Source organism: Thunnus maccoyii, chromosome 2 (genome assembly GCF_910596095.1).
Source record: "Thunnus maccoyii chromosome 2, fThuMac1.1, whole genome shotgun sequence".
NCBI classification, from domain to species: domain Eukaryota; kingdom Metazoa; phylum Chordata; class Actinopteri; order Scombriformes; family Scombridae; genus Thunnus; species Thunnus maccoyii.
In genome coordinates this window covers 32,190,212-32,421,655 of record NC_056534.1, presented here as the reverse complement: position 1 = coordinate 32,421,655, position 231,444 = coordinate 32,190,212, and the positions used below count along the sequence as shown (strand labels likewise).

Below are 231,444 nucleotides of genomic sequence, written 5' to 3'. Positions count from 1 at the left end.
CTCAGGGTTCACTTACTTACTAGCTTTTTCTTGAGCTTTTAATTGTATTACATGGTCTTCATCTGCAGATGGAGTGAGAGACATTGATCTTTGACAAGCAAGATCAGTTGCTGTTATGGTTTTATTCGTAACACTTTTTAAGACGTCTTGTTCATGTTGTAACATGAACAAAACATGAACAGAACATTTGTATCTTACTTTCTTTCTGTGCATTGGACGGGCCTTGTTCATAATTTGCCTTTTGTAAGCAAATCTACTTTGCATTACTGTTGATTTAGAGGTCTGGAACCAGGCTAACTGTATACCATTGAACCTTTATCCACATGTCAGTGTGCAGTTTTACTTGTGCTAACAAAGCCATTTTAACTATATATAAAGAGAGGATTGAGGACAGCATGGAGCAGTAGTCACCACTGTCGCCTCACAGCAAGACGGTTCTGGGTTCGAACCCACTGGCCAGCTAGGGCCTTTCGGTGTGGAGTTTGCATGTTCTCCTGCTTCCTCCCACAGACCAAAAACATGCAGACTGACTCTAAATTGCCCGTAGTTGTGAATGTGAGAGTCTCTATACTGTATGTTAGCCCTGTGATTGACTGTCCAGCGTTTACCCACGTCTCGCCCAATGTCAGCTGAGATTGGCTCCAGCTCCCCTGTGACCCCATAGAGGATAAGCGGTAAAGAAAATTGTTCGATGGACAAAAAGAGGATTGAGTTCTGACCTATACAAAAGTTGGTCAGAGCTACTGTGTGTAATAACAGATATGCACAAATGCAGAGAGAAAGGGGAAGATTAGCACTGAGAGTGATATTCTGATCCATAATATGTGTATCTGCACGCTGACAAGCTAAATTGTTCTAATCTCTTGTTACTGAATTTAATAAGGACCAGTCCTCAAAGCTTTAGATAACTGAATTTACATTTACAGCAGGAATTTTATGTACTTTCTGCTCTCCTGGACTGTCTTAGTAAGTGCTAAAAGGGTCTTTTGTTTTAATATATTTAGTGAAACTCATCGGTATGACATTGCAGTTGTGTGACCAAGACAAAATCCTCTGTATGTACTTAATTTGTTACTTAAAGTGGACCTGGGTGAGTCATTGTCACAGTCATATTGGCTCTGCCACATCACTGGGTAACTGCGGTGTGATCAAGCCAAAGAGTGTTTATGATTCAATACCAAGCTGACTTCAGACAGACCATCACTTTCAAATACCGTTGGGTTTCACACTCAGACACACATACACTCTTCTTGACAAACAAAAAGAATTCACTGCTTTGAATGAACCCACATTTAACTCAATAATACAGGAATTATAACAAGATTTAACCATGACAAATGATTAGCAGAGGAATATTCACATGCTACCTAACTAGATTATCACTGAATGCATTAAAGACAGAACTGTGTCCTGTTTTGATAGAATACCAAGTAAGAAAGTACTGTACAGTTGTTTAAAACCTCAGTAATGTTTACTTTCTTTTTTTTTCTTTCTAATTGGCATTTTTCTCCCCTGAGTCACCCCGTATTAAAAGTGAAACTTCAGCAGCTGATATGGAGACATAAAGCTTCTTTTTACCATTCACTCTGCTGAGGAGTCAGTTTGATTAACACACTGAATGAAGGCGCCTCCTGGTGGCTTTTTTCAGTCACTGCATGGTTAATTAACCAACAGCTATCCAAAAAACTACATTTTTATTTTATGGAGTTTTAGGCTGATGTGTGCTCACCCAGCTGTTACATGTTTCTAATCCATACAATGTTGTTATGTGTGAACAAATCAATGTGCAGTATTTTACTCTGAGGTCCAAACTGCTGCATGTCAGGATGAGAGACTGAGAGCTGGTGCTTGTAGCTTGTCTTTGGCTCATATTTCCTCCTTTTATTGCATTTTGCAACTTAACAACAAAATGGTATGAATTATATATCTTTTCAGTGGATGTGTTCTCATCAGTAAAGTCTTTGTACCCTCACAAAGGAAACAAACCTGCAAATGTTTTCGTGGTTTATTCAAAAGAAATCACACAAAAGAAGAACAATTACAAACAGACCTAAAAGAACGAGGAAAGATTACATTTTAAAGAAAATGCCCCATGTGGCATGCAGCCAGGTTGAGGTAAAACTAGCAACAGTTCAGAGGGCTGAAAAGGCCACACTGGCATTAAGCTTACATGGACAGAAATCTGCAATTAAATGATGGAGTTTTGAGGAGAATGAAAAGAGTATAGAACAATACAGAAACAGTACAGTGTAGTGTAGGACAGCATACTGACTGAATGTGTTTGAACTACTGCTAAAATCAACACTACAAGAGCACCATTCTGTCTCACACTGTTTTTTAGGACATTAACATGGTGACTAAGTGGATTGAGATGGTAAAAACACAGCACAGCAGATGTGACTGACTCTTCAGACATAAGAGTGGCAGCGTTTAGTTTCTCTGGAGGAGTAGTCACTGCCAGCATCTTTCTCTGAAGATGTGAATAAATAATATACAAACTTGAAAAACTGGGAGAAACAAGAAAACAACCATTCTCTGATTTTATTCACATATAAGAGAAAACAGAGGTCTATTTTTTTCTCATTTCCATCTTTTGGAAATATGTTGTGCTGCAGACAAGTAGCATGTTTTGTCAGACAGCGAAAGCTTCAGATGGAAAGTTGACTACACACCTTTTTATCTACACTTTCTACCAAACTGTAGTCAAATATGCAAACACTTTTCATTGTTAGTTTTGATTCACTTAAGTACCAGATACTGAGGGTATCAACTTTAGTTTTACAACTTTAGTCTAAGACTATTTGAACTATTCTGATGGAGTAAATTCTGTCCATTTGGTACTTCATGCAGAAAAAAAACAGGCAGTAAGAATAGTATCAGATCAGATCAGATAGTATTTTTAAGTACAATCCGACCCCAGTCTGCTTGGTACATCTTTGCACATTTTCTATTCTCTTTCTCTCTGTTTTGCTCAGTCTCCCCACATCCAGTCCTGAGAATCAGTGGGGATTATTTCAGGAACGCCTCTGGCTGCTGCTGCTGCTGCCGCCATCTGCCTCCTCTGTTCTTCCTCCTGCACCCTTCTCCTCCATCTCACTGCCTCCTCCTCCATCTCACTGCCTCCTCCAGCGGTTTTTGGGTTTCTCCTCACACCCAGGACCCTCACAGGTGCCAGGGAGCGGGGGCGGAGGTGTCGGGGCGGACTTCGAGGGGGCAGGTGCGTCTGCGCCCTTGCTGACACTGCTAAGTAGAGCTGGCAGCTCCTGCGAGATGGCCTTCTCTATCCTGTCCAGCAAGCAGCCGCCACTCCAGCTGCAGTGTTGGGAGAGCTGCTTGAAGCTGGACACGGGGTTCACTCCGAAGAAGTCCTGATAGGCCTCCTTGTCAGGCAGGTCGAACTTGCTGACGTTGGTCTTGGCCAGAATGGATTTGAAGATGTAGTACTTGTCCGGGTCAGTGACAATGTCGTGGAACACCTCGTAGGGGTCGCTAAACCAGCCCAGCTTGTCATAGTAGGTCTGGAGGTAGCGGTCCACAAGGAGGGCATGGATGCGCACACGGATACCATGCTGGCGGATGAAAGCGATCTTGTTCTCCATCTGGTTCTCAATCACCTGCAGAGGAGAAGAGAGAGAAATGAGAAAGGACAGAAGGAGAGAGAAAAATAAACAGACAGAAGAGGGAGACAGAAAGACAGAAAATTTTAATTAGGGAACAATATAGAGTCTACTGTTTCTACCATCATTAAGGACTTGAGTAACATCTTCACATTAAGTGCTTCTTACACAAAGATAACTCACAGAGATGTGTATTGCAAGTTATTCATGAATTAAGTCACAATTAGGCTTCTCAAATCTTCAGTATTTAAAACAGTATTGTCGATCTTTTGAAAATGTGGTGAGGTGAACATGGCTGGTGCTTAATGAAGCAATTACCACATTGGGTGTGTCTAAACTCAAAGAATCATATTGTCAATGAAAACAAGTCAGGAAGTCGTACCTGGTTGAGGTCCTCCAGTAGAGAGGTCTCCTCCTTCATGAAGAGCTCTCGGCTGGTGTCTGCAGAGTAGTCCTGAGGCCAGAAGGAGCTGACGTACACCCGAGGGGGCTCTGTGACGTTGATCAGGGGTGCCATGCTCCAGAACAGGGCTCCATAGACCCTCATCAGGTCCTGGGTGGTGAGACTGTCGGCCTTGTTGAGGATGAGGCGGATCTGGGACTCGCGGCCCTTCATCTGCCTGAAGAGCATCTCCAGCTCCCCACCCACGTCCAGTTTGGTGGGGTCGAACACCAGGAAGATCAGATCAGCCCGATCAATGAACCACTGGCACACCTCGCTGTAGGGGTAACCTGAGGGAGAGGAGGGAGGGGATTCATTTCTTGAAAAGGTTTTCACCCTGTGAAATGTTCCAAAGCAACATGATGAACCTTTCTCACAAGTATTTTTGTAACAGAAGCACAGACAAGCTCATGGTTGAAAATTGTTTCATCGCTCAATACGGTACAAGGGAACCTTCAATTTTAAAGTGAAACTCTCACATACAGTGATGTGACTCACAGACTCTTAGAGGTAAATCTGTTAAAATGCATAATAAATAAACTTGACTCACTGTGCAACTTTAATATTTAATTAATTCCCTATTGTGGTTGTGGTATGTGTGTGTTTCTGTGTGTGTGTGTGTGTGTGTTTATGAGTGCCTGGAGGCTTATTATACTGCCTGCCAGTCTGCCTATTTGCCTGTGAATCTGAGTGTTTTATTTGTTTATTTATTTTACTGATACTTTATGCCATGCTGACAAGCTAATGTAATATGGTGCTGATGTCTGTTGCTGATATTGACTCCACTGATCTCAGTCATTGATTAATTTAGCTTCCACTCTGACCACAGCTACATATCTGTCTGTATAAGCCTGGGAGGAGAAATCTTGGTGTAATATGGTAGAGAACACTTTTTTGGCATGACAGTGAAAAAAAACTAAAATTAATAAATTAATATTGGCTATCTGCAGCTGTGATGTTAACATAATTCCATTAGTAATGCTCACCTCTCTCTTGCTGCTTGCGGTTCTCGATGACACCAGGCGTATCCACGAAGGTGACCCTCTCCAGCAGCTTGTGGGGCATCTCGATACCCACCAACTTCTCCAGGAAGCCTTGGCCGAACTTTTCCAGCGGGGAGAAGGACCGTGAGCTATCAGCTGCCATAACAATCCCTTCTATGGTCCGAAACTTCTCACCATGCATTATGACAGTGTACTCAGAGGTGGTGGGTTCAGCACCTGGTAAAGGGATGAAAAGGGAATGATTTAACAGGGACAATTCATGGACTTCAGCATGTCTATTGTATAGTTTAATTTTTACTTGATATATGTTGGTATACATAAAGCAACACTTTAAACTTTACCTTAAAAATTCATCCTTAATTCACAAGTTAACTAATGTTTAGTTGATGTTATTATCAATAAATGAGTACAGCTTATGATAATGAAGATATAAATCATGATCACCATCACAGAAGAGTGGGTAACCTTAATCTTACACAAAACTGTAATATATTAACATAATTATGAAGCTTGTGGATTACTATCACTACTTTTGTCATTTGCACTTGTTATCGTTGGATAATGGCTTCGTCACTGACAAGCTGCGTGAAAAACAATCTAGTTTGATCAGTGTGAACCTGTGTAAAGTTCTTGCGAAGTGCCGTGAAGACCCAGCAGGTAGTTGACCATGGAGGACTTGCCGACACTCCAGGGTCCAAGGAACAAAACCATTGGTTTAGAGGTGACCTCCCCATCTGCAGTGGGGACATAGCAAGAGAGGGATTAAGAGAGGAAGAGCATAAAAAATCTGCTTCACAAAGATAAAACTGTGCAGGGTCTTTTTTTCTCTATATTGTTTAAGGATGACGATGTTTGTTTGTCTGTTTGTCTAGCTAATACCTTTGCCCATATCTCAACAAGAACTGGACAGAATGCTAAACATTTTTTTTCTGCATGAATATTCATGGCCCACTGAGGATGATCGCTGAAAATGTTCATGACTTTTTGTCTTGTGCCATCTCTAGATCAAAGTTTGTTCTTTCACTGGAAATATCAAATCAGATGGGCAGGCTGAAATCAAATGTACAGAACACAACCATTTAGATCCATTATCTCTCCTCTAGTGCCACCCTCAGGACACAATATCAAACTTACACACAAGACAACGCATAATTTAATAGGTGGAAACTGTCATGTAATTGTTAAGAACATTTATATTCCAAAAAAATACCCTTTCTGATTTAATGATACACACAGTATCCCTTTGTGATACATATTTTGGTGTTAAAAACGCTGAACACACTGACATTAAACATCCTGATTGTGTACATGTTCTTCTATTCTGCACCACAAGGGGTCACATGGCACAGCATGAAGTCCTCATCCTGCTCCTTAGCATAAATTATACTCCCTGCCCTCAAGTGCTATGGAACAAAGTTGCAGGGAGGCTGGCCTGCACAGCGTTCCCCTTAATTATCAGCAGACAGAGTCCTTATTGTGCTTCTCTCCCAGATTGAACAACATCAGGTCGGGGCTCCATTTCGTCTTAACTGGGACTTTATTTGCACCCCAATCTTTCTGTGCAACTCCAGTTTCTTAAACCATTCACAACTGTACTGTGCGGTTAACTGTGGTGAACTGAAACAGGTGGTTAAAACTGATGGGTGGGTATGGTGTGTTTCTGTTTGATTTCCAATGAGTCATGCTTGAAGCACAATAATGATTTTAGGTGTATCAGACGATTAATGGCACTGGTGCCAGAGTTCTCAACAAAATACATCATTACAGTTTACCTTATATGAAGTGAACTGCAGTTTAAGTCATAAACAGATCATTTTGTTGTTGCTGTAAAGCCTACTTAAGATAGTGCATGTGATATTTGGCAAATATACAAACAAACAAATTCCATGTTACACAGATGTGATCTCCAATCAGAATCTGATTTACCTGTGACCTCATGCTGCCTGAGCTCATTGTACTTGTAGGCTTGCTCCACTGGCTTGATGGCCTTGTGGTAGATGTTCAACAGCTTCTTCATAGCAGCTAGAGAAAAAGAAAGAGAGAGAGTGTAATGGCACCATTTTGGACAGGACTTTCATTAATGCTCTTGCTATCATTACTGATTGCAACAATTGCTTTGGCAGTAAGTGATGAATTGCCCTCATAAAGTTTATTGAATTGAGCCGAGGTGATTAAGAGACTGGCTTTTCTGCAGGACTCTCTGAAAAGAACCAGTCTGATTTAAGAGAACAGAGAGGCCTTCATGCCAAGGACAGAGTTATACATTTACACTGATTAATCACCTGCCTCGAGACATGTCTGCAAGCACACGCACACTCAGTTCATGCACTCACACAGTACACACACTTGCACATAAAAGCCCCAGGACCTGGACATCATGAAACAATTTTCAGAATAGTTTCAGCCCCCAAAATTGACTCAAACTTCCTTTTGTTCACATGCAAACACATCTGTTTTTCTTTTTCCATTGACAAAGTAGCTGTAAACATTCTGCTGTATTTTCATTTCGAGCTCTCCACACAGAACTTCCGCAGCAAAGATCCAGTTTTTGATCAAGAGGATGTGCGTTTCACTGACTGGAATGTTGGTGGGTGTACGTTATGCCCTTTCATTGCATTTCAGGGGGAAAAAGAATTCTAAGCATAAATTTTCTGATGTCAGTAATTTTGAGATGTATTTGTTCTTTACCTGAGAACTCTTCTGAGGGTTCAGCAGTAGCCAATCGCAGTGTTTCCTCAATGTGGGAGCGGTCCCTCTGTGCTGGGCCTGCTGCCTCATCCTCACCTGCTGATTGGAAGAACAGACTCTCAGTCAACTGGTACATTATAAACCCTAAAACTGCTAAATGTGGTAAATTACTTCTTAATGCTTGATCTGACAAGGACGGCCTTGAAAACTAATTTGCAGTTTTCTGTGGCATACAATGACTTATACTGATCATATTACATCTGTGAAGTGAACCACATTCCCTTATCTGCTTACAAAGACAATTCATGAAAACTCAGCTGACATGGTTACAAAAAAAATGTGATCCCCAGGTAGATGGCTTCCTGAGCTGTGAGTGACCAGACCATCTGGGCTGAGTACAAGCTCCACTGTTATATCATGCTGTTGTCCTATCTATCTGTCTATTCCTTTCCTCTGCTATTTCGGTCTGTTTATTTCTGTACCAGAGGTTGTTGCTAATTCCCCTTTAGCTACACTCAGTGTCATATTCTGGGGGCTCGGCATGCCCAAGAGAGGAAGAGAGATAGATAGAGATCTTTGCTGTAATTCCATGACCCATCTCAGCTAAATCCCCATCACATTTCCAGATATATATATATATTTTTTTTGGTTCCATAAGGCATACTTTATATAGGTTTTATAAGTTGTAAGTAATGTTTTTTTATAGATCAGTAACAACTTTTCTGTTGCCAAAAAAAACTCCCTTCGTCCTGTGTATATCCTCCTTGAGCTTAACTTGTTTTTGTAAATAAAACTAACTAACATCAGCCACACTGGCAACCCAAAATCTGTCCTCATCAATGGCCAATTACTGACCTATATTAAGCATTAAATGTTTAATTAACCATTAATAAAGCCATTAATTACAACTTATAAACTATTTCTTTCTGAAATGCTTTTCAGATGGATGAAAAAAGTTCTGTGATCACAAGAAAAAGCTGATATTAAACCAAATCTGATTCAGGGGATCACAAATTAACAAAACTATAGTTTCTCATGATCACAAAATATATGACTGTAAGAACACAAGCTTTTTGAAAGATGCTTTCTTGTCATTGTACCAAAAAATATACTACTATACTACTTACTATGTTTTTAGCAACCATTTAAAAACTACAACGCACATTACATGAGAAAACTTTAAATGACACTCACATGAGTGTAATGAATAAGGCAGTGAAGAGGGATCCGAGTGAGAGATGGGGAACTCTTTTGAGACTCAGCCATCGTCTTTTATAGCAGGTGTCAACACCCAGTCACCAGATAATGGCATGCTTCTTTAATTACAGAAGCTCTCACTATGGGGAGAGATTTACTCTAATATCATCCCAACCTTCTCTATGTGTAGCTGCTTGTCAGCTAGGCAGTACTCATGTGTATCTCCTGTTTTGAGATGACAGGAGATACACGTGAGTACTTCATGTTATTGGTGTTCTTCTTTCTGTACCTTTGGCCGTAGACTGTGCAGGCTCCTCTGCAGTCATGTCCTCCACTGTTGCTTCCTCAACGTCAACAGGTTTCTCTTCCACCACGGGAGCCTCCTCCACTGTGGTTTCCATGGGTACGTCTTCCACGGCCACCTCCTCAACAGACTCTGGTGTGACCACCTCCACAATAGGTTCTGGTTTTATTTCAGCCTCTGGAGTCATCTCCGGCTCTGAAATTACTTCAGGTTCTGGTTCTTGTCCTGCAGCCTCTTCAATCTCAGGCTCTGCAGCCACCTCTGGTTCTGAAATCACCTCTGGCTCAGCCTCGGGTTCTGCTTCTGCCTCTGGTTCTGAAATCACCTCTGGCTCAGCCTCGGGTTCTGCTTCTGGCTCTGGTTCTGAAATCACCTCTGGCTCAGCCTCAGGTTCTGCTTCTGCCTCTGGTTCTGAAATCACCTCTGGTTCAGCCTCGGGTTCTGCTTCTGGCTCTGGTTCTGAAATCACCTCTGGCTCAGCCTCGGGTTCTGCTTCTGCCTCTGGTTCTGAAATCATCTCTGGCTCAGCCTCGGGTTCTTCATCAGGCTCTGCTGTCACTTTCTCGGCTGCTTCCTCTGTGTTCTCCTGTTTGTCTTCACCTTCTGGTTCCTGAATTGCTTCTTCAACAGCATGTTTTTCCTCTTCTGCATCATCTCCCTGAGGTACATCCTCTTCTTCCTCCTCCTCATGAGGCAATTCCTCCTCTGCTTCTTCCCCTCCTTCCTCTGTGTGGTCCTCCTCTTCCTCTGCTACCTTCTCCTCCTCTTCAGAAGATGCAACCTCCTCAGCTACTTCCTCCTCCTCCTCCTCCTCTACACTTTGAACCTCCTCTACAGGCTCTGCATCAGCCTCTTCATCAGAAATCTCCTCTCCTTCTTCCTCCTTCTCCTGGGAAGCTGCCTCCTCCTGTTCTTCTGTTACATCACTTGTTATCTCAACAGTGGGAGCATCTTCCTCAGTTGCAGCTGCTTCCTCCTCCTCTTCTTGCTCTGAGGGCGAGGCTGGCTCTTCTTCAGCGGGAGCACCTAAAGCTGATGGGGGTGTACAGGGCTGACACATGGCCCTCTCTGGGGCTGGGGTGTCGTTGGAGGAGCTCTGGCTGGTGTGATCTTCTGTTGTGTCACATCCACAGGAGAAGAGGTCTCCCTCTGGCTGCTGGAGCTGCAGACGCACCAGATGCTCCTCATCATGGATGGAGGAGTCTGCCAAGAGATCTATGAAGCGAGGAGATGAGAGAATGCGATTAGATGAGGTTAGTTTGTGTGCTGGTCTCTCTTTTGACAGGGTTGGGGTTACAGTCTTTGATCAGCACTGTTTTACAGAAATAACATCTTGGCATAAAAATGTTAAATTTATTCCTGATCAGAACTGTGATCCCTGACCATCATTGTAATTCCCTGAAAACACTTCAAAAATTAATTTTACATTATTACATGTATTTGTTTAGTCATTTGTTTGTTGGCAAAGCATATTTGCAACAGTAGAGATCTGTTTTTACTCCACCTATTACTTGATGAAGTCTTGGAAAAACAATAATGCACAAAAGTGAGAATCTACTGTCATAGTGAATAGCTGTGACTTTCTGATGTCATACATTCATCTCACACTCATACATGCTAATATAGCATATAGCATAATATTTTTTACTTTCTTAACAAGTACAGCCATTATTTGGCTAACTGTGAGGCCTTTGATGGTTGTCTTCAAAGCAATGTGCATCCATAATCATCTATATATTCCCTATAGAAATGCTTTTATGACCAATCAGATTGCATGCAACTAACTGTCGATTAATTTAATTCAGCTAGACTTCTGCTGACCAGTCACCTTTGTTCTTTATGTCAGCACTTCACTGATCAAGTACAGAGTAGATCAAATGTTCAGCACCTCCCCGATTTAAGACTCAGATTTCAGCTCCTTGAATGGTGACATGAGGACTATTTGAGGCGCTCATACAGTGGACACTTGCAGTGGACAGTTGTAAAAGAAGACAGCTGAGTTGACATGATGGAATCTAATTACTCTCATTGTATACAGTACATTAATTACTGTTGTCATGTTTCAGTTCAATCAAAAGGAAGGAGCTGTATCTGAATTCTTACAATATAAACAGTTATATTTCTTCTTTTCTTTTCTTTTCTTTTGCAGTGTTCATATAAACTTGCTTTGCCCACATTTCTCGAAAATAAAGGTACCCAAATCTTTTTAAAACAAAGAAAGTATTGAATTCAGCTTAAGCCTGTTACAATAATTTGTGCCAATATGTTTTTTTTGCTGGCATCCTTAAAATCTGACAGTTATTGCACAAAATGTTTCTCCCCACAGCTCAATTCTAATTAAATTATTTTCTTGTTAGAAAAGCCTCAGAAAAAGTATTTCCCCACAAGAAAATACAATTTGTTTGAAACCCAAATAGCACTACCAGTAATTCTTATGGATATAAAACATAATTTTGTTCGACATCTTTTTAATATCTTACATTATAGGACTTGGAAGGGTTTAGGACTTCTTTTGACAATCAGTGTCCCAACTATGTGGAATAACCCCCTCCATTAAAAGCCATTTGAATCTGTCTCTGCAAAAATTATGTGCATTTAGTTTTGATAAGTCAGCAACAAAGTCGATTGCTAATTTGATTTAAATACTTGGTGTCATGTTCATGTCTATGAACATTTTTCTCAAGAGCAAAGCCAAAGATTGTTGGAGTCTTTCTCTCAGATCAATTAAAGACAATAGCAGACATTTTCAAGAACAAGTTGCACACACTCAGCATCATACAACAGATTACAGTTACTATGGCTTCAAAACAATCATATCTAAACTTGGGACTCCCTCTCTATTACACCTACCATGCATACATGTACATGAGATACCCTTCAAAACCACAGTGTACAAAGAGCACAGTGACCTCTATTTATATACTACCTCTATAACTGCCTGTGAGGTAGTCAGACTGGGGAACACACAGTGGTACACAGTGTGATATGAGTGGGACAGCTAAATGTATGTCTACAGTTCATGTTACAAAGTGGGGTCAGTGTGGAGGAGGAAGACTAAGACAGCTGTCACTATAGGTTTACATATATGTAAGACTTCTTTGCCCATATAAGAGGAACCAGGCTAATGCTAAAGGAAGAAGCTAACGCATGTGATGATCACTTTAGATACTCTTACTGTTAAGTATTTGGTCAACATTTTGTCAGGCTTAATAATAAAATAATACAATTGTGCCATTGTTAATGTCATTAGTAACACCTGTGCTTTTCCTGCTATGACTATTCAAAATGCCTATGGTAAAACGATCCATAGCAACAGCAAAAAAACTGACAATCAATTGCATCAAACTATAGTTAAAGGATAGGGTCACACTTTTTGAAGTCTGTAAAACAACAGTCAGGTGCCTATATGAACACTGAAACAGGTTTTACTTGCTATAATCATTTCTCCTGTTCATACTGGCCAATTAAAGATTTGAAATGCAAATGATGGGGGACAAAATCCACAGTTGTCATTTTGTGTAAAAAGTTATTCAAAAGTTTATCTGAAGCTAATATGAAGCTTCAGCAGTCTAAGTTAGTCAAATCAAGTGGATATCTTCCAAAGTTATCCTCTTTTTAGTACAAAATTCCCTCTTTTTGTTACTATCCCTCCATTGCAGTCCAACAAGGAAAGACTGTCCATGGAAACAAAAAGAGGGAATTTTGTACTAAATTTTGAACTTTGAAAGATATCCACTTGATTTGACAAAGTCAGACAGCTGAAGCCTTATATTATCTTCACACTTTGGAAAACATTTTTGCACAAAACGAGGACTGTGGATTTTGTCCTCCATCACTTAGATTGAAAGCGGATTAAGAGGAGATCTTCAAACGGCCAGTATGAACATGAGGAACAATTACAGCAAGTAAAACCTGTTTCAATCATCATATAGGCACCTGACTGTTGTTTTAAGACAGACTTGAAAAATTGTGAAACCACCCTTTAATTGAAGATGCAACACATTAATATGCTACGCCAAGTCTGCTACTAAATTCCACCGTTCTTGATCTAATAACATGTTAGCGCGATCTCATGTTGTCTGGAGTGCCCAAAACAACCAACTGGGCAAAAAGAATATCACTCGACTGCAGTCTGTTTTAAAAGTGGATGTAAAAGAGTGAGATGAAGGAAAGATTGACTGCTTCTGAGTCAGTCTAGTCAAATCACAAGCTGTAGTAGTGAATAGCTTTATACTGATCCAGCTGTCCTAAACATTGACTACAGTCAGTGGTCCTAAATGATGCAAGCAGGACTTCATGTACTCTCCCTCTGTGGCACTGATCCATGACAATTTCTTTCCGCTATTTTAAGGCCCTGAATCCCACATCAAACTATTTAGTGCTCATGATGTCGTTTGTCACATCCTGTGTCTGGAAGCTTTGTTCGCTTATCACCTCCTGAGGGGATTGTCAGCATTAGTGACCAGAGAACATCAAGCTTATATATTCAAGCGTCCACACTGTGTGCAAACATATGTGAAGATCACTTTTGTTCTACAATGTTTTCTGCTTTGTGATATTTACCAACAGTGACAATCAAATAGTCTTATTCCAAGTCTATGGCAGACCACTGTGTATTATAATATGAACCCAGTCAAACCCTACAAGTGAGACCAGTAGATCTCCAGTGTTTGGCCAGACCATCAGTGATTATGCTGGTAATGCATTCTAATTAGCTAAAGCATGGTGGCCCTGAGGTGCAAAACAGATGGACAAATCAGAAAACACAACAACAAAACCGAAAACACAACATTTTATTGGTTAATGTGTTTTCTGAAATATTGTGTTTTCAGATTCGTCACAGTTTTTTCCAGGAAGGTTGTGTTTTTTGATTTGTTAATGTTTTTCCTGAAGTGTTGTTGTGTTTTGCACCTCAGGGCCACCATGTGGCAGTACTGATTTCCCTGACTTCAGATGATCATAAAGAAGCCTGTGAACAAGTTCCCAACCACATAAAAATACAAAATATATTTACTTGGATAAACAAACTTCCCAGTGCCTACTCAATGACAAAATGTCTCCTTATAATAATTAACAAATAACTCTTCAGTTATAATTAAATGCTTCCTCAATAATAATGGACAAATACTTCTTTGATAATAAGGAAATGTGTATAAAGGAGATTTCAATGAAAATAAACAAATAAACAAAATAACAAAATAAAGCCTGAAGACATTAGGCTATTGTTAGGCAAGGAAAAACCTTTGCATGATTAGCACTAAGATCTCTCCTAATGCAGGTAACCTAGTTGAAAAGTGATTTCTTAATATTCACTCAAATTAGGCTCCAGAATGTTTGAAATGGCCCTCTATCAGAAAAGCAAAAAACAGCAAAGAAATCTTAAAAATGCCCAAAAAGACCAGTGTTTGTGACAATATCTGCTAAAATTAGGTCTGCAGTAAGTTGAGGAAGGATCAAAAAAGACATGGGTATGCAATTTCCCACCTCTCTTAAGCATCAAAGAAAGGGCGTCGTCACACCCTGATTGGCCAAGAGGGGAATGCACCCTGCTCTCAATTATTATTTAGGAGCCAGTCCCCACGCCCTGCGCAACAGGTGGTCTGAATAACCCTCCAATCAAATCAGAGGAATTTCAACATTCAGCTATAACTAACTGGGAAAAGGAAAATGACAGCAAGTATCCAGGAATGGGTGACCGCTACAACCACACTAAAGAGTCCAAGCCCCAAATCAAAATCATGCAAAGGTCTACTGATATTTATCAAGCAAGATTTGTTCTTGTCGGCGTCATTTTTGACAACTTTAGGGGGATAGCGAGTTCATCTGACAAAGAGAAGCTACTACAGACGATTAAGTGACAGTCACTTATTCATCGTGTACTCCCTTGCTGTCACTGGCAGAGGTCGAGGTATGAGACTTGCCTGTCCAACCTCTGGCATTCAGTGTGGCCCAGGATGTGTAAAACGTGCCAGACTTAAGTGTACTGTAGGTGTCAGTAATTGAATGAAACAAATGAGGGGTTGAGGGTGGTGGTGGGGGTAGTGAGGGGTAACCTGAGGAGGGTGCTTGGATGCTGCTCTGATGGAGCTACGGAGGAGGTTTGGATACTGTCCAAAGACAGAGAAGCTACAGCATTGTCTGTTGTAATATGAACAGCAGCAGTGGCCAAAGATCCTGAAGTACCGAAGGTACTCGACATTACATAACAAGGTCAGTTCCAAATGACCATTAACTAGTTGTTTATGTTAGAGTGAAGAAGGTAAATGTGCTAAAGATTCTGTGATTTTTTTGTTTTGGGATTTCAGTCCATTAATTGCCTGCTTTATGTAGGACTCACACGTTGATGTCATGATTTAGGGACAAGCCTTCTGTCTTGCTAACATTAAAGGAACATACAACATAGTGTCTGGTGCATGTTGTTAAATCAAAAAGTGAAAAAGTTCTATATATATATATATACAGCTATTCATATGTATCATCTAAACTCAGGCCACTGCAATCATACAAACTGAGTTTAGTCTGCTGGCTTGTCTCCATGCTGGATTCCTCAAGAGAGTTATGAAGATAAAGTGGAGAGATCAGTTTCTGCTGCTGAGCTAGTCCCCAGCAGTGGCCAAATTAAATTAAAGATAACATAGTTAGGAAGATGGTGGAACATATTAGTTAAAGAAGACATGTGAAAATAATAAAGTTGGATCATATTTTGTTCAGATTAACATTATACAGAAGGAACATATAAGTTGGCAAATGTACAAAACATTACTGAATTATTTGGGAAAGCCAAGGGGTTTCTATGGGTTTTCTGTTTTTAGCTTTTTCCCTCAAGGCCCTGCATATCAGTCAAACTGTGGTCCTGTCATTCTTGGACACCAGTTGGGATAGTCACCCCCAGGGTACCCTGACGGTCACATACTCAAGGATGCACATTCATTGTAGTAGCAGGCTACAGTGAGGTACAACCTGTACCCCAGTCGATTCCCCTGTGGACCCCAGGAAGAATAGTTACTACCCCGGTAGCAATTAATGGCGATCCTAATAAACAAATAAACAACCAAGCCAGCCACTGAACAAGGCGGACAAGAGGTGGACAAGATGTATTTTAGCGATTTATTTAGCATAATTATGTACATTTATTTAGAGGCACAGGTATATACAGGATATTTTGCATAAGCAATTTAAGATTTTGAACACTATTGGATGGATTACCATGAAAGTTGATGTGAACATGCACCCAAGATGAACTGTAATAACTTTGAGCATCCTTTAACTTTTCATGTATCGTCATCTTCAGATCAACTTTTCATTTTGTCCAATACTTAGTTTATGACCATAGCCTCAGTTGTACGTTGTGTTTAGTGCCAATTGGTTTGCTAATGTGCTAAACTAAGATGGTGAACATGGTAAACATGATGCCTGCTACATATCAGCATGTTAGCATTTTAGCGGTGATTCTGGTACATTCAGTACATGTTGACACAAAATGGCTGAACCAATAGGCTGCAGCATCTGTGGGCCATACTTAACATTTTTGTGTTTTCAAGCAATATTGATAGAATGATTTTTTGCTGCCAGTGGCCTGCACAAAACTGATATATTATCATTTTATAAAGTTAATATGGTGAATATGTCAGCAAACAATTGCTTACTTACACATCCAGCAGACACAAAGCATTCATTTTTGGGAGTTATGTTTCTTTCAACCTGATGAATGTAAGTCAACCATTTACTCTCCTTTTAGCTCTGTTTTGGTCTCCACCAACTCTTTAGCTGTTAAATGCTCCAATATGTTAACTAGTTAGTTGCTAACTGTCTGTCTGTCTGTCTGCTGTTTGGTGCTGGGCAGGGAAGCATACAGTGTTTTTCGTGGAAAACAGCTGCCCACTGCAGCTGGAAAGAGGTTGAAGAGAACATTGAGACCGAACCAAAACAGTATAATTGTGGGCTGTAAAACCAAAACAATATGATTCAATATGAGTCTCTTTTGCACATCACACATAGTCATTTAATCCATTGCTAATATGAAAATATGGATTCTAGCAGCTTTAAAATGAGACATTTGATAGTATTGCAACACCCCTGTTATAAGTTGCTTCAAGCATAAATAAAATACACATCCATCAAATAAAAAAAGAGCTTGAAACAATAGACAACTGTTCTGTGTGATCATTTGGTCATTTGTGTGTCTATGTAGGGCTTCCTCACTCCCAGGACCCTGCTGTTGCTGCAGGAAAGCCTGGGCAGAACACATTGTCGTGGGGATAGAGAGGGACAGGTGCCTGGGTGCAGCATGGTACCTCTCAAAGACTGAAATAGTCCCACAATGCGTCAGAGGGTGAAAAGAAGGAGGGATAATTCCGCTCCTATTTTCAGGAAGTGTGACGCTCTTTTCTTCCCTGTGATTGTCATGAGGCTGGCCTGCAACTCTACTGCACTATTGCTCACATTCCCTGCAATAGTGAGTGGGTGGCAGTGGGTGACTCAGACTATTTTCAAAGACCAAAGACCAATAAATGCATCAGCAGCACTAGGAGTGACAACATCTGCCTATTGTGAGCATAATAACCACAATGAATGATGAGTTAATATGCTTAAATACATGGAAACTTCAGGCATCAGTGCCCAAAGCAAAAGCACCCAGTAACAGGAACATGCAACTAGTGATAGTTTTGATCAAATTTTTAAACATTCTTCATCTTTCTCAGCATCTAATTATATGCATTATACACTGTATTTCTCAATCTACACAACAAGTTTGAACCTTTCCACTTCACCACTTTTTCATCAGTACAGCATGGAAAAGAACACTCAGTGCACAGTGTCAACAGCACAACATATAGACAGACATAACAACAATAAATAATAATCCCAATATTCCTAGGCAATGAAGAGCTGCATGTAACACAATGCAAGATGCAGGAATTAGAGATAAGGAGGCAGATTTCAGAGTCCTTGGTTGCAACAAGAAAAAACTTTTGGCGGACAAAGAACTGTTGCTAACATGCTACCATTCATTGTAGTGAGGGTAACGACACAATCAGTGAGTTCATCAGTGAGCTCTGTGTGACATAATCCATCTCTCCTTGATGAGGAACCTGCCATGTTCCCCTATTTTATCTCATTATGCCCTTTGTGTCAAATCTCACCCTTTCTGAAAAGGTAAACAAACAAAAAAAATTAATACAGAGGGGGAAGACACTGCCACGTCACCTTTGTCACTACTTCAGTTTATTGTCATTAACCTCAACTTTTCATAGAACTTTTATTATCTAGTCATGTCTGCTCTGCTCTCTCATGCCCCTTTTAGCTGGGACATCCCCTGGAGCTAGACCCTGCTGCCTGGAATGACAGATTAGCAGCTCTGGAGACAGATCAGAGCAGAGACAGACAGGAGTGATGAGGCTTTAATGAGACATTAAAAGCACTGCGCTGATTTTAGCTGCAGACTATCTATTTGCACTCATGGATGTCTTTACGATTATTTTGTTTGCGTGTAATGTCTTCTAGCTGGGAATATTTGTGTGCATATGTACTTGATAAAGATATGTGCGCATTCCCTGGAGTGTTTAAGAGATGTGTATCAGTCCACAGTATTGGTGACCACAGTATCTGGTGACGACTTTGTCTGACTGATGCCTGACACCTGACTACGGCTGCATGTGAAGACCAAAATGAACCAGTGCAAGGACAGACAAGGGTATCCTCCTGTGCCTCGACGTCAACCAAGCATGACAAGTCACTAACTGTAAAACTTGACTAAAACAAGTAAAGCGATGTATAAACCTCCATAATTGAATTATGTATGAATAGTGTCATAGCAGTGATTTCGGATTCGCACAGTTTAAAAACATTAATTTGTTGCAGAATGAAGGGTAAAACACCAAGTGACTCTAAAATGTCAAAATCCACACTTGAGCACTGACTGGTGAAATAACATGCATGTAATTGGCTGTGAAAAGATAGTCGAACCAAAATAGATCCAGTGGGGGAACTAATCATTTCAGCCAGTTTTTGCTTTTGGCTGCAGTAGAGAATGTGTCTCTTTGTAGTGAGTCCAAGTCAGTCTGTCAGTGCTGTCACTGTGTTTCTCTCCAGAGCAGTGGGAATAAGCAGCAAGCAGGACAGTTTCCATCAGCTGGTGTCACACCTCAGCCCTGACATTTCCATGTACAACCGCAAAGCTCCGCACTGCACCACCATAACATATTGCAACACTTTTCCTGCCTGATCAGCTGTGGTTTACTCAGATGTCTGTCAAAATTGGACACATATTCCAATTGGAAACAGAAAAGAGGGACTTTTCTATGAGAGGATGCAAGCTGTATGATGCAACTGAAAGACATAATCAGCTTTTCTTACTACCTCAAACTAGTAGAAAGGATAAGAAATGCAGCAAGTCAAAAGGTGCAATCAGAAAAGCATTTACTTGTGCATTTACACACATTACATAAAACAATTTGAGACTAAAGGTATGGATCTTTCAGTTTTACCTGTTGCTGAACTAAGGAGTCATTGTTACAGCCACTCCAAGTCTCAGCAAGACATACATACAAAACCTCTTTCATACCTGCTTAAATAACTCCAGGAGAATCCAAATGCATCCAACAACAAGTAGAAAAACCTGAAAAGTTTTACCCCAAACCCCAAATCCCTCGGCCATACCTGCAGCAGACAGGGCCAGCAGAGACAGCAAGCAGCATACAAACACCAGAGACTTCATTTTGGCTGCCAGGGGCCTTCTGCTCATCTCCCCTAGATATATATACCGAACCGGCTGAAGGTCAGAGGGCATGCCAGTGGAGGTGGGGCGCAGCAACTGCACCCATATCAGCCATTGTGTGTCTGAACAGCTGCCTGGTCCAATCAGAAAGTTGGGAGCAGATGGAAGCGAGAAGAGATTGGCTGGTCATGCTGTGCTCTTGTAGTTTTAACATTAGAGTATTCAGAAACCTTTGAACTTCTAATAACTAATTCTATTCATGAACTCATTACTAGAGCTGCAATGATCAATTAATCAATTAGTTGATCATCAATTAATCTGCAACTATTTTGATTAGCGATGAACTGTTTTAGTCATTAGAAAAATGCCAAACATTTGCTTGTTCCACCTTCTTAAATGTTAAGATTTGTTGCTTTTATATATTATAAATTGAATATTGTAGGGTTTTTGACCATTGGTTGGACAAAACAAGACATTTGAAGATGTCACTGTGGGCTGTGGAAAATTAAACTAGGCATTTTTCGCTATTATCTGACATTTTATTGATTAAATGATTAATAGATAATGTAAATAATAGTTAGTTGTAGCCCTACTAATTTCTACTGCAGAACACCCACATATGTCACAGCTGAAGGTCTCTAGTAACTGCACGCCAACTAAAAAGATCAAAATGAGGCCTGTGTGCCACCTGTGTTTATCAGAAATGTGAAGTCCAGGCTGCAGAGCAACTCCCCTCTGCTGCTGCCAAAGTAGGAGTCGCTCAACATCACCACCTGGTGGAGAGAAAGGGTCATATCATGCATAATTGAAGTAAACCAGCAAGCAGCGGGGTGTAATAAAAAAAGTACAAATTTTATTTTTTTTAATCTTTACAAAGGCCTGTTTACCCAAGTTTTTTTTTATAAACAAAATATAACAGCTTCTCATCGACCTGGACTGATGAAAAAAAAAAAACAAAGAACAAAAAAGAAAACAAAATTCACACAAAAATATAAAAAGATGCTTGTCACCAAAAGTGAAAAACAGAACAAGACAGATGAAAAGACAGGAAAGCAGAACACAATAAACAGCTGTTAAATTGTGTCACAGCAAAAGAGCTTACAAAAATAATAAATGACAAAAAAAAAAAAAAAAAAATCTTCGTCATCGTTGATTCAGGCAGTACAGAACAGCAAGTGCTTCATATCAAATATCTCAAAATCCACCAAAAGACAACAGTGCTGCAACACAATGTACAGAAACATTTTGGGGTGAAAAGTGTCTCCTTGACCAATAAAAAAACCTTTGCCAAAGTACGGATCTACCAGTTTGACTTTAGGCCGTGGTTTAACATTCGTCAGTAAAACACTCGACCCTTGAACAAAGTTTCACAAACAAACTATGACAATCTGCCCCTCCCCCAACCCCCCCCCCCCCCCCATGTTTGGCATGAAATACTAGTCTAACCAGATATAAAACTGATGTCAGTGAGTGAAAGGTGTTCACACATCTCACACAAGACAGTTTCACACTGAACCCATTAGTCACGTATCCATGAAAAAAAAAAAAAAAAAATCCATAAAAAAATAAACAGAATGTCAAAATGAAAGCCTGCTTTAGACAAGAGAAAACAGCAATTAGTAAAATGCATTCAATTGGCAACAGAACATATAAGATCAAAAGACAGATACAAATCCAAAGAAATGGAATGTTTACAGCATCAAGTCAGCATATCGAATTGAGTATGACAGGAGAGAGGCTCGGAGGAGGGATTTCCAGTCAAATTCCCGAGACAAATGTAAGCATCGTAACATGAGGTGGACAGACTTGGTGTGTTTTATAAAGACGGGCATTGGGGTGGAGATCTGCGACTCAGTTCGGTGCATTTCATCCGTGTTCCAGAGAACTGATTTAGCAGTTTTTGTAGTAATTTGATGAATGGAAAACGTACAGCGACATCAGCTTTCTGACTTCTCTTCTACACAGCTTCCTTTTCCAACATTTTTTTTAGACGTTAAGTTTGGGTCAGTGGTCGCGTGTATGTTCTGAGGGTTATTTTTTTCATTTTTATGCAAATATCACAATATGAAACAGCGCGAATCTCGCTGCCACGTGTAACCGAACAGAACTCCTCCCTGCTCCCTTACACTCAAAAACAATTCCAACATGTGGAAATGACTTATTTCATTTCCCTGAAAAAATTCAGACGCACGTTAAGAAAACGGGATCAACTGCAACGACTGCGAAGTCACGTGAAGAGTTTTGGCCTCGGCTCACTGCTTGTCAGCAGAGCACCAGGTTGACAAAGAGCACCTTGCAAGTAGAGACTACATTCTTTGATACAAGCATGTCAAGTTTCATACATATACTGTAGGTGTAATGTACACACCTATCAACGGTGCATAGATAATTTCACCTCATGTATAAATGACGCCAACAAATGTTCTGAAGATGGAATTGCATAAATACCAAAAACTCTAGTGCATAGTTACTGAAATCAAAAGAGCAAGACCAGGAGACAGACTGGAAGTCTTAGGAGGAACACCGGAAGCCTTTGTGTAAACTGTGAATCATCTAAATCTGTTTTAGATTTTAACATCAGCCAAACTTTTTATATTTTTTATTGCAAGGATTAAATTTGATTCACTCAAACTGTCTCAGATTGATCGAAAATGAACATCAGCCATTATCGTGCTGGTAAATGTTTTGTTTTCAGGCAATGAACCAACATTTGGTTTGTTTGAGTTACCGGTGAATAACAAATGAAGCAGTCTACTTTAGTTGGCTCAAATCCACCTCAAGGCCTCCGGTTCCTTGTGAAAACCTGACAAACCTCCAATTTTAAGTTGCTAATCTCAATAGAAGAAAATGTTCATCTTCAACATTCAGTAACCCTGAAAGAAAATACAACAAAAACATAAAAACACACTGAAACTAAAAGATGATCAATGTCAATTGTTCAACAGCTTATTTTTTTAAGGGCTTAAATCAGATATAAAGAAACAACCTTTCTTTCAAGTAAATCAGACATAATTTTTATTTGACGTCTATACTCAAATGAACGAAGTTTGAATTTTCTCCAAACTTTTGAATTTCGGAATGCCTTCAGTTGTAGTTTTTGTTGGGTTTCATGGCCGCTGGCACTAGAATATCACCTGGCTAACCGAGGAACATATGAAAAACAAACAAAAAAAAAAAAATAAGACTGGGGAAGAAATAACTGCAACTCCATATAACTTTTCAGGATCAAAAAGTAAAGAGCTGCTTGCTTATTGTGTTGTTACATTCAACTCTCCATTATACTGACATCTATGAATTTTGTAGCACAAATAATACTGTCAGCGCGCCAGTGATGACAGGTAACTGTGATACTGTGACTGTATGTAGCACTTATAAACATGCATGAAGGACGGACTGATGCGGATAGCTTTTACATGAGGAGACCCCTCAAGTTTTCAAGTAGTCACGGACATTGAAAACCAGCCTCTAGGAATCCCGCTGGGTTTCTTCTGCACGCTGACCATCCTATGTTTTCAATCTTCAGAGATTTTACAGTACAAGACTGACACAGAGCTTAACTACTGGATTTAGGAGTTTGGATAATGCCAAAGAAAGATTTTTTTTTTTTTTTTTTTTTTAAAAAGTAGTCAAGCTCCTGGAGGGAATCTTACAGTGAGTAGGTATTTTAAGTGTTTGTGTGTGTATGCGAGTTCATGGGATGCTCAGTTCATCGAGCAGTCCTCTCCCTCCGTGTCCGTGTCTGTGTCCGAGCAGGCGGTGTCCATGGCGACGTGGGCGGGGCTGACGATGACGGCTCGTCTCTGCTCCTCCTCGGCGCTCGCTCTCCTCTCCTGAGTGCGTTCGATGTGCTGGATGGCCTGAAGAAGAGAGGATGAGAAACTCTTGAGGGCTGCGGCGAATACTCAGTCGACGGAGAAACACGATCCTGATGAGGATTCTCTATATCAAGTAAAACAAACACATACCTGCACAATGGTGTCAAGGTTCTGTCTGGACGTGGACACAGTGCTGGTGTGGACAGATGGGCTCATGGTCACCACAGTGACATGGTGGTGGGGTTGCTGGGTTAGTGTCGGAGCCGGGACGATGACTGTGGGGTGGTGTGTTGGGGCAGGGGGAGTGGGAGGAGCCAGCACCTGTAGGACAGACAAAACATTATTAAAATACAAATAGAGACGTGTTTTATTACATTCAAGGCTGCTGTGTGTATCAGCATATGACCCAAGATAAGTGTGTGTGTGTTTCTGACCTGTGGACTGTGTGTTTGCCTGTCAGCGGCGTGGATCTGCTGCAGCCGTAACAACGTCTGGCTCTGGATGAGCGCCTGCTCCTCCTCCACCTGCTGGGTGATCACTTTCAGACGCTCGGGGTGCAGCTGGCCGTCCAGAGAGCGCATCTGCACACGAACACCAGAGAAGAGAATTCTTTTGTAAAATGCAGTATTATGTTCAATTAAAAAAGACATTAAACAACAACCATGAACTACTGCCTTGTTCCTTTAGAAATATCTTACTCCTGCATGTCCCCTGCTGTTTACTTTCTTCTTTCAGTCCACTGTTTGAGTTTCTGTTTATCTTAACCTGCTGTTCAGGTAGATCCAGGATGTGAGCTTATCAGAAATTGGCTGGTGTAGGGGTTAATCTGTCACCACTACCAGCTACCACCTTGTTAAAGTGACTGATAATCATGTTCTGGTTAGAAGTCTAAATGGGAGTTAAAATGTAGAAAAGTTTTTAGTAGTTTTGTGTTATATGTGAGAATCCTACATATGTTGTTAATGTCAGCAGTCTTGTTAAATGAAATCTAATGATTGCTGAAATAAATGTTAAACTGAGTAAGACAGAGGGAAGAGGACATGAGTCATGAAGAAAGACTTTTTTCATTTGAAGGACTGGGCATCGACTCCTGTTTCGGGCTCACCTGCTCCTCCAGCTGCATACGAGCAGAACGCTCCCTGTCCAGTTGCTGCCGCAGCTCTAACATCTCCCTCCGCACCTCCTCCACCTTCTCCTCCTCCAGGGTGTCTGGAGACCCGATCCCTTCGTCCTTCTCCTCCGCTCGCCTCCTCTTAGGTGACGAACCACTGAATTCCTGGAGCGACAAGGAGGTCGTGTCAAGTTAAACATAAAACAGTCGCACATATTACATAAGTACACTTAATATGTGAACAAAGGAGGCAGTCCAAAACCCGACCAGCGCGGTGTTTGTTAATACGGAAAATGTGAAGTTTCTTTTTCATTCATGTAAAAAACCCACGGCCTCTTCCAGAAAGAAAGTTTAATAAACTCTGAGTCTAACCCAGAACTCTGAGTTGATTAACTCAGATGAGAGAAACTGGAGTTTTCAGATGGTTTGAGTTTAGATAAATCATCTCTGAGTTAAGTGCATGTGTGGTGAATGTTAAAAAAAAAAAAAAAAGCTCCAATACTTTACAACAATTCACCATGGCAACGGGCAAATAACGTCAGAGCCTCTATCTGAATCCAGGGGAGTTATACACAAATATTTATGTGTACAAATTTCACTTTAAAAACAAGGGTTGGACTCAGGAAAGGAGTCAATAAGTTTTATTCAACATAGTCCCATCATTCATCAGGCCTATTTTAACAAACAGACTTGTTTTACTTGTGATTTGCGGTTAAAAAGGTACGCAAGTTTTGAGTGTAAATTCTACAATTCACACATTCAATGACTATATTTCCATTAAAAAAAACAAAAACATTAGTAAAGTAGTTCTCAGGTAACACACTAACATCCAACTGGGATTTGGATCTCTCCCTCTAGACGCAAACCTCTGCAAATGTGAACTCCAGCTGGACGTTTCAACTGCAGCCTAACAATGAGGAAATGAAACAGCGAGCCCGACGGCGGCTTCAGGCTCGGCAGGAGGGGAGGAGACAGAGACAAACTCTGGGTTTGTTGAAGAAAACCTGCCAGCGAGCAGGTTAGGTTCACACAGTCAGTTAAGTAACCAGACCCAGACTTAAAGTGATCTCTATGATCTCTATTTCTGGCACACAAAACCCAGAATTTCCTGTGACTCAACGTTAACAAACTCAAAAAGTTTTCACTAAACCTGTTTTCCCAAACGGACCACTGAACAAACGACTGGTGTGGCAAGAAAATAAAACGCCAGGTGAACCAACAGCATGGTAAACAAATCCTTCGCATACATAGATAGAGAAGGCACTGTACTGTCTTTGCCAACACTTGCAAGCTGTTCAAATATAATATAAAAGTTAAGCTGTAATGATACTTGCCTGGGACGCAGCACACCTCCACATTTTTAATACCTGATATCCATCTGTCTCTAGCGCCTAAAAAAGAAGCCTTATCACGACATCTAACACGTCACCTGCTGCTGTCTGATAATCAGCTGATGTCTCAACATCAAACCTGTGGCCTGAGATCTATTTCAGTCTCTACCCTACAGAACAGGTAGCACAGCCCAGGTGAAGTGACTTTTCCATCAAACTGTCCCTGCCTTCTCAATAAGTCTTTTAGTATCTTAAAATTTGCTTTGGAACAATTCATCACAATAAAGTTAATGTCTATATTTACTGATTTCAAAGCGATGTCCCCAGTAGTGTGGGACAGCATTTGAGAGAGCACGTTTATTTGAAAAGTCGTTACCACACAGCGACGGTGCAACTTTTGGCAACTTGAATTTAAGAGTGATGAAGCACGTTTCAGGTCGTTGTGAGCTGATTTTTGCAATGTATTGAAAAGAAGGAACTCCAATAGCTGCCTTATCCAGTTTGATGATTAGAGAATTGTCCACAGTATTGCACGTTATACAGTATCTGTATGATAGGCTAAAAACAACCAATACGAAAAACTTCTGCTGCTGATTTATCCACACAGAGTTGAGAAAAGGCACTCAGGTCTACCTGGATGAAACGTTTGAGCTGGTTGTTCTGTGCCAGGAGCTGTGTCTTTTCTTGCTCCAAAGCGAAGATGTAGTCTGCTGTCTGCTGCAAGATGGCCGCCTGGTAAGGATCAATAGAGAATAGATAAACATAAGACCAGTACATGGACAAATAGGAACAGAACTGTTGCTGAAGCTTTACAATTTACAATCGCGTGAAACCATTTCGAATCTTAAAATATCCAAACAGAGATCATGAAATAAAACTGAATAAAACGGCTTCATGTGTGTCAGTGTTTGTGTGTTTACTGCACCTTGCTGAGTTTCTCTCCGTCTGTGTGGGGCAGGAGTGTTTTGAGGGACTGGAAGCCCGCGTTGATGCTCTGCATGCGCCGGCGTTCGTTGCTGTTGGCGATCTCGCGGCGGATTCGTCTCTCCTGGTCCTGGGCCGTCTCTGGACTGAGGGGGATATTGGCCAGGCTGAGGGAGAGAGGCCGAAAGGACAAAGATGATCATCGTTTTCTTACAAATTATTTATTTATTAAATAAAATTAATAATGAAATTATTAAATAAAACCGACAGACAGCAACAATAAAATCTGCAATCTGCTCCAATCTGACACTAAAAACATGGAAACCTTTAACCTGGGACTTAACCAGGCTTTAGTCTTGGCCTCTTTGCATTCCACGGTCTAGATGCCTACAGGTCTTTGAGTTTGACTGAACTCTGTGCCCCCCCCCCCCCACATCTCCAACCCATGAGGGTCAATGTTATGGTGGCAAAAACCTTCTCAGTTATATTTGCTCAGGGGGAGAAATAAGTGACCCATTAAGACTTAAGATGACCGCGGTGCCAAGAAGACAACAAACCTGAGGAAACAAACCGGAAGAACCAGATCTGGGATGTTTACTGAAGTGAAAAATGTCAGACAGATGACACCGCTCTAAATAGGTTTCTTTTTTTCCTACAAAAGACAAGTAGGACAGTTGTGGGTTTGCAGCTACAATTAAATAGTTGTATTTTATTATAAACTTTGTGGTTACAAGCCAGTAATGTCAGCTAAACTAAAAGTCAAAAAATCTCATGATTTATGTGATTGCACACTGCCTTTAAAATAAGTTCTGGGCCCTTAAAGTGCTTAATGCATGCTTTAAGAAATATAATGTAGGAATCATGTCCTTTAGTGCTACCTAATGTACAAATCATGTATTAAAAACAGTGGTGAAACAATAACAGAATGAAAGAAAGTAATACAATTAAATGTGTGCTAGTTACATCTAATTTGCACTTGTCACTATTTCTGAGATTTTAGAGTAAACTGAAGTAGAGAGAAAATGAATAAGTCCATTAAAGAAGAGATCAGATAGATGAACTGATAACTGGTTTGTACATCCACACAAACCAAAATGCTGCGGACACTGGTGTAAACACAAAGGTGAGGTGTTGGTGCTCCACAGACAGACATGTATACTATAGTTTTTGTTTGTTTGTTTGTTTGTATTTTGCATGAATGATGTCAGGTATGTATGTAAGTTACAGACATACACTTGGAGAATACCCTTCCTTTAAGTAACATTTGTTGTACTTTAGCCATGCTGGGTGCTATTGTTTTGTTATTATCGTATGTTCTGTTTTTTCACCATACCATGTGATCATGGTCTTGACTCAAATAAATGAAATTAAACTATGTTTGGGAGATAAATGTTTTGTGATGTAGTAACGCTGAGACAGAGAAAAATTTCCCTAAGGGGACAAGTTCCCTTATCTAAGTCTCTGCCATCAAAGTGACCCACTCTGTATGTATAGTATCTTTTTTTTTTTTTTTTTAAATCAAAATTTGTTATCAAAATGTGTTATGTGTTATCTAAATACTATGGCGGAACCTGGAAGTCAATATCTTGAATTATATTGAATATTTATATGCTTGTACTATTTTTACATTTCTAAAATAGTAACATAAATGCACCTTTCTGTACATTAAGTGCTTGTTATTTTGAACATCACAACCACTACCCTGCACTTAAATTAATGCACTGAACACTCATTTGCACTTCCTTTTATTTAAATTTTCCTGCTTTGTACATTGCATTCATCATCCACTGTTAATTTTAAATTAAATTATTTATTTCACGTCACGTTTAATTGTTGCACTTGTCACCATTTCTTTGTCAGTAGTGCAGTCCATATTTCCTTTGTACAGTCAGTATTCCATTTAAAATTTTATATCCCATTTCAAAACTACAATTCCATCATGTGCATAGCTTTTAAATTTTCCATCTAATTTTAGTACTGTTTTGTTTATTGTATTATTTCATTATTATTGTTGTTGTTATGACTATCATCATTATTACCTTACTGTTATATTTTTATTCTTCTATGTTGCGTTTGTGGGAGCACAGACACAGTCTTTGTATGCTGCATACTTGGCTAATAAACAGATTCTGATATTTTGTTTTTACTATGATTGTGTATATGTTGTATATTCATACTACATATTTCTACCACTGTGTACATTCTGCGTCTTATGCACAAATATTTATTTCATCTCATACTATTGCTCGCTGAAGAAAATCTATTGTATGTTCGACCAGAAACAGCAGATAACACCACGCTGCTGGAGCGTGTCGGTGTTGTTGAAGTTTAGAGATGAGATCAGCTGTTCGGACCTCCAACATGGCCGCCGGAGGCACCAGCAGGGCCGCTGACATCACGGAGAACAATGCTTTCACATGTTAGCATGCAGCTAGCACGCACTGACGCTTAATTATAACAACCCCTCGTCAACGGTTACACACCTGTGCCCACCAGCGCACATGTACAACGTGTTTCAGTCACAGACGTTCGTGTATATGAATCCAGAGAAGTCAGAACAGACACAGTGCGGCAACTAAACGAGTGCGTTGTGATGAGCTAGTTAGCCAGGCTAAGCTAATTGTAGCACGCGACGCAACAACGGCGCGGACTGTTATTTAAGCACGCGCACGTTGTAGCCGAAATCCTGTTTTAATTACTCATATATAATAATCATATGAGCAAGTTATACACTTAAATAATCCGGCCAACATACAAAAGAGGTGAAAGAAAGTTTGTGTTTGTAAACATGTGATTTGATGTGTAACTAACAGCGAGGCAACGGAGAACACGTTAACTACCACGTGGTTGGTGCTCAACTGGACCGATTTCACCTCGTAGATTTACATATTTCTGAGCTGAACGGCTGTAAAACACGCCTTGTATATTAATACGTGTAATTGAGTCGGTATATGTAACAACAGAAGTTAAATAATTCTTCTTTATTCTCGTCGACCAAAAAGCAGCAGTTGGCACGACAAGCTGCTAATTTCTACAACCACACGCGTGCTGCCAACAGCTAGCAATGCTAACTGAAGTCAGGCTGCATCACGCACACACTCGACACACACATACACGGCCACATGAAGAAAGATTGGTGAAAGCAGTTTCTTATCTGCACAGGTAGCTAGCTACACACCTGCAGAGACCTCCGATAACATCCTTCTCCGTCTTCTTGAACTGCTGTAAGGAAGGTATCTTCTCTGTCGGCATCATGAAATATTCCATGCTTTCAAAGCCACCTTGTGAAGTCCCGTGTTTTTTTTTGTTTTTTTTTTCTCCCTCCACTGGCCCTCCTTGATGCACGTTTTTTTGTTTTTGTTTTTTTAACCGCAGAGCTTATCGTTGTTGTGCTCCTCAGTGCCGCATATCCAGTAAACCTCTTCAAAATCCGTTAATCTGAATGATAAAGTGAGAAATATAAAAGTAAGTTGAGGCTGTGTTGCTCTCCACAGCTGATGGGGTTCCCTCCAATGTGTGTGTGTGGCTTCTTGCCTCCGCCTACTACTACGTGTGTGTGTGTGTGTGTATGTGTCTGCTGCCTCCGCCTACTGTGTGTGTGTGTGTGTGCAGCTGATCTGTGTGAGGCGGGAAACAGCTGGTTGGAATCAGAGCCCCCTTTTCCGGAAAGAAGAACAAACAGAGCAGCAAGTCACTACTGTGTAAACGCAGTGCTTCAAACCAAAAGGCTCTTACAGAAAATGAAGGCAAGCAGAGAACAGATATACTAATGACTGCAGCTATACAAGAACTAACTATGAGCAAGAGGAAGAAAGCAGGAGGAACACACTAGAACTGGACACACATTAGTGGATGAAATAACATTTTGTCTTCTGGATTATGTGACACCTATATGCTGAAATACTGATATAGTCTACTGTAGTAACAGTTCACTTCCCAAAGCCCAAATTGGTGTCTTCATAGAGTTTGTTTTGTTTGATCAACTGTCCATAACCCCAAAAATTATAGATCCACTAAAAAAAAACAGCAAATTGTCACAAATGAGAAGCTCGTCCAAGGAAATATTTGGTATTTTTGCTTAAAAACTGACTCAAAATCATTTTTATCTTTTATCTTTTAGCAGTCATGGTTTTAATTCCCCTATTGATCTTCTTTTCTTTTCTTTTCTTTTCTTTTCTTTTCTTTTCTTTTCTTTTCTTTTCCTTTCTCTTCTCTTCTCGTCTTGTCTCGTCTTGTCTCATCTCGTCTCTTACCTTATTCCTGTGGACATCATTATATATTCTTTCATTTAAAAATGCATTGATTCTTCATATGTCATTTTGCTGTTTTTTTTGTTTATAAATGTGCAGTGTTAAGCACTTTGTGAACAATGTTTTAAAAAAGTGCTATATAAATAAAGTTTATTATTATTTTATTATTATAAAATAGTTGCCAATTAATTTTCAATTCATTTGTGATCATTTAATTAATTACAAACTATAATCACATTATAAACTGGAACAGTAGACATTTAGACTTGTAAGCACAGGTGTTAATAACATCAGTGGTGGCTCTGCTCTGTTCAAGTGTCCTAGTAAGTCCTGACAGTGTGACAGTGAGCCAGCAGGCACAACACCAGCACGCTGAAACTGAAGCAGCTAAATAGAAATCAGTCATCATTAACTACATTATTTACACCTGTGTGACTTCAGCTACAGTGATGTGTCAAAATGTCTTCTTTGAAAAAAGCCTATGAAGTCACCACACAGTAATTACTGATTATTAACAAATGCGTACACAATACACAGAGAGTGGGAGAGACACGGGAGCTCTGGCTTTTGCATATCAAGTTCTGAACACCAAGTTAGGTTTATTTGTCATGCCAACTGTTTGAATAAATGACATGTTTTTCCTGGAGCAAAATATAAAGCTGACAATACTTCACACAAAGACAAAAACATCATCATCATCATCATCATCATCATCATCATTTTAGGTGTTTTCACATTTCTGTAAGGCCACATTTTACCATACTTGCAAAGACACCAGCTCCACCAAGTGTCAAAAGTGACAATATTAATTGTATCACACAATATAATGTATGTTAAAGGATTATGAACCATAATCCATTAAATAAGTTATTTATCATGCCAAACCATCAAACATTTACTGGATACATTCTGCATGTGTGAAGTCAGCTGATTAGCTTTTTGAATCGCTGTAAATGTATTCCCAGTTGTTTGAGTGTAGTTTGGAGAAAATAAGCATCACCTGGTATCTGTCATTTTTGTTTTTTTTAAGACAAACAATTAATCAATTTAGTGAAAATAATCAATAGATGAAAATAACAATATGCAACATTTTGTGCAGTTGCAGTTTTTTTTGATAACAAAAGTTGCAAACTGAAAAGTAAAAAAAAAAAACTCACAAAAAATATCAAAGATTCCACCTGACAGGTTAGACAACAACTCACTGTGTAGGGAGACAATTATGTAAAAGGCAAAGCATACATAACTTCTCCAGTACAGCAGGTGGCAGTAATGCGCCATAAAGCTGGTTGTCAATTCACCATCTAGAAGAACAGCTGGAGCATGCATCCATCTGTTACTGATGCATTTACATGGAAAAGTATCTGAGACAGTCAAAATGTTTTTCAAAAACATTATTCAGAACAAAAGGAGTCAGGTTGTTGTGCATCCATGCGTGAAATGAAAATTTGAAACTTAATGAAAATAAGAGATCCAGAATTGACAATACAATAATATTTTTTTGTTGTTTACATTGAATTTCACATTACATGAACGGCAAATACAATTCAAACCTGTTTGTTTAAATGAAAAGACTCCACCAGTAGTGACAAACCACTGAGTGACTGTCAACAAATTCAAGCGTTAAATCTGCAAAAGAGGATTTGTGAGTGTGCAGAGACAGACTTCTGACAGCCGAGCAAGTTTTGAGATGATCTCTCTCCACCAGCAGCAGGACTTCTTTCGCTTGATCTCTTTAAACTTGCAAGCTCGGCTTTGGTGTTTCTACGTCTTGCATGCAAACTCTAAATGAGAGCAGACTCAATTTCATCAAGTTTGACCAGAAAATGAAGCATTGTCATCAACCTCTGATTAACCAGGGGGCAGTGGTGGCCTACAGGTTAGAAAAGTGAGCTTGTGACTGGAGGATTGCTGGTTCAATCCCCCTGACCAGCAGGATAAACCTGGGTGGGGAAAGTGAAGAAGAAGTGCTTGTCCCTCCCTCATTACCATCACTGAGGTGCCCTTGAGCAAGGCCCTTAACCTCAACTGCTAGGTGGCCAGCAGATCAGACTGTATGAATGTGTGAATGTAATCATGGCTCTCCTGAAAAAGACAGCATTGCTCTCAGTGAAATTCCCCTGAATAACTAAAGGTTAAAAAAAACCCCACAGTATCCCATACTCTCTCATCTAGACTTCTGGCTTTACCAAAGCTATGATTTGTTTAACCTTAGAAGTTTTACTATTAATAGGCCACCTATTTGAATCCAAGAATGGCTTGAAAAATCAAAGCAGCTAGAATGAATTAAAATGTGTGAAAGGATCTCAAAATGTCCTGTTTAGCAAGGCATTATTAACCTCCACCTGCTGGAGGTGCTTGGTGTTCCCCAACAGGATATTGTAAATGTACTGCAGCAATGTGATGCAAGGCATAGCAAAAAACAAACAAACAAAAAAAGTGTCCTCCCAACACTATCACCGCTCTCTGAACAAATTCATGTCCAGACAGGTCAGGTCTCTACATTGAAAATATCGTTCCTTAAGACAACATATACAGTACTTTCTATACACACTATATTGTACACAATTTACATCCTCAAGCTCAGTGCATCACACTGATTTCCTCATGTGACTTGGGGTTTCATCTCTCATATGTGTCTGAACACAGGATAGTTTGTTCTTTAATATAGTCCAATATCTAGAAGCAACACATAATGTTTCCTTAGATTTTTATTTTTTCGTCCATGCAGTAAAAGTTCAATACAGACCATAAAAACAACAAAAACAAAACATATCTTTATATATTGTACAATGTAATAGATAAATATTTGGTCCTTACGCCACCAGACAGTTTTAAAAAAAAAGACTCTTTCCCATTTATTCCCACATATCTCGTCTTTCTATGAGTAACAAACAGAGCAAAATATACAACCTTCCTCCATTCACCTTAAAATAGGATATATTATCTTTTGGAATAATGCAAACATGATAATGAGCTACTCTTAATACATGACCTACACTATATCCTACATTTATATGTTATTGTATCTACTGAGTTCAGCTGAACATCATCTGCAGCAAAGTTTATCCACCAAGAGAGCGCTGACTCAATATTTATAGCTTCTTATTGATTCAAACAATTCAAGATGTGTAGCACTCAAGAATATCAGCTAACATACAACAGAGCAAGTAGCACTCGACATTCAATGGCAAGTGCATCTTTATGATATATCAAAGCATTGTTTAGCACATAATTTGTCTACAGTTTTAAATTAAGCATGTAAAAGCAAAGACGACGGGCTTAATGCTGCAGATGAGTAGCCCTCAAAACAGCAGATGCTCTAAAGATTCAATATATAATAATATATCTTAAACATTGTTATGCCTTTAAAGTCTGTGTTCTCACAAAAGGTGAGCAGCATAAAGACATGTTATGACAATATAATTACATGTATGATCCCATTTAAACAGTTGTTTCCTTTGGCAAATAGAAACATGGAATGTTTGATTGTAATTCTAAATAAGATTGACAGAAACATTGGAAAGGAATGAAAAGAAGATTGTGACATGACATCCACGCAGTCAAACCAGCTCTTAAGTATGATATTAGTCTCATGTAGAAGGGTAGTGCTTGAAGATGAGCTTTTAAGTGACCTTGTTATGGTAAAACCTTTCCACCTGGAGCTTCATATTATAAATGATCATCCTTCATCTGTACCGTCATGTGAGATGTCTTCCTAAAAGGCCTCCTTGGGACAGAATGAGACAGCTGAGATCTGATACTTTTGCTCTGGCAAAGTGCAAAGATCACTGAGCTGACGAGGCAGCTCCTGTTGTCACTGATGGCCTGGTCCTCTTGGCAGCAGATTCCTCCACGACGAAAGTGTAGCTATACTGAAAAACAAAACAGAAAAACAAAACAAAATTCAGATATTCTTTATTTGGAAAATTAATGTACTCAGTACTGAAGTAAGAATGATGTGACCCTACCTCATTTTCAATGTCCTGGAGAGACTTGATACGAATGTTGTTTAACTGAGAGTTCAGCTGAGGAGTCTAAGAGAGAGACACAGACAGTGAAATCTTAATACATGTTTATAGTGGATGCTTGGGATGAAATGGATGCCACATGTTGCTACGAATGAAATCCGTCAAACATACCGCGCCGTTTGCCTGGACATCAAACTTTGGGTGAAGGCTAAAGGGAACTCCATCTAGAGCTGCAGAGAGCGAAGGTGGAAACAGGTGAGAGTGTTGCCCGCAGAGACGAACAGCGATACCTCGGTAATACTGTGTATGACGAGATACTCTGAGTACCTGTGATTCCCTGCATACTGCTGTCAGCGGGTTTGTCCAGGTTGTCCTTGGCGCAAAGGCTGCTGCGTCTCTGACTGACTTTGCTATGTGGCAGCGGAGGAGGGTTGCTGCAGAAACAAACAGTTAGATATTTCAACTAAAGCTTCTACATCTTCAGGATACATTATGTTCTTCCTTATTAAATGATGATGATGTACCAATATATAATTTATTATAATTATCAGTTGAATCACCTGTGTTTAACCATGTGTATCCCCTCACTATAAATGGCATTAAAAACATCTGGGGCCAGATGCATAAAACTGTGTGTAGATAAATGACTAAATGTATGCATGGTTCTGTTTTATAAATCTCAGTCATTGTGGAACTATGTGCATGTGCATGACCCTCATTTACACTCCCACAATGAGCCATAAATAGATGGAGACACACCCCGAACAAGCTGTTTTTAATCAATATGCTGCCTGCTCCACTAGTCTTTACACCTGTCAATGAAACAAACAGGAAATAAGAATCGCTCGTATTGGACCAGCGAGGTTCTTCAGCCAGAGCAGCTGTCATTGTGGCTGTGTGGCTATTTATTGACTCCATAATATTAATTCATCATTGGCTGTGATATCTCAATTATTATTACTGAACGTCAGAAATAAAATCACGGATTAGTTTGTAGCGCTCATATCCCGAGATGGGAAACTCAGAGTTTTCAGCTGATCAGAGTCAGTTCAATCAACTCTGAGTATGTTCACTCTGAGTTAAGCGCGTGTGTCATGAATGAAAAAAGCCACCATCAATGGAGCTCCGATACTACAAGTCACTATGGCAACAGGCCTCCATTTTAACCCAATGGACATAGAGATATTAATGCATGTGTGTGCGGACGCTGCACATTTATCTTTTTTTAAAAAAAGAGCCTGAGTCAGAGCGGGAAAAAGTGTCAAAAAGTTAACACAATAAAGTTTTATACAGTGTTGTCCATTAATTCATCATTTACCAGACTTGCATTTCCTTAATGATGATAAAGTGGAATCTGACTGTCTATCAGGCTGCAGCTACATTACATTTTAAATATATTTGTTCAGCTTTAATCTGACTGACAAAACACAGGAGGCAGCAACTGAAGATGAAAAATATAGTTAAAGATTTAAAACATATATAGATCAAAGACATAACTGTAAGCTCACAGTCTGATCAAGTAATAATGTGTTTGCCGATTTGCACTTGAAAAGGTGTTGAGGTTAAAATAAAGAATATTTAAAATTTTTAGACATCTATTTGTATCTCAGCTCAACAGCATTCAGTGACTTTATTTCAGCTACTTCAACAAATGTAGTAAATTTAAACATTGTCACTGAAATACTGTTAAAACATGTTAAGACTATGCTCCCTATTTAAAAATCTCACTTTCAAACTACACTCTGCAGCTGCAACACAACCCTGCTCACTCAGTATATTAACATATAATCTCCAATATTATAGGAATAATGTTCCATCAGTGCGACCAATCACATCATGAGTGACTGAGATAATTATTCATTTGTCCCACATGTCTAAAGCTTCATACCGATTGTTTAAATTTAAACTGAGATTACACATTATGTGTCACAGAGTTATAACAGAAGGACATGCAGAGGTTTTATTCTGAGTTGAGGCTAAATTCACGCTGTGTAATATCTGAATGACTGATGCACATAAAAGTGGTAACTTTGGAAATTCCCTGAGTAACTAAACTAATATCCAACCAGGATTTAGATTCTGATGGATTGTAAACCTCCGCTAATGAATGTGCTTTGACACAGACTGAATGACTGAGGAAATGAATCATGGTGTCCGGCTCTGTAAGAGGGAGGAGACAGAGGAAAAACTCAGTCTGTCTCAGTCTGAAGTATGTGTGAGGTGCACATTCTGTGTTTAGAAATACCAGTTTATGTGTGGGAAATAACGTATGCATTTTTGTGCAAACACATCTGGCCCCAGGAGCCTGAGCATGTCCACTAATAAATGACGTGAGTTATTATAATGTACAAGTGTGTATGTCTTCTCTATGTTAGACATTAAATAAGTACTATACCTGGGTCTGAGAGGCAGAGGAGCAGACGGCTGTTCCAGTGAGAGTCTGCGGAGGTCCAGACTGACACTGCGGGGCTTGGCTATGGGCATGGGATTGGAAAAATGGCCCTTTCTGCACCACAACACGTAGCCATGGATGTCTCTGTGAGAAAGACAGATTAAATGAGTGATTGCATGATGAAGTACTGAATGGATATTGACCACTGTGTTCAGGTTATGGGGTTTAGGACATGCCTTGATAAAACAGGTGCAAGTGAAATGTTTTGCATGTGTGAACGCTACCAACCCCACGTATGTGTAGTGCTGCAGCATCATTTTGCTTTTGGCTGTCAGTTTGATATCCAACACAGCTGTGTCCACACTGCCCACCGGGACGACGCGTACACACACACGTTTCTTCTTTGAAACAGAGGCCTCTGGACACACAAACACACACATATCCATCAGCAGGAAGTAAATAAAACCTGCATCAAATATGAGGAATGTGTGTACACCTGTGTGCGTGTGTGTGTGTGTGTGTACTCACTCGGTTCAAGGTGCTCTGCTATATAGCAGTAACCATGAGGAATAGAGTCCTTGTCTGACATGAGCTGAATGTCTGACACTACCATACCACCCGACAGGTCCTACACACAGAGAGAGAGAGAGAGATACAGTCCATGTATGGAAGACAAGTGCAGAGAATAAACATACATGATGTATTGTGGTCATACAAACACACAAGTGAAGGCATTTATTAACTACGGAGGTGTCTCTCTGCTCTGTCTGTTACCTTGCTGTAACAGATGTAATATCCAGACTTCATCCCAAAGCTGCGTGTGAAGTTCGCCGTTGCTCCGTCTTCTGTGATGCTGATCTACAGGAGATGGAAAAGGAAACAGGGGATGTTTAGATACACAGTACCAAGTAAGAAAGAATTAGGGAAGTAGGGCAACAACTTAAAGACCAAAGAGAGTGGTTGATGTTAGCGGTGGCCTAAAAGTTTGCTTTTTGAGACCAATAGTGATATTGATATTTTAAAAAAATCTGATAACATATTGGCTGATCTTTTGAAACTAAACAACAATCTTCATACAATCAGATTATTAGATTATGATCCTTTAAATGGTGACCAAAATACATACTAAGCAGAATTTTAGTCCTAGCTGTGTCAAATGTTGAGTTTGATTTAGACTAATGGCTACAATTATGAGTATAATTATTATTAAATGTCTGGTCATGATTCTATCTCTTTAGGGTGATCAAGCCGCTAGACTTTTATACATTCAGTGACTAAACAACATCGTTTTCTGTGCGGATATTGAGAGGCATAAGTTTACAGTCAGTTGGCGTCACTTTTAAACAACCACTTGGTTTCTGAAGGTCAGATTTCCAGCTCACCAAAACACTCAAAACTGTCCCACTTGAAGTTTCCAACAACATTTGACTGAACTCTGACACTGGAGGAGGCACCATTTGCTTAGTATTGGACTTTGCTAACACACTGTACATTGTAACTGAACTCTGTTTATGGCTGGTCAAATATGGGCCCCATCCATTTTTCATTGCACATGTTGCCACTTTGACTTCTCCTTCTACTGTTACATCAGTGACACACATTGTGAGGTGCCGATTTAAGTTAATTTGGGACTTCATGGTAAGTCAAAGGCAAAAAAATCTTCCCTTCGTCTTAATCTTTAAGTACAAAAGTCAGAGCATTTGTCCGTTTGCAGAATACTGAGTACAGCTTTGTGACAAGAAGCAACAATCATTACAGTATTCTTTCCACTGACCTGAAATAATTTAATTGTTTACAACTCAGTTAAGCTGATCTACAAATTCATTGTATCTTATACTGACTAACACTTACTAAAGAGATGATACCACCCTTGTTGTTACACCTCTCCGCAGGTGTCTGAGCTTTTTTAATTTAAAGATATATGATTTTTTCTTTTTAAAACTTTATTTTTTTCCACTTTCACAAATGTGTTATTGCTCCAGAGACCAACACAGAGAATAAGTCTTTAAGCTTGTCAAGTACTAAATAAAGAGAAGGAAGATTTCATTATAACAAACTCTCACACTTGCACAAACTGTTTATGAAATATGTAGTTCCTATTCATTTGAGAGATTTTAAACTATTTTACATTGTTGCTCCTGTGACAACAATGGTGTAATCCTGTAATCTAATTCTGTATCTCTGTCCCTACCAGGGTGAAGTCTTTGGGGCAGGTGCTGGTGTTGGAGGTCCACGCCACTGCTGTAATTGGCCGGACTCCCCCATGCTCCATCAAGGACATCTGAAGAAGAAAAAAGTAGAGTAAATGAGGAAGGAACGGGGGCATCTTGAGATGAGGACAACAATTTAAAGATTCTCATTGGCAGAGGAGGTTTGTATTTCAATTTTAACCAATCCAATAAACGCATCTTAAAACCTTAAGTCCATACATCCTTATACGAATAACACTACTGTTGTAGCAGAAATGTCCATTATCTTAAAGATCCCCTCTGTACTGTGCTTTGAATAATAATATGTTTCTGATATGTTTTTTCACACAAAAAAGCCCAATGCCTTTATTAAAATCCTTAAAATTCCTTTTCCTCATTAAATAAATCCAGAATCTATAAATATTCAAATATTTTTCATTTCAAAAGTTGAACCGCTGGACACAAGATGTCTCCTATTTCACTTGAAAAGTCCATTCTCAGTGTAGCCTATGTGCACTGCAGATTTCAGGTTTGAACTTCACACTTGTGCAAGTTGCACACTGAACCACGACTGACTTCAAACTAGCTGTGATGTCACAAATCCTGCTCGTAGGTACACTGCTTAAGAGAAACTAGAGAAACTTTCCCCCTTCAGCAGATGAATGTGAAAAAAGCCTTCTAGCATCAAACTTACATCATTCTGCACAATGAAACTCAAACATCCGACTGAAGTAACAATAAGCAAAACACGATTTTAAGTGGAGGGAGACTTTAAATGTGTGTGTTTGTGTGAGAATGTGTTCTTTCTGGGAATTATTGGCATCGTGAGAGACTTGTTGTGTCCATGTGACAAAAAGTGGGGAATCACAAAAGGTAAACAGGCTCCCATTCAGCCTAAGAATTCAGCTTGTCTCTGGCTGACATTGTTCAGAATAGAGAGATCCTATTCAGTCTAAATAGCCATGTTATGACTATATGTTCAACGACAGAAAGGAACTATTCAGGTGACAATCAATCTGTATGACGTAAGGAGTGAAAATGGCAATTCACTCTGGGGAGGTGCTGCACTGCCTTGTGGTATATTTGGTCATATTGTCTACCTCTAGTAGAAACTAGTGGCTCTAAACATTTAACATTCTACTAATATATTCTAGTAACTACAGTACACAGTCTAATAACTACCTTAGATATTCCTCATGTACGCACTAATGTTGGCAGAGTTGGTTTCAGGTACTATGCACCGTTTAACTAGAATGAACTGCAAACTGCCCTCAAACTTGAGTCTTACATTCCCCTTAGAAATTTTAAAGCTTTATTATCTGATGTTTTTGATGATTCTTGTAACGGTTTTTTATTAATTCCTTGTTTATTGTGTAGTTGTGTTGTTTCTGTCTGCTGACTGTTGGAAAAGAGATCTTAATCTCAATGAGACTTCCAGATTAAATAAAGATTAAATTAATTCAGGTGAGCCTGATTGCAGGCTTCATGCTACAAGTGAAAGATTTCCCCCTTTTCAGGCTAATTAACTTGATTTAGTTATCAAATGATTAGAGACTGAAAAGTGTCTTCAGTTTTCACTGCAAAAAATGCAAAAACGTGTTTTATAAAAAAACACAAATGAAAATAAATATAGGGGATTTATTTTAAACTAACAAAATTCCCCCAGTGACAGAAACTAATAAATGAAACCTGTTCAGTGTAAAATGTGAAGTATGAAACTGATTTATTTCCATATCCTCTGCTCTCAGACTTGTGAACTGTGTTGTGGTATCAGGGTGAGAAATCAATACCATCCAGCTGTAGGTAAATACTGGCTGAGTTTTGACAGTTTAACTGCTCTACCAGCAACTTTGACATCAGTATTAATACACTTTTGTATTTCCTCACTAATTCCCTTGTATTCTAATAGAGTTATTCATAAAAAAAACACACAGTACGTTTTTAGTAAAGACTGGTTTGGAGTCATATTCAATAAACACACGACACTCACCTTACTTACAGTACCGACTGTTAACAAAACTTCGCTGCTTCTTGTTCAAAAACTAAGCTTAAATACTTCTGTATCATGAATTGACCTAAATAATCATAAAGAGACATACTTACTCTGCCTCCGTGTTCACTTCTGTCTGTTCGAGGTATTGTGGTTGGCCAGGCAAACAACTTTTTAGTTAACAGCCGAAATTTCTTGTTCTCCCTTGACAAAGCAGGAAGTACTGATTCCATGTCGACTCCAACTCCCATCAAGCCACGGGGCAAGACGTCAGCATTAACTGCCGGCTCAAGTCTGAACACAAGATGGCAGCATTACAACGGTATGACAACACAGCTACAACCCTACAAAACATATGATTCAACTTATGAGGCAAATTTCACATACATAAATCACAGTTTTCCAGATGTACCCCAAATCTCAAGTTGTTATTTGAATTGTCTTATTATAAAGATACGTTTTGTTTGAAGCACATGGTAAAGGCGTTACTAAGCATCACAAAAATCATATTCATTTTATTTATTTATTTATCTGTCATTTATGATAAGCAATTTCCCCTTATTGTCTTTATTTATTTTAATTTATTTTCAAGCTGTCTAATGTCTGGGGTTTTGTATTTTAGTTGTTAAATTAAAAAAGAGAGAGTACAGCTACGGTTTTGTCCACTTTCACAGCTGCGTAGAGCAGAAAGAAAAGCAGAAAGAGCAGTTGGGTGGAGAGAACAGGGAGAAATTGAGTTTATCTTACCAACAGGTATTGTCTGTGTTGCCAAAGCCCGATATAACTTATTACCCTGTGCCATAGACCTGCACTGTTATCCAAAAACTTTAAAAAAAAAAAAACAAAACAAAACAAAACAAAAAACATCAATGAGCCATGCCATTGCACTAGGTGACATGTTCCTTTATTGCCACGTAAAGGAAGTGTGTGATGTTAATTTTCATTCAATCCCACAAACACCTTTCATATATGTATTAATCCACAGCTGGAAATATGCTGTTCTGCGCATAAAAACATGTATACTATTTTGTGAACTGGACCTCAGCATTGCAGAGTCCTTTTCTTACTGTATTCAGAAAGTAAACTCTAAGGCTGCACTCTTGATCCTCTCCTTTGTGCCCAAGGCCAAAACAAGTGCTGATGTGAAGTAGGTCAGTGTTTTTCTTGGTGTTTCAAGTGCAGAATATTAATTAAAGTTTGGTGTTCTTGGATAAGGAAATCCCCTCATGTAGTCATCCCTCACCCCCCTCTCTCTGTTGACTCTGAGTTGGAGATATAGAGGATCAAACCCTCCTGATGTTGGGTCATATTGGACTAACTGGACTCTCCTAAGAGGATGTAGGTGATCCTGATAACATAAGGAAACATAATAGCCTCAGCCAGCTAAAGAGAGACATTAGTGACATCCTCCAGCAGATCAAGACCATCACAGATGAGAATCTAGATGAGGCCTTTGGACAGGTAATAACAGAGGTACATGACCGGAACAACAAGGGGCCTGAGAGGAGATAAATGAAGACACTGATGTGAGCAAAACAATTATATTTTCATAAAATCACCAGTTTGATGCTTATTTCTCCTTTAAATAGCCCCTGTGACCCAGACAACTTAATTTAATTTTTAATTAATTACCTGTCAAAATAGGAAACGTTTACACCAGGTTTAAGTGAAGAGCTCTTTCCACACAAAGCACAGAAGTGTCAGCTACACAACATTCACTTCATTGCATTCATTGATTTTGGAAATGGGAAGCCTGAGGGTGGCAGCAGGAGAGATGCAGGGTTTCCAAGGCAACTAGTCATCGTACCCACTCGTTCATTCAGCTGAGGCCTGAATTTGCAGAACTGGTGATGAGGGAAAGACAGAGTAATGGTAACATAGGCTACTTTGCTCTGACCAGGTTCATGATCTGGGTTTTATGCAGCTCAGACACTGCTTAACTTTGAATTGAAAAAGGAGGTTGTGCTTCAACAATGAGATTCTCAGTGGAGTGCTAAACCCAAGTCGAGGAGGAGAAAATACTAACATTTCACTTGTTTATTAATAAATAAACAATTGAAAGGTTAGTTTTTGGTCCTCCTTGACTTTGAAATTTGAGATGAGCTACCTTTCCATATTTTTTGGAACATGCTCACTGCTTAACTTTGGTATGAACCTGGACTGCTATGCCTTTCAGTTATAAATTACTTAATTCCTATTGATTGTACAATGCCTTCTAATTATTATACCCGGTCTGTGGAACTCAGCCCCAAGCCCATTGGTTCCTGACGATGTAAATCTATAAAAACAGGTTTCATTAAAAAAAAAAAGGCTCAGTAATTTCCCAAAACAACTGAATCTCAATATGTTTAATATTTTTAAATAATTGTTGCATTAACTTTAAGAATGTATGTATGTATGTATATATATAGTAGTATATGGGGAAGAGTATCCATATTTACCCTTATCTAAGTAATAATCTGGCATGAATGGGTGATTATGTGTTTAAAACTCCTACAGTTTACTTTGTCATATACAGCATTTGTGTATGAAAAAGGTGATGAATAGTAGTTCTTTCCCTCTACTTTCGATGTGTTGTTGCTCCTTCACACCAATTTGACCACTGCTGTTGAACTCATTGACTGAAAGATTTTTAGAGAACAAACTGCTTTCTCACTGGAGGTTTTTTAATCTCTCAGCTGAATTTTCATCTATATCTGGATGATAGTGTAAGTTTATACATTAATTGCTCTTTTCTTCCTTGTGCTGTGCCCCTCTCTCTCTCTGCTGTCATTGTCTTGTTCTCTTCCTGTCTGTCCCAAGTTGGAACCATTAAAAATAACTCCTCACATGACTCCTCTAAAATACTGCTGGTTTCTGAAGATACATACTCCCCACACCCTCCTCCTCCTTTGGATATATCAGCCTACTTCCCTGCCATCCTACATCTGCCGCCTCTATTTTCCCCGCTTCTTGACCAATTTGTCATGCTAGGGACAGGTTAATGGACAAGTTAGGGGAAGAGGGACTAATGGTTGTGTTTCATGGTTTGGCAGACAGTTTCAGGGTGCTGTCAACCTGCACAACAAACAGATTCTCAGTGGGGGACAGTTTGCCACCCACGGCCCCAACTCAGATGTTTGTGCCATGATGTGTCACTGTCCTCTCTTTCCTTGTTCTTATTCTTTCTTTTACATTCAGCTGCCAGTTTGTGAGGCACACCAAACCAAACACTAATGCTGTGTAATAGAACAGCCCTGCTACAAATCATACCTTTGTTCAGTTCATTTCCCCTTTACACAAGTAGTTAACCTCTAAAATGTTATGATAAAACAAGACGGCTCATCAGAGGATTGTTCAGAAAGAGAGAAATTGAAATTAGCGATTGGTGAGAGAGGGAAAGAGAGGGATTGAGATGTTGGAAAGTATGAATATATGAATGAAGGAAGACAGGAAAGGTGATTATCTGTAAAATTTGATCTGGTAATTCCTCCTCTTTCTCCATACTTCAGAGAAAAAGGAGATCCTCCTCACAGTGTGTGGCCTGCAGCCATGGGAGACACTGATAATCTGGTTAATCTTCACAGATCTGGTTAATCTTAAATAAAGTGTAGTGCACTCATACTCCAATCTAATAATAACAATATGGTGCACTTACTGTAATATGGTTTTGGGTGTCACTGGATGTCAGATGAGTAAAATTGGAGGTATAGGTGCATGTGTGGCTGTCATTGCCCTCATTGTGGGATGATAAATGTAAGAGGATCCCAGGAAATACCTTTTAAATACCACCTCATTTGCTAAACAATGAAATTAATGTCTTGAGTGAGCTTTCATTTTTCACAGGGTCTTAGGCTGCTGTTAATTAACAGCCGTGTGTGCAAGCAGGCTTGTGTATGGGGTTTGTTGATGCCAAGGAAAGCTGGCATCACTACCATAACAACAGCTACTGTTTCTCTGTATTTACACTGCCCTCCTGTCAGTGTTTTTTGTTGTCTGTTTTCTCTCTGCCCCTGCCTCTCTCTTGCTCTCTCACTCCTGTAGCCTCAGTGTACAGAATATCAGACTCTACTCAGGACTTGATCTCCTTACAAACCCAGCCGCACAAACAGAACTATAACTGAGGTTCCTCATGTCATCCAGTGTTTGTAGTGTCGTTTCTTCCAAGGATGCATATGTGATGTGGTGTGGAGCTAATACAGTGAGTGGGGAGTGGACTTTATTTCTGTGTGTATTTTGTTGTTTCACCATCATGCACTTCAAGGCAATTCAAGTTTTTTTTAATGGAAATTTTTATAATTTTAAGGGAAAAATGGAAGGAAGAGACAAAATGAGAGATTCAATATATTGTGGAAATACTGCATGTGTGTGTTATATGTGAGTTTTGTATTGTGAAATAGTGCTCTCTGCTGGCTGCCAAGGGAACTCAAGTTGTGCTCAGAAAGACTCAAACAAAGCTCTTCCATCTGGCTCAAGATAATTTTCTCAGGAAGCAGAGTGAAGAACGACAGGGATGGGGAGCAGCTTTTAGCCCTGCCTGTGGTTACGGTAAGGATCATGTACAGCTTGGCACCCTTCTCTCCCTCAGCGCACTTAGGAGCATACTGTGGAGGAACCACAGGGGAAGGAGGAGAGAAAGGAAAGACCCAAAGATTGCCCCACAGCGGCTGCAGGATGAGAGGAGCCAAGAGCTGTCTGCATGGAAACCCACCATCGAGGATGTCGCATGCAGCTAACCTGACGGCCAGATGGTTTGTTACACAGAACCATCTCAGAAGTCATCCTTGGAAATTGTTTAGAAAAGGGCAAGCACTTTCAAAAAATACTTGGTGAATGGATGAGCCATCTGTCTATCACTGTCTTACCTTGCGAGGCAGCTGGATTTGTGACGCTGATTGGTCCGAACCACTGGTGGTTTAGACACAAGAGCATAACTTGAAGCCTGACAAGATGGATTCTCGTGTGATGTTGTGATCTCATGATCTTGCAATCTTGCAAAGGTCGACCTCGAACTGCCTTGCAAGGTAACATCACAGCTCCTGGCTTTCTTGTTGGACTGGTGGACAGACACTAACAGATAGACTTGTAGGGGGACCTTTAAGCTTGTTTTTAAGGGACATTTTAGGACCCTTAGACATTTTACAGTTGCCTTTTACTTGTTTTTATGGTAATATCACCTGAGTTTTAGTAGTTTTTGACATAGTAATTTTATTTTCTAAGTTTTTCTCACCTTTTAGTGTCCAGCTCCTTGGTTGCCCAGTGTCACCATCTACCCGATCTAAAGAACCCTTAAAATTCAACACCGTAAATCTGTTTTATTTGCATGTGGGTTATTATCAAAGATTGTATATATGTTTTTTTCAGTCATCTGTGCCCTCTAGTGCATCTAATTGGCTGCTTGATATTTTGAAGCAACTGTTTTTCCTGCTCCACCAGGCTTAATGAAGAAATGTTTCCTCTACCTTAGTTATTTATCTGATGGACGAGCTGCTGAGGTGGTATCAGATATCAGTATCAGATAATGCAGCAGAGTTCCACACAATGAAATCAGGCATCAAATCCCAAACCTGCTACTGCTAATGTAATTATTACAACAAATAGTGTACATACAGTAACGTAGGGGACTGAAATAGTTACTTAAAATGCAAAATGTTGGGCGCCAGACAGGAGAATAATAATAATAATTAAAAAAAATCCCAATCCTGTCATTTTTTTTAGAAAAAAGAAGATGTATATATACATATAAGTAACTTAAAAAGATTATCCCAGTTAGCCTATTACCCTAGCTACAAAAGCATACCACATGGAAAAAAATACCATTTACCAAAACATTTTCATCAGTCAAATCTTATTGAAACCAACTCATTCAAAACAGTCAAAGCACTCAAATAAAATAAGGTTATAAGTCTAACTCAAAGTCTGTCTTTCACATTCCCAAATCAAAACTTTATCCATTAAGTTTACCCAGTTATATAGCTTAATCTAAACTATATAAATACACCCATCTAAAACTAGCAATTACCTTCACAATCCCATTTAAATTCAGTTCCTTTCTATTATAGAGATTGTTGTGAGTTGTGTGTGTTAATGAGTGTGAATGGGTTCAGTTCAGTTCAGTCCAGTTGAATGGTGCAATGTGTGTTTGTTTGTTCCTTCTTTTCTGTGAAAATACAAACTAACAAATACAAACTAATCTAAAATGACAAACTAATAGTGATCAAGCTCTTATCAGTAACTTCTGATTCTTGGTATTTTAATCGAGTCCTCTACATATTTTTTTTGCATATTTTTTTATATATACAGATTTTTTGTCAAAAACTGTACAAAAACAAGAACAGCTGTACTTTGATACTCTGAAGTCTGTTCTTCATCCTTTTATCACTGCAGGTTCACTCAATACAGACACATGGAGTCAGATCATTTTCTTGGAAAGCAGAATAATACTTTGAAGACTGCAGTAATGAAATCAATGCCCCCCTCCCTTGTAGTCTGGCACAGTTAAAAATCATTGCAAAGTCCAGCTTTTTACTTTTCACCAAATCACCATCCTGTCCTACAAGTTCTGTTCATATAGTACCTGTGAAATAAATGATTCCTCATTGGTTAGTCAGTTAAAAAGCAAAGAATGTGTAAGAAAATCTTATTCAGATGTTCTTCAATGTAAATCACATACAGTGTTTTTATTATTAGCTCACAAACAGGACAAAAATACAATCTAGCAGTCGACGCTTCATACGTGATTGGCACTGTGAACATTGTTTGAGTAGGGGAAGGGGTGGATGAGGGTTAAAGGTTGAAAGTGATTGTATGAGAAAGACGCCGACCAGCAGCAGAGAGAGAGAGATCATACACAGGAGGGAGAGAGGGACTGTTCTCTGTTCATCATGGATTTCTCGCCTGCGGCTCTGATCCTGTGTTCTCTATTATGTTCAGGTAATGAAGATGATTTGATTTTACAGATAAATATCTGCTGTAAGAAAACAGAGAAAACAGACAAAGATGTGCTCTTCTGTTAATTTGTGTAATTGTCAGTAGGGACTTGTTTTTTTTGTACTTTAAATGATCAGTTCACACAAACTGGTGATCACAGCATTAAAAATATATAAATACACTGTATATTTAAAAGGTTTGACAACATATTAGCTCTTTTAGAAATAGTGTCTCCATTACTCTCGATAATCCATAGACCTAATTTTTGTATTGGAACTACTTTCTTCTGAGGAAATAGTACCAGAACAACCGCATCATGTTCTGTGGATTATCAAGAATGAGATACAGATACATAATTTTTCAATGCTGTGAGAACCACAAACAAAATTCAATTTGCCTCTGTTGTACTGAAACAATCTGCATGGCCACCACCATTTTTGCAATTTGGGTGAATCAACCCTTTAAAAAAGTTATATAAAGTTCTAGCACAGTGAAAATATTTAAATGTTCCTCTATGACACACTGTGTTTGACACTTTTTCGTGAGGAATTTATGTAATTTTTGTGCATTTTTGTTTTTTGCTTGGTCATCAAATGCACTTCTGTTCAGTCTGTATTTGCTCAGCTTGTTTGCTGCGGGGCCGTGTTTGTTTGTGTTTCACTCAGACCTGTCTAAAGGTTCACTGAGTTGCATTGTACATGCATGCATGTGTGTGGGTGTGTGTGTGTGTGTGTGGTATCACCAGTTCACCAGTTCTTTCTCTCTCCCTCTGCAGTGGCTGGCCAAGCTCCTGTCGTCTCAGTGGAGCCCAGCACTGCTACTGTGCGCCAAGGGGAGTCTGTCAGCTTCAGGTGCCAAGTGAGGGGTGGTGCACGGCCAAAGCTGGAATGGAAGAGAGCTGATAACCACGCATTACCAGGTCAGGTGTATCAGCCTGTAAGCATAAGCATTGTTCAACAAAATATGACCATCTTTGAAGTTTCACAGAATTCTACTTTTCTCCCTCTAGACAATGTTAAGATCGGTCCTGATGGTTCTGTGCTGACGATTGCTCATGCCCGACCTGTGCACCAGGGACAGTACCGCTGTGTGGCGGTCAGTTCTGCAGGCCGCAGCACTGCCACAGCTGTGCTCAACGTCAAACGTGAGCTTGTCTTCACAACTTGGTGTTTCACTAGTGGCAAAGACAGAAACTCTTTTAACTCCATCCTGCAGACAGAAACTGTCTTTTATTCAAAAATAAAATCATAGTGCTAGATTATTTTTGTGTTGGCCTCTGCAATCCCCACCACCTGTTGCAGACCACTGAGGTCTTTACTGCCATTTACCCTCTAGTTCAGTTTTTCAAGTATTTCTTAAAACAGCATTAAGGTACCCAAATGAACATTGAAACAGGTTTTGCTTGCTGTAATAATTCCTGTTGTTTATACTGACCATTAGAAGATCTGCTCCAAATGTGCTTACAATGGAGACAAAACCCACAGTCAAAAATGTATTCAAAAGTTTATCTGGAGAAAACACAAGGCTTCAGCCATCTGAACATCCTTTAATGTGTCAGTCATGTTGACATGTCCTCTCCCTCAGATGCTCCTAAAGTGCGGCTGGTACCAGCTGGGCCCCTGCGGGTCAGGATTGGTGACCCTGTGTCGGTGGAGTGTCGTGCCACAGGTAGGCCACGCCCCACACTGACCTGGAAACGCCAAGGCTCCACCCTGCAGCTCGTGACTGTGGAGGCGAATGATGTCAACACCATAAAGGTAAAATATGAACACATGCACAAACAATACTTTAAATGAACCATTTCATTTTGAAATAGCATTATCGTCATCATGTGTTTCTTCAGTGGCCTGCAGCGCGTCCAGAGGACTCAGGCGTGTATATTTGCCAAGCTGAGAACAATGAGGGGGTGACAGAGGTCAAAGTGGTGATCACTGTCGAAGGTGGTCCTGGTGCACCATTGGCCTCAGTAAGCGCTACAGAGATGACAGTGGTGGAGGGACAGACAGTCACCATGGAGTGTCAGGCCTCTGGTAAGATGTTTTAATGCTTGTGTGTGTAAATATCTCCCTTTTAATGTCCTTTTATTTCTCATTTTTCTTCATGTTCCTTCTTTCTGTTCCTCACAGGTTCCCCTACTCCCGTCATCACCTGGTCCAAGCTACGAGCACCGTTACCATGGAAACACACCATGGCTGGTGGTGTTCTGACACTGACCAGCGTGGGGCGCCAAGACTCTGGCCAATACATCTGTAATGCAACCAATGTACACGGCTACAGTGAGGCATACACGCAGATGGAAGTGGACTGTGAGTGGACGAAGCTGATCATAAACACAAATACCGTGCATCCACATTTTTCTTCATGATGGAAATACTTTTCCTCTCCTTCATGCAGCTCCTCCATATACCACCTGCCTGCCTGATCAGGTGAGGCTCCAACCTGGTGATGCTCTGCGCCTGCAGTGCCTTGCTCACGGCTCTCATCCCATTCGGTTCGTGTGGACCCGGGTGGGCAGAGGGAACCTGCCCGCAGGAACAGAGACCACCAAGGATGGAAAACTTCTCAACGCCCATGTGAAACTGAGTGATAGTGGAACATATAAATGTGTTGCTACCAACCACATTGGCTCCAGTGAGGCCTTGGCCAAAGTCATCATAAAAGGTGAGCTGGCCATTTTTCCTGAATTTAAAGTCCATCATTTCACCTCATCTTTCTTATTTTTCTCTTTTTATTCACTTTTCTCTCCCTTTGCTCACTTTCACAGCTTAAGCCAACACTGTCACATCATGTGTCATTGATGAATCACCTACGCAGTGCTAACAACTCCTTCAAGCCTGTTGCCATCAAGACGGTCAAATGGATAGTAACAAAGCAACATAGAAGATTATATAGATTCATATATTTCGGTGTATGAATGTGAAACATATTACTGCCTTTTAAACTTTTGAAGTTATTGTGCATATGGGGTTAATTTTGTACTTTTATAGAAAATTGACATGGTTTCTATTGTTACACCAGCCTCATATCTTTGGAAAGCTTTTCTCTGGAATCCTGTACGGACTGATGACCAACAGCATGTGTGGGAGTTGTTTCTTCTACTGGAAGGCCTCAGCACCCTCTTCTTCCTCTCTTCATGTCATCTACTAAGTCTACATTGTTGTACTTTCAACAGTGAAAGGAGGGAAAAAAGCTGATCTCATATAAAAGCCTTTATTATGCTCTTAAATATCAATACAATAAAGGCCAAATTAAAAAACAGATGTAGTGATTTAATTGAAAAACTATGTCTTGAACACTTTTTTACAAAGTGGTTGTCTGACAAGCATCCAAATTAGGGACTGTATAAAAATTATTTGGGGGATAAGGGTCTTTTGGCTACAGGAAGGCTACTCTGACTTTTCTGGAAGAGCAGATGATGACCTTTCATTTTTTTCTTACTCTAGATTTATATTTTATTTTGGCCTTCCCTTCCATGGATATAATCTTCTTTGTACTTTGTACTGTTCTTTTTCCAGGAGAGGGTCCAAAAAACAATTACAATGCCAGGGAGAGCGCCCCTCCCACCCAATTACCCACAAGTAATTCCTATACAGTCCCTTAATGGTTGAATTTTCATTTTGCCATGCAACTGCCTTTGAATCTGAAACATCATATGTCTGGTGTCATATCTGAACATTATTTCACAATCTTTCTTTAACCACATGGTGGCACTGTGTAGCTTCAATGCACACACATTGCCTTCAGGCCAAAGAAGAGCCCTCACACCCTTAACAACTGGAGGGACAGATGCAGTGCACAGTCAAACTTTTGTTTTCCATATGACTACATGTCATCTCTAAGTTTAAAAAAAAGGAAAAAACTTTGGCTGATGAGGTCAGCTCAGTGAATAAATATGGACTGTAAACTCCTCTTGCACAGCCAAAGTTCAGTTTGACAAATGACAGACAAATGTGTTGCACTGATGGCTTTGCTGTTGCACAAAATTTATAGCAGCTCTGGCTAAATGAAGTGTTCGCTTGCCATTTAGGGTTTGCAGTAGCAGCAGTAGGTTGGAAAGAGAGCTACCATTTCCAGTGCTTGCTGCCAGAACGAAGCCTGTATCTGCTCTATGTGACTGTGGCCTCCCTCGTAAAGCGCCCAACCTCCATGGAGAAACAGGCTTTACCATTTCCACTTTTCCCCCCTCCATCTTTACAAGCATCTTCAAAGCTAGGGAGGAAACATCTGCCCTCTGTCACCTCACTCCACCCCCTCACTTCACAGACAGACCGAGGGAGGGAGAGGGAAGATGGAGACTAAATAAATGCACAACAGAGGATAGTAGAGGAAGGAAATCTACACTCTACATTATTAATTTAGAATCATAAAGAGCTACTGAGGTGAAAAAAAGGAAAAAATGTCTATGACAGACAGGAAACCAATTGATTAAATCTGATCCATCTCTCAGTGTATGCCTTTGTTTACATATTAAGGAGACATGTACATATACCCTATAATGGAGTCTGATATAAACACTGAGTCCAGATGACTTCCCTGAAAAAGGATGTGCACACACACAATTTCAGAAGCATTACATTATTTTATATTACAGTGTAGCAAAGGAAGAATCCCACACCAAGTCTTGAACCTTTGTCTCCCAGACTACAGACAAATGCACTAACCACTCAGCCAAAGGATGAACTTGGTAGACAAGGCCCGGCATGTCTAGTCATCTGTGGTCATTACTCTCTAGAGGGCATGGGCCTGCGCCGTGATTTACAGAAGGAGTACATAACATTGTTACATTTACGCTGGACCACACATTGTTTATGTTAGCCTTAAGAGGTGAGGAAAGAAAAAAACAAACAGGCAATCAGTCTTGTAGCTGTATCAGCACACAAGGAGGAAAACCCTCACAAAATATACCTTTTTCTCAACACAATATATTCCAGTCAATTATGAAAGGCTGGTACTGTTGCTAGATACAGTGCAGTAATAATATGGGGAAACCAGATCATTCAGGAAGGAACCAATGGTGTGAGAGCTTCCTCATACAGGAAGTGATAGGTGGAAGGAGGGCGCCTGTCAGGTCTGTTGCTATGGTTTCCACCTGGTGAACTCGGATAAACTGCGGTGGGCTGACAGTTTGTAGAAGCAACAGTTTCTTCTGGACATAGGAAGGCAGGCTGATGGGGTGATAGGGAATGGAGTTCCTGTATTTTGTCGGCTGCAAAGCTGAGAAGAATACCAGAGTGCATAATGTCACACCCTGCGTTAAATCTGATCTGACATGGTGTCAATGAAGTGTTTCTGTTCCTAACTGGTGCAACAGGAAGCCATAACAAATCGTCTCATATAAATCAGCTGAAATGTTGTCATGCACAAAAAGAGGAGTGAGTCAGTAATTCTTCTGTGAAAATAGAGTCTAACTGTTGACAGGAAGGGCTATGCCCTGGACTAAATGGGTCACTGAGGAAGGAAATATAGGCTGAATAACATCCCATTAAATAGATAGTTGTTCCTGACATGGGGATAAATCTGAGGGGTGTTGAGGTAGGCTTTCAGCCAACCTCCCTGAGTTGGTTGATGCGAGAAGAACGAGACCACAGTCAAGTAATGTCTTTGTAGCAGCTGAATTTATTTATCGAAGATCTTCAGAGAACACCTTACAGAAAAAACCTGCATCTGGCCAAGCACCCTGTGTTCTGAGATTTGTCTGTGTGCCAGAGCATTTTTATTCCTTGTCTTCACCCCCTTTCTGGGTGTATCTCTTGTTTGGACCCCAATTGTCTCATTGTCTATCATTCTCCGAAAAGGAGTTGTTTTCTTCCTTCACTTTTCACCCCAATTCACCACCTGAAAGGAAGGATGTGTGATGATGTATCGTTCAAAGGAAGAGCTGGCGAAGTTCTTATTTTGAAGACGTTTATTAGACGATGGCCATCGGGTCCATTCCATGTACAAAGATGGTCTGGGCAACGTACCACTGTCGGTGCATAACTTATATAGGGTTACACATCTGTATCTTATCACATGAATACCATAGGTTCCCCATGGGCACTAATTCAGTTGGGAGCCATCCGTCAAGTGATTGACAGCTACCTCACAACATATTATGTGTCACAACATACCACATCTGGAACAGCTCCAAGCTTGACCATGGACCCATTATTTGTATCTAAAAGGCCCCCCGAAGGGCTATACCATATTTCATCAGGTGACATGCAGACTACGGAATGTTTATGTCACATGTCCAACACCCAAAATCAATAACGTACATAGGGTCAGATAAAAGTCATACTAACACCACCCACGCTTAAGGTTAAATTTGTCTCCCTCATTCTGCTCTGACCTGGTTTTCTATACGTCTCTTAATTCTCACTTCTAACCACATCCTTCTGCAGGCGCGCTTATACACCTGCAGACACGCTTATGCGCACAGTGAACTTTTTTTCTGTATTTCTGTTACACAAAATTGTTCATCCTTAAAAGCTGTATAAATAAATATGTGTTATATTAACAATGGAAAAATTACTATGTGTTATGTTTTCAGTTCATAGTGACAAACCCACACAAATTACCACCTGACCACATTTCACTTCAATTCTTCATGTTGTTTGTTCAGTTTAGTTTTTACAGCTCACAGCAAGTTTTGTGTGAAGAGATATAATTTGCAAGTGTAAAAAGTTTTGTAGCAATAGAAATATTTGTGTATGTGTAATTAAAATTTGTGCAGAATTTTTTCAACAGTGAGGTTTCACAAAGTCTGAGAGATGGAAACACAAATTTCCTACCTGTGTGTCGACTCTGAAGTTACAACTACAACCTGCAAGTTACGAGTTTTGACCCTCTTTTGACGTGTGAATCCGATTGGTCAAAGATAGAGTCAATTGGTCCAATCAGAGGGCAGATGGTTCTGTTGCGTTCATCCCCCTGCAAGTCTTGAAAAACCCAGGTGGATTTAATTGTATTTGAGGATGCTGTAGATAATAATGATAAACATTTAATGTGTTGTGCATTTAGCTTGTAGTTAGTTTGCTGTTATTATAAGGCAACACAGTTGTCCAAATGCATATTTTCCAGTTCAGGAAGGCCACTTTATGTACCTAGAACAGAACAGTAATGTAGCTTTCTGTTAGTCTGCTAGCGTTACCAAAGTAGCAGCAATTGCTACTGCTACAACTGAATTAAAGCCAATCTGTTTCTTGGCATGAAACATAATTCTTATATTATTACACAATATTATAATACTGTTATTATATGATTTAATTGCTATTATTTTTGTTTTGTTGTAATTTTTGTTATTTATGATGGTTTGGCAACATTTACCATGTATTTCTCTGCATAAGCAACGTATAATTACTACTGGGTCAAATTTGATGTAACTTTTTTTTGTACGCATTGAAAAAGAAAGAAAAATGATCAAAATGTGTTTTATTGTATTCAGTAGGCCATTGTAGAGGATGTAATGAAGTCATGTTTTGAGCAGAAAAAATAAAAGTGTGTTTCACACATCTGAACTTGAAAATTGGTCATATTTGACTCGAACACAATTGGAGGGTTAAATGTTGAATTATGTTTTTGTTTGTTTGTTTTTTAAACTGGATTAAACAAGTGTTTTACAAGCAAATGTAAAACCTTGGTTTGATGTGAGATATGCTTAGTATGCACTGTGAGTTTCATTGCTTCTGCTATTTCCGTCCTCAGCTATAAAGATGTTTCATCTTCACACCTTTGCACCTACTGAAAACTGTCAAGATGCAGCACATAGAAGAGCTACTCACTCCTGCTGCAGTCGTGTTTTAATGGCTTCATAAGTGAAGCAAATGGCACAGAGGGCTGTTAACCCAGGACCATGATGTGGTTCCAGGAAGTCCCCAACAACCTGAAGAATAAAAGTGTTATCTACAAATAATCCCAGTTACAGTGGACAGTAGGGCCGTCACTTTCACTTTCCCAAGACAAAGTGGGATTTCTCTGTTTCATGCACAGTAGACTGTGACATGATAACTTTTCAGAATCTCTCAGGCCTTAAAACAGAAAGTCATCCACTTCCATCTTGAAGAACCACAATTCAATTAAGTTTTTTACTTCATTATGTTTTCCTCATCATTGTAAGATTTTGCCTAAACTGTGAAATGCAACTAAATGGCCTCTCTCCTTTCCTTACAAGAATGTAAGACACTGTCACAGTAAATATTATGTTCTATTATGTATTGATGTGTAAGATTTATCACTAATTATATTCTCTCTGCTTTATGTATTTGTATTCAAATCTACAGATATAAATGAGTGTGAAGAAATCCTAGAACAATGTGGGAAAGACACGGTGTGCTTCAACACATTTGGCAGTTTCTACTGTCAGTGCAAGGATGGGTTTGCAAATACTAAAAACAAAGTTAACTTCACAACGAGAGATGGACGGTGCAAAGGTGAATGTGTGTGTTAGTGTATGCGACCAGTGTCAGAGTTTCTCTCTTGTCTGAACACTCACCTGTCTTCATTTGTTTCTCTGTCAGACATTAACGAGTGTTACGATGGCAAAGAGATCTGCGGTCACAAGGAAGATCGTATTAACCGGATTGGGAGCTACAGGTGCACCTGCCATTCTGGGTACACTAATCCCACCAATAACTTCAGACACTGCATAGGTGAGTAGTGTCTACTTTTTTGTGTCCACATTTCTCAGGTTGAAGTTGACTGGAGCTGTGATGAAACTCTCACGACACTACTGACATTAAGACTGACACGGCCGTACCCTGCTTACATTGAAGAGATGTTCGTTCCATCATGGGCTACAGCAATCCCTGCAATCTTAAGTATTCATACTATTCTCATCGAAATCATTGGCCTTGAGGAATGTCCGTCATTTCTTATGTCTCTGTCTTTTTATCCTGTCGCAGACATAGATGAATGCGAAGACGCTGAAATGAAAAAAGAAGACCTCTGTGGAATAAAAGAGACTTGTAAGAACATTAATGGGAGTTACTGGTGCATGTGTCCAGAAGGATACACCAACTATGGCAATGAAAGGACTCCATGTTCACATGAGTGTATGCATACATGGCCCCCCCTCCATTGCCATTACTTCCTTGCTTTCAAATTTTCTTCAGTTTCTTCTTCTTCGTTGGTGTTGATGTGAATGCTCGCCCTGCTTTTATGTTATTGTGTGTGTTGCATCGGATTCCAGATAATCTGTGGTGTATGTCTCGCAAGATAAAGAATAGAGTATCTGTTCAGTGCTGCTGCTTTGCTGTGTAGATTTTATCAGAACTCCTTCTCTCACGCTACACAGTGAAGTGTCAAACTCTGTCACTCATGTGTGTCTAGTGTCTTGCATGATCATGATGATCATCTTGCATGATGATCATCTGATGTTTCACTTTTTTCCATTTAGAGCTTGACTGTGAAACCTTCCAAGCCAATAGCTTGTTTAATGTCATAATGCTATGAACTGTGGGTAATTCCCTCAGGCAAAGTCAAAGATGTGGACTTATGGCGGATTTAGCAAGAATGTGCTTTAAAGTCCTTGAGTCCTTGAGTGTGGACATTGGGATTGGGTCCACTTCTACGTAGCCTGGCTATCACAGCACACTGCGTCCCTCACGAGAGTGTTGTGAATAGCTCGTGAAATAGAGCTCACTGGAGCATAGAGCGAAATGTGAAAGACAATGTAGACAGAGAGGGGGTTTGTGTAAGCAATGTGATACGGTGCCAGCGTGAAAAATGTGTTCACTTGGAAAGATATGGAGTAAAAGAAAAGACCAAGAAAGAGTGACGTGAGAGAGAGACAAGGACACACAGACAAGTGAGTGGGAGGAAGAGAGAGAGAGAGAGAGAGAGAGACAGAGAGAGAGAGAAAGGGGCGCATACTCAGATTGAGAGTCTGAATCTGAGAGAGGAGGAAAGCTGGTGAAGGTTCACACTTATTTTGCCTGCCACATACAGAATCACCCTCCACAGAAAGGATTTATCTTTTTAGCGTTCTTTTTTTGTGTCTCAAACCTTGTGGATTTCATGGACCTTGGACTGTGATTCCTTCTGAGAAGTCTGAACAATACTTTTTATTTCTTTAACTTTATGAGAGGACCTAAAATTTTATTACAGGACATCAATCAGATTTACATTTAATTCATAGTTTTGATAAAGTCATCAGCTGTACGGGGATATAGTTTGACATGGGGCCTGGGAAGGCGCTACTTATCCTGGGTAAGTCTATCAATGAGAGCACAATTTGTGTTTGTGTGTGTGAGTGTGTGACTGGGTGGAGTCATGGGTGGACGAGAACAAAATAACACTGAACAATCAGGAACATGCATGTAATTCAAAATGTGGCATACAGCTAGCTACTACTAATTATGACCACAAGCCTTCCCCCTTAATTATATGTCACCCCACACACTTTGTTGATGAAAATATATTTTATAAAAACCACACAAGTTAATCTCACTTACTAGCTTTACTAAGGGATGGTTTAAGGAGACATGAAGCAGTAAATTTTTGTGACATACATCCTTGTTCTCTGTGCATGTGTTGATGTCTGAGAGAGGAACAGAGGATTACAGCTGCAAGTAGTTACACCATCAGTCACATACACATGTTACCTATATGGACACCTCACAAACACACACATAGTCTCACCTTCACACTCTTGTTAAAACACAACAAGATAAAGAAAATGACTCCACTGGAGGATGGCAGATGAAGTCAACTTGAAGTCACAGCAGTTACTGTACAATGGATTCCAGCGGTGACTGAAAGTCATGGTACAAAATTAGTCAAAACGTATTTTAAAAGTTCATAGAAACTTCTAACTAATCCCAGAGTATAATTCACATCTCTGTTGTTGATCCATGTAATGTTCCAAACAATCGTAGCTTTTCCAATAAATTGGTAAATATGCTAAATTTTGGAGCCTGAAGAGACAATATTTCAACAAAGAGATAATGTCTTTAGCTACTGTGTGTCGTGGAGAAACTTTACTGAGCATATAGATCACTGGTGGAGGAGTGGTATCATGGTGCAGAAACAAAAATAAATAAAATTCAATTGAATAAAAAGATTTATTTTTGGTGTAGTGTCCTTTAGATAAGTGTTAAGTGTTTACTTTATTGTGTCTTTCTCATCATTGTAAGATTTTGCCTTAACTGTGAAATGCAACTAAATGGCCTCTCTCTTTCCCCACAGGCTTAATGTGTATGCTGGGGGAATGTTTCTCCCAGTGTCCAGATGGCTATAACAAAAACGGCAAAAAATGTATAGGTAATAATCTCCCATGACTTTTGATTTTAACCACCCCTCTCCACTGTCACTCTCAGAAAGAAGTGTTGCTCCCATTATGCAATACCTCTTACTGGAGTTTAGCAGGAAAAGCAGCCTTTTTTGACATTCCAATTCATTTTTCCATTTTAGGCGTTTAAGCACTGCTCATATCAAGACTGGATTACAATGAAAACAACAGTAGATGAGGTTCAAATTTTTAGATCACCACAATTTCAAGCAACCAGCAGAAATAATTACACTGCATTGGCAGTAATGATATAACCACAGACTGGTGATCATGGTGGACAGAAGTGTGGGAAGAAAAAGAGCTAACAGAGATCGCTTTAAACTAAGTTTTTACAAGAATGTAAGACACTGTCACAGTAAATATTATGTTCTATTATGTATTGATGTGTAAGATTCATCACTATAATTATATTCTCTTTGATTTATGTATTTGTATCCAAATCTACAGATATAGATGAGTGTGAAGATTTCGAGGAACTATGTGGGAACAACGCGGTGTGCTTCAACACAAATGGCAGTTACTACTGTCAGTGCAAGGATGGGTTTGCAAATATTAGAAACAAAGTTAACTTTACAACGGGAGATGGAGCGTGCAAAGGTGAGTGTGCGTGTTAGTGTATGTGACCAGTGTCAGAGTTTCTCTCTTGTCTGAACACTCATCTGTCTTCATTTGTTCCTCTGTCAGACATTAATGAGTGTTACAATAACAAAGACATCTGCGGTCACAAGGCAGATTGTATTAACCTGATTGGGAGCTACAAGTGCATCTGCCATTCTGGGTACACTAATCCCACCAATAACCTCAAACACTGCATAGGTGAGTAGTGTCTACTTTTTTGTGTCCACATTTCTCAGGTTGAAGTTGACTGGAGCTGTGATGAAACTTTGCTGAAATTATAAAACAATATACTCACCAGAATGATCAAGATGTAAGTCGACTCACCCCAACAGATGCCACAAAAATGACAATAGAGCGAGGCAGGTGTCAATCAAGTAGCTCTGCACACCCACACTACACCTGTGAGAGTGGACTAATGTTGGGCTTTTAAATAGAAAATCCACTCTAGTGGCCCTGGACACACCAGGATTTAAAAGGCCGCAAATTGATTGACCCTGCAAGAGATCAGTGAATTCACTTGCAGGGGATGAAGTAAATGTGTACTGGCTTGTTTCCAAAACATAAGGAATATTTCCAAAATTAAAAACTGCCCATCCTGAGCGAGCTGATCTTAAAAGAGGTCATAGACATTACGTTTCATCATATATTATAATTCCATGTAGTCTGGCCTTAACCACAAAGCCACCTCCTCTTGCCTCCTGCCAGCTCCAATTACAGCTCTTAACTAACTTGAAATGCAAGACATCTCATGACACTACTGACATTAAGACTGACACGGCCGTACCCCTGCTTACATTGCAGAGATGTTCGTTCCATCATGGGCTACAGCAATCCCTGCAATCTTAAGATTTCAAACTATTCTCATCGAAATCATTGGCCTTGAGGAATGTCCGTCATTTCTTATGTCTCTGTTTTTTTATCCTCTCGCAGACATAGATGAATGCAAAGAAGCTGAAATGAAAGACCTCTGTGGAATAAAAGGGACTTGTAAAAACATTAATGGGAGTTACTGGTGCATGTGTCCAAAAGGATACACCCACTATGGCCATGAAAGTACTCCATGCTCAGGTGAGTGTATGCATACACGGCACCCCCTCCATTGCCATTACTTCCTTACTTTCAAATTAATTATGCATCCAATGGCTTTGATATCCTCATATTCCTCGGATGCATATAGAACTGTTTGTTCACTGAATCTTGCACTTCTTACAATTTTTTCAGCCCCAGTTTCTTCTTCTTCGTTGGTGTTGATGTGAATGCTCACCCTGCTTTTATGCTACTGTGTGTGTTGCATCAGATTCCAGATAATCTGTGGTGTATGTCTTGCAAGATAAAGAATAGAGTATCTGTTCAGTGCTGCTGCTTTGCTGTGTAGATTTTATCAGAACTCCTTCTCTCACGCTACACAGTAAAGTGTCAAACTCTGTCACTCATGTGTGTTTAGTGTCTTGCATGATCATGATGATCATCTTGTATGATGATCATCTGATGTTTCACTTTTTCCATTTAGAACTTGACTGTGAAACCTTCCAAGCCAATAGCAGACCTGCACAGGTAAAACAAATGTTTAGATACCAAATTATTAGCATAATGGATGCACTGCAACAATCATAAATAAACACAATGTATTAAGTTTTTATGCAGGATTTATTTTTGTACTTGTCCCATGCAGGTCTTAGTTCAGGGTCAGTTATAGTATGACACCCTCCAGTGTCTTGCTAAAGAACATTTCAGAAGGGGCAATTTCTTTTATTTACACCCTGCAGCCCTGTAGAGTTTAGTATATGTGAACTTTAGTCTCGTCATTCTCTCTCTCACTGTCTGTATCTGTCTCTCAGTCTCTTGAAGGCCTGGTAGACATTTTATCCATGATGAGAAACAACTGTTTGGCTCTGTCTAACCCACACAATGCTAGTGAGGGGAAGACTGATGGAGAAGTGCTACTGGAGGTCAGAAAAGCCAATACAAAATACAAACACACACACATTTTTGCACATAAACACACAGTATTGTCAATTTCCCCCTTCTGTGTCCTGCAACATGGACAGAAATTTCTCATCGCCACTGAGGCCATCCTGTCCCCTGGTCACCTGAACCACAGGGAAGACATGAGTGCTTTTCTCCAAACGGTGGAGGAGTCCATTAGGCTCATTGGTCCACAGCTCAAAGACAGCATTACTGAGATGGAGACCACTGAGATAGGTAACAGGCCTTTTCCCTGGATGATAATATATATAGAGTTTAATAAATAAAAGGACATATAGGACATATTTTGTAATTAACATTATCTGTGCAGGGGGAGATTATTATATGAAATTTGTTATTTGTTTGAGTAGGTGCAAAGATTGCAGTTCAGAGGGGAAAGACTCAACCCACTGGACCAATCCTTCTGACCAATGAAAATGCTCGTCTCGACACTGACTGGACAACAGCAGCTGGGACGGGAACATATCCTGGTAAACTCTTCCTCTCTTTTCTTCTGACAAATGAGTCATGTATCAATAATGTATTAAATAATATATCACTAAATACCATCATATTTCTCATTGTCTTTATAGGCTTTGCTCTGGCTGCATTGTTGACCTACAAGAACCTTGAGAAATTTGTTAACAACTCCTTTGAGGAGCTCAAAGGACATGAAAAAAATGGCAAAAATCCCTCCTCCTTCAAGATCTCCTCTAAAGTTGTGTCTGTTGTGGTCTCCAACCCGTCCACTCAGAACCTGAGCAGCCCTGTGAACATCACACTCAGACATCTAAACGTAGCCTACTCCTGCCTGTCTTACATTCATTTCAATGTTGTGTCACTTCCTCTAATGTACAGTATATACATTGTATGGAATATAAAGAGATAAAGATTATATGGGTTTTATTTTGGTGTATTAGGAGACAGTGGAGTCCTCTGAGGTGGAATACATCTGTGCACACTGGAATGACAGAGGGGCCTGGTCCGAAGAGGGTTGCCATCAACAACAAACCAATGCCACACACAGTGTTTGTACATGTGAACTTCTGAGCAGCTTCGCTGTGCTTATGGCCCTCTATCCCATGAAGGTAAGAAATTGACACACACATCATGAAAACTTAAATTAAACATTAATTCCCTCAAGATGTTTAATGTTTGAATTTTATTGATACTTTCCACTGAGAAAATTGCTTTTAAGGCTTAACATCCAAAGAAATCATTGAAACAATCTTTTTCACTGGAAACAAATGAAAAAGTGTCACTTGTTTTATTTTTATTTCCTTTTGCAGATTCTCATGTGCTTTAAAGATGCATTAATCAATAAAACATTAATACAAGGTCAAGTGACTATGTGTAATGTGAAATGTTTCACTCATAGTGATGAACCCACAGAGAATTATCCCCTCAGGTTTACAGGTGTGTTTCTGAAACTTTACAGTTTCACTGCTCTCATCAACCCCATTTTTGGGCACAGCAAGTGAATGTTTTCTTTTGCAAAAAAGCTGTGAAAAACTGACTGTACACCACCTTCCCTGCAACAAATGGCGGCCAGAGTTAGTTTGATTGGAGCACACTGATTGATTTGCAGCCTTTAATAATGCAAACAGGCCAACGTTTCAACACTACTTAGTCAAAGAGAACAAAAGCGTAAGGCAAACACATTTATAGTCAATCTAGTACAGGTGTATATTTGTCACTGGGTAGAGGGTGGAACAAGAAATCAACCCTATTGGATAATAGATACAGGGGTGGGGATTGCCAGAGTCAATGTCCAGGTGCCACATCCATACATTAAAAACAAGACAGAAAAAGAAGAATACACTTATATCTTTGAGTTACATGAAATCAAGCACAAAGGTGCCTGTTCCAAAACATCCATATATAATGATTTAGAGGAAGCATGACACATTTAAGTCTGAATTGAGGCCAAAGGGTTCAGTTGTGTTGAAAGTATGAATCCAATATGTCTCGATGGAACAGTGAGTTAACTATATCACCATCTCAAGTTGAGGGGGAATTTTTTTCTCTTCCCCAGAACTGGCTGCACAGCCATGAGCATAATGTCATGCTGTAGCATATTCCATATTTTGAGTCCGTACAGCAGTTTCGTGTTCAGAACCACAAGGATATTTCAGTATGTAGACCACATGTGTGCTGCTGCAGTTTATGTTGTATTTTTACCAGTATGTGGATGTGTAAAATGTTTAGTATTTGAAGAGTTTGAACATTGTGCACAGTGGCCACAGTGGGTCTGCCTGTGGGTTGATCTGGAAGTTTTAATGTTAACGTTGCTCTGTGCATTGCTTGCTAACTTCTTTGTTATAAACACTTAATACCGTCATATGTCAATGTGTTTACAACTTGCTCCCAAGTTGCCAAAAAAATCTTCTTTTCCAAGAAAACAACACACACATTATGCTGTAAATGATTACACACCTTAAGGTCTGACATGTCATCTCTTCTAGCATCCCTTTGCGCTCATACTGATAACAAAGATAGGGCTGAACATGTCCCTGATGTGTCTGGTACTGTGCATCCTGACGTTCAAGTTCTGCCGCTCCATACAAGGGACACGCACCACCATCCACTTGCACCTCTGTGTCTGCCTCTTCGTGGCTGACCGCATCTTTCTGGCCGGCATTTCGAAAACCGAACCTGTGGTATGTTCGTCCAAGCAAACAGCAACTTTAGCATGGACTGCAGTAATCCAACTGTTGACCGTATGCTTAACAAGACAGCATTTTCATTAAAATGTTTACATGGGTTGAACTATTCCACTCATCTTCCTGTTTACACACTACATAGCAGAGCCCAGTTATTAATGAAAGAGCCACCCTTCACAGCACAACATCAGAGGATCTCTGTTATATTAAAGGGGCCCTCCACTGATTTTAAACATGATGTTCCCTTTACTTGTCATGAGGACTACTGCTTAGACTGTGAAAACAGTTCAGTCTTCAGTTCAGAGAAAGTGTCATTATAGGAAATGTAGGATCTAGTGTTTTATAGAGCTTGACCTATACTGCGGAATTAAAGTCAGGATATCTCTTCCTGTGCAGCTTCAATGTCATCTTGTTAATCCACAAACTTTAAGGAAGCGCAATAACAAATTGCTGATGTACTCATTTAATAATCTTATTAACGTCATTATCATCAGAACATTATATTTACATGGGAATATCTTATTCAAAGTTTACTGCAGTCCATGTAAAGACAGCATGAGACATTTCATTCCTCTACTTCTCTCCACACTTACTTTTCTCACATGTTTATGTTGCATTGCAGGGCGGCTGCAGGTTTGCTGCAGCAATGCTCCATATCTTCTTCTTGGGAGTGTTTATGTGGATGCTACTGGAAGGGGTGCAGCTGTACCGCATGGTGGTCCTGGTGTTCAATGCCACCATTCGGCCCCTATACTTATTCATCGCTGGTTATGGGACACCCCTTGTTATCGTCATCATATCGGCCATCGTTAATCCCAAGGGCTACGGCACTAAGGAGCAGTAAGTGGGTGAAGAAAAGATGAAATGTTTTGCATTAGCTTATGTGATTGCACATCGGCGGATTACAGAGAAATTCTGTTATCTATCTTGATGTTGTGAAACCCTGTCATGCACTTGTTTCCTTCCTCCTAACTGTAGCTGCTGGCTGTCACTGACAGACGGCTTCATCTGGAGTTTCTTAGGCCCTGTGTGCTGCATCACCTTCCTCAACATCTTCTTTTTCATCATCACCATCTGGAAGCTCGCCCAGAAGTTCACCAGCCTCAACCCAGACCTCTCTGAACTTAACAAAATTAAGTCAGTCTGTGTGCCTGCTTGTATGCATGTGTGTAATGTTGTAATATGTGGAGTAATGTCACACACACCTAATGCATTGCACAAGAGCTGTAACTGAGTCATCCACGTGTTAGTGCTCATGCTAATCTTTCTTTCTCTCTATATTTGTTGATCTTTCTTTAATCCCACTCCCACCCTCCCTCTCTTCTTCTGCAGAGCTTTCACAGTGACAGCTATTGCCCAGTTGTGTCTACTGGGTCTGACGTGGGTGTTTGGTTCCTTCCTGTTCAAAAAGTACATTGGTACAACAGTGGCAGCATATATCTTTACTATCCTCAACAGCCTGCAGGGAGCACTGATTTTTGTCATGCACTGCCTGCTGTCTAAACAGGTAGGAAACAGTGGTTTTGCATGTGTGTGTGCATGAGGTTAATGGAGAGATTAACACAATAGATAAAAACACAACTAAAAGAGAAAGTGTGAAACAAAGATGGAGGATTGCACTGAAATGAGGGTTGCCAGCTGTGGATTTTTTCCTGATGTTCTGCTGCCCTCTGCAGGTTAGAGAGGAGTATGCCTATTTTCTCTCCTGTTTCTGCACACCACAGAAGAAGAGATACTCGGACTTCAGCAGTACCAATCCTTCCAGTAGTCAGTCACGAGTAAGAACTCAGTGATATCTCCTCCCTCTGTCTCAGCCACAAATACTCTCTTTCTTATAAACATTGTCTTACTCAATTTCTTAACACGTGTTGTTTCTGTTCATTTAGGGTTCTCAGAGTGGGCAGCACACCGGAGAATTCCAAATATGAAGAGCTAAATCTCTTATTCTACCCCAAAGACAGACTATCACACTTTAGCAAATCTGGGACAGGCAAGCCCTGATTTTAAAGTTTTGGCTCACTTTAAATAAAAATCCAGTCATTATTAATTCACCTTTATGAATTAAACTCTGTTTCTGTTGTACCATTAAACCAGTGGTTCCGAACCTGGGGGCTAGTACCCCTCCAAGGGCTCATAGGAGAAATCATGTTGTGAGATGATTAAAAAAAATTTGATCTACTCAAATCTCATCAACATTTGCAACCTGTAATGAGGAGCAGCAAGTAGGTATTGCCCGACCATAAAGGTTCACAGGCCTTTCTCATCCTATCGAAGTTAATGAGACCACATATATGTTTTTGCAAATCAAAAAACAATTCCGACAATATGAGCAGCAGCATCTGCCAATCAATTGCATGATGGGTGAGAAAGTCTTGCATTTACCTCATTATTTTATTTTCAGAACTCTGTTAGTGAAAGTGAAGATATTTCAGTAGATTATTGGTTCATCCAGAACATATCATAAACATTATATAAGCTGTATCGCCTTTGGAGTGATTAAAAGTGATATAGACTATTTATTTCAAAGTGCAGACTATAAAGCCCACATTATGTAGGCTATATGAATAAATGAGCGCTTCATGTTTAAAGCAAGAGCAAACAGCTCGTGCTGTATTTCATATGAATGTTTTGTGTAAAAATAAGGGTAGGTGTGCTTTTGTGGTGTTTGTAGTGAATAGAAAATATCTGTTTCTGTGTACTGTTTTTAACAGTATGTTATGGGAAAGAAACAAAGGACTGATGATGCAAATTACTCATGAAGTGCCTCTGAGGCTCTCTTCATGTTCCAACAAATCCCATGTGGACATGCAGGGAATTTATGTCTGTTGTTTCTTGATATGAAACAAAATAAGTGTTTTGCTTTTTTTCAATCACTTGTGGCTATTTTCTTCAAAAATAGCCACAAGAAGAAGAATGTTTGTGGAATAAAATTCCATTTTGTCATTATGTCCTTATTATAGCTGTTAGCCTGCACCTCCACACGTTATTGCTGTAAGCTTTCACATCCCTGTGATGTCATGAAAACTTTAGCCAGTATGATGAGGCCTAATGGGAGTTATATAGTCTGGAGTTTGTTTATTTTATTGCACTTTTCCTGTTTAAAAATGATAATCCAGCATGGTGCTTGGAATAATCAAGAAGACTTGAGAATCAGCCTTACTTAAGAACCTGAACAGTTTACTTGTTGTGATAAAGCTATCAATGATATATTTTTATATTTTATAGAAATTGATCAGATCACGTCAGCGACATTGATCTTCAGAGAAAAAAAAAAGACAGAGACATTTTGGATTTCATATCTGTCTTTTTATGTGAATGGTTTTGTCCTATACTTTTTGTTTATATTTAAATTGCTCCCTTTCTCATGTGAAATCCTGTTTAAGGCCATGTATGTGTTGGTTTTGACTACTAAACTGTTCTTTCATTCCAAGTGTGGCAGAACTTTTGTGACTGTTGATACCTTTTATTCATGCATTGCAAAATGTATTATTATGTGAAAAAGCTACATGAATTGTGCAGCATCTTGTGAATGTAAGAATCTTATCATTAGAATATATTGTAGATGTTCTAGTTTGAAAGTATATGAAGCTATTTTTCTACTTTGTTTTGTTGTACATTGTTTGGTACTGTTATCTTTAAAGAATATGCATCACAAATTTTATTAAAGCTTCAACTTCATCTCAAGAATTTGTAAAGTGTGTGGTTTATCCGCATTAGTCTCCAGCAGGGGACAAGCCTGCACCTGATGGTGCCGTAGCTACCTCTCTTCCACACGAAGCTACTCCCCATAGTGTAGGCCACCACATTGTTTGGTTAGGTTAGTGTACTGCCCAAGCTACACCACAAGGTGTCTGCCACGCAACACCATAGCCAACCACATTGTTTTGTTGTACTAGGCAACTGCTTAATCTCACCCTCCGTTCCAGAGACAACAATGGAGAACCCCTGTGTAGAGCAGTTCATTTCTTCCCTAGGAAAGAGCCTAGAATTTGGATACCCTGAATTCATCAGCAGGTTGAATTTCAGTGAGTGCAGGAGAGAGATAGACTCACTACTGAAGGACAAGTGTGATACACAGACTGCATCCAAAGACACATTGTTATGCTTGCTTCTGAACTTCCACAGGCAAACCAGCCTTGCCTGTCAGAGCAAAACAGCCCTAGAAAGGGAGGTTGATTTTCTTAGAGCACAAAATGTTTGCCTCCTCCATGAGATTCAGACTGCTAATAAGAAAACCATGCGCTACTTGGAAAACCAGCAATCAGCGGAGTCAGATCTCTCCTTACATATGGAGTAGGGATGCACAATATTGGATTTTTTGCCGATATCAGAAATGCCGATATGTCCAACTCACTGTGGCCGATTGCCGATGCCGATACCGATATATGCACTGATACTGATATATGCACATATTTTTTTCCAGATGGCTGAGGAGAATATTATGTATGCAAGCATAGTTTGTACTAAGTATGATCAAGAAAGACAATATATGAAGGAAGAATTTAGGAGGCCTTAAAACTTTAATGAACCTGCCAAGTGGGTGGAGCGGTAGAGTCTTAATTAAAAAGTTCATTAGACAGACAGGATTAACGTGTAGGATTTAATCTCTAGTCCACACTCCAGAGCAGAAAGTGGCAGTGATGCACCTAATACGCTGGTTGCCAACTGCTGTTATAAACCTGAAAGATTTTTTTCCCTAACAGAGTGGTACATCCTGTCAGCAGAGGTGTTTCCTAACTGTGCAGCCGAATGTAACAGCTCCCCGACGGACTGTTTCTCCCTGACGGTCCCGGTGCTTCCTCCGCAGGCTTCAGTTCACTCAAGCTGCCCGTCAGACCCGCAGCTTCTTCCCACTTTAACCTGAAACTGGGGCTCGGTGCTCTGGTTTGATCCACATGGAGAGCTGGGGCTAACGTTTGCTGAGAGACTGGCGGAGCATTAGCCGCAGCATGGCCGGAGGGAAGTACAGCCAGCTAGCCTCTGCTAGCCTCCCAGCTAACATTAGCCCAGGTTCTGCATGTGGATCCAACTTATTCAGGTTAAAGTGGGAAGAAGCAGTGGGTCTGACGGGCAGCTTGAGTGAACTGGAGCCTGTGGAGGAAACACCGGGACCGTCAGGGTGAAACAGTCCGGGAACCAGGAAGAATTTGGGGGGTAAGATATCAAGATTGCAGGAGGACATGCGCAGATGCGAAATTGTCTCTATATGGTTTTGCATGGTAATTGGGGCAAAATGGGTTAGTAAATTTGAAACACTACTAGGTGGATCAAAAGTGGTAGATGGCAGCACAATGTTGGATCTAATGATACTGATCTTGTTGACGAAAAATGATAAATGCAATTCACAGTCTTCAGTTGAGGTGGCAGAGATAGTAGCAGGAGCAGTTTGTACGAGCAGACTCTCTCTAACAGATTTGAGGCGAGAAACATGGAACATAGGATGGACCCCCTTGGAACGAGGCAGGCGGAGGCGTACAGCTGTAGGGTTGATGATCCTGGACACAGGGAAGGGACCCACGAACCGCAGGGCCAATTTCCTGGATTCCACTCTCAATGGCAGGTCTCGGGTGGAAAGCCAGACCTTCTGACCAGGGGTATAGTGAGGGGCAGGGAGGCGATGCCGGTTAGCATCCCTACGGTATCGGTCGGAGGTGCGGAGCAGAGTGGAGCGAGCCTGTAACCAGGTCCGGCAGCACCGACGAATGAAGGCCTGGACAGATGGGACCCTGGCCTCCTGCTCCTGTGTTGGGAAAAGAGGAGGTTGATACCCCTGGGAGCACTGGAGGGGGGAGAGTCCGGTTGCAGAGCTGGGAAGGGTGTTGTGGGCATATTCAACCCACAACAGTTGTTTGGACCAGGATGAGGGGTTGCGGGACGAGAGGCATCGCAGGGCCGTCTCCATCTCCTGATTAATCCTCTCGGTTTGGCCGTTGGACTGTGGATGGAAGCCGGATGACAGGCTGACGGAGGCACCGAGGAGCCTGCAAAACCCCCGCCAAAAACAAGAGGTGAATTGGGGCCCCCGGTCAGAGACAACGTCTCTAGGCGGGCCGTGCAGACGGAATACATGGTGCAACATAAGTTCAGCAGTTTCTTTAGCAGATGGTAACTTGGGTAATGGAATGAGATGAGCAGTCTTAGAGAAACGGTCAACCATTGTGAATATGACTGTGTTACCGTCTGAGAGAGGAAGTCCTGTGACGAAATCCAAGGAGATGTGGGACCAAGGTCGGTGAGGAACTGGCAGTGGTTGTAGCAGACCAGCAGGGGCCTGGCAATGATTCTTATTCTGGGAGCAAACCTGACAGGCAGCGAAAAAGCCTCTGGTATCCTTCTTCATAGAGGCCCACCAGAAACGCTGCTTGAGGAGTGCCCCTCTCACAGCCCTCACATCTGTGAGGGCTGTGAGAGGGGCAGCCACAGAACTGTAGTTCCTGATGAACCGCCAGTAGAAATTGGTGAAGCCCAAAAACCGCTGCAGCTCTTTACAGGAGAACGGAGGAGGCCAACCTAGAACAGCACTGACCTTGCCAGGGTCCATCTGGATGCTCCCCTCCCTGACGACGAAGCCCAAGAACGACACCTTGGAAACGTGAAACTCACACTTCTCGGCCTTCACGTAGAGTTGATTCTCCAGAAGCCTCCGGAGAACACACCGCACATGCTCAACATGCTCCTGCATAGACTTGGAAAAGATGAAGATATCATCCAGATAAACAAAGACACAGGTATTGAGCATGTCCCTGAGAACATCATTGACTAGGTCCTGGAAAACAGCAGGGGCCTTAGTAAGTCCGAAAGGTATGACAAGATACTCGTAGTGGCCCCGGGGAGTGTTGAAGGCAGTTTTCCACTCATCCCCCTCCCTAATGCGCACCAGATGATAAGCATTCCTCAGGTCAAGTTTGGAAAACACCTTGGCTCCTTGTAACAGTTCAAAGGCTGAGGAAATGAGTGGAAGGGGGTACCTGTTCTTCACAGTAATGTTGTTCAGACCTCGATAACCAATGCAGGGGCGTAGTGACTTGTCCTTCTTCCCCACAAAGAAGAACCCAGCCCCAGCAGGAGACGAGGAGGGACGGATAAGACCCGCAGCCAATGAGTCGTTGATATACTTCTCCATGGCCTCGGTCTCAGGAGCAGACAGGGAGAAGATATGACCCCTGGGTGGAGACTTGTTGTGTCCATGTGACAAAAAGTGGGGAATCACAAAAGGTAAACAGGCTCCCATTCAGCCTAAGAATTCAGCTTGTCTCTGGCCAATATTGTTCAGAATAGAGAGATCCTATTCAGTCTAAATAGCCATGTTATGACTATATGTTCAACAACAGAAAGGAACTATTCAGGTGAGAATCAATCTGTATGACGTAAGGAGTGAAAATGGCAATTCATTCTGGGGAGGTGCTGCACTGCCTTGTGGTATATTTGGTCATATTGTCTACCTCTAGTAGAAACTAGTGGCTCTAAACATTTTTGGTTTGTGATTCCTATTAAAATATAGTAGCTAACTACTAATATAATCTAGTAACTACAGTACACAGTCTAATAACTACCTTAGATATTCCTCATGTACGCACTAATGTTGGCAGAGCTGGTTTCAGGTACTATGCACCATTTAAAAACTTCAAACTTGAGTCTTACATTCCCCTTAGAAATTTAAAGTTTAAAGCTTTATTATCTGATGTTTTTGATGATTCTTGTAATGGTCTTTATTAATTCCTTGTTTATTGTGTAGTTGTGTTGTTTCTGTCCGCTGACTGTCTTCTTGTCTTATGAATGTTTCTTGTTCTCAGGTCTCTCTTGGAAAAGAGATCTTAATCTCAATGAGACTTCCAGATTAAATAAAGATTAAATTAATGCAGGTGAGCCTGATTGCAGGCTTCATGCTACAAGTGAAAGATTTCCCCTTTTCAGGCTAATTAACTTGATTTAGTTATCAAACGATTAGAGACTGAAAAGTGTCTTCAGTTTTCACTGCAAAAAAATGCAAAAACGTGATTTATAAAAAACACAAATGTAAATAAATATGGGGGATTCATTTTAAACTAACAAAATTCCCCCAGTGACAGAAACTAATAAATGAAACCAGTATAAAATGTGAAGAAATGGGAAATCAATACCATCCAGCTGTAGGTAAATACTGGCTGAGTTTTGACAGTTTAACTGCTCTACCAGCAACTTTGACATCAGTATTAATACACTTTTGTATTTCCTCACTAATTCCCTTGTATTCTAAAAGAGTTATTCATAAAAAACCCACAGTACATTTTCAGTAAAGACTGGTTTGGAGTCATATTCAATAAACACACGACACTCACCTTACTTACAGTACCGACTGTTAACAAAACTTTGCTGCCTCTTGTTCAAAAACTAAGCTTAAATACTTCTGTATCATGAATTGACCCAAGTAATCATAAAGAGGCATACTTACTCTGCCTCCGTGTTCACCTCTGTCTGTTTGAGGTATTGTGGTTGGCCAGGCAAACAACTTTTTAGTTAACAGCCGAAATTTCTTATTGTCACTTCACAAAGCAGGAAGTACTGAACATGGATGTATTGTAAGAGCTGGATACTGGACTGAAAATGGTGCCCATTCCATCACAGATTTTTGAAATCGCTTTTCTCTGCTCAAGGAAAGTTTTACAAATATAAAACCTCCATGGGTCAAAAATTCCTAATAGAAAGAGTCATAATTGACCTTGTTTGCAGTTGGAGGTTTCCTGTCAACAGTTTTACGGACATCTTTTTTATAATGGTGGTCTATGGGGAAAATGCTTTTTGGGTTGCAGGGGGATTTTTTGCTGCAATACTGCAAGTGGCCACTGGGAAAAATTGGCTGCAAGGTTGAGCCGCAGAGCACTATCCAGCTCTTATAATACATCCATGGTACTGATTCCATTTTGAGTCCAACTCCCATAAAGCCACGGAGCAAGATGTCAGCATTAACTGCCAGCTCAAGTCTGAACACAGCAACAACCATGGATGTATTGTAAGAGCTGGATACCCAACTAAAAATGGCGCCAATTCTGTCCTATAAGAATCGCTTGGCAGGTGCATATGTCAAAAAAAGTTTCTCTGCTGATTCTCAGTGGGGGACAGTTTGCCACCCACAGCCTCAACTCAGATGTTTGTGCCATGATGTGTCACTGTTCTCTCTTTCCTTGCTCTTATTCTTTCTTTTACACTCAGCTGCCAGTTTGTAAGGCACACCAAACCAAACACTAATGCTGTGTAATAGAACAGCCCTGCTACAAAGCATACCTTTGTTCAGTTCATTTCCCCTTTACACAAGTAGTTAACCTCTAAAATGTTATGATAAAACAAGACGGCTCATCAGAGGATTGTTCAGAAAGAGAGAAATTGAAATTAGCGATTGGTGAGAGAGGGAAAGAGAGGGATTGGGATGTTGGAAAGTATGAATATATGAATGAAGGAAGACAGGAAAGGGGATTATCTGTAAAATTTGATCTGGTAATTCCTCCTCTTTCTCCATACTTCAGAGAAAAAGGAGATCCTCCTCACAGTGTGTGGCCTGCAGCCATGGGAGACACTGATAATCTGGTTAATCTTCACAGATCTGGTTAATCTTAAATAAAGTGTAGTGCACTCATACTCCAATCTAATAATCACAATATGGTGCACTTACTGTAATATGGTTTTGGGTGTCACTGGATGTTAGATGAGTAAAATTGGAGGTATAGGTGCATGTGTGGCTGTCATTGCCCTCATTGTGGGATGATAAATGTAAGAGGATCCCAGGAAATACCTTTTAAATACCACCTCATTTGCATAACAATAAAATTAATGTCTTGAGTGAGCTTTCATTTTTCACAGGGTCTTAAGCTGCTGTTAATTAACAGCCGTGTGTGCAAGCAGGATTGTGTATGGGGTTTGTTGATGCCAAGGAAAGCTGGCATCACCAACAAAAAATATCCCTTTAAAACTGGTTATAGCCTGTGATGTATAAAAATAAAAAAATAATGTTTAAAAAGGACAAAAAGAAATATGTTACTAGTCTTTGATGCATATGTCACACAGGAGAGATTTTGAGTTAATATTTGTATTTGTTTTGGATTGATCTTTTGTTTTGCATGTATTTTGAATGATCTTTTGTTTGTGTAGTTTGCTTTGTGTTTTCTTTGCATGTTTGTTGAATCTGATTATCCCAAGACACACCTGTGCACAGTATTGCCAATTGACCGATCCCTCTAGAGCACAGTGATCACAAAAGCAGAAGGACAGACAGACACCAAGAGTCACCAAGAGAGACCAAGAGCCGGGTTCTGCTTGAGGTTTCTTCCTGTTAAAGTGGAGTTTTTCCTTACCGCTGTCGCCAAGTGCTTGCTCATGGGGGAATTGTTGAGTCTCTCTCTCTGTAAATTAAAAAGTATGGTCTAGACCTGCTCCATGTGAAAAGTGCCCTGAGATGACTTTTGTTGTGATTTGGCGCTATATAAATAAAATTGAATTGAATTGAATTGAAGCAGAGTGAGGAACGACACGGTTGGGAGCAGCTTTTAGCCCCACCTGTGGTTCAGGTAAGGACCAGGTGGGGCAAATTGTGTCATGTACAGCTCAGCACTCTTTTCTCCCTCAGCGCACCTAAAGGCGTACCGTGGAGGAATCACGGGTGAAGAGGAAGAGAGAGGAAAGGCCCAGAGATTGCCCCACCATTGCAACCAGGAGCCACAGGCAGAGTAACACTCGGCCGCAGGACAAGAGGAGCCAAGAGACCAACAGACCACCGACAGCGTCGCAGCTGCAGCTTTCGTGTTGGAATGGTGAACAGACACTAATACCTCTTTCAGACCAATGACCAGGGTCGGTCCAGGGTTATTTGACCAATGTTCAACCCTTCTTTTGTCAATTCAAACCCAGTCAGTCAACACTGCCTGGTCATGACAGATTCAGATAGGACCTGGGTCATGGACCTGTAGGGGAGCTTTTTAGCTTGTTTGTTTTTTAAGGGACATTTTAGGACCCTTAGACATTTTATTGTTGCCTTTTATTTTTATGGTAATATTTAGTGGCTTTTTACTCACTTTTGTCTGCTCCTTGTTTGCCCAGTGGCTCTCTATTCGATCTAAAGAGCCCTTGAATTTCAACGAACCCCATGTAGTAGCTACTGTTTTACCAGTACCACATTAGACATGTAGTAGAGTCTCTCCTGCACTCAGTCAGTCACACCTGTATTCAGTTCAGTCAATCAGTGAGTCCATGCTCATTCATGTCACTGATTAGTGAGTCCCACTCATTCCCATCACAGTACTTTAGATGTTTTGATGTTGAACCACAATTATGTTTTTGTTATTTCTTTAATATTTGTCAAGAAAAAAATGAACAGGTACGGCAGAAGCATCAAAATGGTGAAAATAACCAAAAATGAAATGAATACAAACATTGTCACTCAGTACATTTTTTGGATCCTGTGGTGTTTCCTCAGGAAGTAACCTAGTTTGCATGTGGTCATTTATATGAGTATTTCTATTTATTTGCATGTAAATACAATATTGAAAGAGATACTTTTGTTTCTTGAATGAAGCAACCAAACCAAAGAGGCTTCAGGCCCAGATCAGGTTCAACGTGCTGTGTACATGTGCACACTTGAAACTGTCAAACAGTATCAACAGGACAACGTGTGTGTTTTTATCAAAGACTGTATATAGGTTTTTTCAGTCATCTGTTCCCTCTAGTGCATCTATTCGACTGCTGGATATTTTGAAGCAACTGGTTTTCCGGCTCCACCAGGCTTCATGACGAAATATTTCCTCCACAAACTCCGGTTTCCTCTGCCTTTCTTTGTTTTCACATTTCTTTTTCTAGTTAATCTTGAGTGGTGAATGTTAATAAATCCTGAGACCTGACAGAAAACAGGCTTCATATCTAAGTCTGTTTGTTATTTATCTGATGGACGAGTGGACAGTTGTCCCGCAGTATCAGATAATGCAACAAAGTTCCACACAATGAAATCAGGCATCAAATCAATATGATAAAATGTAATAAGTTTACTTCAAGAGTTTGATTCAATAAAATATAACATTTAGCATTTTAATAATGCTTTGTTTTTCTACAACAATGCAGATGAAATACGTGTGGCTCAACAAAGTATCCTCACATTTGCATATGTCAGAGGGAGCTGAAAGCGATATTGGTGTCCGTCTCGGGTCGGGCTTGGGCTAAGAAATTGCAGACTTTGACGGGCTGGGGCTGGGCTAGAGCTTGATCACCACAGGCTCTTCTGAGGAAATAGTCCCAGAACAACCGCATGTTCTGTGGATTATCAAGAATGAGATGCAGATACATAATTTTTCAATGCTGTGAGAACCACAAACAAAATTCAATTTGCCTCCGTTGTACTGAAACAATCTGCGTGACCACCACCATTTTTGCAATTTGGGTGAATCAACCCTTTAAAAAAGTTATATAAAGTTCTAGCACAGTGAAAATATTTAAATGTTCCTCTATGACACACTGTGTTTGACACTTCTTCGTGAGGAATTTATGTAATTTTTGTGCATTTTTGTTTTTTGCTTGGTCATCAAATGCACTTCTGTTCAGTCTGTATTTGCTCAGCTTGTTTGCTGCGGGGCCGTGTTTGTTTGTGTTTCACTCAGACCTGTCTAAAGGTTCATTGAGTTGCATTGTACATGCATGCATGCATGTGTGTGTGTGTGTGTGTGTGGTATCACCAGTTCTTTCTCTCTCCCTCTGCAGTGGCTGGCCAAGCTCCTGTCATCTCAGTGGAGCCCTGCACTGCTACTGTGCGCCAAGAGGAGTCTGTCAGCTTCAGGTGCCAAGTGAAGGGTGGTACACGGCCAAAGCTGGAATGGAGGAGTCAAACATGAGCTTGTCTTCACAACTTGGTGTTTCACTAGTGGCAAAGACAGAAACTCTTTTAACTCCATTATGCAGACAGAAACTGTCTTTTATTAAAAAATAAAATCATAGTGCTAGATTATTTTTGTGTTGGCCTCTGCAATCCCCACCACCAGCTGCAGACCACTGAGGTCTTTACTGCCATTTACCCTCTAGTACTAATACTTTATCAATACTTTTTCAAGTATTTCTTAAAACAGCATTATGGTGCCCAAATGAACATTGAAACGAGTTTTGCTTGCTGTAATAATTCCTGTTGTTTATACTGACCATTAGAAGATCTGCTCCAAATGTGCTTACAATGGAGACAAAACCCACAGTCTTCGTTTAGAGCAAAAATGTATTCAAAAAGTTAGTCTGGATACGAGGCTTCAGCGATCTGAATTTGTCAGATAAAGTAGATCTCTTCCACAGTTAGTCTTTTTAGTTAAAAATTCCCTCTTTGTGTCTTGATGGACAGTGTTTTCCTGTTCAGCTGCAGTGGAAGGATTGTAGCAAAAAGTGGGAATTTGGCACTAAAAAGTTTTTAACTTTGAAAGATATTGACTTGATTTGATCAATTTGGACACCTGAAGCCTCATATTAGCCTCAAACAAAAATACACTAATACATATTTGCACAGAGGGAGGGCTGCAAATTTTGTCCCATATGACTTACATTAAAAGTGAAGGGAACTTCTAAAGGTCAGTATGAACAGGAGGAATGATTACAGCAAGAAGAACATGAGTCATGTTCATTTGGGCACCTGACTATTGTTTAAGGACAGACTTGAAAAATTTTGAACCTATCCTTTAATGTGTCAGTCATGTTGACATGTCCTCCCCCTCAGATGCTCCTAAAGTGCGGCTGGTACCAGCTGGGCTCCTGCGGGTCAGGATCGGTGACCCTGTGTTGGTGGAGGCCAAAGAAGAGCCCTCACACCCTTAACAACTGGAGGGACAGATGCAGTGCACAGTCAAACTTTTGTTTTCCATATGACTACATGTCATCCCTAAGTTTAAAAAAAGGAAAAAGCTTTGGCTGGTGAGGTCAGCTCAGTGAGTAAATATGGACCGTAAACTCCTCTTGCACAGGCAAAGTTCAGTTTGATCAGACAAATGTGTTGCAAAATGATGCACCGATGGCTGTGCTGTTGCACAAAATTTATAGCAGCTCTGGCTAAATGAAGTGTTCGCTTGCCATTTAGGGTTTGCAGTAGCAGCAGTAGGTTGGAAAGAGAGCTACCATTTTCGGTGCTTGCTGCCAGAACAAAGCCTGTATCTGCTCTATGTGACTGTGGCCTCCCTCATAAAGCGCCCAACCTCCATGGAGAAACAGGCTTTCCCCTTTCCACTTTTCCCCCCTCCATCTTTACAAGCATCTTCAAAGCTAGGGAGGAAACATCTGCCCTCTGTCACCTCACTCCACCCCCTCACTTCACAGACAGACCGAGGGAGGGAGAGGGAAGATGAGGACGAAATAAATGCACAACAGAGGATAGTAGAGGAAGGAAATCTACACTCTACATTATTAATTTAGAATCATAAAGAGCTACTGAGGTGAAACAAAGGAAGAAATATATCAGTGACAGACAGGAAACCAATTAATTAAATCTGATCCATCTCTCAGTGTATGCCTTTGTTTACATATTAAGTAGACATGTACATATACCCTCTAATGGAGGCTGATATAAACACTGAGTCCAGATGACTTCCCAGAAAAAGGATGTGCACACACACAATTTCAGAAGCATTACATTATTTTATATTACAGTGTAGCAAAGGAAGAATCCCACACCAAGTCTTGAACCTCAGTCTCCCAGACCACAGACAAATGCACTAACCACTCAACCAAGGAGGAAAACCCTCACAAAATATACCTTTTTCTCAACACAGTATATTCCAGTAAATAATAAAAGGCTGGTACTGTTGCTAGATACAGTGCAGTAATAATATGGGAAAACCAGATCATTCAGGAAGGAACCAATGATGTGAGAGCTTCCTCATACAGGAAGTGATAGGTGGAAGGAGGGCGCCTGTCAGGTCTGTTGCTATGGTTTCCACCTGGTGAACTCGGATAAACTGCGGTGGGATGACAGTTTGTAGAAGCAACAGTTTCTTCTGGACATAGGAAGGCAGGCTGATGGGGTGATAGGGAATGGAGTTCCTGTATTTTGTCGGCTGCAAAGCTGAGAAGAATACCAGAGTGCATAATGTCACACCCTGCGTTAAATCTGATCTAACATGGTGTCAATGAAGTGTTTCTGTTCCTAAATGGTGCAACAGGAAACCATCACAAATCGTGTCATATAAATCATCTGAAATGTTGTCATGCACAAAAAGAGGAGTGAGTCAGTAATTCCTCTGTGAAAATAGAGTCTAACTGTTGACAGGAAGGGCTATGCCCTGGACTAAACGGGTCACCGGGGAAGGAAATATAGGCTGAATAACATCCCATTAAATAGATAGTGGTTCCTGACGTGGGGGTCCCAAGATAAATCTGAGGGGTCATAAGATAATTAACAGGATAAGAAAGAAAAATATGTATTTCTGTTACACAAAATTGTTCATCCTTAAAAGTTGTATAAATAAATGTGTTATATTAACAATGGAAAAATTACTATGTGTTATGTTTTCAGTTCATAGTGACAAACCCACACAAATTACCACCTGACCACATTTCACCTCAATTCTTCATGTTGTTTGTTCAGTTTAGTTTTTACAGCTCACAGCGCAAAGTTTTGTGCAAAGAGATATAATTTGCTAGTGTAAAAAGTTTTTGTAGCAATAGAAATATTTGTGTCGTGTAATTAAAATTTGTGCAGAATTTTTTCAACAGTGAGGTTTCACAAAGTCTGAGAGATGGACACACAAATTTCCTACCTGTGTGTTGACTCTGAAGTTACAACTACAAAATGCAAATTACGAGTTTTGACCCTCTTTTGACGTGTGAATCCGACTGTCAAAGATAGAGTCAATTGGTCCAATCAGAGGGCAGATGGTTCTGTTGCGTTCATCCCCCTGCAAGTCTTGAAAAATGGACAACAGTGTGGGCTCTCCCACAACCCAGGGGGGTTTAATTGTATTTGAGGATGCTGTAGATAATAATGATAAACATTTAATGTGTTGTATATTTAGCTTGTAGTTAGTTTGCCGTTATTATAAGGCAACGCAGTTGTCCAAATGCATATTTTCCAGTTCAGGAAGGCCACTTTATGTACCTAGAACAGAACAGTAATGTAGCTTTCTGTTAGTCTGCTAGCATTACGAAAGTAGCAGCAATTGAACTGCTACAACTGAATTCAAGCCAATCTGTTTCTTGGCATGAAACATAATTCTAATATTATTACCCAATATTATAATACTGTTATTATATGATTTAATTGCTATTATTTTTGTTTTGTTGTAATTTTTGTTATTTATGATGGTTTGGCAACATTTACCATGTATTTCTCTGCATAAACAACGTATAATTACTACTGGGTCAAATTTGACCCATAGCACAACAGATGTAACTTTTTTTTTGTACGCATTGAAAAAGAAAGAAAAGATGATCAAAATGTGTTTTATTGTATTCAGTAGGCCATTGTAGAGGATGTAATGAAGTCATGTTTCGAGCAGAAAAAATAAAAGTGTGTTTCACACATCTGAACTTGAAAATTGGTCAAATTTGACTCCAACACAATAGGAGGGTTAAATGTTGAATTCTGTTTTTGTTTGTTTGTTTTTAAAACTGGATTAAACAAGTGTTTTACAAGCAAATGTAAAACCTTGGTTTGATGTGAGATATGCTTAGTATGCACTGTGAGTTTCATTGCTTCTGCTATTTCCATCCTCAGCTGTAAAGATGTTTCATCTTCACACCTTTGCAGCCATTGCAAACTGTCTAGATGCAGCACATAGAAGAGCTACTCACGCCTGCTGCAGTCGTGTTTTAATGGCTTCAAAAGTGAAGCAAATGGCACAGAGGGCCATGATGTGGTTCCAGGAAGTCCCCAACAACCTGAAGAATAAAAGTGTTATCTACAAATAATCCCAGTTACAGTGGACAGTAGCGCCGTCTAATTATATTCTCTCTGCTTTATGTATTTGTATTCAAATCTACAGATATAAATGAGTGTGATGAAATCCTAGAACAATGTGGGAAAGACACGGTGTGCTTCAACACATTTGGCAGTTTCTACTGTCAGTGCAAGGATGGGTTTGCAAATACTAAAAACAAAGTTAACTTCACAACGGGAGATGGACGGTGCAAAGGTGAATGTGTGTGTTAGTGTATGCGACCAGTGTCAGAGTTTCTCTCTTGTCTGAACACTCACCTGTCTTCATTTGTTTCTCTGTCAGACATTAACGAGTGTTACGATGACAAAGAGATCTGCGGTCACAAGGCAAATTGTACTAACCTGATTGGGAGCTACAAGTGCACCTGCCATCATGGGTACAATCCCACCAATAACTTCACACACTGCATAGGTGAGTAGTGTCTACTTTTTTGTGTCCACATTTCTCAGGTTAAAGTTGACTGGAGCTGTGATGAAACTTTGCTGAAATTATAAAACAATATACATCTCACGACACTACTGACATTAAGACTGACACGGCCGTACCCCTGCTTACATTGCAGAGATGTTCGTTCCATCATGGGCTACAGCAATCCCTGCAATCTTAAGATTTCATACTATTCTCATCAAAATCATTGGCCTTGAGGAATGTCCGTCATTTCTTATGTCTCTGTTTTTTTATCCTGTCACAGACATAGATGAATGCAAAGACGCTGAAATGAAAAAAGAAGACCTCTGTGGAATAAAAGGGACATGTAAGAACATTAATGGGAGTTACTGGTGCATGTGTCCAGAAGGATACACCAACTATGGCAATGAAAGGACTCCATGTTCACGTGAGTGTATGCATACACGGCCCCCCCTCCATTGCCATTACTTCCTTACTTTCAAATTTTTTCAGCCCCAGTTTCTTCTTCTTCGTTGGTGTTGATGTGAATGATATTGTGTGTGTTGCATCGGATTCCAGATAATCTGTGGTGTATGTCTTGGAAGATAAAGAGAGTATCTGTTCAGTGCTGCTGCTTTGCTGTGTAGATTTTATCAGAACTCCTTCTCTCACGCTACACAGTGAAGTGTCAAACTCTGTCACTCATGTGTGTCTAGTGTCTTGCATGATCATGATGATCATCTTGCATGATGATCATCTAATGTTTCACTTTTTTCCATTTAGAGCTTGACTGTGAAACCTTCCAACCCAACATCAGACCTGCACAGGTAAAACACATGTTTAGATACCAAATTATTAGCATAATGGATGCACTGCAACAATCATAAATAAACAAAATGTATTAAGTTTTTATGCAGGATTTATTTTGTACTTGTCCCATGCAGGTCTTAGTTCAGGGTCAGTTATAGTACAGCACCCTCCAGTGTCTTGCTAAAGAACATTTCAGAAGGGGCAATTTCTTTTATTTACACCCTGCAGCCCTGTAAAGTTTAGTATATGTGAACTTTAGTAAATACTGAATAGTCTCATTATTCTCTCTCTCACTGTCTGTATCTGTCTCTCAGTCTCTTGAAGGCCTGGCAGACATTTTATCCATGATGAGAGACAACTGTTTGGCTCTGTCTAACCCACACATTGCTAGTGAGGGGAAGACTGATGGAGAAGCGCCAATGGAGGTCAGAAAAACCAATACAAAATACAAACACACACACATTCTTGCATATAAACACACAGTATTGTCAATTTCCCCCTTCTGTGTCCTGCAACATGGACAGAAATTTCTCACAGCCACCAAGGTCATCCTGTCCCCTGGTCACCTGAACCACAGGGAAGACGTGAGTGCTTTTCTCCAAACGGTGGAGGAGTCCATTAGGCACATTGGTCCACAGCTCAAAGACAGCATTACTGAGATGGAGACCACTGAGAAGGGTAACAGGCCTTTTCCCTGGATGATAATATATAGAGTTTAATAAATAAAAATAGGACATATTTTGGAATTAACATTATCTGTGCAGGGGGAGATTACCATATGAAATTGGTTATTTGTTTGATTAGATGCAAAGATTGCAGTTCAGAGGGGAAAGACTCAACTCACTGGACCATTCATTCTGACCAATGAAAATGCTCGTCTCGACACTGACTGGACAACATATTACCAAGAAAGTTAACTTCACAGTGGAAGATGGACGGAGCCAAGGTGTGTGTGTGTATGTGACCTGTGTCAGAGTGTCTCTCTTGTCTGAACACTCTCACCTGTCTTCATTTGTTCCTCTGTCAGACATTAACGAGTGTGTTGATAACACAGAGATCTGCGGTCACAAGGCAAATTGTACTAACCTGATTGAGAGCAACAGACGTGGCTGAAAATATTGGTACCCTTCCACCTTTAAAAATAAAAAACAAATTTTCTCTGTATTAGACAGAAGTTTAGTCTCTCAGACTTTGTGAAACCTCACTGTTGGAAAACCTCCTGAAGAAATTTTAATTACACATACACAAAATATTTCTACTGCTACAAAAATGTTTTACATGTGCAAATTATATCTGTGTGCACAAAACTTTTTCACACATGCAAAAAATGTTTCTATAGCTGCAAAACTTTATTACACATTCACAAACAATTTCACAAGCTCAAAATATTTTGAACTGCTCTGTAAGGGTCATGAGGATGTGACTCTGCTCCATCTGATAAACTCTTCACAACCAGATAAAACAAGAAACATGCTTCCTCCAAGATAAAAACAAGGCTGCTTTATTTAGTGCACATCTACAATTGTGTGGCAGGCGGGACCGAGCGGCAAAAGGAGAGGTGCACCAATTGGTTTGTCAAGATATAAGGGTACCTGAAGGAGGAACGGAGGTTTTTGCCACTGTTGGCTCAGGCCGGTGGATTGAGGCAGGTGCACACCTCAATCCATGCTGGCATGCAGAGAAGGCAAGAGTGCAGGAATGACTGACCTGCTGGTAGTCAGTGTGATAGTGATAGCTGACTGTCTGTAATAAAAATATTTATACTTTACTTCCTTTTTTTGTCATTTCTTATGCTAGTGACTTGCAGTGGGTGTTACAACTGTATGGAATCAAATACTGGTCATAAATATTTTGAGCTTGTGAAATGGTTTATGAATGTGTAATAATGTTTTGCAGCTGTAGAAATATTTTGTGCATGTGTGAAAAGGTTTTGTGCACACAGATATAATTTGCACATGCGTAAACACACAGGCACACAAATTTCCTACCTATGTGTGCGACACTGACATTACAGCTACAAACAAGTGATGAGTATGAATTTTGACCCTGTTTTTAAGTGTGTATCCAATTGGTCACACGTAAAATCAATCTGTCCGATCAGAGGTTCTGTTGCATTCATACCCCTGCAAGTCTTGAAAGATGGACGACAGTGTGGGCTCTCCCATGACCTAGTTGACTCACGTACCGGAACAGCGCTGCACAGAGACTCCCAAACGCTATCGATTACAATATTATCAAATATTAAAAAAAATTTTTTTGGCCGGTTCTCGTTGTGTCATTGTGGAGAAACACAGATTCAGTAAACGTTGAGTACAGTTTAGACCCAACAGTTTCCATTAAGTTGAGCGAGTTCAAAGTTGTGAAAACAACGAGGGTGTTTTGAATACAGCTGATCACAGTTACAGTGATCAGTGATCAAATAAAATTTATGCTGTTTAAATAAGTTGACTGTGCACACACACACAGAAACACCAGCGTTACCAGTGCGCACACAGCACTGACTGCGCACTTGAATGGGAGAGGGTACATTGGCAGAGCGCATTACCTTTGAATGACAGTGAAGCACATTGGCGGCAAGCAATCACACCAAAAAGACCACACTGCTCCGCCACGCCGGGCAGTTTCCAGTTAATTTTTAACTTTCAGTGATACTTGTAAATGGACATCCTGTGAAATGTGTCAAAGAGTATGATAATGTTGGAAAGTTCTCTTAAGTTGCCTACACCATAATTTAAATATACATCTGATATTATCTAGCCTAGTGATAGCATGACCACAGTCACTGATCTGAATGCTCATTTATTAACAAATAAAGATAAAACCATGAGCAGGAACAAGCACTGCTCTTCACTTTGACCATGCAGACGTATCAGGCTGAATGAGGGGATTGAACCATCATCCTTCTAGTAATAAGTTTGTTCCTCTAACCTTAAGGCTATCACTGCCCACCTACATAGACACATTTAATCTGTCATCAATTTTGTGCCAAGTCATCTCCCTCACCTTGTTAATTGTAGCAGTTTTGTCCTTTTAGGTGAAAACTCCTTCACATTCTTCATATAGTTTCATCAACAGGTTTATTCTGCTGCTGAGAAGAAAACCGCTCCAGTTTTCTTTTCATTTTGCGACATAGTATCGTCTTTTCGACAATCGACTGTTCCGTGCACGCGCACACTGCAAGCTTATTCCAGCCTGGCTAGATTTAGCATTGACTGCGTTAGTGGAACGGCTTGAGCCTCAAGTGAAAGTTGACGTTAATTCTAGCCAGGCTTTTTCAAGTAAGCGCAGCTTTCTTTAGCTGCGTTGATGGAACAACCCTCAGGGCTTTCCCTGGTAACCCTGTATTTAAATGCTGATTTAATGTCATAACGCTGTGAACTGTGGGTAATTCCCTCAGGCAAAGTCAAAGATGCAGACTGATAGAAAAATACATGTATTAGTTAAGTAGGTATGATCAAATGTATGTATACATTTGGCGGCAGGGCCTTGAGGAGAACACTATGATAATCATATGGACATCATGGTCATCATGTGGAAGGGAGAGCTCTGTAAAGCTTTGTCTAGGTCTGTTAGAAGGAATCTGTAAACAACTAAAGGTGCCTCTTAAGGGCATCAAGGCCGTCAATATATACTAGTGACTTTCCTTTGTCTTGTCAGAATTCTCCACGGAGACTCTGCGCACTCTCCATGTCTGCAACATATGTTCTGTTTGAATTAAAGAGACGCTTGACTTCAACCAACCTCAGTGTATTGATAATTTATCCATCACGGACTTACGGAAAATGTGCATAAAGGGCTCGAGAAGTCTGCCCGAGAGCCCTCATGCACCTGACCATTTGTGCCCTAAACCCTTGCGGATTTAGCGAGAACGTGCTTTAAAGTCCTTGAGTCCTTGAGTGTGGACATTGGGATTGGGTCCACTTCTACGTAGCCTGGCTATCACAGCACACTGCGTCCCTCATGAGAGTGTTGTGAATAGCTCCTGAAATAGAGTTCACTGGGACGTAGAGCGAAATGTGAAAGACAAAGTAGACAGAGAAGGGGTTTGTGAAAGCAATGTGATATGGTGCCAGCGTGAAAAATGTGTTCACTTGGAAAGATATGGAGTGAAAAAAAAGACCAAGAAAGAGTGACGTGAGAGAGAGACAAGGACACACAGACAAGTGAGTGGGAGGAAGAGAGAGAGAGAGAGAGAGAGAGAGAGACAGAGAGAGGGGCGCATACTCAGATTGAGAGTCTGAATCTGAGAGAGGAGGAAAGCTGGTGAAGGTTCACACTTATTTTTCCTGCCACATACAGAATCACCCTCCACAGAAAGGATTTATCTTTTTAGTGTTCTTTTTTTGTGTCTCAAACCTTGTGGATTTCATGGACCTTGGACTGTGATTCCTTCTGAGAAGTCTGAACAATACTTTTTATTTCTTTAACTTTATGAGAGGACCTAAAATTTTATTACAAGACATCAATCAGATTTACATTTAATTCATAGTTTTGATAAAGTCATCAGCTGTACGGGGATATAGTTTGACATGGGGCCTCGGAAGGCGCTACTTATCCTGGGTAAGTCTATCAATGAGAGCACAATTTGTGTTTGTGTGTGTGAGTGTGTGACTGGGTGGAGTCATGGGTGGAAGAGAACAAAATAACACTGAACAATCAGGAACATGCATGTAATTCAAAATGTGGCATACAGCTAGCTACTACTAATTATGACCACAAGCCTTCCCCCTTAATTATATGTCACCCCACACACTTTGTTGATGAAAATATATTTTATAAAAACCACACAAGTTTACCTCACTTACTAGCTTTACTAAGGGATGGTTTAAGGAGACATGACGCAGTAAATTTTTGTGAAATACATCCTTGTTCTCTGTGCATGTGTTGATGTCTGAGAGAGGAACAGAGGATTACAGCTGCAAGTAGTTACACCATCAGTCACATACACATGTTACCCATATGGACACCTCACAAACACACACATAGTCTCACCTTCACACTCTTGTTAAAACACAACAAGATAAAGAAAATGACTCCACTGGAGGATGGAAGATGAAGTCAAATCGAAGTCACAGCAGTTACTGTACAATGGATTCCAGCTGTGACTGAAAGTCATGGTACAAAATTAGTCTAAACGTATTTTAAAAGTTCATAGAAACTTCTAACTAATCCCAGAGTATAATTCACATCTCTGTTGTTGATCCATGTAATGTTCCAAACAATCGTAGCTTTTCCAATAAATTGGTAAATACGCTAAATTTTGGAGCCTGAAGAGACAATATTTCAACATAGAGATAATATCTTTAGCTACTGTGTGTCGTGGAGAAACTTTACTGAGCATATAGATCACTGGTGGAGGAGTGGTATTATGGTGCAGAAACAAAAATAAATAAAATTCAATTGAATGAAAAGATTTATTTTTGGTGTAGTGTCCTTTAGATAAGTGTTAAGTGTTTACTTTATTTTGTCTTCCTCATAATTGTAAGATTTTGCCTTAACTGTGAAATGCAACTAAATGGCCTCTCTCTTTCCCCACAGGCTTAATGTGTATGCTGGGGGCATGTTTCTCCCAGTGTGGCAGACACTTTCTCAAAAAGCACAGACAATGTTTAGGTAATAATCTTCCATGACTGTTGATTTTAACCACCCCTCTCCACTGTCTCCACTCTCAGAAAGAAGTGTTGCTCCCATTATGCAATACCTCTTACTGGAGTTTAGCAGGAAAAGCAGCCTTTTTTGACATTCCAATTCATTTTTCCATTTTAGGCGTTTAAGCACTGCTCATATCAAGACTGGATTACAATGAAAACAACAGTAGATGAGGTTCAAATTTTTAGATCACCACAATTTCAAGCAACCAGCAGAAATAATTACACTGCATTGGCAGTAATGATATAACCACAGACTGGTGATCATGGTGGACAGAAGTGTGGGAAGAAAAAGAGCTAACAGAGATCACTTTAAATTAAGTTTTTACAAGAATGTAAGACACTGTCACAGTAAATATTATGTTCTATTGTGTATTGATGTGTAAGATTCATCACTATAATTATATTCTCTTTGATTTATGTATTTGTATCCAAATCTACAGATATATATGAGTGTGGAGGAATCAAGGAAGAATGTCAGGGAAACACGCTGTGCCTCTACACACTTGGCAGTTACTACTGTCAGTGCAAGGATGGGTTTACAAATACTAAAAACAAAGTTTACTTCAAATTGGGAGAGGAACGGTGCAGAGGTGAGTGTGCGTGTTAGTGTATGCGACCAGTGTCAGAGTTTCTCTCTTGTCTGAACACTCACCTGTCTTCATTTGTTCCTCTGTCAGACATTAACGAGTGTTACAATAACACTGTGATCTGCGGTCACAAGGCAGATTGTATTAACCTGATTGGGAGCTACAAGTGCACCTGCCATTCTGGGTACACTAATCCCACCAATAACCTCAAACACTGCATAGGTGAGTAGTGTCTACTTTTTTGTGTCCACATTTCTCAGGTTGAAGTTGACTGGAGCTGTGATGAAACTTTGCTGAAATTATAAAACAATATACTCACCAGAATGATCAAGATGTAAGTCGACTCACCCCAACAGATGCCACAAAAATGACAAGAGAGAGAGGCAGGTGTCAATCAAGTAGCTCTGTACACCCACACTACACCTGTGAGAGTGGACCAATGTTGGGCTTTTAAATAGAAAATCCACTCTAGTGGCCCTGGACACACCAGGATTTAAAAGGCCGCAAATTGATTGACCCTGCAAGAGATCAGTGAATTCACTTGCAGGGGATGAAATAAATGTGTACTGGCTTGTTTCCAAAACATAAGGAATATTTCCAAAATTAAAAATTGCCCATTCTGAGCGAGCTGATCTTAAAAGAGGTCATAGACATTACGTTTCATCATATATTATAATTCCATGTAGTCTGGCCTTAACCACAAAGCCACCTCCTCTTGCCTCCTGCCAGCTCCAATTACAGCTCTTAACTAACTTGAAATGCAAGACATCTCACGACACTACTGACATTAAGACAGTAAGCTTACATTGAAGAGATGTTCGTTCCATCATGGGCTACAGCAATCCCTGCAATCTTAAGATTTCAAACTATTCTCATCGAAATCATTGGCCTTGAGGAATGTCCGTTATTTCTTATGTCTCTGTTTTTTTATCCTCCCGCAGACATAGATGAATGCGAAGAAGCTGAAATGAAAAAAGAAGACCTCTGTGGAATAAAAGGGACTTGTGAGAACATTAATGGGAGTTACTGGTGCATGTGTCCAAAAGGATACACCAACTATGGCAATGAAAGGACTCCATGCTCAGGTGAGTGTATGCATACACGGCCCCCCCTCCATTGCCATTACTTCCTTACTTTCAAATTTTTTCAGCCCCAGTTTCTTCTTCTTCGTTGGTGTTGATGTGAATGCTCGCCCTGCTTTTATGTTAATGTGTGTGTTGCATCGGATTCCAGATAATCTGTGGTGTATGTCTCTGTATGCAAGATAAAGAATAGAGTATCTGTTCAGTGCTGCTGCTTTGCTGTGTAGATTTTATCAGAACTCCTTCTCTCACGCTACACAGTGAAGTGTCATATTCTGTCACTCATGTGTGTCTAGTGTCTTGCATGATGATCATCTGATGTTTCACTTTTTTCCATTTAGAGCTTGACTGTGAAACCTTCCAAGCCAATAGCAGGCTTGCACAGGTAAAACACATGTTTAGATACCAAATTATTAGCATAATGAATGCACTGCAACAATCATCAATCATAAATAAACAAAATGTATTAAGTTTTTATGCAGGATTTATTTTTGTACTTGTCCCATGCAGGTCTTAGTTCAGGGTCAGTTATAGTACAGCACCCTCCAGTGTCTTGCTAAAGAACATTTCAGAAAGGGCAATTTCCTTTATTTACACCCTGCAGCCCTGTAGAGTTTGGTATATATGAACTTTAGTAAATACTGAATAGTCTCATTATTCTCTCTCTCACTGTCTGTATCTGTCTCTCAGTCTCTTGAAGGCCTGGCAGACATTTTATCCATGATGAGAAACAGCTGTTTGGCTCTGTCTAACCCACACATTGCTAGTGAGGGGAAGACTGATGGAGAAGCGCTACTGGAGGTCAGAAAAGCCGATACAAAATACAAACACACACACATTTTTGCACATAAACACACAGTATTGTCAATTTCCCCCTTCTGTGTCCTGCAACATGGACAGAAATTTCTCATCGCCACTGAGGCCATCCTGTCCCCTGGTCACCTGAACCACAGGGAAGAAGTGAGTGGTTTTCTCCAAACGGTGGAGGAGTCCATTAGGCTCATCGGTCCACAGCTCAAAGATAACGGTACTGAGATGGAGACCACTGAGATAGGTAACAGGCCTTTTCCCTGGATGATAATATATATAGAGTTTAATAAATAAAAATAGGACATATTTTGAAGTTAACATTATCTGTGCAGGGGGAGATTGCCATATGAAATGATTATTTGTTTGATTAGACGCAAAGATTGCAGTTCAGAGGGGAAAGACTCAACCCACTGGACCAATCCTTCTGACCAATGAAAATGCTCGTCTCGACACTGACTGGACAACAGCAGCTGGGACGGGAACATATCCTGGTAAACTCTTCCTCTCTTTTCTTCTGACAAATGAGTCATGTATCAATAATGTATTAAATAATATATCACTAAATACCATCATATTTCTCATTGTCTTTATAGGCTTTGCTCTGGCTGCATTGTTGACCTACAAGAACCTTGAGAAATTTGTTAACAACTCCTTTGAGGAGCTCAAAGGACATGAAAAAAATGGCAAAAATCCCTCCTCCTTCAAGATCTCCTCTAAAGTTGTGTCTGTTGTGGTCTCCAACCCGTCCACTCAGAACCTGAGCAGCCCTGTGAACATCACACTCAGACATCTAAACGTAGCCTACTCCTGCCTGTCTTACATTCATTTCAATGTTGTGTCACTTCCTCTAATGTACAGTATATACATTGTATGGAATATAAAGAGATAAAGATTATATGGGTTTTATTTTGGTGTATTAGGAGACAGTGGAGTCCTCTGAGGTGGAATACATCTGTGCACACTGGAATGACAGAGGGGCCTGGTCCGAAGAGGGTTGCCATCAACAACAAACCAATGCCACACACAGTGTTTGTACATGTGAACTTCTGAGCAGCTTCGCTGTGCTTATGGCCCTCTATCCCATGAAGGTAAGAAATTGACACACACATCATGAAAACTTAAATTAAACATTAATTCCCTCAAGATGTTTAATGTTTGAATTTTATTGATACTTTCCACTGAGAAAATTGCTTTTAAGGCTTAACATCCAAAGAAATCATTGAAACAATCTTTTTCACTGGAAACAAATGAAAAAGTGTCACTTGTTTTATTTTTATTTCCTTTTGCAGATTCTCATGTGCTTTAAAGATGCATTAATCAATAAAACATTAATACAAGGTCAAGTGACTATGTGTAATGTGAAATGTTTCACTCATAGTGATGAACCCACAGAGAATTATCCCCTCAGGTTTACAGGTGTGTTTCTGAAACTTTACAGTTTCACTGCTCTCATCAACCCCATTTTTGGGCACAGCAAGTGAATGTTTTCTTTTGCAAAAAAGCTGTGAAAAACTGACTGTACACCAGTCAAGTTAGCTTGATTGGAGCACACTGATTGATTTGCAGCCTTTAATAATGCAAACAGGCCAATGTTTCAACACTACTTAGTCAAAGGAGGACAAAGGCATAAGGCAAACACATATATAGTCAACCTAGGACAGGTGTATATTTGTCACTGGGTAGAGGGTGAAACAAGAAATCAACCCTATTGGATAATAGATACAGGGGTGGGGATTGCCAGAGTCAATGTCCAGGTGCCACACCCATACATTAAAAACAAGACAGAAAAACAAGAATACACTTATATCTTTGAGTTACATGAAATCAAGCACAAAAAGTGCCTGTTCCAAAACATCCATATATCATGATTTAGAGGAAGCATGACACATTTAAGTCTGAATTGAGGCCAAAGGGTTCAGTTGTGTTGAAAGTATGAATCCAACATGCATCTTCAAAGCAGTTACCTATATCACCATTTCTAGTTGAGGGGGAATTTTTTTCTCTTCCCCGGAACTTTAATAAGGCTGCACAGCCATGAGCATAATGTCATGCTGTAGTATATTCCATATTTTGAGTCCGTACGGCAGTTTCGTGTTCAGAACCACAAGGATATTTCAGTATGTACACCACATGTGTGCTGCTGCAGTTTATGTTGTATTTTTACCAGTATGTGGATGTGTAAAATGTTTAGTATTTGATGAGTTTGAACATTGTGCACAGTGGCCACAGTGGGTCTGTCTGTGGGTTGATCTGGAAGTTTTAATGTTAACGTTGCTCTGTGCATTGCTTGCTAACTTCTTTGTTATAAACACTTAATACCGTCATATGTCAATGTGTTTACAACTTGCTCCCAAGTTGCCAAAAAAATCTTCTTTTCCAAGAAAACAACACACACATTATGCTGTAAATGATTACACACCTTAAGGTCTGACATGTCATCTCTTCTAGCATCCCTTTGCGCTCATACTGATAACAAAGATAGGGCTGAACATGTCCCTGCTGTGTCTGGTACTGTGCATCCTGACGTTCAAGTTCTGCCGCTCCATACAAGGGACACGCACCACCATCCACTTGCACCTCTGTGTCTGCCTCTTCGTGGCTGACCGCATCTTTCTGGCCGGCATTTCGAAAACCGAACCTGTGGTATGTTCGTCCAAGCAAACAGCGACTTTAGCATGGACTGCAGTAATCCAACTGTTGACCGTATGCTTAACAAGACAGCATTTTCATTAAAATGTTTACATGGGTTGAACTATTCCACTCATCTTCCTGTTTACACACTACATAGCAGAGCCCAGTTATTAATGAAAGAGCCACCCTTCACAGCACAATATCAGAGGATCTCTTCTATATTAAAAGGGGCCCTCCACTGATTTTAAACATGACGTTCCCTTTACTCGTCATGAGGACTACTGCTTAGACTGTGAAAACAGTTCAATCTTCAGTTCAGAGAAAGTGTCATTATAGGAAATGTAGGATCTAGTGTTTTATAGAGCTTGACCTATACTGCGGAATTAAAGTCAGGATATCTCTTCCTGTGCAGCTTCAATGTCATCTTGTTAATCCACAAACCTTAAGGAAGCGCAATAACAAATTGCTGATGTACTCATTTAATAATCTTATTAACGTCATTATCATCAGAACATTATATTTACATGGGAATATCTTATTCAAAGTTTACTGCAGTCCATGTAAAGACAGCATGAGACATTTCATTCCTCTACTTCCCTCCAAACTTACTTTTCTCATATGTTTATGTTGCATTGCAGGGCGGCTGCAGGTTTGTTGCAGCAATGCTCCATATCTTCTTCTTGGGAGTGTTTATGTGGATGCTGCTGGAAGGGGTGCAGCTGTACCGCATGGTGGTCCTGGTGTTCAATGCCACCATTCGGCCCCTATACTTATTCATCGCTGGTTATGGGACACCCCTTGTTATCGTTATCATATCGGCCATCGTTAATCCCAAGGGCTACGGCACTAAGGAGCAGTAAGTGGGTGAAGAAAAGATGAAATGTTTTGCATTTGCTTATGTGATTGCACATCGGCGGATTACAGAGAAATTCTGTTACCTACCTTGATGTTGTGAAGAAAACCCTGTCATGCACTTGTTTCCTTCCTCCTAACTGTAGCTGCTGGCTGTCACTGACAGACGGCTTCATCTGGAGTTTCTTAGGCCCTGTGTGCTGCATCACCTTCCTCAACATCTTCTTTTTCATCATCACCATCTGGAAGCTCGCCCAGAAGTTCACCAGCCTCAACCCAGACACCTCTGAACTTAACAAAATTAAGTCAGTCTGTGTGCCTGCTTGTATGCATGTGTGCGTAACAATGTGGCTTTGGAAGTTGTAATGTGTGGAGTAATGTCACACACACCTAATGCATTGCACAAGAACTGTAACTGAGTCATCCACGTGTTAGTGCTCATGCTAATCTTTCTTTCTCTCTATATTTGTTGATCTTTCTTTAATCCCACTCCCACCCCTCCCTCTCTTCTTCTGCAGAGCTTTCACAGTGACAGCTATTGCCCAGTTGTGTATACTGGGTCTGACCTGGGTGTTTGGTTCCTTCCTGTTCAAAAAGTACATTGGTACAACAGTGGCAGCATATATCTTTACTATCCTCAACAGCCTGCAGGGAGCGCTGATTTTTGTCATGCACTGCCTGCTATCTAAACAGGTAGGAAACAGTGGTTTTGCATGTGTGTGTGCATGAGGTTAATGGAGAGATTAACACAATAGATAAAAACACAACTAAAAGAGAAAGTGTGAAACAAAGATGGAGGATTGCACTGAAATGAGGGTTGCCAGCTGTTTTTTCCTGATGTTCTGCTGCCCTCTGCAGGTTAGAGAGGAGTATGCCTATTTTCTCTCCTGTTTCTGCACACCACAGAAGAAGAGATACTCGGACTTCAGCAGTACCAATCCTTCCAGTAGTCAGTCACGAGTAAGAACACAGTGATATCTCCTCCCTCTGTCTCAGCCACAAATACTCTCTTTCTTACATACAATGTCTTACTCAATTTCCTAACACGTGTTGTTTCTGTTCATTTAGGGTTCTCAGAGTGGGCAGCACACCGGAGAATTCCAAATATGAAGAGCTAAATCTCTTATTCTACCCCAAAGACAGACTATCACACTTTAGCAAATCTGGGACAGGCAAGCCCTGATTTTAAAGTTTTGGATCACTTTAAATAAAAATCCAGTCATTATTAATTCACCTTTATGAATTAAACTCTGTTTCTGTTGTACCATTAAACTAGTGGTTCCCAACCTGGGGGCTAGTACCCCTCCAAGGGCTCATAAGAAAAATCAAAGGTGTTGTGAGATGATTAAAAAGAAGAAAAAAAACCCAAACTAGTATGTGATGCACAAATGCACAATAATGTTTATTGTCATAAGTTTTCTCTTTTTGAGAGTTTGACCTCCCCAGAACTCAATTTGAGAAGAAAGCATCACTCTTTGTTTCATCTACTCAACTCTCATCAACATTTGCAACCTGTATTGAGGAGCAGCAAGTAGGTATTGCTCGACCATAAAGGGTCACAGGCCTTTCTCATCCTATCGAAGTTAATGAGACCACATATATGTTTTTGCAACTCAAAAAACAATGATGGGTGAGAAAGTCTTGCATTTACCTCATTATTTTGCTGATTTTCATCACTGGTAATGTTCTTCAGTGAAGTTGTATTGATAATGACTGAATTTTTATTTTGGCCTAAAGAAATCCTATGAATGTGTTATAATTGTTACGGCGGGCAAGAAGTACCCAGCAGTTAAAAGTGTTTATTCAAGAACTCTGTAAGTGAAAGTGAAGATATTTCAGTAGATTATTGGTTCATCCAGAATATATCATAAACATAATATAAGCTGTATCGCCTTTGGAGTGATTAAAAGTGATATAGACTATTTATTTCAAAGTGCAGACTATAAAGCCCACATTATGTAGGCTACATGAATCTATGAGCTCTTCATGTTTAAAGCAAGAGCAAACAGCTCGTGCTGTATTTTATATGAATGTTTCGTGTAAAAATAAGGGTAGGTGTGCTTTTGTGGTGTTTGTAGTGAATAGAAAATATCTGTTTCTGTGTACTGTTTTTAACAGTATGTTTTGGGAAAGAAACAAAGGACTGATGATGCAAATTACTCATGAAGTGCCTCTGAGGCTCTCTTCATGTTCCAACAAATCCCATGTGGACATGCAGGGAATTTATGTCTGTTGTTTCTTGATATGAAACAAAATTAGTGTTTTGCTTTTTTTCAATCACTTGTGGCTATTTTTGAAGAATCTGTCTTGGTTTCAAATTGAGCTGTACCTTTTTTCACTGGTGTATGTTACATTTTTTAATTCTTCAAATTGTACAAGGAAACAAATCTGGTCCAAAAGGATTGCTTTGGGAGATACACAAAAACAGATCCACCCTTCTGATAAGCCTGCAGCTTCCTGCAGTCAAATTGTGTTTGTGGAATAAAATTCCATTTTGTCATTATGTCCTTATTATAGCTGTTAGCCTGCACCTCCACACGTTATTGCTGTAAGCTTTCACATCCCTGTGATGTCATGAAAACTTTAGCCAGTATGATGAGGCTTAATGGGAGTTATATAGTCTGGAGTTTGTTTATTTTATTGCACTTTTCTTGTTTAAAAATGATAATCCAGCATGGTGCTTGGAATAATCAAGAAGACTTGAGAATCAGTCTTACTTAAGAACCTGAACAGTTTAGTTGTTGTGATAAAGCTATCAATGATATATTTTTATATTTATTTTATATTTTATAGAAATTGATCAGATCAGTGACATTGATCTTTTGGATTTCATATCTGTCTTTTTATGTGAATGGTTTTGTCCTATGCTGTTTGTTTATATTTAAATTGCTCCCTTTCTCATGTGAGATCCTGTTTAAGGCCATGTATGTGTTGGTTTTAACAACTATATTGTTCTTTCATTCCAAGTGTGGCAGAACTTTTTTTTGTGACTGTTGATACCTTTTATTCATGCATTGCAAAATGTATTTTTATGTGAAAAAGCTACATGAATTGTGCAGCATCTTGTGAATGTAAGAATCTTATCATTAGAATATATTGTAGATGTTCTAGTTTGAAAGTATATGAAGCTATTTTTCTACTTTGTTTTTTGTTGTACGTTGTTCGGTACTGTTGTCTTTAAAGAATATGCATCACAAATTTTATTAAAGCTTCAACTTCATCTTAAGAATTTGTAAAGTGTGTGGTTTATCCGCATTAGTCTCCAGCAGGGGACTTACTGTATATAGTAAAGTAGTGCACCTATTGTATCTAAACTATAGGATAGATAGATAGGTAGATAGATAGATAGATAGATAGATAGATAGATAGATAGATAGATAGATAGATAGATAGATAGATAGTCACTGTATAGGTAATGTATTTAAGTACAATTTTGAGTTATTTGTACTTTTTGTATTTCTGCTATAGGCCTTCTGCAGCTCATAGGGAAACATTGTACTTACCCCACGACATTAATCCAACATCTGTATTTAGTAGTTACTGTAAAAATTAAAAATTTGCATTAAAAAATATGACCATCTTGTAAAAGATGATGTGTAGCTATAGATTTAAGTCCCCCTCCGTTCAAAAATCTATTTTTCTTCTTTTTATTTCAGTTGGATGTTTGAGCTTCAAAGTGCAGAATGATGTATGTAAAGAGTTTGACACTTGATTCACCTGCTGAAAGAGGAACGTTTCTCACCTTGTAATCTCACCCTCCGTTCCAGAGACAACAATGGAGAACCCCTGTGTAGAGCAGTTTATTTCTTCCCTAGGAAAGAGCCTAGAATTTGGCTACCCTGAATTCATCAGCAGGTTGAATTTCAGTGAGTGCAGGAGAGAGATAGACTCACTACTCAAGGACAAGTGTGATACACAGACTGCATCCAAAGACCCATTGTTATGCTTGCTTCTGAACTTCCACAGGCAAACCAGCCTTGCCTGTCACAAAGCAGGAAGTACTGATCATGGATGTGTTGTAAGAGCTGGATACTGGACTGAAAATGGTGCCCATTCCATCACAGATTTTTGAAATCGCTTTTCTCTGCTCGAGGAAAGTTTCACAAATATAAAACCTCCATGGGTCAAAAATTCCTAATAGAAAGAGTCATAATTGACCTTGTTTGCAGTTGGAGGTTTCCTGTCAACATTTTTACGGACATCTTTTTTACAATGGTGGTCTATGGGGAAAATGCTTTTTGGGCTGCAGGGGGATTTTTCGCTGCAATACTGCAAGTGGCCACTGGGAAAAATTGGCCGCAAGGCTGAGCCGCAGATCACTATCCAGCTCTTATAATACATCCATGGTACTGATTCCAGTTTGAGTCCAACTCCCATCAAGCCACGGAGCAAGACGTCAGCATTAACTGCCAGCTCAAGTGTGAACACAAAATGGCAGCATTACAACAGTGTGACAACACAGCTACAACCATGGATGTATTGTAAGAGCTGGATACCCAACTAAAAATGGCGCCAATTCTGTCCTATAAGAATTGCTTGGCAGGTGCATATGTCAAAAAAAGTTTCTAGCCTCCAGGTTTGCTTCAGCATTGTGCGGCCCATTGAATATGTGCAGTAGTGTTTCCCCGTGAGTTCCTGTTTGCTGCAATACTGTGAGTGACCACTAGGAAAAATTGGCTGCAAGGCTTAGCAGCGGAGCCCTGTATCCAGCTCTTATAATACATCCATGCCTACAACCCTTCCAAAAGATATGATAATATAACTTAAATCATATCATATAAAACACGAGTTTGATGCTTATTTCAGGCATATAGATACTTGTCTATTGTATATTTAACAGTGTAACTCCTCAGTGTAATGCAAAAGTGTAGTTGATCAGGTGGGTTTAGGTTTATCCATTTTTACATCCCTGTCCAACACTTATAAACACACCTACAGTATCCTGCCATCGATTTTCACTATTTGACTGTGTGTCTCCTTTAAATAGCCCCTGTGACCCAGACAATTTAACACTGACTCGGCTGCTATGTGTGTAATGATCTCATGCTGATGGGTTTTGGTGTGTGCAACCTTATAACACATTTGTTTTTTTTCTCTTTTTGTAAAAGGAAAAATGCTTCAAACTGCCACAGCATGAAGTCTGCTCTCTCTAGTGTCCTGTGTTAGATCAAAGAAAAGACAGGTAAGTTGTCCACTAGCTTTCTGTTTAAAAAAAAAAATCACAATAGCCAGTGAAGAAAAGTTGAATGCTGATAAGGATGAACATTTTATTCTTGACAGTAGTTGAGATTAACCCCATAGTTTACATACATTTTGAGAAAACCCTCTTTTGGTTGCTCAGATTATATATATATATATATATATATATATATATATATATATATATATATATATATATATATATATATATATATATATATATATATATATATATATATTTATTATATATCACAGTAGTTGATGAAAAACAGAGAATTTCATGACTGTGAATACATAATTTATTGTTGTTTATATATTTGATAGTGAGTCTTATGATGACACATCTGTGGCAGAGACTAAGAGAGAGATTGGAGACAGAAAAGACAGATAAATAGATTGTGTATGAGTCCAGCTACCTTTTCTTGTTATTAATGCATATGTCTCTCTTCTTCTCTTGCTCTTGTGTTTAGTGTGTTGCACTGTTCAGTTTGTGATGGGATTTTTGTAAAACTCATCCTCTGTTCGCTGCCTTGGTGATTTTTGATGACACTCTCCTCCAAATGCTCAGATGGTAAGAAGGCTAGAAGTGCTATTAAAGAAGGAGGTCATGACAACAGACACTTTTGACTGGGAAATTCAGGGGAGAAACAGGATAATCTAATCTGAGTGATTAAATTAGGTATTTGTGTCAGCAATTAAGATGTTATATGTTTAGGTAGCTGCAATTGCTTATGAATTACATGAATGAACATTACACTAGCAGGATAACACTACTGGCTGACAGAAAACGGAAATTTTATATCTAAATATTAGATACTATTTACGCCACTGAACTGAACATTCATTCACACCATACTGATGCAAAACAGTTATTCTAAATTCACAGTGAAGGGTCAAAAATGTGTGTTTTACCAGACAGGATAGATTGTAGGTGTCTGTGTATGGAATATTTAGACCTTGGACAAGAGGTGAATGTAATTAATTACCTGTCAAAATAGGAAACGTTTACAACAGGTTTAAGTGAAGAACTCTTTCCACACAAAGCACATAAGTGTCAGCTACACAACACTCACTGTTAATACTTTATTGCATTCATTGATTTTGGAAATGGGAAGCCTGAGGGTGGCAGCAGGAGAGATGCAGGGTTTCCAAGGCAACTAGTTGTCGTACCTACTCACTCATTCAGCTGAAGCCTTAAATTTCCAGAGCTGGTCAAGGGGGAAAGGCAGAGCAGTGAAATTTTACATAGGTTACTCTGCTCTGACCAGGTTCATAATCTGGGTTCAAACACTGCTTAACTTTGGTATTAACCTGGACTGCTACCTCTTTCAGCCATAAATTCCTTCATTCCTATTTGTACAATATAATACAATACAATTGCACAATACTTTCTAATTATTATACCCTGTCTGTGGAACTCAGCCCCAAGCCCATTTGTTCCTGACGATGTAAATCTTTAAAAATAGGTCACAAATATATAGTTTCGTTTTTTAAAAAAGGCTCAGTAATTTCCTAAAGCAACTGGGAATTATAGGTTTTACCAAAGGCTACTCAAACAGATGTAAAAAGTGTAATTGTCGGGGACTATTTTCTGCTGCACATTAATACACATTGGCGCTCCATTGAGTATTTGAGGCAACAAGTATATGTTGGATTTATTCAAAATAAACTTCAGTGGCTGTGTTCATGGTCATGAAGGAACATGTCAACCAGTGTAACACTGTATTTCACGGTTTTTAATCATTGTGACAACAATGGAGTTCTATGGTCCAGAGGAATAAACTAAACAAACTCTTCACATGCTACACAGACAACGTTTATTAGTATGATTTGATTCATTGTTGCTTTTGGTCTTTTCTCTGGATTTCTTAACTGTAAAAAAACTATAGAATATGACATGTCTAATCCTTAAAACATAATTTTATGATAACATTAATCTCAATATGTTTAATATTTTAAGTAATTGTGGCATTAACTTTAAGAAGAAAAGACGAAAAGAATTTCTAGAAAGTCAAGAATTGCCAGTCCACATCATCATTTGCACCATCATCTATATTAAACCTGCAGAGTGAAAATCAACATTTTAGGGACCACTGACATAAATATAATATATATACAATATATATATACAGTATGTGGTGAAGAGTATCCATATTTACCCTTATCTAAGTAATAATCTGGCATGAATGGGTGATTATGTGTTTAAAACTCCTACATTTTACTTTGTCATATACAGCATTTGTGTATGAAAAAGGTGATGAATAGTAGTTCTTTCCCTCTACTTTCGATGTGTTGTTGTTCCTTCACACCAATTTGACTGCTGTTAAACTCATTGACTGAAAGATTTTTAGAGAACAAACTGCTTTCTCACTGGAGGTTTTTTAATCTCTCAGCTGAATTTTCAGACAGTCATCTATATCTGGATGATAGTGGAAGTTTATACATGAATTGCTCTTTTCTTCCTTGTGCTGTGCCCCTCTCTCTCTCTGCTGTCATTGTCTTGTTCTCTTCCTGTCTGTCCCAAGTTGGAATCATTAAAAATAACTCCTCACATGACTCCTCTAAAATACTGCTGGTTTCTGAAGATACATACTCCCCACACCCTCCTCCTCCTTTGGATATATCAGCCTACTTCCCTGCCATCCTACATCTGCCGCCTCTATTTTCCCTGCTTCTTGACCAATTGGTCATTCCCCGTATAACTCTTTATTTTTATCATCTCTTCTTTTTGGCAGTTTCTGGAGGTATTAGTGCATAAAATAGGAAAGAGGCAAGAGACAAACAGTTGCAAACATGGGAGATAGAGAGCGTGAGTCAAAGAGGGACAGGTTGATGGATGAGTTAGGGGGAGAGGAACTAATGGTTGTGTTTCATGGTTTGGCAGACAGTTTCAGAGTGCTGTCAACCTGCACAACAAACAGATTCTCAGTGGGGGACAGTTTGCCACCCACAGCCCCAACTCAGATGTTTGTGCCATGATGTGTCACTGTCCTCTCTTTCCTCGCTCTTATTCTTTCTTTTACACTCAGCTGCCAGTTTATAAGGCACACCAAACCCACAAACACTAATGCTGTGTAATAGAACAGCCCTGCTACAAATCATACCTTTGTTCAGTTCATTTCCCCTTTACACAAGTAGTTAACCTCTAAAATGTTATGATAAAACAAGACGGCTCATCAGAGGATTGTTCAGAAAGAGAGAAATTGAAATTAGCGGGAAGAAGAAGAGGGAAAGAGAGGGATTGAGATGTTGGAAAGTATGAATATATGAATGAAGGAAGACAGGAAAGGTGATTATCTGTAAAATTTGATCTGGTAATTCCTCCTCTTTCTCCATACTTCAGAGAAAAAGGAGATCCTCCTCACAGTGTGTGGCCTGCAGCCATGGGAGACACTGATAATCTGGTTAATCTTCACAGATCTGGTTAATCTTAAATAAAGTGTAGCGCACTCATATTCCAATCTAATAATCACAATATGCACTTACTGTAATATGGTTTTGGGTGTCACTGGATGTCAGATGAGTAAAATTGGAGGTATAGGTGCATGTGTGGCTGTCATTGCCCTCATTGTGGGATGATAAATGTAAGAGGATCCCAGGAAATACCTTTTAAATACCACCTCATTTGCATAACAATGAAATTAATGTCTTGAGTGAGCTTTCATTTTTCACAGGGTCTTAAGCTGCTGTTAATTAACAGCCGTGTGTGCAAGCAGGCTTGTGTATGGGGTTTGTTGATGCCAAGGAAAGCTGGCATCACTACCATAACAACAGCTACTGTTTCTCTTTATTTACACTGCCCTCCTGTCAGTGTTTTTTGTTGTCTGTTTTCTCTCTGCCCCTGCCTCTCACTTGATCTCCTTACAAACCCAGCCGCACAAACAGAGCTATAACTGAGGTTTCTCATGTCATCCAGTGTTTGTAGTGTCGTTTCTTCCTAGGATTCATATTTGATGAGGTGTAGAGCTAATACAGGATTGCTGGGGTGTGTTTGTGTGTTCTGTGTGTTTTCTGTGAGTTTTGTATTGTGAGATAGCGCTCTCTGCTGGCTGCCAAGGGAATCCAAGTTGTGCTCAAAAAGACACAAACAGTGCCCTTCCATCTGGCTCGAGATAATGCTCTAGATAAAACTGAGCAAAAACTTCATTCAAGCTGTACTGAAACCTCTTACACACAGTTTTTCTTTTTCTTTTTAAAAAGAGAAACCGACAAAAAAATCTCCCTTTAAAAAAATTACTGCCTCAACGGTTATAGCCTGTGATGTATAAAAATAAATAAGTAATGTTTAAAAAGGACAAAAAGAAATATGTTACTAGTCTTTGATGCATATGTCACACAGGAGAGATTTTGAGTTAATATTTGTATTTGTTTTGGATTGATCTTTTGTTTTGCATGATCTTTTTTTTTTGTGTAGTTTGCTTTGTGTTTTCTTTGCATGTTTGTTGAATCTGATTATCCCAAGACACACCTGTGCACAGTATTGCCAATTGACCGATCCCTCTAGAGCACAGTGATCACAAAAGAGGAAGGGAGGAAGCAGAAGGACAGACAGACACAGAAGACAGGAAGACCGGTCAAAGCAGACGGCCGCTCACCAAGAGCCGGGTTCTGCTTGAGGTTTCTTCCTGTTAAAGTGGAGTTTTTCCTTACCGCTGTCGCCAAGTGCTTGCTCATGGGGGAATTGTTGGGTCTCTCTCTCTGTAAATTAAAAAGTATGGTCTAGACCTGCTCCATGTGAAAAGTGCCCTGAGATGACTTTTGTTGTGATTTGGCACTATATAAATAAAATTGAATTGAATTGAAGCAGAGTGAGGAACGACACGGTTGGGGAGCAGCTTTTAGCTCCACCTGTGGTTCAGGTAAGGACCAGGTGGGGCAAATTGTGTCATGTACAGCTTAGCACTCTTTTCTCCTTCAGCGCACCTAAAGGCGTACCGTGGAGGAATCACGGGTGAAGGGGAAGAGAGAGGAAAGGCCCAGAGATTGCCCCACCATTGCAACCAGGAGCCACAGGCAGTGTCACACTCCACAGCCTCCCCAAAGCCTTGTTCCCCTCCAGGCACGACTGAAGAAGATGCGTTTCTGTTTCCCCAGCAGGCAGGGCTGCGGCGGCTGCAGGACAAGAGGAGCCAAGAGACCAACAGACCACTGAGGGCGTCGCAGCTGCAGCTTTGGTGTTGGAATGGTGAACAGACACTAATACCTCTTTCAGACCAATGACCAGGGTCGGTCCAGGGTTATTTGACCAATGTTCAACCCTTCTTTTGTCAATTCAAACCCAGTCAGTCAACACTGCCTGGTCATGACAGATTCAGATAGGACCTGGGTCATGGACCTGTAGGGGAGCTTTTTAGCTTGTTTGTTTTTAAGGGACATTTTAGGACCCTTAGACATTTTATTGTTGCCTTTTATTTTTATGGTAATATTTAGTGGCTTTTTACTCACTTTTATCTGCTCCTTGTTTGCCCAGTGGTTCTTTATTCGATCTAAAGAGCCCTTAAATTTCAACGAACCCCATGTAGTAGCTACTGTTTTACCAGTACCACATTACACATGTAGTAGAGTCTCTCCTGTCAGTCACACCTGTATTCAGTTCAGTCAATCAGTGAGTCCATGCTCATTCATGTCACTGATTAGTGAGTCCCACTCATTCCCATCACAGTACTTTAGATGTTTTGATGTTGAACCACAATTATGTTTTTGTTTTTTCTTTAATATTTTTCAAGAAAAAAATGAACAGGTACGACAGAAGCATCAAAATGGTGAAAATAACCAAAAATGAAATGAATACACACATTGTCACTCAGTAGCTAGGACTGGAGTTTTTGGCCCTGGCAGGGCTCTAGCCTGCGGCTCTGATCCTGTGTTCTCGATTATGCTCAGTCATTTTGACAGCTCTTCTGTTAATTTGTGTGACTGTCAGTAGAGACTTGGTTTTGTTTTTTGGACTTTAAATGATCAGTTCACACAAACTGGTGATCACAGCATCAAAAATATATAAATACACTGTATATTTAAAAGGTTTGACAACATATTGTCTTTTTTTAAAAACAGTGTCTCCATTACTCTGGATAATCCATAGACCTAATTTTTTATTGGAACTACTTTCTTCTGAGGAAATAGTCCCAGAACAACCGCATCATGTTCTGTGGATTATCAAGAATGAGATACAGATACATCATTTTTCAATGCTGTGAGAACCACAAACAAAATTCAATTTGCCTCTGTTGTACTGAAACAATCTGCGTGGCCACCACCGTTTCTGCAATTTGGGTGAATCAACCCTTTAAAAAAGTTATATAAAGTTCTAGCACAGTGAAAATATTTAAATGTTCCTCTGTGACACACTGTGTTTGACACTTCTTCGTGAGGAATTTATGTAATTTTTGTGTTTGTTTTTGTTTTTTGCTTGGTCATCAAATGCACTTCTGTTCAGTCTGTATTTGCTCAGCTTGTTTGCTGCGGGGCCGTGTTTGTTTGTGTTTCACTCAGACCTGTCTAAAGGTTCACTGAGTTGCATTGTACATGCATGCATGCATGTGTGTGTGTGGTATCACCAGTTCTTTCTCTCTCCCTCTGCAGTGGCTGGCCAATCTCCTGTCGTCTCAGTGGAGCCCCGCACTGCTACTGTGCGCCAAGAGGAGTCTGTCAGCTTCAGGTGCCAAATGAAGGGTGGTGCATGGCCAAAGCTGGAATGGAGGAGTCAAACATGAGCGTGTCTTCACAACTTGGTGTTTCACTAGTGGCAAAGACAGAAACTCTTTTAACTCCATCATGCAGACAGAAACTGCCTTTTATTCAAAAATAAAATCATAGTGCTAGATTATTTTTGTGTTGGCCTCTGCAATCCCCACCACCAGCTGCAGACCACTGAGGTCTTCACTGCCATTTACCCTCTAGTTCAATTTTTCAAGTATTTCTTAAAACAGCATTAAGGTGCCCAAATGAACATTGAAACGAGTTTTGCTTGCTGTAATAATTCCTGTTGTTTATACTGACCATTAGAAGATCTGCTCCAAATGTGCTTACAATGGAGACAAAACCCACAGTCTTCGTTTTGAGCAAAAATGTATTCAAAAAGTTAGTCTGGATACGGGGCTTCAGCGATCTGAATTTGTCAGATAAAGTAGATCTCTTCCACAGTTAGTCTTTTTAGTTAAAAATTCCCTCTTTGTGTCTTGATGGACAGTGTTTTCCTGTTCAGCTGCAGTGGAAGGATTGTAGCAAAAAAAATTGGCACTTAAAAGTTTTTAACTTTGAAAGATATTGACTTGATTTGATCAATTTGGACACCTGAAGCCTCATATTAGCCTCAAACAAAAATACACTAATACATATTTGCACAGAGGGAGGGCTGCAAATTTTGTCCCCTATGACTTACATTAAAAGTGAAGGGAACTTCTAAAGGTCAGTATGAACAGGAGGAATGATTACAGCAAGAAGAACATGAGTCATGTTCATTTGGGCACCTGACTATTGTTTAAGGACAGACTTGAAACATTTTGAACCTATCCTTTAATGTGTCAGTCATGTTGACATGTCCTCCCCCTCAGATGCTCCTAAAGTGCGGCTGGTACCAGCTGGGCTCCTGCGGGTCAGGATCGGTGACCCTGTGTTGGTGGAGTGTCGTGCCACAGATAGGCCACGCCCCACACTGACCTGGAAACGCCAAGGCTCCACCCTGCAGCTTGTTACTGTGGAGGCGAATGATGTCAACACCATAAAGGTAAAATATGAACACATGCACAAATAATACTTTAAATGAACCATTTCATTTTGAAATAGCATTATCGTCATCATGTGTTTCTTCAGTGGCCTGCAGCGCGTCCAGAGGACTCAGGCGTGTATATTTGCCAAGCTGAGAACAATGAGGGGGTGACAGAGGTCAAAGTGGTGATCACTGCCGAAAGTGGTCCTGGTGCATCATTGGCTTCAGTAAGCGCTACAGAGATGACAGTGGTGGAGGGACAGACAGTCACCATGGAGTGTCAGGCCTCTGGTAAGATGTTTTCATGCTTGTGTGTGTAAATATCTCCCTTTTAATGTCCTTTTATTTCTCATTTGTTCCTTCTTTCTGTTCCTCACAGGTTCCCCTACTCCCGCCATCACCTGGTCCAAGCTACGAGCACCATTACCATGGAAACACACCGTGGTTGGTGGTGTTCTGACACTGACCAGCGTGGGGCGCCAAGACTCTGGCCAATACATCTGTAATGCAACCAATGTACACAGCTACAGTGAGGCATACACGCAGATGGAAGTGGACTGTGAGTGGACGAAGCTGATCATAAACACAAATACCGTGCATCCACATTTTTCTTCATGATGGAAATACTTTTCCTCTCCTTCATGCAGCTCCTCCATATACCACCTGCCTGCCTGATCAGGTGAGGCTCCAACCTGGTGATGCTCTGCGCCTGCAGTGCCTTGCTCACGGCTCTCATCCCATTCGGTTCGTGTGGACCCGAGTGGGCAGAGGGAACCTGCCCGCAGGAACAGAGACCACCAAGGATGGAAAACTTCTCAACACCCATGTGAAACTGAGTGACAGTGGAAGTGGTTGCCACCAACCACATTGGCTCCAGTGAGGCCTTGGCCAAAGTCATCATAAAAGGTGAGCTGGCCATTTTTCCTGAATTTAAAGTCCATCATTTCACCTCATCTTTCTTATTTTTCTCTTTTTATTCACTTTTCTCTCCCTTTGCTCACTTTCACAGCTTAAGCCAACACTGTCACACCATTTGTCATTGATGAATCACCTGCGCAGTGCTAACAACTCCTTCAGGCCTGTTGCCATCAAGACGGTCAAATGGATAGTAACAAAGCAACATAGAAGATTATATAGATTCGTATATTTCGGTGTATGAATATGAAATATATTACTGCCTTTTAAACTTTTGAAGTTATTGTGCATATGGGGTTAATTTTGTACTTTTATAGAAAATTGACATGGTTTCTATTGTTACACCAGCCTCATATCTTTGGAAAGCTTTTCTCTGGAATCCTGTACGGACTGATGACCAACAGCATGTGTGGGAGTTGTTTCTTCTACTGGAAGGCCTCAGCACCCTCTTCTTCCTCCCTTCATGTCATCTACTAAGTCTACATTCTTGTACTTTCAACAGTGAAAGGAGGGAAAAAAGCTGATCTCATATAAAAGCCTTTATTATGCTCTTAAATATCAATACAATAAAGGCCAAATTAAAAAATAGATGTAGTGATTTAAATGAAAAACTATGTCTTGAACACTTTTTTACAAAGTGGTTGTCTGACAAGCATCCAAATTAAGGACTGTATAAAAATTATTTGGGGGAAACAGGGTCTTTTGGCTACAGGAAGGCTAATCTGACTTTTCTGGAAGAGCAGACGATGACCTTTCATTTTCTTCTCATTCTAGATATATATTTTATTTTGGCCTTCCCTTCCATGGATATAATCTTCTTTGTACTTTGTATTGTTCTTTTTCCAGGAGAGGGTCCAAAAAACAATTACAATGCCAGGGAGAGCGCCCCTCCCACCCAAGTAATTCCTATACAGTCCCTTAATGGTTGAATTTTCATTTTGCCATGCAACTGCCTTTGAATCTGAAACATTATATGTCTGGTGTCATATCTGAACATTATTTCACAACCTTTCTTTAACCACATGATGGCACTGTGTAGCTTCAATGCACACACATTGCCTTTAGGCCAAAGAAGAGCAATTTGAGCCCTCACACCCTTAACAACTGGAGGGACAGATGCAGTGCACAGTCAAACTTTTGTTTTCCATATGACTACATGTCATCTCTAAGTTTAAAAAAAGGAAAAAGCTTTGGCTAATGAGGTCAGCTCAGTGAGTAAATATGGACTGTAAACTCCTCTTGCACAGCCAAAGTTCAGTTTGACAAATGACAGACAAATGTGTTGCACTGATGGCTGTGCTGTTGCACAAAATTTATAGCAGCTCTGGCTAAATGAAGTGTTCGCTTGCCATTTAGGGTTTGTGGCAGCAGCAGTAGGTTGGAAAGAGAGCTACCATTTCCAGTGTTTGCTGCCAGAACGAAGCCTGTGTCTGCTCTATGTGACTGTGGCCTCCCTCGTAAAGCGCCCAACCTCCATGGAGAAACAGGCTTTACCCTTTCCACTTTTCCCCCCTCCATCTTAACAAGCATCTTCAAAGCTAGAGAGGAAACATCTGCCCTCTGTCACCTCACTCCACCCCCTCACTTCACAGACAGACTGAGGGAGGGAGAGGGAAGATGAGGACTAAATAAATGCACAACAGAGGATAGTAGAGGAAGGAAATCTATACTCTACATTATTAATTTAGAATCATAAAGAACTACTGAGGTGAAAAAAAGGAAAAAATGTCTATGACAGACAGGAAACCAATTGATTAAATCTGATCTGTCTCTCAGTGTATGCCTTTGTTTACATATTAAGTAGACATGTACATATACCCTCTAATGGAGTCTGATATAAACACTGAGTCCAGATGACTTCCCAGTAACAGGATGTGCACTGACGCACAAACACAATTTCAGAAGCATTACATTAGTTTATATTACAGTAGGAGTACAGTGTTACATTTACGCTACCACACATTGTTTATGTTAGCCTTAAGAGGTGAGGAAAGAAAAAAAACAAACAAACAGGCAATCAGTCTTGTAGCTGTATCGGCACACAAGGAGGAAAACCCTCACAAAATATGCCTTTTTCTCAACACAATATATTCCAGTCAATAATGAAAGGCTGGTACTGTGGCTAGATAAAGTGCAGTAATAATATGGGAAAACCAGATCATTCAGGAAGGAACTAATGATGTGAGAGCTTCCTCATACAGGAAGTGATAGGTGGAAGGGGAGTGCCTGTCAGGTCTGTTGCTATGGTTTCCACCTGGTGAACTCTGATAAGCTGCAGTGGGCTTACAGTTTGTAGAAACAACAGTTTCTTCTGGACATAGGAAGGCAGGCTGATGGGGTGATAGGGAATGGAGTTCCTGTATTTTGTCGGCTGCAAAGCTGAGAAGAATACCAGAGTGCATAATGTCACACCCTGCCTTAAATCTGATCTAACATTGTGTCAATGAAGTGTTTCTGTTGCTAACTGGTGCAACAGGAAGCCATAACAAATCGTCTCATATAAATCAGCTGAAATGTTGTCATGCACCAAAAGAGGAGTGAGTCAGTAATTCCTCTGTGAAAATAGAGTCTAACTGTTGACAGGAAGGGCTATGCCCTCGACTAAACGGGTCACTGGGGAAGGAAATATAGGCTGAATAACATTCCATTAAATTGTTATTTTTTTCCTGCCTTCTCTCTGATCTGGATAAATAATATATGAAGGTGCTTAAAAGCCCAGCCCTGATGTATGACACAATAATCATTATGCCAATATTTCCCAAGGTAGTGGTTCCTGACGTGGGGATTGGGCCCCTCAGGGGGTCCCCAGATAAATCTGAGGGGTCACAAGATAATAAATGGGATAAGAAAGAAAAATATATATTTCTGTTACACAAACTTGTTCATCCTTAAAGCTGTATAAATAAATATGTGTTATATTAACAATGGAAAAAAATTACTATGTGTTATGTTCTCAGTTCATGGTGAAAAACCCACTCAAATTACCACCTGACCACATATCCCCTCAATTCTTCACTTCTTCACTCTCACAGCTCTCATCAACAATGGTTGCAGGGGCAGCCAGCTGATTTCTGCAGACAGACAAAGTTAGCAACTAGCTGGTGAACCAGCCTGTTCTCACTCCCAACTCGCCACATATTGACGCTTGGTCAAGACCCCGTGGCTTCACTTTTTTTTTCTTTTCTTTTTTTTTAACTTTTTATTTGTGAAGATTTTCAAATTAAGTTACATTAAGTAAGTGACAAGGAGATAATGAGGAAGTTGCAATGAATGAGCAAGATAGGAGGGTAAAGAGAGTATCATTGATCCTTCATGTGCTCTGGCACTGGACTCCATATCCTGGAGAACTTCAGAGTGTTTCCAGAAAGTTCATATCTCAGTCTTTCCACATGCAGGATGCTTATGAGTTCCTTCAGCCAGGTCTCAAATGTGGGAACTAGATCAGACTTCCACAGTTTCAGGATACATCTCTTGGCAATCATCATACCATGAATAAAAGCAATATGTATGTTACAATCCAAATTTTTCAAAGTGTTGGAGTGTCCTAACAGAGTAGTTTCAGGGTCAGGTGTTATAATGATGTTAAAGATAAAGGAAAGACATTGGAAAATGAGAGACCAAAAGTTGTGTAGTTTGGGGCAAGTCCAGAAGAGATGTGCAAGAGTACCTTCTGCGGCGTTACATCTATTGCATATTGGAGAGAGGTTAGGGAAAATTTTGTTTAATCTGGTTTTCGAATAGTGTAATCTATGAACTACCTTAAACTGGATCAGTTGGAATCTAGCATTTATTGAACAAGACTTAATGTTAGTTAATATTTCATCCCATGTTTCATCCTCGATCTCAATACCAAGCTCATCTTCCCAGGCTTGTTTAATTTTAGTAGTAGACAAATGCAGAGTACTTGAGAAGTAACAAACCAGCTCTGAGATCAGGTGTTTTGCTTCTGGGGGGCTGAGAAGGGATTTGAACAAAGCATTATTTTCAGGTGGTAATTGATATGACCTAGTAGCCTGTAGGACATAGTGTCTCAATTGCAGATATCTAAAAAACTGAGATTTTGAAAGAGAGAATTTGGACTGCAATTGTTCAAAGGAGCCTAAGTGTCCATCAACATATAGGTCTTTTAAGCTGACAACACCCATACAGCTCCACTCTTTAAAGGCTGTGTCTGTAAGGGAAGGTAAAAAGGCATGGTTCTGCCAAATTGGAGCATACATCGAGGTATTTGGGAGCACAAAACACTTTCTAATTTGATTCCAGATCTTCTGTGTATTTAACAGAACAAAATGATCCTTCCTAGAGGCTATGGGTGGTCTTGGGGAAGAGAAGAGGAGAGCAGGGAGAGAAGTATTGTGGGTTAAACTTTTTTCAATAGCCAGCCAAGGAGGCGGAGTGAATCTGTCCCCTCTCTCAAAGCCATACTGCCAGTACACCATAACTCTGACATTGGCAGCCCAGCAGTAATGTAAAAAACACGGCAGACCGAGACCCCCACAGTCTCTGGATTTTTGAAGGTGGCTTTTAGAAATCCTATGCGCTTTGTACCCCCAAACAAACGGTATGATAATGGAGTCGAGGAGCTTAAAAAAGGATTTAGGGATAAAAACAGGTATGTTTTGAAACAAATACAAAAATCTCGGTAGTGAGACCATCTTGACAGCGTTTACACGTCCAATCAAGGATAAAGACAGAGTTCTCCATTTTTCTATGTTCTCCTTGAGTTTCTTCAATTTTTCTGTGAAATTCAATTTGAAAAGGGAGCTTGGTTTTTTTGATATTTTAATGCTCAGGTATTTCACATAATCAGAGGTTATTTTGAAGTGTGTAGACAACAGAAATTGTGGGTCCAGGTCATTATCTATAGATATGAGCTCGCTCTTCTGCCAGTTAATAGTGTAACCAGAGACCTCCCCAAAAGAATTGACAAGCTGGAGTAAATGTGGTATTGATTGTTCAGGGTCGGATACAAAAAGGGCCACGTCGTCTGCGTATAAGGAAATTTTATGATCAACTCCACCTAATGATATAGGTTTAATTAGGACATGCTCCCTCTAATTGCCAGGGGTTCAATCGCCGATGCGAAGAGGAGCGGCGAGAGGGGACACCCCTGCCACGTCCCCCTCTGCAAAAGAAAGGAGGGTGACCTATCCAGGTTAGTGAGAACGGATGCCACAGGTTGGGCATAAATCATGCGCACCCATGAAATAAAGGATGGAGCGGGACCAAACTTCTCCAGAACCCTCCAGAACCCTGGATTCTATGCATTGATTTAACCTTTTTGCAAGCATGTTAGTGAATATCTTAAAGTCTAAGTTGAGCATGGAAATTGGACGATATGATGAAGGCTCGGTTTCATCTCTGTCCGGCTTCAACAAGAGTGAGATATTAGCATCATACAAGTTTCCGAGTCAATTTCATCTAAACGTCTTTTATTCGATTTCTTCAGAGTCGCCTCACATGCAATAATATGACCTCTCATAACAGCTTTAAAAGTTTCCCACAGACTGGAATCCGAAACATCTGAGGTGTCATTGTTCTCAAGGTATTCCTTAATTTTTACTGATATGTGTTTACAAAAATTCTCATCTGTTAATAAGGATGGGCGGAGACAACATGAGGAGCACTGTCTGGGTTTTTTAAAATTAAGAGTAATGGAGGTTGGGGCATGATCCGAAATCAAGATGTTATGGTATTTAGTGTTTGTAACATTTGGTATGAGTTTAGCATCCAATAAAAAAAATTCGATACGGGAGTACGATTTGTGTTTACTAGAAAAAAAAGAATATTCCCTATCCTGCGGGTGTTGGAGCCGCCATATGTCCACTAAGTTAGTGGTACTGATAAGGTTATTCAAGACCGTAGAAGCATTCGAAGGGTTACATATTTTGCTAGTTGACCTGTCCAGATGTAAGTCAAGTATTACGTTGTGGTCCCTGGCGACTATTAAAGTTGTGTTTGAGAGGTCTGGCAGCTTCTCAAAGGTTCTTCTGAAAAATGCTGCTATTGTGACATGAGGACGTGCCCCGGCGTCAGGTGGCTGCCCCAGTCTGTGCGCTCTATCAACCTCTATCGGTGTGGGGAAGTGAGCAGGACCCAGCAAATCACACAGAAAAACTCTCTCTGGTAGGCCCACCACCTTGATATTCTGGCATCTGGAGCGTGCCTCGAGGTCGCTGATCTTCTCCTGGAGCAATCTGTGACTCGCATCTAATGGCAGATATTGTTGCTTTAGCTGGGTTAGCCTGGTGTCATGGTCACCGCAGGCCACTTCCATAGTAGAAATCCAAGAGTAGTGTTCGGTCAAGGTGGTCTGAGTAGCTTGTAAGGACGCCTTCAGGTTGTTGAACCGGTCTTCCATCCTTTTACTCATGTCGTTTATAGCCGCGAGGATGACAGATGTCTCTGCGTTTGCCTTGGCCACTGGCAGGGTCGGCTCTGGAGCATCCTTGTTACCCGCGATGCCCACGCTAGCATTTGCCTCATGTGCTGGGTTTGCAGAGGGTGCTTTTTTGGCATTAGACTGCTGTTTCTGGTCTTTCCTGGTAGCCATAAGTGTTCCAATGAAAAATGAACGTAATGCCCGACCTTTTTAGCAGGTGAAAGCAGCAGAGAAACGTTATATTGCTTGAATCTCGATGTATTGGACGGGAGCTCTAAGAAAGTGTGTGCACACCATAACGTGCGCTCTAGTGCCCCCATGGCTTCACTTTTTAATGCACTGGGTACCCCTTTAGCGTAGTTTTTTAACGTGCAGGGTAGTCTAGACTCCTGCTGAGCTCCCACAATGTCTGAAATAGACACTATGAAACCGATGACGTCTAAGTAAGGTGACAAATTTCAGCCTGGTCGCCAGAATAAAACATTGGCATTGTATGTTTCTGCAAACCACAGATACGTTGAATATGTACATTTCAACACCTGTAATACAGAGCATATTAACATTTCAACAATACGTATCATATCAGGATTTCTGAAGTGACGTAAATTACTTCACATGACATCTATATAAGCTGACTTACTTTCTTATTAGGAGGTGGAGGGGTCGGTGGAAGGCTTGTAATGTTTGTTGGCAGAAAGTTGGAAATCAGCACAGAATCGAATCAGCACAGAATCAGCACAGAGCACGGTTCGAGACTACCTTGCCGTTTTTATTTATTTATTTATTTTTTATCTTAACCCAAACCATGATCTTTCTGTGGTGATACGAGAGCTGACACAATATTATGGGTAAAGATTTAAGCTTATGAAATTTGACAAGGAGGCTCTGCACTGCTCAGTGCTAACCGGAGCATCTGTGGTGCGCCGGTGATGTGTTCAGGATCCGCTATGAAAAACGGACAGGTAAGGTGTTCAATACCTGGGCTAACAGGCTATTGTTATAGCATTAAGTCCATACCTGAGTGCTTTACTTGCTTATGGCAAAACAATGGCGCTCATCACAATCACCTTAGCCACCATGGACCACTAAAAACAGAGGTGAGCAGTTTAATACCCAGGCTAACAAGAACTAAAGCAACAAACTACAGACAATGCAGCCGCGTACCTACCCGCATGGAGAGCAGAGGAGGAAGTGAAAGGCCAGGAAGTGGGAGGGCCTTCAAGTCAGGAAGTGAGAGGGTGAGGGAGGGACACAGCCTCCTTTTATCCCCTCACCCTCTGCACTGATAGGCTAATGCACCAGGCAAAGTGCAGAGCGGCAGACTTGCCTGCATTCAGCCACGGCAGCATGTCGTACTGCTACATTTCTGTAACCCTAACCAAGTGGTTTTTGTGCCTAAGCCTAACCAGACCTTAACCACTGTGTTGTCACACCATAGAATATAATGATTTTTTAACAGTGACTACCGTGATACTGCACATTGAAAAATGACGCTAAGGGGTACCCTGTGCGTTTAAAAGTGACGCCAGGGGGTCCTGACCAAGTGTCGATATGTGACGAGTTGGGAGTGAGAATGTATTGGGTGAACAAAGTGGTGGAGATCAACACAGAGCTAAATGAAGAGTGAATATTGGACTCATTCACCAGGTGGCCAGAACATACTGGCAACATACTTTGTTGCTAGTCCAGGTCAGACCTCGATTCATTGTCTGGCTAGCTGCTAGCAACTGTTGATTTCACTGATCCGCAGTTTGCAAAGCATGATATATAAGTGATTATAAGTGATTGCTACTTTTAAGTAGTTTACTACTACTCATAATTACTACTCATGTCCACTCTAAGGCCATCCCCTGTGACAAGAAGTCGCAAGTAGATATTTTTTAAATTTTATTTATCCTTTATTTGGCCAGGAAGCTCCCATTGAGATACAGGATCCAGAGAGTCCTGGTTAAGACAGCAGCATAAGCAGTTTCACATAAAAAACAATCTCACATGATAGACCACATACAATGTATAAAGGCCACACAAGGGAAAGAGTAAAAGAAGGGAGGCATACAGGCCAAACCATCAATATCCATAACACAGTCCAACTCAAGTCAAGGTTATATAAAACAGCAACATGTTCACAACAGGGCTGTTTGTAAAAGACCTTTAAAGGTATCCACAGAAGGGAACGCTTCTAAGATAATGGTATTTTGCAGTTCATTCCATGCCCAAAGTGCATAAAAGGAGAGAACAGTTTTACCAAGCTCTGAGTGCACACTGGTGACATTTAAAATAATCTGATTAGTAGATCTAGTACTATAAAAGTACAATGTCTTGACAATAAATAGCAACATTTGTATTTATCTCCTCTGGTAGAGAGAGGACCATCCTAAAGATTCATATAAAATGCAATGGTGAGTGCGTGAGCCTGCACTTGTTATAAAACGTAATGCAGCGTGAAATGCAGAATCCATTTTTAGTAAGTAAGGATGAAGCTGCATGCATGTAAATCACATCATCATAATCTAATACAGATAGAAATGAGCTTTGCACAATTTTCTTTCTGGCTTTCAAAGGAAAGCATTTTCTAAACTAAAAAAAACAGTTTGGACCTAAGGTTTTTCAATAGATAATCAATATGCACATTAAAAGCCAACTTTTCACCAAGCTATATGCCTAGGTATTTGTAAGAAGTGACTCTTTCTATACATGTACCTTCTAATGTCAAGATAGTGGGATCAGCTGCTGTAGAGCAAGAACAGGGGAAGGTCATATATTTGGTCTTTTTTGAATTTAGGACCAGTTTTAATTTTAACATTGAAAGTTACATTGATTGAAAAACATCCTGTAAGAGCTCTATAGCTTGATTCAAAGATGGTGCCACAGTACAAATGATTGTGTCATCAGTGTACAAACGTATCTTAGCTGGACTTATTCCATGACGTAAGTCATTTATAAAAATAAGATAGGGGCTAAAATAGATCCTTCAGTGACACCTTTGTTCACTGTAAATGAGGCTGAGGTATAGTCTTTTTTTACAAGACATATTGAGTTCTTTCAGATGGATAGTTCTTCAACCAATAGCAGTTTGTGATCTACAGAATCGAACACTCTAGACAAATCAACAAACAGAGCTGCACAGTGCCATTCACTATCTAAAGAATTAATGATATCATTAGTAACTAGCATAGCTGCTATTATTGTACTATGACCTGATGTAAAACCTGACTGACATTCATGGAGAATATTATTATCAGATAAAAACAGTTTTAATTGGTAATTTACAAAAGATTCAAGTACTTTGGCCATAATGCTTAATTTTATGGGTCACAGGCCAAAAAGGTTGAGAACTGTTGCCTTAAGAGACATTTTTAGTTAAAATTTTGAATTCTGTATTTTTTTTTCTAAACTTGATTAAACAAGTGCTGAAATACGTGAGCAAATGTTATAAAACCTTGGTTTGATAAGAGATATGCTTGAGTATGCACTGTGAGATTTATTGCTTCTGCTGTTTCTGTCCTCTGCTTGCATTTTCACACCTTTGAAGCTGTTGCAAACTGTTCACATATAGCGCATAGAAGAGCTACTGGCTCCTGCTTCAGTTGTGTCTTAATGGCTTTAACAGGCACAGAGGGCTGTTAAAGCCCGGCTCCCGCAGGAGTTTTTGGAGACCCAGGACCATGACGTGGTTTCAGCAAACTGAAGAATAAAATCGTTATCTACAAACAATAGACCGTAGGGCTGTCACTTTCACTTTCCTGAGACAAAGACAGATTTCTCTGTTTCAGAATCCCTCAGGTCTTAAAACAGGAGATTCAGGGCCACTTCCCCTGCCACATCATAGAGTGACTTCAGCAGATAAGGCACGATAACAGAGAGAACAGATGTTTGTCTTAGTTTGATGTGTTTTGGAGATGAATTTTGTTTCTCTTAAAAGCCCTTTCTATTCTGCTTATATTTGTTTAACAGATTTAATAGTAGGGTGGCCGTATGTCTGGATAAGACATAATAACACCCCTGTTGTCAGTGGCACTCAGCAGTGGTTGGCATGAGAATGCAGCCAGCTCCATCAAACTGTAAAGACTTGTTGCTGCCACTTGTTGCTGGGCACTGTAAATACAAAACGCAGTGGTAGGATGTCCTGTGATCATGACCTTTCCTGTATTGCACAAAAGTTGTTCCTTCTATGTGTTTTGAGGTAAACTGTGAGTATCTTAACCACAGTTGTCAATGTGTGTGTGTAACCCGCCCCCTTAGAATATATTGGTGTTTGAAGTGTCACAAGTACACACACTTGAGGCGCAGAAAAAAAAAAAGCAGCGCTTCTGGTTAAAAATATTCGCTATAAAAGCAGAAGAAAGAGGGAGGCGCGCAGTCTGATCGAAAGCCACAGACACAGCAAGTTTGGTACAGCACAGTACACCATGTAACTTTACTGTTTGTATTTGTTAACCCCCCCCCCCCAAAAAAATATATGTTTTAATGTAATTTAGACTAAAATCTGAAATATATATGTATATTTTTTAATTATTAAAAAGTGCTTTAAAAATGTGTTCTGTTAATTGTGTTCATAAAACAACAGGAGACCAACTCTATAGTTAGAACAGTCTGTTCAGTCAGTTATTTTCTTTGCAATTATTGTCATTACTATCATTGGGATATAAATAAATAGACCAGTAGTTTTGCAGTGACCTACCATCAATAATTATGACATATGAAAACAGATTTACTATTTACTCATAACAGGCCATTTACAGTAATTAAACCTGAAAAAAGAAAAAAATTCTACACATTTTCAAGATAAGCAATAATCTGCACAACCTGCTACCCATAACCTCTAGGCTCTACTATTTTTGGTTATGTTTGGAGTTGAATTCATAGGAAAAAAAACAAAGCAATGAGAAGTGATGTCACTCGAGGGTCAAAGAGTGAGATTAAAGAGAGAAGCAAAGAGGTGTTCAAAAAGGATGTGAGAGGGGACATAGGAGGATGTTGTAATTTAGAGGAACAGCAACAGAAAAAGTGAACCTCTTTATTCATCAGGTTTTGCTATCGTTTCAACTGTGCTCTTGGACTGGTGGAAAATAAAATAAAAGGATCTCAGATTTGGAGAAAAAATAGTGAAAAGTTTTTTTTTTTCCGCCAAAGATCAGTGCTCAGATTTTGTGTTTTTCTGTCTGTGCTTGACTGAGTCTCAGGATGTCGACAGCGACTAGAACTGTGTGATTATGATCCATTTACTCTGCTCTGTTTCCATATGGAAAGATCTTGTGTGTGTGTGTGTGTGTGTGTGTGTGTGTGTGTGTGTGTGTGTGTGTGTGTGTGTGTGTGTGTGTTTTGTGTGCCAGCTGCTCTATGTATTAACATTGAGTCATCTGTCAGTATTTTAAAGTTTCATTCCTTAACATTTATAACATTATACAGAAATTCAACACTATACTACTGTGATGAAACATATATCATGCTACAACATTGTGTGTTTCTTGTAGACTAGAGCATGAGACATGAATAAAGTAACACTATATTTCTGGGCAACTGGGGGATTGCAAGAATTATATTTTACTGAGAGATTGTCTGTAGTTGACAACAGTTGATTAATATTTCATTTATTGATGATCCCTTGGGGACCTTTTCAAACTCTCTCATGATCCATGGGTGGATTAAGACCCTGACTTTGAAAAACAGTTATTTAAAATACTGTCTACTCTTCAATTATATATCATGCATCTTTCAGATATTAGAGCTGTGATGGTACACAACAGTTATTTTTCTTCTCTGAATGTGTCTGGCTGCTGAGGCAACAAAATTAATTTGAACTGGCATAGGCTAACCCAGAGTGCAATTTACAGACAACTTACTGACTGTTTGACTGATGGTAAATAAAATTAAGACATTTGTTTTTATGGAATCTTCAGTGCTTTCTCTGCTCCTCTGGTGTTGAATTTGTGTTACTTGTGAACTTTGGTCACAAAGCAAGACCACAATCAAATGCTTTTTGAGTTTGTGTTGCACATAAATATACACGCCTGCACACACAGCCATGTTTCCATGACTTCAGAGAATATCACACTGGTTTACAATGATTTCCTGTGGATTTACCCCAAACGTAACCACTACTTGCTTAACTTAACCTCTCTAGATAGGGCCTTTCATGTTTTTTTTCGCAGGTTTCCTGGCCACCTACGCACTTGGAAGGGGAGAGTGAGATATTGAGATCTGCAACCTCACACACTGATCCTTTAACTTTTAAGAAAGTCTTCACCCTAAAATGAATGATTTACATTATGGGGACTTGCTTTTCGGCCCCAAAAGGGAGGCAAGTCCCCACAATGTGACTGTGTTTATAAAGAGACAACATGAGGAATACAGTGAACACACGCACACACACACACACACACACACACACACTGCACATCTTTCTAGCTATTTTCCAGTCTTCATTGTAAGTTAATCAGTATAAACAATATATGTTTAGTTTGACAACCATGGGTCATGATTATTACTGTTGGCCTCGGAATACATCATACTTCAGGCAGTTCACACACTCAATGGTGTTAATCTGATCGAATCTTCTGATTTGAGTTTTGCGTAATGATACTTCTCCTTCTGATAAATCCTTCACAACTAGATAAAACAAGAAACACACTGTCTCCAAGCTAAATACAAGGCTGCTTTATTTCCTGCAAATCTACAAATCTTGATTGTGTTGGAGATTCACATGTTGTTACATCTAGCTCTGATGTTTGGTACACTAAACTTTATGTTGCATGCTCCTTAAAAAGAAGCAGTGGTGTGTGTTTTTAAAGGGTGCTTTTAGTACAAAGTTCCTCTTCACAGTATTAGTGAGTAGTGTAGCACAGTAAGTCAAGCTGTCTTCCTGCAGGGAGCTGTGTGGTGACCTCACTTGTATCTCAACTTCAACTTCAGCTTCATTTCATTTAAAGTGCACATCACCCAGAGAATCTCTGTACAGTTAATAAGTCAATAAAGACAGAAAAAACACAATATTACATGTAAAAATACACACACACACACACACACACACACATACACAGGTAGTAATGTTAATATTACAGCAAGGTTGAGGTTAGTAATTTTAAAAACAGAGATCATATCACCATAACAGGGTTGGGGTAGCTTCTCATCAAGGAGGAAAACAGTCAGTGACTTGGGTTCCCAGCTGGTGAAATTAGGAGAGCTCACAGTAAACAGAAATCATATCATAGCCTGGATTTGAAAGTATCAACAGAGCTTGCCTCCTGAATGTGCAGTGGTAGATTATTCCAGAGAAGTGGAGCTCGGTGGGCATTAATGCGAGGCACAGTTAAGTATCAAGGGAACGTAATGGATGTGATGAAGTATATGGAGCAACAAGGCTGGAGATATATTAAGGAGCCAGTCCATTGAAAGCCTTATAGGTATGAAGGAGGATTTTAAATTCAGCTCTTGTGTGAACCGGTAGCCAATGCAGAGACATCAGTACCGGCGTTATATGATCCAACTTCTTAAACCTTGTGAGGACTCTGGCAGCTGCGTTCGGGACAAGTTTGAGACCTTTTATTGCTGTCTTAGGTTGGCCAGAGAAAGTCTATTCTAGATGTTATGAAGGTATGTGCGAGGATTTCAGCGTCTGAATTTGATAAAATGGGGCATATTTGGGCTATTTTACGAAGGTGGAAGAAGGCGGTTTGTGTTATATATTTGATGTGTGGCTCAAATGTAAGATAGGGATCAAATACTATTCCCAGGTTCGTAACTGTATGGGTTTGAGAAATTGTGCAGCCATCAAGATTAATTGAAAAATATGTAAAAAGCGATGTGAATCTAGCTGGACCAACAACTAACATTTCGGTCTTGTGTGCATTCAAATGCAAGAAATTGTCTCTAATGTCAAATGTCTCTAATTTAACCAGCTGGGAGGAATCATTGACTGTTACAGAAAGATAGATTTGTGTGTCATCAGCATAGCAGTGATACATTATGTTGTGTTTTTTGAAAATATGACCCAAGGGCATTAAGTAAACATTAAACAAAAATGGGCCGAGTACTGGTCCCTGTGGAACACTGAATTCAGGTGTTTTTAAAGTTTACTGTAGTTCAGGACACCAACTTTTCAGGAGGAAGAGGGAAGAGTTACATCATGTTTCTGAAAGATGAATCTGCATCTGTGTTGCATGTCTGTGGTGTAGTTGTCTACAGATCTACAGATGGATAAATTTAGATTAAGACATGATCAGCCATTTTGTGTACTTGTTTGTATACCATGTGGTAATGAAAGGAGGTTAGGGTAGCGTGTCAGTGCAGCTATTTTAAAGGAGTGAAAATGTGAAATGTCACATACTTATGAAACCAGTAACAAAATAAACTGAGGCCTTAACTACATGTCCAGCTTTACTTATGACTGTGATACTTGTTAGTCTTGTCTAAATAACATGCTTCCTCTGATACACACACACACACACACACACACACACTGACAGGATCTTTTTCCATGTAGAGACACTGAAGCATATCATTGTACAGTTGCAGAGAAAATTGCAGTTGCATTTCATAAACTGACATTCACTGAAACACAGGCATAAACAAATGAAGACATGTAATAGATATATTCCCTTCACACACACGCATACACACATTACATTCACACACACTAACGCTTTGTTTGCATGCTGCGCCTGCTATTATTTAGCCTCTTGTTTACTAAAGATGCTAAAGGGACATGAACTTCTCTCATCCTTTTCCTGTCTACATGTGTGGGTGGTTTGCTGTCTCCATGAGTCTGCTCGTTTGTCTCCATGTGTTTGGCCCTCTGTCTGCAGGAATATGATGAAAAATGATGACAGAGAGTCAAGATGATACTTAAAAAACCAAGACAGCGAGAGACAATGAGAGACTGAAGGGAGGAAAGAAGAGGTCATATCAGCTAGCTTTTCTCTCACTGCGTATGAGCAGAGAAAGGCAGAGATTACACACCCAGTTTCTTATAGAAATTGCTGACACTGTGCAACCGTTATGGTGTGTTGTGCAACCATTTTGCTCACTGGTTACAAAGTTGTTGACCAGTTGCTTCCTTTCCACCAACACAAACAACATAGTATGCAACATGGGCTTATACTCTAATCAACAGATAGAGTTTGACGAAAATCTTATGTGGTAAGGTTGGTTTTTGTATGCTGCACTGTCATCATGATGACCATGAGATCATAAACAAACACGTTTCTTCCTCTGCTCAGCCTCACTCTGTTACACACCACTCTGCCCCTCCCCCCATCCCCCCACAGTTGCTGTACTTCGCATCTTTGTTTTTTGTGTTCTTGCATCAGAAAGTGGAACGGAACTCTGCTACATGTTCCTTCCTAGCACTTACACCACAGTGTCCTACCTACAGCATTTTCTTCTTTTATTAAAGGACAAAACTGGCAATATTCTTTGTTGTCCAATCATAAATTAGCAATTAGGTACATCAGGCTTTTCAAGTTTTTGGATTTCCCCACACAGAAAGACAAATAGAGTTTGGAGGGGGATTTCTGTATTAAGGCAAGGCAAAGCAAGTTTATTTGCATAGCACATTTCAGCAAGGCAGTTCAAAGTACTAAATGAAGAGCATAAAAGGCATCAAGACAGAATATAGAAGCAACAAAAGGCAATGTAAAATGACATTTAAATACAATTAAAAAGTGTCAAATTTGGAAATAAAAAGAAGCTAAAATAAGCTAAAATAATTAAAAACCAAAAATACACAAACAAAAGTGTAAGAAATTGATTAAACAGTGTGCTTGTCTCCTTATGTATGCTATTATATATGCTGCAGCATGTCCGGCCAACAAGCTTACAACCCACAACAGTAGCTGAGACTGTGTCTACATGAATTATCACATGCACACCAGGCATTTCAGCTCATTTCTGCAAATACCTCTGTCCGCATTAAAACGCAGAAACGGGTAATTCTCCTCCTATTGGGCATGTGCGAAGGACAGATGAGCTAGTCAGCCACTGAAAACCAGCGAAGAAGAAACGCTATGCTATTTCCATTTCCGCGACGACTACCTGACATTTTGTTTATTGCAAGCAGATAACAACAATTTCAGCAAGAGAAGGGTGGTAGATAGCCGAGTCGCTGTTTTCACATTTACACAGTTTTAATGTGGACGGAGGGCCAAAACGGAGAGAGAAAGATGCATTTATGAATTTAGCTGGCTTAGTGTGGACATGGTGTGAGTGTTACCATAGGCCAACAACACTAATTAACTGCATTCGTTTATGGGGTTACATTTTAAACTGCCTTCCTGACTAGCATATCTAGTGTGTAGTATTTCCTGATTGTGTGGATGTTAGTCCTGAATGCTATCAGAGTTGAGGCTATATTATATGTAAGGGATAATGCCCGACGAGGTGTCCATTTTCAGGAATTAACGGATGTTGTGTGTCAGACGGTTGCTTCTTCGGAGTCCATTAATTCCTGATTATGGACACCTCGAAGGGCATTATCTCGCCTACACCATGGTCACTTACCAAAGAAAAATAATTAAGTATATTATTTTCATGCATTTCGCAATCAAAATCTAAAGTTTTTCACAAGCTATAGCTCAGTTTCCCCGGTAACACCTGAGGATTTGACTAATACCTGGAACAATCATTACCATCCCATAAGGTTCTTATGCAATGGAAACATTGTTCACTACTCCAGTAAACAGAACAAATCTTAGATACGACTTGGCAATGGGAGACATTTCTAGTCCACTCAGCTAATACGACCCGTTGGCTCAGTTATGAGCCAGAAAGCTAACATTATGCTAGCAAGATTCAAAGTCAATAATATTGCGTACGGTTGACAAACCCTAAATATAATTTGACAGTATGTTTAACAACAAGATGAGATAGCTATCCAGCCATGTCATTGTCCCCAAATTAATATTGAGATTTTCATGAACTAATGATAGGCCATGTGTACTGTTGGCTGCAGCCTGAAGAAGCGAGTTGAATAGTGAATGGGATGTGAGATGATCGCTTATGTGATACATAGAATCAGTGAGATCAGAGGGGTAGTGTACTTCTTGCAGCTTGTGTGTTAGTCACCATCCTGCAGTGTTCAGAGGCAGTGAAGGTATTAACTGCCCCTTTCATTGTTTTTTTTGTGTTGATCTTTTTCATCTTCTGTTTGATTTAATTCTCCCGGTGTTAACTCTTTGTGCCATTTCTCCCTTTTCTTTTCAATTTCTTTCTTCAGCTGCATCACAGTCATCAAAGTTGCCATATTCTCCAAATAGCTTAAAAGACATGTTGAGGTCACTTGACTGTGTACTATGGTTACTTATTTTAGCCAGCGCATTAATTTAGAACGGTGAACAGACAGTTTCACTGGAACTACGTAGTAGGTGTCCATTATCAGGAATTATTAATGAACACCTTGCAGCCAATCAGAATTGAGTATTCACCCAGACCATGGTATAACAGGTTTTCATTGTAAATCTTATATATTCATCATGATGGAATGGAATACACATGCCTGTGGACATTTTATTATTTAATTTAATTAATAATTTTGATCAAATTCAATATGTATTCAATTAAAATAGTGTTAATTATTTTTTTTAAAAAAAGCTTTTAACACTGATGTTGTTCAACATTTTATGATGTTTACTGGGGACACAAAAAGTACCAAATACCAAGAATGACCCAGTTAGTGCTGAATTCGATACAATACGATATCATATGTAGCCATCAGGGGTATATTTGACCCCTTTTGTTTTAAAACAAGTCAACTGAAAATGGTAAAAAGTCATCAACTAACATTAGCTTAGCTGGCTAGCTACAGCTTATAAAATCTACTCCTTCCATTTCAGACAGTCACAAACTAGAAATGAGAAGACTGCATGTCTGAAATCAAGTACCACTGTTTCAAAATTTACTGAAATTTTCGAGTGAGTCTGTCATTGTTATCACTGTACTTTCTTGACACACTTAGCACAGCAGCCTAAGTGAGGGCAACAGGGCTTAGCTAACAGTTAGTAGCAGCAGTTAAAAGTTACTGCATTTTGAGTTTTGGATTATCTTTCCATGTGGTTACTCACCAAAAGAAAGTAATCAAATCCAAACATTTTTGTGGTATTATTAGGATTCCTTGAAGAGTTTCTTTATATGACCCTGTTTCCACTGAACCACATCATTATGGTTTGTAGAGGATTTAACTTTAACAGGGGTCATCCTACGTCTGTCTCCAGTCTGCGTTTTGCTGTCTGGGGGGTTGATAAAATGCAGAGGGTTCGTCACTGGAATTGGGTGAAGGGCTGAGCGTTTAGGCGGATGAAGGAGGAAAAGTAGGAGGAGACGGAGAGTAGGAGTGTGGGAGAATGGGACCAGATATAATATTACTTACTGGCAAAACTCAAGTACAGCAGCAGCTGTTTAGAGTGAGTGTTAGTCATCGCCCTCTCTTTAGTTTCTGCCCCCCTCCCCCGACCCCCCTTTCTCAGTCCCTCATGAGAGTGTTGTGAATAGCTCCTGAAATAGAGCTCACTGGAGCGTAGAGCGAAATGTGAAAGACGCTGTAGACAGAGAGGGGGTTTGTGTAAGCAATGTGATACGGTGCCAGTGTGAAAAATGTGTTCACTCGGAAAGATATGGAGTGAAAAAAAAAGACCAAGAAAGAGTGACGTGAGAGAGAGACAAGGACGCACAGATAAGTGAGTGGGAGGAAAAGAGAGAGAGAGAGAGAGAGAGAGAGAGAAAGGGGCGTACTCAGATTGAGAGTCTGAATCTGAGAGAGGAGGAAAGCTGGTGAAGGTTCACACTTATTTTGCCTGCCACATACAGAATCACCCTCCACAGAAAGGATTTATCTTTTTAGCGTTCTTTTTTTGTGTCTCAAACCTTGTGGATTTCATGGACCTTGGACTGTGATTCCTTCTGAGAAGTCTGAACAATACTTTTTATTTCTTTAACTTTATGAGAGGACCCAAAATTTTATTACAGGACATCAATCAGATTTACATTTAATTCATAGTTTTGATAAAGTCATCAGCTGTACGGGGATATAGTTTGACATGGGGCCTGGGAAGGCGCTACTTATCCTGGGTAAGTCTATCAATGAGAGCACAATGTGTGTGTGTGTGTGTGAGTGTGTGACTGGGTGGGTATGTTCAGGTTGGAAAAAAAAAAAAAGTACAGGGGAGTTTTGAAATTTTTTAACTCCTCGATTTACTTTTTGCTTCAATTAGACACACAGCTTTTTAGGATTATGTGGCAGCTATAGTAAAACTGGTTGAGTTTATTTCTTTAGTAGCCTCAATTTCTGAGTTTCTCACTTTTGAGGAGGCTCATCCACTGACAACTATTAACAGTAGTCATGACTTATAAAAATGAGGCCAGATGGGATGGCATTTTTAGAAACCTTAAATTCTTAATACATAAGCAAATATTAACGACCAGAGACCAGAGAGTGAGCGCTACACAGCTGTCCAGCTGTGTTTGCCGCTGTGGTGTGTGGGCTCAGTCAGACAGTGTAGTAAGAACTGATGCTGCAGCACTGATCGGGTCAGTCAGATCATCAGGCTGTCGAAGTAAAATAAACCCAAACTCTGACTGAGCCTGAATGAGCTGAGGTACTGTTTAGAGGTCTAATGACACATGGTAACTCAGCAGAAGAGGAACCTATAAGTTTTGCCTCAAAAAGCACAAACCTTAGTTGAGTGGTGGTTTTTGTGGTTCATACATCTGTTAGGCAAATTTTAGAAGCTCACCACTGCTATAAATATTTATCCTGTACTGGTTACACAATTTTAGGCTGCAGTGAGTAACCTCATATAACGGTTTGCGTATTTTTACTTCACCTTATTATTAAGACATGTGTAACACTGTGTATGGTACATATATGTCATATCCAGACGATACTTGTGTTACTGCACTATCAAATAACATTTAACTACAGTATATGTTATATAGCCTATAAAAACTATATATTTGTAATGGTGCCTGAAATCTCTGTTACGAAGCCACAGATAATTATCACATGACTCTGAAGTTCCCCTCCGCTCTACAGAGCTTTATAGCGTCTTTCAGCTTATTGTTTTGGTTTTACGGCCCATGACTTTACTGTTTTGGTTCTCTCTCACTGTTGTTTCATGCAGCAGCAGCAGTCAGCTGTTTTCAGCAAAAATACTGATAAAGCCCACTGCATGCTACCTGCCCAGCACCAAACGACACAGAGTTAGAAACTAGCTGGTAAACGTAGTGGAGCATTGAAGGACCAGTGTGTGAGATTTAGTAACATCTAGTGGAACAGACTTGGCAGAAATGGTAATGATAATATACATAAGTATGTTTTAATAAGTGTTTAATCCCATGAAAATAAGAATCATTGTGTTTTTGTTACCTTAGAATGAGCCCTTTATATCTACATAGGGAGCGGGTCCTCTTCCACGGAGCCCACCATGTTGCACCACCATGTTTCTACAAAAGCCCAGAATGGACAAACCTGAATCCTTTCCTTTTGTGTTTTTTGTGAATTTCACAGCCACTGTAGGTTCTCCTACACGCTTGGAAGGGGAGGGTGAGGGTTGGGGTATTCATTCGGTTGCAATCTATAACTTCACCACTAGATGCCACTAAATCCTACACACTAGTCTTTTAAGCAGCGAAAGAGTAAAATATTTCCCTCAGGAGTTGGTGTTGTCTGATTGATCTATAACGAGGCAACCGTTTGTTAACTTGTTAGCCATAACATCTTTACAATATGTAAATGTTGTATTTACATCTTTTATGTTTTGTTGCAATATATTTTTGGATGTTAACAAATAAGAAGTTGGCTATTGTCTGAAGGAAGCCCACTTGAGAATACAAGAGGATGATGATAATTAAAATTATACTATCAAAAGTCTCAATAATATTTTTGCTCAAAATAGTCCAGCAGTTCCTGGGTAATGCCATCTAAGTTTGTAAACATGTTTCTGTGGGAACAGAACTGTTGATGTTTTTCTTCAGAAGAGCTAATCCTTGATTTATGACCTTAAAAACAGTACTGAGTCCAAAGATGTTTTTTTTTTAGAAGAGCAGTTGCTCATGACCTATGCTTGAGTCTCTGTTCACATGTTATGAGGATGTTGGATAATAAATTGGAGCCCCTCTATGATTTGCTTTTATTAAAATCTTCATTGTAATTTTGTTGTTTACTAAGAAATGTAATCACTATTTCAGTTCTGTCTTTTCGAAGGTCAGGTGTTGGTTAACATGTGACTGACCAGCATTAGTTAGTCAGTCTCAGCTAACTTTTGAACAGAGTAAAATGAAGTCTTGGGATTATGAGCAATTGCAGTCACTCTTACGCCATGCATACTCATATGTGAACAGAAAAGACGCAACGCACAGAAAGACAGAAGTATGCAAAAATGAAACAAATCATTGGGAAAAAGCTTTGTCTGTATTTATCACTTCTCCTCACTATCAGGTCCAGACATAATGGCTACATGCAACAGAAAGAGAAAGAGACAGAACAAAACAGCTTATAAAGACATGTGAGACAGAAGAGACATACAGAGAGGACAGTTAATGTGTACTGGTGAACGAGTCAGCTGTGAGCAGAGCATAAAGTTACTCTTTGTGTATTTTCAGGCCTTGTTTCTGCCCACAGTTATTGAGTCATTAAGTTAGTCTCAGTCATACACACTCACTATCACTGTCAAACTCTGTCTGGTTCTTCCTGAAGTGGTGTTGCTGTGGGAGCTCCAGCTTCATCACAGAGCAACAGAGGGCTCATTGTGATGGAGGGAAACACAGAAGAGGGACCTGGGAGTATTTCACACCATGTGTGGGGTGGGGGCGCTGTTTTCTGCCTTACCAGCGACTCATGAGTCACAAAATGTGACTGACATGTGCATGCTCTGGTGTGTAGCGCACAGGGGGTGGAGTCATGGGTGGAAGAGAACAAAATAACACTGCACAATCAGGAACATGCATGTAATTCAAAATGTGGCATACAGCTAGCTACTACTAATTATGACCACAAGCCTTCCCCCTTAATTATATGTCACCCCACACACTTTGTTGATGAAAATATATTTTATAAAAGCCACACAAGTTAATCTTACTTACTAGCTTTACTAAGGGATGGTTTAAGGAGACATGAAGCAGTAAATTTTTGTGACATACATCCTTGTTCTCTGTGTACGTGTTGATGTCTGAGAGAGGAACAGAGGATTACAGCTGCAAGTAGTTACACCATCAGTCACATACACATGTTACCCATATGGACACCTCACAAACACACACATAGTCTCACCTTCACACTCTTGTTAAAACACAACAAGATAAAGAAAATTACTCCACTGGAGGATGGCAGATGAAGTCAACTTGAAGTCACAGCAGTTACTGTACAATGGATTCCAGCGGTGACTGAAAGGCATGGTACAAAATTAGTCAAAACATATTTTAAAGTATAATTCAGTATAATTCACATTTCTGTTGTTGATCCATGTAATGTTCCAAACAATCGTAGCTTTTCCAATAAATTGGTAAATATGCTAAATTTTGGAGCCTGAAGAGACAATATTTCAACATAGAGATAATGTCTTTAGCTACTGTGTGTCGTGGAGAAACTTTACTGAGCATATAGATCACTGGTGGAGGAGTGGTATTATGGTGCAGAAACAAAAATAAATAAAATTCAATTGAATAAAACGATTTATTTTTGGTGTAGTGTCCTTTAGATAAGTGTTAAGTGTTTACTTTATTGTGTCTTCCTCATCATTGTAAGATTTTGCCTTAACTGTGAAACGCAACTAAATGGCCTCTCTCTTTCCCCACAGGCTTAATGTGTATGCTGGGGGAATGTTTCTCCCAGTGTCCAGATGGCTATAACAAAAACGGCAAAAAATGTATAGGTAATAATCTCCCATGACTTTTGATTTTAACCACCCCTCTCCACTGTCACTCTCAGAAAGAAGTGTTGCTCCCATTATGCAATACCTCTTATTGGAGTTTAGCAGGAAAAGCAGCCTTTTTTGACATTCCAATTCATTTTTCCATTTTAGGCGTTTAAGCACTGCTCATATCAAGACTGGATTACAATGAAAACAACAGTAGATGAGGTTCAAATTTTTAGATCACCACAATTTCAAGCAACCAGCAGAAATAATTACACCGCATTGGCAGCAATGATATAACCACAGACTGGTGATCATGGTGAACAGGAGTGTGAGAAGAAAAAGAGCTAACAGAGATCGCTTTAAATTAAGTTTTTACAAGAATGTAAGACACTGTCACAGTAAATATTATGTTCTATTGTGTATTGATGTGTAAGATTCATCACTATAATTATATTATCTTTGATTTATGTATTTGTATCCAAATCTACAGATATAAATGAGTGTGATGAAAACGAGGAACTGTGTGGGAAACACGCAGTGTGCAACAACACAGATGGCAGTTTCTACTGTCAGTGTGAGGATGGGTTTGCAAATACTAAAAACAAAGTTAACTTCACAACGGGAGATGGACAGTGCAAAGGTGAGTGTGAGTGTTAGTGTATGGGACCAGTGTCAGAGTTTCTCTCTTGTCTGAACACTCACCTTCATTTGTTCCTCTGTCAGACATTAACGAGTGTTACAATAACAAAGAGATCTGCGGTCACAAGGCAGTTTGTAATAACCTGCTGGGGAGCTACAACTGCACCTGCCATTCTGGGTACACTAATCCCACCAATAACCTCAAACACTGCATAGGTGAGTAGTGTCTACTTTTTTGTGTCCACATTTCTCAGGTTGAAGTTGACTGGAGCTGTGATGAAACTTTGCTGAAATTATAAAACAATATACTCACCAGAATGATCAAGATGTAAGTCGACTCACCCCAACAGATGCCACAAAAATGACAAGAGAGAGAGGCAGGTGTCAATCAAGTAGCTCTGTACACCCACACTACACCTGTGAGAGTGGACCGATGTTGGGCTTTTAAATAGAAAATCCACTCTAGTGGCCCTGGACACACCAGGATTTAAAAGGCCGCAAATTGATTGACCCTGCAAGAGATCAGTGAATTCACTTGCAGGGGATGAAGTAAATGTGTACTGGCTTGTTTCCAAAACATAAGGAATATTTCCAAAATTAAAAACTGCCCATCCTGAGCGAGCTGATCTTAAAAGAGGTCATAGACATTACGTTTCATCATATATTATAATTCCATGTAGTCTGGCCTTAACCACAAAGCCACCTCCTCTTGCCTCCTGCCAGCTCCAATTACAGCTCTTAACTAACTTGAAATGCAAGACATCTCACAACACTACTGACATTAAGACTGACACGGCCGTACCCCTGCTTACATTGCAGAGATGTTCGTTCCATCATGGGCTACAGCAATCCCTGCAATCTTAAGATTTCATACTATTCTCATCGAAATCATTGAGGAATGTCCGTCATTTCTTATGTCTCTGTTTTTTTATCCTCTCGCAGACATAGATGAATGCAAAAAAGCTGAAATGAAAAAAGAATACCTTTGTGGAATAAAAGGGACTTGTAAGAACATTGATGGGAGTTACTGGTGCATGTGTCCAGAAGGATACACCCACTATGGCAATGAAAGGACTCCATGCTCAGGTGAGTGTATGCATACACGCCCCCCTCCATTGCCATTACTTCCTTACTTTCAAATTAACTATGCATCCAATGGCTTCAATATCCTCATATTCCTCATATGCATATAGAACTGTTTGTTCACTGAATCTTGCACTACTTGCAATTTTTTCAGCCCCAGTTTCTTCTTCTTCGTTGGTGTTGATGTGAATGCTCACCCTGCTTTTATGTTATTGTGTGTGTTGCATCGGATTCCAGATAATCTGTGGTGTATGTCTTGCAAGATAAAGAATAGAGTATCTGTTCAGTGCTGCTGCTTTGCTGTGTAGATTTTATCAGAACTCCTTCTCTCACGCTACACAGTGAAGTGTCAAACTCTGTCACTCATGTGTGTTTAGTGTCTTGCATGATGATCATCTGATGTTTCACCTTTTTTCCATTTAGAGCTTGACTGTGAAACCTTCCAACCCAACAGCAGCCTTGCACAGGTAAAACACATGTTTAGATACCGAATTATTAGCATAATGAATGCACTGCAACAATCATAAATAAACAAAATGTGTAAAGTTTTTATGCAGGATTTATTTTTGTACTTGTCCCATGCAGGTCTTAGTTCAGGGTCAGTTATAGTACAGCACCCTCCAGTGTCTTGCTAAAGAACATTTCAGAAAGGGCAATTTCCTTTATTTACACCCTGCAGCCCTGTAGAGTTTGGTATATATGAACTTTAGTAAATACTGAATAGTCTCATTATTCTCTCTCTCACTGTCTGTATCTGTCTCTCAGTCTCTTAAAGGCCTGGAAGACATTTCATCCATGATGAGAGACAGCTGTTTGGCTCTGTCTAACCCACACAATGCTAGTGAGGGGAAGACTGATGGAGACGCGCTACTGGAGGTCAGAAAAGCCAATACAAAATACAAACACACACACATTCTTGCACATAAACACACAGTATTGTCAATTTCCCCCTTCTGTGTCCTGCAACATGGACAGAAACTTCTCACAGCCATCGAGGACATCCTGTCCCCTGGTCACCTGAACCACAGGGAAGACGTGAGTGGTTTTCTCCAAACGGTGGAGGAGTCCATTAGGCACATTGGTCCACAGCTCAAAGACAGCATTACTGAGATGGAGACCACTGAGATAGGTAACAGGCCTTTTCCCTGGATGATAATATATAGAGTTTAATAAATAAAAATAGGACATATTTTGGAATTAACATTATCTGTGCAGGGGGAGATTATTATATGAAATTTGTTATTTGTTTGAGTAGGTGCAAAGATTGCAGTTCAGAGGGGAAAGACTCAACCCACTGGACCAATCCTTCTGACCAATGAAAATGCTCGTCTCGACACTGACTGGACAACAGCAGCTGGGACGGGAACATATCCTGGTAAACTCTTCCTCTCTTTTCTTCTGACAAATGAGTCATGTATCAATAATGTATTAAATAATATATCACTAATTACCATCATATTTCTAATTGTCTTTATAGGCTTTGCTCTGGCTGCATTGTTGACCTACAAGAACCTTGAGAAATCTGTTAACAACTCCTTTGAGGAGCTCAAAGGACATGAAAAAAATGCCAAAAATGCCTCCTCCTTCAAGATCTCCTCTAAAGTTGTGTCTGTTGTGGTCTCCAACCCGTCCACTCAGAACCTGAGCAGCCCTGTGAACATCACACTCAGACATCTAAACGTACTCCTGCCTGTCCTACATTCATTTCAATGTTGTGTCACTTCCTCTAATGTACAGTATGTACATTGTATGGAATATAAAGAGATAAAGACTATATGGGTTTTATTTTGGTGTATTAGGAGACAGCGGAGTCCTTTGAGGTGGAATACATCTGTGCATACTGGAATGACAGAGGGGCCTGGTCCAAAGAGGGTTGCCATCAACAACAAACCAATGCCACACACACTGTGTGTACATGTGAACATCTGAGCAGCTTTGCTGTGCTTATGGCCCTCTATCCCATGACGGTAAGAAACAGACACACACATCATAAAAACCTAAATGAAATATTAATTTCCCCATGATGTTTAATGTTTGAATTTTATTGATACTCTCCACTGAGAAAATTGCTTTTATGTCTTAACATCCAAAGAAATCATCGAAACAATCTTTTTCACTGGAAACAAATGAAAAAGTGTCACTTGTTTAATTTCATTTTGCCCTTTTGCAGATTCTCGTGTGCTTTAAAGATGCATTAATCTTTCTGAAACTTTGCAGTTTCACTGCTCCCATCAACCACATTTTTGAGCACAGCAAAAAAGCTGTGAAAAACTGACTGTACACCACCTTCCCTGCAACAAATGGCGGCCAGAGTTAGCTTGATTGGACAACACTGATTGATTTCCTGCTTTTTATAATGCAAACAGGCCATCGTTTCAACAATACTTAGTAAAGGAGGACAAAGGCATAAGGCAAACACATATATAGTCAACCTAGGACAGGTGTATATTTGTCACTGGGTAGAGGGTGGAACAAGAAATCAACCCTATTGGATAATAGATACAGGGGTGGGGATTGCCAGAGTCAATGTCCAGGTGCCATACCCATACATTAAAAACAAGACAGAAAAACAAGAATACACTTATATCTTCGAGTTACATGAAATCAAGCACAAAATGTGCCTGTTCCAAAACATCCATATATCATGATTTAGAGGAAGCATGACACATTTAAGTGAATTGAGGCCAAAGGGTTCAGTTGTGTTGAAAGTATGAATCCAATATGTCTCTATGGAACAGTGAGTTAACTATATCACCATTTCTAATTGAGGGGGAATTTTTTTCTATTCCCCAGAACTTTAATAAGGCTTCACAGCCATGAGCATAATGTCAGTCCGTACAGCAGTTTTGTGTTCAGAACTACTCCCTTCCAAAGAAAACAACACACACATTATGCTGTAAATGATTACACACCTTAAGGTCTGACATGTCATCTCTTCTAGCATCCCTTTGCGCTCATACTGATAACAAAGATAGGGCTGACCATGTCCCTGCTGTGCCTGGTACTGTGCATCCTGACGTTCAAGTTCTGCCGCTCCATACAAGGGACACGCACCACCATCCACTTGCACCTCTGTGTCTGCCTCTTCGTGGCTGACCTCATCTTTCTGGCTGGCATTTCGAAAACCGAACCTGTGGTATGTTCGTCCAAGCAAACAGCGACTTTAGCATGGACTGCAGTAATCCAACTGTTGACCGTATGCTTAACAAGACAGCATTTTCATTAAAATGTTTACATGGGCTGAACTATTCCACTCATCTTCCTGTTTACACACTACATAGCAGAGCCCAGTTATTAATGAAAGAGCCACCCTTCACAGCACAACATCAGAGGATCTCTGCTATATTAAAAGGGGCGCTCCACTGATTTTAAACATGATGTTCCCTTTACTCGTCATGAGGACTACTGCTTAGACTATGAAAACAGTTCAATCTTCAGTTCAGAGAAAGTGTCATTATAGGAAATGTAGGATGTAGTGTTTTATAGAGCTTGACCTATACTGCGGAATTAAAGTCAGGATATCTCTTCCTGTGCAGCTTCAATGTCATCTTGTTAATCCACAAACCTTAAGGAAGCGCAATAACAAATTGCTGATGTACTCATTTAATAATCTTATTACGGTCATTATCATCAGAACATTATATTTACATGGGAATATCTTATTCAAAGTTTACTGCAGTCCATGTAAAGACAGCATGAGACATTTCATTCCTCTACTTCCCTCCAAACTTACTTTTCTCACATGTTTATGTTGTATTGCAGGGCGGCTGCAGGTTTGTTGCAGCAATGCTCCATATCTTCTTCTTGGGAGTGTTTATGTGGATGCTGCTGGAAGGGGTGCAGCTGTACCGCATGGTGGTCCTGGTGTTCAATGCCACCATTCGGCCCCTATACTTATTCATCGCTGGTTATGGGACACCCCTTGTTATCGTCATCATATCGGCCATCGTTAATCCCAAGGGCTACGGCACTAAGGAGCAGTAAGTGGGTGGAGAAAAGATGAAATGTTTTGCATTTGCTTGTGATTGCACATCGGCGGATTACAGAGAAATTCTGTTACCTATCTTGATGTTGTGAAGAAAACCCTGTCATGCACTTGTTTCCTTCCTCCTAACTGTAGCTGCTGGCTGTCACTGACAGACGGCTTCATCTGGAGTTTCTTCGGCCCCGTGTGCTGCATCATCTTCCTCAACGTCTTCTTTTTCATCATCACCGTCTGGAAGCTCGCCCAGAAGTTCACCAGCCTCAACCCAGACCTCTCCACACTTAACAAAATTAAGTCAGTCTGTGTGCCTGCTTGTATGCATGTGTGCGTAACGATGTGACTTTGGCTGTTGTAATGTGTGGAGTAATGTCACACACATCTAATGCATTGCACAAAAGCTGAGTTAAAACGTACTTGGGTCAAAGGGGGCCGCTTTGGGAACTGAGAATTGCACAGATGAGAACAATGTGAGAGTTTTGTGTGGAAAAAATGTAGAAAATGTTTTCATAGTACTGACTCTGGTCTCTAATGCAGTGCTACTGAGGGGCCTTTCCCTCAACCCCCTCTATCTGAAGTATGCTCATTTTTTACTCCACTCTGTGCATTTATACACAGCACTGTATGTCTCCAGCTGCAAAACACATCTGAGATTTAATGGAGAAAAAATCATCCTTGGATGCACTGGTTTATCAATTAGTGATGTTCCATTTATTCCAGAGAATTGGAAGTGTGAACCTATTTTGCCAAATGCATGCGAGCATGAAGAAAGCAACATCTTTCATCGCTGCATTAGATTATAATCAAAGGATTTATGGTTGTTTTGTCAGTGGAGAAATTTGTATCTCTTCCACATTTCTGATGGATTTCTCTCTGCCTGATTGATAAATTGTCAGTAAAACTGTTGAAAAGTGATTGGATTCTGGGTGACTGAAATCGAAATCTGATCCCTGCTAATGTTTTAGTGCTTCGCCAGTTGTTCATAGGACTAAGAAGGTTACATCACAGAATACATGCAATGCATGTTGCGGGAGGACGGTTTTAAAATAGTGTTTCTAAGCACGGACTTTTTCTTTAAGCTCTTCTTTCATATTTATCTGTTGCCTTTCACTTTTATATCTCCACCAGCTTTCAATAAACAGTAAACTGATGGGAAATGGCTCAAGCACCCGTCCCCTTTCTCTTCCTTTGTGACTCCTCAGGGGTTTTCCAGATAATGCTGTAACTGAGTCATCCACGTGTTAGTGCTCATGCTAATCTTTCTTTCTCTCTGTATCTGTTGCCCTTTCTTTGATCCCACTCCCACCCCTCCCCCTCTTCTTCTGCAGGGCTTTCACAGTGACAGCTATTGCCCAGTTGTGTATACTGGGTCTGATGTGGGTGTTTGGGGCCTTTCTGTTTGAAGAGGGCATCGGTACAACAGTGGCAGCATACCTCTTTACTATCCTCAACAGCCTGCAGGGAGCACTGATTTTTGTCATGCACTGCCTGCTGTCTAAACAGGTAGGAAACAGTGGTTGTGCATGTGTGTGTGCATGCGGTTAATGGAGGGATTAACACAGTAGATAAAAACACAACTAAAAGAGAAAGTGTGAAACAAAGATGGAGGATTGCACTGACATGAGGGTTGCCAGCTGTGGATTTTTTCCTGATGTTCTGCTGCCCTCTGCAGGTTAGAGAGGAGTATGCCTATTTCCTCTCCTGTATCTGCACACCACAGAAGAAGAGATACTCCGACCTCAGCAGTACCAATCCCTCCAGTAGTCAGTCACGAGTAAGAACACAGTGATATCTCTTCCCTCTGTCTCAGCCACAAATACTCTTCCTTACAAACATTGTCTTACTCAATTTCTTAACACGTGTTGTTTCTGTTCATTTAGGGTTCTCAGAGTGGACAGCACACCGGAGAATCCCAAATATGAAGAGCTAAATCTCTTATTCTACCCCAAAGACAGACTATCACACTTTAGCAAATCTGGGACAGGCAAGTCCTGATTTTAAAGTTTTGGATCACTTTAAATAAAAATCCAGTCATTATTAATTCACCTTTATGAATTAAACTCTGTTTCTGTTGTACCATTAAACCAGTGGTTCCCAACCTGGGGGCTAGTACCCCTCCAAGGGCTCATAGGAGAAATCAAAGGTGTTGTGAGTTGATTAAAAAGAAGAAAAAAAACGAAACTAGTATGTGATGCACAAATGAACAATTATGTTTATTATCATAAGTTTTCTCTTTTTGAGAGTTTGACCTCCCCAGAACTCAATTTGAGAAGAAAGCATCACTCTTTGTTTGATCTACTCAACTCTCATCAACATTTGCAACCTGTAATGAGGAGCAGCAAGTAGGTGTTGCCCGACCATAAAGGGTCACAGGCCTTTCTCATCCTATCGAAGTTAATGAGACCACATATATGTTTTTGCAACTCAAAAGACAATTCCGACAATATGAGCAGCAGCATCTGCCAATCAATTGCATGATGGGTGAGAAAGTCTTGCATTTACCTCATTATTTTGCTGATTTTCATCACTGGTAATGTTCTTCAGTGAAGTTGTATCGATAATGACTGAATTTTTATTTTGGCCTAAAGAAATCCTATGAATGTGTTATTATTGTTATGGCGGGCAAGAAGTACCCAGCAGTTAAAAGTGTTTATTCAAGAACTCTGTAAGTGAAAGTGAAGATATTTCAGTAGATTATTGGTTCATCCAGAACATATCATAAACATAATATAAGCTGTATTGCCTTTGGAGTGATTAAAAGTGATATAGACTATTTATTTCAAAGTGCAGACTATAAAGCCCACATTATGTAGGCTATATGAATCTATGAGCTCTTCATGTTTAAAGCAAGAGCAAACAGCTCGTGCTGTATTTTATATGAATGTTTTGTGTAAAAATAAGGGTAGATGTGCTTTTGTGGTGTTTGTAGTGAATAGAAAATATCTGTGTCTGTGTACTGTTTTTAACAGTATGTTTTGGGAAAGAAACAAAGGACTGATGATGCAAATTACTCATGAAGTGCCTCTGAGGCTCTCTTCATGTTCCAACAAACCCCATGTGGACATGCAGGGAATTTATGTCTGTTGTTTCTTGATATGAAACAAAATTAGTGTTTTGCTTTTTTTCAATCACTTGTGGCTATTTTTGAAGAATCTGTCTTGGTTTCAAATTGAGCTGTACCTTTTTTTACTGGTGTATGTTACATTTTTTTAATTCTTCAAATTGTTCAAGGAAACAACAAATCTGGTCCAAAAGGATTGCTTTGGGAGATACACAAAAACAGATCCACCCTTCTGATAAGCCTGCAGCTTCCTGCAGTCAAATTATGTTTGTGGAATAAAATTCCATTTTGTCATTATGTCCTTATTATAGCAGTTAGCCTGCACCTCCACACGTTATTGCTGTAAGCTTTCACATCCCTGTGATGTCATGAAAACTTTAGCCGGTATGATGAGGCTTAATGGGAGTTATATAGTCTGGAGTTTGTTTATTTTATTGCACTTTTCCTGTTTAAAAATGATAATCCAGCATGGTGCTTGGAATAATCAAGAAGACTTGAGAATCAGTCTTACTTAAGAACCTGAACAGTTTCCTTGCTGTAATAGAGCTATCAATGATATATTTTTATATTTTATAGAAATTGATCAGATCACGTCAGCGACATTGATCTTCAGAGAAAAAAAGAAGACATTTTGGATTTCATATCTGTCTTTTTATGTGAATGGTTTTGTCCTATGCTGTTTGTTTATATTTAAATTGCTCCCTTTCTCATGTGAGATCCTGTTTAAGGCCATGTATGTGTTGGTTTTAACAACTATATTGTTCTTTCATTCCAAGTGTGGCAGAACTTTTTTTTGTGACTGTTGATACCTTTTATTCATGCATTGCAAAATGTATTTTTATGTGAAAAAGCTACATGAATTGTGCAGCATCTTGTGAATGTAAGAATCTTATCATTAGAATATATTGTAGATTTTCTAGTTTGAAAGTATATGAAGCTATTTTTCTACTTTGTTTTGTTGTACGTTGTTCGGTACTGTTATCTTTAAAGAATATGCAACACAAATTTTATTAAAGCTTCAACTTCATCTTAAGAATTTGTAAAGTGTGTGGTTTATCCGCATTAGTCTCCAGCAGGGGACTTACTGTATATAGTAAAGTAGTGCACCTATTGTATCTAAACTATAGGATAGATAGATAGATAGATAGATAGATAGATAGATAGATAGATAGATAGATAGATAGATGTCCTTGGATGTTTGAGCTTCACTGTGCAGAATGATGTATGTGCAAAGTTTGACACTTGATTCATCTGCTGAGGGAGGAACGTTTCTCTGTGTTTACTGAAAATTTGATTTTAAGGAGTGTACTTATGAGCATGATATGTTATATGGAAACTTGAAGCCTCCAGTTCACATACACTTTACAGTGAAGTACGAGACATCTTGTATCCAGCATTTAAACTTTTGAAATGAACAATATTTGCATATTTAAAGATTTTGGATTTTTAATGAGGGAGGAGGAAGAGGAGATGCCATTTTAAGGATTTTTAAGGAGGTAATTGAACTTTCTTGTGGGGGGAAAAAAAAACATGTCACACACAAATTATCATTCAAAGTATTTTATATGTCTTCAAACATGTCTGCAGGGGAGCTTTAAACTACCCAATACAGTACATCAAATAAAATTTCCTTCACCCTACAAAAATTCAGCTGGCATAATAAATCATCAGTAATATAAGGGGCTATTCTGCATTATTATTACTTTTACATTGGATGCATATTGTTGGTAATACCCACTTTCCAATAAGACGCCTTTTATAAAGTAAGCTATTAACATCTTTTGCGTTTGACCACTTACGTTACCACCATACGTTAGAAAACCGGTGTTACAACGTTGTCCTCTACTTTCTGTTTTTAAATGGCAGGAATAATACTTGGAATACTTGGAAATATTTTTCTATTGTACTTTTGCTAGTTTTACTTAAGTAAAGGAATACTTCTCTCACCACAGCCATATTTAGCATTCTGAATGTTATTCGTGAAACAAACAACTCAATTTTCCCATCAAATCAGACATTTATAATTTTATAAATCAGACTCTACTTGACATTATTTTCCTCCCGGGGTAATGACTCACATTCTGGCTCTGACTTACAAATGAGTAGAGTGACGCAGGAGTTAATAACCTGCGCTGCTCTCAGCTCAGCCAGCAGACATTTCAACTCTGACTACCGCTCCGCGAGCCTCTGACAGCTCGCCCGTGACACTCCACCGAAAAGTTAGTGATATTTCTTTGGACGTGGACATTCTCAGGTAAGCCTCCTCTCACCAAATCACAATGCTCTTTATGTTTTTGTGTTGTTTTGCGAGTGAGGTTTTGCGAGTGTTTGTATCCCCACAGGTGACACTATGTGCGTGATGAGTGGTGTCGTATTGTGCCTCGGTGTGTTTGGGGCTGTAAGGTGGCTCCCCCTCACCTGGCTCTGCAGCCTGTTGGCGGGACTCGGGCTCTTCATGGCCTGGAGGGGTTCTTGGAAGTTCATCCATGTAGCTCTACGCACCATCAGAAGGGACCTAATGTAAGGTGTTTGTGTGAAATGTATGTGTGTCCATCTCCAGCTGCCATATTTGACACTCCGGTCCAAATTTAAACTCCTCTCAATCCTCCTCTCTGCCTTAAAAAGGTGTCTGGTTGTTATTCTGCGCGTGAGGTTCTCCATGTACCGAAACATGCGTAACAGAAGCACCATCCCTGCTCTGTTTGCCCAGATGGTTACACAGCACCCGGACAAACCTGCCTTGATCTATGAGGCCACAGGAGAGGTGAAGGCATATCAGGGATTACAAATAAATTCTTTAGCTTCATCAGCAGCACCTTTACTGAGATGGAAATCAAACAGAATCAGAGTAAAATATTTCAGTATCTGTTTGTTTTTCCAGGTCTGGAGTTTCAGGGAGCTGCAGGAGCAATGCCATCGTGTGGCACACTGGGCCCTGGCTCAAGGCTGGGCGGAGGGAGATGTAGTGGCTTTGTACTTGGAGAGCCAGCTCTCAGTGGTGGCTCTTTGGTTGGGTCTGGCTATGGTCGGTGTAGAGGCCGCACTCATCAACCACAACCTGCGGCTGCATTCACTGCAGCACTGTGTTAGTGCGTCTGGTGCACGGGCAATGGTGTTTGGGACGGAGCTGACTGAAGGTAAGAGAGTGAGTCAGTTACATGGAGAGACTGACTAATAGAAAACTACACTGTACAGTTTAGTGCAGTGTTCTTGCTCGACATTTTTAAAACATGACTTCTGATCATCTTTCAGCGGTGTCGGAGGTGAGCGGCTCTCTGGAGCCTGACATGGTTTTGTTTAGCAGTGGTGAGCAGAACAATGAGGAGAAGCACTGCAGCCTCCAAGCTCAGAGCCTGGACACCCTGCTGGCCTGCTCGCCCAAACATCCACCGAACTACACACTCAGAAAGAAATTCAATGGTAAGCCTCTTTAGTGTGTGTGTGTGTGTGCATGAGGTGCTGTATTGGTTAAGAATATGACTGTGTTGCCATATCATGCTCTTATGTTACATGTTAGAGTGTTTTGATTGCAACACCTTCTTTTTCTAAGCAAGTCTTTGCCTGTCAGAGTAAACTGCTGGTTACCAGGTTTCACTATGTGATTCAGTTCACTCACCACTGTCAAACAAATCATCAGCTCACTTCAAAGAAATACTGAATGTCACTAGACATTTAAAAGATGAAAGATAAATGTAAAACATGAAATTTGAACAGTTTTGTGATATATTTGTGCATTCATTTCCCTCTTAATAATTGTCTTATCTACGTTGTTTTTGTTATCACACAACATTCCCTTAGTCAATACTTTTCAAGTCTTTACTTGCACAGCCTGTCAGACATACAGAGGATATGCAAGGAGAGACAGAAACATGTTAGGGATTGATGGGTTGCATACCACACATGTGAAATACTGGCAAATAAACAAGAGGCAAAGCATGAAGAAGAAAGAGAAATAAAAAACCACCCGACACAAGTTCAGCTCCTAACAACTCACTTTTGTCCTCCTCTCTTCTCTCACTCTCCATTCAGACAAACTTTTCTACATTTACACCTCGGGTACAACAGGAATGCCAAAGGCAGCGGTTGTGGTGCACAGTCGGTGAGTTTATCTGTGATTTCATCTGAGCTGATCTTGCAGCGTTACATTTATGAGACACCTTCAAGGAACTAAAACAAAGCTTTTAAATGGTGCTCACAGTAAATCAATTTACAGGAATGCTGACAGTCAAATGTGCCCGATCCCATCAACATTGATGATTTGTTCAGACACATCTGACACATTTTTTTCAACTCTCTACCGCACCTGTTTTTGTCAAATGATTGCTGGCCCAGGAGAACTCGTAAATTTATCTAGTTAGGAACAGTGTAATTTCGTTGTAATGAATCAGGTAGCAATAAGATATTTACTGGTGCTTACATGTAGGTGCAGTGGAAGAAAACAAGACTGTGGGAAACAAGAGAGTAACATTTGGGCATTTTAGAGGAAAGCAGAAATCAATTATACTCGTAGTATTTCTGTAAATGCTGGGTACTGGGTAACAAAACTGATGATTCAATACAGTTTTTCAGTTAAAATCAGGACCATCAGTGTCTACTAATGAGCTGAGGACTGCTGATGATGGATCTCACTCTGTATTTTCCGTCTGTCTTCAGGTATTACCGCATTGCAGCTTTTGGTTATCACTCTTTTGGCTTGCGACATAATGACGTCATCTACACCTGCCTTCCCCTATATCACTCAGCAGGTAGGCCTCGCATGGTTCTGTAAATTTACCTGCCTGTCTAACAGGTCATTAAGTTTATCCCACTCAACACATGGGTCATTGTGTGTTTTTTTTACATACTTAATTTATATTACTTTATTTTATCATATGAAATGACAAAATATGCTAATTTCCCTTTTTCCTTCATTCCAACAGTATTTTATACTGTGGGAAAAATTATGGGATTATTATGTCCTTTAATTTATTATTGTAATATAACACTATAATGTCCTAATACTATTAAATGCCCGTAATTATCATCACTCTGAATAACATCATAGCAACAGTAACAATCAGAGCATGTCACATTATTGTTGTCATCATGTAAATGTCATCACATCCATCAGCATTAATACATCATTAAAAGTCCACTACCTGGCAAGTATCATTGTGTTTTTCGTTGTATGTGTGTATAGACATTATACTGAACAGTATGTGTGTGTGTGTGTGTGCATGTGTGCCTGTTGTTGTTTACAGGTACTGTCATGGGTGTAGGCCAGTGTTTGCTCTTTGGTTTGACTGTTGTCGTCAGGAGGAAGTTCTCAGCCAGTCGCTTCTGGGATGACTGCGTCAAACACAACTGCACCGTGAGTCCACACTGTGATCATGTGCAGTGACAGTGATGAGTATTCAACCTGCAAACCAATTATAGTGTCTTAGTGATTGATTAAGGATGATTAGTGAGCTACCTCTGACTTTGTTTTGGTGTCTTGTCATATGTCTCATTGTGTGTATGAGTCCAGGTAATACAGTACATAGGAGAGGTCTGTCGTTACCTGTTGGCCCAGCCTAAACACCCATCTGAGGCACATCACCAGGTGCGTGTTGCCATTGGTAACGGCCTCCGTCCATCTGTGTGGGAAGAGTTTGTCCGGAGATTCAGAATCCAACGAGTTGGGGAATTTTATGGTGCCACAGAGTGCAACTGCAGCCTGATCAACATAGACGGAAAGGTGTGTTTTGCATGTACTTTTACTGACTTCATGACTGAAGGATTTCCAGAACTATATCATGTCTCATGTACATGTTATATACTCTTACATGTTCAGGTGGGGGCATGTGGCTTCAACAGCCGCATCCTGCCAAGCTTTTACCCCATCAGACTGGTCAGGATGCAGGAGGAGAATGGAGAGCTGCTCAGGGACTCACAGGGACTCTGTATACCCTGTCTGCCTGGTAACAAAACACACACACACACACACACACACACATACACATATACAAATGCACATACAAAAAGCCACAACTGGATAAAAATATGTTTGTAAGTATCAACGTTTTCTTTTTTGTCTTCCTGTCTCTGTCTGTCCTCAGGTGAACCAGGTATGTTAATGGGGCGCATCAACCACAATGATCCACTCAGGAGATTTGACGGCTACGTTGACAAGGATTCCACCAATCAGAAAATAGCTCACAATATCTTCAAGATGGGAGACTCTGCTTATATCTCAGGCATGTTTTATTTTGTCTCTTCAAAATACAGTCAGAACAATAACAACTGGCTGTCTGGATTTCCCCACTCCTCTGTGTTCATACACGTTCCCTCTAACAGTCCAAACACAGGTACAGGACAGTATAAGACAGCTAAACTGGAGACTTTAAATTGCCCATAGGTACAATATGAGTGTGAGTGATTCACTGTCTGTTATGACAAACTGGGAATGTCCACGGTGTTTCCCATCTTTCACCTAGTGCATGATGTGATAGATCCCAGCTCCCAATGAGTGGAAAAAACAGTGAATGATGGTGAATAGAGAAGATAGACTTTATTTAACCTTTGGAAAAGAGAGAGGAGATGAGAAATCTGTCATTAAATTCATAATTGCCACATTTACAAAAGACCTCTTGTATGGTTTTATCACCCATAGACAGCACACCTGAATCACCATCATATTATATCGAATGATGACTCACTCGTCATTATTACAGACTTAACCGTCTTCTTTGTCCTCTGCTCTATGATCCCCTCGAGGGATGATGGTGATGATTATTTCTGTCTTCGTCTGTCTCTTACTCTCTGTCTCTCAGGTGACGTGCTGGTGATGGATGAATACGGCTACATGTATTTCAGGGACCGAAGCGGCGACACGTTTCGTTGGCGAGGGGAGAACGTTTCCACCACGGAGGTGGAAGGAGTCCTCAGCAGACTGCTGGGACATGCTGACGTAGCCGTCTACGGAGTGTCTGTACCAGGTGAAGAACTTAAAGGGGTTTAAGTATGTACTGCATCACACAGTCTTCTGTTCACTGCCTGACGTGTGTGTCTGTCTGTGTGCAGGTGTGGAAGGGAAGGCCGGTATGGCAGCAATAGCTCACGCGGGAGGCCAGTTTGACCTCGATGCGTTCTTGATTGCTGTACAGAAAGCGCTGCCCTCCTACGCACGCCCCATCTTCCTTCGGCTCATGCCATCTGTTGACACTACAGGTGAGATAACAACGCAAGGACATACAAACACACAAGTGTTTGAAAAAAAAAGTCACAAGTAAACTTATTTTCCTATTTTGTCCTCAGGCACCTTCAAAATTCAGAAGACACGGCTTCAGAGGGAAGGATTCAAGCCACAAGACTCCAGTGAAAAGATCTATTTTCTGAACAGTCGTGCTGGGCGTTATGAGGCTGTTACTGAAGAACTATACAGTGCTGTCATGGAGGGGAGGGTGTGTCTATGAGACAAGAGTCGAGGAGGAGATATAGATGGCTGATGATGATGGAGTCTGTATATTTCAAAAGAAAGACAGAAATGTGTGTGTGCGTGTGTGTGTGTGTGTGATGTAGTAACAACTACAAATGAATGTGGATATATGATTGTGTTGCTGTTTTTGCAATTAAACTTATAAAACTATACCAAATTGAATGGATTTTTTAAATTTCTGACACTGCACAGTATCATATTGTTATAATATTAATATTTCATTAAGAATGCTTAAGCTTGGAACAGCTAATGGCTTAAGAAGAGAAGATGACCCCAAGAGTTGAGCATAAATCATCTAAAAAAACAGGATACATGAAGTGAAATCTCACCTTTACTTTACTTTTCAAGTAAATTTATTAGCCTCTGTTGTTAGGATACATTTTCATCACACTACATTCAATAAGACTAATAAAAAAAGAAAATGGATACCATTGTTTATTTTGAATACTGTATCAGAAAGTGTTATAACTGGATGCTCTTGTTATTTATTACAAGAATAATGATTTCAATGATCTACATGATTAGTCTGGATTTCTTGGTGGTTGCCAGATTCATTGTTGACAATGTTTAAGGCTCGGTTCAGTGAAACATGGTAGGTCACACTGAACCTTGGCTTCCTGGTTGGCTGTTTTTTGCCTGATGTCTTTTCTCTTCTGGTGGATTTTGTTTTGAGCTTCTGCTGAGTGGAGGGTCTCTCGAGTTTGGTGTTTGTCTCCTCACTCTTAGAACAAACTGATGGGATTTTATCTTCTGCCACATGTAGGTAATCTAACGTCTTCTTGTTGTTGTTTGTAACTGAAGTGACAATTCCTCCGTCAGTGGAGGATTCACTTTCCTGAGTCTCTTTAGCGGCAGCGTCTTCAACAGGGATGTGATGTGACCCCACGCTGACATTCACTCTCTGTGCCAACACAGCAAGGCCACCACACGCAGATATAGTCTCAAAGTACGGGTACACTTTTTCAGCAAAGCGATGTCTAAACGTGAACAGATGTGCGTCAGTATCAGAGTTCATGAATTCCAGCTTCTCTTCATCACAGTCCAGCCTCACACGGACTCTTTTAAGGTGGTGTGACTTGTCTAGGTGGAGGGTCTGAGAGGGAGTGGTCAGAGCTTGATACTTGCCATCTCGCAGACTGATACACCAGAGCCCTGCCTCTGGACACGCCTCAAACTCTTCTCCTCTGGACACTGACTGAGCAGCCACACCAACTGTCCAGTTACTGGAGTCGCCAACCTGTTGAAATCAATAGTAAGTATTTAGACAAACAAGGGAGGGAAGGGAGAATTCATGTCATGTTCAGAAAAGCATGTATCTCAAGGTATGTACAGTGTACATGTCTAGAGACCTACCAATACTGAGTTTGAGGCTGACACCCATACCAATATCTGAGAGTAAATAAAATCAATATATGGACTTATATTTGTTTTCACATATAGACAAAAATGTGTGGCACATTTTGGCAAGTTCCACAAATTTGTTTCATTTTGACAGATAAAGCAGGATATTTAACATTTCAATTAACTTTTATCATTTATCAATGACAGCAGCAGTCAATATAAATATTAACTCTCTCTATATATAAACCAAAACTCAATCAGAAACTTATTTGTAGAGCTGCAACGATTAATCGATGGATTGAAAATTAATCTGCAACTATTTTGATAATTGATTAATTGTTGCAGTCATTTCTTCAGCAAAAATGCCAAATGTTCTTTGGTTCCAGCTTCTCATATATGACAATTTGCTGTTATTTTATTGTCATGACAGTGAAGTTTATGTCATCACTGCACCCTCTAAGAAATTGTGAATTTTTTCACTATTTTTAACATTTCATAGACTAAATGATGAAAAAAATCTGCAAAAAATCAATAATAAAAGCTATTATTATTTGCAGCCTTACATATTTATCTTGAATCAATCAAAAAGCAGCCTAGAAATCATGAGTGCTGCACTGTCTTGAACCAGTATTAACTGAATAATATCAGCTCAGTAATATTCCATTCAGGCTCCAGTGTACGCTTTATGTAAATACCTCAATATCCCAGCAGTGTACTCCTGAGCTGAAGCCCTCTTTTGCCAGGATGCAGGAGTAAGGGTGAAAACGTTCAGGGTTGGCTGGGACACTGTGACTCTCTTCATGCCCCTGTGAGGGTCCAGGAGAAATCTGGACACTGTTTAACTCAGAGGACACACTCAGGGACTTGCCAGCTGTTCTGGGGTCCAACGTCACTGGAGCTGGAAGAAACACAGGAGTTAGAGAGGCAGAAGTTGGGACCTGAAAGCAGCACATAATACATAAAACTGACTGTAGGGGGCGATGTGCTTCATCTTATCCCAGACAGCATACTGGATGTTTCCCAGATGTTTGGCCACATTTATTAGAAGTCTGCAAATCTTCTTTGGCTCTCTGTGACCTGTCTGTGTGCTGCGGTGAACAAATATGGACAAACAAACAGTTATACAGTTGCATTTGCATGTATACAGCATGTGCTTGTGTTTAAATGCCAAGAAATGTCATATACTGTACCTTTTAGCTGTGTCTTGGTATTGCTGTAATAAAAGAGATTGAGTTTTTATTGTTTCAAATACAAGCACCTCTTCCTATTCATGGACTTACTGTATAACATTTGTTTGATGTTACCTGTAAAAATGTAACCCCTTCACCACCCGCATCTAGCTCCTCTTCAATCAGTTGGATCTTGTCTTCCAGAGATTTTATCACCTGACTCATTCTGTTCGTCCTTTCTTTCAAATCTCTCTTCTTCTCCTCCTGCTCCTCCTTGAGTGCAAGTATCCTGACTTCTTCCTCCTCTCGCAAAAACTGGTGAAGTTTCTCAAACTCCTTATGCATCTGCTCCTCAGTGAGTTTGGCCTTGGCCTAGACGGAATGGAAAAATAAAGATAGGTTTGAGGAAAGCAGAAGGACAATATCATACATCTAACAATGCATCTGAACATATCTGGTTGATTTTAAGTTGAGTTTGAGAGATGCAGTTCCACCTGGTTGTATTTTGCAGCATGTTCACAGGTCCTTGTAGCTCTCTCATAATGAATCTTCTTCTTCTTCAAGCCATTTACTGATGTTCTGAGCTCCTCCTAGTGACCAACAGGAGAATTACTACAAAACAATGTTCTTAACATTTGTAAATGGTCATCCTGTATTTGCGTAGTATGTGATTAAGTTAAAATGAGGCTGATACAAGTCAAATCAGTTTAATAGCCCAAAATCACAAAATTGTCTCAAGGGGCTTTTATAATCTGTACAACATACAAACATCTTGTAAACTCAGGCACATACATACAGTATACAGACATGTACTATACCACATACAGACATGTAATTACAGTATATACTGTAAAGTATGTACATGTATACATTCACATGAGTTATGTACCAGCGCAGACAGTATTTACAGAAACTAAACACAGCCACCAGCTCCTCAGATTACTCTCAGCATTTCGGTCTGTGTGTCAAATTTCATGTCTTGTGAGATCCAAACATGTGTGACATGATAGCATCCATAATTGCCAGCTTAGTTTTCAGCTTGGCGCCTCTTTAAAACTCACTCTAAATTCTGCATGAATAGACTAATCTATGATTAACACAAGGGGGCATCTGTTTGGGCAGGGAAATGAATATTTACAGGAGATGAAAAAATGCCTGACTGCCTCCTTGTTTAGATATCCTCTTGCTGTGGTCACAGGAGGCATGTTAATGAAAAAGTATGAAATACAGTCATGAGAGGACTCCCTTAGTGTCAGCAAAAAAATAGGCTTCAATGTTTTTGGAAGAGCCTATGCCTTTGAGAGCTCTGCTGTAATTTGACGTCTACTCTTTGGTTTGGCTTTGTGGCAGCGGGGTGAGTGTAACTGGAAAACCAGCATTCAGGCACTCTGGATGGCAGTGAACAGTGAATTTCCTGCCAGCTGCTCTGTCTCTGATCCTTCAGAATGAAAAATAAAAATATTAGAGAAGGAAAATCATTTTGGTTGAACTGCTCATGACTCATCGACAAATAAACTTATGACAGGGGATCACACAGAAAGCCTGCTTTGTATTTAAAGGGTCATAAGCCAAAATGTTAGGAACCAGTGTTTTACTTAAAGATCTACGGAAGCTGAGAACGGCCGTGCTTGCAATAATTTTTTTTAATGCTGTTATCTTGAGATCACAAGTTAATTATTTTGTTATCTCAAGAAAATTAGCTTTTCTCGAGATAACATGATAATCAACCCATTATCATGAAAAAACAAAAAGTGTGACCTCTCTACTGTTTGCACTATCAGGCTGAGAGGTCATATTTTGTTGGATGTCTAACACTATGTATTCTTTATTTTCAAGCCATATCCATACATGGATATACTATGTCTACTTGACAACAAGTGAGAATGCTTGAATGAGTCATCCATTTCACATGAACAATAATTCAAAACCTCAGGATATTTAAAAAAATCAACAACCTTAACCATTCATGACATAGTGTACTCCATTGGCTATCATGATGGTTCAGTACACACCACTAACAGTGTCTGAGATTCTGCTATGTGGTCTGACTTCTGGCGATAGGACAGAGTAATGAGTTATCTCTTCAAACTTCTTCTATGAGTGCTCTTTTGTGACAGCAATTCTGTAATGAATATTATGAGTGCACTATTATAGATTTAGCATTGGTTCAACATAACTGACAATGCATGGAGGAATGACATGCGTTGATTATCTCGTTTTCTTAAGATAACAAAATCATTAACTCGTGATCTTGAGATAATGTCATTAAAAAAAAAAATTGCAATCACAGCTGTTCTTGGCTTCCCCTCCAGACTCCACATATTAAATTCATTTTTCTATGAACAAATATGCAAATATGTTTCATTACTGTTGGATACAATATGCCTTCTCCCCCACTGTAAAGTCCATTCTCAGTGTGCACTGAAGGTGTCAAGTTTCCACATCACACTTTTGTAAGTTGCATACTGGATGCTACATCTGCTCCTGCTGTCTCTTCCCCAGTGGCTTTTTCCCTCTTCTTCCTGTGTTCCTGAGTGTGTGTCTGTGATTGTCTGAGTGGAGACAGGTGTGCTGGAGTCAGAGCAGAGCCCTACCAGCTGCACCTAATCCTGCAATCAACCCTGCCTATATATTCTCAGCCCTGCCACATCTACTCTGCAAGATTGTAGCCTCTGTACAGTCAGTACAACGCTTCCAGCCATTCTTATCTACCTGAGCATCTTGCTAGTTGCCTGTTGTCTTTCACCCAGTCTGAACCTGTTTCTGTCTTACCTGCAGTTCTGTCTGCTCTGCCCTCTGGCCCCTGTTTCCTGGGCCTCGTCTCATCTCGTCTGCTCTGTTCTTCTAACCTGGACCCAACAAGCTCCACACTTCACCCTCTGGACCTCCTCCTGGCTCAGCTCTGAACTACTCCCTGGACCTCACCTGGCTATACTTCTAAACCAGCAGCCCTGAAAATAAATATTGTTTTGCCTCAATCCTGTCTCTGGCCTGGCTGTGTTCGCACTGCTTAGTGGCCATGTCACACTGGACCACAGTTGGCTCCAAACTAGTTGTGATGTCACAAATCATACTCTTAGATACACGCCTTAAACGCAGATTTAAGATGAGCACAGATAAACTTTCCACTTTCAGTGGGTGAATGTGAAAACAGCCTTAAAGTGTCAAACTGCACATACATCAGTGAGCCTCAATCAACTGAAGTAACAAGAAGAAAAACACTTTTTTTCTAATGGAGGGGGACTTTAGGTAAACTAGCAACACAACATTGTAAAAATAAAGTACTATTCTTGCATTCAAAATATTAAAGTACAGAAAACTTTGAAACACAATATACTTATATAATTTACAGTATATAAAATTGAATATTAAAGAAGTAGCTGAGCTATAATAAACACGTAAATAGATACAGATGGATAATAAACAGTTATCCCTTTATACTGATTCAACATTATGTACCTGTTCCTTTTCCTTCAAGACAAAGAAAACACTTATTGATTGCTATTTATTGTATATATTTTACATACAGTATATAATACTTCTCTCAATTGCAAATACATATGTTCAATATAGAAAATGTTTTCATTGCAATTATATTGTATCAGAGTCTTATAATTGCCTGATACCCGATTCCTACCTTGCAGTCAGTTGCAGCCTCATTTAAGAGGTAAACTCTGTGTCCTTCATGGCTTACAGCTGCACATTGTTTACATAAAGGCTCCAGGTCATCCAAACAGAACAAAGACAGTCTCTGTTCATGCTCCTCACACCACTCTGGAGAGTCAAGTGACCAGGCAGGCAAGGCAAGGCCTTCTGCCTCGACTCCAGGAGAGGAGACGGGGAGAGGGGATCCGCAGCTCATGGAGGTGCTGCTGGTGGTCGGAGCCTCCAGATATGAAGCCAGTTTGGTTTGTCTGAACACAGGAACACAGACAAGGGGGGAGGAGCTGTATGTCCATGTGTTTTTGGTATTAGTGTTGCATGTGCAGTTGGCACATATCTTCTATCTTAACGTGAGGCACAGGTTCTTGCTGGATCTGTGAACAGCATGAGCAGCACTGAAGTTACAAAGATCTGCTTATGGCTTCCATCTCAGACTTGAATCTTAGCAAAAGTGCCGGCACCAGATGCAGCCATACATCACTCTGCAGTGGCAGTTTGACTATCATGACCCTGTGATTTATAGTATATTCTCACAGCCTGAGGTAAAATTAATTCTGTGTCTTTGCTTGTCATTTTTACCACTTCACCTACTTCTCCCCATTGGCATGTAACATTGAATAGCATATTTTGCAGACAAAAATAAGGTGTTTCTCATGATGTTTTGTGATTTACTTGTATGCAATGTGCACAATTTCATTTTAGATTAACACCTATAGTATCAACCAGCTTTAAGTCGTCATTATATATGTATGTATGCTCAATCTACTGGGTTCAAGCACCTGTGACCTGCTACAGTTTCCTTGTAAAAGTTACTGAATCCAGTCCAGACCAGCTGTGGTGTTGCGTTCAGACCTTCTGAGAATGAAGCAAGCACTTAGAAAGTTTCAGATTTAGGGCTGAATAAAGTAAAGAGAGTGAGAATGTCTGCAAGTTGGTGAGTTTGAAGACAGTACAGATACAGTACATACCGTACTTCATGTACTGCTTGCCGAGCCTGAGGTATGTTAAGTGGATCCAGTTTCGTTGCCCTTTAACAATCTGTGCTTCTGAAATCCTGAGCACATTTCAAACAGATCAGCTTTGACAGCTGATTCAGATTTTGTTGCTCTGTATTTACTCATGTAATTAGTGATTGGTGTTAGTGCTAATTCCCAATTTGCATAATAAATTCTACTATTAGCAGGTTCATTGCACCAATTTTTGAAACCCCTTCCTCCAACACACAGCCTAAAATATATCAGCATAAAGAGTGTGACAGTTTGGCAGAGACAGTAACAGTGATATTACTGTGATGCTGATGTTTAAAGACATTCCTACATAAAAATCGCATCTCAAAGCAGACAGACGTGACCTTAAGAATATGTCCATGCACCATTAATCATAGAGATAACAGGCTAAAACCTACATGAATACTGATACTGGCACCCATGAGCATGGCTTCAAAGTGTCTCTGCATGTGATTTCCATAATGTTTCTGTAGAGTTTCTCTCTCAGCTCCTATAATCCTCACAGCTACCCCTCTCTGCAGATTTAGTCAGTTGAAAATGATGATTATGTGTAGTGAAGTTAAAGGCTTTACTCTCCTGCTCTTAACAGTTGCTCATTTACTCTCTAACCCCTCTTGTCTGTAGGGCTCTATCACCAGTTTGGTCGATTACAACAGCTGATTCTTAGTTGTGCCACTTGACATTAGTCAGATTACGCTCAGATAATGGATTTTGTGGCCTGAGTCCAAAGTGGTGAGAGAGTAAATCACTGTAATTCCCCTGCACTCTCTTTTACCACACCCGCATTTTTGTGAAGTCAGTGACAGTTCACACAGCCCACCTGCCCTGACAGATGTGAAAGCTGTAATTGTGGCTGTGTGTGATGAGGCAAGATGGTGAAAGACAGGAGGAGGAAACCGATTAAAAAAAAAAAAAAAAAAAAAAAGCTGGAAAGTGACAGTGCTTTTGTGGTTTTAGCAGGATATATTCTAACACCAATCTGCAATGACACTGCAATGCAAACCACATTTGATCAATTAACTGGGTATATCAGTACAAAACAACTTTTGATATTTGTCTGTGGTTCGTGTAAATGAGATGCTGTGTTGTATTAGATGTATTACATACTGATGATGTGGCTATGACTGCCAAACAGATGAATTTCTGAGAGAAGTCTTCACTCCCTCTTTTCCACATCTAAATTCCATTGTTTAACATTGCTGCAAATAAACTGGAGTATGAGGGTATCAGGGAGGTCAATTGTTTTGCCACGTTTGTCTGATGTATTGACTGTCAACATAAATCATTTTCATTGAGTCTGTCACAGCAATATGACCTGTGAGTGAAGGAAGAGGTGGAGAAAGAGTGATAAAAAGGTTGAGGATAAACATTTATGTACCACAGATTAGAATGACAGGTGACTGTGAGACGGGAGCAGAGGAGAGAAACAAACCAGGGGAAAGAGATTGGTGAAAGGAGAAAAAAAAAGGAGAATGGGGGCGAAGTTCACTTGTGACCTAAACTCCAAAGAGCAAAGATACATCTCAGGTAAGTCTTTAGAACATTTATAATAAATATTTTTAGATTATTCCACTGTTGATCTCCCCTTTTAATAAGATACACAATGTAATGAATGATGTTTGTTGGTTATTGACTGGTTCACTCAGTGTTATTGCATTCAGCTTCATTGTTAATATATTTAATAATTAAATAAATAAGTTATTTAATAACCTTATCCTTATATTCTCCTCTCTTTGTGTCCAGTACACTTTGAACCTCACGCTCTGTCCTCTGTTTCATGCTCAATAGCAGAGAATGCCGGTATTTACCAAACACCAATGAGTTCATGCACACACACACACACACACACACACACACACACACTCCCACAATCAAGCTGTGTCTATGTTGCTCAGGAATTTCTAAACCACATTTATATGCAAACTGAGTTAAATACAGAGCGACTTCATTGCTCATTTGTATATTCTCCAGGTCTTGAGGCATAAACACCATTCTTCCAAAGGATATTCCTTAATTTTGGTGTTGTAATGATTGTGGTGGAAAGCATTGTCTAACATGTCACTCCAAAAACTGCCATGGGTGTTGAAATGGTTTTAAAAGACAGGTTCACAATTTTCCCAAATCTGTCTTAAAACAACAGTCAGGTGCCCATATAAAAATTAAAACAGGTTTTTGCTTGCAGTAATTCTTCCTCCTGTTCATACTGGCCATTAGAAGATCCAAATGTGTTTACAATGTAAGTGATGGGGGACAAAATCCACAGCCCTAATTTTGAGCAAAACTGTATTTAAACGTTTATCTGAAGCTAATATGAGGCCTAAACTGTCTGAGTTAACAAAGTGGATATCTTCCACAGTTACAGTCTTTTTAGTAAGACTTCTTTCTTTGTGTCTCGACACACAGTGTTTTCCTGTTGAGCTGCAGTGGAAGGATGGTAACAAAAACAGGGAATTTAGCACTTAAAGAGACAGTAACTTTGGAAGATATTCACTCAATTTGGATGGGTGAAGCCTCATATTAGCTTCAACTAAACTGTAAAATACACTTTTGCACAGAAGGAGGTCTGTGAATTTTGTCCCCCATTTTCATTTCATTTTCATACTCAGTGAACCACTCAGCAGGGTGTGAACTACAGAGGAGCCAGAGGGAGCTTGGCTTCTCTTAATAAGACATGAGCTCCTCTGAAAACATGATTTCTGAAATTTTGGGGAGGTCTCTAAGAAAGAGAATTGACAATATACAATTTTTGACATGCATTTCTAATTTTCTGCATGTTCATCATCATGGATCATGCGTAAAATTAGTCTATTATTATTATTATTATGAATCATACATGAGGGTGATTCATCACTAATTCACTTTAATAAAGATACCAGCATGCGTGCTATTCTTGCCATCACCATTGAAGCGCAATATCATAAACTTCGCTCACTTTAACTGAAAGATCAGAAAAAACAAACGTTCTTAGTCCCACACAATCTGTGCATTACTCCATATTCCTCCATATCGCCATTACTCATTTCTCTGTTTTGTAGTCACCATACAGATATGTCAAAAAGAAACTTACTTGCAAATTTATCCAAAATTTCCCCCCCTATGAAAAAAAGTGAGCTCCCCTGAAAGTCATGGCATAGTTCGCACCCTGCCTATCAGTGACCCCTGGTGCCTGGTTTTTGCCTGCAAAGGTACTACATTGCTGATATCTAATCTTTCCATTTTGTGGCGGCACTGAATGGACAGAGCACATTGCTGACATCATGGAGAAGTTGGCTCCGCTCTATCGTGGACACTTCTGCTCAAATCTACTCACCCACATGAGGAGCAAACACATGGAGCCCACCGAGCCCCGACCTCTGATTCAGCATCCTGTAAGAAAATCACATTAACATTTTAACATTTTTCAGTGAATCTTTACAGAAAGTCATTATGTGTTTATGTTGAGTGTTGCTAGTGCTCAAAGTGACTCCAACTTGGACCCTGTACTGCAGGATGTTGTTGCCCATGCTGAGATTGTGTTAGAGGGGACTCTGCCTCAGTACCTGGAGGGGATCTGGACACATCGCCACCTACAGGTCACCAACAGTTTTACAGTTGAGAGCCGTGACGCCAAAGAGGTACAAACACAAATCCAGGGCCTGATCTGCAGCTGTGTCTTCTACTGTAGCCCGATCTACTGTATGCATGTGTGTTTATGTTTGTGCATGTATATATGCATGGTGGTGTGACTTATGCTCCAGGTATTTGAAGGTGGTTGGGGGTGTAAGACAGAGTTGGTGCTTTCTGGCTGTCAGATCTGCACCTCCATACACGAGCATCGTGAGTTAGTGGATGACATGTGCCGACACATCACAGGTATGCTATTTAAGCCTGCCATCAATCTGTTGGCTGCAGGCAGGCAGAAGGAGGTATACATTGTTGCCATTGTTCTATTTTGTTCAAACAAACATACTTTAATGCGTGTGCACATCTGTGTCTTTGTGTGCATGAATGCCTCAGGTAAATCAGATGGTAAACTGGCATGTTGGGATTGCCCCACAGCCTTCCCTGTCTTCATCCAGCACCCTTACTGTGCCCCTGTGTGTCTGGCCACTGCATCATACCAGGAACAGACACGGTGGGCCAACGTACTACGAGCTGCAGCACAACATCAGAGCTCAGGTGGAGTCCTCATATCACTGTTTCCAATGATGTCTCTTTTCAACATATTATTTTCCCATCCATTTCCTTGATTATGGATTGTTCTCCTAATAATATTTCCATGATTGTCTGTTGCTGGTTAGGACTGCCCCTGGATTCACCAGAGTCCAGGGCCTTCTTTGATGCTGTGTCAACCCTGAAGAGGCTCAGAGGAAACAGTCAAGCAATGGTGCATCTGATGGGCAATGAGGAAGAGGTGAGCAAAAATGAGGCAAGAGGTCTGGTATCTGTTTGTGTCATCGGATTAGGCTGCACTCTTGTTTCATACATCTTCCTACTTTGTCCTCTTTTTTCCATTTTAAAGTACTCAATCTTCATCATAGCTTTATCTACCAGTCATCAGACAAGAGGTTTGGCATTTTAACCTGCTTGTGTTGTATGCTGTCATGGATTAGTCTATAATTATCATGCGCAGAATTCTTTCTCTGTCTTCTGATCCCAATTGTTTTTCTACCATCTGCCTGTTTTTTTACTGCTTCTTCTGTCTCTCTTGGTCATTCAGGTGTTAGTGAGCATGGTGATGGAAGAAGTGATGTCCTACCTCAAGGAGCAAGTATTTCCCAAGATTATCATGCATCACAGGAGGAGGAAGCAAGCCTGGATCAAAGTAAGGAAAAAAAGACAAATAATATGATAGCATTTGATACAAATCATACACATCTTCAGTTTCGATATATGAATTGGGGCAAAATCAAACTTAAATCACTGAACTCCTTAGTTAGCCAGTCAGATTCAATATTATTAAGTAATATTCTTGTTCTGTAAATAATAACTCATTAATCCAGTGAAGCAGAGATTCAGTCTGATTTTGATGGTTTATTAATGTCCAAATCCATTCAATTTTTTAATTGCCATCCATGACAAACCCCACTGAGCCCATCTCAGAAATGGAACATTTGCAAATATCAAACTTGTCCTCATTCGTTTTATGATCTGCATTATACGGTCACCAGCTAACTTCTAACTACCTCATCACATTTTTATTCTGCTAGCACTTAGGGTCCCCTTAACATGTTTCATGTGTAGCAATAAGTCTCAATATACATAATAATACATACATTTTAAAACATAAAGCAATAACCCACTCTACAAACATAAAATACATAATTCCATGAACAACAAACAGAATTATCTCAATTAATTCTCAGTCATATGTAATAATAAGCACATAATAAACTTAATTCTAATATTTATACTCTCAAAATATGTGTATGTGTGCCTGTCAGTTGCTGTCGGGGGTCTATAGGATGGCAGGACAACAGGTAAAAGCTGCAATGGCAGTTCTGAAGGAGGAGTTGTCACTTTATCGTTCTGATGTGGAGAAACAGATCTCTGCAGGACTGCAACAGGCCAGTCTGCTGCAAGACCGCATTGCTCACACAATCACAGGTGTGTATGTGTGAAGTCAGAAGATGTAAAATGAGACTGTGTTCTTCCTCTAGATCTCTGATGTTGTTTCTTTTTCTACCCTTAGAGGAAATGTGTGAACCGATGCTACAATCTCTTCTACAAACAATCATCCCAAGACTCGACCGAACTCTGCGGGAGGTGGCCGTACCCATCTGCGATGGATTTGCGTCTACCTGGCAATACTTCCTAGAGACCTGTGATGACATCATAGTGCTGGGATCCAAACGCTCATCAGTGAAAGATATCAAAAAAGAGGTGATAGGCTAGTTATAATTTAGAGTTGCAATTTTTCAGATTTTCCTTGGTCCGTTATTCTTTACAAGCTGCTAATTTTGATGTTGTTGTTCTACATTTTAGCGATGAAACCGCTTATTGAAAGCAGGTATAGATAAAGATTTTATTCAAGTAGCAGCAGGGAGAGGATCTCAGATCAAACGATGTTCCTCAGGCGACAGGAAAAGTGTTTTTATAGTTTCTTTAGACAACTTCATTTCTTTAGATACTTCAGTTGGCAGCAGTTATGTGATGGAATGTGTATAGATAGCCTGAGGTGTGAAATATTTTCATAGAGGTTGTGTGTTATGCCTTTTTTAAAATATTAAAATGTCACTTATTAAGATTAATTTATAAAAATCCATGTGGACACCTCATCAACTACCTTCTACTGAATCAGTGTGGAATATCTTATTATAAAATTATTACTAAAATTCAAGCGTGCTTTAATGATTTGTTATGACACCGTACATCTAATGTTTTTATCATAGGTGCTGACACCTTTGGGTGGTCTTGCACCAGATGATGGCAGGATGTGGCAGTGCTTGAACAGGCTGGAGTTAAGTCTGGAGGGACGTGCTTGGCTTCAGGAGACGTGGGGAGTAAACAGTGGAACCTGGAAACCTTTGGTACTCACAGCTCAGAACGCTCTCTACAAAGTAATTTAACAAACATGCTCATGTAACCAATTAATTCAGGTAAAGAATATCTTCTTTTTTTTTTACCATGCTGTCTTTCACATCCCTCCATTCTTCTCTCTCTCTCCCTCTCTCAGGTGGTCGATGTGTGTGCTGTGATGTTTTGGAGGTTGGTCTCAAGATATCCATGTTTCTCTTTCAGTTCTTCTCAGCTCATGGCTGTGCTGTGTAGGGTCAAAGACAGAGTTGTCAAGGTGTGTCGGATAAAAAGCACTTCTTCTAATCACAAAGTTTGTAAAAATGATTGATTGAACTGCAAGCAAATATGTATTTCTCTGTTTGTAACAATTTCTGTCTCACACAAATATAATGCAAACAAACACAGCACCTAGATACAGAACTGTTGGCTCTTCGATCTCAGTTAATTCTGGAGATGATCCTGCATATAACACTACCAGCGTTTGCACAAGGTGTAGGGGCACAAGTAGGTGTCTTTATATCTTAACATGCATATTTATTTGATCTATTTTGGTCTTCATTTGTACAGTAACTCCCCTTGGTTGTAGGATCTATCCCGTTATGATGCCATGGTCAACCCAGAACAAGCTGCCTTCATCCATCCTGACATAATCTTCTACTCCATCCTGAGAGACAACCTGACCTATTATATCCAGTCAGGTACAGAGTGTGATGAGTAATTTCGGAAAAGTTGGTGACAAGATAATGTATTTAATGTTCAGCCCCACATTAAAAAAATTGAAGACTCATTGCTCCTAAATTACTATGGGGCTTTTTCCAATTGTGTAATTTGTTTGTTACATTTTCTATAAAATTACGTGTAGTATCAAGGTTAAGTAATTCCAAATTTTGTGTGTGTGTGTTTGTGTGTGTGTGTGTTTTCCTGCAGCGATGAGGTACTCCTTGCCACAGCAGTTTGTGCCTCTTCCCGTCAGTCCCAGCAAAGCCTGCAGCTCCAGCTATGTTTTTTCCGAGCCAGTGTACCATGAACGGCTGCCGCCTGGTGAATGCCAGCAATACCTCTGCCAAAACTCTGACGGCTCTGCCTCAGAATCTGAAACACTCACACCCAGCACTATGTCTGACCACGATGACACTTTGGCCAACTCGGAAAACCTCACTCCCTCTGTGTTTGATGCAGGAGAATACGTCCAACTCACTAAGACATGACTGAACTGTAGCATAACACAAAAGGGTTGGTGTAATGTAGAGAGTGTGAGAGTCAGTTAAAAAAATAATTCTGCAACTATTTTGATAATCAGTGAATCATGTATAAAGCAAATATGCCACATATTAGCTGACTCCAGCCTCTCAAATGTGAGGATTTACAGTTTGCTTCTGTTCTCTATCAGTGTTAATTAAATATCTTTGGGTCTTTGACTGTTGGTTAGACAAAACAAGCCATTTGAAGATGTCGCTTCGAGCTCTGGAAAATTGCAATTGGTATTTTTTACTTTTTAGACTGATAGTTTAGACTTAATGACCAGTAAATGATCTGTTAATTTAAAAAAAAGTTAATCCATATATTTTATATATCAATATAATCCTAGAAGCTGCCACATTGTTTTTCAATAAAACATATAGTATAGCCTATTGTATGCATTGACACATTGTTAAAGATGAAACCAGTGGTTTCCAACCTTTTTGGCTTTTGACGTCTTACAAAAAGCAGTGTGTAGTCGGGGTCACATTTCAGATGTCTATGAGTTGTTAACAGCTCCACCAAATAGTGATTTTTCCCTCTAAACCTCTCACATGCTTTCATTTCAATAAATGTTCAAATGATCCAATATTTCACCAAAAATCAAAGATTAGAGAGAAATACCAAAAACTGAAAACAGATTTGTGTATCAGAACTTTTTTCTTCTTTCCTCTCCTATTCACTTTATCTGGTGACCCTTTGGAGGGGCCTGACCCCTAGGTTTGGAACCACTGGACTAAACTAGCTAACTGTTTATAAAGTAGTTGAAACTAGCTCCACCTCCAGTAGCTACAACAGTAACATGCTGCTCTAACACTGATGCCTCAGTATTAATAATCTAATGATGTCATATATAATAATAGGACTATATCAGTCATAGGGACCAAACCACTACTTTTACTGCAATACTTTAACTACATCAAGCTGATGATACTTATGTACTTTTATTTGAGTGGGATTTTTCATGCAGGACTTTTACTTGTAATGGAGTATTTTTACATTGTTGTATTAATACTTTTACTTAAGTAAAGGATCTGAATACTTCTTCCACCTCCACTAATTCTGTTCATATAAATTTCATATGAGTGAAACGTCCATCTAAATGTTCAGTGTCTAAGTAACTTTAATATCAAACAGAGGTGTGACCGGACGGCAGTCTATTAAACACATGGACACGCCCATGTCTACTTTTACAGCTGGAGCTCTTCTTAAAGGGGAGGACGGAATGTTGCACAAGGAAACTTAATAGTCTACTTAGCCCTCAAGGATACAAAAGATTATTTATATTAAATATAATTCATCCTATCCCAAAGCTGGCAGGAACTCCCTGATTTGGTTCATTTTCACCATGTAAACGAGCCGCAGAAAGGGTGCCGACTACGACGGTCTTTTAAGAACACCGAGTTCCCCTTAAACGAGTCCAGACCTGCCCTTTAATTCAGCCAGCTCCTCCGCCATGTATCCACTGTCGGCATAACACAACAGCGGGACCATCAGCTTCTACATCCTCTGCGCCCTTCTCTGTCCGCCGCGTCACCAGCGAGTGTCTCTCCCTGCCATGCACCGGGTCACCTCGCTGCTGCCGGCCCTGCTGTTCGTTCTCCTGCCGGGCCTGAGCCGGGGATATTTCCCCGAGGAGCGCTGGAGCCCCGAGTCTCCGCTCCTCGCTCCCCGGGTCGTCATCGCGCTGGTGTGCCGCAACTCGGCGCACTCCCTGCCGCTGTTCCTCGGAGCCATCGAGCGCCTGCACTACCCGAAGGACCGCATTGCGCTGTGGTGAGTGTCATCGCTGTAAACTGTTAAAATTACCACGAGGCAGTCACACATAATTATTAAAACCTTTAAAAGTATTTTTAGGGAATCTAAATTGACAATAAAGTATGACAAAGTGTGATTTCACGTCACTGTGAAGTCATTGAGGAGCATCAGAGACACGTCAAACTCGAGCAGAAATAACAGAGGAAACTCTGCGTGCGCTTGCGCGCGCGCTTATAAGTTTTGGCCAGGCGGTGACGCTGTGTTATCATCTAATTGAAGGAAAACGTATGAGCGCTTTATCTTCACTGATAATTAAACCAAATCACTGGTAAAAGAAATGAATAGAGGTTCAAGCAGCGTGGCTCAACACGCCCCGGGGTGTTTTATGGACTCAGCCCCGGGAGCGGTGTACGGAGGGCGGGTTGCGCCAGCAGAGTCATGCCCATGAAAAGTTCCATTCAGTCACAGATCTTGTCTCATCGCCCCTCTGTTTCCCCCCCTTATACCCCTCCCTCTACTTCTCTTTCCCCTCCCTGTTTCCTTCCACATCTTCGTTTTGCAGGCTTTGCTGAACAGAAAGTCCGTGTTGTTAAAATGTTTCAAAATTGGCACCAAAACGATAAAAATATGTGTAATCCAGGTACAATAAACTCTGTGTGAGGCTATATGAAATGGCCACGCTGCCGGATTTACCTTCTTTTACCTCCAGCTATTTTTTTTTCTGTCACCCAGCCCCCAGCCTTTCCAGATTATTCTTGTCTCAGCTGCTGCTCACTTCCTCCTCTTTTTTTGACCTCAGGCAGTAGATCTGTTTTTGAAGATTAAGCTAATCTTTTCATCAGCATTCAGACCTGACGGGTTGGATTATATTTCTTTTCAACCCAGTGGCCATGTAAAGGCAATAAATGTCAATAGCCTCAAGCAGATTTGTGTTTAATGTACCTACATGTATGTGAGTTTGAAAGAAAATTAGACATACTTCACCCCTAGGCTATTAATTGTTTCTTTAATCAAAGAGGGTTCTCTGCCTCATCTGACTGTTGAATTTAACCTTTTTCAGTAGGAAAGTCAGCTAGAAAGAGGGATCCAGGTGTCTGTGTGTCTCTTTCAACAAACCAGCCCGGATGTTGAGTTTTTTTCTTTGTATCCGAGCCAGAAGTCCAACCTGAGTCTTACTAGACCAATATGGCAGCCTGAGCTCAGTTTTCTACATGGTTAGTTTGATCTACAACATATCTGCTCACTCCATCGAAGAACAGATTTAAAAAGTTTTTGAAATGCAGCGTGAAAGACATAAACCGAGCTTCTCTGGCCACCTGTTGATACCTGCAGCTATCAGCGAGACAGGATAAGATGGAATACCTGGCAAGTGGCAACGTACACACACACACACGTATGCAGACTGACTTATGCTTATGAGTGTGTGCTCTGCAGGGACATGCAGGATGGATTATATCATTCCATATATCTCATCCCCCTGCCTCTTTCATAGCTTTCTCATATCCTTTGGGCATGGTTCTGCTGCTGGCAATTTAAGCCAGATATTTCCTCTCCACAGCCCCTTTTTTATTCACTGCCATGGCTCATTCAGAACTTCACAGCAGTCAGACATGTCTGTCGAACAGAGAGGGAAAGTCAGGCAGATGTATAGAGGGGGGTGGTTAGATGAAGATGGATCTGTGAGTCGGTCACATGTAGGTGCTGAGACAGCACTGCTGTGTTAAAACATCACAGACACATGGGAAACTAACACCTGCAGCACGCCGACTGTCACTCACCACATGGCGGGGTCGGAGAGTAAATCCATCTCTCTCATATTTACACATTCCTTCTCTATCTTGCTCCCTCGCCCCTCCCTGACAAACGCTAAGATTTGTTATGATAACACAGACAGCAGACGAATGCCACTCCTCCCCTTTGCAGCCCCCATTGTCTGTCTTTGTTCGTCTCTGTCCACGCCCGACATTAGTGATGTGCAACTCTGCTCTAATCACAGCAAAATTCTCGCAGAGAATAATATAAAATTCTGTATAGTCCAACACCTGAGATATAACTGACAAAGATATAACACCTGAGATATAACTGACAAAGATATAACACCTGAGATATAACTGACAAAGATATAACTAACAAATCCCAGACAGTCTGGGAGACTGTCTGGGATTTGTTTATGTGGAGGTATATCTTAGATGTCGATTTTTCTGAGCCTAGTTGAGTGTTATAGCTTGATTCAATGAACAGTGAATCGTTGTACTTGTTTGCTCGTTATATCACATTCTATCATTTTGAAGTTCAATTCAATTCAGTTCAGTTCCATTTTCCATATTTATATAGCGCCAAATCACAACAGAAGTGATCTCAGGGCACTTTTCACATAGAACAGGTATAGACCATACTCTTTAATTTACAGAGACCCAACATTCCCCCATGAGCAAGCACTTGGCAACAGCAGCAAGGACAAACTCTCCTTTAATAGGAAGAAACCTCAAGCAGAACCGGGCTCTAGATGGGCAGCCGTCTGCCTTGACCGGTTGGATTGAGAGAGAAAGAGGGAAGGGGAGAGAGACATAGAAAAGCATAACAGCAATAACAATAATAATAATAATATAAATATGACTAATAATAATAATAGCAGGCATAGGCGTCAAGCACGACCACGTGAGAAAGGTGTCCCCACAGCCACGGTCCAGACTCTGCCGTCCATAACTAGCGGATCCACGACCCTGATCTAAAGGAACCTGTGAGACAAGAAAGCACAAAAACTCCGGGGAAGAAGCCATGTTAGTAACATGCATTAATGGTACATGAATACGTACAGATGGAGAGGAGGGGAAGGAGAGAGGAGCTCATTGCATCATGGGAAGTCCAACAAGTAAGCCTGCATTCTGGGGGTGCAGTGTTCTAGTGGGGTAATAGGGTACTATAAGTTCTTTAAGATATGATGGTGCTTGACTATTAAGGGCTTTGTAGGTGAGGAGAGGGATTTTAAGTTCTGTTCTGAATTTTGCAAGAAATATGATCTGTTTTTGTAGTTTTTGTCAGGAGGGATGCAGCTGTATTTTGGACCGGCTGGAGAGTCTTTAGAGACTTGTTAGGGCAGCCTGTAATAAGGAATTGCAATAATCCGGCCTAGAAGTAACAAATGTGTGGACTAGTTTTTCTGCATCTTTTTGAGACAGGATGTGCCTGATTTTTGCAATATTACATAAGTGAAAAAAGGCAGTCCTTGAAATTTGTTTTATGTGGGAGTTGAAGGACATATCCTGATCAAAGATAACTCCCAGATTCCTTACGGTGGTGCTGGAGGCCGGGGTAATGCCATCCAGAGTAGCTATATCATTAGATAATGTGTTTCTAAGGTGTTTAGGGCTAAGCACGATAACTTCAGTTTTGTCTGAATTTAATAGTGGTCCCTAAAGCAGCAGTAATGCTGACATCAAGGTATTTGCTTTGAAATAGGGCTGCAACTAATGGTTATTTTCTGAGTCAATATCTCTTCAAATCTTAGCTTAAAATTCTCACATTTGAGAAGCTGCAACCAGCAAATATTTGGCATTTTTCCTGAAAAAATGACTTAAACAGTTATTCAGTTATCAAAATAGTCGACAATTAATTTTCTGTTGATCGATTAATCATCACAGCTCTAATCAGAGCCCAGATTCCTATCGGGGTATTGGCCAATACCGAGCACCGATTTGTCACAGGTCCCTCCTCAATTTAAAATCTGCATACCTCACTGCATGGGACTGATTGGGTTCATTCTTTTATGTGTAAGGTAACATGAAGATTTAAGTAACTAATATTATTGCAATAAATTAATGGAGCAGAGAAGAAAACAACAAGGCTTCTAAAGTCTGAATACTGTTTGAGTGACAGAATAATAAGCCCTGGCAGATATTCATAAACAAGGCAATATCATGCACAGGGATCGCTATGGGGGTCAAAATTCTGTCAGTGGCCCAGTGCAGATGGATTATACAACCACAGTGACCAAGAAACGGTTTTTATGAGGATCAGTCACATTTTAATAAGATCTGTATTGAAACTGTTCCATCGTATCAGATCGGTGCATCCCTAATATAATGATTTTTAATATAAAACCGCACACACACTCCATATATCTACCCCCCCCCCCCCAAGCCAAAGTAACCTCATTTGCACAGTCGACGCCGCTGATCAAGATGCTCTTTACTCAATGTTTTTCTTTCTCCTTCTCGGTTTCTCTTTCATCCTCCCACAGGGTGGCAACAGATCACAACATAGATAACACCACAGCCATCCTGAGAGATTGGCTCATCCAGGTGCAGAATGACTATCACTATGTGGAGTGGAGACCTGACGATGAATCCAGGTACTGTGTATAAGTTTGTGTGGGTGTACATGTGTGTGATGAGCACATAATCGAATGGGTCTGTCTGTGCATATGTCTCAGTGCCTTTGAGGACGAGACGGGGCCTAAACACTGGAATAGCCTCCGCTATGAACACATAATGAAGCTCCGTCAGGCAGCGCTGGACACCGCCCGTGAGATCTGGGCCGACTACCTCCTGGTATGTTATCATCCACTTCACAGCCTCTTGTTATTATGTACTCTCTTTGCCGTCTCTGAAAAAGGGTCAGATGTGAGAGGAGATAAATGTGAAGTGGGCTGCTTCATGGCACAGACGCTTTAAGTACCCACCCATCCAATGTGTGCTTGTAGAGAAATGTACAAGAGAAACCAAAGCTTAGTCATTGCGCAGCAAAGTGACTTATTCCATGGCTTATGACTAAAGCTGACATTTTTAATGACTGCTCACAAATGCAGATTTGTTAAATGTTTTCATTCCGTAAAACTGATTGTAAAGAAGGAAAGAGGCACACTCTCAAAGACTGTCTCTATGATATCTGAGCCTTTATTTGTATTTAGCAATTTTGTTACTTTGTTACATATTTAAATAAGCACAAATGCGTAATGATGGTATAGTAAAGTAATGGTGAGAGTGGAAGTACAGACACCACAACATGATATTGCAGTTGTTTGTATTCAGTTTAACTCATGGTTAGGGGTTTTCTTTAACCAGTGAGCGTTTACTGGCAATGGAGGATAAATGTTGTTGCTATGGTTACCTGCAGTTTAAGATACCATGTGCACCGATCTAGAGATGGTTAAACTGCTGATTTTGACTGAGTGTTAGGTCCCCTTATGTACGATTTTTAACATGCACCTGCCAGCCAATCAGAAATGATTTTTTTCATGGTCATGATATGAAATGAAAAAGAGGTCAAAAATATCATAAAACAGTTCAGTCACCGGGAGACATGTGGGACTGTGTGCTAATATAAAGAAAATAAGGCCAGTTTAAGAATGACCTCAGCTTTAAATTGGCAGTGGGTGCTGTATGAAAACCATCTGGACAAATACAGAATTATGATAGAAGAAATATGCAGGTTTTCTAGGAGCGCTCTTCATGTGTCGGAGTAGATATGTGGTTCCTGGTGAGACACACATACAGAAGGTTTAAATGTTGTTTGGTATTGCTAGAGTGTTCTTCTCTGGACCCGGAGCAGCAGTTATTCAAAACATACCAGAGTAAAGAACACTCAGCTGAAAATATGAGTGCAGTCTGTTGGCAAGGCTTGTTTAAAATTACAGAGCTTTGAGATGAGAGGGAATAGGAAGGAGCTGCTTATGCTCACAGTGCTCAATGATTAAATTATGTAGTAGCGGCTACAATCACTCATTGAATGGCAGTGCCGTGACATTTTGTGTGCATGTATGTGCATCTACAGTGTGTGTGTGATAGTTCATGTCAATATGATGCCCTTTTCTCCTGTCTGCAGGTGGCTGACTGTGACAACCTGCTCACCAATCCAGATGTGTTGTGGAAACTGATGAGAGAGAACAAGACCATCGTAGCTCCAATGTTAGAGTCCAGAGCTGCGTACTCCAACTTCTGGTGCGGCATGACTTCACAGGTACTGTAGATGTTATGTTTTGAGTTGTTCACCCCTCGCAACTGTATAGTAGCTTTAAGTACACTTTGCATGTCCTTCAAACTTGTGTTAAGTTGGTAAAAGATACTTATTTTTCAGTGTTTTCTTCCTAAGAAAAAACGTACAAATAAAAGGGACTATATAAAGTTTTTAAGCCTTCCACATGTATGCATGATTTTAAGGAATGTAGTTGGTATTTTGAAAAAGAAAATAAGAATGGCCTCTATTTTGATGGTGATTAGATTTTGCAATTTACCGTTAATTGGCCCCATTAGCGTCACACTCTATACTACAGTATACCATACTATTTGTGAAAAATACCATAAACTTACTATTGCATAGCTACAAGTATGTTGTTGCTTGAAATGTAAGTGAATCCTCGAATGAATGCTCAAGAACATTTCCTCTAATGGTGATCGATATATTTCATTATTTTCTGATCAACTAAGAAAAGAAAATCATTGTTATTTGCAGCTCTATACTCAAGTAAATATGATTTGTAAATTAAATGATTTGTTTTGTGTGGAGAGCCGATGAAACTCAGTGGCGATCTGAAACTTAAAATATCTGATATAACATAATAATGTTTATCTTTGATTAATGTTTGTAATATCAGTAGATTATATAGTGTATAATCCACACGGCGCGTTATTTAATTTGATAGATTTGCTCCACTTTCTCACTCTGTTACCACCGGCTTTACCAGGCACTGCCTCTATTTGTGCTGCAGATATGGTTCAGGTTTTTCATGTTATTAGACAGTGTGGAAGAGAAAATTGTAACAAAGGTTATGCTGACATGATCATGACTAAGCAAATTTGCTGCTGTATCACACACTGCATATTTGCACATCGTGCTTTCATACCGTAGCTGTCTGTGATCTATTTCTGTCGATGGAGGATGCCTACAATTAGTCATCTCTTAAAATCAGGGTAGTGTCCAGGAAGAGCATGCAATAAACAAACTCCAAACAAGAGTCTGCCTCTATGATTTCTTTACAGAGGATATTCTTATATAACAGTAAATAGGCCTTTAGCCAAAAGGCAATAATCAATGACTATCAATGTCTTTTCCTCTTTGTTGATATTACTCAGGAAGTCACTTGCAATTTCATGATATTCACATTCAAAGTTATGTTATTAGTAATTTAGTAGTAAAATATACAGATATGTCTTCCTGTAAAGTCTTCTCATAGACTATTTGGGATACAGCCAAGTCAAATTGCCTGACATCAAGTCCTCCCCAACTTTATAGTTCATGTTGAAACAACAAGCTGGATGAAAATTTTGCATAACTATGAAATGTTTGTGTGCACTCCCTGCAGGGTTACTACAAGCGAACACCAGCCTACATGCCCATCCGTAAGCAGGAGCGTCGTGGCTGTTTTGCTGTACCAATGGTCCACTCTACCTACCTGTTGGACCTACGGAAAGAAGCCTCTCGTCAGCTGGCTTTTTATCCGCCACACACAGAGTACAGCTGGGCCCTGGATGATGTCATTGTCTTTGCCTACTCAGCTCGCATGGCAGGTGGGACAAATGCAGCACAGGTTGACTTGTTATGAAGAGGGCTGGTGAATTCTCTCTCTGGTTCAATGTGTAAGCATTGTTTTGTCTCTCCTTCATCATTCTCAGATGTGCAGATGTATGTGTGCAACAAAGAATCTTATGGATATTTCCCAGCTCCTATGCGCTCCCACGCTACTTTGCAGGATGAAGCAGATAGCTTCTTGCACACTCAGCTTGAGATCATGGGTGAGTCCAGAGGTCAAACAGAGCTCAGATAGATTTGAATTATTTGATTATGTTCTACAGTTTTAGGAAAAGGGTGAGTTTACTTATGATTGAGCACCTAAATAGACACTAAGTGTGATTAGACCTCATCATATCTCATTGCAATGAAAGTTTTTTGGTTCTTTGAAAGTAGCCTAAAGCTATAAAGTTATGAGTTTTAGAGTTACAAGCTTCTACATAGAAATACAACATATCCCTCTGGTAAAAGAACTTACTTAATTAGACTGCTATTTTTTCCATTTAAGAGGTTGGCAGATAAGCATTGAAAACTACAAATGATGCATACAACAGGAAATGTGTGTGCAAAGAAATATAGCAGATTAGTTGTGTAGATTTCATGTTATCAGATTTATGGTTGAAAGAGTCTTTTGATAAACATAACTTAGTCACATTATATGTTGTGAAACCCACAAAATGTTTAATAATAATAAAATATCCTTACTGTCATTTTGCTAAATTCTACTCTGTAAAATTAAAGCAACAGTGAAACTGTGACTCATTTTTGGAGCTCACTGGGAAGCTCATGAGGATCCCTGGGCCACGTTTTGGGAACCCCTGTTGTAACACATTACAAATTCTCTTTGTAACCCTCCACCATTTTTCTTTGAAAGTGAAAAATCCTCCGTTGGAGCCCTCCAGCTTCCTGTCTCTTCCTCCCAAGCAGCCCAACAAGATGGGCTTTGATGAGGTACAAACAGTCTCTCACACACACACACTCTCTCTCTCTCACACACACACACACACACACACACACACACACACACACACACACACACACGCAGCAGCCTAAGCATGTGTTTGAGGTTTTGCATTTGTGTGCACCCAGGTGTTTATGATAAATCTGGTTCGGAGAGCTGACCGTCGTGAGCGAATGTTAAGGACACTGTACGAGCAGGAGATCAGCTGTAAGGTTGTTGCCGCTGTGGATGGCAAGTACGTTTCTAATCGTCTTCCTCCCCCACTGCCTGTGTCTTCCTCATTTGTGCAACTGCAACACGCAGTGTAGGCAGGGCTGATACTAACAACCAGGTGAAAAGTCGCAGGGTGCATGCTGTCATTTAAAGACTCCCTGAACCACATAATTTTAGCTTGTTTGTGAGGAAACTCTAATCTCTATGTACAGTAGGGAATGTTATCGTTACTGTGACATGTTTTACATAATTGATTATCTTTTTTTAAAACAGTGAGAATGAGTAAAAAGGCACCAGCATGGCCTGTATGTTTTTGTGCACAAGTTGTGTATTCATCCCATTATTACACCCACATATTTATTGTTTACATCGGTAATCTCTTTTTTTTATCCCCTCTCTCACCCTCAGAGCTCTGAACAAGACTGACATAGAGTCCATGGGGATTAAGATGCTACCGGGTTACAAAGACCCTTATCATGGTCGACCTCTCACTAAGGGTGAACTGGGTTGTTTCCTCTCTCATTACAACATCTGGAAGGAGGTGAGGAGCTCGATCAGGCCTCAGGCCTCTGGGTCTGCCGGTAGATAACATTTACTACTGAAAAACACAGTAACTCAGTCTGTGTGAGGAAAGGCAGCTTGGTGGGAGTAATGACTTTGTTTTATTTATGTTCCAATAAATATACCAGCCTTGTGTGAAATAACTTGCTGTTGTGCCATGAGAAATCTGTGGATGGCTTGATTTTACTGTATAGACAGTTAAGTTTTATCAAATGGAAATTATCTGAGAAAATGTACTCATACTGTATATAAGAGTTTCCATTTGTTTCCGTTTTGCATCACAGTATTTCAAACTGTAGCTGTTTTATATTTCAGATTAAAAATTCCACCAAGATTACATATGTTTAACCACATCTTACAAGTTAATGCAACAGGGAATGAAAAAGTTCTACATGTGTGTATGTGTAGATAGTAGATCGTGGTCTGCACACTTCCCTGGTTATAGAGGACGACCTCCGCTTTGAGGTGTTCTTCAGACGACGTCTTCAGGCACTGCTGCAGGAGGTGACGAAACACAAGCTGGACTGGGATCTCATGTGAGTGCTGCTTCAGTGAACAGAATGAAAACACAGCGTAGTAAACAGAAAGGATTATTGTCCTCCCACAATGAAATCCGTCCATCTGTCACACATGATATCTCAGACACCCCTGATCAGATACTGAAAACACTTGAGGGAATAATGCATCTTAGCATCCCACTACTAAGCTCTGTGCTCCAGCTTTTTCACATTCACAGCATTTCACCCAAAGAGGAACTGTCATATAATAGCAAAGTGGAAGGAGCTATTCCTGGCATTGGAGTATTCAAAGTAAAACGCACGGACGATGCAAGTTTGTGCACTTCCAAGGCTTGGATGCACATGGATGGATTTAACAGGGAGGCCTGTTTAATCATTAGTACAGAAGATGAGCAGCTGTGTTCAACCTGCTGTTTAACAGCTGCAACAGTAGCTACGGAGTAGGCTATGGCGGAGCCAATGACGTGAGCACGTGCTGACAGTGTTTTTGTAATTTCTCTCACTGCCAGAAAAGGGAGACAAGAGTCCCACACTCCAGCTTCAAGTCAATAGTTATATAAGTTGTACATAAAAATGAAAGGAAAGACCACATGCATGACAAAGTCCATCATATATGGAGATACTGGCACAGCACAGTGCACAGCAATCGTCATTTGAGTGTAGTTAAGTTGAAGTGAACTGATTTCAGTCCAGAATTTCACTCATATAAATGCTGGTGTGACTTTTCCCTTGGGAAGTTTTCTATCTGTAGTATTTATTGTCTCTCCTAACTTTTAACAGTTATATCGGGCGGAAGCGAATGCAGGTGGACCATCCAGAGAAGTCTGTACCAAACATCCACAACCTGGTAGAGGCTGACTACTCCTACTGGACGTTAGGCTACATGTTGTCATTACAAGGAGCACAGAAGCTCCTCAGGGCCGAGCCTCTGACCAAGATGCTTCCTGTCGATGAGTTCCTTCCTGTCATGTATGATAAACATCCGATGTGAGTATAACCCTTCCGCTCCTTTCATCTTCTTTCTGTTCTTCTCATCTATTTCCTCTTTTTGATTCCTCTCCTGTGGCGTCTTTGTTAATCTGTTCCTCTCACTTATCAGTTCAGAGTACATGGACCACTTTGAGCATCGGGACCTGCATGCGTTCTCCGCCGAGCCGCTTCTGGTGTATCCAACCCATTACACAGGAGACACGGGCTACATCAGTGACACTGAGACATCCGTAGTCTGGGACAACGAGACGGTGAGAACTGACTGGGACCGAGCCAAGTCGAGGAAAACTCAGGAGCAGGAGAAGCTGAGCTTTGAGGCCAAGAACTCTGACGTACTGCAGTCTGAACTGGAGAACTGGAGCGCACGGGAAGAGCTGTGATGAAGAAGAGAGGACATGAGGAGGAGGGAGAGAGAACAAAGCTGTGATATTGGGGGAAATGGATAAGAGGGAAGGAGTATAATAACAGCATGCAGGGGAAGAGGGAGGACAGGCAGAGTAGTTGGACATATGAAGTGCTATTTCTCAAACATTTCTCTCTCTGTTATTTGACCTTTCTCCTAAGAGACGAGGTTAGATGTCGAGTTAACTCTTGAAGAGTCAGCTAGCAGCTTTCGTTTTATTTATTGCATCCAACGCTCATCCCTTGACCACAGCCTGGTCCGTTATTAGTTCCATTTTTCTTCTAAATTTGCCCAGACTCCTCCCCCCTACTACATCACATATACATTTTCTATTGAGTGCATTTACCAAACAAAAAAGAAGCTGCTGGTGTTCACATCAATAAAATGTCACATGTTAAAGCTGCAATATGTTTTGAGTGAAAAATGGGATCCTCTGAATTACAAAAAGCTCAAAAAGTACTAAAATGTTGCCTTTGTTATTCTTTGTTATACTCTGTCTCAGTATTTCACAACCTTTTTGCCTTGTGACCCCTTAAACACACAATATGTAATTTCTGCCGCGAGGGGGTCTCCCAATCAAAATAATAACAAAAGACGTAGTTTGATGACATTGTCAAGTAGCGTGGGATCATGAGAGTTGTTGTCTTCATTGTTAAACAACCACCATTGTCAATTGAAAATCAATCTTGCGTGACTCAGACAGAAGAAGAACTCTTCGGGTCGTTTGGTTCACCAGTACGTTTGCGTTTTACGGGGACGGCTTCGGCGACAGGACGCACAGCAAACAGCAGTGAATAATCATGTTCCGTCATGAGTGAGCTATACAAACAAACGTAAACAATAGAGTGGCTAGCTGGCTAGTTCGTCGAGTTCCTTCCTCACTCTCTGACTCATCATCTGGTCTTTCCCGTGTTTCCCTTGAAGTTATAGCAGATAGATGGGGTTAAAGCGGATATGACGCCGTTGACAGGCGACCAAATGAAACAAGTCGTTATCTTGATTAAAATTTAAGATTTCTCTGGGTTTGAACATTGTTGGAAACATTTGGGATAATGTAAGTACACAATTAAACAAAATATATAACATAGGTTTAGTTGTTTTTAGAGATTTTAATGCTACATATTATGTCTTTAAAAGAAAGACTGTTGCATGTGTCTACTGGCTGTGATGAGTTCTACCAAAGAGTGATTTCTGTAAAATTATCCTGTAATTTACAAGAACAAAAGCAAAGAAAAAAATGTTTAGAAGATTTTTCTCTTCTGTCAATCATCTTTTGACCCTTCAGATTTATCTTGCGACCCCTCGTGGGGGTCCCGATCCTCAGTTTGGGAGCCACTACTCTATCCTCTTCTCCTCTAATGACTCTCAGCTTCTTTGCTGTTTAGGTTCGCTCCAAGTAGCCAGTGTGTTATTTATTATATGTTGTATATGGTTCTTACTTAATAACCTTACTTATGTTTTTCACTCATGAATGTATCAGCGTCTTTCATTTGTTATGAAAAAATTGCACACTTTGACAGCAGCAGTACATTGGTTTAGTGTAGTTTCCTCTCTCCACATGTTGCAGTTTTAACCCAAACTTTTGTTGCATTTTGTTTGAACATCGGTTAAAAAAAATGAATATAGATTTTTAGTAACTTTTCATGTTTTGTCTCTCTTCTAAGTTTACAAATTATCTCTCTTTTTTTTTTTTTTTACCAAAGATAAAAATAAAAATCTTTATAATGAAAGGCTTGTTTGGTTGTGGTGTTTTATATTGAACATAGATCGAGCTAAAAGGAGACACACGAGGGACAGCACCTCAAAGCTTACTTGAAAGTATATGGTTGGAATAACACTGTACAGATTTTGAGTTCATTTTTATCCAGAGCTACAGTGGCAAAAATATCAAAATTGCCTCCTTTTTTTGGCACACAGCAGTTATTTTTTTCAGCATAAGAAATCAGCGTCCCACAAGCCAGTGGAAACATTCCTTTTAATTAGGGCCTGCTGGTGTTTGCCTGCCCTGCTCGTACATAATGGTCAGTTTGGGCTGCAGCAGGCTGCCATCACTCCTCCTGCTTCACTGTTTACACTGATGATCTCTTCACCATTTATCTATGATGCATGACCATGCTACGATATTTGCATCAAACATTTTCTCCAGTAGTTTGTCATTGAATAAGATTAAAATTAGAGTATATCCTGCAACTACTTGGGGAGAAACTGACTGTATGTGTGTGTGGACGTGCAGCATGAGAGCAGGCTGTGACTACAATAACTTTGTGCAGAAATCTTCACCGTTCTGTTGCATGTCCCCGAGGACTGACGGGATAAAAAGCTTTGGTGTGTGTCTCTGTGTGTTTGCACATGTGTGCACAGTATGTTTATGTTTATTATACCAGAGGAAGCCCTGCGTGTTTGTGTGTGTGCGCGTGTGCATCCACGTGCCGTCGCACACGTCTGTGTGACTCAGACTAATCCTTTTAGATCTCTCTCTCTCCCCCCCACCCCACCTCTATATTTACCTCACCCCTCTCTCTGAGATTAAGCCAGGTATTTTCTGCAAGAGCCACCGCAGATCAATAGCCACTTTTCTACAGTAGCACCTGCTGGGGTTTACTAGCACCAGGCTCGACTCAAACTATCGACTTTCTCAGTTCATTTCCTCAACGCTCCGTATCCTGGCTGTCAAATCACCTTGATGACAGGATGCAAAAGAATCATTATTATGCTCTGAGGGGTAAATAAATGACAGTAATTAGTAAGACTCCAACTAGCACCTATTGGCCATGATTGGGACGTCGAGGCAGGTTAGGAGGCCTCGCTTGATGCTGAAATAAAATCGCTCTTTGTTTCTTTCTTTGTTTCTTTTCACCACTTGACCTACATGTCAGCCCTCCCTCTGCAATCCAATTTGTCCTGTTTCTTCATCCTTCCTCCCTCCCTTCTTCTCTTTAAGTAATAAGATTGCTACTGTTGAGCTGGAGTTTTTAAGGCCCACACACACACACACACAGGCACAACCTCTGCCCCTGAATTACAGGACTGCCACACCTACAGCTATCTGTAATCTCCCGGGTAGACCACAGAGTGCAAGTTGAACATATCACAAAGAGAGGGGTGAAGAGCCAGTGAAAGGTGTTGGTAAAATAACAACTTCACAGGATTTAAAGGAAAAAAGTGAAGGAGGAACGGAGTAAGAGAGGAAAACAAATCAAGGAAAGAATACAATGGCTGGCAAGAGAAACTTGGAATATATTTGAGTCAAGGAGTTTCAAGGTGAGGTAAATTACTTTGGGTATATTCAGCTGCCACTACACATAGCAAGATTGATGGCCTATTAAATTAGCTACTAACAAAACAAGGCATTGTCGCTAGTATATATCAGGTGCAATCGATGAGCTTCAAATAGTGAACTGGATGGTTGTGAAATAACTTTTCCAAATGTAGGATTTAAGCTCTGACCTTTCTGAGTGTTACAGTAAATCCTCTTTTTTTTCCAGGTAAGGTCCAATGCTGTTCAATTTCAAACATATTTCTTCTACATCAGCCTTGGAAGTTTCAGTCCAGAGTTGTAGTCTCAAATAGATATGGCACAGCTCAAAGCCACAGAGCCAAATCTAATTTGTGAGGTTATCGGTGTCAATTCGCAGCCTGCAGCGTCTGCTGCAACAGTAAAATACAGGGTGGCCGAGACAGATAAAGCACATTTCTGAGCTGTTGAGCCTGAACTTTATTTCTATATCTGAAATGTATTTTTTATGTGGTTCTTTGTTCTGAGCCATAAGTCTGCTCTTGGAAAACATCATCTCATAAATGCCTTGTTCATCCTGATTCTGAAGGGCAGGCTGGGCTGCTAAGTAGTCTTTAGATATGGTTACTACAAAAACAAATGTAACCTATAGAGACTGTATGTCCTGTAGACAGCAACATAAATAAATTAACATCAATAAGACACTGAGCAGAATCAGTTAAAGGGAGAATCCACCCAAAACTGTTTCAATTGTTAAAATAAAGAGATCATTATATTCCTTTTTTTAAAAATCCGGTTGAGTGTTATTGCTACAGAAAGTGCAGACATGCATCAACACTTTTTCTTCCATCTAAATGATTAACAGCAAATTGTGGTCTCAGTTACTCACAGTCCTTTTCTAGACTTTTACAAAATTATATTAACACAATGTTTGCCTATAGTTTTTTTTCCAGAGCTTTCAGCAGCATCTCACAGTCTCCATCAGTGAATCACGTTGGGTCAGTTGTCATCACGTCACCAAAGACTCTACTTGGCAGTCAAGGGGTCACAGGATCAGTCTGAAGGGTCACAAGATAATTAAATGGATAAGAAAGAAAAGAATACAGTATATCTCTTAAATAAATAACACAAAATGATGTTTGTTTCTGACCTTCCTCTAATTAAAAACAGGAAACTTCAATAGTGACTGAACTCAAGTTGAATCTACCGCAGTTATGAAAGCTACTTTTGTTCTTAGAGAGATTTCTCTCCTGCACTGAAAATGAGTTTCATGTGAAGAGCGCCGTATGTAGGCTAAATATTAGAAGACGTACTGGACACCTACAGTATACTTGGTATATTGATTGCAGTTTGATTTTAAAAACACCAAATAATTATCATTAAACATATGTTTCTCCATTATTTATGACACAGTAAATGCATACATAAAAAGGCTCAGATATCAGATATCGATGTGTATCGTATTTCACTTTCTTTCTTTCTTCTTTGCTTGATTAATTTTCATTTAGGCATTGAAAAATAAGAACCAGTAGTCATGCATCATGTTACAATCAGAACATCATTCCTGTGATTTTAAAACTGTGATAGGCCGTACTACACTGCAGCAGCACTGTGTGTTTTCTCACTTTGGGAAAGCTGATTTCTTTTCTTAAATATATGTATAGATCACAGCTGCAACAGCTTCACACTTGTTCTCTTTGGGTTGCTCAAGGTCATTTTGGGAAATATAGGAAATCACTAATGACTAAAGTTGAACTCCTGGGGCTGCTCTGAAAATCTCAGATGATCTCTGGATGATATCGAACAGTGTTTCTGACTTTGTATCTGACTATGGATTTTCCTGTGGTGGTATACATCTTGAATGCAGGAAATGTACTGCTCTGGTCATAATAAGATAAGACATTAATATTGTAGCGTATGTGTGTAAACAAATCCATTTTTTAACATCTCTTCTCTCCACAGTGGGCTTTTAAACCCTTTCCTACTGCTGTCGTTTCATCATGGTGGACCTGTTCCTCAACCATGTCCTGGTGGAGAACAACTGGGACCAGGATGAGCTCAACACAGAGCGCGAGATTGTCGCGATCCTTGAAAACCGCATCTTGCTGCTGCTCTTTGCATCTGCTGAGAGTGAAAAGTGCCAGGAGTTTGCACCCGTTTTGAATGATTTTTTTAAGAGACTGAAAGATCCAGCTTATATCGAATACCCGAAACTGCTCACTCTCATCTACATCAGGTCTCAATCTTTCCTTCCCTTTATCTCTTTGATGCACACATGTGACTGTGTAACCCCACATTTACACTGTTTTATCATTCATAAGATTTCCATTTCCATCTCCTCTCTCCAGCTTGGACCAATCAGAGGAGCAGCAGGAAAGATTCCTCAAAGACATGCACAAAAAGGTTCTGTTTTTGGCCTTTGAGGATCCATACAGGAAGTAGGTGGATGGAGGAAGAGAGAGATAATACTCTTTTTTGTGTTATTCACAATATATATGTGTGTTTAACCTGTGTTAGTGTGTGTTTCTAAAGCTACATTAGGCTGTATGTCCTTTAAAGCACACTAATATCATGCATAGTCTAGCGAAATTATAACATTACTAATAGTTTATACATGAATCGAGTACAATGTCATACCTGTGTTGTTTCTCTGTTTTTCAGGGAACTTCAGGCCATGTTTAAGGTGAAGGACATACCAACAGTAGTGGTCCTTCGTCCTGACTGCTCTGTCCTCTCTCCAAATGCTGTGCAGGACATCTGTCGTTTCGGTACAGACTGTTTCCACAACTGGCAGGAGTCAGCAGAGCTGGTTGAGAGGACCTTCATGCTCAACGAGGAGTTCGACAACCTAAATATGCGTACTGCCACTGACCCCGTGAGGAGACTCAAGTACAGAACAGAGGACGACAAGAGGAAAAAGAGATGGTGGAAGTTATGGGGGAAGGGAAAAGCTGGAAATGAAGAGGTGGAAGAGAAAGAGGGAGCGTGGGATACAAAGAGAAAGGAGGGAGATAAAGGAACATGGAGGAGAAGATGAGGAAAAGGAATGAAAGGGGAATATATGTGTATATATATATATATATATATATAAAAGGCAAAACCTTGTTGATCTTGATAGTAATTGTCTTACATCACGTCTTCAAGTCCACCCTCTTAAATACTTTATTTGTGGTTACTGATACTACAGCCTCTTCACAGGCTCTTAAGGACATATTTTCTCTGCCTGCAATGGCAGGTACAGTAGAGTCTTAAAGAATGCTCACCGCACAGAGCTCCTTTGTTTTGTTGCTGTCAGTAAAGTGTAGAGGCATGTAGAAGCATAATAAAAAAGACAGGTTTGCTCCTGGCCTTCCTGCACAGAACACACAAAATTTTGAAAGGATTGACACAAAATTGAGTTGACTTATCTTTAAGAAAATGTTACTATGAATACTTCTACAACTGTTATTGTAATATTATACATTTTTGCTCAGCTATTATTATATAATAAGAATATTATTACTATGTTCAAAATATGATGCAGTCTTTTTAACTCTTACCAGCCTGTCAACGAATGACTGACTCATGTTTTTGCTGTCAGTTACTGTATATAAGTTTAAAAAAAAAAGTTACAGTAAATGTCACTGTTTTCAAATGTTGTGCACAGAAACATACAGTACATGCCTCAAAACAGTTTCACTGGATCAAATGATGTGTTTTACATGTAATGTGAAATGTGCCGCTTGTAGTAAACTCTCTACTGTAGCCTGCACCACATGGCGAGTGGATGGTAAAGAAGGTCAAACATCTGGAAGCTAGACACCTGCATATTATCCTGAGGGCTTGATGGAGATCAAAACAGAGCTGAAAGGAGAGTGAATATTGAGCTTACATCCATCAGGTGGCCAGAATTGAATGCTCTTGTTGCTCCATGTTTGCTAGATGTATGTGTATGTCTGCTTGCTCTGGAGTTTTTATGCCCCCAGGTGGCTCCAAAAAAAAAAAAAAAAAAAAAAAGAAGTAAAAAAGATTGCTACTTTAAAGAGATTTCAGGTGCTGGCACCTGCTCCTGTATGTATGAGGTTTGAAATGTACGTTATTTATTTTTTTTAGCATTACTTTGCTATTCTTACTTGAAGGTGTGTCACTTGTGGTACCTTTTATTTTGTTACTAAAGGGTTAAATTTAAGTTGTATTGATCTACAAAAACCAATAAATTCTCCTAACACAGACTGTGGCTGTACAGTATGTCATTGATGTGACTGCAGAGTGAATCAAACTATCACCAGACAGATATTCCCTGTGGTTCTGCTCCGCCTTTAGATATGGAATAATATAGGTCTCACTGTGGCATGTCTCTCAGCTCTTTATTCTCACACACACACATTATGCTCGCTCAGCTGCCGTGTGCTTGCACGCACAAAAACACTGTGAGCACTTCATGTCCCTTGTCCCTCTGTCACCTTGTCTCTCAATCCCTCCCTCTCAGACAGAGGAGAAGGAGGAGGAGGGGGGGGGGGGGAGTGCAGGCACACAAAGGAAAAGGGGAATGAGCAGCTTCTGCCATTAAGGTGAAGGAGACACAGTCAATGAGTGAATGTGATACAAACTGACAGGCTTGGAAGTGATTCAAGTGCAACTCAGGAAGAGTTGAAAAGAAAAAAAAAACATATTTGGAAAGCTGTTCTCTTTTTGGATTTGCTACCTCGAGTGGAGATAATATCCGTTAGAGGTAAGCGACTGTGAGGATTATCCAATTTAACCACAAGCGAGATGTGCTCATATGATTAATGGGAGGTGTAGAAGTATGACAGAGTGGAAACATACAGACTAATTAATTCATCTTAACCACACAGCAGACAACATAAATCTTTAAAAATGTCAAGACTTTCCCCCAAGTATTCTCATGTGTTTTTAATGGTTGTTTTCTCCTCACAACCTTCAAAACTATCAATATGTTGTGCATTTCTGATGTTCCTGTTAAACCAATGTACATAAATTAGTATTACTTCCTAATCCTCAGTCCTCTTCACTGTGACACTTCATCATGGCGGATCTGTTCGTTGACCGGGTTCTGGTGAAGAACAACAAGGACCAGGATGAGCTGGACACAGAACGTGAGATCACCATGCGCCTGCAGAACCGCATCCTGATGCTCTTCTTCGCCTCTGCTGCATGTGAGAGCTGCCAGCAGTTTGCGCCCATGCTCACCGACTTCTTCAAACGTCTGACAGATGAATTCTATGTGGATCGCGCAGCTCAGCTGGTTCTCCTGTACATTAGGTATAACAGACACACATTTATTCTCAAAACCTACACTTAATCCAGTCAACCATATGCTTACCCATGTCTCTTACCCCCATCAACCTTGTAGCCCTTGGTAATGATAAGGACCAGTAAAATCTCACGGTCCTCGTCCTTTCCTCACATCAACCCTGATATATTCTGACGATACTCAGACAGGGTGATTTTTTTTAGTCCTTCTTTTTCTCAGTCATTTCCTAGTTTTATAGGAACCAAATATCCTCATGAGGAAAGGAATAAACAAACTAACATGACACCTGGATTCATCTCATATCTCACAGCAAATTGATTTTCTTTTTTTTCTTTTATTTGTCAGTTTGGACCAATCAGAGGAAGAGCAAGAAAGCTTCCTCAAGGAGCTGCCAAAGAAGTGCCTGTTCCTGGCCTATGAGGACCCCTACAGGAGGTGTGTGGGACTGGCTAGCTAGTTGTATGCACAACCTGCTGGTGGGATGATTGTAATGTAAATATACCTAGCTGTATAAATCCATTAGCTCCATGCAAATGTGTGTGCCAGCGTGCGTGTGTCCACAGGGAGCTGGAGGCCATGTTTGACGTGGAGGAGCTGCCCACAGTGGTGGTCCTGCGTCCTGACTGCTCCATCCTCATCCCGAATGCAGTGGAGGAGATCCTCCGCCTCGGCCCAGACTGCTACCGCAACTGGCAGGAGGCAGCGGAGCTCATCGACAGGAACTTCATGATCAACGAGGACTTTGAGGAAAAGTCCATGCGCAGCTTCAGTGACCCTGTAAGAAGGCTGAAATACAAGGTGGAGGATGACAAGAAGAAAAAGAAGAAGAAAAAGCGCAGAGGGTGGGGTGAAGGTGGAGATGAGAATGCGGAGGAGGATGGAGGAGTGGATGGAAAAGACGAGAGGGGAGGGGGGTCACCATGATGATGATGAGAGCAGGAACAAGAGGACATGAGTGAGGGTTTCCCAAAAAGTTGCCATGATTAGTAATTAAAAGCTTTGTCACAGAGATTCTACACATGCTGTCAATACATCACAAACAAAACCCCTTTCAGGAAATACAGACATTTCTCATCCTGTTCATGAATGTCAAACTGATGCTACTGTGACTAGTTTTGCTTCTCTATTAAAAAAGCAATGGCTGTGGTCTCACTGTAAACATAGTCCCAGTTTAACTGGGTGTGGATATGCCAACAACCAATAAAAAGTAATGTAAAACACTATCTAAAGGAACACTAAATACTGCTAACCAATGCTGACCTCAGCTTAGAAATGGCTGCCTTTAAAGTCTTTGAATGCTGCCAAGTAGACAGTCAAGCCAAGGTTAGCTCTGAGCCAAGTCTTGCCATTACGGCTTGTTTTATTACACCCAGGAAATTACTCTAACCATTTCCCCATCTTCAACGACAGAGCTCAGCACTGCACTTTTTCTACATGATAATTTGTACCGTCCAATCAAAACACACCGTGCACATTGTGAAATCAATGAATTATTCAGCGCCATTAAAATAATTTTGTTAGTGACTGTTGTGCTTTGAGTGTTTATGAAGTCTCGCTCCACTTTATAGGCTACACATGAAGCAATCAGTGCTATTCAAAGTGAATCGAGTGAAATTATGGAGAAACTGGCTTTCTACATAATCAGTGATTTCCTTTGACTGTAACTCATCTTCTTTCACACTAAGGGTCGTGTTTAGCCTTTGAACACTTCCTCGCACATGTAAACTGCATAGATGATGCTTTTATGTCATCAGTCAGGATCTTCAAATTGGCAAATTGGTGTGTAACAGTTCCTGATCCCTCAGCAGGCTAGAGGAAGACCCCAGTCAAGTCTCTCCTCTGAGTGACCTGAGCCTTAACTATATGCTGCCATTAGGCCTCATGCAAATGTTAAGAGCAGTGGAGTGCTTCTATGCATTTCAGGAGTAATGACAGTACTGGCAGGAGCATAACTAGGGTTAAAATGCACGTGGTGACAGATGACGAGGCTGGAGTGTCATTGGGTGATTGGTAGGTTATGAATGACAGTGACATGATGATTTATGTGTTACAGACTGATGGACAAAATGACCATATTTTCTTTCAGGGCTGCTCTGGATAAAGCGCTTTCAAAGGTTAATGGAACTATTGCAAATGCCTGTGCTTGCTGGCTGTGCACCAAACACAATAGCTCCCCTTTCATCATGCTCCTGTCATGGGAGAAATGTTAAATGCTAAAGCTAAATTCGAGCTGGTCAGATCTGGAAAAGACACAGAGGCCTCAATAAACATGAGCCGCTGTTTATTCCATATTGCTTTCCTGCCTACACAGCAGCTTATTGTTGCTCAGTCAGACAAACCTTGATAATATAGTCGAAGCCCACCTCTCGCTCCCTGCCTCTCTCTGGCACTGCACACTTACACACGCACGCACGCACACGCACACACACGTGCGCACGCACGCGTCGCGCGCTCTCGAGCGCAGAACGCGCAACAAGCGGACCAGCGGATGGAGAGACAGAGAGAGAGAGCGCGCCAGGAGAAGAAGAGAGAAGGACGGATGCAAGGCGAGGCCAGGAGCGGGAAACCTTATCTCTCCTGGTTGTCCAGCTGTTGTATTTTTATTTTGTCTTTTTTTTCTTTTTTTTTTCTTTTTTTTACCTCAGCATAATTTTATTATACGATTCCTGCCTTTTTTAAAAAAAAAAAACCCCAGATAAATTCCCGTATCCATCCTGATGTGCTGCTGCGCCTCATCACGATTCTTCAAGGATATGCAAAGCGGCTGTTATCACGTCGACGATATTTTCCGTTAAATACAAGGATGTATGTGAACAATCTCGGAGGCATATGATCAACAATGACAACTGGGCTTTGTGAGGTGTAGGAATCGACGGAGGGACGCAGAGCAGTCCGGGTCTGTGCGTTCATTTCCGTCTAATTATTGTTTTCGTGTGTGTGCGATCGTGTATTTTCCTCCCCACGTCCATCGGAGCTATAAGGCCGATATAGCCAGCATCATCTCTGGGCATGAAACCCGTGGGAGTTATGATACCAACGTGACGCACAGTCACACAGCGCAGCGGGGAAGACATCGAGCCTCGACAGGACGGAGGGAGGGTGTGAGGTCCAGCAGAGCGGAGCCCTACACAGTACACTGATCACAGGAGGAGGACGCCCAGTGGTTGTTGCACATATCGCGCTAATGACTGCTTTACTTTCTGCCCTATAGCCCAGCAGGTATCGCCGATCCATCACCAATCCCTATTGAATATTTCATTTTTATTTCATGCATCGGGCAGAGCGGAGCGGGAGACAGGGAGGAGAGTATAGTGGGTGAGGGCGCGGACGCGGAGAGACGGGATGCGGGAGACGCAGTGAGCGAGGAGGAGGAGGAGGAGGAGGAGGAGGAGGAGGAGGGAAACCGGAGGATTGACGGTAAGATATGGATATAGGCTATGAGGATGCACCCCGCCCCTCCTCTCTCTCTCTCTCTATCTCTCTCTCTCTCTCTCTCTCTCTCTCTCTCTCTCTCTCTCTCTCACTCTCTCTCACTCTCTCTTCACGTGCACACGCACACATACGTGATCAATGCCTGAGAAGACAGGAGAGGTGCCCCGCTCCTTTGCTGCTGCTGCTGCTGCTGCTGTCAAGGGCCATTTGATCACTGAGGGACAGAGATCTGATGTGCTGCTGTGCAGGGCCTCATACAGCCTGGCTGCCATTAAGCTGGGTCAGTAGTAAAGGAGTGTGAGCCATGAGTGCTGTGAAATATTCATGTGCACGTGATTAGCCTCCTCTCGGCCTCAGAGGAGAGCAGGGGAGAAAGTGGTCATGACTCAGGGTGTCCCCATGCTGCCCCACTGAAGGGGTTTGTCATGGGTGGGCTGAATTATGTTGATTATCTCACACACACACACACACACACCTTCATTGCAGTGTCTGGTGTGCTGCGGCGAACGGTGGTGTAAACATACACACAAAGGGGTATAAATGCATGCAGGGCTGGGTTTGAATGTTTGCGGCTCGGAGTTTGCTGATTCACCACAGATGGGAACACAAGGAGAAAAAGATCACCAGAGGCAGACAGAAAAAGAGAGCAGAGAGAGAGAGAGAGAGAGAGAGAGAGTCCATTATCAATATTTCAGAGAGGGGAAGAGAGGACTGGGTCAATGGTGGAGGCCAGGCAGTGAGGCAGGAGTGACCTGAGGAAGACAGACAGCAAGATGCAAAAGGAGGCAAATGAAAGAGGAAGAAGAGGAGGAAGGCTGAGGGATGGATGGAGGAAAGAGGGATGAGAGGAGGAAGAAACAGCTCAGTGGCTGACAGGACTCCTGCTCTCCTGTCAGGCTGAATTTCTGTTACATCTGTAACCTTGAGTGTGTGTGTCTGTGTGAAGGTAGTTCATTTGTGTGTCATATTGATCAGATAGAAGATTTGGGGTTAGAAAGAGGAAAAGGATGATTGATTTGAACTTATGTGTATGGAGATACAAAACTCTAATTTTAATATGGTGACTCACCTAGTTCTGTGTGTGTGTGTGTGTGTGTGTGTGTGTGTTTGTGCATCTTATATGGGAAAGGGAAAACAAAGGTAAAGCTTTGTTTCCATGTAAAAATCATTTACATCAACCACTGAGGAGAAAAAAAGCAAATTGATTTGCTTAAACCACATAGACACCCACACACACACCCACACACACCCACACACAAACACACACACACACACCCACACAAACACACACCCACACACACACAAACACACACACACACACACACACACACACACACACACACATACTCACACAATTTGGATGGATTTTCTGTCATTTGACTTGTAAAGTGCACCATATTTGTCTCTTTTCTGTTTGGACCACCTAACACGGCTCCTATCATGTGTCTTTGCAGCAGTCAGATACACTGAGTCAGTCGCCTCGCTTTTGCCGTGAGCGTTTACGCAGGTCTGTTCAGAGCTGGGGGCGGATATATATCAGTGTAATATCAATATTGCGATGTGAAGCCAGTCATCATCTGGGATTTTATTTATTATAATATTGTAGGGTTTCAATTTTCAGTGTTGAGTTATATGACAATTTTTTAATGGATTTCTCCATGAAATGAAAAAAAGTGGAAACAAAATGACCATTTCTTGTTTCGTTTGATTGCCAGTTCATTTTCTCTTAATCGAATGATTAATGAATTGACTCTGAGCTCTGTGATATTGCTGTATAGCTTGTGTTTTCCTGCTCTTGATCGGTGCATTACTGTTCAGTGGTACAATTGCCTGAGCTTATCAGACTGTTGCAGTGGAGGAAACTGAACAATGATGGCCTGTTTTAGTCATCATCATATTCCTGTCATGAATGTTTTTCTTTCTTAAAATTGTCTTATGTGTAACGCAGAAATAAACATTTTTTTTAATTACATCACTAAATACAGATAAGTATTTGTTAAGTACTTGTTCAAATATATTGTTATATTCATGTTGTGGGTGATATGGATACGTTTTTCTGTCATGGTATAATTTCATCATGATATTGATGCATATTGTGAAATAGTACATTTTCTGAAAACTCATTTTAAAAACAGTTTGCATGAAATAACCAGACAGGAATTTTTGCGTCTGGTAGCTGAGAAATGAAAGTACTTCATCATATTGATGAATAAAACCTTAAAATCCAGTGTTAACATTATGCAATGGTGGTTTAAAACTACCAGAGATATTCAAAGGGAGCTTCCATCTAATATACGATATGGCAAAATCTCTGATGGGAGACAATATTCTGTTACCTCACAGTATATTTCACCATATTGTCCAAACCTATTGTCCAGCTCCTGTTCTGCCTTCCTGCGAACAAGAGCTCGGCTCTGCTCTGTCACACTTCAGTCAACGATTTCAGAGGAAGCAGAGGCTGTTTTTGTAGCCATGAAATTTTGCCACATCCCAGAATTACATAGTGACATTTTGAAACAGCTCACAGTAACAGGTTACGTTGACACACAAATCGTATGTCGACAGGACAAGACATACAGAGCAACAGACACCTAAGCTAAATGATTGTTCAGAATAAGTGGTGCACATACAGTAACTGTTAAGTATATCACCATGCAACAAGTAAAAGCTCAAAATTACATCAGATGCATAAGGTTTTAACTGCTCTAAACACATTTTTGCACTTTTGGACCTCAGTAAAACCTGAGTCCCTCGAGCAGCATTACTGCAGCTGTGGATGTGTCATGTGTTTAACATTAGAAATCTGTTATGAATAACGAAACAGCTCCAAGATATTTTGTTGTTTTTTTTTTGTTGTTTTTTCCAGGAACTACAACATCTTTTTAATGTAGCATTCCCTGCTGTTATATTATGATAACTAAGAGCAGCATGTGACGATTAATCACAGTGTGCTATTTTAAAAGGATGAATCACCTTTTTTCAAATCTGTCAAACAGTTATATAATACTTACATACCCAAATGAACACTGTAAGAGTCATTAGTTAGCTATATTTGTTCTTGTGGTGTAGGGATGGGCCATATAGATAAAATCCTCCATCACAGTATATATTTATTTTATTTTATTGCTCTTCTTACACGATTATTTGTACCTACTAATTTAAACCTTAAATTTAAAATTCAAAATTTTAAATACTTCTCTCATATTACACTACTTTTTCACCAAAGCCCCAGGAAACGCAATTTCATGCATATGTAGCAGTGAACTGAAAAGTATAAATGTAATTGTGGTGAAATGACCATGAAGGTCTTTGTATTCTTGTAATTTTATATCATGATATATTGTGATATTGTAGCAATTCTGGGAAGTCTTTTTAGAAACTGCCTCAAATCAGCCAGTCGTTCAATGTGATTAAACCCTGATTGAATTGATATGGTATTATAGTGTCAATGCACAGTATTTTAATCCTCTGTAATCATCATATATCTCGATGATGTTAACACAGGAACTTTCCCATCTTTGCCATCCATCCCTTATGATGTAAAAGCAGCATCCTGTAGGCTTCCCGTCAGTTCAAGTGTGACCTGTTGGGTTCTGAGCTTCATATTAGCTTCAGCTGAACTTTAGAATTCATTTTTGCAGGAAACAGGCACTGTGGATTTTGTGCCCCATCAAGGTTAGGGCACCCTAACCTATAAGAGAGGAGGCACAATTACAGCGACAAATAAATCTTTCAAAGAAGAAAATTCTTGGTGTGTGAGTATTGGTTTAAGACAGCCTTAAAAATAAACTGCAAACCCATCCTTAAAGATCACTCTTTAATGTATTCTAGTTGGTTGTTTTTCCCTGCGTGGTGATCTATAACTCGCTGTGGGCAGCATCACGATCTTGATGAATATGTGAGGAAAGTTGTCTTGAGGAAACTAATGTGTTTTGCTTCTTGTTCCTACAGTTGGATGTTTGAGCTTCACTGTGCAGAATGATGTTTGTGCAGAGTTTGACACTAGACAGCTGTTTTCACATTCATCTTCTGAAAGTGGAAAGTTTCTCTGTGCTCATCAAAATCTGACTTTAAGGCGTGTACATTTAAGGAGGATTTGTGACATCACAACTGGTTTGGAGCCAATCGTGGTCCAATAGGCAACTCACACAAGTGTGATGTAGAAACTTGAAGCCTCCAGTGCACAAACACTCAGGATGGATTTTACAGTGAAGTAGGAGACATCTTGTGTCCAGCTGTTAAACTTCTGAAATTAAAATGATTTGCATATTCATAGATGGAAGGAGGAGATGACATTTTAAGGATTTTAATTGATAAGAGATAATAGAAAGATAAGAGAAAGATAATTTAACTTTTTTTTTTGCAGAAAAAAACATATTACACGCTAATTATTTTTCAAAGTAGAGTGTTTTATTTACATCTTAAAACATGTCAGGAGGGGATCTTTAGGTTCATACACACAGCCTCAATATACTGTAGACACACATGAAGAATATAAGTGCAATTACCTTTCTTTATATGTATTACATTTATGTATTCAGTTCAGTCTTTTAGCAGAGGACAATATGTGAAACCTGATGGCTAAAATCATAAAAAAAAAAAAAAAAACAGTGGGCGACTTTGAAAATGACTGTGTCTGGATATATCTGCAAGCAATTTCCTTCCATTTTCTTTGTGTGCATGAAGGCTGCTACATACAGTACAAACGCTAATGCTCCCAGGAGCGGCCAACATGCAGTGCAGATCCTAATGCTCTGAACTTGGCCCTGAGTGCTGCCTGTGTTTCCTGCCTGCAACAAGCAAATGATTGACAAGAGGGCGACACCTCTATTCCCCAGAGTCACGCATCGACCAGACAAACATACAGGCTCTAAAACCCCCGTAAGTGGCTTTGACTGCAGCATGTAGGCCTCAGCCCTCTGGGAGCTGTAGAGGTCAATGGTCTGAAACAGGCTCATACTCACAGAGGGCACTGTAGTGTGTTTTCAAATCCTTTCTTAATCCTTAAATATTATCAGCAACGACAAGAAAATTCTTGCCACTGTTGTTATTAAAAAAGTATTTCAGCCAATAAAGCGTTTGCTGTCGCTGTGCTGTCAGAGGTCTAATCTCTCTGTCTCTCTCTCTCTCGTATCTTGATTGCTCTCTCCCCATCTCACACACACACACACACACACACACACACACACATTCATTCTTCCATTAGGAACATAACACTACACGGCTGTTTTGTCACGTTGTGCTTCATAGTGATCTACCCTCAGGCACTGATAGCTCTCTGACCAAAAGAGGGGGAGGTTACTCTCCCTCTCTCTGTTGATTTTATGGCCTGCATCTCTAAACAGTGTGAGTCTTTGTACCTGGCATGATTTCACATCAGTCTGAATGATTTCCAACAGGCTGACTTTAATGGCTTTCAGGTATCATTTGCCTCCCACAGCAGTGTGTCTGTGAGGATTTGTTTAGCAGACTCCTGTTTCACATCTCTGTCATTTAAGGCTGCAAAGTAAAGATTATTTTAACTACCGATCAATCTGTTAATGATCTTTTTGTTTAATTATCTAATTAAATGTTTATTCTATAAAATGTAAAAACAGTGAAAATGCCTCTCCCAGAGCCCAAGGTGAGTCTTCATTGCTTAGCAATTAGATTTGCTTAGTCTAAAACCCAAATACATACATTGATGATAATGTAAATAGGAAAAATATTTTCACCTGTGAAAAGCTGAAAGTCAGTAAATATTTGCCAGTTTTCCCTCATAAATGACTTAGACTTAGTTATCACACCTGCCAGTGCAGGTGAGTAAGGTTGCTGTGCAGCCAAACATTGTCCAAATCCACAGAACCTTATTTTAAATTCAAGTGGTTTTCAAGTTCAAGTTCAAGTTTCCAAAGAATTCTTGGGGAAATATGGATACAAATATGCACAAAACATCTATATTTTGGAGCAGATGGTGCAGCCTTTAAAAAACATTGTTTGGGTTTGAATATTTCCCTCGATTTAAACATCACATAGCTTCAACGAAGAGATGAAACGAGCTGCTACAGACAGTGTGAAATAAGATGGTTTTAACAACACTAAATGTATGTATAAAGGGGAAACAAAAAGGGGAAAATTGTATGTTGATGTTATGGCAACTGATGAATGTGTCACTGTTAAAACTGTTAGATGTACTTGTTAGATTGTTTAGAGGATGTTTAACATACTGTTGGCATAATATCTGTGTTCATGAACGTTAATGCCCGTGTGTGTGTGTGTATAATGTATTTCACTCCAGGCCCACTACTCACACACTCTCACTTAGCGACTGCTGCTCCTCCAAGTAGGCCGGCCGGTGGCCTGGGGCTGGATTTTGGTTGCAGGCAGGGAGCATGGTGCTGTGAACAGGGGGACTCGGTGTGTGGCTTTGTCAAGGCCCATCAGTGTCCTTGCTCTACTTACTCTGCATCAACACTTGAGGGTTTGTGTGTGTGTGTGTGTATGGGTGAGTGAGTGAGAGAGAGAGAGAGAGAGAGAGAGAGAGAGAGAGATGGGGGGTTGCAAGCAAAAGAACATGCTGCCATAAGGGTTTTGGATGAGATGAGACGTATTGTGTGTACATGCATGTGCACAAATGTGTGTGTGTGTGTGATAAAATTGGAAAGGTTCTCATTCTGTTGAGTCCTTTATGTATTATGTTTAGTGTGTGTATGTGTGTGTGTGTAGACATGTTGGTTTGTGTGTGTTTCGCAGTGGTCCTGGGGCCTTTATTACAGCCTTGTTGGTTCAGTGGACTTAAAGAAGGCAGAGGTCTGTCTTCCCTTTCTTCTGCATGTATGTGCGTGCGTATGTGCCTGTGTGTGTGTGTGTGTGTGTGTGCATGTGTGTGTTGGGTCTGCACACTTGTACAAGCGCAAGTCTTTGAATGCATGTTGGACATTTGTTGAGGAGTGACCTAAATCTGTCTCCCATCATTACCTAACAAGAAGACGGAGAGAAAAGCAAGTCACAAATAAACACATGCAACTATACATATGTATACACACACACACACACACACACACACACACGCACACACACACACACATACACACGCACACGCACACACACACACTCCGGGGACCATTATGCTCAATTTTGTGTACATACTCCAGCAGCAGATTGTAATGCGAAGCAGGGAAAAAAAGAAATGTAATGCATGTTGCGGTTCAGCCTCGATCCTCCCTGCTGTCCAGGGCCAAGAGTTCAGTCTATATTAAGGAGTCATATTACTGTTGTTCTTGTAGCTTGCTCATCTGCCTGCGTCCCGTATGTTCCCCCGTAAAACTCCACAGCACAGCATTGCCCTCTGATCACCTGCGCCTTCAGTCAGCTGTTTACCTCGTTACCCCTGCTGGGGAAGAGATCGTCTCCACGACATCATTTATTTAGGATTACTGAAAAGTGGCCTAAGCTGAGTCCAGCCCTCTGCCTGCCTGCCTGCCTGTGTGCGCGTGCATGTGTGTATGTGTGTGTGTGTGTGTGAGGATAGAAAGATTAAGACTCTTTTATGGGTCAGTGGCCAGTGATGCTCCTGGTTAATTACGGACTTACAACACGCGTGCGCTTTCACTCACAAACACATGCAAACACACACTGATACATACACCCAGCATATCTCCTCGCACTCTGTCTGTCTGTCTCCCTCTCTCCCTCAGACCGCACTGTGGTATCACCATGGTAACAGCAGATTGAGGGACTTTTTGCTGCACTGATTGCTCAATTGTTATCTCTATTTCTCTCCCTCCTCTCTGTCTCTCTATTCTTCTGTCCTCCTCCCACTTTGTTGTGTTTCTCACATGCACTCTTTCATTGTCAGTGTGTGTTATTGACCATCCAATACACACACATAAATACACACACACACACATACACTGATATGCACAGTGGGAAAGGGTGCAGTTCTTTACTCTCAATCTCTCACTTGCACTGCTTCCTCCCCAGGCTCCCCTAACGCAGCCGGTGGTGTGACGTCCTAACTCTTCCTGCCCAGCATGGCTGTGTCACTGTGGTTCCTGGGGGTGTGCGTGCTCACTCTGGCTCACGTCACCCCCTCCGACCAAGGTAAGCGTCACACCATTGAGGTACTGTAGTAGCGTCACACCATTGAGGTACTGTAGTATCATGTCGAGGAGTTGACCCTGACACAGCAATCAACAGGATGAATCACAAGCTCACAAAAATGGAAAACAAGTCGATTATTCCAGTTGTACGTCGTTTCCTGTGACTAAAATGTATGTCACTGTTTGTGAGCAAAGTCGTTATGTGAAGTGGAACTCAGCCCAGTGCCTCCGAAGGAAGGCAAAGTCATCTTGGCAAAGTTTTTGAAATGCTGTGACCTACATAAACAAAAGATTACCAAAACATTTCAAGTATGGCCAAAGGGAGTGTTTCAGAAGCCGCCTGCAGCTCCTAGTTAATAAACAATCAGTCATTCAGCACCACAGACAGTTACTGTACACCAGCAGCATACTGATCATGCTGACGTGTTCGCTTTTAATATGGGTCTAATCCCCATACAGCAAACGCCTTTTCATGTGTGCATGATACTCGGGCTGATGTGAACAACCGGATTAAGGTAATGGTAATGTGATTTTCTCCAATAACCCAGGTTTACATGGATTAATATGGCAGGTTCAGGGGAATTTACGCACAGAGCATGCGTGACATAGTGAGATGTAGCCTTCAACAGGAAGGAAAATAAAATCTTATACTTGTCTGATTGGGTTTGCTGAGTACCTGACAGCCAGTAGTATAAGCTCCATCCTCCCCGCTGACTTCGAAACACAAGATAGTGCAACGTACCCACGCGTCACATCACACGTAGGTGTTTATAGTGTATGTGTGGTACGATTTATGTCAACAGTCACACTCTGTTGTCATCTGGGAATCCTTCCAGTGTAAGCTTTCACACATTTTAAAGATTAACTTAAATCACACATGAGGTGATCAAGGAGCCAAATAAATTTCCGGGTTTTAATTATGTTATGTTTAGGTAAAATACAGGTATAGGCATGCTTTGATTGAAGAAGTCATTCAAAGTAAGGTGTTTATATCTGTTGAATTCAGAGCATTGCCTTAATTCGCGGATTATTAGAGTGTGAAGATATGAGATGGCTGATCTAATTCCTAGAGTAGTTATTTAATGGGAAACTCAATCAATTTTGCACAGTAAGTCTGTATACTCACCGTTGGGAGTTCTACACAGCCTGTGTAAACAGTTGTATAATGTCTTCTGTGGCTCTGGAGGGAGCTCTCTAAAGTCAGAAAAAAAATACTACTAATGAATTAATTAGGGTTATCACAGCTTACGCCTTTAGACTTTTATAACAGAAAGGATTTGTCACAAACTGGGTGTGTGGACTTGACCTGACAGGGAGGGTCTAACTAAATATGCTGTTGGTTTCATTACGGGAAATGTAGGATCCAGTATTTTTGGAGGGTAACCCACACTGAGGACTAAAAGTCAGGATATCGCAGCCTCTGCTGCACTACTCTTCTTAAAATGTGTCTCTTGTGAGCCCCAATTTTATGGAAGTGCAATACTAAATTGCTGGAGTACCACTTTAACTACAGGCCGCTACAGATCACATTATTCCCTGCCTCTTACAAAGGGATAAAGGCACCAATGACCTAGTTCATTTACTGGATTCTTAAGCTCATTGCTTGTAAATACAAATTGCTCATGAAAATTTCACCGTCTGCCCCAACTCATCCCCCACCCTTCTTCCCCACCTCCACCTCTCATAAGCAGCTATGTCCCGGGCTGCCATGCCATTCGGGCTGCTACGCAGGGAGCTGGCATGCGAGGGTTACCCAATTGAGCTACGCTGCCCAGGAAGTGATGTGGTGATGGTGGAGACCGCCAACTATGGACGCACTGATGACAAGATTTGTGACGCAGACCCCTTCCAGATGGAGAACACACAGTGTTACCTCCCTGACGCACTAAAGATTATGGCCCAGAGGTGTGTATGCATGTGTGTGATGGATCCAGTGATGACTGTATTCTGTGTTTGTTCAAGAGGTTATATTACACAGTAAAGATGTAAATCATTTTGTCGCTGCTGTGCCAGTATTTTGGAAGCAGTTAAACCAATCAATGAGAACATCTACTGTTTTGTACATACTGCATGCGTGCATTGCAGCACAATATACATGTTGATATGTGTCAGAGGAAACAGTAGACGGAGCAAATGCTTGTGTTGTGAGTCATGTGTATGTGCAAGTGCAATAATCTCTCCAGCTGAGTCTGAGTGCCTGGCTGCACCATTAGCTGTGTACTCAGCAGTGTTTTCCTAGAAGAACTGATCAATAGTCAGAGAGAGGGAGAGGTAGAGTAGACAAATGGAGCGTCCTTTGCTTCCCCTTTCCTGTCTGTTAATCACTCTCCATTCCTCCCTTCTTTCTTTCTTTCTTCTCTCACTCCATCATCTTTTTTTACTGATCCATCATCCCTCCATCCATTCTCTCTGCCTTGTTCTCCAGGTGTAACAACAGGACTCAGTGTGTCGTGGTCGCAGGGGTTGACGTCTTCCCAGACCCCTGTCCTGGAACATACAAATACCTGGAGATCCAGTATGAGTGTGTCCCTTATAGTGAGTATGCATATAAATAAACACACACATAAACATGACTACACACAAATATGTGCATGTGCACGCAAAAACACAAAGATTTAACCTATTTTTGTCAAGCTACATTTTAGGTTTAAGGTGTTTTTTTTTTTGTTCTAATAACCTCTGATGTCGACTGTATCCCTGAGAGATTGATGGATAAAAAAAAATTGAGATCCTTTTCTTTTTCTCAGGAAGTGTGTGCATCTGTGTGTGTTTGAAATACGAAAAAAGAAAGTTGGATGGAGAGAGTACAGAGAGAGGAACTGTAAGACATTTGCATACTGTATGTCTTCTTCTGTGTGTGTGTGTGTGTGTGTGTGGGAGAGTGGGTGTGTGCACTTGCGCGTGCATGCGCGTGTGTGTTTTCTTTTCCAGATTCACGCCACAGGAGTCGCTCTCTTTTCTCCACAGGAGCCTGATTGAGGGAAGGAGAGATCGGGAGGGTTGGAGGGAGGAGAGGGGGGGTGTGGAGGGTGGGAGACGCGGGGAGAGGAGGAGGGGAGTGTGCTAGGTCTCTTGTTGTGCTTCTTACTTTCTTTTTTATGGGGGACTATAATGTTGTGGTGAGAATGAGTTCCAAAGTCTTTATCTTTGCAATTCTATCTTTGCAATTCCTTCTTTCTTTCTTTCTTTCTTTCTTTTTCTTTCTTTCTTTCACTCTCTCTCTTGCTTGCGTTCTTGCTTCTCTTTACTTCCCTTCTTTCACCCTCTGATTTCTCTTTCTTTCTCTCCCTCTTTTTTTCCTATGCTTGAGTAGAAGTGGACCAAAAAGGTAAAGACAATACATTGTAGCATCTTGATCTCTCCTTACCCCGACCCCCCTCCCCCCTCCAACCCCCCTTCCCTCTTTCTCTTCTGCTCTTGCTCTCTCCTACCATCTCTCTCTTCCTCCTACCCTAGGACGTTGTTTCGTAGTCATGCTGGATGTTGCCCCCCTTTTTTCATTTCCTACTCGGTTCCCCCCCCCCCATTTTATCCATCTCTTGTTGTATGGAAACCCGTCCTTTTATCCAATTTTATCCAGGTTCTGCACCTTCCTCTTCTCTCTCTTTCTTTCTCTCTCCAGTTTCCTCCTCCTCTCTTGCTCCTGGTCGATCTGTCTGTCTCTTATTTCTCTCCTTCAATCTCTCTGTGCACACACAAACATAAACACAACTGCCCACACAAACATAAACATAATCTTCTTTATACTCTTTCTATGCTCTAGTCCCTTTTCACACACAAGCACCCTTTCTTTCTTTCTGTCTTTCTTTCTGTTTTTCTTTCTTTCTTTCTTTCTTTCTTCCTTCCTCTCTCTCACTCTACCTTCCTTCTTGTCCAATCATCCTCTTCATGCTTATTTTCCCTTTTCTTCCCTTATAGGAAGAGCCCCTTATTTATCTTCATAGGAAAAATAAGACCAAATGTGTGTGATTGTATATCCGTCTGGATGTGTGCTTACCAAGCACTGCTTATGTGTGTGAGTGTGTGTGCATGCCTATTTGCATGCCAGTGAGACTGTACAGTATACATGTGTCCATACAGTTATTGACATGTGGGTGGACCGATCGTTGTGCTCGACGTAAAACTAACCTGCCCTCTCATTCACTTCAAGGCAAAATTTAGCCCCGCCTTCTGCGTCCCTGATTCTACCTCACACTCTTTTTCACTCTTTTTGCACTAACCCCCACACACACATGCACACACACACACACACACACAAAGCACATAAATACTCTCACACACCTTTCATTGCAGTGTCCCTGTTGTATTACTCACCACACACACACTAACAGTGTGTGGTTTTCAACACGTTTACGTCTCTTCAGTTGCTTGCCTTTTGAGATCAGCACAGGTGCTTTAAAGACCTCTCTCTTTTTCTCTTCTTTCTTTTTCCTTAATCACACTGCATCAACTGCATCTAATTCAATCCATTTTTCACGCATTGATCCATTTTCTCCCTGCACCTGCATTCACTATCTCTCCAATCTTTTTCTGTCCCTCACTTCCCTCTCTCTTCATCCTCACATCCTTCTGTCTGCCCTGCCTAATTCCCATCTTCCAGTTTTCGTCTGTCCCGGCTCACTGCTCAGTATCCAGCCGGCCTCCTCTCTCCTGGAGGCAGAGCATCAGTCAGGGGCGTGGTGTAAGGACCCGCTGCAGGCTGGCGACAGGCTGTACGTCATGCCGTGGACGCCGTATAGGACAGAGGTGCTGTATGAGTACGCTTCCTGGGACGACTACAGGCAGAACAGAGTCACCACTACCTATAAGTGAGTGATGAGTGTGTAACGTGTTGTAGAAACAGTTGATTAATTGATCAGGAAATTATCTGACAACAATTTTAATAATCAATTAATGCTCCATTTAAAATGCAAAACATTTGCTGGTGCCAGCTTTTCAAATGTGAAGATATCTTGCTTTTCTCTTTGTTATATCATGTCCATTAAATACATTTTGGACTGTTGGTCAGACAAAACAAGCAATTTGAAGTTGTGATCTTGGGAACTTTAGTCCATATTCTACATTCAGGTCCCTCAGATCTTGTGATCACAATCAAAATCCAAAGGGGACTGAAGCATTTCTGTTGCTGCACCCAGGCCATGGAACAGTTTATCCTTCACTGTTACCTTCCCTATATACCGCTACTTTTAAATCCTGGATAAAGATCCAAGTTTATACAATTGCATTCGAGTCCACTTAATCATTAATATAATGTTAAAATGGTTTTAATTTTGTCCGTTACAGTTGTTTACCAATTTATTAATTATTATTATTTAATATATTATTTAATTGTATTTCAAATGTCTCGGTTGAGCACTTTAGTTGGGACCTGTTGTTTTCAAATGTGTTCTATGAATACATTTGGCTTGACTTGAGAGTAACCCCCCCCCCCCGCCCTCCCTTCCAAAAAAAAGATCAATGATGATTGATTAATTAAACATGAATTAATAATGGCTACAATTAGTTGCAGCCCTGAGGGCTAGTGTCAATTTTCCATTCAATTCAAAAATGTGAATAAACCAGCATTTGTTTTCTAAATGAGAAATTAAAGCTCCTGAAAACTTTGCTCCAATTCTGAGTTGAAACATGAGGAAACAATCATCACATTATGATTCAAATGTTGCAAAATCCTGAAATTTGGCAGAAAATGTGTTTATGTATGATCCCATTGCTCATAATAAGAAGTTGATTGAGAAAATATGTTTTCGGGGCCTGTAACTGCCTTTTGTTACTTAATAATATAAGTAACATCCTCATATAAAAAGTGTAAATTTGTAAATAGTCATACATATTCTTACTCATTCTCTCTCCTAGGTTGCCTAGCCGTGTGGACGGTACAGGCTTTGTGGTGTATGATGGTGCTGTGTTTTACAACAAGGAACGAACACGCAACCTGGTCAAGTATGACCTGCGGACACGAATCAAGAGCGGCGAGGCAGTCGTGGTCAATGCCAACTACCATGACACCTCGCCTTACCGCTGGGGAGGGAAGTCAGACATCGATCTGGCAGTGGATGAGAACGGCCTTTGGGTTATCTACTCCACTGAAGCCAATAATGGACGCATCGTGGTCAGCCAGGTAAGAGGAGTGATTGGATGAGATGATTGGAGTTTGGGAGGGAATAAGGAAAGGATAAAGGGTGTTAAACATTACTGAGTTATCTCATCTTTTCACGTCTTCCCTTCTTCTTTGCAGGTGAACCCGTACACCCTGCGCTTTGAGGGTACGTGGGCCACCGGCTTTGACAAACGTGGGGCGAGCAATGCCTTCATGGCTTGTGGCGTGCTCTATGCCGTACGCTCCATCTTCCAGGACGATGAGGGGCAGGCGGACGGCCGGGTCGGCAGCGACATGGTGGTTTACGCCTACGACACCAGTCGAGGACAGGAGCTGCCCGTTCAAATACCATTCCCTAACCCTTACCAGTACATCTCCTCCATAGACTACAACCCCAGAGACAACCAGCTGTATGTGTGGAATAACTACTACGTGCTGAGATACCCGCTGCAGTTCACACCACCACCTCCAACTAAAGGTCTGTTGAGCAAGCGCAGTTTAGTTGTAAGTGTTATCGGACATATTTGATGTATCTAGAGAATCAACAGTGTTTTCATCCCTGCAGGTCCGCTCTCCTCTCTGATGACGACCGTCCGCTCCTACACAGCTACTGTTGCGTTGACTCCCGTGCGGCCGTCAGCCTCTCACCCTATTGGTGTCATCAACCGGGGGCCCTTTGACCAGAGGCCGATCACAGCCATGGTCCCTCTGACCCCACGGCCCCCCCTACGTGTCCCCTTGGCCCCTGGGGGCCCCGGTCAAGTGGGCGGATGTGAGGGACGGGTGGCACGTGGGGTACAATGGCCCCCCACCCTGAAGGGAGAGACAGTGGAGAGGCCCTGCCCTAAAGGGTCACTGGGTAAGTGTGGCATGTGTGTGTGCGTGTGTGTGCAGATGTGAGCATGCCAGTCTGTGCGTGTGTGTGTGTGTGTGTGTGTGTGTGCGTGTTTGCATGTGTGTGTATGTATCTCGTTTCTCTTTGAAATGTAGTCAGATGTCCTCTCTCTGAACTTGCCTTCAAATGAGAGAGAAGAAGAAGAGAGATGTTATACTGTTAAGAGATGTGGTTCATCAACGCTTCTTCTCGATGTGCAGCTGTCTTCCTCAGCGCAGCTCTCCCTCTGAGGAAAAGCTAATATGAAGATTATGTAGATAAGGCTGTGGTGCTTTTGCCTCGTCCTAATCGTGTTTAATGGTTCGGACATGGGTGTAGCACAGAGTTGATGATTACCCTGGAGAATAATCATATTTTGAATCATGTTTATAGCTGAAAACAGGTGTTGCTGTTGTCTTACACTTACACCTAACAGACCCACCTCATATCTATGTAGTCACCTGTCAGTCCTTTATCTTTTTGACTGTCTGTGTCACCCTGTGTGTCTCTGCAGGTATAGCCTCCTATCAGTGCATGTCAGCTCCAGTGGGTTGGAGCTCCAGAGGGCCTGACCTTTCCAACTGTACCTCTCCCTGGGTCAGCCAAATTGCACAGAAGGTGAGTCACACACACACACACACACACACACACACACACACACACACACACACACACACACACACTGTGCAAATGTCCTAAAGCCAGACAGCAAGCAGCTCTCTCTTAAATGTCAAAATATTTGACATTATAAACACCCCCGCCTCACTCCAGATTAAGAGCGGAGAGAACGCAGCCAACATCGCGGGGGAGTTGGTCAACCTGACCCGGGGTCGGATCTATGCCGGTGATGTCAGCATGTCCGTCAAGCTAATTGAACAACTATTGGACATCCTGGACTCCCAGCTCCAGGCCTTGAGACCAGCCAATAAAGAGTCTGCAGCACGCAATTACAACAAGGTAAATTGTTCCTGTTGTCAACGTGGATGTGTACTTGACCTTTCCTTGAAATGAAAACGGAAATGTCAACGATGATAATTCTAACAATAGATGCTTGATGTTTTTCTTCATTTCAGCTTCAGAAGAGGGAACGCACATGCAGGGCTTATGTTCAGGTAAGCTATAGATAGATAGATAGATAGATAGATAGATAGATAGATAGATAGATAGATAGATAGATAGATAGATAGATAAAACACTCTGTCTGTCTTTCTCTCTCTCAGGCGGTCGTTCAGACAGTCGATAACCTGCTGGGTCCTGAGGCTCTGGTGTCTTGGGCTGATATGAGCAGTGTTGACCAGTCACGCTCAGCATCACTGCTGTTAGACGCAGTAGAGAAAGGAGCATTTCTGTTGGCGAACAACCTCTATGAAGGCCGTTTTAGTGACAGAGCACCAAATGTTGGTAGGTGGTCTTTGTGTTTCTCAGCTCTCTCACTCTGTGTACTGTGGAAAATGCCAGCTCATCCAGGATTTTGTGTATGTGTGTTTGTCTTTGTGTGTGTGCACAGATCTGGAGGTGTATGTGCTAAATACAGAGGCGGACATACAGGACCTGACGTTCCCTCACTCCTATGACAGTGACAGCATCCTGCAGATTTCAGCAGTGGCTCTGCAACAATACAGCAACAATGGTCTGTGACTAACTATTTAACATTTTCTACACTGACATCTTTGCCTTTGTTGGAGATTTTCCCCACATATAAAAATCTGAACATTACAAAATATAATGTAAAATCTAGTCATCTCATAAATCAGTAATAAATCAGATATTAATGTCCACCTCTTTTCAATGTTGCCCTCCCCTCTGCGGTTTCCTCTGCAGGCCAGGTGAAGCTAGTCCTCTCTCTCTATAAGAACTTGGGCTCCTTCCTGACCACCCAGAACTCTACTCTGCGGCTTGGACTGGGGCTTGGCCAGGGGTCAGAGGTCAGGCGTAGGAGCCTGGTGGTCAACTCCCACGTCATCTCTGCTTCTGTGCACAGAGGCTCAAACAGAGTGTACCTCTCCGAGCCGGTCATCTTCACTCTCAGGCACCTGCAGGTCTGTTTGGAAATTTTACTTTGTAATTAATATTTAGAATGAGTAGCTTCCTAATGAAGCTGTAAATAATCTGGTCAGTGAGTGCTGTGAAAAGACGCTCATGTGTTTTGGTGTGTGTCCTCACAGCTGGAGAACCACTTCGGCCCCAACTGCTCTTTCTGGAACGCATCAGGGGTGTCTGGTAGTGGCAGGTGGTCCACACAGGGCTGCCGCCTGTTACACACCAACAACACACACACTACCTGCGCCTGCAACCACCTGTCCAGCTATGCTGTCCTCATGACGTACCAGCAACCAGCTGTAAGTAACACACAACACGAAAACAACAGTTGACAGTCTTTAATTCTCCTTCACAGCAGACAGAAGGCAGCTCGATTTTCTGTTCTTCTCACATGCTGAGTGTGCAGGAGTAAATGTAACTTGATGTAAACAACTTGTTTATACTGACACTAACTGGCAGGATAATGATATCAGATAGATTAGTGTTGCAAGAATGTTGCTTACTGGAGAACTACAGTGCTGGTCAGGCTTGGATTTTACATTTTTATCGCTATCATTTTCTTTGTAGATGTCCAGTTTCCAAACTTTAACTTTTTAACTAAATCCTGCTCCACCTTTGAACATCAATGGCTTCCTGACTCCACTCTTGTGCTCTCATCTGTGGTGGCACAGTTGAACATCACCCTCACCATGCTCCCCAAGATGTTGTTTAAAAATCAGGCACAGAGGGGGTGATAATTGTGGGTTGTAGCTGTAAGAGAGAGACTGATTAATGCTGCAGGGTATTTTGCCTGCCATGAAATTAAATTAAGTGTTCTCTGTAAGATGTTCTAGTTCTTGTTGGGTGTGATTCATTTGAATAGATGTTATGTAACCCACAGGGACACATAAACAGACACACAAGTACTCCACACTAGAAAATACATCCACATATGCTCACAAACCTGCATCAACACATGTCCCTACATTCAGACATATGCTCTTTATCGCTCTTTATCAGTCCGCCGTCGGAGTAGAAGAGCTTCTGGTCTATGTCGTTTCCTGGGTTGGCATCTCTGTTGCACTGGTGTGTTTGGCCATCTGTCTTACCACGCTGTGTTGCCAGGGGGCGCCCTGGCACACAGACCACAGCACCATCCACTGCAACCTGTGGGCCAACCTGCTGATCACTGAGCTGCTCTTTCTTGTCGGTGCCAACAAGACTCAATACACAGTGAGTGCTGGACTAATATAACACAGAGTAGTGAAGTATTGGGAAAGAGTAAAAACTTATAACATCAAGGGTATTATTGTGATTTTATAATGCACTTTTTAGGGTTTGTAAAGTATCATTTTTTACCTAAAGTGTACATTTTTTGTACAAATCTTAAAGGGCATTTTTCCTTTGTTGTTATCCTCCCCATCACTCTGTTGTTTTTTATTTTATTGTTTCTTCATCCACATTTGCAGGTTGTGTGTTCCATCATTGCTGGCCTGCTGCACTTCTCCTTGCTCTCAGTGTTTTGCTGGTTGTGTCTGGAGGGAGTGGAACTGTACCTGCTGCAGCGAGAAGTTTTTGAAGGACGTAACTCCAGGAGGAAGTACTTCTACCTGTGCGGCTACTCTATTCCTGGCCTGGTGGTGGCCGTGTCTGCAGCCATAGACTTCAGAGGCTACGGCTCAAAAACTGCGTACGTGGACCTCTATGAGTGTCTGTGTGTGTGTGTGTGTGTGTGTGTGTGTGCATGTTTTGATTGGGAACAGTTACTTTCCACCATATGTTCATTCTTGTGTCGGCTCCCAGACCAAGTTTGTTGTTTTGGATGTTCTAATTGCCCTGTGATTTGTTTGTGCGTGTGTAGATGCTGGCTACGTACAGACAATTACTTCATCTGGAGTTTCCTTGGACCCATAGCTGTCATCATTACGGTAAGAGTTCTTGCTCACAGGCAGACAACAATCTTTTCACATATCTTCTATTTAATCAACAACGTATTTATGAATAGATATTAAACAGTGTTTGATGTGTGTCTTTTCTGGCCTCAGCTGAACCTGGTTGTCTTGGTGATGACCTTACATAAGATGCACAGCACTGCTGCCTTGAAGCCAGACTCCAGTCGCCATGACAACCTGAGGTTAGTACAGTGTCCCATGCTGATCTGTTGCAGGAGATAATGCGTAGAACCAAGATGAACTTGGTTCATTGTGTCTGAGTAGCTTTCTTTTCTTTTCTCCTACCTTCCTGTTCCCATTTGTATTATTATTATTATTATTATTATTATTATTGTTATTATGTTTTTAGTAGCTGTGATAGTTTGGGTAAAATATTGTATAGAACCTGATTATAAAAGATATTAAAAAAAATGTTTAATGACTGTTTCTTGAGCTGGAGGCAGTCTGTTTAATAAGAATAATTCTATTTAGAGCTTTGTAGTTGTCTTAAACATTCAAAAAAAATGTTAGTGGAAATTGGGAGCCAATATTTTGTCTTTGTTTATCTCAAGCATTTTGTGACACACACCCGAGCTCTCTTTTTGGCCTGGAAAGTCAAAACACAGTTTAACGTCCTCGACTGTTTTAAGCACAGGAGAAATGAAAAATAGAATTAAAAGAGCATTTTGAGAGATGTAGGTAGGTGAACTCTTGTTGAACTTGCTTGTCAGAAAAAACAAACGTGATTCATCTGGATTCCTCCTCCTCTCGTGTCTCCAGAGCGTGGGCGGTGGGCTCGCTGACGCTGCTGTTCCTGCAGAGCGTCAACTGGTCCTCGGGCCTGATGTTCCTGTCTGCTCCGTCTCTCCTCTTGGCATACCTCTTCTCCTCCCTCAACACAGCCCAGGGGCTCCTCATTATCATATTGCACTGCACCCTCGCAAGGAAGGTCAGTCGCTGTGTACGTGTCGTTATGTAACTGCAAATGTCTGTTTGTAATCTCACCATTTGTGACTAAACTTACATGTTTAAATATTGGGTGTAGGGCCAGAAGGACTATGGCCGATGCCTGCGTCTCTCGCAGTGCTGTGCAACTTCCTCGTCCAGCTCTCCGGACTCTGTGAAGGGTGCTGCGCTGCGGTCCAACAGCCGCTACACCAGCAGCCAGAGTCGGAGAGCCACGGCTAACAGACAGGTACTCTACAATATGCTGCACTTGTACGTCTCTGTCTCTTTTCTCTATCTGAGCCAGGTTTGACCTTGTGTGAAATATTTTCGCTCCAGAGTCGTATCAGGAGGATGTGGAATGACACTGTACGCAGACAGACTGAATCGTCTTTCATCGCTGCAGATGTTAACAACACCCCTACTCTTAACCGAGGTAAAGATTACAGTTTGTCTGTTTTTTTATCTTAGGGTCCTTTGTCTGTTGATGTAGAAAGTGAAATCTATTTATCTCCCTATTTCTCTTTACAGCTACTTTGGGGAACCATTTCCTTACCAATCCAGTGTTGCAGACTCATGCAGGAGCCTCTCCTTATGACACGATGCTGGCCCAGGGATACAATCAACCCTTCACCTCCACAGGTACATCTCATTACAGCTTACTGTGTCTGTTCTTCTACATACAGCTCATTTACTCTCCTCCGCTGGTATGTTTAAGTGTCCTTTTATTTATGTTGCAAAAGTCTTATGCCATACTGAATACTGTTTATTTAAAGCAACCTATTTAAGATCTAACTAGCTTAAAAAGTGTTTTTGACTTAGAAGAAGTTTTATGATATTTGCAGCAATTGCATTAACAGAAAAAAAAAACATTGGTTTTGTGAATGTCCTGCAGTAAATTCCACCAGTTCTTCGTGTAAAAGACAAACAGCATGTGACTGGCAAAGAGGTTTAATGTGTTAAATCTTGACATACTTTTTGATAAAATTTTTACATTTTTCCATCACCTTTCTTTTGACTTTCTCTACCTTGTTTTTTCCCCTGTCTAGTAGCCCTGAACAGAAATTTCCCATGTGGTGTAAGACTTCTGCATAGCACAGTTTGTCAGTTTTTGTTTCTGTACAGTATGAATGCTTGGAATTAAAAGTTCAGTAAATGCATTGAGTGAATTGAGTGCTGTGAATTTGTTTTATTCCTGTTCGGTGTTCTGTTTTTCATTTATGAGCTTGTAATGTTTGTCTTATATGTGTTTTTTTGACAATTTCCCTCTCTGTCTCTCTTACTTAACGTGGACCAGTAGGAACCTTCAGAAACAAGCAGAGTATGAGCTCTCCTTTGTTGTGCTCACTCAGATCATTTAGCGTCACTTCCTTGTGCACTGTGGTTCAATTCCTAGACTATCTGTGCTATATTTGCACACAGTAACTATGCACAGACCATGATGACATAATGTACATCTCTTCCATCTGGCTACATAACCAAACATTTCATCAAACGATACTGTTAATACCCAAATCTTCTTGGTAAAGCCAAACCCTCAGTAGGCACATGAACACTAAGCTCTGCTCATTTATTCATACGTTCATTCATGTAAATCTCCTCATCTGAGTCTTTTATGGTATTTCTGTCCATCTGTAATATGGATCTTCCTGTTTCTTCCAACAGAAGTTGGTGTATCCCAGAGCCAGGAGTCCTGTGGGTTGGACAGTGTGTGTCTCAACGGAGGCTACACTCCTAATACCTTCACCCTGCATGGTTTGGGGGCCACGCCTGGGTCCCGAGCTGGAGTGGTGGGCAGCACTGACCTTCTGAGGGAGGGAGGAGTTGGGATGGGAGCGGATGACATTTCTCCAGCCCTCCTCACCCCCCATGGTGCCACAGATCTGGGCAGTGGTGCTGGAATGCGCTGTAACCTGTCTGACGCAGCGGCGCTGGAAAAGATGATCATCTCAGAGCTGGTGCAGAGCAACCTGAGGCCGTCGGTTGCTATGCCTGTTCCTCCTGAGCGCTATGGAAGCTTGGCGAGGCCTCACCACCATGACAGAGCAGCTCTCACTCACACTGCCACACTAACTCGACATGCACAGCAAGCCCAGGAAGGCTGGGCTGCCACCATGCAGCCAAACTCACGCCACAACGCACAAGAGGGCTGGGCGCACACAAGGCACCACACACAGGACAATGAGACACATTCCACACACGGAACAGATCACGCCACAACGCCACGCTTACAAGATGGCTGGTCACACTCACGTGTTCCTGGAGACTCTGAGTCCCGTGAACTGCTTAAAGATGGCGAGAGGTCACAGCTCCAAGGCACTCTGGGTCGTCGCGGGCTCCAGGACAGGCAGCAAGCACGTCCCCCTGATGTTCAGGCTCGGCCCTACTCCACCCTCAGCCGCACCCCTGGTACTCTGTCCCGCCACCGCAACACAGCGGATTCGAGCCAGGCAGACAGAGACAGGGAGAGAGACCGGGATCGTTACCGGGACAGACCACTCCCGCCTCCTCCTCCCCCTCCCCCACAGGAGTCTGAGCCCCTGTACAAGGCTCTGGAGGAGCCGCTGCTGATGAAACAGAGGGAGGCAGGTGTAGAGGCATGGAGGGGCGGCCAGGACAGAGACAAGGACGAGACATTTCTCTTAAAAAGAGACGTAATGATGGACGAATGGAGGGGAGGTGCAGACAGAGCAAGGGACGAGTCTTTTACCTCTCAGAAGAGAGAAGGAGAGATGGACGAGTGGAGAAGTGGAATGGAGAGAGATAGGGAGGAACCTCTTCTGCTGGAGAAGAGAGACGGGAGGATGGAGGTGTGGCGAGGAGGAGCGGAGACAGAGCAGGAAGAGACTTTTATAACTCAGAAGAAAGATTTTGGGATTGACGGATGGAGAGGCGGGAAGGAGAGAGAGAAGGAAGAATCCTTGTTTTTAAAGGACAGGGATGGTTGGAGAGCAGGGATTGAACGAGAGAATGACAAACAGAAGGATAGAGCGCTGGATGTGTGGAGAGGGGGGATGGATATAGACAGGGAGGAATCTTTCCTGTTTGAGAGCAAAGATGGCGGTCTAGACGGGAGGAAAAGAGGAAAAGATAGAGGGTCTCTTCGGTATCATAGCGAACGAGAGGATTCTGACAGCTTTGCTCTGCCTTTGACCCCTGACCTTGACCTTGACCCTGACTCCTCACCTATCTACGCCCGAGATTCAAACCCCTCCCCGCTCTACCCCGGAGACCGACGCTCACCACCTCTTAGCATCTTCCCCCGAAGCTCTCCCCCAACGAATATCTTCGCTCCACGTGACACCAACTCGCCTCCCAACAATCTCTATTCCCGCCACTCCCCGCAGGTGTACAGCCGAAGCAGCTCCCCTCCTCGCTTCTACATCCGCACCTCCCCTCCGACCCTCTCTTACCCAGACAGCAGCCCTGAAGGTCAAGAGGAGGTCAGTCCCACTGGCCAGCCCCAGCGGCCTGCCCTGGAGCTGCCCTACAGCCTGGGGCGACCCCCGCTGGGCCCAAGGCCCAATCACCTGCAGACCTTCTACCAGCCGCCGCCGCCGCCGCCGCCGGCATCCAATGGGGAGGCAGTGTACACAGCAGAGCCCACCTCTGAGGGAGACGACGGACAGATGCAGCGAGTGACAAGCCTGTGACTAGGGCGGTGGTGATCGGGGCATAGAAACCAGGGAGGAGGAGGAAGAAGGCGACAAAAACAACATGATGATAATCAAACTGATGGAAATGATGATGATTTAGATGAAGAAGATGATAATGATGATGGGTGATGAAGGTAGCGATGATGACGGTAACAGTGATGGCTCCTCCCTGCTTCTATCTCCCGATCACCACGAGACTTCCCCCTTTTCATGTTTTGTTACTTTTCTATAACTGTGATCCATTCATAACTCTTCCTCTCTTTTCTCTCTTTCCTGAACCCTGCTGTGTCTTCCTGTCTCATCAGTGCTTATCCTTACTGGCCCATCGTCTAAGTTTCTATTGGTTCATTGGCTGGGTGTTGCCCCTCCCTGTAGCAAGCAAACAGTGTGTCAAAGAAGCACTTGTGTGTTGCCAAAAAATCCTTTCAAAGAACATGTGCATGACTTTCTAGTGGCTTTACAAGGCTACATACTGTAGGAGGAAAGTGCTCAAGTATGTGTGTGTGTGAGCGTATGTGTGTGTGGGTGTGTAGCTTGATGAGCATGCGTGTGTGTAAGGGCGTGTGTGTGTGTGTGTGAGAGATAAAGCGTGCGCGTGTATATACATCATTCTTGTATAATTAATGTATCACAGTGAAGCATTTTATCAATATCAACGGGGGGCCTCTTACACACATCCCCTCCCTCTGATTTTGAACTCTTGACCAATCCCATTTCACATCAAGACCAAAACCTCTGACCCCCCTCCCACCCCCACCCCCACCCGCCACTAACTGCTGGTGATCGAACACGTTGCCATGGAGTTTGTCTTAGCAACAGAACTCTTGACTACAGAGACGATCATATAAAACCTCAGAACTTTTCTGCAACCCCCGAGATCCTTGTACATATCGACCTCAAGTGTTCTGATTGTCTTGTATTGCTATTGAAGTTCAAGTAAACATGTGAAATAAACGTTTCTCTTTGTGTTCGTGTGGATGTGCGGAGAGATGGAGAGTTTCAGAAAAAGGAAGAACTATATCTACAGTAGAAAGAGAGGATGTAGAGAGACTGATGAGGTGTATAATGAAAAGAAAAACTGAATTAGACAGGAGCCAGACTGATTTTACAGACAGCAGTGCAATTTAACTACTCACACAAAGGGAATTTCCATTTTCAGCATCTTTATTTGTCTAGTCTGCTACATTTCAGAGGGAAATATATCCACTAAATACTTTAAGATTACCTTTTACATTAAAACATGATCAGTTTATAAAAAAGCATTGTTACAGACTAACAGTACATAAAGTAACAAAAATGCCTCAACCGGCTACAACATTAACATGTTTCTTACACATTTATGCATCAGTATTGGTAATACAATGATATTATGCACAACAATATAACTCATACAGGGGCCATAAGCTGCATAATGAGTACTTCTACTTTTGATACTTTGACTACATGTTGCTGATAGTACTTCTCTACTTTAACTTCAGTATAATTATGAGTGCAAGACAAAAGTATTATTCTACTGTGAGCACTTCACCACTGGGGACGGAGGAAAAGCATATTTCACTTTAGATGAATTGAGGATATGGTCTTTGTAATGATAACTAATACAAAAAAACCCAACTTAGAAAACAAAGAATGTACACATTCAAAAGAGCAGAAAGTTCAGTTCAGTTCAGCAGTAAACACAGGACAGAAAGAGAAAGAAGTCCACGTATTTCTTGAATTATTAAACTTAATTTTAGTAAATCATTAGGAATTAACTGCAGTTGTGTAGACAAAAATGAAAAATTTGAATTACCCGTAATAAATATGACCAAAGCTGCTTTGCCTTGAGCTATTTACTTAAAGCTGCCCTAATCAATATGACAGTAGGTCAAGTGACCTAGTTTTGCAAGTGGTTGCTCATAGTAACAAACCAACAGCAGTTTATCAGCCGACTCTGCATTTCCCATCACGTCTACAGAGCGTTTTAACACCTTTCAGCTAATTGTTTTTGGTTTCACAGCCTGCAGCTATACTGTTTTGGTTTTGTCTCACCATTCTCATCAACCACTTTGTTTCCAGCTACAGCAGGAAGCTGTTTACAGCAAAAAAAAAAACTCACAGTACGCTACCCGCCCAGCACCAAACAGCAGACAGACAAAGTTAGCTGGTGAACAAAGCGGAGCATTTAGCAGCTAAACAGCCAAATATTTTTTTCTCAGGAGATGAGGGTGAACAAAACAGAGCTGAAAGGAGAGTGAACATTGGACTTGAAGTTAATATGGTGGTAATGTCAATAAAAGCTTGTTGGGCAACCCCCAAAAGTGGCCAAAAGCAATCTATTAAACTATTAAACTATCAAACTCATACAGGATGTACAGTATTAATCTTTTAAAAGCAATAACATCCAAAATTTTTATTCTCAAAATGAGAATGAGTGTTAGAATTTTAGAAAAACTGTGACAAACTCTACTTAAACCTTTTTCTTTAATGATCTGTGTGCTCTTGGACTGGTAAGTAGCCTAGCAACATACATAGCATTATAAAAAACTAGTAGCATCTCTTCTAACATGGATTATATCTACTGTATGGACATTCTCATAGTCATTCTCTGATCAATAAACTACATATCTGACACACTGCACACAGACGGACGGACACACCCAAACACATCTACTGGTACACACTTTCCTTCAACACCATTACATTCACTTGTTTTATGTAAAAAAAAAAAAAAACAGCTACAGCACATTTGTATAAAATAGATTACATCCTACAAATCATTACAAAGTGGTAATTAATAATACTAAAATGGAAATCAAAAAGTGCTTTTACAGTATCATTTGAGTTGTATAAAAATCTGTATATATTTACAGGTGACATTTATAGTGGTAGTGGTTTCTGTGTGGTCACAATTCAGTCGTCTCATCTCACAGGTAAGTATCACAAGCGAGGGTCAAAGGGTCGAGTGCACAAGCTGCTTACACAACACTCAAGCCGAGCCCGTATCACTTTCAGTTCCCTCAGTCTTCCTTTCTCTCGGTTCATTTGTTTTCTCTTTTGGGCCACATTCAGTATCACACAATCTCTACTGTCCCCCTCGCTCTCTCAGACTCTGTCCAAATACTGAGGTATGTGGTTTGACTTCACAGGAAATGGTCTCACATTGTTCAAATCTCTTGTCTATCCATGCAAGACTACAGGCAGGTGGATGTTGGTCCATGCTGGCAGGGGTTGGTGGATATGACATTTAACAGACAGTATGATTGGGTGACAAGGGGCTGTCCAAAGTTGGAGTAGGAGACAGATCTGAGCTGGAGCTTTTAAACATGGACGAGATGTGGAAGGCCTGAGGGACATAGAGACAAACAAACGCCCACCTTAAGACTTAAACAGAGATGTGGACATGCACTCATGCACAAAAAGGAGAAAGCAAGGTATACTGACCACCCAGTAAGCAGTGAAGGCTCCCTGTATGTAACCAGTTAGCACGTCGGACGGGTGGTGCCTGTAGTCTGAGATGCGGGTCAGACCTGTGTAGACTGCCAGCAGAACCAGGAAGAACTGGATCGCAGGCCTCAGCAGCCGAGCCCCACGCCATGTCAACCGCGCCTGCAAGTAAAACTACATGACAGAGACAAACATGGCATTAGTTAATAGATCAAAAGGGTCAGCATCAGTGAAATCATGACTGGGATATTTGCATTCAACCCAATTCATAGAATGGTCATTTGAAACATTTAAAGGGAACATATCATGCACATTTCCAGGTCTATATTTTTAATCTGGGGCTCTACTGGAATATCTTTGATATGCGTACATGTTCAAAAAACTCCTTATTTATCTTACACTGGCCCTTTATGCAGCCCCTCAGTTCAGCCTCTGAGCCTCTAAGGCCGTTTTAGCTAGTGTCTCTTTAAAGCCCCCCTCCCAAGGAGCCCATTCTGTTCTGATTGGCCAGCTCCAGAGGCCACATAAATAAACAGTAGTGGTCAGATTTTGCTCCTTTTTCTTGTTCTTTATTTGAAATGTAAACTTCTCAAATACATCTGTACATGTTCAAGCCCGAATCTGAAATATGCTACAGTAGCCCAGAACAGACAAACCAAACACTGGCTCTAGAGAGGGCCTTTCACGTTTTTTGCAAGTTTTGCGGCCACCGTAGGTTCTCCTTAATGTTTGGAAGGGGAAAGTGAGGCGTATTCAATTGGTTGCAATCTGCAACCTCACCACTAGATGCCACTAAATTCTACACACTGGTCCTTTAAGTAAGACATCTTGTTTTTAGGGTTAGATTTGTTTTAATTTCCTACTGGTGCAAACTTAATATTACTTGCCTGTTTAATTGAATAATCTCATACTCACAATCAGTTGCTCAGTCTCTCTTTTTTATTAAATACGGTTCTCACTGATAAATTAACTGCAGTCAGTTCAGCCAGTATTAGAGTACCGGCTAGTAGACTAGATGTATTAAAAAGTATTAAAACATTATATTATAAAAGCAATAAAATTCAAATATAGACACTATTTCACTCCAAATTCATAAGATCCAGTATCTCAAATATGCAGTACTCATTACACTGATTTGTTGTTTTACATCTTCCCTCTTTAGTAACACTGAACATGGCAACATTTGAGAGAAATAATAATGAACAAGCAAACCAAAATTACACACAGGCACACATACGTATACTGTACATATGCTGCATGTACACACACATAGGCTTTGATAAACACATAGAAATGCAGGAGCTTACACACACACAGTCAACAATAGAGGAGAGCAGTGAGGCAGCGACGCAAGGTCACACTCCTCCCACAGCAGAACAAAGCTGTCTCTGTGTGTCCCATTTCTCCTTTCACTCCTTTTCTTTCTCCCCCTCTCCTTTCATTCTCTCACTTTTTGCTGCTTACTGGGCTGATGATGGGTCCCTGTTCCGTTAATTCTCTCTCTGTACTTTACAGAGAGGGGTTAATTGGAAATTGGAGAGGCAGTAACTGGTGTTTGCCAGTGTTTGTTGGATAGATACACAGACAGATAGATAGATAGATACAGTACATCCATACATAGAGGTAATGGTAATATACTCACAGCTAAATAGAGCATTGTGTACATCGCGAAGGACGCGTGACCAGAGAAGAAGGACTTCCTAAAAAATTGGAGATGTATTTAGAATAACAGAACAAAATCACAATACACGGCATGAATACATAAACACACAGACACGCATACACACCTGGCCTCCTCCTCTAACCGGTGGTCGCGCTGGTGGCAGCTCACTGTTGCAACGTAGGTCCCCGGTGTGCAGTTGAGCGACGCGTAGGTGACACCACACACAGATAGGAAGTGTGGCCGCAGCCGGCCGACGCTCAGCTTGGCCATGTTGGTCAGTGATTGGCCGACACAGCAGCCGAACAGGAAGCAGCCCAGCTCCTTGTACAGACAGGACACATACAGGTTCCTGACAAAGGCCTTGGAGCTTACAGCACGGTAACGCACCCGGTAACACTCCCCGAGGGCGATCTGGAAGTGGACACACATATTCAAGCCATTACAAGCTGCAGTCACTACGACTTTCAACTATATTTGTCCCCGGAGGGCAATTGGTGTTGCAGTAAGACATAGATACAAGAAGATAAAATCAGGGGCGGAGGGGGTAGCCAGAGGGTAGGATCTGAAACTGAGAGTGAAGGGGGTGGGCACTGACTGATAGGATGGATTTAACCTTCTGCACTACCTGTCTGTTGTACAGGTCAGTGACGTTACTTTGCTGGACACCTAGAATTTTACTGCTGACTTTCACTATTTTGGAAAGAGCAATTTTGGCCTTCCTTGACGCTGAGATTGCCAAACCAGCAGATTACAGAAAATGTTAATACAGACTCAATGTAGGATTTGAAAAAAATGAATGTGAACTGACTGACTGCTATGACAGCGTTGATTAGCACTCACTGTAAGGCCGGTGATGATGATGCCACCAGCGATGAGCAGTTCATCCGGTATGGCCTCACTGGGCAGGTAGGGGTAGGTGATACTGGGGTCCCCGCACATGAAGCCCCTTCTGTATGGACTCACTGTCTTCAGCTCACATGCAAAGAAAGGGATGGAAGCTGCAGGGGAGGAGGAGGAGGGAGATGAATGGAATTAGACCAAAAGAGAATTGATGATTTGATATCGCAATAATCCCCACTGGGAGTATGGTATTCCTCTAGAGATGATGTGTGGGAGGAAAAAAGAGGAGTAAAACAGGAGGTTGAGAAAGGGCGATGAAGAAGAGCTGGAGAGGAAACTACAACCTAAGATATGCTTGTCTGCTTTCCCATTTTGTAGCCATGTGATGTTTGGTGTTATCTGTGTGTGCAGACAAGGGCTGCGGATCACAACAAGGGCCAGGTATTACCTGTGGTTCTGTACCAAAACCAAACTTTTACAAATACTTCAAGGAAACTAAACACGTTTTTCTACAAAATGCTTTTTAGCCACACTAGCAGCGTAGCTAGGGATGGCAATGTTGGTCGGTCAGTGGGTAAGTAATGGTAATAGGGCAGTATTTGATCAAATATCTTATTTTCTTCCCCTAAAGAAGTTGTCATTGGAAAACAAAAAATGTGGACATACTTTCTATCATTTTTGGTTACCTTTTATCTTATATTTGGTAAATGCAAAATGCAAAAAGAAAGAATAACATTAAAAAAAATTGTAAAAAAACAAATCAAAAACTAGAATACTGCCAAAAACTAGCAAAAATACTCAGACCCTTGACTCTTCATTCCTGTCACACACCAAGAGACACAGAGTACCCCCTTAAACACAGATGAAAGTAATGAGGTCTAAACTTAAAAGGAAAGCAGGAGGGAACAGATGGGAAAACTGACAGGGAATTTGACATGGGGAACTGGAGGAAAGGTCAAACGAAGAGTAGTTTTACAGAAAAATAAATGTGGGAACCCTGACTTTTTCTCTGGAGAACCTAACTGGTTAGACAACTGCTAGGAATGTGAGGGTCACAGCACTGCTCCACAGGGACCAAAGAAACCCATAGAAGCAACAGCAGCTCCCATTTCCTGGCTGAATACAGGCTGAATCCATTGAGACTGGAAATAGAAGAGTAAAGCTCAACAGAGACCCAGTTTGAAGTGCGCATGTGTGTGCCCGTGTGTGTGGTTGCATTTCTGTTGATGAGGAGAGAAAGGGGGGTTGTTTGTGACTTCAGTTCAACTCTTCCCTGCAAAACAAAGAGCGAATGCCGCAGCGGACCAGAGCCAGAACCAGCCTCACACTGTCTCTGTTTGTCTCTCTCCCTCTCTCTCTCTCTCCCACTCTGTGTGTATGTGTGTGCGTGCGTGTCTTGCATGCCTGCACACACACAGTGAAGAGAGAGACTTCTTGAAGGGCTCCCTTCCCTCTGCACATGTCCAATCAGTTGTTAATGTAGACTACCTCTCCATCCAGCTTTTTCCAATTAGCCAGCATTACATAACCCCCCTCCTGTCACATATGAGGACCATGGGAGGGAGGGTCAACCATTACACACACAAACAAACACACACACATACACACACAGTACTCATGGATCGTGCATTTATTTATTTATACCAAATACAATTCCCCCCGGCCTGGCTCTACCCTGAGAACCGGAGGTTGTCATGGAAACTGTAGAATTCCCTGGGCAATGCACGAACCAGCTGGCACGGAGAGCTCGAGAGCGCGCATGAGTGGAGAAAGAGAGCCAGAGATACATGCAGATGGAGAGAGAGAGAGAGAGAAAAAACTTGAAAAACTTTCTTTTTTCCTTTTTTTTTCTTTCTTTTTTCTGATGTTACTGTAATTTGCTGCTCATATTTTGCAGGCCCACATGTCTGATCATCATCCTGAATGTATCTCCTGACTGTCTGTGTTGACTAAATAAAAAGGAATGGAAACAAAGCAGAACAGAGCTCAACGTGCAAGAAGTTAACCCTCACCAGAGAGACCCTGAATAGGAAGGAACATGTTTGTAGAGGATCTCACCTGTTATCTAGTTAAACTGGTATTATTTGAAAAAATAAAGGGCTGCAATTAACGATCATTGTCAGTTAATCTGCCAATGATTTTTTTCAATTAATCGATTGATTGTTTGACCCATAAAATGTAAAACAACAGTGAGAAATGCCCCTCACTTTACTATCACGTTAGACAAAGAAAAGCAGCAAATCCTTACAATTGAGAAGTTGGAACTAGAGAATAATTAGTATTTTTGCTTTTAAAAAAATACCCAATATCTATATTTAATATCTGTCAATCGACTAATCAATTAATTGATTCTTCATTTGAGTGCAAAAAGTGTCAGAGTTACTTTTCAGGGCTGAGTAAGCGTCAGTTACCCTTCAGCTTTACCTTACACTATAATGAATTCCAGTGCAAACATATTCTAAAACACCACAAGACCTCAAATTTGACACCTTTAATCCACACTAAAAATGTAAACTTCACTGTCAGCCTGTGAATTTATTGCAGGATTACTTTGTTGGATATTTTACAGGTGCTTGAAGTCCACTCCACGCTTCAGTAAAGTATGATTACTCTCTACACAACAATGCATTAAACAGCTGAAATAACAGTAGTAAGTATTTTTGATTTGGATATTTACCGAGGAAGAGGCACAGCAGGTCTAAACCGACCAGAAGCTTTCTTTTGGATAAAGCCGGTCCAGTTATCTCTATGAGTTTCTTTCCAGTGCCGTTCTCCATCCCCATCCCTGCTGCGGCCAGGCTGCTCTTGTTGTCCGTCAGTTTGAGCTGGAGGTCCGCGCTGGAGACAACCACACCGGCGGTCTGCGGTCCAAATTTATCCAACATGACGTTTGTCTGCGGGTGGAAGATCGGAGAAAAGAACTTGTTGGCATCAGAAACTTTGAAGCGCCCAAGTAGTTGAGTCGTGGAGTAGTTCTACTCATGTGCAAAGCTGTGGAGAGACTGGAGGAACATTCACAAGTTACCACAGTATTTAATGTGCTCCCCGCTGCACGCGTTGCTCACGGTCAAAGTGAGGTGTCTTTTTCACGCATATTAAGTGTCATCACACTGTCTGCAGGACTTGTCCTGACAGGTGGCAGAGGTTCCGTCACCTTGAAGAAATGCGCCACGGTGAAGCGGAAAGCTCCAGACTGGTTGCGAAACTGACAATTAGGGATAAGATCTCTCTCTCTCTCTCTCTCTCTCTCTCTCTCTCTCTCTCTCTCTCTCTCTCTCTCTCCCTCCGCCTATCAAATTATTTGATCAAGGTGTAGGCTATCAATTGCATCATCAGCCATGTGTCATAGTGAGGATGGATGCCAATCGGGAGGCATTTCCAGTCACTGTGATTCACTGCACACAGTGAAGCATGTATGAACCAGCGTCTGATTAGTTTCCATAGGCTTTATCTGTAAATCTACATACCGACCTTTTTAACTTCCACCCTTGCTGTCTTTGGATCAGCTGCTAAACAATTTGCACAACCCATCTGGTTGTGGTACTACTTTCTAATTCCGTAAGGCACCCTTTATATCAGCTTATTACTGGTTGCTAAAAATTACCAATATAGATCTGTTATAAGCATTTACAAAAACAAATTTAAGGTTGCCAGGTTGTGAAAAACCCATTTGGCCAGTGCTTTCTGAAGTTATAAATGTTGGTAATAGATGCTAAATAAGTTGTTATTAAATAAGAGAGGGTAAAAGGGATTTTTTTACAACCAATTCCCACCTTGTTCTTATTAATGGCTTTTAACTGCCCCATAAAGCCTTAGTAAATAATTTATTAACCATTCAAGGAATAGTTTTTGGAAATAGGCTTATTCACTTTCTTGCAAGAGTAAATGAGGAGATCAATACCACTCTCATGTCTGTACGATAAATATGAGGCTATACAGCAAGCAGTCTGTTAGCTTAGCTTAGCACAAAGGATGCAAATCAGAATCAGAAACAGGTTTATTGCCAAGTAGGTTTACACATACAAGGAATTTGCCTTGGTGTTGTCGTGCGTAACAGTCAAAAAAAAGAAGGTAAAGAGAAAAAATACCACTTCCATGAAAGATAAATGATATAACTATATAAATAAAAATTTTACAATTAAAATGTGAGATATAAATATAGTAAAAATATATTCTAAGTGAGAAGAGCTGTGGAATTGTACAAGATATCGACCGGGAATGTGTAAAAGTTCACAGTATGAAACAGTAAAATCAGTCAAATGTAAAATTACAAATAATTGCTTTAATCTAACACGCCGTTGTTCAATGTGATGGTTTCACAGGTGTACAGATGATGAAATTTTACGATAATATAACGCGTAATGTCGATGGGGCCTTGTTGATGAGGCAGCTGCAGTTGAGAAGAAACTGTTCTTCTGGTTGGAGGCATGCAGGTCCAGGAGGGTCAGCAGGTTGCAGCTGATCACCTTCTCAGCACAGCAGATGATGCGCTGCAGTCTGTAGTCTTGTCCTTGGCAGTTGCAGCAGCGTACCAGATGGTGATGAAGGAGGTGAGGATGGACTCAACGATGGTGGTGTAAAAGTGCACCATTACTGACTTTGGCAGGTTGAACTTCTTCAGATGCTGCAGGAAGTGGGAATCCACTGCTCTGCCTTCTTGGTGCTGATGTTCAGCTCCAACTTGAGGACCTGGATGATGATGGTTCCCAGGAAGCAGAAGGACTCTACAGTGTCAACTTGGGAGTCACACAGGGTGATGGGGGCGGGTGGGGCTACGTTCCTTCTGAAATCCACAACCATCTCCAATGTCTTTAGAGCGGTGAGCTCCAAGTTGTTTTGTCTGCACCAATTCACCAGATGGTCAACCTCCCGCCTGTAGGCAGTCTCACCCCCCCCCCCCCCCAGAGATGAGCCCTATGAGGGAGGTGTCTTCCGCGAACTTCAGGAGTTTGATGGACTGATGACTGGTGGTGCAGCTGTTGGTGTACAGGGATAAGAAAAGTGGAGAAAGGTCACAGCCTTGAGGGGAATCGGTGCTGATGGTCTGGGACTCAGAGACATGTTTCCTTAGCTTCACATGCTGCTTCCTGTCAGACAGGAAGTCAATGATCCACCTGCAGGTGGAGTCAGGTACATTCGGCTGGGAGAGCTGGTCCTGTAGGAGAACCGGGATGATCATGTTGAAGGCAAGGCTGAAGTCCACAAACAGGATCCTGGTGTAGGTTCCTGAAGAGTCCAGGTGCTGGAAATGAAGGGCTATGTTGACTGCATCGTCTACAGACCTGTTGACTCTGTAGGAAAACTGCAGGGGGTTCAGGAGTCGGTCTGTGATGGCTTTGAGGTGGGTCAGCAAAGGCCTTCACTACCACAGAGGTCAGTGCGACGTAACTGTAGTCATTAAGGCCTGTGGTTTCCTGTGGGGAAACTGCGAGCTTCACTCTGTCTGATAGTACAATCCTCACAAATTAACAAGTTATATCTCGTTTATTTAATCCTTACAAAAACAGTGTAAAAATGACAAGTTGTTTTTTTTACCCTTGGCTAAGCTATGTGCCAGACTGTTTCTTATCTGGGTGCAGTGACTTCCACTGGTTGCCTGGCAACCATTAATTACAATATAAAAACCTTTTCAAAAGGGCACTTTATTGGAAAGTAGCACCCTGAATCCGAACCAATTTATCTTGAAGATTGCAGATTTTGATGTTTGCTGCATTATTACTTCATGGTCATGTTGCCATTATTTACTAGTTTTGTGTCCCCCTCAATTAAATTAGAGCATCAAACTGTCAAGTACAAGTAAGAATTTATACTGGGAATGAAACATGAGTTCATGAATGAAACAAACTTGAAACCGCAGAAATTTAAAAAGTTTTATATCAAACTTTTTGGAGCACATTTACATGTATGTATGTGCATACTAATGGTGTGTACAATAAGGCGGCATTACAGTCCATCCAACAAACAAGAAGACGAGTAAAACAAAGCAGAAGATGTAAAACAACACGCTCCTCCCGTTTTATTTAATGCGTGTTATATCGATACCTACTCATCTAGCTACGCAGTATCCAAGACAAACTTAACTTGAGGTGAAACTCAACATGTTACCACGGAGGGAGCTAATGTGGCACTATGTCCCCCAGGAGGAGGAGAATTAAGTAAGTAGGTTATACTGCCACCTTGCTGTGATTGCTTGTTGAAAAGAGATTACAGATCATTTGCTTTTTGGTATTAACCTGTTGACTATTAAGACCTGTGTTTTTGTCTTTTCTTTTCTTTTCTTCTCTTTTCTTTTCTTTTCTTTTCTTTTCTTTTCTTTTCTTTTCTTTTCTTTTCTTTTCTTTTCTTTTCTTTTCTTTTTTGTATTCTATTATTTTCTTTTCTTGTTTTTTTCATTTCAGGATGCTTTTGCTTATACTGTATGTTTTTCATAAACAATATGGGAAATGAGTTACAAAAGTAAAAGAAATGTTCAGGTCATAGGATCTGTAAAAGTTCTTCTATTCAGCAGAATAGTGTGGTAAAAACAAGACCCCATGAATGTATGAATGAATGTATGAGAAGGTTTTGTAATTTCACTCTAATAAGTATATATATATATATATATATATATATATATATATATAAGTATATTTGCACTGTTTTCAGTGTGGAATTGCAGTTGCAGCGCAGAGCATTTAGAGCAAATGGACTCTGCTGTAGGTGGCAGCAAAAGCACTGTCAGGGGAGGTTTCATTTGTCTTCTCTGTTAATGGTCAGCATTCATGTTTTGATTTCTGTTTGTAGAAGTAAATAGAAAGACAGCATGAGAAGGAGAGAGAAAGAGAGAAAGAGAGTGAGAGAGAAAGAGAGTGAGAGAGAGAGAATGAGAGAGAAAGAGAGAGAGAGAGAGAAAGAGAGTGAGAGAGAGAGCGAAAGAGAGAGACAGAGAGAGAGAGAGAGAGAGAGAGAGAGTACTTGTACTTTTCTAAGTGTGAAGTGAAAACAGATACGATGAGTTCCCTTGTATGAGAAAACCCAGCGCATCACGATGGTGTTTTTTTGTCAAAAAGGCCACTACGTAATCCTGACCACAGAAAATCCAACTATGGATATGAAAACTGTGTCCACCCACGGGAGTGTGGGTGTGGATATGTTTGTGTGCGTGTGTTTTGGTGTGCAAATTTATAGCTTTACAATTGTAGTTATAAATAATGAGCAATTAAAAATGACATCATTTCTGTTCTCCACATTTCATCATCTTCAGTAAGGAGCTTCAAGTTGATGAATCGATAACATTCTTCCATATGACACATTACAGCACTGCTGCTGAGTAATGCTGTATGTCACTTCCTCTGATGAAAGGCGGAAAAGCAAAGGCCTGGGAAAGCGGTTGCGTTTTTTTTACCAGCAGACTTATAAACGACATCAGCAGACCAATATACCTGTAAGTTATCCATACAGACAAACTAAAACAAAGCCCCCCCCCCCCCCCCCCCCCCCCCCCCCCCACACACACACACACACACACACACAGAGACAAGGCTACAGCACCTGCAATCTTTGTCTTTTCTGTTGTTACACCATATTCATAAAAAGTGAAGGTACTTCCTAATGGTCAGGTTTACTGCTGGTTGAGGAATGTATGTATGTGTGTATGTGTGTATGTGTGTGTGTGTGTGTGGGTGTATGGCCGTGCTTATGTTTGCATGGTGTGGTTAGTTTCATTAGGGAACAGAAGACATGGGTTTTCGGCTTGCAGGAGCATATGACCTTATACTGACAGGCTGTCATACTCGTAAAACTAAATTTCTCGTTTTCTATGTTTTACACTGACTTCCCCGTCTCTGTTTACCACTCCCCCACAGAAAGAGTCCCCACATTTTTCCCATCATACTTACTGGTTTTTTTTCACTTGTCATGCCTCATGATGTTTTAATTACTGAAGTGCTTGGTTTTGCAGTCAGCATGTCATAAAATCAGATTACCTCATGGGAACACCAAGATGTGGAGTAGGAAGTCAAGTTTATCTGTGTAGTGCAAAATCATTGACCTCCAACAGAAAAGGTTCCTTACCCAACTCAAGCTCTCTAAGTCATGAAGATGACATAACTCCTCCCAAAAACTGAGGAAAACATGCAAGACACCTCAAGAGAGGAAATTCAAAGAGAAGTTCTTCCCTCCCTCCCTCGGACAGCAACAGTAGCAATAACAGAAAATGGAAATTAGATAAAATTAACAGAAAGTTTTAACACCATAGTAAAACAGTATAAAAGAGAATAAGGGGATTTCAATCAAACTGTCCAACACTACTTAACTAATTAAGTCCAACATGGGTTCTTTTTGTCATTCCCAGTTCAAGGTATTAAGTAATGCAGGTGGGGTAAACACTGAAGAGTGGCGGGTGTTTGGACGGGACAGATTGCTTGAAATTTATGTGTGGATTGGAGATTGTAGATGGTTGATCAAAATTATATATGAAGTGAACTATAAAGTTCACCATTAACCTTTTGAAATGTAGTGGAGTAAAAGTATAGATACACATAGACTTCTAATACTATACAATATCAGTACCAGTAGTTGTGTGTACTTAAGTGCGGTATTAAATATACTCAGTCACTTTTTGTCTCTTGACATTGCTTGACAGAATATAAATGGTAAACTTTTCAGCACTTCTCATTGTAGTTTAGTTGCAGCCAAACAGGCATTACAATATATCGAAGCCTGAAATGTATCAAACAAGAACAAATACTGTATATATAAACATCTATAGAGATGCGTTACCATTAACAGTGCTGACACATTGTTATTAATGTCAGTGTTTCCTTAACAATATAGTTAGAGAGTTTTATTATTTAATGTTTAAATAGAATTATTTTTGATTGCACAAAATTATGTATTATATTACTTCTGCACAGGACAAATATGACACATGTTCAAGTCCTGTTCAGTCTGATCCATTCTATGCAGATGATTTTTTAGGATTGGTCCTGTACTCTGGATTTTATTGTTACATGTCTTGTTTTCGAGAACATTAAATGATGCACATCTTTCATTACATTTTGAGTAACACTGAATGCATTTTGGATTACTGCTCAAAGGGCGGTGAGTTGAATGAGTTTTTCAGTGAGTTTTGGAAATTATAAAATGTGGCAGTCACTGCATGTTTTACGTGATCAACTGTAAATGTATTTCTGGCTTAACGCAGCAACAAATGACATTAACGATGATGAAAATGTTTCAGAGCGACATATATGTGGTTCACATAAAAGCATGAAAAGAGTTCATTTTATTTGATTATAGAAACTTTATTTACAGACAATAAATAATATTTTATCATTCAGAGTAAAAATATTCAGTGCCATAATAAAACAAAATATTGTTTTTTTACTTGGAGATCATTTTTAAAATATCAAGTGCCCTCGGTTAAATCACAGACAAGAATGTTGCGATGATAGCAAGTTGCTCAGTGATTTGCTTCCTCACAGAAGCATTGCAGCATTGGTTCTTGAAAGCATCAGTATGAATACAACAGGCTATCTAACGATGAAAAACAGGTGAAACTGAATGTAGGAAATAAACATGAAGAATCTACATACAGCATTGTATTTATATTAAGAGGTCTACAATGACTTGTCAACTGCAGAGTAATAATGTGTCATATGACAATCATCCATCTTTTTTCACATTTGAATTCAGTCCACATACATAGATGGAGCTAAAATAAATATACTACGTGTGTACTGCTTTTTGGCTGTAGCGGTGATTTCCATGAAAAAGACACGTTAATTGAGAACTGTCAGTTTTGAATTTAGCGTCAGGAGACCGTAAACTAAACATATCTTCTACCAGTGACAGTCACTTCCTGTCTTATGGCTGTCTTTATTTAACACTTCCCTTTCAGTAAGAACCACAAATATACCCTTGATATTTCTGTCATTGCAAACTGTGCAGATCCTATCAGCTGATCGTGTTTTGATCAGCAGTAGAATGTCTTTGATTACCATAATTCCCGGTGTAAACTCTCTTGATGGAGATCACCACCTCATGCTGGAGGGAAAGCCCTCACCAGTAATTACATCAGTTGCACTGTGACACTGATAGATAGAGTCATACTGACTTCTTAAATCTTAAAGTAAAATTCACTAAGGCCCAAAAGGACAGTTGGTACATGCTGTAAGCCCTGCTCACATAGAACAAAGTTACAACCCAAAGATGCATTTATTCAGGTCTGCATTTGCAGCTGGAATCTTATCGGTAATTTAATATACTCTCTCACTGTATGTTGCCTGCACTGCTACGAAATTTGATAAACAACAGTCCACAGACATGTGTAAGGAAATGTGTATATAGGACATATATATCCGTAAAAGACATTAAAAAGTAATTTGGACTATGGCACAGTTCATTGCTAAAATAATAAGTTAAATACATTAAAAAAATAGACACCCCTATATTTTTATTTTATTTCACTGTGTCTTAAATAGTGATTAAATGCCAATTTCATTGTACTCTACTTGCTTCCATGTCAGTGTGGTCACTACATGCCACATGGCACTCCGGAGGAACCTAAAACCCCCTAGAGGCAACTGCTGCAGAATAAATCCTGCAGTCGAGCGGATGACGCAAGCCAAAGCTTGCTTCCTCTGTGTTCCTACATACAGATAGTGCAATGTTGAGTAGTTTTGCTGTAATGGGTTGAAATAGAGATGTTTATATACACCACCATTTTAGGCTAGCAAGCCTGTTGCTAATGGTTAAGGTAACATACACAGTACAATAGAAATGCTTATGAAAAATTTAAGGATTATTCAAAAACAAAAAATTCAAAAATTAACTAAAATTATCAACAGAATGTGAAGAAATAATAAAATGAGACCTTCCAAAGGATGTGACAGTTATGCACGCTCCTAAGTGTCTTGCCTCTCTCCCGGTACAATGCCAACAAAGTGTAACACTTGCTAATGTTAGCTTAGAAATGGAGTCTGCCAATGTCAACAAATGACCAGCACCCACCACAACACAAAGTCCAACACAAAGTCTACCTAAGCCCAAAAAACCCCCAAAAGTTTTATCTCGTGACGCCTGTTTGTCTGGATGTTATTTCTCCAGAAGCTCTTTACCCCAGAACTCCCTCGCACTCAGCAGCTGTCTGTGGGCGAGCAGCTGCTCTGTCTCGCTGCTCCGTCTGGTCCTCCACACACACTCTCACACACTCAAACTCAGTGCTGCAAAATTGCATGTAGTATATCTGGATGCGCTCCATCTGCTAGAGTTCGCTCACTCACTGTATGTTAGGAAGGGGTAATAGTCATGCGCTGCTGCTCACTCATGCAAGCGCAAGCAACAGGATGCTGACTGCAGCTCACTTAACAGCCACCAGTGTCATTAATGAGAGGGAATTTCTGAAACCTACATATAGCACCTTTAACCGATCTGTAGATACATTAAGTGTTAATACATATGTTTTACAGTCTCTTAAAATGTTTGCTTGTTACTGAGTTTAGAGGAGATGTAAATACAGTCATTTGTGAATACTTGACTATGGACTAGGGGTAACTTTAATAAGCTACTCACTGTAAGTCTGTATATTATTGTTTTATGGACAATGTGATGAAAATGTCCAAATATGGAAAATGTTATAGTTACAGTTGGCACATGAGAACAAATTGGTTTTCATATGTTGTTCTACTGGTCAATATGTAATTCAAGTACAACTGGAGAACAAGGACACTTATGGACATTTATATTATTTCACACAGTGCTTCAGTTTTTCCATGTATTTACATATACTATGGTTACTTGTGTATTTTCTCAAGATATTGTGATATCTATTATACTTGAAGCTACTGTAACTAACCTGATGCTATAACAAGCATTATGTTGATTACCTCGGGAAGTCATTAGTGTTTAGTGTTTCCTATATTAGGGAAATAGAACAAGTCCTGCAGTCGAGCTGAACACAAGCTAAAATTAGCATGCTTGCAGCTCTGTGAGGCTGACGTAGGTACAGCTAGGCTTTGAGCTACATGCTAACATACTCACAATAACAAACATTCTGACGTTTAGAAAATATTATTTTTTTACCATGTTCTTAGTTAGAGTGTTAGCATGCTAGCATTTGGTAATTAACAGGGTGCAGCTGAGGCTGATGGGAATGTCATTAGTTTTTTGCAGGTATTTCATCATATACCAAAGTATTGGACAAGTAAACATTTGACCTGATGATAGTGTTAGACGAAAAGTCAGCGATTACTTAAGTTATTGCAATTCATCCTGAGGGGGTATGAACGTGTGTACCAAACTTAATGACAATCCATCCAATAGTTGTTGAGACATTTCTCTCAAAACCACAAATATCAACCTCACGGTGGAACTAGAGGAAAAGTCAGGTGATCACCAAAGCAATTAGGATTCATCCTCTGTGGACCATAAATGTCCAAATATCCATGTTACAAATATTGAAACCAGTCTATCCAGTAATTGTTTTGATATTTCAATCTGGATCAAAGTGGTGGACTGACCAACCAAATGATTGACCGTGTAATTTTTTTTCCCACCTGCATTCTGCAAAGACCTAACCCTAACCCTAACCCTCTGATAGGCTCTGACTGATATTTCTACCCTAACCCTAACCATTTCACTCCCCAAGCCTAAACATAACCAACCTAACAACGATGGCAACAAGTTTGTTATAGACAGAAACATAGAGTTCAATAAACTTCTAGTCACTTAGGTTGTGAGGTTGATCAATGGTGGAATGGCACATTGTTTTACTTGATCAATGTGACCTGTGTTGGGCTATTTTAAAAATTTGCTATCAGTTGAAATGTTTTTGTAATTTAAGGTATAACACCTTTCATGTTTTAAGACAGATACACGACATGGCCTAAAGTATTTGAACAACCAAAGGTTACATCCATACAGTATGATATTGTTGAACACCTTGCACACAAAACTGCTGCTAAAATAGCTTCCACTCGTCTGGGAATGCTTTCCACAAGATTTTGATATTTTGAAACCTGGCTGCATTCCCACAAGGGTTCATTGTTAGCCCTCTGCTGTTTAATCTTTACATGCTTGCACTTGGCTCCATCATCCGCAGACACATGATCAGCTATCATAATTATGCAGATGACATGTCACTATCCCCTGCATCAGCACTTTAGATTAACTGTTCAACTGCCTGAAGGACATCAATCTCCGGATGTCACAAAACTTCTGTAATTCTACTCCTGGGTGCAAAGGCAGCAGGTATCTGCATATTTGAAGTCTCAATCTCTCTATAATCACTGACTAAGTCAAGAACCTCAGAGTTATTGTTGATGATGAATTGAATTTCTATTCACACATCAGCAACATCACCAACGTAGCCTTCCATCACCTCAGGAATATTTCAAATATTTGTTACTGTCTGTCTTATTTTCTACTGTTCTATCACTCAGTAAAGCACTTTCACTTGCTTTTGTTTGATATTGTGCTATACAAATAAACTTGAACTTGAACCTCCAGTCTGCAGTTCAACATTAAAAGTGTGGATTGGTTGAGGTCGAGCCTCTGTCATGTTGAAACAGAAAAGAGCCTCCCTCAGATTTTTATTACAAAGATGGAAGAGCACGATTATCTAAAATATTATTGTATGCATTGTTAAAACTAAGCCTCCACAAAAGCACAGGAGTGGAGAAGGTTAGTTCTGATCATTTACTTCTATGTTTACATTTAAGTGTGCCAAAGCAAAACTACAGGACCATGCAAATTTTATATTTCATAATAAACTCCCACTCAGCCCTGTAACTGCTGCTGTTTGTTGTGTTCCTCTGAAGAGTGTTC

General features: G+C 40.6%; 13 protein-coding genes and 3 long non-coding RNA genes across 24 annotated transcripts; 11 read left to right on the top strand and 5 right to left on the bottom strand.

The window, feature by feature from the left end:
• Window positions 1-1,990: 1,990 nt before the first annotated feature.
• On the bottom strand, window positions 1,991-20,020 carry LOC121882491 (sarcalumenin-like). 2 transcript variants are annotated; one of them, XM_042390784.1, is made up of 8 exons: window positions 19,912-20,020; window positions 9,238-10,467; window positions 7,752-7,850; window positions 6,990-7,085; window positions 5,681-5,797; window positions 5,046-5,279; window positions 4,000-4,349; window positions 1,991-3,614 (listed from the first exon to the last, which is right to left on the bottom strand). In XM_042390784.1, exons 1-8 carry the CDS (start codon window positions 19,994-19,996, stop codon window positions 3,114-3,116), a joined length of 2,712 nt encoding a protein of 903 aa, XP_042246718.1. In that variant the 5' UTR covers window positions 19,997-20,020; the 3' UTR covers window positions 1,991-3,113. The 2 variants fall into 2 exon arrangements, with proteins under 2 accessions (XP_042246718.1, XP_042246726.1); XM_042390792.1 differs by having other exon boundaries at window positions 7,752-7,847; window positions 19,912-20,019.
• A 908-nt stretch (window positions 20,021-20,928) lies between these two features.
• LOC121885803 (transcription factor AP-4-like) lies at window positions 20,929-31,034 on the bottom strand. The gene is made up of 7 exons (XM_042395569.1): window positions 30,329-31,034; window positions 27,152-27,317; window positions 26,860-26,958; window positions 24,890-25,060; window positions 24,219-24,365; window positions 23,935-24,105; window positions 20,929-23,826 (listed from the first exon to the last, which is right to left on the bottom strand). The coding sequence occupies exons 1-7, from the start codon at window positions 30,415-30,417 to the stop codon at window positions 23,671-23,673; spliced, it is 999 nt and encodes a 332-aa protein (XP_042251503.1). The 5' UTR covers window positions 30,418-31,034; the 3' UTR covers window positions 20,929-23,670.
• A 3,056-nt stretch (window positions 31,035-34,090) lies between these two features.
• On the bottom strand, window positions 34,091-42,198 carry mvb12a (multivesicular body subunit 12A). Its single transcript, XM_042434860.1, has 10 exons — window positions 42,053-42,198; window positions 39,952-40,041; window positions 38,535-38,618; window positions 38,289-38,388; window positions 38,049-38,178; window positions 37,764-37,904; window positions 35,696-35,802; window positions 35,540-35,598; window positions 35,369-35,434; window positions 34,091-35,272 (listed from the first exon to the last, which is right to left on the bottom strand). The coding sequence occupies exons 1-10, from the start codon at window positions 42,188-42,190 to the stop codon at window positions 35,186-35,188; spliced, it is 1,002 nt and encodes a 333-aa protein (XP_042290794.1). The 5' UTR covers window positions 42,191-42,198; the 3' UTR covers window positions 34,091-35,185.
• A 5,428-nt stretch (window positions 42,199-47,626) lies between these two features.
• Window positions 47,627-52,176, top strand: LOC121882984 (basement membrane-specific heparan sulfate proteoglycan core protein-like). The gene is made up of 8 exons (XM_042391517.1): window positions 47,627-48,851; window positions 49,624-49,767; window positions 49,858-49,992; window positions 50,433-50,605; window positions 50,692-50,878; window positions 50,975-51,154; window positions 51,243-51,509; window positions 51,613-52,176. The coding sequence occupies exons 1-8, from the start codon at window positions 48,803-48,805 to the stop codon at window positions 51,615-51,617; spliced, it is 1,140 nt and encodes a 379-aa protein (XP_042247451.1). The 5' UTR covers window positions 47,627-48,802; the 3' UTR covers window positions 51,618-52,176.
• A 4,308-nt stretch (window positions 52,177-56,484) lies between these two features.
• On the top strand, window positions 56,485-57,259 carry LOC121912410. Its single transcript, XR_006100066.1, has 3 exons — window positions 56,485-56,760; window positions 56,868-56,870; window positions 57,227-57,259. It is a non-coding gene; the product is annotated as an uncharacterized LOC121912410 (long non-coding RNA).
• Window positions 57,260-58,717: 1,458 nt separating this feature from the next.
• On the top strand, window positions 58,718-67,488 carry LOC121912303 (adhesion G protein-coupled receptor E5-like). 2 transcript variants are annotated; one of them, XM_042434476.1, is made up of 17 exons: window positions 58,718-59,036; window positions 60,015-60,089; window positions 60,565-60,714; window positions 60,802-60,933; window positions 61,666-61,803; window positions 62,246-62,289; window positions 62,574-62,684; window positions 62,784-62,937; window positions 63,072-63,191; window positions 63,294-63,496; window positions 63,621-63,788; window positions 65,166-65,360; window positions 65,986-66,203; window positions 66,342-66,500; window positions 66,696-66,870; window positions 67,040-67,141; window positions 67,250-67,488. In XM_042434476.1, exons 1-17 carry the CDS (start codon window positions 59,006-59,008, stop codon window positions 67,289-67,291), a joined length of 2,217 nt encoding a protein of 738 aa, XP_042290410.1. In that variant the 5' UTR covers window positions 58,718-59,005; the 3' UTR covers window positions 67,292-67,488. The 2 variants fall into 2 exon arrangements, with proteins under 2 accessions (XP_042290410.1, XP_042290409.1); XM_042434475.1 differs by having other exon boundaries at window positions 63,069-63,191.
• An 8,083-nt stretch (window positions 67,489-75,571) lies between these two features.
• LOC121912401 lies at window positions 75,572-78,321 on the top strand. 2 transcript variants are annotated; one of them, XR_006100063.1, is made up of 3 exons: window positions 75,572-75,655; window positions 75,961-76,144; window positions 78,078-78,321. It is a non-coding gene; the product is annotated as an uncharacterized LOC121912401 (long non-coding RNA). The 2 variants fall into 2 exon arrangements; XR_006100060.1 differs by lacking the exon at window positions 75,572-75,655 and having other exon boundaries at window positions 75,873-76,144.
• Window positions 78,322-82,491: 4,170 nt separating this feature from the next.
• Window positions 82,492-141,938, top strand: LOC121912272 (putative adhesion G protein-coupled receptor E4P). 4 transcript variants are annotated; one of them, XM_042434455.1, is made up of 17 exons: window positions 87,720-88,036; window positions 89,015-89,089; window positions 89,568-89,717; window positions 89,805-89,936; window positions 90,656-90,799; window positions 134,283-134,326; window positions 134,625-134,735; window positions 134,835-134,988; window positions 135,115-135,234; window positions 135,337-135,539; window positions 135,659-135,826; window positions 136,801-136,995; window positions 137,622-137,839; window positions 137,980-138,138; window positions 139,170-139,344; window positions 139,514-139,615; window positions 139,722-141,938. In XM_042434455.1, the coding sequence occupies exons 1-17, from the start codon at window positions 88,006-88,008 to the stop codon at window positions 139,761-139,763; spliced, it is 2,223 nt and encodes a 740-aa protein (XP_042290389.1). In that variant the 5' UTR covers window positions 87,720-88,005; the 3' UTR covers window positions 139,764-141,938. The 4 variants fall into 4 exon arrangements, with proteins under 4 accessions (XP_042290408.1, XP_042290389.1, XP_042290400.1 ...); XM_042434466.1 differs by lacking the exons at window positions 134,283-134,326; window positions 134,625-134,735 and adding exons at window positions 91,138-91,181; window positions 91,487-91,597; XM_042434473.1 differs by lacking the exons at window positions 134,283-134,326; window positions 134,625-134,735; window positions 134,835-134,988; ... (7 more) ...; window positions 139,514-139,615; window positions 139,722-141,938 and adding exons at window positions 91,138-91,181; window positions 91,487-91,597; window positions 91,697-91,850; ... (7 more) ...; window positions 95,948-96,049; window positions 96,158-98,292.
• Window positions 128,018-132,495, top strand: LOC121912407. The gene is made up of 3 exons (XR_006100064.1): window positions 128,018-128,352; window positions 132,078-132,152; window positions 132,303-132,495. It is a non-coding gene; the product is annotated as an uncharacterized LOC121912407 (long non-coding RNA).
• An 873-nt stretch (window positions 141,939-142,811) lies between the features above and the next one.
• Window positions 142,812-148,510, top strand: LOC121912329 (long-chain fatty acid transport protein 1-like). The gene is made up of 14 exons (XM_042434477.1): window positions 142,812-143,156; window positions 143,245-143,422; window positions 143,528-143,666; window positions 143,784-144,039; window positions 144,155-144,322; window positions 144,932-145,001; window positions 145,556-145,647; window positions 146,143-146,252; window positions 146,409-146,618; window positions 146,715-146,841; window positions 146,980-147,117; window positions 147,694-147,858; window positions 147,944-148,090; window positions 148,178-148,510. Exons 2-14 carry the CDS (start codon window positions 143,253-143,255, stop codon window positions 148,333-148,335), a joined length of 1,950 nt encoding a protein of 649 aa, XP_042290411.1. The 5' UTR covers window positions 142,812-143,156; window positions 143,245-143,252; the 3' UTR covers window positions 148,336-148,510.
• Window positions 148,511-148,611: 101 nt separating this feature from the next.
• Window positions 148,612-162,268, bottom strand: LOC121912361 (E3 ubiquitin-protein ligase TRIM35-like). 3 transcript variants are annotated; one of them, XM_042434479.1, is made up of 10 exons: window positions 162,144-162,268; window positions 160,277-160,332; window positions 158,849-158,904; window positions 154,506-154,782; window positions 151,363-151,458; window positions 151,004-151,240; window positions 150,890-150,912; window positions 150,669-150,787; window positions 150,395-150,597; window positions 148,612-149,595 (listed from the first exon to the last, which is right to left on the bottom strand). In XM_042434479.1, exons 1-10 carry the CDS (start codon window positions 162,166-162,168, stop codon window positions 148,864-148,866), a joined length of 1,824 nt encoding a protein of 607 aa, XP_042290413.1. In that variant the 5' UTR covers window positions 162,169-162,268; the 3' UTR covers window positions 148,612-148,863. The 3 variants fall into 3 exon arrangements, with proteins under 3 accessions (XP_042290413.1, XP_042290414.1, XP_042290422.1); XM_042434480.1 differs by lacking the exon at window positions 162,144-162,268 and having other exon boundaries at window positions 154,506-154,905; window positions 160,277-160,300; XM_042434488.1 differs by lacking the exons at window positions 160,277-160,332; window positions 162,144-162,268 and having other exon boundaries at window positions 154,506-154,905; window positions 158,849-159,102.
• Window positions 162,269-164,733: 2,465 nt separating this feature from the next.
• LOC121912345 (procollagen galactosyltransferase 1-like) lies at window positions 164,734-177,838 on the top strand. The gene is made up of 12 exons (XM_042434478.1): window positions 164,734-165,051; window positions 169,274-169,384; window positions 169,466-169,583; window positions 170,857-170,991; window positions 172,334-172,538; window positions 172,644-172,763; window positions 173,414-173,490; window positions 173,629-173,735; window positions 174,122-174,254; window positions 174,683-174,810; window positions 175,573-175,779; window positions 175,892-177,838. The coding sequence occupies exons 1-12, from the start codon at window positions 164,834-164,836 to the stop codon at window positions 176,160-176,162; spliced, it is 1,830 nt and encodes a 609-aa protein (XP_042290412.1). The 5' UTR covers window positions 164,734-164,833; the 3' UTR covers window positions 176,163-177,838.
• A 3,582-nt stretch (window positions 177,839-181,420) lies between these two features.
• Window positions 181,421-182,457, top strand: LOC121883657 (nucleoredoxin-like protein 1). Its single transcript, XM_042392064.1, has 3 exons — window positions 181,421-181,656; window positions 181,769-181,858; window positions 182,082-182,457. Exons 1-3 carry the CDS (start codon window positions 181,421-181,423, stop codon window positions 182,455-182,457), a joined length of 702 nt encoding a protein of 233 aa, XP_042247998.1.
• A 1,304-nt stretch (window positions 182,458-183,761) lies between these two features.
• LOC121905228 (nucleoredoxin-like protein 1) lies at window positions 183,762-185,598 on the top strand. The gene is made up of 3 exons (XM_042423333.1): window positions 183,762-184,682; window positions 185,020-185,109; window positions 185,238-185,598. The coding sequence occupies exons 1-3, from the start codon at window positions 184,447-184,449 to the stop codon at window positions 185,596-185,598; spliced, it is 687 nt and encodes a 228-aa protein (XP_042279267.1). The 5' UTR covers window positions 183,762-184,446.
• A 2,467-nt stretch (window positions 185,599-188,065) lies between these two features.
• LOC121886578 (adhesion G protein-coupled receptor L1-like) lies at window positions 188,066-212,468 on the top strand. Its single transcript, XM_042396674.1, has 24 exons — window positions 188,066-188,091; window positions 196,069-196,188; window positions 197,879-198,092; window positions 198,613-198,722; window positions 200,788-200,995; window positions 202,041-202,305; window positions 202,423-202,762; window positions 202,850-203,143; window positions 203,673-203,776; window positions 203,930-204,115; window positions 204,232-204,270; window positions 204,379-204,559; window positions 204,666-204,788; window positions 204,980-205,197; window positions 205,324-205,497; window positions 206,198-206,410; window positions 206,647-206,867; window positions 207,039-207,105; window positions 207,223-207,311; window positions 207,889-208,057; window positions 208,154-208,303; window positions 208,393-208,489; window positions 208,585-208,695; window positions 209,719-212,468. Exons 2-24 carry the CDS (start codon window positions 196,119-196,121, stop codon window positions 211,704-211,706), a joined length of 5,631 nt encoding a protein of 1,876 aa, XP_042252608.1. The 5' UTR covers window positions 188,066-188,091; window positions 196,069-196,118; the 3' UTR covers window positions 211,707-212,468.
• Window positions 212,469-213,872: 1,404 nt separating this feature from the next.
• LOC121880737 (phospholipid phosphatase 3-like) lies at window positions 213,873-220,842 on the bottom strand. Its single transcript, XM_042388227.1, has 7 exons — window positions 220,664-220,842; window positions 220,316-220,532; window positions 217,639-217,796; window positions 216,923-217,209; window positions 216,778-216,835; window positions 215,133-215,309; window positions 213,873-215,034 (listed from the first exon to the last, which is right to left on the bottom strand). Exons 2-7 carry the CDS (start codon window positions 220,521-220,523, stop codon window positions 214,936-214,938), a joined length of 987 nt encoding a protein of 328 aa, XP_042244161.1. The 5' UTR covers window positions 220,524-220,532; window positions 220,664-220,842; the 3' UTR covers window positions 213,873-214,935.
• Window positions 220,843-231,444: the final 10,602 nt, after the last annotated feature.

Bases quoted from the DNA above. Each gene is read 5' to 3' on its own strand.
- LOC121880737 (XM_042388227.1), bottom strand. From the start codon at position 220,523: ATGTTGGATAAATTTGGACCGCAGACCGCCGGTGTGGTTGTCTCCAGC. The intron at 216,836-216,922 runs GTGTGTATGCGT...CCAATTTTTTAG, and splicing joins CGGTTAGAGGAGGAGGCCAG to GAAGTCCTTCTTCTCTGGTC. The intron at 215,035-215,132 runs GTCAGTATACCT...TATGTCCCTCAG, and splicing joins CCTTCACTGCTTACTGGGTG to GCCTTCCACATCTCGTCCAT.
- LOC121882984 (XM_042391517.1), top strand. From the start codon at position 48,803: ATGGATTTCTCGCCTGCGGCTCTGATCCTGTGTTCTCTATTATGTTCA. The intron at 48,852-49,623 runs GTAATGAAGATG...CTCCCTCTGCAG, and splicing joins GTGTTCTCTATTATGTTCAG to TGGCTGGCCAAGCTCCTGTC. The intron at 49,768-49,857 runs GTCAGGTGTATC...TTCTCCCTCTAG, and splicing joins TGATAACCACGCATTACCAG to ACAATGTTAAGATCGGTCCT.
- LOC121886578 (XM_042396674.1), top strand. From the start codon at position 196,119: ATGGCTGTGTCACTGTGGTTCCTGGGGGTGTGCGTGCTCACTCTGGCT. The intron at 206,411-206,646 runs GTGAGTGCTGGA...CCACATTTGCAG, and splicing joins CCAACAAGACTCAATACACA to GTTGTGTGTTCCATCATTGC. The intron at 208,696-209,718 runs GTACATCTCATT...TTCTTCCAACAG, and splicing joins TCAACCCTTCACCTCCACAG to AAGTTGGTGTATCCCAGAGC.
- LOC121883657 (XM_042392064.1), top strand. From the start codon at position 181,421: ATGGTGGACCTGTTCCTCAACCATGTCCTGGTGGAGAACAACTGGGAC. The intron at 181,657-181,768 runs GTCTCAATCTTT...TCCTCTCTCCAG, and splicing joins CTCACTCTCATCTACATCAG to CTTGGACCAATCAGAGGAGC. The intron at 181,859-182,081 runs GTAGGTGGATGG...TCTGTTTTTCAG, and splicing joins TTTGAGGATCCATACAGGAA to GGAACTTCAGGCCATGTTTA.
- LOC121912329 (XM_042434477.1), top strand. From the start codon at position 143,253: ATGTGCGTGATGAGTGGTGTCGTATTGTGCCTCGGTGTGTTTGGGGCT. The intron at 144,040-144,154 runs GTAAGAGAGTGA...ATCATCTTTCAG, and splicing joins TGGGACGGAGCTGACTGAAG to CGGTGTCGGAGGTGAGCGGC. The intron at 147,118-147,693 runs GCATGTTTTATT...TCTGTCTCTCAG, and splicing joins AGACTCTGCTTATATCTCAG to GTGACGTGCTGGTGATGGAT.
- LOC121882491 (XM_042390784.1), bottom strand. From the start codon at position 19,996: ATGAGCAGAAGGCCCCTGGCAGCCAAAATGAAGTCTCTGGTGTTTGTA. The intron at 7,851-9,237 runs GTACAGAAAGAA...TCTTCCAATCAG, and splicing joins TGCACAGTCTACGGCCAAAG to CAGGTGAGGATGAGGCAGCA. The intron at 4,350-5,045 runs GTGAGCATTACT...CCTCTCCCTCAG, and splicing joins CCGCAAGCAGCAAGAGAGAG to GTTACCCCTACAGCGAGGTG.
- LOC121905228 (XM_042423333.1), top strand. From the start codon at position 184,447: ATGGCGGATCTGTTCGTTGACCGGGTTCTGGTGAAGAACAACAAGGAC. The intron at 184,683-185,019 runs GTATAACAGACA...TTTATTTGTCAG, and splicing joins CTGGTTCTCCTGTACATTAG to TTTGGACCAATCAGAGGAAG. The intron at 185,110-185,237 runs GTGTGTGGGACT...GTGTGTCCACAG, and splicing joins TATGAGGACCCCTACAGGAG to GGAGCTGGAGGCCATGTTTG.
- mvb12a (XM_042434860.1), bottom strand. From the start codon at position 42,190: ATGGGAGTTGGAGTCGACATGGAATCAGTACTTCCTGCTTTGTCAAGG. The intron at 40,042-42,052 runs GTAAGTATGTCT...TTTCTTCTTCAG, and splicing joins GAAGTGAACACGGAGGCAGA to ATGTCCTTGATGGAGCATGG. The intron at 37,905-38,048 runs GTTGGTAGCGTT...TCTTTCTCACAG, and splicing joins CAGCACTACACATACGTGGG to AGACATCCATGGCTACGTGT.
- LOC121912272 (XM_042434455.1), top strand. From the start codon at position 88,006: ATGGGGCCTCGGAAGGCGCTACTTATCCTGG. The intron at 135,235-135,336 runs GTAAACTCTTCC...TTGTCTTTATAG, and splicing joins TGGGACGGGAACATATCCTG to GCTTTGCTCTGGCTGCATTG. The intron at 139,616-139,721 runs GTAAGAACACAG...CTGTTCATTTAG, and splicing joins CCTCCAGTAGTCAGTCACGA to GGTTCTCAGAGTGGACAGCA.
- LOC121912345 (XM_042434478.1), top strand. From the start codon at position 164,834: ATGCACCGGGTCACCTCGCTGCTGCCGGCCCTGCTGTTCGTTCTCCTG. The intron at 165,052-169,273 runs GTGAGTGTCATC...ATCCTCCCACAG, and splicing joins AAGGACCGCATTGCGCTGTG to GGTGGCAACAGATCACAACA. The intron at 172,539-172,643 runs GTGGGACAAATG...CATCATTCTCAG, and splicing joins CTACTCAGCTCGCATGGCAG to ATGTGCAGATGTATGTGTGC.
- LOC121912303 (XM_042434475.1), top strand. From the start codon at position 59,006: ATGGGGCCTGGGAAGGCGCTACTTATCCTGG. The intron at 63,192-63,293 runs GTAAACTCTTCC...TTGTCTTTATAG, and splicing joins TGGGACGGGAACATATCCTG to GCTTTGCTCTGGCTGCATTG. The intron at 66,871-67,039 runs GTAGGAAACAGT...TGCCCTCTGCAG, and splicing joins ACTGCCTGCTGTCTAAACAG to GTTAGAGAGGAGTATGCCTA.
- LOC121885803 (XM_042395569.1), bottom strand. From the start codon at position 30,417: ATGGAATATTTCATGATGCCGACAGAGAAGATACCTTCCTTACAGCAG. The intron at 26,959-27,151 runs GTGCAGTAAACA...GATCCTTACCAG, and splicing joins ACGGAGAGAAACTCAGCAAG to GCGGCCATCTTGCAGCAGAC. The intron at 23,827-23,934 runs GTATGTGTTTGT...TCTCTTCTTCAG, and splicing joins ACCTTGACACCATTGTGCAG to GCCATCCAGCACATCGAACG.
- LOC121912361 (XM_042434479.1), bottom strand. From the start codon at position 162,168: ATGGAGGGATGTGAAAGACAGCATG. The intron at 160,333-162,143 runs GTAAAAAAAAAA...ACTTTGATCCAG, and splicing joins GGGATGTGAAAGACAGCATG to GCTTGCTTCCTCCTCCTGTG. The intron at 149,596-150,394 runs GTATTTACATAA...TGATTTCAACAG, and splicing joins TACACTGCTGGGATATTGAG to GTTGGCGACTCCAGTAACTG.